This window comes from Typopeltis vanoorti, chromosome 5, assembly GCF_054136105.1.
Source record: "Typopeltis vanoorti isolate ZY-2024b chromosome 5, IOZ_Tvanoo_1.0, whole genome shotgun sequence".
NCBI classification, from domain to species: Eukaryota; Metazoa; Arthropoda; class Arachnida; order Uropygi; family Thelyphonidae; genus Typopeltis; species Typopeltis vanoorti.
In genome coordinates this window covers 87,233,146-87,475,632 of record NC_143553.1, presented here as the reverse complement: position 1 = coordinate 87,475,632, position 242,487 = coordinate 87,233,146, and the positions used below count along the sequence as shown (strand labels likewise).

Below are 242,487 nucleotides of genomic sequence, written 5' to 3'. Positions count from 1 at the left end.
TGACAAGAAATTATCATATATCGATCCTTATTTGAGTGTACAAAAAGAAAGTTTGCACGTGAAGCATCTTCACGACAAGTCTGCTCTTATATATTAGAAGCTATATATGTTCATTCAATTAAAATTAAAATTTATTCAACTCTAAATAAAGTAAATTTAACGAATTCCACTACAAGTGAATTATTTTATCGAAAGATAACACGTCACGATATTAACTTTATCGCAATATTATATAAAAGAATTTAGACCGTTTTCATTTCATTTTCGATCACTTGCACAAGAGAATTTCTTCGCATCCTTATTTCATATGGCTCCGGTTCCTTACGAAATAAGAGGATAGCGCCTAGTCGCTGAGCGTTATTTATAGCCAGAAAACTGTTTAAGGATTCGCTAGACGAATATTAATAAGTACGACAATTTTTTTTTTTTTCATATTACAGAACTGGATCGAGGGCAAACTGCGTATTTCTTCACATCAGTAATTGCCACCCCCACGGAGGAATAAAGCAGTTATTAGTATTTCGTCTCTTTGATATTAACTGCGTCATCTCTGGAGTGAAAAAATATAGTTCGGATATATTTCTAGTTTAATATCTTTCTACAAATAATGATTATGAAGCCGTTGCAATTTGGAACACAAAATCTCGAACCCAATGACTAATTCTAAAACTAAAGCCAGATAAAGAAAATGATGAAATATTTACGATGGTCATAAATGGAATTTGATAAATTTCACATTTATTAGTATCGGATCTCTGTATGTGAAATTCAGTTGTAGACGGCATTACTACCATCTGGCGACCGAAGTATTGATTTAATTCATAGATATATATCCGTAAAGAGAAAGTACCTCCATAGGGCAGTTGTAAAAATCAAAGTACCACTTGTAAGAAAAAATCTGGATTTGAATGTCATCCAGAACACCACAAATATTTACTAGGACTTTTAAATTCATGGTGTGCTATGCGGTGTTGTTGTTGTGGTTGTTGTCTTCCAGAAAATCCAATCGAAAAAAAAAATGAATGCACTCCAATTATAATGGTTAGTTAGAATTACACGGTGATGGATTGATATGTAAATCCTATGCAGAGCAGAGGATGGACCTCCTTAAATTAAGTATAATTGCTCTGACACCCTTCAACTCCTGGTCACTTAATGAACCTCTATTTCAAGGCTCACTTTTTATGAGCATCCCTCTAGATCTAGGTCACAGTTCCTCAGATTACACAAGTAGTCTTTCTGCTCGACTAACTACAGACGACCCCATTACACTCTTCTAATATTACATGGGTGTTTCTTTCCCATGTGTTCTCAAGCCTCTCGTCTGTTTTAAAATAAAAAAAAATAAAAAAAAAAAAAACGATATTCCTTGAAGGAAAGACTCTACGACCTTGAAATATAACCAACGAACTTTTTTCTTCCACTTGAAAAAGATCTTTTACTTCAGATAAATATTTCTGGCGTCACTGACGATGGTCATCATGGTCTTAATTTCTTATCGTAATATTAAATCGATGCCATTACAATGATTTTAAATCTTTAACAAATTTTTCTTTTTGTTCGAAAACGTTTTCGTAGATCTCTTAAGAACTCTCCGAGTCCTTTAAAGTCTCAGGTCCCTTTCTAATTTCTGGGTTTATTTCGAGTTACGACAGTTACGTCGCTGCCATTATTTTAATCGAAGTTATTATGGCACTATTAAACACTAAATTTATTACTATATGTTAACTAATTCATGTTGAATCAACAATTGTTATCAAAACTACAGCAAACGATCAAAGCTAAAATACTTCGATAATTAATTAATCTATTATAGCGTTTTATTAAACAAAAATAAGCTTTCTCATAAAAATATTTTTAATTTTCCTATAATTGTTAAGCATATGTTGCATACAATAGTTTTCTGAAGATTATTATGGTTTGTGTAATGTAGAAGATCCATCAGACCCAGTCACATCAGTGAGATGAAAAAAAGAGCGTAGCGTGACTCACTGTTCCACGTTACAGGTTCTAAGTGGCCTGACCCATGCCAATCGATTAAGCACAGTATATTCATTGTTGTCAAAAAACACCTGTGAGCAGATCTAAAAAAATTTAACGTAGCTGTTCACTTGTTGTGTAAATAGTCAAATGGCTAGTTAAATCAAGCATAGATTCTCAATTATTATTTAACACCTACTTGATCGTATTTTGGGCTTAGAGTCATCTATGGACTTCCATTTCTTCAGCACGTTGTCGGCTGTTGATGCTTAGATATATGTACAAGCTTCCTCAAACTACCATCCCACCCTTCCCACTCTCCGAAATCCTGTTAACTCTTTTAGTCATCATTCGGCATACAAGTCCTCAATGACTTCTGAGAGAACCGTTGATCTCCTTCGCAAAATTTGCATTATTAATAAAGTCTCATTCATTTTCTTAAAGAGGGATATTGATGTCCTATGACTTTTTCTGGGATAGCGGATAGTCAAAAATTGCTGTTAGAACAGAATTTTGTCTAGTTGGTTATCAATATTCTATCAAATAAAACATACAAACGAAGTTAACCTAATTTTCCTACAATACTATGTAAATATATGAACATACACACCTGTAGAAAATGAGTTTCTTTCGAACCTTTGGGAGATTCCGACAGCCAAGGAGGTGCCCTACTTATCCCTTTCTTTCTTGGCGCCTCCGACATGAACTTAAATTGGTTTTACAGTGTTTTAGCCGTTTTCAAATTTATTTCTTCACATCCGATACAAAACATAACATTAAACCGGAAAGAAAAGTATAAAAAATAACTACGAAATTCAAAGGATCAGCAACGATGATAATTTAACTTAGTTATCCAATAATGATCTCGTCTGCTCTATATAGAGAATAAGGATTCTCTTAAAAATAAAAGGATAGGCTGACCGAAGACAAAGAAGCATTTTTTTTTTGTGTTGTTGTTTAGGTCAGTTCTATTCCCCAAGAATTTTCATCACTGATATTGCACGCTATATGAGCAATCGATAGATGATGACATACTTCCGAAATTATTTTGACACGAGAAAGCTATTTTTACCATGGAAACTACCATATAAACAAATACATTATTAAAAGCATCTATTCAAAGATGAACGCAATGTTTGACCAGACATTCCCGTTTAAACCTAAACGGGAATGTCAATTAGTAACGTATACGTTCACTAATCTCATAATTGTCAATGAACTTATCCAGCTATAATGTTATTTCAAAAGAATAGCACAATATGTTGCTTGAAATACGTCATAGTGTACCATTTTTTTCTTTTTTTTTTTTTTTGCCTTCTCCGCAAGACATAGTCCAACATCTTCCATTTATTGCATCTTTGTGGATGAGCGTGTGTATATGGTATATGTAGTTGTATTATTACAATTTTTATATTGCATTCCAGATTATGTCTCTGTGACAGAGACGAAATATTAGTCCTATTACACCTAAAGATGAACAGATTTAATTATGGAGATGTGCTGCTCCAAGTACAATTGAATTACAATTACCATTTGTTACTCAATTTTTAGCATTAGTGTTTTTTTTTTCTTTTTAACCGCAAAGATTAAAACAGATTACAACTATATACCGTATATAAAATGTGTTACCGTTCTTCTGCTAAATTACATCAAAAGTTTTTAATAAATTTTAGCTTAAGGCAGCCTTAACTAAAATATAAAACCAGGAGTCTATTTTAGCTAAGAGTGCACAGTTTCACGTAGATTGAAACTCATATCTGAAATGCAACTATTCATTGTCGACTGCACCTTTCCGTTTTTAAGAAGGAAAGGTGGCCGAACAATTTCAGAGGACCATTACTATTTAAGATAAAAATGATTCCGAAATTTAGCGAAAAGTACCGACCGCATGGTTAGAACTATTTGAATTTAAACTTTTAATGAAACAGTTCGAACCACATGGTTTTGGAACGTGATTAGACGCGGTCCTAACAGAACAGTCGATACATATGACAAGAGACATTGTGCTTAAAACTTCCTTTAGATTTTTCAGTTATTGAAAAAGTAATATATACATTTTATAAATAATATATAAATTTATATACTATTTCTAATACGTCAGAAGAATCTTAATCTTAGAATTAGCTTTAAAATGCTGCACGCGAATACTGCCTTAAAAAAAAAAAAAGCAGGACCATTTCCTGATGCTAGCAAAGAAATTATTACATTAAAATAAAAATGACATTAGTAGGAAAAATCTAGTATATGAAATGCAGATTTTCGATTTTTTTTTAATTGAAGTAATAAATACGAAAAACCAATAAATAAATAAAAAAAAAAAAAAGACGGGGAGACAAAAACTAACAGTCGGTTCTTGGGTATCTTACCCTATTAACAGAACTTATTATCAATAATAAATTCAATGCTTAAGTTACAGCTGTAAAGTATACGATAAATGAAATATTGATCGATTCAAAATTCTTATTGATATCCACCAATTACATCCCCCCCCCTTTCATACGAAGTGAAGTATAAATAAATAACTATGAGTGTCTCATTTCCTACCAGTATTTCACGCTTCAGTATCCTTATCTATTATAATCTTAATTTTACTGTTTGAACAACAACAACAAAAAATTTTCGAGGTTTTCCTTCTAGAAATTTTTATGCCTAAGAGCATATAATATATGCATTCGGCGGTTTTTAGGGGAAGGGAGTGGGGGAGGTTCGAATATTCAAATCATGTGTTACAGACGATTCAGATTATATTATCGAAATTTTTCACAGGAGGAGTAAGATGCACTTTACTTTTGGAAGAACGTGCCATGTATTATATTTCAGTATGAATAATAGCGAATTGCAGCTACTTCAAAAAATAGCAGTAAATTTATTTTGAAACATGCAATATTTTATTCTTCGAGTTAATGCAGCGGAACACATTTTATTAAAAATGTTCTTTTCTTTCTTTGTTGTTTCTCTTCCCCCACCTTTCAACAGAAGTTATTTTGCTATTTTTTGCAAACTGAGCTTTAAAGATAATTAAATTTTTTTTTTCCATTAGAGGATTGATTAGATGCATTAGGATTTATTTCATAACTGCTGAGTTTAATTTATAACAACTTATAATAACATTTATAACAAGCAAAAATAGCCAGTTTGCTTTGTCTTTGGACATTATTTTGAACTGAATTCGTTTATTGGGATTGTTAATAAAAACAATGAACAAAATTTAATTTAGGACAAACGGTGAACCTGTTAAGATGTGATTAGTTTATAACATAATTGTTTTATAAAAGTAATCTTCTTGAAGACCCCCCCCCCCAAAAAAAAATGTACTCTTTGGCTAAAAAATTGCCAAAGACAAGAAAACACACACACACACACAGACACCCACACACAGACACAAAGGAAAAAAAAAACGATTTTGACGCAACATTTCAATCTGATATAAAGATTTAAACCACTTCCCTTACTCAAAAATGATAGTTTTTTTCAAAAATAATAATAACATACCAGTACTCTCTTCGACAGTATGGAAACTACTCTCTCTCTCTCGTTTTGTACTGTCATTTACAACAAAATATAATCATATGATAAAAGGAATGTCTGTATACAACTATACGATTCTACATGGATGTAAGGAACTAAAATACTTTTCTTGCCTAACATTGACTCTGAGATAAAGTTATGAATGCCAGTTTAATCCCGTTAAGTGTTCTGATCAGTGGCGGCCCGTACATAAGCACTGAGACACTGCAGCATCCCCAAGGAAAAAATTAAATTTTGTTTGTGTTTATAAATAATAACAATGCTTACAACATTATATAAATACAACATGTTAAAGGTTACAACTTATGTTTCGACATTCATTGAATAGTTAATAATCGGAATTGTTCGATTAACGCTTTAGATTAAGAAACAAATACACTGCGATTTAACGCAGTGTCGGAATTATCACATTCACCCAATCGCAGCCAGACTCGCCGATATTCGTTTGCACTTCTCACTGCATGTAACTAAGGCTCTATTTAGAGCCTTAACGTAACTAGTGAATCTGACACTGCTCTTTGGGCAGTGTATTGCGCACGTTATTTCTGTGAGATTATTATTATTATTATTATTATTCGTGACACCTCCAACGAGTCCGACCACTCATCGCGGGAGGACATCTATTGTACAACTCTCCGTCTCCACCACTACACCGATCCTCTACTACCAATCATCTACATCAGCGCCATCTACTTCCCCCCCCCCCCCACCACCACATCTAGTATTTTTTGTCTGTAAATTGCGTGTGTTCTGAAGGACCGATTTGTCTCTATGGGGGATGAAAAACCAGTTTCCGGGAGAAAAACCCTACTACTTCCGTATGAGATCGGCTAACTCACCTTCGACTGAAAAAGTCCATATAAAGATTCCTCCTGTCATGACGAGAATCGAACTTAGGGGTTTTCCAATAGAATGGCGCAATGTACCGTCGTTCTTCCAATTGCACTACGGAGGCGCTTAGAGATACGAAAGGGTGAACTATTTTTTGCAAATCTTATTTTATTTTATTAAAATAACATAATTATTTATTTATTATAGATACAAGGCTGAATTATGACGAGTGTCACTGTTGAAAATATGAAAAGAATTATATTTTTTCAATTATCGTTACACGAAACAAATACACTGCGATCTAACGCAGTGTGAGAATGATCGCGTCATTTGCAGGTTAGACTCGCCGATATTCGTTTATCTTGACTGATATGATACACTGCTCTTTGGGCAGTGTATCGTGTGCTTGCGCTCGTTATTTCTGTGAGATACGAAACTTTTATTATTGGTGTTTGTTCGTGGTGAGGGTGAAATATTTTTAATAAAGCAATTTTTTAACATGTAAATTTAATTATTAATAAATTGGTTACTGATTAGGAAAAAAAAAATTTATTTTATTTTATTTTATTGTGTATATGCAGCACCCCCACTTAAAATTTTTACCTGCCGCCACTGGTTCTGATGCAATCCATGTTTACGATATTTTAGCTTTGTCGTACACTTCAACATGTATGTTACGAAGATTTACGTAAACAGCACTCACGTCGTGGCCAGTATACAGGTTAGGGAACTGTTCTGGATTATCGAACTTTCAATCCATCAGCGGTGCTAATGTTCTATAGATTTGCGTTTCGTGGGTGGGAATGACGTAAAACACAACGCATGACAGCAACCTATATTAGTAACACTACAGCCATTGTTGACAATGGAATCATTATGTTCTTACATAAGTATATACGAAGAATGCTTCTGTGCACAGAGAAGAGGGCGGGTAATAACAGATCACATAATTTGCAGCGCGGTACTATGTACATTACTTCAGGTGTCTCTCTGATATTGATTCATGAACATTTTAAACGAAGCTGATACCTAAGTTCAAATTTTCATCTACCATTGAATATGCAAAAAAGGAATCCAAACACTAGTTCCCAAACTACAAATGTGTAAGTCAAGTGCAATAAATCGTGCATTATAAACGTGTTACTTCAGAAGTAATATTAATTTAACGAAATTTAAGAGCTTCAGTATAGAAAACATTGGTCATCGCGCCTTTCGACTGGAAGAGATCTCATTTCGATTCTCGTTTTGATGAGAGGAATTTTTATATTGGCCGATTTTTCAAATGAACGAGTTAGCTGATCTCATTAGGGAAGTAGCAGGTTTATTCGCTAGGCAACTCCGGTTTTTGATCTTGCATACAAGTAATATTGATCAGAGAATACATGCCATTTACAATCAAACACTATTAGTGGACGGTAGATGATAGTAGCGGAATTGTGTGTAGATTCGAGGATTAAATAGTACAGACAATAGATTGTGTGGAGTAGTGAAGTAGAGTGCCTTCCTGTGATGAGTCCTTGGAGGTGTCAAGTAATAATAACGAATCAGTGCAAATTCGCTATTTTATAAATCCAAATACTTTAATCCAGATGGGCTGATTTACATTTATAAACATTAATAAAATAAAAAAGAGGACATAACCTTGAAGTAACGCCCATGATCCAGATCGCAACTTATCATTTTGATCTAATTCATTATCAGTCTTTTGCAATATTTTCTTTACCGATTCTGTGGCCCATCTTTGGTGCAGTAATTTCCTCCCTCTCTTTTTTTTTTGGAAGAAATTCGAACTTTTAACCTACCAACGCAGAAAAAAAAAAATCGCTTGAAATACATATACAGATCAATAATATATACTATCAGTTAGGATTAGGAATACGAAATGCCTCCATCTAGTAGGTAAAAAAAAAAAAAAAAATTTAAATAATAAAAACCTTCATATGAAACTGGCTAAGTCATCTCAACTCGAAAATCCGTTATTCAGACAAGATTTAAGGTTTCTACTGCCCTAAACTCTTTAATAAGTTCTTATTAGCTTATACGCTCAAAAATGTGTTTTGTAAAATGAATATTCATCTCCATCAAATTCCTGACATTTACCCTCAGGGAGAGTAGAGGATATTATGTGATAGTACTATATCAAAAAGTTATAATTACTAGTCAGCAAAGGTTGGTCGATTGGTAGAGCCTCTGCTACTAATGGCACAAGCAAAACGTTAAGCACGTTTTGAGCACAGGTAGTAGTTGGAATGAGATCAATCGTTCGATGCTATTGGCACACTCCCTCGATGAGTCTTTGGACTCCCTGGAGGTGTCACATAATAATAATAATAGTTTCTTAATGGCAATTTTACTACAAATTAATCTGTTATCTATCAAGACTCCAATGTTATCAGATTTTATATTTCTATCTTCTACTTTTTACTGTATCAATCCACCTATATCTTAGTCTTTCTCTGGCTCATTTTCCTGCCAACCTGACAGAGGTATACACTGGTTTTGCTAATCTTTCTTCTCCTATTCTGTTTAAGTGACCATACCACCTGAGATTAACTCTGTTAACACATTCCTGAATGCTAACAATGTGAAATTCTTTCGTAATATCTTCATTTTCAATATGATACTGCCATCAATGCTATTTGTTCACTCCCCAATTTTAAACACTAATGAACTCTCATATCACTGGTCTCTAGTCTTTGATCAAATGTTTTATTTCTAAACCAACTCTAGGATTATTAACGTAAAATTGGCTTGATCACTCTTGTATACAGCTTGTATAGTGTTTTGACTGATTTCTCTTTTAATACATATACATTTATTCAGTTGACGTCTTACCATATCAACTTTGCTAATTCTGTGTCAATAAATATTCAAATATACACAAAATTCAGGATGTATAAAATGTAGATTGTATTTATCCAGAATTTTTTTCAAAGATATCTAAACAGCCAACATCCCAGGATCCAATTCACTTCATAAAAAGAAAACAGTCTGCTCTTCCTTGATTACATATCAACCAGATGGATTACTGGTGTTCTCGATCTACAGAATGCCGAACACAACACACGAGCCAATACATCCAACAGTCAACACCACACTTCTAAACAGCATGGCATCATAGAAACTTTAATTTATAGCAAAGGTCGCTGATTTACTACTTTTCCATATATTTTTAGCTGCCTGTAGTTTTACTTCTGCTGAGATCTTATCTTTTTTACAGGCTAAATCATGCACCATGTTGCACCCTAGGTATGTGAAGTTCCTAATCTCTTCCAGCTCATGTGAGTGGACATTTATTTGCTTTTTCATCCTCTTTTCTCAGAGTATCATTGTTTTAGTTTTAGTGTTCATTGTCAACCAACATCTCCCTGTTTTAACTTTTAATTTAACCTTGAAATGAAATTCTCCTTTATGGCTTCTATTGTTCTTTCCAAAATCATGATCAAGGATATTGTGTCTCCTTGTCTCATGCTGATGGAACTATTTCCTGTTACTCAACCATATCTCATATCTCACAGCAGCCTCTGCATTATCACTGATATTCTGCAATAGACATGTCAGGTTCCTGTCCATCTCTAATTAAGTACAGCTCATGACATTTTTCTGATCTATACAGTCTAATGCTTTCTGCAAGTCAACAAAGTGGGCATGAATATTTCTATTTTTATGTAGTTTTTTCCACAATTAATGTTACCATTAATATTTGTTGCATAGTACTTCCTACCTCTACTGAATACTACTTGCTCATCTTCTAGATTTCCTTCCATTAGTTTTCTTATTCTTTCTGTTAACATTCATAAGTACTTTTCCTGCAACTCATCACAGCAATTATTCTGTAGTTTTTGCAGTCCATTATGATCTGTGTGTGTATTAAAATTGATCTTATCCATTCTTCTGATGTTTTGTCTCCGTCCCATGCAATATTACACAACCAGTGTAGTTCTATCACCACATATTCCATCATTCCCAAGGTTTTTATCATTCTTTAAATGCATTATTGCTACTGCATCATCATTCTTTAGCACATGGTTTCCCAAGCTGTGTTCCACAGAGGGTGAATAAGTGTTCCGCGAGAAGTTCTCCTGGAATTTGTCATTTGTTTTCTAAGCATTTTTCATGAATAAATATTTTATAGTGGAAATATTCTGAGGAGAATAATATTCGCGAATATGCTGAAAAGCTCAGACCCAGAATGCCTAATAACATCTGTGTAGCAAATGTTGGTGACCAAGCCATGTATTTTTAAACGTGGAGATATTCATGAATTATCGTTAATTTTCACATTGAAACCTTTCAACATTTGCGAAAGGGAATACCGCTGTTTATGACCGGTCATAAAAATTGCTTGCAAGCGGATTATAACAATAGGCAGCGTATCCTCTGTTCTGAAAACTGAAGGAAATGACATCTGTGTAGCAAATGTCAGTGACCAAGCGGCATATTTTTAAACATGGAAATATTCATGAATTATCGTTAATTTTCACACATCGAAATCTTTCAACAATCGGGAAAGAGAATACCGCTGTTTATGACCGATCATAAAAATTACTTGCAAGCCGATTACAACAATGGGCGGCGTATCCTCTGTTCTTAAAACTGAAAGAAATAACATCTGTGTTGCAAATGTCAGTGACCAATCAGCAAGGAAGTATAAAGAAAAATTTTCCACTAAAATTGAAGATCAAGGTAGTCTGTATCCACTGTCGGCACCAGATTATTTTGTTCCCTAGGCAAAGTTTACAAGTGCGTCCCTTATTTCATAAACTAAAATGTTTCTAATTGACAAACAAAATAAAATTATCTTTCAGGTTAAATTAATAGGGCTTGTTTTATTTTCTTTTTTAATTAATTTGAAAATTCTGTTATAATTCATTTAAAAAAAAAAGTTATAAAATACCAAAATTTAATATTTTAAAATTTTAACGTTTTAAAATATTTATCTTAACTGAATTTTAAATAGCGGTAAGTTCAATTAATTAGGTAAGGAACAAAAAAAAAAAAAGAACCAAGAGTTAAATAGTAAAATAGTGTGATGTGAGAGGGATAAGGGAAAAAAAAGATATCTAAATCATATATCACTATTTAATTTTGATATTTTAATAAAGTATGAATAAAGCATAGCTTGAAGTTTTGCGCCCCTTCATGGCTTGTGCCTTAGGCGGTTTCCTAGTTTGCCTAAATGATAGCATCGGCTCTGTATCCGGTTCTCAAATCTAGTAATACTGAATACTTTCTTTGCACGTTCGTATTGTAGGGTGCAAGTTTCGAAACCGTAGTTCCGTGATTTTTTAAAAGTAATAGGCCTGCAGATTTAAACTTTAATATGAATAAGAGACAAGGGACTTTGTTTAATTTTGGTATTAAGAAATCTCTTATTGCAGGTGTTTGTGACGCAACAGATAGTGAGTAATCCACCACCAGCCTACAAAGTGATCTCAGGATGTACAAAAGGAGGGGATAACTACCAGCACACAGGCGAAAAAGTCTGCATTCACTCATAAGTACTTATATTATAAATTTTTGGTGATCAGAATGGGATATGTCAATGAAAATCAGCACAAATTAATTTAATGATGTTTATGTTTAATTAATTATTAATGATCAATTATTAATAATAAAAAATCAGCTAAATTATCAATTAATTGTTAATTAATACATTACAAAATAACCAAGGTGTTCCGTGAAAATTTCAGGATTTGTGAAGGGTTCCGTCGTAGGAAAAGTTTGGGAAACGCTGCTTTAGCAAATCTATCTCTCCCCCTCTCTGTGATTGGTGGTGATATTTCCTTCCATTCATTAATTAGATGATACTGAAGTAAAAAGTTCAAAGTGTATAATGCATATGTAATTTTCAATTAAAGTCATGCAGGACTAAAAATAAAGTTAGCAGTTAGGGCAACTAACCTTGGAATAAAAAGCTCCCAGGTCTTTCCAACTAAAGGACTTCTCAGGAATAACAGACCTGTGCTGAGCAAAATGTTTAAATCGCCACTGCATTAATAGGTAGCTATTATTAAAATAGTGTACTATTTCAAGACTTGTACAATTCATCAATGCTTCTCTTTCCATTATTACTGTACAAAGATTCTTTTAATGTGATTGAGAAACTTTCAAGAAATAAAATACTGAACATTTTGTTCCTTCCTTCCACAATGTCAAATATATTAAGAGATATGATCAGAAAATCTCACATGTGCATAACATACTGTAGACTGTAAATATAGCAAGTGGTGTTTGTGTGTATTGGCTTTGGTAATTATACAGTCATTATTCATGAGTACAGTTTGTGAGTCTATATTTGCTTCATTAATATTAAAAAAGCATCATTCTTGAATGAGACAGTCCAGCAATATATTTTTACTGTGAGAATGAATAACAAAGTATATTTAAATAATCATATCTAGTTTTTATACAAATGTTTTGATGCCATCTCTTACTGGAAGGTGCAACCATTATATTCTTCTGCTTTCTACAGTCATAAAATAGGGAACACCATTTGAATGAGTCTATCCACTCTATGCTTCCATCTGTTTTTCCCTTCTTTGATTCACTGAAACATGAGCGTTTAGACTGTGAAAGCAAAGCATGAAACTAAGACTCATTTGATACTAGAGACAATTCTGAGCATTAAAAGATCAAGTCATTTTAAGCAGCATATGTGCTAATGCCTGTTGGCATAGTGAAAATAAATAATTTCAAGTTAATGTCTTGTAAGATATATCAGGAAGAAATAAAACACTATATACTGCATCTAAAAACAATTCTTTAAGCAATCCTGATATGGTACAACTTAAAAGTAACATAAAATTTTCTCTATCAACAAGTTATAGGGTAAAGTAAATGATAACAAGACCACAAAAAAAAAAACTTTCTTTGTATCCAGCACATGTCATATAATCTAAACAAATCAGATGATATTATTATTTATTTATTAATAATAAATGGAAGGCCAGTTCTTCACAAAGAAAATATTTCCAGAAAGTAAAACTTTAGTGGCTTTAATTGAAACAAAGATCAGAGAAATGAAATTTTACAAGTTTCAAGTGAATTTGCTTTGGAAAATTTATTTTAGGTTCTTAGATATCAAATGTACAAAATTTTTTGCACTGCCAAAGAGGTTCTGAATAGTACTCTATCTGATGAAACCTCTTAAGTAATACATGCTAAGACTACTAAAGTTTGGTGTACAGCCTCCTATGACATAACTTAAAGCAACATATGAGTTTAGGTGACCATTCTGATCCACATGACTAATCACAATGTGGTTTTAGTTAAACGATTGGACAAAGGCTGTGCTTCTGTTATTCTTTTTGACTGGGAAACATTAAAATCTGAGATTTACTTACAAATTAATTAGAAGAATCCCAGTGACCTTCAAAGCACAGCCTCTACTAGAAAATGCAAGTTAGCTACCAGAGTGTGGTATGTAATTATAACCAAAGTATAACCAAAGTAATTAAGCGTAGGAGTCCAGTTCACCGTCAGCAGAGTCGAAAAGCCTTAATAAAAAATAAAAAAAAATTAAAAAATCACATACAGGATGCCGAGAACTCTGATCTTTCCAAACAACATGCTTGGGAATGTCCTTGCAAAGGCATTACAGAGAGCAACAGATATTGCTTCCCATGGCTTTTTAAAAACCACAAATTTAAACTCCTGAGGCATACATTTAATGCCATTAATGGCTTCAAATATTAGAAAAACTGCTTTCCAATAAACATGTGAAAGAGATCCTACATACATACACACACAACACGCATTCCATAAAAATATTTGCGGTCACAATCACATGATAGATTACTTGGAAAGCTTTGATGAATCATTATAATTTGCTAATGAGCCAGTAGGCAGGGCCAGCGGAAGCAGGCATGCAGTGCATGCGGGCGCCGCCGCCAGGGAACCGTTCATAAGTTAATTTTTAAGAAACAAAATTTTTATCATGAAAACAAAAAATTCTTACAATGATCAATATTAAAATATATAAGGCTGCATATACCAAATAAAAATTTTAAAAAATTGTATATTGCTGCCTCTTTGATCAACCGGCTGTTTACAATTTTGCAGCGAGAGCAGGCTAAATGCTCGCCTACAAAATGTTGTGTCTACTGCAGTCTATCTAAAGTGAAATGGTGAACGGTTTTTATGTGCAGAAACAAATTTTTGTACAAAACATTCGTTGCTAGTTAACCAGTCATATGGTACGTATCTCAGTAGGCTACTGACAATAGCGCAGTGCGGACTATTATTTCGTCTATGTGTCGTGTCGTTTTGTGTAATAATTTCTTGTGGGTATAAAATAGAAATGGAATCGAAAATTAAAAAAAGGTTATCTGGTGCACAAAATCATGAGTCATGCTACGAAAGAAGCAGATATTAAGAAACAAACTGGGGCTCAATAAATTTGTAAAAATATTAAAATATTCTGATGCAGATTGTAACCAACTCGATACATCAGAAATCAGAGTTGAAGAACCACGCACATCATCCAGTTTGCATGAAAGTACTACTGTAACTATTGAACAAGATAACAAGACGCATGATTTAAGTGAAAAACAGGTAGGAGAAGATTTAGTTGTAGTTGACCACGAAACTAACACATTGTTAGTCTCTGTAAATTTAGAAGATCCAGGTGAATGGTGAAATATTGATGAAAAATTACGAGTTGTTTTAATTGAAATGGGGCCTGTTCAAAAGAAAAATATGATATATCCCAGAGATACATATGGTCATAAATTTGGCGACACGTATTATAATAGAAAAATGGAAAACGGTGACATCATGCCAAGAACATGGCTCATTTATTCCGAAACTTTAAATTCTGTTTTTTGGCTTTTGTTGCAAACCTTTCGCACCTACTGAATCAAGTAGTCTTGTAGAAAGTTATAACGATTGGAGAAATGTAAGTACAACTTTGCATATACATGAGACTAGTTTAACTCACATGAAAAATTTCTTAAACTGGAAGGAAGTTGATAAAAATTTAAAAAACAAAACTACTATTGATTGAGAGACTCAATGGAAAAGAAACATTGGAAAAGAAATTTTAGAACGAGTGATTGAAATTATAAAATTCCTTGGTAGCCAAAATTTAGCTTTTCGCAGATCTGATAAATTATATGAAAGGAATAACTGCAATTTTTTTAAAATTAATCAGACTGTTTGTGAAGTTTGATCCCGTTATGGAAAATCATGTTAAAAGGAACCTACAACGAAACAATAGAGTACACTAAATTGAGTAAAGACAATCAAAATGAAATATTGGAAACTTTAAGTAACGCAATCAGGGATACAATTTTATTATCAATTCGAAAATCTAAATATTATTCCATAATTTTGGACTGCACACTTAATGTAAGTAAAACAGAACAAATGACCATTATTATTAGCTTTGTTTCCTGTGACAATGGAATTGTTCAAGATCATGGAAAACTTTTTAGGTTTTGTAGATATATCAGATTCTACAGGACGTGGTTTATGTGCAACAATAATGGAACAACTGGAAAAATGGAACATTCCCATTGAAGATATGTGAGGTCAAGGGTATGACAATGGCGCAAATATGAAAGGGAAAAAATATGGGCTCCAAAATTTGCTTTCAAACAAAAATCCTCGAGCTTTTTACGTGCCATGTGCTGCTCATACTCTAAATTTAATCATTAACGATGCAGCCAAAGTGAATGCAGATACAATTAATTTCTTTGCAATTATTCAAGAAATATACAATTTCTTTTCATTCCTTACGAACGTTGGGCAATCCTTTTAAAGTTCGTAAAAAAATTAACATTGAAACAGCTATCAGATATGCGATGGGAAAGCAAAATTAATGAGATCCGCTCTCTACGATATCAGTTATGAGAAATTTACGATGCACTTTTTGAAATTTTAAATAATGAAAACTTTAATAAAGACACTCAGCATGAAGCACAAACATTATGTGCTAAAATAAAGGACTACAAATTTATTTGCTCTCTTATAACTGGGCATGATATACTTAACAGAATAAACCCTGTGAGTAAAATGCTTCAAGACAAAAATATGAACATTACACTTGCTTTAGAATCTATCGAAAACTTAAAAATATTCTTACAAGAGTATAAATTTTAAAGAAGTTCTAAAACGGCAAAAGAACCGAGTGAAGAGGTGGACGGAGAACAAGAATTTAAAACAGGTACAGAAGTTCGACGACGAAAGAAGACAGGGCAATTTGACTACGAGCATCATTAAGAAACGTCACAATCGCCAGAAGATAAATTAGAGTGAATGTGTTTTATACACTTCTAGACATTGCAATGTGTTCGTTAATAGAACGTTTTGAACAACTAAAAACATATGATAATTTCAATTATTGCATAGATTACTACAAATTAACAACGAAGATTTACAAAAAAATTCTGACAATTTAGAGATTCTCTTGAAGGACGGCGACAATAAAGACGTAAATGCAATAGAACTATATGACGAGTTATGTGCTTTCCTGGATATTTTTCGGAAGGATAATTTAAATATTCAAAACCCTTTCGATATTCTTAATTTTATTGTGTCCAATAATTTATCTTTCCCTAACTTTTCAATTGCTTTAAGAATACTATTAACCTTACCTGTTAGTGTAGTGAGCGGTGAACGTTCCTTTTCCAAGTTGAAATTGATTAAAATCAGGTTTTAATTTAAAACCTACTTAAGAACAAGTATGTCACAAAAAAAGGCTTGTTTAGTTTGGCGTTAATAGCTATTCAAAATGATATATGTGCAGAATTAGACGTTAAGACCATTATTTCAAATTTTATGAATATGAAATCAAAAACCCTAAAATTTTAATTTAAAAAAATGCAAGTATATTTATGTAATTTAATTTATTTTCGGTTATTCTGTAAAGATGTTATTTTTTGAATACTTATATTAAATGTTCTAATTATTTCTGAATTCTTTTCTTATTTTCTCATCTATCTTGAGTGTCTTTTATTTTCCTAAAAGATAGTTCCACTTATAAAAATTATTACAAGTTACTAAGAATTTAGTAACTTGTAAAATGCAAGAATTTTTTAAACTTTAGTTCAAATAAATTTTAACTTTAATTAAAATTCATTTTAATTTTGTTAGCGATTCAGGTCGGTGAGAAGGCTATAATCCCTGTAACATTATACTCAACGATTAAAGTGAAGTGGCTTTATCAAAATTTGCTTTAACTTTTGAGAATTTTTTGAATATTCGGATTTTTAACGATTATCAAGGATAATCGTTAGAACTTGAAGTAGTAAGTATCACCATTTAGTTTTGAGTAGGATAAAAATTATATATTGAAAAGAAAAATATATATACAAACGTTTTCAAAAAGAATCAAAGTTCAGCAGCTTGCAGAAGTCTGTAGACTAAAATAAAATATACAAATATTACTGAAAAATAAGTAAATAAATAAAATTTTGAAAACAAAAAACAAACTTTAATGAAAACTGAGTAATTTGGTGAGAGAGAGAGACGTAGTGAGGCTGTTTGCAAGGATAGAAAAATCCCAACTTCATAGTTGAATTCAATAAGTTTGAAAGTTCTGGAAAGAAAGCATAATAAAAGTTTGCAGCAAGTAAGCCATCAAATGCCCTGAGAGAATACTGAGAAAATGAAAGCTGTGTTTAAAAGTACCTAACCAAGTCATAGAAAGACTGAGAACAGTGATGGATTACCAAATAGGCACTGGCATATGGGTCCCACACCATGCTGCAGAGTATATACAGGGATGTGGAAGCTTGGAAAGCTGCATTATGGAGCAACGAATTATGCTACACCGTCTAACAAGCAGATACCCAGTGAATATCTCTTACCAGAATGCATAAATCCAACTATGAAATTCAGAGGTGGCAGTGTGATGGTATGGTCCTGTTTTTCCTGGTTTGTCCTCAGACTTGTTTGTGGTGACGAACATTGTACTTGGAGAAGTATTTGAACATTCTGGACAATACAATGGTCCGAAAGTCCCACTGGTCGTTATTGTATGCTTGTGGAAAGTATGCCTTATAGGATTGCTGAAGTTATTACAACAAATGGCATTTTATTAAGGTGGGTGCCATGGTTATTTGTTCCTCACACTATGGTGTCTCCATTGACTTCTTTCCAAGCAATGTACATATCAATAATAGAAGCAGAAAAGCCATTAGAAATGTGGGAAAGAAACTGAATTAGATATCTAGTCAAAAATGTTCATTAAATATGGAGGTATGATTTACATTGCCTGCACTTCATAATTAGGAATGGTCATTTAAATTATGCAGATGATTGGAGTGGGGTTCTCATAGTATCGCCTGTAAAAAGAGAAATAATACTGAAAGTAAGAATAAAAGAGGAATTCCCATATGAAACATTCCAAGCAAGATTTATGCAAGCATACCACAAAAGCTAAGAAAAATTGTGAAAGAAAAATGGGGAAGAAAACAAGCTGAATGTGAAAATTACAGAGGTATTTCCCTACTGAGCGTTTCCTGGTAAGATTTATGCAAGTATACTTGACAAACCGTTGAGAAGAATTGTGAAAGAAAAGCTTGGTGAAGAACAAGCTGGATTCAGGTCAAATAGAGGCTGTCAGGATCAGATCTTCACTTTACGACAAATAGCGGAGAAATCATGGGAATATAACAAAGATCTGTATTTAAGTTTTGTCAATTTGGAAAAGGCATATGAGAAGGTGCCAAGAGAGAAGCTATTCAATACGTTACAGTTATATGGTGTCAATGGGGCATTATATCAAGCAATATTTAGTCTTTGAGTTGTAAGTCAGCAGTTAAAATTGAAGGAAGTACAAAAAGATGGTTTAATGTTAAATCTGGTGTGAGACAAGGATGTACATTATCCCCCTCTGTTATTATCTATATGGACCACATTATGAAGGAAAGTGGAATTAAACATATCAAAATTGGAGATGTTAATGTCAGCTCTTTGCTTTATGCGGACGATGTCATACTTCTAAATAAATCTGCTACAGGTCTACAAGATTCTCTGACTAAATTGAATAACTGTTGTAATAGATATGGTATGAAGGTCAGCAATAAAAAGACAAAGACAATGAAAATAGGCAGAATTGTTGAAAATGTCAACTGTGTTGTGAACAGAGAATCTGTGTAACAAGCAAAACATTTCAGCTACTTAGCCATGATTTTTAGTGAAGATGGTAAATTAAATATAGAAATAGACAACAGAATCAACAAAGCTGGTATGGTGGGAAGTCAATTGAATAAATTCATATGGAATAAGAGAGAAATTAGTTTTTAGAGAAACACTAAATTAGCTGTATACGAGACAGTTCAAATCAGTTTTAACTTATGGATCTGAGAGCTGGGTCAGAAGTAAAACACTTGACTAAAGAACTAGAGACCGCAAATATGAGAGTCACGAGAAAGATTAGAGGCATGAACAGGTGGCATCAATGGCAATATCATATTAAAAACTAGGATATTAGGAAAGAACTTGACATTGTCAGCATCCAGGAATGCATTAGCAGAGCTAATCTCAGGTGGTATGGTCATTTAAACAGAATGGGCGAGGAAAGATTAGCAAAGCAAGTGTCCTCTGCCAGGTTGGCAGGAAAACGACCCAGAGGAAGACCAAGATATAGGTGGATTGATATGGTACGAAGTGTCTTAAATGATAGAAATATATCTGATAAAATTGTGGAGTCTTGACAAGTAACAGACTGATTTGGAGGAAAATTGTAGATAGGAAGTTAGTAATGATGTAAATTTTTCATGTAGTACTATCATATCCTATACACCCCTTGAGGGTACACTGCAGGAATTTAATGATGATAAATTGATTTTCAGTGTTCCCAACCTGTGGTCTGCAGACCCCTGGGGGTCTGTGGGATAGTTTATTTTCATTAAATTTTATCTTATTATGCTGCTCACGCCTGGCTTAATTGATATATTCATATTTTTCCGAATATCTCCATTTATAACAGTATTGCATTGTCATAAATGACAAATTTAGTGTTGTAAAATTGTAATTTATTACTTCCTCTTTATGATATGTAAAATATAAAAAATTTCAATTGAATTAACATTTGCTATAGGGGGGGGTCCGCGACATCAAAAAGGTTCGGAAACACGGTTTGGTGGGAAAAAAAAAAAAACAGTAGTGAGAAAAATATTTATGCATTGTAACTCATCATCGAAGTTAGCTGAGCAAGGGAAGCAGCAGAAGGTTGTCGGCGAAACGCTTACCATATTTACTCGAAAATAACTCTTCCTTGCATATAACTGGCACCCCTGATTTTACTTTACGAAAAAAGACATTAGAAAGTATTGCATATGCCTCGCACACGAAAAATGTTTAAACATGTTCACTTCGAGACGATAGTAACTCACTTCCTGCTGTTAACAATATGCCCTCCCAACAGTCATTATACTGCAGATGCGAGAAAAACAAGTAATTTTATTGTATCCCTGATTAAAGTACAGAGGCTTTTGCAGTCTGTGTAATATTTCTCAAGAAATAGTGCAATTAGAGACAGCTGGAATAAAAACGGCACTAACTAATGAATCACATGTCCCCTCTCACAGAAACTACGCTGTACAGACTCAAGCAAAACCATGTTGCACTGGAAACAGTATCTATCTAAAAACTCTTGTCCAATTTTTCAATTACATGAAATAACTGTTTGTTTAATTGCATTTGAAATTCTCAATATCATTATGACAGATCACAAAGGCTAACTTAAAATAAAATTCTACCACTAACTGAAATATGCCATATAATGCATGTGAGTTCCTGTGCCAGCTCAAACGCAAACAAGCAGCAATAAAATTCAACCAAAGGTTGAAACTTTGTGCGAGTTGAGCCCACTGATAAAGAGAAGTTCCATCAGAATGATAAACGACACCTCTTCGTGAATGTGTTAAAACTAAGAAATATATAGTGAATGTTATGACAGTTTCACATGTTATGGAATTTGGTTGAAGAGAATTAGCATTTCAACTCAACATTTGTAGGTTGTCTAACCAAACCAATCATATGCACATCTTCATAGCTGCTCTCTGGTGTAAAACAAAATGTAACTTGTACGTATTGTAATAATTAAAAAAAAAAAAAAGGTTGAATAATCTATAAGCGTATAAAAGGATATCACCTGTAAATCACTGAATTGCCACCTCTGGCACGTCAGTGATTTAAAGGTTCACCATGTGTGGCATATAATATATAACTTGCAACAAGTGAGAATACAATTTATTTGAATAAATCTGACACTTTCAAGTGTGAATAATCTAATATCAATAATAGGCAACAAAACAGAATTTTATTTATTCATGAAAAATATACAATAATATGAATGCAAGTTATGAAAATTGGAAACAAATGTATCTGATAAACAACTTAGGGAAATTTTCATTTGTTCTTTAATACTTTGATTCTTGCTATTCTTCCTTTTTGTCAACAACTTTACCTTGAATTTTATCAAGTTCTTCCTGAAAAATAATTTTTAGTCAAAATTTTGTAACATAAAAATAACAATGTTCTTTAATATATAAAAAACTTATGTCTTTTCAGCCATTATGACTGATATTTAATATTCTTATATCCACAATCCATGAAATTATACTGGCAAATTTGTCTTATAGCTTATGCAGAGACCCACACTATCATACAGGCTTTCAAAACCATATCTTACAGAATAAGGTATATTACATAGCCAGTTTGTTTTGCTGAATGGAAATCCAAAGTTTCTCAAAAAAAAAATCTCGTCACCTCTGCATTACTGAATAACTCACCTTCAATTGAAAAGCTCTCATAAAGGTTCTTCACATCTTAGATGGGATTCAAAATCCAGGTCTTTCTAAGCACAGGACATTTTTGAAACTGAGCTACAGAAGCTCAATATTGGCATATCTGCTCTCAAACCAACAGGTTGCAGGTTTGAATCCTACTATGAGCATGGGTGTTTACGATTGTTTTTAGGCAGGAGATGAACTTCATAACCTGGTGTGAAATCGCCATCCTGCTTACAGGGTTTCATGTCTGATCTCTAGAGCAGGGTTTCTGGACTGTGTAAAAAAAAAATAATAATAATAATAGAAAAAAAAATCCATAACTTGCCCATGGTACGAATATACTATAGGTTTACATAAATCTTTTGCAAGTGGAAGCCGTATAAAAAAAATTCCTAATATCACAGTTTTAAAAATAAATTTTTGAACAAGAAAGAAAACTTGAAATCATCTCAATCCAATTCCTCGTGTAAATGAGTGTAGAGTATAACATGCCAGCAATGTGAATAAGCAAAATAGAAAGAAGAAACTTATAAACACTGCAGTTCCACATTGTTTCATTGATTCAGGTTAACAGATGAGTTAATATCAAAGAATATAATTCGAAGAGAAACCAAGAATAAAAATTTTGTTTGGCCACAATTTTTTTTTTTAAATGGAAAACAATAACTGACATCTCTTCTTCCATTTATATAAATGGAGCCCACTGACCTATAAATAGTTAAGTAAAATGGCTTTTACAAACTGAATTTATTTGGGATAAGAGTTAAAAATTAGGAGACTGGAGGATACAGTCAATGCTTTCTTCAAGGTCTACTGTTTGTAGAAAGAAAATCCTAAAGTTGCTAGATAAAAAAAATCTGCCACTACTCTCAAATCTAAATAATTCCAATGCAACACCACTCAAAGATAAGAGTGAACAACCAGCATCTCTTTTCTTTTTCCAATTCCTGCACCAGGCAACTTATCCCCCCCCGAAAAAAAAATTCCGCCAATCACTCATAAAATTTAAATGTTGGATCCCTTTCTTAGACAACCGATACAACTATGCAATGAATAATCACCACTCACCATGTGCCTGTGTACACTGCTTGGTAACAAGCCAACAGACACCATGGGAAAGGTACATCATGCCATGTAACGAGTCACATGCTTCTGGTCAGTATAAATTGAAGGAATATGATGCTCCCAAGTCAGTGCAACTGTGTCTGGGTGAAATGGTTGCAAGAAGGGAAATGACAGACTTTGAAAGAAGCATCGTAATAGTATGATACCATACTGAGAGAGAAGCACAGAGAGTCAACTGCAAGTACTATCCTCCTGTTTTTCCTGGTTTGGCCTTGGATCCGTATTTGTGGTGCCATGAATACCGAACTCTGAGATGTATCTGAACATTCTGAACAATGCAATACTTCCCACTTTGTGGCATTTCTATGGAACTGACCATGTCTCTGTCAGCAAGACATGCACTGTGTCATGACTGATGCTGTAACTGTGGTTTGTGGAAATGAACCTCACCAGACTTGACTGGCCTTCACAGAGCCCTGATCTCAACCCTACTAACACCTGTGGGATGAACTGCTGGAGTGCCAGATGAGGTCAAGGGACATCCACTCACAATAGTGAGTGGACCTCATTACATGCTTACAGTAAGAATGGCTTAAAATTCTTAATGATTTCTATCATATGCTCATGGAAAGTATGCCCCCCCCCGCAACAGGATTGCTGCAGTCACTGCAGCAAAAGGAGGTCCTACATCTTATTAAGGTGGGAGCCATGGCTGTTTGTTCTATACACTATAGCGTCTACTGACTTCTTTCCAAGCAGTATATATACACACCATAAAAACTGCAATCTACATTCTTTTTTTTTTGAAAACACAATAAGTTTCTTATTAACCTATCATCACAGTCAAACAATAAAAATATCGAAATTACACCTGATCGAGACATTTTCTAGTTATTGTACATATTAATAAGAATGCTCAATCTGACAGCTCTAGCATTGTACAACTAAGTTGGTTTATTTAGTATTAGTTGGGCACCTCCAAGAAGTCATTCACTGAGTGTGTTGGGGGGGGGGGGGGGAGATCTTCGCAGAGAAGAACCTGGACCTCACGTACTTGCAGACCATGCTCCTATTCAGCTTTAACACATCTGCACGTTTTGTGCAGCAGTTGCATTTGTGAAGTTATTTCTCAAATGTCTTAATGATACAGAAAATATCAAACATAATTATGATTTCAAGTTATATATATCCATCCATTTTTTTTTTTTTTTTGAAATTTACTTTTCATAAATCTATTGGTTTCTGTATCTAAATGATTGTATTATGAATAAGTGCAGCTACACATTTTCTGCAACTGAAAATTTCCAATATTGTCAAAACGCTGTATTTATTTAGCACCACAATAGCACCCCCTTTGTTTTCTGTCTATGCAGTAATGTCTGTGGGAAGAGAGAGATGTTTTTCATTATATAAGGTCATTTTCATTCTAATTCACTAATTCCATTAACTATTCTAATTGTCACCAAATATAGCATAGCCTCTTACTGTCTCTGTAGGATACAATAAAAACTTGTTTTGCTTGAATCTGTGCAGTATGGTGCATGTGGGAGAGGGATATTATTTTTAAATGGAGAGCAACATTTTCATTCTAGCCTTCAGAATGAAAACATCCCTATATTCCCATTTATTCCTGTGAATAAAACAGTGTTTGGTGAACTGCAACAAAATATTAGCATATCTGGGATTTACTACAATATAAAAATAAGAAAGTCTATACACCATTCATAACGATTACTGAATAATAAAAAAAAAAAAAAATTTTAAATCTACATAACAAGCACAACAAATTGTACAGGATGAGGTGTTCACTTAGCATTTCTTCAATGTACATGTAACTGATGCCAAGCCTAGATGAATCATTTCATCAACAATATTAGTTAAATGGATATATCCCTCCACAGTTTTAATAAGCTACCAATCTACACAAGCATTGTTTTGTTGGTTCCTTATTTATATTTTGCACAAAAATCTTTTTCCGCTCTATTTTTTTTTTTTTTTAAATTACCCTTTTCATAACTGCAAACATGCATATCTAGATTATAGGATGACAATTAGTTCTGCCCTAACAGCATTGGACACAATACAACTGCAAATTATTAGTAATTCAGCAAAACAAGTGTTCTCTGCCAGGTTAGCAGGAAAAAGACCTAGAGGAAGACCAAGATATAGGTGGACTGGTACAGTAAAAAGTGCCTTAGAAGACAGAAATATAAGATCTGATAATGTTGGAGTCTTGACAGATAACATTTGGTTTGATTTAGAGGAAAATTGTTGATAGGAAGTTAGTAATGATGTAAGTTCTTCATTTAGTGCCATCATAATATCCTGTACACCCCCTTGAGGGTACATGTCAAGAATTTGATAATGATCACAACATCTACCTGTACTGAAAGTATTTCTATTCACACACATTTTTTTCCTTCCTTGCACTGAGACAATTGTTACGTCTCACTACAAAAGAGCAAGAATAGTCCAAGATGTTTTGCTGAAGTCCATCATTAGTGTTAAGGGATGACTGAGCTCTCCCCAGCCTACCACAAAATGCAAAATTTTCTGTGTATCAATACTGTAATATTCTAAAGTTGTCTATTTTTATTATACTGCTTCTCCTCCTATTTCTTAAAACTTGGAAGACTACATTCCTTCAGTATTCTCATATGTAAAATACCAGAGACCAGACATTATCTTGGTTACTCACTGCTGAATATTTGACTTTCATCTCTATGGAACTCACCCACCATATCTCGGTACAGTTATCCCAATATAGTCTTATCAAAGCAAGGATAAAGCAGTTATTCTCCTAGAAGTTAATATTCTCTTCAACAGTTGTCTATGTGATGACTTAACCACCTTTGCAATGTGTTTTCAATGTCAACTTAGTGATCATCCCCCAGGACTTCAGCTTCATCAACTACTGGGAAATTCTCATTACCTTAATGGTCTTCCAATATCTAAAGTAAAAAATGTATAATCTTTGCAGCAAACATATATCCAACCAATTGCAAAAAAAGGTGATAAAAGCCTACCATTCAACTACTGACCAACTGTTTTGATTTCCTATATTTTTTCTCTGTATTCTCTCAAAGCATGTGCTGACTTAATTGACAGGAACTTTTGAATACACTTACTTCTTTAACTTTTAAGTCCCATCACAGAGTTATGACTTTTCTATCCTTGCAGATAGAAAAGTCATAACTCTTGTCATATGCCTCTCTGGCTGAATCAATGTTTTCTTCAGGGTCTGCCACTGAATCACCAAGGTTTGGTTCTGGTTTTCAAACTTCCATTTTTTTTCTTGAATAATATTTGTGTATTTCAGTCTACAATTCACCAGGAAAGGGTGCTCAACTTTTTTTTAAAAACTTTCTTACACACTTTCTCTTTTGAATATGATATTCAATTTTATCCTGGCAAGTACTTGCATTATTATTAGTTCTGCACTTTTCTCCAAATTTCCCAAAACATTCTATGTCTGGTAATCATTTCCTATTCCACTGTTTAGATCTCCAACAAGGACAAACTTTCCCTTTTCTTTGTGTCAGCTCCCTTCTGACACATTTCTTCATTCATAGAACCTTTTGTGAGACCACAAGCACTTAATTGTGCCTATAGGGTCCACAATTCATTGTCCAATTCCACTTTCTAGTTTGTACTAATTTCAAGTTTGACTACTTGATATTATTATTATTATTTGATACCTCCAGGGAGTCCAAGACTCATCGAGAGAGGGCACCTATCTACAACTCTCCGTCTCCACCACTCAACCTCATTCACCCGTCATCCATCTACTGTCCACCACCACCACTAGTATTTTCACAATCACAAACATCCATGCCCACGGCGGGATTCGAACCCACAGCCTTTTGGCTGGATACGCTAACCACTCAGCCAACCAGTAAAGTAAATTCTTAGTAAATTAAATTCATTTTTAATCTCCGTTTCGTCTGTCAACAAAGATCTGGCTCGATGTGCCAAGGTGGAAATAATACCAAATTTCTGCAGAGAGTAGTGGTGGGAGGAAGCATGAAGGGATTCGAACCCACAGCCTTTTGGCTGGATACGCTAACCACTCAGCCAACCAGGCCGGCTGGTTGGCTGAGTGGTTAGCGTATATTGCTAGCCATCCATGAAAATTATCCAGATATTTGTATGTGAAAATAATCCACATATGTGGGATTCGAACCCACAGCCTTTTGGCTGGATACGCTAACCACTCAGCCAACCAGGCCGGCTGGTTGGCTGAGTGGTTAGCGTATATTGCTAGCCATCCATGAAAATTATCCACATATTTAGTTGAATCCTATAGTTAATCCTTTTCCCTGATCATTATTGCCTGAATATAACATCTTGTATTTGTTTCTTGAAAGAATTTCACCTGTTTTTTTTTCCACTAGAAGAGAATTTCACCTATTCTGCTAGTTCCATTTCTTTTCTTAGATGCTTTTTATGTTGATGGCACCAATTTTGAATTCTACTGATGTTTAATTTGTTCCAGTAACTGACTTTTTTTTGTTTCACCCTGGTTCCCTGATGAAAACAGCAGGGCTTGTTTAAGCAGATGACATCCTAGCCAGCATGATTCTGTCATATTATACTATCATGTTATTTTGGTTTAAGTCAATAAAAATATAATCTGAATGGCTAAATCCTGAATTACCAGCCAATCCTCATTTATTTAGTATCCATGAGAAGGTGAAGATTGGTCATTAAGTCAGTTCTCTGCATTCCTTAAAGGCTACATGGGATCTCCTTCCACAAAACAGTTTTAACAAATTTAAAACAAAACAATTTAATTATACATTTCAAAAACTGTAAAACACAGGAAAGCAATTCAACTGTTTACACAAAAATGATGAAAGTTATAATAGTGACACACAGTCAACTCATAATTATCATATATGCTTCTTGCAGCCAAGTTCAGGAATTTCATACTATATATATAGTGCTATTAAAAATTCTCACCACCATCACCACAGGAAACTCATGTTATTCATTTTTGCTGACATCTCTATAATTCAGCAGCTTTACTGTGCTTTTTTTAAACTATCCCATAATGTGTAGCTAATATAAGATGAAGACTTTTAGGGTTTTTTGATATGAGATAAACTGGCCACCTACAGAGAATTAATAACCATCATATCTAGCATATATTTACTTCAAACCTAAGTTTCTTGATCATGACAACCATCAGACTTAATAAGCGAATGAAATATAATAGATATATCTTTTGCTCTGATAGTGTTCTTCTAAACCTGAAGCTAATTTGAAAGAACAATCCCTACAACAGGATTAAAAAAAAAAAAAAATGCTCTCTAAGCATCTGTTAAATGACTGAAAAAGCAACAATTCAAGTGTGAAATTAATTCTGAAAGCAAAATGAAAAAAATTCTGAAATAAATAAATAAATATATATATACACACACCTGAAGTTTCCCATGTTCATTCAAGAGACGGTCATATTCAGCATTGGTTGATTCTGCCTGTTTTTTCATGACTGCTAAGTCTGTATTTACACGGCTAAGCTCTGGGAGAATAAAAAAAAAATGTTACTAAACATAACATATATCCATATTACAGCATTAAAAAAAATCTCTTGTAGATGAATTAAAGCTTTAAAAATAAAACTGTCACATTAATATTAACTGAATTCTTCATGTTATTAATGCAAGATTTTCTTTAACTCTAAAACTAGCACTACTGGTATAAGCATGTTCAATTTCACATTACATACATTCAACAGTAGTATGCCCAACATGCAAACTGGAAAAATTCAGGATTATCAATGCACTGGATCTCAGGTCCAATGGATTTATTCTTGGGAGAGACCACACTCCTACCAGGCACGTCCCCCAGGTGGTGGATGGGGGAAAACCCAAATGGGCTGCTCTGAATAAAGAGCCGTGGACCAAAGGATGTAGCATAGGCATGGCAAGCTGGCTACATTATTATGCCAGTAACTTCCATGAGCCGGAGAAAGTCTACAAACTGAGATAGTGCTATTACTTAGGGGACAGTTGACACGCCTACTTGAAGGCCACAGAGTAGGAGAAAAATCAGCAATGTGGTCAGCAAGGAAGTGAAACACGTAGCCACCCTCAACATAAGATCATTATACCGACCTGGAAAATTGCAATTAGTCCAGGAAAATTTTAAAAGACTGAAATGGAGTATTTTAGGTTTATCAGAGACACATTGGTGCGGAGATGGATTTACCAGAAGGAAGACTATACTTCTCAGGAAGAAAAGATAACATACACAGAGAAGGAATTGCATTATTAATTGAGAAGAAACTTACACACTCAGCAATTGATCCAGAATGAATCCAGAACAGCGTAAAATACTGGGAAGAAGGAAAAGAAACAGTGTTATCAATTGCAAAAGATACTCTAGTACCAAACCCAAAATAAACAAACAGTGGATAACCCAAAATCCTAGCTACAATAGAAGAAAAAAGAGAGGCCAAGATACTTGTAAACCAACAAAACAATGAAGAGAATAGAGAAAAATACAGAGCACTAAAAAATAAAGTTGATAACCTGTGCAAAAAAGCCGAAGAAAAATGGTTAGAAGAAAAAGCTAAGAAATGCCAAGAAGCATACCAACAAAACAACTTTAAAGTCTTCCATGATACTGTAAGAGAAATTACAAAGGAATTCTCAGCAAAAGCAGTAACAATGATAAACAACAAGATGACTGAAACTGGGAATATTGAAGATATAAGAAAAATCTGGTCAAACCATTTTAAGACTATCTTTCACCAAGGAAACAAAACTATATTGCCAACAATAGAAGAAAATAACAACCACCCAAAAATTTTACAAGAAGTTAGATATGCAATAAAACAGATGAAAAACAATAAAGCAGGCATCGATACTATCCCTACTGAACTGTGATCATAAGGAGACAGCACATCAATAGAATATTTAACAACCCTATTCAATAAAATCCTACAAGCAGGAGAGATCCCAGATGACTGGAGAACTGGAAAGATCATCCCAATATACAAGAAAGGAGACAAAAGAGACTGCAGAAATTACACTCTCCCACACCTATAAAATACTCGTGAGAATTATACAAAATAGATTAAAAAACACCCATGAAGAACTGACAGGCATAGAACAAGCTGGTTTCCAAGGAAACTATTCAACAATAGACCAGATTTTCACATTGCACCAACTAGCAGAGCTCAGCTGGGAAGACCATAAAAAACTATATTGTTATTTTGTGGACTTTAAACAAGCTTTCGATAGCATCGATAGAGAAATCCTTCTTAAAGTTCTACTAGAAAAAGCAATAGACAAATATATAATACAGTTTCTGATAAAATATTGCTCTAAGACAAATGCAATAAATAAAAAGGACACACTCACAACAGAACCCATAGAGATCCAAAAAGGGAGTAATGCAAGGATGCCCATTATTTCCATGCCTATTCAACATATATCTAGACGAAGTTGTAAAGAAGGTAATAGACAATAAGCCTGGAATCAATGTCAATGGTTTAAACATAAATAATATCAAATATGCAGATGATCTCAGCCTTATTGCAAGAACCCCAAACAAACTACAAAAGGTTGATAAACAAGCTCAACGAAACCTGTAAAACATATGACATGACAATAAATATACAAAAGACAAAAGTGATGAAAATAGGGAGGAACATTACTATCATCTCAGCCACCCTAAATGGAGAACAAATAGAACAAGTAGACAACTTCATATATCTTGGATCAAAACTAACAGAAACAATAGATGAACTCGAAACAATCAAACACAGAATAGTGATAGGATGAACCACCATGGAAAAATGACAAAAAATTTGGAAAACAAACAAGATATCTAAGCAAGCCAAAATCAAATTATATGAATCACTAATTATACCAAACAGTCATCTATGGAGAAAAAGCGTGGACAGTTAAGAAAAGAGAGGAGAAAAAACTACTGGCATTTGAAATGAAATGCTTAAAAAAAAACAAATAGAACAAGTTAGATAGAAAAGAAAACAAACAGCACAGTCAGACAAGAATTATTGTATAAAAAGACAATAATAGAAAAATTAGAAAACAACAACTGAGATGGTTTGCCCACACTGTACGCATGGAAGCAGACAGACTTCCTAACGTCCTAATCAATACTTTTTCCAACTGAAAAAAGAAGACCTGGAAGATCAAGAATTACCTTGCTGAAATTAATAAAGAACATTTTGGGATGCAGAACATAAGGAACTTTTTCGAACGGCAAGGAATAGAGAAGACTGGAAGATCCTGCTCAAGGGAAGACTCAACCTGTCTTAGACAGAAGAGAAATAATTATTTTCCAATAAGAACTACCGTGTCTTTTATTTTTGCCCCAAGCAGCTAGAAGTAGTGACTCTCGGCAAGTGCAAAGTTTATGATTAAATAGCTGTACCATATTATTTCTTTTTTCTTATTTTAACTGACTTACATTGTTTGTTGTTGTTATTATTATTATTATTATTATTACTAAGTTCAGTGGCTTTCCTGCTAAATTTGGCATAATTTTTCTTATCTCAAATTTCTTTAAACATTTTTCTGCTTTTTCCAATTCTCTAATAATTTCTTTTAACTGGGATATTTCCAATGTCAGATTATCCTGTTATATTATTAGCATCACTGCTGCAAAATTTCTGCTCAGTGGGACAAAGGCTCTCCTCACTGGTAACTATGTTAACAGCTTTAGACACCGACTTGTTGCAGCAAGTTTTTGATGCCATTTTTTAAGACTATCAAAAACTAATATTTCAACAGTAAATCAACAGAAATCACCGATTTTAAGGAGCTGTCACATTATGTCTACTTCCATTACTGAGTATTTAATCTGCATAAAGAAGTGCTCCTTAGACTTAAGAGAAAAAATCATTATCACTCCCTCTACATATTTTCACTTTCCATTAAAATTGAAAGAAAAATGGTATTTTCCTTTTCATTTTAATTTCCTTAACGATTTCCTAACTTCCTGGAGGACTGAAATAATTTCATTCAAATGATATTTAAAAAAAAATATATAAATGAACAAATTTCAAACTTGCCTTCTTGTGTCACCTTAAGTTCTTCTTTCAGCGACTGAACTTTCCTCTCACTTTCTTCAAACTTTGTGTTACCTACATTGTCAGCTGATTCACCATCTCCTTTATCTTTCTGCAGTAATATGAATGAAATTTATCAGAATGTACATATTGTTTAAAGTATTTTCAAAACTGAATCCAAGTTTAGCATTCATAAGCAAATACTATGATTTAATATAATTCATAATTTCAAATTATAATTTTTTAAATAATTAAACAATAACTAATATAGAAGTTTATACATCTCAAAGACTGCAATCACTACCAGTGATAATTCCATGTGAAATCAAATTAAACCGAAGCTGCATAATTCTGTATTTGATGAAAGTGAATTATGTGGTTACCTTATTCTTTAGATGGAAGAATTTAATTCTTTTTTCTTGTTCTTATCAATTATAGTAACATTTTTATTCAGTAGATTCACAGAATTTTTGCAGTTTCAGGGGGATTTCAAATTAATCTCAGCTGGTATGTGATTAATTCCTACCCCAAATGGTGACTACCTGCTTTAGGTGTTCCAAGTCTAATTTCACCCATTTTGCTCCACTCTGTAGGTCCTGGGTAGAATCCACAAGTCTGAATTGGTGCAGTCAAGCATTTCTTCTCCAATTTTGCAAAAAAATTAATTAGAAATCAAATTCCGATTTTGATGCCTTCTCTCCACAAAAAAGTTACGTAGAAGATCAAATAAAAATTTGAAATTTTAAGGAGATATCCCTGATAGGTGGCTACAAAGCAAACCTGGTCCCATTCTATTATTTCATCCTTTAGCCAAGATGGCCTTTTTTTTTTTTAAATGAAATTTTTTGTTACTCTTCAGCCGACTTCCTACTATACCAGATTTCCTAATTCTATTGTATTCAGTATACCTACCCCCACTGACTTTTTTTTATTTTATTAAGGATCATAAGTCATGCCATGTGAAAACAGCAAATGGAAGAGAAAAAATAAAATTAATGCTTAAAAAGAAAAAAAAAAGAAATTAACATTTATGTACAGGTACATAAAGCAGTGAATAAGTAATCAGAGGACAATAAACTAATTTTAATTTATTTTTATTATAATTGGCTCTTTCACTTCATTTTCATGAGAGGAAGAACAGCAGTTAGCAGTTTGATAACTAAAGTGATAAAATAATATGGTCATCGAAGGTTACTAGGCCCCTATGCAATTTATAATCAGGTATGGCAAACAAGAATTACATAAGAGTTAGTGTGTCCGCTCTCCAGTCAAAAGGCTGTGGGTTTGAATCCCGGCGTGGGCATGGATGTTTGTGATTGTCTGTGGAAATACTAGTGGTGGTCGGCGGTAGATGGCGTTGGTGTAGTTTCGATCAGTTGGTGGAAGCAGAGTTGTAGAGCAGATGCCCTCCCTTGATGAGTCTTTGGATTCCCTAGAGGTGGCTAATAATAATAAAGCACTAAAATTTGCATGTCTGAACTGATGTAAGATTTGCTATTAAAATTTAACAAGATCATATCTCCTTTAGAAAAATAATTACATTTAAGTAGCAGGTATCAGTTATTTTTATTACCTAGCCAGGTGAAATTGGTTAAAATGGAACAAAATATTGTAAGCACTTCAAACCACAGTATCCCTGTTGCTTGCAAAGCCTAATGATGTTACATCATAATCCACCTAGAGATCTTGGTCTTACTCTGGGTCTCTTTCCTCTCCCATTCCATTTAAGTGACCATACCACCTGAGATGAGCCCTGCTAACACATTCCTGAATGCTAACAATATCAAGTTCTTTCCTAATATCTAATTTTTAATATGATACTGACCATGAACACCGTCTTTGATCAAACTGTTATTTCTAACCCAGCTCTCAGATCCATAAGTTAAAATTGGTTTGAATAGTCTTGTATATATACTGCCAGTTTGGCTAATTTCTCTTATTCAATGTAAATTTATTCAGCTGACTTCCTAACATACCAGCTTTACTAATTCTGTCATCTATTTCCATATTTAATTTGACATCTTCACTAAAAATTGTGCCTAAAATAGCTGAAATGTTTTACTTGTTCTAAACATTGAAAACCTCCATTCAAGAGGCTTTCAATGTTTCTGTCTCTTTTCATTGTCTTTTTATTGCTGATTTTTATACCAAATTCATTACAACAGTTATTTAATTTAGCTAGGAAATTTTGTAGACCTGTACTGGGATTTATGTGAAATAATAAAATCTGCATAACGTAAAGAGCTCAGATGAACATGTTCAATTTTGATATTAGGTTTAATACAGCTTTCCTTCATAATGTAATCCATATAGATGATGAATAACAGTGGAGATAATGTACATCCTCGTCTCACACTTGATTTAACATAAGAAAAAAATATCTTCCCATATCTCCTTCAATTCTAATTGCTGACTTACAAGTCAAATACCAAATATGTTTGATATCATTTCCATTTACACCACATAACTGTAGCATTTCGAACAGCTTTTCTCGTGGCACCTTTATGCCTTTCACCTGGAAAGATCTATGAAACTTAAAAAATACAGATCAAATACAATCTGTACTCAGCAGTACAGCTGATTAGATACTATGCCATCTGTCGTTTTTACACATTTTTGTAGATGGGTAAAAAATCATAATATCCCGCTGTTTAAAAAAAGAGCCGCTGGTAAATGGGAAGGGGAATGAATCTTTCCCTAACTTGCACAGAAAAGATGCACGGCAGAATGCAGTGTCAAGACATTAAGAGGCACTCATATTTGGAGTCAAAAAGGGGCCTATGGCAGTGTGTGAGGTGCTATAAGTCCCCGCCCAAAAGTCCATGTGGGATGTAGTTGCTAAAATGAGAGTAATGTTTCATATGCTGTGATATAAAGCCTTTAAATAGGCAATGTGCAGAATGCTCAAGCTCTAATTCAAGGTGGATAGGATCCAGCCACTCTTTGAAGCAAATGTATAGACTTGGAATCCATAATAGTCATAACAGAAAAGTGCTAATAAAAATGGATGGGATGGTTATCTACCCTTCATTTTCTGGATTTTATTCCAAGACTCTTTTGGCATTGCTTGATCTGGTTATTGAAGACATACTGAATCCAAACGTTTTGGGCTCTGGTGACAAATATCATGCTTGAGACCAAAGCACTTTAAAAGCAATCCGATTTGATGTAAAATATCTGCAAAAAATATCCCCAAGGCTTTGTTCTGATTTATTTATTTTATGTTTTGGTTGCTGGGCATTCTGCATTTCACCATGTTTATGGGAAGGTAAGAAACTGATTGGATGTTTTTGATATTGCAGCTATCACAGCTTCTATTATATATTAACATGCTTCACCATTTCACTAATAAGAGATAAGCTGCAAAAATCAAATTCTACCAAGGAAGAAAAAGTGAATCAGTCAGCTTGTTCAATTTTCTATTATATCTGAGGGGAAGTACATGGCTGTCCATGTAAATGAATGGATATCATCTGTATCAGTTGATACTTAAACAGTAGGAAGAGACATTTTTGGATCTAGACCATTTCCATGCCCTGGACAAAGTCAATGGTAGTAATTGCTTAGGTGGGTATATGGAAAGTGTTGCTTCCTGTGTTTAAGAGGAAGAGATTATTGTTGTTGAGCATACACTACAACCCTCCTCCTCCTGATGCTAATATAAGCACTTCAAAAGAAATATTTCAGTATTGTGACCACATGTTTATTGTAAATAAAGATAAACAAACCCGACAAGTTTCATATGTTGTTCGACTTACATCTTCACGGGTTAAAGGTAACTAAAAAGTTTAAAGAAATGAGATTTTACTCAAAATAGTCCATTAGATGTTATGGCAGTCTAACTGTTCATCAAATTAAAAAATCTGAATGCCAGCCTGGATGGCCGAGTTATTAGCGTATCTGCTCTCCAGTCAAAAGGCTACGGGTTTGAATCCCACAATAAGCATGAATGTTTGTGATCGTCTTTGGAATATACTAGTGGGGTCGTCAGTAGATAGATGGGGGTTGGTGTAGTTGTGGTCAGGAGTTGTGGAGACAGTTGTAGAGCAGGTGCCCTCCCTCGATGAGTCTTTGGACTCCATGGAGGTGTCAAATAATAATAATAATAATAATAATAATAATAAAAAATCCATACATACGTTAATGCATGCTATGTTTAAACAATGCTGGATGTTGTCACGTTCTGTTGTTCACGTTCACTCTGTCCGAGGTCTGATTTAGGTTTATTTTTTATGAATGCTGACCAAACTTGGTGTATTAGGCTTGTTTTTTTGTTGCATTGCATTGGGATTCTAAGCATATTTGCAGCTTCCTTAAATTTCCTTGTGAAACAGTTTTTTTCAATATAAGACATGTTCGTTTTATGCCAAAGTACATTATGGCCAGTGGAAGTTGTGTGGGATGCTAAGCCGGATTTGTGTTTTCTCTCCTTTTTTGTAAGTCTTTTTGATGTTCGTTCATACGAATTTCCCCTGATCTTCCCATCTGGCTTATGTAATAGATGCCACAGAAACAGTCAATTTTACAGACACCTGTTTTTTTTTTTGTTTTTTTTAATGGGGGATGTGGAGGTTTTAGGGGATGTAGAAATCTTGATATTTTTTCTAGTGGTAGAAAAGTTACTTTAATGTTATGCTTGTATAGTAATTTGGCCAATTTGTCTGTAAAATTCTTGATTTATGGTAGCGTAATTGTGTTCTTGAAATCTTGCTTTTGTGAGATGCTTGTAGGAGGTGTGTTGAGGATTTTCTTGATTGTCTTAGGTTCAAAACCATTTTTTTTGAGGATCTGTGTTAAATATAATTCTTCATTCTGCTTTTCTTCTATGCTGGAAATATTGTAAGCTCTATCCCTCAAGGTTTTTATTAAACCTATTTTTTGCATGGGGTTGTGGTGTGAGGCAGCATTAAGAAATCTTCCGGTGTTGGTGGGTTTTCTATAAATGGAGAAAGATAATCTGTTTTCTTTTTCATTGATTTCTATTAGGATATCAACAAAATGTAGTTTTTTATGTTCTTCCTGTTCCAAAGTGAATTTTACGTTATTGTGCAGATTATTAAGATAATCTTTAAAAGCAGCGAGTTCCTCTGTTGTTCTTGGCCATATGATGAAAATATAGTCTACATAACGAAGCCAAATTTTCGTTTTTTTATGCTAGTTGTGTAATGCATTATTTTCAAAATTTTTCATGTAAGTTTGATAAAGCTGGGAGCCCATTGCCAGTCCTTTTTGTTCTCAAAATTTGTTTTGATACATGAAGAACGTATTTTTTATGCAATGCTTATATAGTTCTACAATGTCCGGTGGAAAAAGATCTTCAAGGAGATTCACCGTTTTATTTCTGGGAACATTTGTAAAAAGGCTGACTACATCCAAACTAGTCAAGATGTCTGAAGGTTCTATGTATATATCCTTTACCTTCTCAATGAAATGTACACTGTTCTTAATGAATGTTTTTTGTGGTAAAATCATGTTAGTGAGGTGTTTTGCCAGATTTGAGGTCGGAGTGTCTCTTCCATCCACTATCTGTCTTAAAGGAGTATTTTTTTATGCATTTTTGGTACTCCATATATTCTAGGAACTAATGGGTGTCTTGATTGTAGCATTCTTTTTAGTCAGTCCAATTGGTATATTTTTAATTAGATCATTGGTTTTATTGTGAGCTCACCAAATGGGATCTCTGTTTAAGGGTGTATAGGTATTGGAATCTTCAAGAAGAATTTTCATTTTTCTGTTATAATCCTCTGAGTTCATGACTACCATCACATTCCCTTTATCCGCTTTAATTATAATGATGTTTTTGTCTGATTTTAGTTCTTTGAGGGCTGTGGATTCTGTGTATAAAAAGTTTCTGAGTGGTAATTTGCTTTGTAATAGTAATACTGTACTTTGTATGCAGATGAGATCAAATACATCTCCAGAGAGATTTCATATTCCTTTCTTGATTTGAGCTATGATATCAATTTTCGGGATGTGGCGTGGTGCTAAAGCGAAGTGGAAACCTTTCAAAAGTAGATTTTTTTTAGTTCTTGATAGGACTCTTGAAGAAAGGTTAATTACTACTTTGGAGTGATCTAGCTGTTTTCTTTGTTTTTCTTTTTTTTAAAGAAGTACATTAAATTTTTTAATTAAATTACATTTCGTTTGGTCAGAAATCTCTATAGCTTTGTATGTAATATTGTCAATATTATTCCAAAGGTCGGACAAAAGCAATGTGGCTAACTCATTGTGAAGAGTAGATGTATCTTGGCTTATCTGTGCTAGTTCTGATTTAGTGGCTGCAATCCTTTCTCTCAAAATAGCTAGTTTCGTTCTTCGGTAAATTCTGTTAGCTTTGGTTGAATAGAATGCGGCTTGATTTTAATGAACTTTGGAATAGTTTCATTATCTCTGCATCAGATTAAAAATATCAGACAATTGATAAAGTTCAGATATTTAATGCGTAATTTCTCTAGTTGCGTAACTTTAGGCCAAAGGCACTCACCGTGAGCTTCTAATTGTATAATTGTAGGCATAGGTTTCTGTGATTTAGCACAGAAGAAAAGGGAATGAAGAATTACATTATTTAACACAGATCATTAAAAAAAAAAAAAAGGTTTTGAACCTAAGACAATCAAGAAAATCCTCAACACACCTCCTACAAAGCATCTCACAAAAGCAAGATTTCAAGAACACAATTAAGCTACCATACATCAATAATGTTACGGACAAATTGACCAAATTACTATACAAGCATAACATTAAGCATAAAGTAGCTTTTCTACCGCTAGAAAAATATCAAGATTTTTACATCCCCCAAAACCTCCACATCACCCATTAAAAAAACCAGGTGTCTATAAAATTTACTGTTCCTGTGGCATCTGTTATGTAGCCCAGACAGGAAGATCAGGGGAAATTCGTATGAACAAACATCAAAAAGGCATACAAAAAAGGAGAGAACACAAATCAGGCTTAGCATCCCACACAACTTCCACTGGCCATAATGTACTTTGGCATAAAACGAACATGTCTTATATTGAAAAAAACTGTTTCACAAGGAAATTTAAGGAAGCTGCAAATATGCTTAGAATCCCAACGCAATGCAACAAAAAACAGGGCCTAATACACCAAGTTTGGTCAGCATTCATAAAAAATATACCTAAGTCAGACCTCAGACAGAGTGAAAGTGAACAACAGAACGTGACAACATCTAGCATTGTTCAAGCATAGCATGCATTAACATACGTATCTATTCTGCATTCGGATTTTTTTAATTTGATGAAAAGTTAGACTGCCATAACAACATCTAATGGACTATTTTGAGTAATTTCTCATTTCTGGTGTTTAAACTTTTAGTTACGTTTAACCCCTGAAAATGCAAGTCAAACAACATACGAAACTTGTCGGGTTTGTTTATCTTTATTTATCTTAATAAAGATGGGTTGCAATACCAAAACATTGCGGACTAAGGCAGAGTTGAGAACTACTACTATAACTGTTATTTATTTATTTATTCCTGAAGTATAATTAATAAACATGCAACTAAATTTATTACTGTATATACAATAAAATACATTCACAAATAAAAATACCTTATCCTTCAGTAACCTCGCTGCAGCTTCACTAGCACTTTTGGCTTGTTTAAGGGACGCTTCATGCTGGGCTTTCAGCAGAGCCTGTCTACCAATCAAGCTTGCAAGACGACGAATAACACTAAAATCAAGTTTCTTAATGTAATTATCACTTGCTATAATAATTTTATAAAAGAAACTGGTATAAGATAAAAAGAAATAGGTACAAAGATGGAAAGTAGATAGAAATAATCTAAGACTTAAAAAGAAGGAAGCTTTCTTTAATCAGATATAGTAATGTATTACTTCATATCTCAGCAACAGTCCAACTATCTGCTCATAGATACTATAGCAGATGTTTTTTATATTAACTCGAACTATTTCCAGTGGATATATATATATGATGCAATCATATGAAAAGATTAACTGCACTGAGAAGCAGACTTAGCTCAAGCTAAACTTGATTCTCAGTGTAGCCATTAGATGTATAGATAGCTACTTTACAAACAAAAAATAAATGTAGTCATCCATTTCCAAGCAGTTGCCATCTGATCAGAAGTAAGGTCTAAGGTTTAATTAAAAGCTATTGCCCATGTCACCGGAAACAGCAATTACAAATGCTTATGCAGCTTTTAATATTCTTTTTGTTTTACTATCATTTTCTTTTTTTTCTACTTGCTGTCACTTTTTATGTATTTTCTGCTAATTTTTCACAGATTGATAACTTTTTTTTGGGAGAAAGAGGGGGGGGGCATTCAAGGTACAACTAAACTCCATGCTACATTAAGTGAAATAAGGTAGAAACATTAATTACAATTCATGTTGAATGAGGAAATCACTAACAAGTCCCAGTTTTTTTTTTTTTTTTTATATAAATCAAAACCAAGATAAACAGCAAAACTTTAATTACTGGAACAAACTCAATGAAACTAAAAGCATTCATCAAAAATACATGGAAGTGAGTAATTGGAGTAGAGAGCACATTTATGATATATAAGTACTTTCTATCCTGGCTTTTTGACAAAACTGCATAGCATATGTGCTTTTTGGTTGGGAAATACTTGAGTGCGATTCTCTTAGTTAAGAAGAAATTCCTTTGAAATGCAAGGGCTTTTTCAACTGATGCTGAGTTAGCTACTATCACAGAATGAGATGGTTTTTTTTCACTTGTATAACTTTTACTTTTTGTTCTAACAGACAACCAACCTGAAAACATACAACAAAGTCAGCTTCATGAATGCTCATTCTACCCTGATGAACACTGGGTCAAATGAGCTTGCATGAATCAGGTACTCAATCATGAAATAACATCGGGACAGAGTCAACACATCTGTTTGGCAACAAACTAACAAAACTACACAATAAACTGCACTTATTTAACTTCTGAGTGCCAAAAGAAGCAGATACTTATTGCATTGATTCTGAATTGTAGGCTATGTTCAGGAAGTTGTTCAATTTAGAGCATGTTACAGAAAGGGATGCTTACTAAGCATATTAAAAAAAATGAAATAATTAACTAAATTACAAATTTGTAGTTTATCAATTTACTAAACAAGGTGGGCTTTTTTTTTAAATGAAATTTAGTGTGAGATGACAATAAAAACTAACAAAATCACCAAGAGAAGTCTAGACAAAAACATTGCCTTATTATAAAGTATTTAATCAGAAAAGGTCATAAATTAATACATTTGCAAAAACTGTTCTGATGAATAAATCCAAAATTATTTGTTTCAAATGTAATAAATGTCTCATGTCCCAAGTCACAGATCCACTTGCCTGCTCTCAAGAAATCTGTTTAATTGAGCATCTATGGAATAAGGTGGGAATGTATGTAACAACAGCATCTGCCACAGTCCAATCTGACATAACAGGATGTGAATGCTAGCAAGAGTCCACTTTATATATATATATATATATATATATATATCCAACACTACACTCTGCAGAACCCATACCGTATTGGTGCTGCATATAAACAAGCGTTATGGAAGAAGGAACTAAAAAAAAACTGGCAGTTATAGTGGGGCAACATTTCATGAAGAAGGATGTGCCAGAGAACAGAGGTAATGAGAATAAAAAAGAAAGAGGTTCGTTGAGTCTGCAGTTGAGACTAAAAAGGATGGCGAGCATTTGGTGCTTGTGTTTTAATAAGCTTAATGGAAAGAGAAATGAACATCAGATATCAGTTTAGTGAAGTAGAACTCATAAAAGTAACTGAAAAAGAGACAAAGCCACAAATGGACAATCTGTTAGTGAGAGAGATCTCTGATTAGCTGGACTGGCCTCTAAAGAGATGAGCTGTTCCTAGTACTAAATGGATACCTAGTATAATTTAGTATGACCACCTAAAGTATTTCAGTGCTTCAAATTTTATTTGAGTAAGATATACTATTATTTTCTATTAATACAAGTTTCTTACAGGGCAAGAAAGAGTGCAAATCCAGAAATATACATGTTTCTTTGTGCTCGAAACATCTTCATACTCAGCTGTAACTCAGCATCTAGGTGGCCATGATCTACTTCAGTTTCTCTTCCAACAGCATATTTATTCATCTGACGAAGAGAATCTGTAAAAAAAAAAATTTGCTCTTCAAAAAGTGTAGTCTTTCATTCTGTAAAAATGAAAATTCTACACAAAAAAGATTAACTTTATCAAAATCAATATTAAAAATAAAGATATCATCCAAATGAGAAAACGCAAATTAGAATATTCATGCTTAAAGAATAAATTTTTTGTAAGTCTGGAAATTTAAGTAAAATTTTGAAAATGTTTCTGATTAAGGGAACTGCATTAAAATCTTTATATATCTTCAGATAATTCAGTTCAAGGCTATATCATGAAAATCATACTGTAAAATGACACAAAAATGCACAAGAACAATAGAGCAGCAAGAGCTTTCTTGTAATGAACAGAGACATTCCACTGGTAAACAAACTTATGAAGATATTGAAATTGAAATCTCTAGACTAAAACAAATTTGTCAGACAACATGAGAATTAAGTCATGAAGCAATTAAATGCATAGGAAGGATAAGAAAGTTAAGCAATAAAAGGAGAAACAACAAAGCACTGATAATTGTTGTAAATTTTTCTACTTGGTTATACCATTAATTAAAGATACCAAGAAATTATATATTTGGTTTAATCCTTTAACCAAGTGTAAGCAAACAAAGTTTGCACCTAAACTATTTTCAGGACTGCGGCAACATATATAGAAGCTAATGACTTCACATCATTTGCCTTAGTATCCCATAATGCAAAGCACATATCCATGCAGACAAGTATGCTATGCATACTTGTCTGCCCCAACTATATAATTTCTTGGTATGCATTATGGTAAGGGTCACTACCCAGACTGGTTTTAACCTTTATTATGGTCTCAACAGTGAGAGTCAGACCCAGAGATGATATCAAGGTTGAAGTTATATATGAGTAGCTGAAAGGTGCCACACATTTTTATTAAATTACTATGGATTAGAGATAGTTGTTAGAAGTTTTTCCTCTTGGTTTAATCCTTTATCCATGTATAAGCAAACAAAGTTTGTGTCTGAACTATTTTCAGAACAGGGGCAACTTATATATAGAAGCTAATGACTTCACAACACTTGCCCTAGTATTATGCATTACTTCAACTTTGGTATCACATCTGGATATGGCTTCCACTAATGAGACCTTAATCAAGGTCGAAACCAGCCTGGGTAGCGACCATTCCCATAATTCATAGCATTATACATGTCCACAAGGATATGTGCTTTGCATTATGGGATACTAAGCAAGTGAAGTCATTAGCTTCTACATACGAGTTGCCGCAGTCCTGAAAATAGTTCAAATGCAAGCTTTGTTTACTTACACTTGGATAAAGGGTTAACCCAAGTATATAATTTCTTGGTATCTTTAATTAATAAAAAAGCATTGAAGCAAGTAATCAGATAAGTAGAATATACTTGTCTGATTACTTGAAGAATATACAAAGTGGTTAGCGTATGCGCTCTCCAGCAGAAAGACTGTGGGTTTGAATCCCACTGTGGGCATGGATGCTTTTAATTGTCTGTGAAATACTAGTGGTAGTGGTGGGCAGTAGATGGCATTGGTGTAGATGCAGTTTGCTGTAGTTGGTGGATTGAGAGGTCTAAATGAAGTAATAAAATGGAATAAAAATGTCCATCAAAGTATTCAACTTTCTCCTACTGTGAACTTAAACACTCTCCTTTTTGCTGATGACCAAATAATAGTTCCTGAGTGGTGAAGACAGAGCTATAGAGTAGGTGCCCTCCCTCTACATAAGTTGAAGTATTTGGGCAGGGAATCTAGAATTGATAAGATCGAGAGCAGGAGAGAGAGAGAGGCTTATGTAAGGCATGTGTTTCAGATGATTGTCTATCATTATTCCATGATGATAGACAATTCACGGTTATAAATCGGCTTGCGACTATTGAAAATGCTGCAATTGCTAGAAAGTATATAAAGCGTAAAGGTGATATGAGAACTAAAGGGAATCTACAGTTTTTGTATACTAATGCAAAAAGTATTCAAAATAAGAGAAATGAGTTGGGTATATACCTGAATACTGAACGAAGAAGGATGGGCTGGCAATTTGGGATTTAGCTGACCAAATTGTATTCTTATTGGCTTAAACCAAAATACAAAATGATGGTACAACATGACAATATTTCATGCCGGCTGGGGCGTCGCCCAGTTAAAAAAATCCCCGTTGTTTTGCCAGGGAACCAGGGCGAATAGTGAAGTCAGCTACTGGAACAAATCTGAAAACACATCCCAACTCAACATCACCAGAGTTCAAGATCGGTACTATCAACATAAGAAGCCTGAATGGCAAAGAAATGAAGCTAGTTGAGGAATTAGATAAGTGCCAGATCAACATAATAGGGGTGACTGAAACAAAAAAGACAAAAACTGGTGAGATCTTTCTGAGCAATAAATACAAAATGTTATATCCAGGCAATGACAATCAAGGAAAAGGAATAGCCATAGTATTCAAACTTAAATACAAGGCTAATCTTCTTGAATGGCAGTCAGTCTCAAGTAGAGTGATGTGGGCAAATATGAGAATGGGGAACTGGATAATGAGACTTATTTGTGCTTATGGTCACACAGAAGGTTCTACTAAGGTAGAAGTGGAGGAATTTTTTTGAGTCTTTAGAAAAAGCAACTGACACAATGAAAAAGGAAAAGTTGGTCCTTGTTAGGGATCTAAATAGCAGAGTAGGAAATGATTGTCAGACATACAAAAATATTTTTGTATGTCTGACAATCTGAGAAATCCAACAGAAATCTGTTGGATTTCTGCTCAGGACATGGACTGGTTTTTACTAACACCATGTTCCAACAAAAATTTTCACAAATTCACATGAAGAGAAGAGGCAAGGAATAAGAAAAGTCTCATTGACTATGTTATTGTTGATGTTTTCTCCCTGGTGCAAGACACTGCACTAGGGAGAAAGATTTCTTCCACAATTCTTCTCCAGGGAGAAGAATTGTGGAAGAAAAGCTTAGTGAAGAACAAGTTGGATTCAGGTCAAATAGAGGCTGTCAGGATCAGATCTTCACTTTACGACAAACAGTCGAGAAAGCATGGGAATATAACAAAGATCTATATTTAAGTTTTGTCGATTTGGAAAATTCATATGACAAGGTGCCAAGAGAGAAGCTATTGAATACGCTACAGCTATATGGTGTCAATAGGGCATTATATCAAGCAATACTTAGTCTTTATTTGAGTTGTAAGTCAGCAGTTAGAATTGAAGTACATGAAGATGGTTTAATGTTAAATCTGGTGTGAGACAAGTATGTACATTATCCCCCCCCCCATTATTCATTATCTATATGGATCACATTATGAAGGAAAGTGGTATTAAACATGATATCAAAATTAGATTTGTTAATGTCAGCTCTTTGCTTTATGCAGACAATGTTATACTTCTAAATAAATCCGCTACAAGTCTGCAAGATTCTCTGACTAAATTGAATAACTGTTGTAATAGATATGGTATGAAGGTCAGCAATAAAAAGACGAAGACAATGAAAATAGGCAGAATCATTGAAAATATCAACTGTGTTGTGAACAGAGAACCTGTGGAACAATTAAAACATTTCAGCTACTTAGGCACGATTTTTAGTGAAGATGGTAAATTAAATATAGAAATAGACAACAGAATCAACAAAGCTAGTATGGTGGGAAGTCAATTGAATAAATTCATATGGAACAAGAGAGAAATTAGTCGGAACACTAAATTAGCTGTATACAAGACTGTGTTCAATGTGAAAGTGTTAAAACCAGTTTTAACTTATGGATCTAAGAGCTGGGTAAGAAGTTTTAAGATTTGATTTGCAGATGTGAGAGTTCTGAGAAAGATTATAGGCACGAACAGATGGCATCAATGGCAATATCATATTAAAAACGAGGATATTAGGAAAGAACTTGACATTATCAGCATCCAGGAATGCATTAGCAGAGCTAATCTCAGGTGGTATGGTCACTTAAACAGGATGGGCAAAGAAAGATTAGCAAAACAAGTGTTCTCTGCCAGGTTGGCAGGAAAACGACCCCACAGGAAGACCAAGATATACGTGGATTAATACGGTACAAAGTGCCTTAAACGATAGAAATATAAGATCTGATAATGTTGGAGTCTTGACAAGTAACAGACTGATTTGGAGGAAAATTGTAGATAGGAAGTTAGTAATGATTTAAATTTTTCATGTAGTACTATCATATCCTGCACACCCCCTTGAGGGTACATGACAGGAATCTGATGATGATGAGAAATGAGTTTTTGGTATTAGTGCAATCGCTCCAAAAGTTATAAGCATTAGTGAAACTTGGCTAACAGCAGAAGATGTGGTTACTGGTAATGCTGAAGAACTGCAGCCAAAGCCATAAACAGGAGGACATTAAGAAGATAATTATCATCATGCTTGTCAAGGATTTAGGTGCCTGTTCAGGCCTTAGAAGTCATTGTTGAATCTCTTAAGAAGACATCCTAGTTTCCTAACAGTTTGTAATTTAAGGCTTGTTTTGGCAATCTTTGTTTCCATTCTTTCAATGTGTTCCATTCATTTATGTTTATATTTTTCAATTTTTTCTATTACTGATTTCGGGTTTAATTCTTTCATAATTTCTTCATTTCTTTTGTGATCAAATAGTGTAAACTTTGCAGTTTTTCTCATAAACTTCATTTCAATAAATCTATTCAAACAAGTAACCCACCAATTGAATGGAAAAAAATCAATTGTGATTCTTATCTTTAAAAAAGGTAGAGATGACCCTAAAAATTATAGAGGTATAAGTATGTAAAAATTCGATGTTGCACAAATTGTAAATTTTCTAATACATTGATTTTTTACAGAAGGAACATATCCTAAAAATAAAAACCTTGTACAAATATTTCTATTTTCGTTATGTTAAAATATTGTATAAAGAATATGATAAGCCGAAAGGGAATTAACTTGCTCATTGTTTAAGCAAAAGAAGTCGAATTGTTGAAGCCAAAGGCAATGCTTTGAAATCAGTAGATTCTTTGATAGTTGTTTACCAGTTCAATCTCAGGTGACCTTCAAGGTCAGTACAGAAAGGGGCAGCATAAATCAAAATGAAGTTCCGAAGGCCACAAAATCGAATTAAGGATGTGAAGAGGGAAATAAGGAATTTGGCGAAATTTCGAGAATCATGAGTCATGAAATGTTGTCCAGGGTTCTCGTAACTACATGCAAGCTTTGCGCAGGAACATATGGGGTTCCAAAAATTTAAACCAAGGTTCAGGGATACAGGTGAATATAAGGCATGGATTCTAAGAGACAAGACTCTTTTTTCCAACTTGGGCAATCGTGACCAGGAGTTCGAGATCGAGAGGGGTCGTTAGTCAGAGGGAGGAAGATTGAGATCCACCCACTGAGAGCCGCTCCAGTTCACAGTCGAAGATATCCGGAGGCGATCAAAATAAGAAGAAACCTAGTCAAGTTGGTCCTAAAGCTCTGCCACTCTATCGATTCCACGCATGCTCCAGACCACCGTAGTTCTTCACCAGCCCGTTCAAGACACCAGAAAATCTCTCCTCGAATCCCACTAGCTGACGACTCATCGGTGTTCTGTGACGCCGAAGGAAGAATTCCAAAACACGAAACGGAGAGGGAAACTTGAAACGCTGAATCAAGCAGAGAAGGAAGGTATACGCAAGACAAGAAGAAACCCATGCGAGTCTGTCTATTGGTTTAATTTTTGTGATGTAAGAGAATCCCCTAATGAACTGATAAGATATTTAGAATAAGGAAATGATAACTTACATCTGAATAATACTAGTGAATGTGTGTAACTGTAAATGGATGTGAAACTGAGAGCAGTTAATTTCCGAAAAGGCAATTTGAGCTAAGTGATTGAATTGATATCTATATGAATTCATGATAATTCTATGTTAATGTGTTTACCTGTTGTTTATGTCGTAAGATTGATTAAGCTCGAAGTCAAGAATTCTGCTAATGTGATTATTTATATTTAAGTGGTTATGAGAGATTACCATGAGAGTTATATTAGGTGCATCATTGAAACTGAAATATGGTAATTGTATGCATCCGTAATATTTGTATGTAAAAGTTATTACTTGCTGTTTGTGACGTAAAAATTTGCTTGTTGAGAATTAAGTGAGCTATTATGAGAGGATACCTAAAATGTTATAATTGATTGCATGATTGAAACTGAGATTTTCTTCTTTGAGGAATCTTACATGATTTTATGTATTGTGAACAAGTATTCAATTACTGTATTTGCCGGCATATAAGACGCACTTTTTTTTCTTTGAAAATAGGTCTGAAAAACAGGGTGCATCTTATACACCGATACTCAGTTTTTATTACTTTCATTTCTGGAAATTTTGTGTGTTCCGAGTTACGCGATTCCTTTCTTGCGGTGTGTGAGAGCATTCAAGTTACTAGAATACATTCTAGTATTCCAGTTATGGATAGATAACATTTGGTCTAGGCACTCTGTTGAAGAAACCTGCCCTGCTAGTATGGGACCAGTTTTGCTCTCTCACAGAACAGAAGATGTTAAAAATAAACTCAAGGAATTGAAAACTCGGTTAGCTATAATTCCAGGAGGTCTAACTAGTCAGCTTAAACCTTTAGATGCCTGTATTAATAAACCATTTAAGGGATTTATTTATGAAAGTGGAACACTGCATCCAGAAGACTGCTGGATGCAATCTTCAGATTTTGAGGTTACGCCATCAGGAAGAGGCCTAGCATTTTGCAAGTTTGTGAGCAGGTCAAAACTTCATGGGATGCTGTGAAAACTGAGACAGTGGTTACATCATTTAAGAAGTGTGGCATTAGTAATGCACTGGATGATACAGAGGACAATTTGTTGTAGGAGGACTCTGATTCTGATTAAGAAGAGGTTTCAAGTGTCTCTTCTTTTAGCTCTGGAGATGAATTTCATATGTTTGTTTATTATTATACAAAGGTGTCATCTGAATTATCTTTTACAATGCACTGATCCAAAAAACTTAATTCGAGCCTATAAGCGGGAACCATAAGATAAGAAGGTAGTTAAAACAGAGAACGCATTTGTAGCCATGACTGCAAACCTTGGCCAAGAAAGGATATATAAGTGATTAATTAGAATCTACTGGGGGTATGAATATCTTCTTATGTCATTAGAAGAACTTTAGTGGTGCAATCAAAAATAAATAATAAATTTCTAGAGATCTTTGGCATAAGAAGAAAATACCAAAGGTAGAATTTAAGGATATGAGTAAATAGAGTAGCAAGATAAAGATAAAAGTAAAAGAAAGAAAAGTAACATTCTTACAATAGCTGTAATATAGATTTTTACAATGGTACTGGCGACAAGAAAGAAAGAAATGCCAGTACATTTTACAAGTATTCTAAATTCCTGTTACAAAATTTATAGCAGAATTTTAAATAAACTAATAAACAGTATTCTGAAAACTTTATTTTAGAAGTACAGAATGAATTTATAAAAGGATGATCATGTATAAACCTGGCCTTTTGCTTAAATTAATAATAGAGAAAAGAATATACAATTTAGAAATATATCTATTGATTTTGAAAAAGCATTTGATAATACTCCAGATAAGCCAGACTTATCTAAATGAAGTAACACAATGGAATAAAAATTTCCATCAAAGTATTCAACTTTCTCCTACTGTGAACTTCAACACTCTCCTTTTTGCTGAGACCACATACTAAACACGCACACCAGTCATCATACTTATTCTTGAATTCATTCACACTGCTTGCACTCACAACATCCAATGGCAATCCATTCCAATCATGCACCACCCTATGAGAGAAAAATCTAGCCCTCATCCCCCTTCTTAGCTTCCAAGGATGCCTGCCCTCTTGTCCTTTCCACCCTCCATAAATTGAAAAATTCCATCAACTGGAATCCTCTATGATCCTTTCAGAAGTTTGTAAGTCTCAATCATATCGTCCCTCTTTCTCCTGTTTGCTAGTGTCTAGTCTACAAATTCTACTGTCTTCATAATCAGTATTCCACAATCCTGATATCATTTTTAACACTCTCCTTTGCACACTCTCTCCAATATATCAGAATCACAATGGAAACCAGGAGACCAGACCTGTGCATAATAGTCCAAGTGAGGTCTTATCAAGGCCTTGTAAAGAGACAAAATGACATCCTTAACTTTATATGCGAACGTTGTTTCAGTATTGTAATTATCTTTTGAGTTGTATTTGCAATTTTTGCCACATGGCTCCTGAACTTCAACTTCCTATCTACTAACACTCCAAGATCCCTAGCCTCATGAGTTTCTTCTAGCATAATCCCACCAATATAATATGACATTGGCTATCTAATCACGCCGAAGTGAATGATTTCACATTTACTGACATCCATTTTCCCATGTCCACAATTCCACCTATTCAAATCATTTTGTAAGTACTGCATATCAGCAGCATTCCTGATTACTCTCTACCTATCTTTCCATCATCAGCAAATAGCTGTATGTCACTTGTCAAATCCTTCCCAATATCATTAATGTACAGATTAAATAACAGTGAACCAAGCACTGATCCTTGTAGTACACCATTTGTTTTTTTTTTCTCCTATGCCTGTTCTAGTTATTGTAGTTACTCTCTGGTGGCAACGCCATGCCACCAGTGGGCCCTGTAGGGCCCTCAAGGAAAGAACTTTTATATCCTTCTGCATAAGTCAAGCTATTTTAAGTCCTTATAACTATCTGCACTACATACGCCATGTAAAGAGATGGTAGCGCTGGTAAACCTCAGAGTCCCCATTCTCCTCCTGTATCTTACTAACAAGATCTTGGCTATTTTTATAATAGTTTACTTTATTATTATGGCTATAGGCTAGTGGGCACCCTGTTCCCACCACCTAGGCATCAAGTACCCAAACATCACCTCTTTTAATCTAAATCTGGCTTACGCAAATCTGCGGAGGTCCTATAATGTGGTTCCACCGCAGTCTCCCAACCTTTGTTCTTAAAGCGGTTCTTTAGAATGGAGACTACGGCATCATGCCTCCACATGCAGACCCCATGGGTGCAGAAGCAATGCTGGGATATATGAGACAATGTCTCACTGTAGTGGCAGCCAGCCCTACAGTTTGAGTCGGCAGGACATTGATCCTCGTCCTGAAAAGGTCAATATATTCGAACCAAGAGAGGAGTCTGGTGCCATCCCTTACCCAATCATGCTGGGGAGGCACCAGATATGACTTTTTTAAAGGAGCACCATCTACAGAACAGTGCAACAGCGATGCCCACATCTTGTGTTCTGCTGGTGCTGACTAGATTAAAGTACCTTGATAATGGGACCATCCTTTCGTCTGCCTAAAGTCTTCTTGTATTAATGGGTTATAGAAAGCCTCTCTTCAGATAGGGGAAGAAGATAGTTCTGTGTGATTCTTGACAGCTGCAGGCATGAGATCAGCCATCTAAGTGATGGAACCCTGAGCCCACCATCCTTCACCCTCGCATGAAAATATGCAGGAGGAGTGTCAGGCGGCAGTCGGAGCCATGATCTCATGGATGAACAGATAACCCTGTCCATTCGGGACAGTACCGAGATATATGTCCTACTAAGCACCAACTTGTGGTAAAACCGAGGTAGGAGATAGTGGGAAAGAAGAAACAGTCTTTGCTGGGGCTTGAGAGGAGCTTTCCTCAAAGAAGTGATCCCAGCTTCTAGGATAGAAGACCTTCCCTTTGGGGTGAACATGATACCAAGGTATCTCCACTCTTCCAGGATGGTCAAAGCATGCAATGGCCTCCCATGCAGGGAAAACTCTATAGTCTCGACCTTAAGCTTCTTGTCACGACCAGAGGGGACAAGAGCTAAAGAGCAAGACTTCTCTACATTAATAGAAAAGCCTCGAATAGAGATGAAGTCAACTGCCCGGTCAAGGAGTCCCTGCAAGCCTATCTTAGTAGAGGCTACGAGAATAAGATCATCCGCAAAGGCCATAGCATTAAAGGAAGAAGTGCCTAAAAAGTAGCCCATATGGCCAGAAAGAGAGTGAAGAAACTCATCTATGATGCAGTTAAAGAAAAGGGGAGATAGAGGATCACCCTGACAAACACCCCGCACTGCAGGAATAGAAGTTGCACGGGACCCTGTAGTGAGTGATGAAGCTACCCAAGTATAGCTCCACAACATAGGAAAGAAAGGGTTCTGGATATCCAGCAATAGACAGCACTTGAAAGGAGACACTATCAAAGGCCTTTTGGAGGTCCAGCGACACCATATATAGAGGCTTAAGGTGGTGTCGGGAATCAGAAAGAAGAGAAGAAAGAAGATATATATATTCTCAGCACAGCTGTCCGAAGGGACAAAAGCTCTCTGTCTATAATCATGCTGTATATGTTGCTGAAGTCGTTTAATATTTTATGATAGAGTAAGTAACACAGGGTATATAGTAATGGGTCTAAAGTCTGATGCACGGCTTGAAGTTTCTTTCTTTGGAATGAAGATAGTTCTTGAAGCACATAGGTGGTATTGCTTTACTGGAAAGGAGAATGTCCACTAAGTCTTGAAGAATCTTCAACGGCACCTTCCGAAGCCTAGACACAGGAAAGCCCTCAGGTCCAGAGGTAGAAATTGGCTGGAAGAGCTGCTTTAATCTCCTGGATGGAGATAGGCTGGTATATTTGAAGGGCAGGAATGGACCTCAATATCGTAGGTTGGTCATCATCAGGGAAGTGTGGAGGTGGAGCAGAAAAGACTGTACTCCAAAATTTAACAAAATCATCACGTAAGTCTGCTAGAGGTGGAGGGGAAGCACCGTCAAGAATGGTTTTGCCACATTGCCCTCTATTCTTTATATAGAGGGCCTGCATATATAGGTCCTCTTCCTCTGCTTCTTATTTAAGAAAGTCATTGTAGAATGAGACGTAGGCTGATATTGACGAGGCATGAAGTGTTTGGAGAATTCAGCATGGAGGTAGTCATTCAACTGATCTGTGATATCCATTCCCAGAAGGTGAGTCTGGATTAGAGATTTAGAATTTTATGGTTATATTCTGGAAGAAGAGGATCATCTAGAGATGATGTCAGTCTGAGAATCAAAGCCTCTTTTTCAATAGCAGGATGGTGGCTGGAAGATGGAGAGGTAGGGACAGGAGATACGGAGATATTACCTGTCCCTGCTTGTGGCGGATGGGCTGCCAATTCTTGAACTAAGGCTTTGTAACTGGCTTTCCATCTATGACACTTGATGGCATCCAAGGATCTTAATGGGAACACCTTAAATAAAGCCTCATTGATTTTCTTTATCCCTCGAGCCATCAACTCGATCTCATGACCGGTGAGGATCTTTTCTTCTTCGGAAGTCCAACATGCTTTGACGCGCTCTGTTCTTATTGTGGTGTTCGCTTCGGCTGGATGTTTCGAGGTCCGATGCACACCAAGGCTGACTGCGGTGGAGAATGCATGATCGCAGACCTGACATACGAAGTGTCTGAGATTGGGAACTCCTTGACCGCTGGAACAAGCATGATGAGAACTTGAATAAATGGGTTGATGACAGTCCTTGCAGAGCTTTCTTTTAACTTTCTTCCTGAGGACGTCACTGGGACGGGGTGGCAGGATCACCTCCAAACAAGAAACAGACATCTGGATTCACACTCGACGAGTTTCCTGGCTCCAGCCTATAAGAGTTGGAGCCTTCATCTAATGAGTTATTGCAAGCGAGGAAACTTAACCCTACCAGGGCTGCTAACCCTGGAAGGGAGGAATAGCGTAGCAGGCCAGTCAGTCACCTGAAGGTGTCCAGGAATCGCCCCTAGGAGGCCGCCTACTGCCGCACTTGCGAAGTGTCTCAGAGGATGTGCAAGCCAAGACAACAACGCTTCAGATTCCCAAATCTTGCTGACTCACATCCCCTGTATACCACTTTTTGATATCTGTCATTCAGCCATCCTCTTATCATTATATTTAAGATATTAAAGGAAACACAAATACCAAATACAGGTAACCCTCGTATAACATGGATGTTAGGTTACGCAGAAATGCCGTGTTATATAAATCATGTTATGCGAGTCTCAGATCACATAGAAAAAGTAGGGTTATTTTCCAAAATAGTTTTTTTTTTTTAATTATATAAACAACAATAACATATTGTTGTGTCCTGAATAAACTAAGAAAGCAGATTTAACATGAATTATTCAGGAACAACTTTATTAAATATAGGCAGAGAATGTGGTGTGTTGGCTATATACTGGAAAGGTAAATTTTTGTATATAACAAAATTAGGAGTAAGAAATTGTATAACAAATGAAAGAAAATTGTAAGACCTAACCTGTTGTGCATAAGGGTCAGATAAAGAAATTAATTAAAATGTTAAATTTATTTAAGAACTCCATTTCATGTGTTATAAGGTAGCAAAACCTACAAGTCAGAGTCCAAGGGTCACCTTTTGACCGTCCAGTGTTACGTATACCAGGGGAGGGAGTTATGAGAAAGAGAAACCAGAGTGCTTTCCAAGAAAAACACAACAAGCGCACGTGTGATGTAATAGAGGGAGCTGGACGCCGTGACGTAAACCCACGTGACCGCGTTGGCGGGCATCGCGATAGCTGAGAAGAGAAAGATAACAAAAGAGTCAAGTAAACCCCACTCGAGGCTCTTTTTGGTTCCAGTTTCCTGATCGCTCGGACGTTGGCCCAGTCTGCACCTACGGAGAAGTTCCAGGTGGTCGTGGGAGGTATGAGGCATCTGTCGTAGCGTACCAAGTAGAGCTAGCTATTTCCTTGGACTAGGATAACTGTGTTATGTCGTGTGATGGAAGAACCAAGTAGATGCCATCCGTTCTGGCTAAGCTCCTGAGCCATATCGTCCTTCCCACGGAGAATCCGGCCGCACAGTAGGTGACCAAATAGATAGCAGAAAGAGAAATCAAGTTTGAAAAGCTGATACAGATAAAATTCTTAAACACACAGAATTTTGTACTGTGTGTTAAAACTTGAAAGAATTCTGTGGGAATACAAAGTTTCTATGCTTTTTCTCGAAGCATGGCTGGCGCAGTTAAAATATAAATTTGTCAATGCTTATCGGGTGGACTGTCTCAGACGATGTGTTAATGGTCACGTCCCATACAAGGACAAAGCCCTAAACATTAAGTAACCAACATGTGGTTAAACTACAGAGAGGACAAAGAACTGCTTGTTTAAAAAGGGGAGAGATTTAGGTCAAAGAAACGAAATAAGTATAGAATAAAGTTAAAAGGGAAAGATATACGGGAATGAAAGATTAAATTAAATAAGAATTAAAGATAAAAATAAATAAGAAGTTATAACAAATGGCGCAGTTGATAGGATTTATTTAGTTAGATATAAACAAACACGATATAACAATATTGTTGTTTATATAATTCAGGTAATTCATGTAAGCTAAGAAAACAAACTATGAAACAGATACGTGGTGTAAAAGTATAAAAATTACAAATTGTACTTGAAATTCATTGCATATAATGCATAAATGTTTTAGGCAAAATAAAAAAGTGCATATTTTAATCTTTCATAGCACGAGGATTTGAGGATTGGTTAATAAACACTGGTTTTGTCATGTAATCACTGATGCATTACTACAAAACATTAATTAATAGAGTAATTTATTAATATTAATAGAGTAATTCTATCTTTGGAAACTTTGAATCCAAGAGCTTTATTTATTTCATATCCATAGTAAGTGGTACAACATGATTTACAACAAATTAAGATACATTACAATGAGATCAACTTAGATTTGGTAGGTGAATTATACAGGGAATAATAATTAAATATGAAAAAAAGGAAACTATACATAACTTATATACAATAAACATGGTCAGATGTTCCTTCAGTATCTGGCACAATCAACTGCTCTTTCTGTGCAGGATATAAGGTCCTCTTTTGCACAAGGCGATGGAAGAAAGGGACAAGAAAGAAAGTGTTCCATGGACTGGACTGTCCAACACTCATAATTGTCTGGGCCAGTGAGGTAGCCCCATTTGATAAGGTTTTGTTTGCAGTGTCCTGTTGTCCAGAGTCTGTTTAGGCTTTATTCCAAGTATTCAAGTCCAAGTGGGCACCACGTGGAAGATGTTCGGCTGTTGGAATACCAGTATTATTTTCAGGATATAATGCAAGTTATTATTGAAGTCTTGTCTCTGGGAGGTTTTTAGGTGGTTCAATAGTTGTCAGGAAGCTATGTCGGGATCTTAGTCTTTGGGGCACGGTGGTCTGGCCGAACAGTGGGTGGCGTACATCATTTGTCTGCTTCTTTCATTAGCTGAGAATGCAGATCTTCGAATTGAAGGGGGTGCAATACCAGCCAAAGTATACAGGTCTTTTAGTGGTGTTGGTTTCAGGCATCCTGTAATTAAGCGGCAGCTTTCATTCAATGCTGGATTAAGTTTTTCAGCAAGGCAGGATCTGGACCATACTGGGCAGACATATTCAGCAGAAGAATAGCAAAGTGCCAAGGCAGAAGATCTCAATATGCTAGGGTCTGCACCCCATTTGGAGGAAGTAAGCTTTCTTAGTATGTTGTTTCTTGCATTCGCTTTTGCCTTTGTTTTTTCTATGTGGGTTTTATATGAGAGAGTGCGATCGAGAGTCACACCGAGGTAGATTGGTTTCCAGGAATGTTCTATATTAGAACCTTTCCAAGAAATCTGTAGCTTCCTGTTGGCTTCCTTATTGTCAAGGTGGGTTTTCAAGGGGTTTGGTTTTAGTTGATTGCTGGTATAGTATGTGGTTAGACTATTTAAGGCAAGTGATAGAGTAGTTTCAATGGACTTGAAATTTTTTGACTGAGTAGCTATAGCAAGGTCATCAGCATAGATAAAATTTCTAGTTCCTGGAAAGATGGGGAGATCATTGATGTAGATGTTGAAAAGTAATGGTGATAATACACTTCCCTGGGGGAGGCCATTTTTTTGGTGGTGCTAGCGACTCTTCCTACCCCCAAGGTCCACGTAAAAGAGTCTGTTTTCCAAGAATGACTGGATCAGGAGGACAAGGCGATAGTCTCTAGTTATTCTGTATATTTTATTTCCGAGTGCGAGATGGTTTATGGTATCATATGCTGCAGTTAGGTCTACAAAGATTACTCCTGTGGCTAGTTTTTGCACATAACCATTTTCTATATATTGAGTGAGGTTGGGCATTTGTGATGTGCAGGATTTGAGTGGTCTAAAGCCAGCCTGCTCAGCAATAAGATAGGGTTCGATTAGGGGTTGTAGCCTATTCAGAATTAATCGTTCAGGGTTTAAAGAGGTTGCTCAGTAGTGATATAGGTCTGTAATTTTTCTTCGGTTGGGGTTTTCACTGGTTTCAGAAAGGCAACCACTTTGGCATGCCTCCAGATAGTTGGCATCCTTAGGGTTCTGAGGCAAGTGTTGTATAGGTTTAATAACCACTCTTTAATCCTGGTTCCAAAATGTTTAATCTGTTCATTACAGACATCATCAAGGCCTGCAGATTTTCTAGGTTTTAATAGGTTTATGGCAGCATTGAGTTCAGTGATGGTGAAATCTGAGTTAATCATATTTTGTTCCTCACTTGGGATTCTAAGTATCTCATTTTTTGTGTGTTTTTTAGTGAATTTTCCGTTCAGCAGCAGCTGGTGAGCAATTTGATTAGCTGTTACCTGCGGATGCTCATATGGCTTAGTGAAATCCTTCCTAATTCTGTTGATAAAGTTCCATGCCTTTCTGCTACTATGGGTCATATCAAGGACTTCTATTTCTTTTTTTCATGAGGAATGCCTTTCCTCTGCCATCTTGGAGCATAATTTTTCTCCTGCTTGGATAGTCTCTTCTGAGAAGGGGTTGGTGTTATAAAGTTGTAAGTAATCAGCATACTGGGCTTGTATGTCACTGGAAAGGCCTGGAATGTAGTTTGTGCGGCATCCTCGGGGGGGGGGGGGGGATGTGTTTGGTAGAGATTTTCCTTAGTATTTTTATGAATTCTGGATACTCTTGAGGGATTTCTTCTATGGAGCGGTCAAGATCATCCACGAAATATGGCTTAGTGAAATCCTTCCTAATTCTGTTGATAAAGTTCCATGCCTTTCTACTACTATGGGTCATATCAAGGATTTCTATTTCTTTTTTCCATGAGGAACGCCTTTCCTCTGCCATCTTGGAGCATAATTTTTTTCCTGCTTGGATAGTCTCTTCTGAGGACGGGTTGGTGTTGTAGTAAAGTTGTAAGTAATCAGCATACTGGGCTTGTATATCACTGGAAAGGCCTGGAATGTAGTCTGTGTGGAATCTGCGGGGGTATGTGTTTGTTAGAGATTTTCCTCAGTATTTTTATGAATTCTGGATACTCTTGAGGGTTTGGAGGGATTTCTTCTATGGAGCGGTCAAGATCTCCCATGAAATCCTTCCAATTAGCTTTTTGGAAATTAAATCGTCGTCTGTAAAGGATAGTGTTAGGCATAATTGCTGGGTTGAATTGAGGCATTATAGGTCTATGTTCAGTATGCGGAATCAGATTTAAAACCTTTTTAACACAGATGTTGGATATTTTTGAGCTAACAAATATGAGGTCAGGGTTTATAGCCTTGCTTCCATCTATCACTGTTGAAAGATGCAGGGAATTTTGGATTATGTATCAGGTTCAGAAAAAGGTTTTCAGCCCATTTTTCAACAAATTCTCCATCTCAACGATAAATATGGCAGTGCAATATTTACAAAAGAGAACTTGATCCCGTCGTCCATTGACTCAACGAAAAACAGAAACATTGAGATTATTACGATCGCATTTAAAAAAAAAAAAAAAGTAATCCAGGAGCTGATCTTTCATTTTTCGAAATATATGTGCATTTTTGCACTTTTTTTCAATATAATCCGGATTCATCCACATTGAACACCTGGTCTGCACTATAAATGTTTATAAACTTTGAAGTTTTTTTTTTTGTTTAATAAGATTTCCATCCACAGTAATTTTCTTTTGAGGTGCAATCTGCTATCGAAATCATTAGAGATTTCTCCATTTTTCCATTAGAATATCGCATACACGATATTCTAATGCGCATTGAATACACGATATTCAACGTGCTTTGCACTTATCGTTGACCCAGCAATAAACACTTTCTCGGATTTTATGTTCATTTTGTTTGATTGTTCGAATTGTTGATTCATTTAAATTCAAAGTCCCTGCAAAAAGTCCTGGTTTTTCTCCATTTTTCAACCGATCCAAGATTTTGAATATTTTTCTTCGAGAGAAATTAAGTGGCCATCACTATAAAAATGTCTGCATGGTTAGCCTAGTGGCTTTGCACTTTGCAACCATATGCCTGGGGAAGGAGTGTCCTAGGTTCGATTCCTGTCAATGACGTGAGGAGCTTAAGGATCTTCCTCAGCCATAGCCAAGTTAGCCGGTCTTGGGCATGGACAGCAGGGTTTTTTCTGCCAGTTTATCTGGTGTTTTTCATCCCACAAGCAGGCAAACCGGTCTGAGGACACACGGATTACAGTGAGGAATACTGACCCAGCCACAGGTCTGATTCATCAGCCTATGCCGGTTCCAGAGCCTGAATAAAATTTGGGGGGGGGACTAGATAGTACCGTGAACTCCCATAAAAAGTGGAAACGCAGTATTATCACACGGAATTTATTTATTTACTATAAAAAATAATTTTTTTTTACACAAAAAAGCAAGCATTAATATTGTATGTAACTCACCAGAAAATAAAGTGCTCAGCTTGAGATGAACACACTTATGATTTTTAATGCACTTCCCTGGCAGAAATGAGGACAATTTTCAAGTTTACCGTATAACGTTTTATACGGTAAACAACTGAGGTACATGCATGCTAAAGGGTATTTCCCCTAATATAAATTCGCTACTTATAATTACATGCGGGATACAGGCAGACACCAATTTAACGAAGATAAAATTGGATTTTTACGTCGCGCAGTGAAAAACATATGAAAAGATAAAAGGTTACTACAATTTGTAGACAGTGTTTTTATTGGAACCGTGTTGTATAAGTACCGCGTTCAACAAGGGTTACTACAATTTTAGACCGTGTTATATCGAAACCGTGTTGTATAAGTACCGCGTTATACGAGGGTTACCTGTAATATTCTAAAAGTTATCATAAGTATATATATGAAAATAATCAAATACAAATAAGATTAAATTATGAGCTATCATGTATGTGTGAGAGAGATAAACCAAGGAGTCTGACAGGGATATCCCTTTCCACTCCCTGTGGTAAGGTCCACAGGGAGTGGAAGATAGGTAAAATAGTTCTTTTACATAATATTTATCTAAATGAAGTAATAAAATGGAATAAAAATTTCCACCCAAGTATTCAACTTTCTCCTACTGTGAACTTAAACACTCCTTTATGCTGATGACCAAATACTAATTAAATTCTGAAGATATATTTAAATGAGATAGCCATAATTTATAGAATGATAATATCAACAGAAAAATCAAAAACTCTGGCCTTTAAGGGACAAATTCCAGAAGAACTAAAATAGTAATAGTTAACGTTAACAAGATTTTACAACAGGTAAACTCATTTGACTACCTACGATGTACGATTACATATGAAAATGAAAAAGATACAAACCTAAAAATTGCAAAATATTTAAAAATAACAGGTGTAATTAACTGTATATTTAAACCTAACCTAGTTCAAAAACAAACCAGAATGAAAGTATACAATATATTAGCCCTATTGTATGGAAGCGAAATCGAGATAAAATAAAAAGACAAACAAAAATTAATAACAACTGAAATGAAGAAGATAGGTGTGAATAATAGGTGTTTTTTTTTTGTTTTTTTTTGATGCAATCTGGTTTCAAATAATAGCTAAAGGAACAAAATATACAGTTGGTTGTTGGCTATAAGCCTGGGAGTACAAGAAGTGATGTGGAAGACATGTACCAGCAAATTAGTAAAAATGAGTGCAGACCAAATAATTATGAAGGAATTTTAACTATGAAGATATTGATTGGAAATATCATGCGGTGAGAGGGAAATGGAATTTACACACTTAAGAGATAATTACTTGAAACAACAAGTGACCGATGGAGTGAAGGTGTTCGATTTGGTCATAGCTTCAGAAGATCTGTTCATAAATAAAGTGTTCATGTTACCTTCGATTGGTGAGAGTGATCCATGTGGTATTCACTTATAGAGCCACTGTAGCTCAGTTAGTATAGACAAAGCCTTTTGGTCAGAAAGACCTGGGTTCAATTCCTGTCTATAACATGAGGAAACCTTTATCTGGTCTCTTTTGAGTGAAGGTGAGTTAGCCGGTCTTATATGGAGGTGGAAGGTTTTTCACCCGGAAACTTGGGTTTTTCATCCCTCAGAACAGGCAAACCAACCCCGTGAACACACATGGATTTACAGTCATAAAATATATATATACGCTAATCCCCCATCAGGAGGACTCAACCCCCACCCCCAAAAGGGACAGAGTAGAAAAGGGGGAAATCAATACAAATAAATAGACTTGATTTTGCAATATTTGCATATTTTCTCTTAAGAAGCGGTATATGCAGAATTACAGGGCAGGTGATTATAACAAGCTTCGGAGGCAGCTTGCAGCCGTCCACCCATAGATTAAGAATTTGCAGTGGAATGATGTTTGCAGTGTGCGGGAGATAGTCAATGGGTATCTGAAAAGCAATATAAGGTACACGTTAGATGGATGAGTAGTGGTATTAGGCAGGATCTCCAAAAAAAGAAAGAAAAAAGGGAAATCTTATGAAGGATTTATAAGGAGAAAGATGATCAGCAAGCTCATGCAGTACAAAGCTCAGGCTAGAAATGTTACCAGCATAAGGCAGGTTAAATCAGATTATGAGATAACCTTATCTAAAGGAAGGGAGATATTCAATTGTTAGCTGATGATGTAAAGTTAGCATAGGGTAGCATAATAACTTTAGTGGGTGCTAATGGTAGTGAGGTGACCGAGACAGATGTAATAGTAGTTACTGAGTGATCACTTTTCAAAAATTTATCACCCAAGTGAGGTTATTTCTGTATCTTATGTAGCAACAACTGATATGACAATTGAGGTTAAATTGCAGAATTTAAATCCAAATATTGCTGTGGGTTTGGATGGGTTATCTCATGTATTATGTGAATGTGCAAGGGAATTGTCAATGCCTCTTACTGGGATTTTTAATTTAAGTCTGAGCTCTGGTAAGGTCTACAGGGAGTGGAATATGGGTAAAATAGTTCCTTTGCATAAAGGAGGATCTAAGACTGCAGCAGAAAATTACAGGCAATCACCATCTCGGGAGAGTGATGGTGGTAAAAGTATTGGAAAAGCTGGTTAAAGTCATATAGTGACATATTCTTATCATACAAGAATATGATACTCTATGGGTGGCAACATGGTTTTGTTAAAGGTTAGTCTTGCATAATAATTTATTAACTTTTTACAATAGTAACAGCTGAGCTGAACAAGGAGCACTGCTACAAAGTGATACTGCTGGATTGTGCTAAGGCATATGATAAGATATTCCATTGAATACTGTTAAGCAAATTGGAAGTAATGGGAATGGATATTAAACTGGTGATGTGGATATGAGAGTGGTTGATGGACAGATACCAAAAAGTATTGTACAGAGGAGCAGAGTCTAAGATGAATCACGTGACTAGTGGTATGCCGCAAGACTATACTTGGCCTATTATTGTTCAATTTATACATAAATAATATAGGAAATAGTTTGAAGGAGATGTTCAGTTCTTTCCTGATGTAAAGTTTAGTAGTATAATAATTAAGCAACCAGACAAGAGCTTCCAGGATGGTTTGAATAAGCTGACTGTATGGGATAAAGATAATGGATATCAGTTTAATGTGGAAAAGTTATGCATTTAAGGATTAAAAGATTACAAACTGTGTACCACATTGATGAAACTTCACTCCAGGAAATTGATAAGGCTGGGTACTTGGTGGGTGTTGGTAGACAGAAAGCTGAAGTTCAGAGGGCATATTGTTAAGATGTCTAAGATAGATCATAAGATTACTTGGTTACTGAAAAACATGCAGGGATGAAGTTATTAATCCTCCTTATAGGGCATTGATACATCTACATGTCAATTACTCTGCTCAGGTCTGGTCACCTGTATTCCTTCCAGATGAGAAAGTTGTAGAGAAGATTCAGAGGCAAATGACCAAGTTCGCAATGGTCTGAGGAATGCTCCCTATGTTGACTGATTGAGAATTTGTGGGTTGCAGAAGTTGGTTGACAGGCAGAGAAGAGGGGATATGATAGAAACATCATCAAATTCCAGCCGTGTACCCTCAAGGGGGTGTACAGGATATGATAGTACTACATGAAAAAAATTACATCATTACTAACTTCCTATCTACAATTTTCCTCCAAATCAGTCTGTTACTTGTCAAGACTCCAACATTATCAGATCTTATATTTCTATCGTCTAAGGCACTTTGTACCGTATCAATCCACCTATATCTTGGTCTTCCTCTGGGTCGTTTTCCTGCCAACCTGGCAGAGAACACTTGTTTTGCTAATCTTTCTTCGCCCATTCTGTTTAAGTGACCATACCACCTGAGATTAGCTCTGCTAACGCATTCCTGGACAATGCTCACGCTGACAATGTCAAGTTCTTTCCTAATATCCTCATTTTTAATATGATATTGCCATTGATGCCATCTGTTCACGCCTATAATCTTTCTCAGGACTCTCATATCTGTGGTCTCTGGTCAAGTGTTTTACTTCTGACCCAACTCTCAGATCAATAAGTTAAAACTGGTTTGAACACTGTCTTGTATACAGCTAATTTAGTGTTCCGACTAATTTCTCTCTCACTCCATATGAATTTATTCAATTGACTTCCCACCATACCAGCTTTGCTGATTCTGTTGTCTATTTTTATATTTAATTTACCATCCTCAGTAAAAATCGTGCCTAAGTAGCTGAAATGTTTTACTTGTTCCACTGGTTCTCCATTCACAACACAGTTGACATTTTCCATGATTCTGCCTATTTTCATTGTGTTTGTCTTTTTATTGCTGACCTTCATACCATATCTATTACAACAGTTATTCAATTTAGTCAGAGAATCTTGCAGACTTGTAGCGGATATATTTAGAAGTATAACATCATCTGCATAAAGCAAAGAGCTGACATTAACATCTCCCATTTTGATATCATGTTTAATACCACTTTCCTTCATAATGTGATCCATATAGATAATGAACAACAGAGGGGATAATGTACATCCTTGTCTCACACCAGATTTAACATTAAACCATCTTCCTATACTTCCTTCAATTCTAACTGCTTACTTACAACTCAAATAAAGACTAATGCCGTTGATATAATGCCCCATTGACGCCATATAATTGTAGCGTATTGAATAGCTTTTCTCTTGGCACCTTGTTAAATACCTTTTCCAAATCGACAAAACTTAAATACAGATCTTTGTTATATTCCCATGCTTTCTCACTATTTGTCGTAAAGCGAAGATCTGTTCCTGACAGCCTCTATTTGGCCTGAATCCAGCTTGTTCTTCACCCAGATTTTCTTCCACAATTCTTCTCAATTGTTTCTCAAGTATACTTGCATAGATCTTGCCAGGAATGCTCAGTAGGGAAATGCCTCTGTAATTCTCATATTCAGTTTTATTTCCCTTTTTATATATGGTTACTATGAGAGCTCTACTCCAATCATCGGGAATTCGTCCCTCTGTCCAGGCTTTCTGAACTATTCAGTGCAGCCACTGTAAGACTCTTATACCACCATACTTCAGCATTTCTGGTCGAATATCATCTACTCCTGCTACCTTGAATTAGAAAAAGCCTTTGATGGCTTTTTCTACTTCAAATATGTATTCCTGACTGCATGTTTTTTTACCACTGTGCTGTCATCACTGCTTGTTTCATTTAGCATCTTTTCAAAGTAATTACTGCATACTTCAAGGATATCTTTTTCTCCCATTTTCATGTCACCTTTATCATCTCTAACTCCTTTTACAGCACTCTTTCCTCCATTCCTAAGCTTCTTCAACAACCTCCAGAATATTTCGCCTCCTTCTTGATATTTATTTTCTATATTCTTGCCAAAGTCCTCCCATGACTTTTGTTTAGCTAGTTTTACACAGTGTTTAGCACTCTTGCATTTGTCTCTGTATTCTCTAAGAGCACAAGCTGACTTATTTACCAGGAACTTTTGATATGCTTTCTTCTTTTCCTTCACTGCCTCTAACTTCCTGTGTCCACCATGGAGTTCTAATTTTTCTATCCTTGCAGACAACTTCACCACATGCCTCTCTAGCTGAATCAATCAAGGCTTACCACTGAATCTCCAAAGTTTGATTCCTGTTCTCAAACTCTTTCATTTTTTCTTCAATCTTTGTGTATTTTAGTCTATAGTTCACATCTCAGAGCTGCTCAACTTTTATTCGCTTTAAAACTTTCTTACATGTTATTCTTTTCAATATGAAATTCAATTTTATCCTGCTCAAGACTAAATAGTGATCACTTCTAATTTCAAATCCTCTGTAAACTCTGGTGACCTGCACCAGGGAGAAAACATCACTATCAACAATAACATAGTCAATGAGACTTTTCTTATTCCTTGCCTCTTCTCTCCATGTGAATTTGTGCACATTTTTATGTTGAAACATGGTGTTAATAATAACTAGTCCATGTCCTAAGCTGAAATCCAACAGATATTTGCCATTATTATTAACTTTGCTCTTTTCTCCAAATTTTCCCAAAATATTTTTGTATGTCTCACAATCATTTCCTACTCTGCTATTTAGATCCCCAACAAGGACCAACTTTTCCTTTTTCATTGTGTCAGTTGCTTTTTCTAAAGCCTCAAAAAATTCCTCCACTTCTATCTTAGTAGAACCTTCTGTGGGACCATAGGCACAAATAAGTCTCATTTTCTAGTTCCCATTCTCTTATTTGCCCACATTACTCTACTTGAGACTGACTGCCATTAAAGAAGATTAGCCTCGTATTTTGTGTTGAATACTATGGCTACTTCTTCTTTTCCTTGATTGTCATTGCCTGAATATAACATTTTGTATTTATTGCTCAGAAAGATCTCACCAGTTTTTGTCTTTTTTGTTTCAGTCACCCCTATTATGTCGATCTGGTAATTATCTAATTCCTCAGCTAGCTCCATTTCTTTGCCATTCAGGCTTCTTATGTTAATAGTACTGATCTTTAACTCTGGTGATGTTGAGTTGGGGTGTGTTTTCAGATTTGTTCCAGTAGCTGATTTTACGTTGTTTGCCCTGGTTCCCTGGTGAAAACAACGGGAACCTTGTTTAACCAGGTGACGCCCCAGCCAGCATGAAATTGTCATGTTTTACTATCATTTTATATTTTGCTTTAAGCCCATAAGAATATAATATTGGTCGGCTAAATTCCAAATTGCCAGCCCATCCTCGTTCGTTCGGTATCCAAGTAGATACCGAACAGTGTGCATCATGAGAAGGTGAGGATTAGACATTAGGTCAGAAGCCCTGGTCGGTTCTCCACATTCTTTTAAACTTTGTGGAGGTCTCCTCTCAGTTATACAGCTTTACTAAAGGAGTTTTATAAGATTCATGCAGGAAAAATATTTTAGTAGTTGGCTAGTGGAAGAACAAGAGTTGTCTCTGGAAATTATGTAAGAATGTGTTTAATAAGAGGGCGAGGACTAGATTTTTTAGCTGGAGAGTGGCGAATTACTGGGATGCGTTGCCTGACAGTTGGGCGTGCTTCATTTGTCAATGAGTTCGAGCAAAGGTATGACAGATATTGTGTGGATAGTTTGGGTCTCCTTCAATGATTCTTTGAACTCATTGGAGATGCACATATAATAATAAAGTTTTTGTGATTAACAATAACATACCTAACTGTAAGTATGATGACAAGGCATACTGGAATTTCTCAAGGAAAGAAAAAAAAATCATATTTCAATAAATCTTATTTGAATCTATCATATTTTTCATATTTATTTCACATAATTATTTTCTTGCAAGCATTTGACAATAACACGAAAAATTTCTGCAATATATCTGTTCATTATACTGATTGAAAGAATAAAGATAGTAAACTTCTTATTGTAGGCATTAGTGAGACCAGGCCTATCAGAATCAGACATGCTAACTGGAATTGAGTGTAAACAGCACACTATTTTTATGACGGATAGACAGGATGGGGGGGGGGGGGGGAATGCTGCTAATGATATTGGATGACTTGAATCCAGTTAGCGTTGAGACCTGTGATTGTAATACTAGTAACGGTTTTTCACATGGCAGTGAGTTTGAAGCCATTTGGAGTGAGGTGTAATCTAACACATTCAAATATATAGTGGGGTATTGTTAAAGTCTTTGTGGATCAGTAGTTAGTGATAAATAAATGCATGGCCAAATAAAGACGACGGGTGGTGCGAAAAGAGTAATCATAACGGTGGACTTCAATTATCCGAACATTGATTGGGTAGCAGTAAAATCTCATGAGAAGAATGAAACAATTTATTGAGCTGCGAGACAACTTCCTCAATCAACACATGATAGAAGGAACTCAAGGTCAAAGAGTGTTAGATTTCATTAGTGTCAGAGGGTGTTTCAATTAAAGACATAACTATTCTGCCTCTGGTTGATGACTGACCATACAGTACTCATTTGGGAAGTGGGCAAGTTTATGAATGTTCCATTTAGAAAAAAAAAAAAGGGTTACATGCTGAAATTATGCATTTACAAAGCAGGAAATTATGACCAACTGAGGAGTATCTGGGTTCGGTGCAATGGTATCAATTGCTGGATAGGATGAATATCGACAGTGAATGGGAAGCATTTAAATGCTTAAATGATGCAGTATCAGAATATGTCTCGAGAGTTCGAAAATAAATAGGGGAGGAGTCAAATGGATATGTAATCTTATCAAGCAAGATATTCATAAGAAAAAGATGACGTGGAAGGAATATCATATGCATAATGATCATATCCATTATGAAAATTATAAGCAGCAGGCCAGAAGAGTCACAGCTGTTGTGTGGAAAGCTAAGTCTGAGTATGACAAGAAACTGGCTCTACGGGCTAAAACAACCCACAAGAATTCTATTGATATGCTGCAAGTAAAAGGAGGAATGAATATGAAAGAATAACTACTGAATGCAGAAGAGGTTGTTTAACTAATGAGTGCCCATTTTGCTAAAAGCTATGAATCTGGTGCATTGAGCTCATTGCTATCTCTTCACTGGATGAAGACACTCAGGTGTATGAGGAGATATTAAAGCTATTGTGCAACCTGAAAAAGGAATCAGCAATAGGGACTGATGGGATAGCAGCATGGACGCTGAAAGAGCATTCAGCTATACTGGGGTAGTCCTTTGACCTAGCTATATAATCTGAGACTCAGAAGAGGAAAGATTCTGCAAGAATGGAAAGAATATGTGCTAATCCCATTGCACAAGGAGGGTGCAAAGACCAATGCATCCAACTATCAACCAATCATTATCTCAGGAGTGGTGGTGAAGATTTCAGAAAAGTTGGTTAGGGCTTACATTCAGAAATTTGTTGACAGATAATCTCTACTTTGCAATGAACAGCATGGGTTTACTAATGGAAGGTCACGTTTTAGCAACTTGCTCACATTCTATAATAATGTGAGGATATAATAATAAACCATGATACTTTTGGATTTTGCTAAGGCTTTTGACAGAATACAACATGAAAGACTGTTACATAAATTGGAGAATATCGGATTGGATTATAAAGTATTACTATGGATAAGAGGATGGCTGATGAACATATCAAAAAGTGGTATATGGGTGATGCAAGTCTGCAAGATTTAAGGTAACCAGTGTATCACAAGGATCAGTCCTTGGTCCACTGTTATGCAATGTGTACATTAATAACATTGGGAAGGATTTGACAGGCAACATAGTTATTTGGTGATGATGGAAAGATAGGGTAATCAGTAATTGGGCTGATATGCAGTACTTGCAGAATGATTTAAATAGGTTGGAATTGTGGACATGGAAAAATGTACGCTAGCTCAATGTCAGCAAATGTAAAGTCATGCATTTGGCTTGATTAGATATCCAATGTCGTATTATATTGGTGGGATTATGCTAGAAGAAACTGACCAGGACAGGAATCTTGGAGTGTTAGTAGATAAGAAGTTGAAGTGCATGGGCCATGTAGCAAAGATTTGCAAATACAAATCACAAGATAATTGTGATGCTGAAACAAACTTTGACATGTAAGGATAAGGATGTTATTTTGCATCTTTACAAGGCCTTGATAAGACCTGACCTGGACTATTGTGCACAGGTGTGGTCTTCTGGTGCCCATTGTGATTCTGATAAAGTGGAGAGAGTGGAAAGGAGAGTATTAAAAAATGATATCAGGATTGTGGAATAGTGATTATGAAGACAGATTGAGAATTTGTAGGCTGCATAAACTAGCAAACAGGAGAAAGAGAGGTGATATGACTGAGGATTACAAAATTCTGAAAGGGTCATACAGGATTTCAGATGATGGAATTTTTCATTTCGTGGAGGGTGAGGAAAGGACAAGAGGACATCCTTAGAAGCTGAGAATGAATGAATGATGCCAAGTCTAAGATATAGATTTTTCATTCAGAGTGGTACAGATCGGAATGAATTGCCATTGGATGTTGTGTGTACGTGCTAGTGCAAGTACATGCTACGTGCACTAGCTATCATAGTTGTTCTCGAATTCATTCAAGAACAAGTATGATAGCTAGTGCACGTAGCATGTGGCCTCCCCCCGATGAGTCACTGATTCCCTGAAGGTGACTATTAATAATTATAAAATATTGCCAGTAACAAATACATTGCTAAGATTGATCTCATATTTCAAAATAAATGTATTTTATTTTAACACGTGTAATTTTATATCTCTTGTGAACAAATTTTATGAACAAAGGTTAGCTCTGCTTGCAACACATTATCTTAAATCAACACATACTAATTTCATTTAGGAATCACTCACTCTAAGTAATAAAAAAAAGTTCTCATTCTTATTCAGTACAATCTTGCAAAACTTCTAGAAATGCCCCTAATGGTAAAATTAGGGGCATTTTTCCATTTGAAAAATATCTCCTATCTCCATTTAACAAATAACTCTCAAGTGCTTAAGTGTTGCAATCATATTCTTTGCATTAGATCTATATATCACAACTACATGAAAAAAATGACAGCCAAAATACTTGGTTTTTCAAGAAATCGAATTTAGGTTATTCGTTCTAAATTCAACTATGAAACACAGTCATTCTAGGACATTACGACAGATTTTATAAATTTACTCTGCTGTGTGCAGAAGTGACTAATAATAAGGAAATATTATACAATTTCTTGGCTTATGACATATTTCATTTTCTTTTAAAAAGGCATAATTCTAAATTTGTCATTTTGCAACCTCTTCCAATGTATGATAGATTGTGTGGGTTTAAATTCAAATGTCATTTCTGGAGAATTCTTTGAAAAGCTGACACTTGACTTTTCAGATTTCCTATAGTGATTACTGTAAATAACTTGCATGGTTGTATTGATTATTTTAGTGCATCCATCAGCATGCTTTTAAGCAGTGTACCTTAAAATTGGCAATTTTTGACATGTCATTTTCTTTCATCGGTTGCAACTAAAGATCATGTCACTGGCTCCCTTCTGATACCAGTCCAACCATAGAGTACCTATCATATCAATATCTCTCTTAGTCTTAACAGAAAAATGTTTCCATTATAACACTTGAAGTTTCTCATGATATTGCTGTGTAATATAGCACAAGTTAGCAAAATAATTATTAAGCAAGGATGAACATTGTTCAATTCATTTCACTGCAACGAACATTACAATGAAATGATTAATCAATTTGAAGAAAGTTCAGTTTTCCAATATGAAATGACATGGTGTTTTTATAAAAGTGGCATGCTCACAAAATAAAAAACAAACATGGCTGTTTACAGAGATCTTCAGGAGGGTGAGGAAGAGGAGAATTAGAGAGAAAGAAATTGACAACTAATTGTTGATGTGATAGCAAAAAGAGAAAACATCACAGAAATAAAGTGAAAAAGTAGTCATGTAGATTTAACATAACTTGCTGTCAATGAATTCCAGGAATATCCAAAATTTATCATTTTAGTTACTTTTAAAATTATTGCCAATTTTTCATTATTTTTTTTTCTAACTCTTTAGAGAAAAATGTGAATGTGAATTTGTGCATTTTTATGTTGGAACATCATGTTGATAATAACCAGTCCATGTCCTGAGCAGAAATCCAACAGGTATTTGCCATTATTATTAGCTTTGCTCTTTTCTCCAAATTTTCCCAAAATAGTTTTGTATGTCTCACAATCATTTCCTACTCTACTGTTTAGATCCTCCAACAAGGACCAATGTTTCCTTTTTGATTGTGAGCCTCAAAAAAATTCCTTCACTTCTATCTTAGAAGAACCTTCTGTGGGACCATACGAGTAATAAGTCTCATTGTCCAGTTCCCCATTCTGATATTTGTTCCCATTCAAGAAGATTAGCCTCGTATTTAGTGTTGAATACTATGGCTAATCCTTTTCCTTGATTGTCATTGCCTGAATATAACATTTTGTATTTATTGCTCAGAAAGATCTCACCAGTTTGTCTTTTTTGTTTCATTCATCCCTATTATGTCGATCTGGTACTTATCTAATTCCTCAGCTAGCTCCATTTCTTTGCCATTCAGGCTTCTTATGTTGACAGTACCGATCTTGAACTCTGGTGATGTTGAGTTGGGGTGTGTTTTAGGATTTGTTCTAGTAACTGACTTTTCGCTGTTTGCCCTGGTTCCCTGGCAAAAACAACGGGGACCTTGTTTAACCAGGCGATGCCCCAGCCAGCATGAAATTGTCATGTTTTACCATCATTTTATATTTTGCTTTAAGCCCATAAGAATATAATATTGGTCGGTTAAATCCCAAATTGCCAGCCCATCCACGTTTGTTCAGTATCCAGGTATATACCTAACAGGGTGCACCACGAGAAGGTGGGGATTGGACATTAGGTCAGAAGTCGTGGTCAGTTCTCTGCATTCCTTTAAAGGATATGTGAAAGACTCTTAGTTATACAGCTTTGAACCTTAAGCATTCTTTAATTTATCATCTTCACTAAAAACTGTGCCTAAGAAGCTGACATGTTTTACTCGTTCTATAGATTCTCAATTCACAGTGCAGTTGATATTTTCAATGCTTCTGCCTATTTTCATTGTCTTTGTGTTGTTATTGCTGACCTTCATACCAAATCGATTACAACAGTTATTCAATTTAGTCAGGAAATTTTGAGTCAGTTAGCCTAGTGGCTATGAACTTTGCAACCATATGCCTGGGGAAGGAGTGTCCTAGGTTTGATTCTAGTCGACGACATGAGGAGCTTAAGGATCTTCCTCAACCATAGCCAAGTTAGCCAGTCTTGGATGTGGACAGCAGGGTTTTTTCCACCAGTTTATCTAGGTTTTATCATCCCGCAAGCAGGCAAACCGGCCCAGTGAACACAGACTACAGTCATAGGATATAGTACAGCAAGGAAGGCAACAGGAAACTATCTTGACTCAATCATTTCGCTAGTATGGTAGCATATAGCTACCCCCGACCAGCTGAATGGCTGAGGGAACAGAATAATAGAATAGGGAATTTTGCAGTTATACTCCTAAAGATTTCTTTAGGAGTATAACATCATCTGCATAAAGTAAAGAGCTGAGATTAACATCTATTTTGATATCAGGTTTAATACCACTTTCCTTCATAATGTGATCTATGTAGATAATGAATAACAGAGGTGATAATGTACATCCTTGTCTGACACGAGATTTAACATTAAACCATCTTTCCGTACTTCAATTCTTACTGCAACTAAAATAAAGACTAAGTATTGCTTGATATAATGTCCTATGGAATAGCTTTTCTCTTAGCACCTTGTCATATGCCTTTTCCAGATATACAAAGCTTAAATACAAATCTTTGTTATATTCCCATGATTTTTCAACTATTTATCGTAAAGTGAAAATCTGATCCTGACAGCCTCTATTTGGCCTGAATCGCTTGTTCTTCACCAAGCTTCCCTTCCACAATCCTTCTCAACTGTTTCTCAAGTATACTTGCATAAATCTTACCACACTCAATAGAGAAATACCTCTAATTCTAATTTGAGAGCACTACTCAAATCATCTGGAATTTGTCTCTCTGTCCAGGCCTTCTGAGCTATGCAGTGCAGCCACTATAAGACTTTTATACCTCCATACATGATAATTTCTTGATCATGTATGGATATGTATTTCTGATTGCATGCCTGGTCAGTGTTTTTACCTCTTTGCTGTCATCACTACTTGTTTCATTTAACAATTTTTCATAGTAATTACTCCCTACATCAAAGATATCTTTTTCTCCAGTTTTCATGTCATCTTTAATTCCTTTTACAGCACTCATTCCTCCACTTCTGAGCTTTTTCAAACCTCCAGAATATCTTGCCACCTTCCTTTATTTTCTATGTTCTTACCAAAGTCTTCCCATGATTTTTGTTTAGCTAGCTTTACACAATGTTTAGCTTTCTTACATTTATCTCTGTATTCTCTAAGAGCTGACTTATTCGCCAGGAACTTTCGAAAGGCTTTCTTTTTTTCCATCACTACCTCTTTAACTTCCTGTGTCCACCATGGATTACTAATGTTTGTAACCTAGTAGACAACCTCACCACATACCTCTCTGGCTGAATGAATCAATGTTTTCTTCAGGATTTGCCAGTGAATCTCCAAGGTTTGGTTCCTGTTCTCAAACTCAGTTTTTCTTGAATAATGTTTGTGTATTTTAGTCTATAGTTCACATCTGAGAGCTGCTCAACTTTTATTTGCTTTAAAACTTTCTTACATGATCTTCTTTTCAATAGGAAATTCAATTTTATCTTTCTCAAGACTAAATGGAGATCACTTCCCATTTCAAAGTCTCCATGCACTCTAGTGTCCTGCACCAATGAGAAAATATCACTATCAACAATAATATAGCCAATGAGACATTTCATATTAATTGTCTCTTCTCTCCATGTGAATTTGTGCACATTTTTATGTTGAAACATTGTTAATAATAACCAGTCCATGTCCACATGCACGCACACACACATCATACACCATGACTTGAATGCATTCAATGCCTCTACAGCGCCACACTTCCAGCAAACACATTGCAACCAGTCACAACTCAATGCAAAAAAAACCTACCCTCACCAATTTGCTCAAGCTCTTTTCATACAGCATCCAGAGATGGTCTCTTGTTTTTCTCATCCCAACCCTTTCTGTGAAAACTCTGATCCATGTTAATCTGGTAATTAGCCCTTACAACCTAATGCCTCGATCATGTTCCTTCCTTTGTCCTTCCATACGTTAGACTCTGCAATTCATAATCAACATTCCAGAAACCACCTTAGTCAATCGTCACTCTGAACCCTTTCCAACATCTCTTCATCCTTTTGAAAACATGGTAACCAGATCTGTGCACAATACTCCACATGAGGTCTGATCAAAGCCTTATATCATAAGGTGCTGTGCTGCCCTCAAAATTTAAGCAAACCATCTCCGAAATTTCAGGTCTTTATCCATCAACATTCCAGATCCCTTATCTCCTCTAAGACATTTATCCCATCATATACTCTACATCCCATCTGTGCTTCCCAAAATTTAAAACCTTACGCATTGAGCTGATATCCACATTCATTTGCCCATTCAGAAAGTCTATTCAAGTCCATTTGCAAGATTACCACATCCATTCTACTGCTCACAGTTCTTTCCAATTTTGCATTATCCGACAAGAACTGTATATCACTATTCAAGCCTTTCCCAAGATCATTAATATACAAATTAAACAGCAATGGCCCCAAAACAGATCCGTGAGACACTACTACTGACTTTCCACTTCTGGGATATCATGCCCCCAGTACACAACTTGCTGATTGCTATTAGAGAGCTAATCTCCAATCCATTGCACTAATCTACCCAACCCTATCTGTTTCAGTTCAATTAGCAGAGTTTGACAAGTGGAAATGTATGAAATGATTTAGCAAAATCTACGAGGGGGGGGACTCAAAAGTTCTGATAAACACCTAAAAGAAAAATATTAAAGCACTGATATAAACACAAGAAAGAACATATCTTAAATTCTTTAACCCCACGAAACATGGAGGTCAAGATATTTTAAGATAAGTGTTTAGCAGAACTTTTCAGCCCCCTCCCATCCTCTAAATATACCACAGTGCATGCATCACCTTCATCCAATGTGCCTGTCACCTTGTTATAGTAAGTAGATTGCTAAAACATGATATTTCTTTAGCAAACCCATGATGGTCTTTAATTACAGATTGGCCTGTAATTCAAAGTCACCACTTTATGAAGTGGAACAATTCTGTTGTCTTTCCACTCCTTTGGAACTTAGAGAAAAATCTAAGACTCATGTTAAAGATATAAGTTAAAGCTGTTAACCCCCTGGAACATTCTCTCCAAGATACTCAGTCATATACAAACAAGTCCTACAGCCTTATTGATATCAAGTTAATGCAATTCCTGATATATATACCTCCTGATCAGTCAGCATCCATCAGTGGCTCCCTCCTACTGCTCAAGTTCTGCATGATGTTACTTTCATGAGGATGAAATACACACACTGGCCACTGAATTAGAAACTTTTATTTTACATATATAGGCATGTGACTGTCAATACTGATCCTCTTCAATTCCCTGCGCATAATTTGTGAGACGTGTCAGGAACAGCCTATATTAAATGCTTTAGTCAATTGTTGCACATAGGAAGTTCTGTTTGTCCACGCAAGCCTTCTCTGATGAAGGTGATCTCGTTCCTGACAGTCTTACGACCATGATTAAGCTTGTTAGACAAGCTATGTGGGTTATTGCTGTTTTCAAGATCATGACTCCAGCCAGATAAATAATAAGCTCTTTATTGAACTCTGAAAGATCCTTTGTTTTTTCCATCAGATAATATTGGAGTCTTGATAGATAAAAGATTAACGTGGAGGAAAATTATTGATCCGAAGTTAGTAATGGTGTAACTTTTTCATGTAGTACAATCATAATTATCCTGTACACCTCCTAAGGGTACATATCAGGAATATAATGATTATAACAAAGACATTTTGTTGGTCCTGCGGTGCTCGTTATAATGAAGTTAAACTGTATTTCAGTTTCTTCAAACCTTTCCATAGCAAAAGATTCTATAAGTGAGTGGATTGGGGTTTTCAAATTAGTGTACTGTGCAGTGTTGTTAACTGCACCTTGGCTAAAGGAGGACAGTTTGAAGAATGAGCAGAATTAAGAAATGCTCTTCATTTCTGTAATCTAAGATATGATTAGACATGGGAGGTGAAAAACATCACTTTAATTTAATGACTGCTACCAAATAACATCCTGGCATATTTAGTAACCAGGGATTAAATCCACAATGAGCAGTTCGTTAATGGAATTTTAAATGAAATAAAACAAAATCTATATATTTACCCAAAAAGAAAAGAACCAAAATTGCAATGAAAACTGTGAAATATAAATTGGCATAACTTCCTAAGCTTCTAAGGAATCTTGATTTAAAAAATTTCTGCCATCTGTAAAAACAAGAAAATTTTATTAAAAAGTGAATTGTTTGTTAAATTCATACATCATAGATAACTGAAAATGTTAATATAACATCTAATATATAAAAAAAAATTGAATTCAAACAACTGCAGCACTATGTGGTATCATAAAGTATTGCAGAGATTTTAATGAGCAAGCATCGTCTCAACTCTGGTTGCATAGGATGTTATTAAATTAGTACTGAGCAATTACTGACACCTGCATATTTTGCAGGTATCAGTAACCAATTCTATTGGTTCTTGAAAATTTTTTTAAATAGTAAAATAGCAGTTGAACTGTTACAGCTCAGCTGGAACAGTTGACTCATTGCAGGATAAAAAAAAAAAAAAAGAAAAAAGAAAACTGTGGTTTCCACCCAATAAAAGTTATTTAGTAAATCTATAGAACATTTGTAAACTGTGGGTGGGCTAAAGATACCTATCCCTTTTTTTAAATCAATTTTACATATTTTTGTAACTTATTTATTTTTAGTCCAGAAACCCTGCTCTAGAGACTAAAAGTGGAACTTTTTCAAGTCACATCAGGTCTCAATAAGTGAGGTGGTGGTGATCTCACACTGGGCAGAAATTAACCTCCTACTTAAAGACAATCACAAACATCCATTTCATCTTTGTCGATTTGGAAAAGGCATATGACAAGGTGCCAAGAGAAAAGCTATTCAATACGCTACAATTATATGGCGTCAATGGGGCATTATATCAAGGGCATTAGTCTTTATATGAGTTGTAAGTCAGCAGTTAGAATTGAAGGAAGTATAGGAAGATGGTTTAATGTTAAATCTGGTGTGAGACAAGGATGTATGTTATCCCCTCTGTTGTTCATTATCTATATGGATCACATTATGAAGGAAAGTGGTATTAAACATGATATCAAAATTGGAGATGTTAATGTCAGCTCTTTGCTTTATGCAGATGATGTTATACTTCTAAATAAATCTGCTACAAGTCTGCAAGATTCTCTGACTAAATTGAATAACTGTTGTAATAGATGTGGTATGAAAGTCAGCAATAAAAAGACAAACACAATGAAAATAGGCAGAATCATGGAAAATGTCAACTGTGCTGTGAATGGAGAACCTGTGGAACAAGTAAAACATTTCAGCTACTTAGGCACGATTTTTACTGAAGATGGTAAATTAAATATAGAAATAGACAACAGAATCAGCAAAGATGGTATGGTGGGAAGTCAATTGAATAAATTCATATGGAATAAGAGAGAAATTAGTTGGAAAATTAAATTGGCTGTATACAAGACAGTGTTCAAACCAGTTTTAACTTATGGATCTGAGAGCTGGGTCAGAAGTAAAACACTTGACCAAAGACTAGAGACCGCAGATATGAGCGTCCTGAGAAAGATTATAGGCATGAACAGATGGTATCAATGGCAATATCATATTAAAAACGAGGATATTAGGAAAGAACTTGACATTGTCAGCATCCAGGAATGCGTTAGCAGAGCTAACCTCAGGTGGTATGGTCACTTAAACAGAATGGGCGAAGAAAGATTAGCAAAACAAGTGTTCTCTGCCAGGTTGGCAGGAAAAAAACCCAGAGGAAGACCAAGATATAAATGGATTGATACGGTACAAAGTGCCTTAGATGAGAGAAATATAAGATCTGATAATGTTGGAGTCTTGACAAGTAACAGACTGATTTGGAGGAAAATTGTAGACATTAAGTTAGTAATGATGTAATTTTTTTCATGTAGTACTATATGATAGTACTACATGAAATAATATCATAATTACCTATACTATCATATCATAATTACCTTTTTTTCATGTAGTACTCTAGTCCTGTACACCCCTTGAGGGTACATGGCAGGAATTTGATGATGATGACAAACATCCATGCCCATGGTGAGTTCAAACCAGCGATCTATTGGTTGGCCAACCAGACACTTTTTTTGGCCAAGCAATTCCAACAAGTTGCCTTTTAAATAAAAATCATGTTTATGGGGACTTAAATGTTGTGACTTCAGTGATGTGTCATGATGTTGTTCACTGGTGTCCAAAAATTAACAACGCACTAATTTTTGAACTGTACATGAAAAAAAATTTCATGACCACAGCCAAATGTGGATGTAAATTTATTGCCAACATACTAATAAATTTATATTACACAAAAAATATGTTAAAAATTTATGCAAATTAAATTGCAATATATTTTTATTAAAAGTGACAAATTTCTTAAGGATGTAGTTAAGGAATTAATGTATAGTGCTTACAGAAAACTATGCAGAGAGACATTTCAATATGGAATATGTCCATCCTGAACAGCAATGCAACTCTCACAAAGTCATACCATGCTTAGCACCAGTGATTCAGTTCTTGAGTCAAACTGGCCCACTCCTCCTTCACAGCAAGGATAAGGCCTTGTTTGTTTTCTGGGGGGGGGGGGGGTGATTTTGATGAGCAATGTATCTCCCTATTGTATCTCAAATGGGTTGAGATCTGGGGAGCATGCTGGCCCACTCGATTAGATTAATATCCTCAGTCTCCAAAAGTATCTCCAACTGCTCATGTACAGCATTCTTCTCCCACATCAACAAGGGATACATTCCAAGACACCTTGCAGATAGTACCGAACCCTATATATACTGTTTTTTTCCTATATATATACTTGTGATAAAGTTTAATTTATAAATTAAGCACAGTAAGAGATTAACAATAATAGCTAATAATAAAATAGAACAATTATAATAAATTACTGTAACAAAAGTTATCTGAATGTGAATGGAATCTTAGCAACCTCAGCATACGTTATTTTTATTATTATTTATTTATTGAAGTTGAGAACTTACCTTTTTCACTTAAAAGGAAGCACTTTACAGCTTCTCTTTGGCATATTCATATTGCCAACATGACTACTCTTGTGCTTTGGGGCCATTATTAACTAAAATAAGAGTTACTTGAACACAAGCACACTGTGACAGTCAATCTGATAACTGAGAACTACTCAGAACGGCATGCAATTTAAAATTTATGAATTGTCTATTACTAAAAGAAAGAGCCATATGGCTTCATTCTAAGTATGTAAAATGACATCAGCAAAGTGGATATTAGATCCAACATTATTTCAAAGTTAAAGTTTGTAGAAACTATGAAAGTTCCATAATTGACCTGACAGCTTACAAGAAAACTTTAATAAGTTTCTACAAACATTTGGCTTTTGAAATAATGTTGGATCTTTAATATCCACTTTGTTGATGTAATTATAAATTGTTTATTTCTGGAATTTTCAATTTAATATTTTCGGACTGGGGTTGACTGAGGATAGCAAACCCGTGGATAAGAGGTACAACATGGTACCAACATATTTTTATGAATGACATTGTATTGTCATTCATAAAAATAAATTCTTTGCCTAAAGCACCATGAAACAATCGAACATGATGTTGAACTTCATTGCAATATCGTTCACCAGTCATAGCCATTTTTTCTAGCACTTGTAGTTCAGTGCATCCATTGAATATAATTCCTCCCCACACCATGACCCCAGCACTGCCATATCTATCCCTTTCAAGAACATTTTTGCAATGGTAATCACTTTCAAGTGTCGTCTAGATGAGTAATTTTAGTCATAGACTAAAAAGACCCATCCGTAAAGAGTACATTAGTCCACTAGTATCTTGTCCAATTTTTATGGATACAACACCACTGAAAACATGTTCTACAATGAGCAGTGGATCAAGGGATGCAGACTATAGGCCTTCAGGTGTATAGCACACTTATCACAGACATCTTGCCACAGTTTGTTGAGATATGTGTACCTGTGCTTAAATGGAGCTGACTTGTGGCAAATCAGTTACATTTTGCTGTATAACCAAAAATCTATTTCATGCTCCAAGGTAGAGTAAGGGCGACCTCAGTAAATGTCCGGAACACATTCCATTGGTTAGAAACACTGCCCAGAGCCTGGATACAATGCCATGTGAGATTCCAAATTCTCTGGCAATATCAGTAATTCTGCAGCCTTCAAGATTTCACACTCATATTTCCACTATCACTTATTCCTTCCACTACATTCTCAACATTTTCACTATCACACTTTTCACTGTTAACATTTGTCACTTCATTATCCCACTTTTGACACATCTCTCATTTCTTGCAGTAGTTGTGAAACATGTCTGACATGTTTCACAACTTGAAAAAAAACCTAACTCCACTCTCACTTTTATACCATAAGCCATTCGCCCTTAGCAATGAATAAACTGACACAAACTATATTGCATGAAATCCCTCATATTAAACTAACTGAACAAGGAAGACTTGGCTGCAGTTTTTTCTTAATGCACCTATGCCACATAAAACATATTTGTTATACAATATACATGTAACAAGACTGACAGAAACATCCCCAACCACATACTTTTTGTAGCTGGTATAAATTGGAGGAAATATGATGCTCCCATGTGTCAATGCCAGGTGAAATGGCTGTGAAAACGTAACTGACAAAGTTTGAAAGAGATGTTGTGATAGGATGCCATATTACAGGCCTATCTGTTCAGCAAATTGGGTCATGGTCAACAATCAGTGATACCATACTGAGATGGGTGTCAACTGCAAGTGCTACCTGCAGTGGACAACCCACTACACTCACTGAACGTGTTGTATGGTGCTACAAAAGATATGTAAAAACTGTCATTTGTCAGCCGACACTTCGAATATAAAGTTCTGAGCATCAACTGGAATGAATCTGTACAAAAATATTTAGAACAGCAGCTCACCACATGAGTTTCCATGGTAGGACTGCAATTTGCAAGCCCACCCCCCACATTACCCGAATAACATGTAGTGTTGTCTTCAGTAGTGCAAAGAGCAAGTAAAGCAGGACGTAGCAGTCTGAAAGGCTGTGTTATGGATCTCGCTACACCATCTACAGACAGATGAATGGGTGTGCCAGATGCCTGGTGAAGTCTCCTACCAAAGTGCATAACCCTAACTGAAATTTGGAGGTGGCAGTGTGATAGTATGGTTTTGGTTTGGCCTCGAATCTGTTTGTGATGCCATGAAAATTAAACTCCAAGAGGTATATGAACATTCTAGACAATGCAATGCTTCCTACTTTGTAGTGGGGCATGTAGAAATGCTCCACTACATTGCTAACCATTGTCCCTTTCAGCAAGAAAATTCACTGTGTCATAAGCCTGCTGCCGTAACTGCATGGTTTGTGAACATGAACATCACCACAGTTGATTGGCCCTCACATGGTATGAACTGGAGCATTGCTCGAGGCCAAGGGACATCTACCCACAACAATCCAAGACCTCATTACACGCCTACAGGAAGAATGGTCCAAAATTCCCATTGATCTTTATCGTATGCTTGTGAAAAGTATGCCCTGTAAAATTGCTACAGCCATCGTAGCAATTTTACAGGGAAAGATGAGAAGATAGTTGTGGATATGTAACGGAATACTGATATTGTACAGAATACCAGGCATTGGTTGACATATAACGCTGATGATAAGAGAACTGCAATCAACAAGAGCATAAGTTCAGAAGAATCGCAAGCGCATTGGAAGCAGAATATCTGAGCATTTCTGATACAAGACAGGCCAGTGGGATAAAGTATATAGTCATACATACATCAGAAAATCAGCTTAAAGAGTGTGCAAGGTAAATAAATAGGAGAAGAGGATACATGAGAGAGAGAGGAAAAGAAAACTGAATTTATGCAGCTGCTGAGAGATAATGGCATGAATCCCAAGTACAGAAAAGGGGAGGACACAGTGAGTACTAGATCTTCTGATAGCAAACAATATAGTTTGTACTTCATCTATTTAAAAAAAATAAAAAGGTCCTTAACAAAATAAGGTCACCTAGGTAAAGCGCAAGGATACTGCTATCATTTCTTATCAACACATTACTTCAACCTTAGTATCACCTGTGGGTCTGGCTCCCACTGAAGAGACCTCAATAAAGGTAGAAACCAGTCTTGATAGCGACCCTTCTCATAATGCATAGCATTATACATACCCGTAAGGATATGTGCTTTGCATTATGGGATACTAAGGCAAGTGATGTGAAGTCATTAGCTTCACATCAGCCTGTCCAGATTTATATTTCAGACACAAAGTTTGTTTGCTTACACTTGGATAAAGGATTAAACCAAGTATATAATTTCTTGGTATTATTTTTAATTTATAGTATAACCAGTGGAAAAACTTCCAACAACTATCTTTAATCCAGAGTATTTTAATAATAAGGTGCGACACCTTTTGGCAACTCGTATATGAAAATATGACTTCTGCATTACTTCAACCTCAGTATCACCTTCTCAAGCCTGGAGCCACACCTCCACTACAAATATTATCAAACTGCAATGTGTGCAAAACAAGTGCTTGCAAATGATTTCTAAACACCCCATGGTTTGCCAGAAGCAATCAACTTCATCAAGATACAAATATTCCTTATATTTTCTCTTTCCTGCACTCTTTAGCAACAAAGTTCTTCCTAATACTAACATCCATATACCCTAACGATCTGGTTTGACAAGCTGTAGCATATGAGGCAACAGATATATTCAAATATAAAAGACCAAAAGCCATTTTAACTTCCTGTAGCAATGAATAATCTCCATGCCCATCCAGTGCGAGCAAACTGCTCATAAAACTCTACTCTCACTGTAGCTGTAACAGATAGCGGGGAATATGAAAAGCTTCCTGCTTCACCCCTAAAGACATTAATGTCATTTGTCTCAGTATCACCTCTGTGTCTTGCTCCCACTGAAGAGGCCTCAATAAAAGGTAGAAACCAGTCTTGGTAGTGACCCTTCCCATAATGCATAGCAATATACATACCCATAAGGATATGTGCTTTGGATTATGGATACTAGGGCAAGTGCTGTGAAGTCATTAGCTTCTATATACACGTTGCCCAGTTCTGATTATATTTCAAGTGCAAAGTTTGTTTGCTTACACTTGAACAGAGAATTAAACCAAGTGGAAAAACTTCCAACAACTATCAATGTATTTAAAAAGTGAAATAATGACGATTTAACACATACGAGGGTGGTCTGAAAAGTTCTCGGCCTAACAATGAAAAAATGAATTTATAATTTCAAAATTATTTTTATTTTTCAATATAATCTCTTAAGACTAATACATTTATTCCAGCAATGCTCCAGTGCCATTATCCCATCCCTGTGGTGGTTCTCAGCAAGATCTGCAAAATATCCCTCTACAGCTGCAATCACCTCTTGATTCGAAGAAAAACGCTGACCAGCGAGGAAGAGTTTTAGTTTTGGGAAGAGATAGAAGTCAGAGGGAGCAAAATCTGGGGAATAGGGCAGATGTTCCAATAATTCATAGTGCAAATCCCTTAATTTTCCCATTGCCAAAATCCTTTTGTGGGCAGGTGCATTGTCCTGATGAAAGATGATTTTTTCTTCTGCAAACCTGGTCTTTTCTCACGAATTTTTTCGTCTAGTCTGGTTAAAAGATCAGAATATTTCCTGGTTATTGTTTTACCCTTTTCAATATAATTAATAAACAAAATGCCTTTAGCATCCCAAAACACTGATGCCATGACCTTTCCTGCTGATGGAACCGACTTTGTCTTCTTTAAGCTGAACAACCGGCTTCTGTCCACTGTTTTGACTGCTGTTTGGATTCTGGTGTGTAATGTTGAATCCAAGTCTCATCCATAGTAATAAATCGACGCACAAAATTAGTTTTATTCTTGTTAAAAAAGCTTCAAGCACTGTTCAGAGATTTTCATGCAAGTGAGATTTTGATCTGCTGTGAGCAAGCGCAGCACCCATCTTGTGCAAAGCTTTTTCATTTGCAATTCTTCATGTAAAATCTATTCTACATGTTCTTTTGAAATGCCTATAGTCTCAGCAATTTGACGTGCTTTGACTCGCCAGTCATCCAATACCATATCATGCACTTGATCAATGATTTCTGGTGTTGTTACACTTTTTGGACGTCATTCACATGGATCATCTTCAAGGCTAGTACAGCCACGTTTAAACTCGGCAGAACATTTCTTAATTGTCGAAAACGAAGGAGAAGAGTGCACATAAACTTCAAATGAATTTCTTTTGCCGTTAAACCTTCTTTTACAAAGAATTTTATAACCACACGATACTCAATTTTATCCATTGCAAGGGATACAGACAACACTTTTGCTTCAGACAGCTGTATAAAAACAAACTACTTGATAGATGACTTGCAATTTCACATGAATACTTATGACAGATGTACCAACTTAGAAAAAAAAATCTTACCGTTAGTGTTGCCATCTATGGTCGAGGCTGAGAAGTTTTCAGACCATTCTCTTATATTATGTTATATAATTTTTTTTTAATCTGTATTCAAGTTCTCATAGTAGTTATCAAATTAGATCATTCTATTTTTTTTTTTTTTGCCTTTTTTCTTTGTCCACCCAACCCAACTTAGCTTTATTAAGCTTATTATTAAAATAACTGCACTGTAATGAGAAATAAAGTGTTTTAGGGAAGTAGTATCAGACTGTATACCTAGAATTAGGATAAATCATGTGGTAATTAAATAAGATGAGTAGGATCAATAAACTCGAGCTGCAAATGTGCAGTGGATGGAATACACAGAAAAAGTTGATTGAGCTAATAATGAGCAGTATAAAGCACAGCCAAGGAGGATCAAGCAGTGACCAACAAGGTAAAGAAGACAAAATCTGATAGGCAAATTCCTCAGCAGGCCAAAGGAAATCTCAAAAGGGTACTTGCTACATGGTAAGTACTCTTTTAAAAAAAAAAGGAAGAATGATTATGGCAGAGAAGTGACAAAAGGAACAGTTGAAGTACTTTGTATTTCAACTGTTCCTTCTTCAAATTCTCTTAAATTCCTTAGTATTCGAAAAAAGTTTGAAAATTACTTTTTATTACTTTGAAAAAGTTTAATTTATTATTTATCTATTAAATCCTGTTGTGAATGTTTTAAACTCTTAAATCTTGTCTACTGCACCTATTGTAAAAGTAATTTGCAAGTGGTATCAGATTTCTATACTGAAATCTAAGCACACAAAGTAAGATCCTATATATATATATATATGCAATTTTGTTATGATAATTCTCTCTTAATCTAAAAATTCAATCTTTACTTCAATAATAATTGAGTAAATTGAGTCTTCGGACCTCTAAATATAAAAAAAACGAAGAAAAGTACACACACACACAGTACTTTACTTCAACAACAGAAACCTGTCTTAAAATCTAAAACAAATCACATCTTATCTGGTTTTTGGTCCCAAAATTATACCAGCTAAAAAGAACATTCTCTTAATTGCATCTGGACCTCTCTTGAAAGAAACAGATTCTTTATTTCTTCACTGGTTAGAACAGTTCTTCTCCCAAAAACCACTTTATCTTGGAAATAACTGGAGATTTCTTATTCTTAGTGATACAAAAAGTTCAGACTTGACAATAAAAGCTTCAAATTCGAATATCGTCTAGAGCTCCCACTTTAATGGCTTCTAAAAATATAAGTGTTGCTCCTTTCCACTTGATTCTTCAAGATTCAATCTTTTTTCCTCTTCCTGTATGAAGAATTCCAAGGAAAAATGATCAAACATTTGAAAATCAACTCTCTGTATCCTCCAAAACATTATTGCACTAACGAAACCTATAACGTCCAATCAACTTTCTCTTTCTATACGAGAAACTTTATCAAGTTCCAAAGTTTTCCTATAATTATCTTCAACAACTGTTATTGTTACTTCTGTAACGTAACAGATAAACGACTTTTGAAACATCTTTCATGCTGGAAGACTAACGCTCATGGAACTTTTTTTGTAACTCATTCCAAAAACTCTTCCATATTTCAACATATCTGTATCTCTTTCCTCAGACAACTCTATCCAGCTGTTTACTTAGTCACCATGTTCTTCTCACTTTGTACATGCTCCTGCGCACATATTATTTCCAGATATGCTTAAGTAGTGAAGTAAGGAAAACCAGTGTTATCTTCACAGCACTTAGCTTGAAAGCAGTAAAAAAATAAAAATAAAAAAAAAAATAAAAAAAATAAAAAAAAAAATTCACATTTTCATTCAACTAAGTCTTTTCAACTTATATATTTTAAATGTACACATATATTAAACTTTAATACTTATTTAGGACAGAATAACAAATGAATCTATATTCACTTCATAATATGTTAGTGCCATACATATATTAACTGCGTACAACTACTTATAAACAACGCAGAGCTACCATATATAAACAACGAATCAATTTTGCTTTTCTACAATATAGATGCACTAACAGTGGAAACTGATAATTTGAAATAGAAAATTTAAGTTTACACAAACAAAATTCTGCAGAGCATCTGTATGGATACACTGATGGCCTACAAATTCGACTGTTCCTCCTTCAAATTCAATTCCCTTAAATTCCAGTTATTAACATGTGACATCAAAGGACAATGAATGGTCACTCCTGTACTCCAAAAAGTTTAAAGAGTGAAGCCTTCTGCTAGAAAAAGTGGTTGGGTTATAGATACCCTTTCCACACAAAGTTAGAACAATGGCCAACAGTTTCCTGGCTGGAGAGCAGATACACTAACCACTCAGCCAAGTCTTATATCCTCAAATTCCTATGAGGGTGAAAAATCCAGGTGGAAATACTGTAGACAGATATGACAAAAACCAATATAAGAATAGAAACAGGTGAACTATAGGTACTTAGGATACTACAAAATTTAAGTATAAATACTGTTATAGAATTATTATTATTAAGAGGGACTCATTGAGGGAGGCCACATGCACCAGCTATCATACTTATTCTTGAATTCATTCACATTGCTTGCACTTACAACATCCAATGGGAATCAATTCCAATCATGCACTATCATATGAGAGAAAAATCTAGCCCTCAACCCTTCATTCTCAGCTTCCAAGGATGCCCTCTTGTCCTTTCCCCATCCTCCATAAATCAAAAAATTCCATCAACTGGAATCCTGTATGATCCTTTCAGAAGTTTGCAAGTCTCAATCATATCACTCCTCTTTCTCCTGTTTGCTAGTGTCTAGTCTAGTCTACAAATTCTCAATCTGTCTGCATAATCAGTATATACTACATAACCACAATCCTGATATCATTTTCATTTTTTAACACTCTCCTTTGTACACTTTCCACAATATCAGAACACAACAGAAACCAGGAGACCAGACCTGCACACAATAGTCCAAGTGAGGTCTTATCAAGGCCTTGTAAAGAGGCAAAATGGCATGTGAACGTTCATTTCAGCACTGCAATTATCTTCTGAGTTATATTTGCAATCTTTCTACATGGCCACTGAACTTCAACTTCCTATCTACTAATACTCCAAGATCCATAGCGGGATAGTTTCTTCTAGCATAATCCCACCAATATAATAAAAAAAAAAAAAATCAGCTAACGCCTTTTAATTCCCGTATACGGGAGTAGGCGAGGCCATTTAGCCCTATCTAACTTTTGGAGACTGAGTGGGCAGTTCAATCTCCACTGGTACCCAATCAGAGACAGATGACCCAAGGCTATCACTAATTAAGCGGTACGCAGTGAAGAGAGACGGCTCAAATGTGCCGCCATCTCGTGGTCCCTAACCCTAACACAATATATTTAATGTCCGAAATAATGTGGGTTCTACGGTCGATTTTCTTGAGTTTACAGGACGAAAAACCCGAGTTTCCGGGAGGAAAAACCTGCTTGCCCGTGCCAGAGATCGACTAACTCGGGAACCGGTCGAAAAAAGGCTTAGAAAAATTTCCTCTAGTCGCCGACTAGACTCGCAACCAAGTCTTCCTTCGTGCGGCCAAGCGCGGCGGTGTACAAACGCCACATCCGCTGAGCTACACAGGCTCTCGCTGAGCTACACAGGCTCTTCCCAATATAATAAGACATTAGATATCTAATTATGCCAAAGTGAATGATATTACATTTACTGACATCCATTTTCCATGCCAAAAATTCCAGCCTATTCAAATCATTCTGCAAGTACTGCATATCAGCAGCATTCCTGATTACCCTACCTATCTTTGCATCATCAGCAAATAGCTGTATGTCACTTGGCAAATCCTTCCCAATATCATTAATGTACATACTGAATAACAGTGGACCAAGCACTGATCCTTAGGGTACACTACTGGTTACCTTAAATCTTGCAGACTCACATCCACTTGTATACTAATTTTTGATATCTTTGCATGTCAGTCAACCATCCTCTTATCCATGCTAATATTCTATAATCCCAACCCATATTCTCCAATTTATGCAACAGTCTACCATGTTGTATTCTGTCAAAAGTCTTAGCAAAATCCAAAAGTATCGTGGCTTATCATTCCCCTTGTCTAGTTCAATGGTAACATTGTCATAGAATGTGAGCAAGTTGCTAAAACGTGACCTTCCCATGTTGCTCATTGCAAAATAGAAATCACTGTCAACCCACTTCTGAATGTGTGCCCTAACCAATTTTTCCAAACTTTTCACCACCACTCCTGAGACACTAATTGGTCGAAAGTTGGATACATCGGTCTTTACAACACCCTTGTGCAATGGAATTACAATACATTCTTTCTATTCCTGCAGAATCTTCCCTATTCTGACTCATATTATATAGCCTGGTCAAAGGAATAGCCAGTTCAGCTGAGAACTCTTTTAGTACATGTTCTGATATCCCATCATGCACCTGAGTTTTTTCATCCAGTGAAGAGGTAGCAATGAGCTCAATGTTCCTTACACCAGGTGATAGCTTTTAACAAAATTAGCACTCATTAGTTTAACCTCTTCTGCATCTGTTACGCTCGTGCCACCTGCATTTCGAAGAGTATTTCTTTCATAGTCATTCTTTCTTTTACTTGCAGCATATCAGCAGAATTCTTGTGGGTTGTATTTAGCACACAGTTTCTTTTCATACTCAGGCTTAACTTTCCTTACAACAGTTGCGACTATTCTAGCCTGCTGATTATAATTTTCATAACGGACATCATCCTTATGCACTTGGTATTCCTTTCACATCATCCTTCCCTTACAAATCTCTTGCTTACTAAGTTTACACATCCATTTGACTCCTACCTATTTATTCTTCGAACTCTCGAGGCACATTTTGATATCGCATCATTTAAGTATCGTTTAAATGCTTCCCATGCACTGTCGATATTCTTCCCATCCAGCAACCAATCCCATTCCACTGAACTCTGTATATTCCTCAGTTGGTCAGTTTCCTGCTTTGTAGTTAAGCATGTAACTTTTTCTGAATGGAATATTCATAGACTTAGTCACCTCCCAAGTGAGTACTGCATGATCACTGTCACTAACCGGAGGCAGAATAGTTACTTAACTTAAATGCCTTCTGACACTATAATCAAATCTAACACTCTTTGCCCTCGAGTTCCTTCTGTCACATGCTGCTTGAGGAAGTTGTCCCGCAGCAGCTCAATAAATGCATTTTCATTCTTCTCATGAGATTCTGCTGCTACCCAATCAATATTTGGATAATTAAAGTCTCCCATTATGATTACACTTTTCACGCTCATCTTTTCTATTTGGTGATGCATTTCTTCATCACTAGCAACCGATCAACCAGTTCTGTAACAACACTCCATAATGTAACTGATCTTGTTAGATTCCACCTCACACCGGACAGCTTCACAGTCACTGTCACATGAAATATTGTTAGTAGTAGTACTACAATCATAGGTCTCAACTCTAACTGGATCCAATATCATTAACAGCAAACCCCTTCTCTCCTATCCTTCCTAAATACTGTAGCCTTGACACTCAATACCAGTTAGTAGATCTGATTCTGATAGCTACGTGTCACTAATACCTACAATCTGAGGTAGCAACATATCGACTAAGGAAACAAGCTCTATCCCTTTGTTTCTGTTACTCCTAACATTCGTGTACAGACATAATAATCTACCTGTTTGTTCTTTTGTATTGTCTTGTCTGCATGACACAGTTAAATAACTTGCAGATCTCTATTCTTCCCTAGACAGGGAAGAATAGAGATCTATTCTTCTACTTTGTATGCAAAGATGTCTACTTTGCATACATCAAATGTATGCAAAGTAGACATCTTTGCATACATTTGATGGGTCTGAACCGAATGAACACAGTCAAAATCATTCTCTCCTCATCAACATTTCCATGATGAAGTCCATTTCAGTCGTTAATACAGTTATACAATCACTCTTACACTCACATTCCTTTCTTTTATAATTTAGTTTCCCAGACTGTGTTAGATCTCATACCAGTTAATTTTTCAAGACTCTTTATACCAAACGCATTCAGGTATAGGCCATCCCTCTTATACGAATCCAATCTTCCCTCAAATTCACTCCGCACATCCAAAAACTTGCATCCACTCCTTCTACACAGCCTATGCATTGAATCATTTGCCATCCTAGCCCTTCTTAATTCATTTTTATCATATCAAAGAAATATACTGATGATTTTCATTTTCTCACTCTTTACTCTTGCCTCTTCCAACCCTTTCATGTCCTCTCTCATACTGAACTTATCACTAGTTAAGTCGTTGGTACCTACTACAATTACTATCTCGTTTACTTATCTTTTCTGTTTATAAATCATTTAAGTCGATAGTTGGATACTTCCTTTACTTTTTTAATTTTCACTCCGGGAAAACTGAAAGTTATAACTTGCTCATCAATAGCATGTGTTATTATAGAGTCACCATACCAAATAATGGACATTTGGTATGGTATAGAGTCACCATACCAAATAATGTCCATTTTATAAACAACGTCAGTTACCCGATTTCTGTTACTTCCCGATTTAACTGTTTCTGTGCTTTTGTTTATTTTGCCACGTAATTTTCCTTTCCTCCCTATTTCATTTAAATGCCTCTCGACTTTTTGTAATTCTCACATTGTCTCTCTGATGATCTGCTTTAATTTTGCTATTTTGGAGGTTAATTCATTTTCAATAACCTCCTCCATATCTCCAATAACCTTGTTAGCAGGGCTAGCCTTCTTGTCCTTGACTCCATGTGTGTTATAACAAGATGCAAGAGACTATTAAACTGCTTGGTCAGAGGCAGTACCTCTACTAGGCTCAGAGGTAATAAGCCTATGGATGGAAAGGAACATGATACTTTATGGAGAACAGCTAAGTGTTATGAAGAGAGAGAGGTCTCAGTAATTTACTCCCTTTCTATAATAAAGTGACAATCAAGTTGGATAAAAAAGAAATGACTACACAATGATATTGCTAGACTTTGCGAAGGTATCAAAAATGATCCCACAAATTACTTTATGTAAGTTGAACAGATGGAGATGAACAGGAAATTGGTGACATGAACAAGAGGGTGGGTGGCTGATGGACAAAGATTAACACAAGAGCAGAATCCAAGGTAGGTGATAGTGGTGGCACCACTAGTCACCTACCTTGGATTCTGAACTTCAGATGCTGATATTTAAATGTATGTTAATAATATAAGGAATGATTTATGGGGAGAAGGAATAACTAGCTGTTTGCTGAAAATGAAGGACAAATAGTCAGCAATAGTAATGTAGAGATTTACAGGATGATTTAAGTAGAATGATAGTTGTCTTCTTCCTATTATGGATTTTAGGCCAAGTAGCCTGTTCCAGTCCTGTGCCATACAACAGATAGCAAAATATGACGGCTGAGAGTTTAATGAAACAATGTAAGCTAGCTGTAAGTCAATGATATAGACTGCAGGCAGCTGATGAGGCTAGATTTTGAGGTGATAGTTGACAGGGATTTGAAGTACAGAAGGCATACTGCAAAAATGGACAAAATAACTCAAAGAATCACTTGGATGTTCAAATATACTGATAAGTACAGCTAGGGAGATTATTATTCTATTTTATAAGGATTTGATATGACCATATCTAGTATTGTGCAGATTTGATGCCTGGGTTTCTTGGGATATGAAAATGTTGAGAAGGATCCAGAGAAAAGTAATCAAAATGGCAACCAGCCTGTGGAAGATAAGATAATGAAGGTTGTTTGTGAGTTATAAAGTTCAACTGGTAGGTGGAAAAGAGGGGTATATGACAAACATAAGTTACTAAAGGGGAGTTTATAGAGTAACTGCTGAAGAAATTTTCCAATGCATGACAGAACAAGAATTTGTGTAAGAGTGTGGTTGACAAAAAAGCATGTTTTTGTATAATAATTTTTCATAAAAAAAATCACTCTTTACTAATCCTTCTCCATGATAATATCCACACATTCAGACAAAAGCAAATATCAATTCTTGGATTGACCTTAACTGCCAACCTTCACATCACATATACAATTTCTGTAGGCTTTCTTCTTTCAATCCAGGCATTTTTCTCAACATAGATCCACAGTGCAGCACAAATTCCAATCTGCATTACATTAGATATGTTAACACCTTTCAGGTAGTGTATCTTAACCCTTCCTAAAATTAAATCCAAGATTTAGTTAAGACAAAAACTCAACCTGATGTCTCTACTAACAGCCAGCCTGCTGTCTATCAAAAAGATGGCTGTTTCTTCACTATACTGAAACTTCTCCATAAACAGATTCAGGAAAGTGAATGGATTAACAGTAGGAAACCAGTCAACATCCATAAGGCTTTCAACTTCCAACTATCAAAACCAGTTTTAATTCCCCTTCAGTACTTCCACTGGTTTACATCACTTATACCAGTATGGATACTCATATGCAATCATGTTTTTGTTCAGGGGAAGAAAGACATCTAAGGATAACTTTTATTACATATAAGGATAAGAGTTCACTTTGGTCACCAAGGTATTTCATATGCAAAAGGATTGTAAAATTCAATGCAACAGAAGTTCTTAATTTTTTGGCATCAACTTTTAGAAGTCATAAATATCTGTAAATATAACAAAACTACACGTTGCCATACTGATTGTAAACTCAATGATATCTGGCACAAAGAGTAATGCAGAATTGTTCATAAAAATATTAAATAGTATCTTCTTCTGCAGAGGCTTTTCCCCACTTAAGTAGGGTCGCTGTTTGTAGTGAGTCTCCTCCACAACCTCCTGTCTTGGGCTGTAGCCACATCCAAGTTCTTCATCCTCAAGTCCTCCACCATCTCTTCTTTGGCCACCCGTACTTCCTCCTCCCCTGCACATCCATCTGCATGACCTTTCTTCCCACATACTCTTCCCTCCTCTTTGCATCAGAACTGTTCATAAAAATATTAAATAGTATAAATATTCAAATTGTGCACTTTATGTATGTTTATCAACATGATATTATAAAAACAGCCTAGTATTGAAATAGTTTTACCTTAAAAAGGATTATGTCTGGGACTTGAAAGCGAACAATAGCACTGAAGGTCATTCAAGCAAGGAAGTTTCCCTCCTTCATTAAAGGTCAAGACTGCTGACATCAGAGTGATCGCAGGATATTTGGGGGGGAGGGGCTCCGACCCTGAAATGTGGAACTCCCAAAAACCGCATATAGAAAGCCTGAAGGACAAGGTCTCTCTCATCGTCATCTAGCTGCAGTCCATAGGCCAGTTTGGACTCGTCAGTACACAACCCATGGAGAAATGGGTGACCCCAGAGAAGAAGTGAAAGTTTCTGCGATGTACAGCAAGTAAGGGAACTTGCCTTGTGCACCGAATGCAGGACGCCTTCAATCAAACTAGTTCTTCGGCGAAGATGTGCCGCTGCTCCTGCAAGAGAGTTACAGAAGGATGCCTACCGAGCACCGAATGTGGAAATCCAGTACACAGAACAGATCGGCAGAAACAGCTAAGGATCTTATGTGCTGATAGGATTATATGTGTTACTAAGGACCTGTGAATAGAAATCTCTGAATTAATAGTTAAGTGCAGAAGGATGATTGCGAGTCCACTGGACATAATGTTACTAGGCTAATAAGACTGTCGCGGATAGCAAAGTTTGAAATTGAAATGAAAAGAGATGGTGACCGCCAGAATTGTAGAATACGAGAATCTCCTCTCACTGTAAATGGGAAGTTTAATATTGTTAGATAGAAATTGAAATTCATGTTAAGATTATGAAAAGAGTTGGATGAAAAGTGTATACTAGTATAGATTTTAGTGGTAAGACTTATACGTTGGTTAGACATAACTGGTAATTAATTTACGGAATTAACAACGCATATAAAGTAAATTAATTAAAGATAACTTTAATGAATCACTTCTATATTTCGACAATGTCACATTGTCATCTTCAGGAACATAAAGATATGGTATGTGCACTACAGGAACTAACAAAGCAAAATCTTTTGCTTTGTTAGTTCCTGTAGTAGTAAAAGATTTTGCTTTGTTAGTTCCTGTAGTGCACATACCATATCTTTATGTTCCTGAAGATGACAATGTGACATTGTCGAAATATAGAAGTGATTCATTAAAGTTATCTTTAATTAATTTACTTTATATGCGTTGTTAATTCCGTAAATTAATTACCAGTTAGTATAGATTTACTTTAAGTTACAGTAAATGCGTTTTGTTTGCTTAATAGAGACTATTTGCTGATCTTTGTACAATGCACTACCTCGCAAAAACTTAGAACCTGTATGCTTAGAATTTGGGGAATTGCCATGACTGCTAACCAAGCCCACAATTAGATTTAGCTATATCCTACAGGTGCTAAAACATATCTCCGATGCTTTACATGAACTCAGGTGGCACAGTCATTAATCATATAAATTTTCCTGATTTCTTTTAGCAGAAGAGATAGTTATCTGTACTCATGAATTGACCTAGTTCACAGGCTTATTCACCAGACCGTTTGTAGGAATCTTAAAGTTTAAGTGATATTAAGAAGAAAAGATTAAGGAATTAAAGTGGACACACTATAAGATAACAATAATAAAATATTACAGGATATATGATATTAACATGCATGCATGTACAACAGGAAGACAAACTAAATTCAAAATGGTGTAAACCTACAGTCCAAACTGGCATCCTCCATGGATGTGGTGAGGATCTTGATCATTCAGCAGATGACAGCCTTCCAGATTTTTGGCAGGTGAGGCAGTCATTCTTATTCAAGTTACAAGAATGTTGTAGAGCTGTGGCATATTCCAAAAACAGGGATATATATATATATATATATATATATATATAAAATAGATTTTTTCCTCTCTGGATTCAATGACATATTAATAGCATAATCTGTAAGCCCAGGGAGTGGATATTAGATGTATTTTTTTTTTTATGTTCATGAAGGTCAAACACACATAGCATATTCTCTGCATGTTTGTAGAAAATATGAACATTGGAAAACATGCCCATATCAAATACAGCAAAGGTGTTTTTATCATAAAGTTTATTTCCAAGTCTGAATATTTGAGATAATTCAAACATCATATGGCTCTAGGGACTAAAATGTCCAAAAAACTCTGATACACTAAATTCATAATCACTGAACACTAACAAACTTCAATTGATTCTCTAATGGTGTGCGAACAAGAGCAATAACTAATAACCAATGCTATAGACCAGGGGTTGGCAACTTTTTCAGACTCGTGGGCCACATTCAACTTTTATTTTTAATAATCGGGCCGCAAGCATTTAATTAAGAGAAAATAGTGAGTGAAAAAAATACCTAAGTTAGCAATTTTTATATCAATCTTAAAAAACACAGAAATATTTAAAATTTCGAGATTACACGATAAAGTATGACATTCTAGTAATGATGTCTAATATTATATTCTTTCATAACAGCAACACTTTTATGCAAATAAGACAAAGGGGCTTATCCCAATTTTCAATAAAGTACTTGCTGTTCCATTCAGCATTAAACCTTCTTCCTTCATCTGCAATTTTACGTTTTCTTGAACCCATTTTTGAAATTATTTTTAACAAATATATATCCTCTGAAAATAATAATGTTATTGAATTATATTAAAATACGAACCAGTGAACGCGACTGTAAAAGTGCGCTAAAATCTCTGTCGTCGGATAAAGTCGCCTTTGTTATCCCTACTCGTGATGACTCACACGGTTGACTCGCACCAAGTTGCACAGCGAAATCACAAAGTATAAAATTATTTTTAATTTATTCATATTATAAAATGTATTATTTAAATAATTCAACATATGGGCCACACAGAATATAAGTATGGTCAACCTTTAATGGGCCACCAAAAATGCACGTTTGGGCCACCGGTTGCTGACCCCTGCTGTAGACAACAGCATTGTCTATTGTTAGTCTAATGATTTGTATGATTGTAGCATGTTTGGAACATGTGATATAGCAATGCTGAAGATGGTTCTGAACCATGCACCATTTTGATTATATACAACTGCAGTTGTTTAATGTGCACTCTTACTTTCTTGAATACTGCATGCCACTTAACTAACATTAAACAACTACAGTTGTATATAATCAAAATGGTGCATGGTTCAGAACCAACTTCAGCATTGCTATATCAGATGTTCCAAACATGCTGCAATTATACAAATCATCAGGCTAATAATAACTAATGCTGTTGTCTAAAGCACAATTTCACACCTCAAAACAATGCTCAGGTTCAAGTTAAGCAATGCAGAGCTCATTATGATTGAGTAGTAGAATGCCAGAAATCTGGAGATAAGAGTAATGAATCACATATTCTTCGATTTGGATGTTTAGATATGGCAAATTAACATTATTTATCAGAGTACTATCCCATCTATTAAATGTGAGACCATGGGTGTGACTACCTGTTGTGCTGGAAAATCAAAACACTTATACAATGTTGTGCTACTTATGCATAAAGAACAAAGATAGCAGTTTAAATGACTCAAATTCTGTCTTGCAGTATGATAATGCACTATCATACTGCAAGAGGAGCTGCAGAATAAACTAAGGAAATTAGATTAAGAAGATTAGTTGGCATAAGAGTCCCAATCTAAATCCAAAGAATACCTCTGACAATAGCTAAAGTTGGTTGAGGACAAGACTAACATGTTTATTCATGAAATAACTGGCATTTTGGAAGAGCGAGTCATTTTCACTTTTATCAATCATTTAGTGGCTAATCTACCTACTAAGAGTGGCATCTAATCATCAAAGAGGTGGACCAGTGTATAAGGGTTGTGAAACATCTGATTTCTGAATGTACGTGTGTGTGTGAATATATGAAATACTTATTGTTAAAGTACAATTCAGCAGCAAGCTGATACCTAAGTACCGTTAGCATCACACTAAATATAAAATGGAAGATAAATGCAGCAGCACCACCATATGTAGGTTCATTCTAATAAATGCATTTATAATTTGGCACAAAGCTAACCTGGACATAGAAGATAATGCCCACTGGTTTGCAGCTTCAGTATGTTCACCTTTAGCTACAACAACATTATTAAAAAAAAATTAACATAATATTGACAGTTTTAATATTTTAAATATATTAACATAAAACATAATAGAAACATTGTAAATATAATGCATAATGAAATTAATATTTTAAAATTTATATGCTTACACAGTTGGTGGAATAAATGGCAACAAAAGCAGAATTACAACAACAATCTCAATATAAAGAAAACCAGCAATTAATGTCCACTGAAGACCCATGGTTTACAGATTGTTGCACACAATTACCAAGCTAAATGAGTGAAAAAAAATAAAAATTATGCAACTTATATTCAATCTATAAATTAAGTAAACATGTTATAAAAGAAAATCGTTTTATACATATTATACTCTTATTTTATAAAAAGAGTGCAACAGTAAGTATCGCATAAACAAGCTTATCATTCATCATAACCTTACAATATAATTTTCTCGTTTCTCATTCTGTGAAAGAACAAATTCTAATTTGTCCTTTCTATTCAATTTTCTATTTACAAATCTATTCCGTTACATGTAATAATGGTATTTAGAAATAAATACCTGATAAATGCTTTCTCAAATAAAAATGGAAAAAAAAAATCTACATCCTTTCCATAGGAAAGGAAGTTGGAAATAGTGAGATCATGATAATTTAACATTTACAGAAGCATATATACATATTTTTGAAGGGAGTGTGTGTGGAGGGGAGAAAGACTGGTTTAAGGCGATTACAGAAAAAAAAATTTTGCAACAGCAAAATTTCCATAATGCGATTGCAATAAGAAAGATTAATGAATAAGCTTGATCAGAACAAAAATAATCCTACCCAGATGTTCCCCAGTGATTTTATTTCCCAAAAATCATTGAGGAACAGTCTGAGAGAAGACATACTGATAGTCTATAAGGAATGCAGAGAACCAACTGGTACTTCTTACCAAATATCCAGTCCTCACCTTCCTACAGTGCAGCTCATTACTAATTATTCACTTGGATGCTGAATGAAGGATGATGAGCTGAAATTATATGCAGTTAATAATGGCACAACATAATGAACTGATTATACCAGGTCAGTACTGTTTTTGCCAGAAATTAGTAAGAAAATGAAAAGTCAGTTACTGGAATCCTTAAATCGTCAACAGAACTAAGGATATGCATTATCAGTGCTTCCCATTACGGGAGGCATCAGTGCAGATGGATATAGTAGTATGTGTCTGCCTACATCACTCAGGTGGAGTGATGTAGGCAGGTTTGGATTGGTTTATTTAGACTGACAACTGAAGCAACTCAGTTAGGAGGCCAGTGTATTATGCATGTTAATTGCATGTTCTAATGGCCAGTTTGCCTACTTTGCAGGATGAAAAAAACAAGTTTCCAGGAGGGAAACACCTCCATGTGAGACCGATGTAGGTAGGTTTCAGAATGGAAATCACAGAGTGAAACATTGGTGCCTATTATCCTACAGAAAGAGTGAGAAGTAGTTCACTGGAAAGTAACAGCTGATATAATGAAAAAAAAAAAATGGTTTTGGAGTTCAGCAGCACAGTGGAAAATGGTTTTAAAAGAGGTAGTATTCTGGATAAAATGGCAGGGAATGCCAGGTAACCTGCTAATTTCTGCTCAGGGTACTAATGGCTAACAATGTTTTCCACACAAAAACTTGCAGAGCGTCACATGGAAAGAACATACACAAATCTAGAAGTCTTATTATGTTGTTGATACTGTAGTTTTCAGATTGATTGAAGGTGCAGCAGACTTTGAAATATGAAGCAACCACCACTAGAGCACAGGATACGAATGAGTGTACCACTGAAAAAAAAAGTTTGAAAAAAGAATTGAAGTAACTACTGCCTGATGGGAGTTGTCTGCAAAGATAGAAAAACAAGAACCCATAGTGCACATAGGAAATAGAAAGAGTCTATAAAACTATAAACAGAAGAGATCATAAAATGTTCTTGGCTAGTGAGTTAGCATGTCATAAAGCAGGTGTTCCAACCTTATGCCCACAGGCACCATTCGACCAATTGGTATGTGCCCACCGCTGTTCAACTGTGTGCCGTATAGTTTGAAATAATCACATGCACATCACGCAACAATTCATGGCATGCTATATGACGCATGCGTTAATGACACATGACGAGTATTAAACGCATACAATGTAAGTAGATGCGCATTGGAAGTTGTTCATTCCAGTTTAAGAACTGGAATATCATCATATTCTCCTAATTATGAAGCACTGACCAATGAAATGCAATGCCAAAGATCACACTAACTTACATATATATATTTAAATTTTTATATAATGTAAACTTTGTATGTATTCATTTAACAAAAGAATTCAAAAAATTTGCTTGAAAAAAATAGATGGTGCCCGTCGCCCTACCGGTATTTTAGAATGTGCTCTAGGAAATAAAATGGTTGAGAACCCCTGTCTTAAAGCATACCGAGAAAAAAAAAAATGTAGGAAAGCTAATTTATGTGAAAATAGCTAAACAAGTCTCGGGGAAAATAAATATAAAGGTGGCAAAAACGTTTTGGGTGTTACTGTAGGAGAAAAGAAAAAAAAATTGGGGAAGGATACCACAAAAGGAGAGATAACAGTGGAAAAAAATTGAAGGTGAGGATATGTTAGATATCTAGTTCTCACTCTGAAAATTATTAAAATGAGGCAACAGTGGTATTGGAGGATATTCCTCCAGAAGCCATCAGAAACTGAGATAGAGAAAGGCAACTGTGGTGGATGTTATTAGACTTGAAATGCTGAAAGTGGTATGAAAGTACAGTGGCTATAATTCATAATCCAGAAAAAGCTTGGTCACAGGGTCAAATCCATGATGATTTAATCATGCTAAAATATAAAGAGGAAAATAAAACAATGAGAATTACAAAACAATCTCCTTAGTATTCTAGGAAACACGTAATGTGAGCAAACTAGAGAAGAGATATCAGAGAAGACTGGAAGGAATGAACATCACCACCACCACTAGAGCTAAACAGGAAAAGATGCCACCAATGGTAGAATCAGCCCAGACAAGAAAGGAGGATAGATTCCCTGAGTCCAGGCATAAGTTTTCTTTCTTTCATCTTTGTAAATAAAATTAACAATAAAATAAAATGATGATATATTATACAGCATGAAATAACATCATTCAGCCACTGTCGACAATGGCCACGGTGTGACAGCCTATCTTAATTTTTGTTAAATTTAATTTTTTGAATCACTCTCGGTTTCTGGAAGTACTAATTTTTTAATTGCTGACAGTGATCAATAAATGTTAGTCTTTGATCTAAAATAAAGAAACTGCCACATTGGTCTTAAATAATCTTAAACATTATTAAACACTATGTAAAACAAAAGGGGTGCTTAAGGGTCAAAGCTGTATAACTGAGAGGAGACCTCCACATAGCCTTTAAAGGAATGCAGAGAACCGATCAGAGATTCTGACCTAATGTCCAATCCTCACATTCTTGTGGTGCACCCTGTTAGGTATCTACCTGGATACAGAATGAATGAGGATGGGCTGGCAATTTGGGATTTAGCTGGCCATATTGTATTCTTATTGGCTTAAACCAAAAATACAAAATAATGGTACATGACAGAATTTCATGCCGGCTGGGGCATTGCCCGGTTAAACAAGGCAACCATTGTTTTCACCAGGGAACCAGGACAAAAAGCGAACAGTTAGCTACTGGAACAAATCTTAAAATGCACTCCAACTCAACATCACAAGAGTTCAAGATTAGTACTATCAACGTAAGAAGCCTGAATGGCAAAGAAATGAAGCTAGCTGAGGAATTAGATCGACATAACAGGGGGTGACCGAAACAAAAAAGACAAAAACTGGTGAAATCTTTCTGAGCAATAAATACAAAATGTTATATTCAGGCAATGACAATCAAGGAAAAGAAGGAGTAGCCATTGTATTCAACACTAAATACGAAGCTAATCTTCTTGAATGGCAGGCAGTCTCAAGTAGAGTGATGTGGGCAAATATCGGAATGGAGAACTAGACAATGAGATTTATTTGTGCCTATGGTCAATTTGAGGCTTTAGAGAAAGCAATTGACACAATGAAAAAGGAAAAGTTGGTCCTTGTTAGGGATCTAAATAGCAGAGCAGGAAATGATTGTCAGACATACAAAAATATTTTGGGAAAATTTGGAGAAAAGAGCAAAGCTAATAATAATGGCAAATACCTGTTGGATTTCTGCTCAAGACATGGACTGGTTATTACTAACACCATGTTCTAACATAAAAATGTGCACAAATTCACATGGAGAGAAGAGGCAAGGAATAAGAAAAGTCTCATTGACTATGTTATTGTTGATAGTGAAGTTTTCTCCTTGGTGCAGGACACCAGAGTATACAGAGGATTTGAAATCGAAAGTGATCACTAGTCAGTCTTGAGCAGGATAAATTTGAATTTCATATTGAAAAGAACAACACAAAGTTTTAAAGTGAATAAGTTGAGCAGCTCTCAGATATGAACTAGACTAAAATACACAAACATTATTAAAGAAAAAATGAAAGAATTTGAGAACAGGAACCTAACCATGGAGATTCAGTGGCAAGCCTAGCCTGAAGAAAACACTGATCGATTCAACTAGAGAGCATGTGTTGAAGTTGTCTGCAAGGATAGAAAAATCAGTACTCCATTGTGAACACAGGAAGTTAAAGAGGCAGTGAAGGAAAAGAAGAAAGCACATCAAAAGTTCCTGGCAAATAAGTCAAGCTTCTGCTCTTAGGGAATACAAAGACAAATATAAGAAAGCTAAACACTATGTAAAACTAGCTAAACAAAAGTCATGGGAAGACTTTCGTAAGAGCATAGAAAATATTATTATTATTCAGGCCTCCATGGAATCAAAAGACTCATCATGGGAGGTCCTTCCTAAGAAACACAGTCTATCATACAACTCCTTGAACTCATTGACCGTTCTCGCTCTCACCACTCCATCAGGCAATGCATTCCATGGTTCAACCACCCTCCATGCAAAGAAACCACTCCTCACCCTCTTGCTCACAGTTTCCTTTCGTAAGTTCCAGGGATGGCATCAAGAAGGTGGCAAGATATTCTAGAGGTTGAAGAAGTTCAGAAATATAGGAAAGACTGCTGTAAAAGGATTTAGAGATGATAAAGGTGACATGAAAACTAGAGAAAAAGATATCCTTGAAGTATGGAATAATTACTTCGAAAAATTGCTAAATGAAACAAGCAGTGATAGCACAGTGGTAAAAAACACTCAACAGGCATAGTCAGGAATACATATCCATATTTAAAGTAGAAAAAGTCAGAAATGTGGAAAGACAGCAGGAGTAGATGATATTCGACCAGAAATGCTCAAGTATGTAGGTATAAAAGTCTTACAGTGGCTGCACTGCATAGTTCAGAAAGCCTGGACAGAGGGACGAATTCCCGATGATTAAAGTAGAACTCTCCTAGTACCCATACATAAAAAGGGAAATAAAACTGAATGCGAGAAATACAGAAGTGTTTCCCTACTGAGTGTTTCTGGCAAGATTTACACAAATACACTTGAGAAACGGTTGAGAAGAATTGTGGAAGAAAAGCTTGGGGAAGAACAAAATGCATTCAGGCCAAATACAGGCTGTCAGGATCAGATCTTCACTTCACGACAAATAGTTGAGAAATCATGGGAATATAAAAAAAGATCTGTATTTAAGTTTTGTAGATCTGGAAAAGGCACATGAGGCATTACATCAACCAATAGTTAGTCTTTATTTGAGTTGTAAGTCAGCAGTTAGAATTGAAAGAAGTTCAGGAAGATGGATTAATGTTAAATCTGGAGTCAGACAAGGATGTACATTATACCCTCTGTTATTCATTATCTATATGGATCATATTATGAAAGAAAGTAGTATTAAACTCGATATCAAAACTGGAGATGTTAATGTTAGCTCTTTGCTCTATGTGGACGATGTTATACTTCTAAATAAATCCGCTACAAGATTCCCTGACTAAATTGAATAACTGTTGTAATAGATTACTGAAATAAAGAGCCACTAGGCTTCACTTTGGCGATGTAAAATTATTTATAAAAGGTAATACATATATGGTATGAAGGTCAGCAATAACAAGACAACGAAAACAGGCAGAAGCATTGAAAATATCAACTGCATTGTGAATGGAGAACCTATAGAACAAGTGAAACATTTCAGCTACTTAGGCATGATTTTTAGTGAAGACGGTAAATTAAATATGGAAATAGACAACAGAATCAAAAAAGCTAGTATGGCAAGATGTCAACTGAATAAATTTATTAAAACTTGAGTTTTTTCTTGGTTTATTAGTTGACCATATATTAATAAATGATATACACAAATTGTCAACAAGTTAAACCAGCTATTCTGTCCGGCTTCTTCAAGACAAGTATGACAGCACAATAACATTTACTAGTAAAAAAGAATGGAGTAACACAGTCAAATAAATTAAAATTAAAACTGATGTGTAACATCATAAGCATGGAGTGTGGTGTCTCAGTCATTGTTTATTGAGCTCGTTGTATAGTTTTTAGCAAAATGAAATTCTGGTAAGCTGAGTGAATTTATTAGGCTTTTCCAGATGTCTTTCAGAATAGTTTCTTGATTTCTGTTTAGATTTTCTCCTGAATGGAGTACAACTGTGGCTTCTTTGAAGAGTCTATATCGAAAATCTTCTATATAAGCCATGGAGCTGTTATCCCAATCGATGGTGTGATTAGAGATCGAGAAACGATGGGCTAATCCTGAAGTGTCTGTTCTGTTGTTGTTCACGTCTCCTATATGTTCTTTTTTTTGAATTTCCAGCCTTTCTGATGTTTGGCCTATGTAATTTAATCCACAGGATCATGGGATGTTGTATACACTTGCGTATTTGAAGAAGGCATTAATGTCCTTAGGAGATCTTAAAATGTGGCGTATAATTTTGACAGGTTTGAGGACAAATCCGACATTGAAAGACTTCATGAGTTTGGCTATTTTTGTTGAAACTGGGCCTGCATAAGGGATGACTATGTATATTGCGTGACCGGAGGTTGTTGTGGAAGGTTCCTATAAAGAATCTTTTTGATTATATTTTTTGGGTAACCATTGTTTGCTAGTGTTTGAGATATGAGAGCGAGTTCATCAAGGAGATCTTTTTCTTCTGAGATAATATTGGTCGCTCTATTTTTAAGCATATGTATTATGCTGAGTTTTGCACAATATGGTGAGATGATTTGAAGTGCAGGTAACGTCCAGTGTCTGTTGATTTTCAATAGATTGTGAGCTGGATTTGTCCATTCTCTTGTTTCTTGATTAGTGAATCTAGAAAAAGAAATTGATTATTCTTTTCCAGCTCTAACGTGAACTTTATTTTTTGGTGGAAGGAATTTATTTTTGTAAGGAATCAAAAAAGGTATTTCCTGTGCCTCTCCAAATAATGAAAACATCATCTATGTATCTCCACCAAACCAGTGGCTTTGGATTTACTTTGGAAAGGATGTCAGCTTCTAGTTTTTCCATGAACAGATCGGATAAGGGACTGCCCATGGCTAAGCCATCAAGTTGTTCATGAATTGTATTATTCACTTTGAGATAATTGGATTTGAGGCAATGGTAAAAAAGCTGAGTGTGTCATGTGGATAGAGATTTTCTATGATCTTGATAACTTCTTTAACAGGTACGTTGGTGAATAACGAAATCACGTCTAGGCATGCAAGTAGGTCTGTTTTTAAGATGGCGATGCTTTTTTAGTGAAATGCTTAGAATGCTCCTGTCATGCAATATACATCATCCATCATCATCCCTTATGCAGGCTCAGTTTTAACAAAAACAGCCAAACTCATGAAGTCTTTCAACGTCAGAGTTGCTCTCAAACCTGTCAAAACTATATGCCACATTTTAAGATCTCCTATGGACATTAATGCCTTAGGAGATTAGCGGGTTATAAAACATTCCATTTTCCTGTGATTTAAATAGGTCAAACATCAAGAAGCCTGGAAATCGAAAAAAAGAACATATAGGAGACGAGAACAACAACAGAACAGACACTTCAGGATTAGCTCATCACTTCTCGATCTCTAACCATGCCATCGATTGGGATAACAGTTCCATGCCTTATATAGAAGATTTTCAATGTAAGAACGTCAAAGAAGCCACGGTTGCACTCCATTCAGGAGAAAATCTAAACAGAAATCAAGGAATGATTCTGAAAGACATCAGGAAAAGCCTAATAAATTCACTCAGCTTACCAGAATTTAATTTCGCTAAAAACTATACAACAAGCTCAATAAACAATGACCGAGCCCGCTCCATGATTATGATGTTATGCGTCAGTTTTAATTTTTAATTTATTTGATTGTGCTACTCTATTCTTCTTTTTTACTAGTAAACGTTATTGTACTGTCATACTTGTCTTGAAGAAGCCAGACAGAATGTTCACAATTTGTGTATATCATTTATTAATATATGGTCAACTAACAAACCAAGAAAAAACTGAAGTTTTAATGTTAAGCGACCAAATACAAAACAATAATGAATAAATTTATATGGAATAAGAGAGAAATTAGTCAAAACACTAAATTAGCTGTACACAAGACAGTGTTCAAACCAATTTTAACTTATGGATCTGAGAGCTGGGTCAGAAGTAAAACACTTGACCAAAGACTAGAGACCACACATATGAAAGTCTTGTGAAAAATTAGAGGCATGAACAGATGGTCAATAGCAATATCATTAAAAACAAGGATATTAGGAATAATATTAGGAAAGAACTTGACATTGTCAGCATCCAGGAATGCATTAGCAGAGCTAATCTGAGGTGGTATGATCACTTAACAGAATGGGCGAGGAAAGATTAGCAAGTGTTCTCTGTCAGATTGGCAGGAAAAAAGACCCAGAGGAAGACCAAGATATAGGTGGATTGATATGGTAAAAAGTGCCTTAGAAGACAGAAATATAAGATCTGATAATGTTGGAGTCTTGACAGGTAACTGACTGATTTGGAGGAAAATTGTAGATAGGAAGTTAGTAATGATGTAAAATTTTCATGTAGTACTATCATATCTTGTACATCCTTGATGGTAAGGGTACATGGCAGGAATCTGATGATATAAATTTTCCATGTAGTACTATCACATTCTGTACACCCCCTTGAGGGTACTAAATCATTGTCATTAGCACCAAATCAATTGGTAAGCATCACGTGCCATGTTTATTTTCTTTTATTTGTTTTTCTACATATGTATTAAAGCACATCAGCATTTCATTTATGCATTTATTTAAACACTTTGAATTTTCTCTCTGATAACATACAATACAGAAAGCAATCTTTAGAATTTGAATTTTTAATGAAAATAAATTATTGCACACAATTTTTTACAGAATAGTAAGTTTTAAGCAAAAAGTGTATTATCCTTGTTTACGTGCACATAAAAGGCTCCAGAAATACAACTTAAATCTACTAGCCACATAAAAATTTTACTCGTCCAAGGTATAGGTCTACTTTGTGGGTTTAAAATCTACACAAGAACAAAGCTCATAACAACTCAGTTTGTGTTTTCTTTTACTGTTCATAATGAAGAGTTTATGTATAATTTATAAATTATACATAAACAATAGTTTAGCAGGAAAGACAAATAATAAAATTCATGAAAATGAGAAAGTAGGTAGCACTCGCTGTGGAACTCGACTCACATTTAAAGATGCACTATCACATGATCCAGTCTTTGACTTGTCTTTGCAAGATAATTGTATTCTTTAAATAACATAACAGTATGAAAAGTATTTTCATTTATGCAAAATGTTCAAGTATTTAATTATAGTAAGCTAATTCATATTACAAACTATTTTCATAGTTTGTAATATGAATTAGAAACTATGAAAATAACCTTAGGACAATACTATATCACAACTGCACACATACTTAAGTGATAAAGATATGAGATGAATAACAAAGGTGTACTACAGACAGACGTTGAAAGTTTTTTTTTTCACTTGGTTGTGTTGAATTTTCAGTTGACAGGGGTTACACGTGGAATTACAGGGCTGGTAAGTATGACAAGCTTAGGTGGTTGCTTGGATCAGTGTGATGCATACTTAAGAGTCAAGAGAATAAATTAAGTGGGAGTTAAATAGATGAATATCATCATTAAGCTGGAGCTACAAAAAAAGAAAAATTTGTGGGAGGGAATGCAAGGAGAAATAGCAGGCACATGAGCAGTACAAAGCACAGGCCAGAAGGGTAATCGGTGTGGTAAGAAAGGCAAAAGCAGAGTATGAAAGAAAATTAGCAGTGCAGGCCAAAGATAATCCCAAATAGTTCTTTCGATATGTTGCAAGTAAAAGGAAGAATTTTTGTAACAATGATTTCAATGAACGCTGATGGTAGGAAGGTAACTGAATCAGTCAAAACAGGATTACTAAGTGAACACTTTGCAAAAGTATATCATGCAGGTGGAGATATTGCAGTAATGATAGAGGCAAAGACATATGGGAACTGAGGTAAATGAAATGGAAGTATATAGTATATTACAAAACCTTGATGTGAATACAGGCTATGAAATTAGATGATATACCAGTTCAAGTTTTAAATGAAAGTGCTAGGGAATTATCAGTACATTTGACTACATCTTTTAATCTAAGTCTTCGCTATGGGTTAGTCCCAAGGAGATGGAAAGAGGGGAAAATAGTTCCATTTGTCATCGTCAAGGTACTGGAGAAGTTGGTCAAGAGCAAAATACAAGAATGGATAGATGGAAATGGGATACTGTATGGGGACAACATGGCTTTCTGAAAGGTAAGCATGCCTCACTAACTTGCTCATGTTTTATAATATAGTAACAGCTGAGTTAGATAAAGGTAACGGGTTTACAATGATATTGCTGGACTTTGCAAAAGCCTTCAACAGGATACCACATGGAATTCTAATCAATAAACAGCAGCACATGGGAATAGATATAAAGCTAGTGAACTGGTTAAGAGGGTGGCTGATGGAGAAATATCAGTAGTTTATTCAAGAGTAGAGTCCAGAAGAAGGCATGTGACTAGTGGCAGGCCACAGAGCTTTGTTCAATGGGCTATCATTATTTAATTTGTACATTAATGATATAGGAAAGGATCTGAGAGGAACTGTTCAGTTGTTTGCCAATGGATGATTCAAAATTTGGTAGAACCAGTCACAGATCGTGGCTTGAAATCGTAGGGGTGCCTGCAACTTATGAAATATACATATGCACTGTAAGTACAGTGTATGTGTGTGTGTTTGGATAAAATACCAAAATTATGGTAAAAATTTTTAAAAAATTAAACATGAAAAAATATCGTTTATTATCCATAAAATGATGCAGTTTAGTATAATTAAAAATTACTTAAAAATAAAATATATTCTTCTTGTTTTGTTTCATGAAAAAATATTGTTTATTATCGATAAAATTATACAGTTTAGTATAATTCAAAATTACTTAAAAATAAAATATATTCTTCTTGTTTTGTTTCATGAAAAAATATTGTTTATTATCGATAAAATTATACAGTTTAGTATAATTCAAAATTACTTAGAAATAAAATCCATTCCTTTGATTATAATTAAAGGAATCGATTTACAATTAAATCCTTTAATTGTAATGTCCAAATATTTAAAGAGAATCACTACGAACACTCTACTACTGGCACAAACTGCATATAAACAAAGGTGGAACTGCGCGACGAATGTGCCACATTACGCTAATAGCTCGCATCTGACTATGAAGTGCATGGTTGCGTGCATAGCAATATGCCACTGTGGTAAACACAGTGCGGCTAGCATCCTAACCTGGTTGCGGTCAGCAACCAGGTATTTGCCATTATTAGCTTTGCTCTTTTCTCCAAATTTTCCCAAAATATTTTTATGTTTGACAATCATTTCCTACTCTGCTATTTAGATCCCCAACAATGACCAAAGAACCAACTTTTCCTTTTTCATTGTGTCAATTGCTTTCTCTAAAGCCTCAAAAAATTCATCCACTTCTACCTTAGTAGAACCTTCTGTGGGACCATAAGCACAAATAAATCTCATTGTCCAGTTCCCCATTCTCATATTTGCCCACATCACTCTACTTGAGACTGCCTGCCATTCAAGAAGGTTAGCCTCATATTTAGTGTTGAATACTATGGCTACTCCTTCTTTTCCTTGATTGTCATTGCCTGAATATAACATTTTGTATTTATTGCCTAGAATGTCACCCCTATTATGTCAATCTGGTACTTGTCTAATTCCTGGGCTAGCTCTCCACTTCTTTGCCATTTCAGGCTTCTTATGTTGATAGTACCGATCTTTAACTCTGGTGCTGTTGAATTGGGGTGTGTTTTCAGTTTTGTTCCAGTAGCTGACTTTTCGCTGTTTGTCCTGGTTCCCTGGCAAAAACAACAGGGGCCTTGTTAACCAGGTGACACTGCAGCCGGCATGAAATTCTGTTATGTTGTACCATCATTTTGTATTTTGGTTTAAGCCCATAAGAATACAATTTGGTTGGCTAAATCCCAAATTGCCAGTCCATCCTCATTCGTTCAGTATCCAGGTAGATACCCAACAGTGTGCACCACGAGAAGGTGAGGATTATTGGGCATTAGGTCAGAAGCAGTGGTCAGTTCTCCGCATTCCTTTAAAGGCTAAGTGGAGGTCTCCTCTCAGTTATACAGCTTTGACCCTTCAGCACCACGATAAAAAAAAAAAAAAAAAGCAAATATAAATAAAATGAATAAATATATAGCCTAATAACAGAAGATGGCAGAACAAGATAAGACATAAAATCAAGAATAAACAATGCAAAAGCCAAATTCTCTAAGATGAAAAGCATTTAAACAGGAAACCTCTACAATTGAAAAAAAAATTAATTAATAAATTCTCTAAGATGAAAAGCATTTAAACAGGAAACCTCTACAATTGAAAAAAAAATTAATAAAGACATTGATATGGAGCATTGCATTGTATGGATGTGAAACCTGGATTCTAGGCAGAGAAGATGTAAGAAGATTGGAGGATTTTGAAATGTGGTGCTGGCATCGCATGAACAAGATAAAATGGACAGAAAAAAAATCAAACCAACAAGTCCTGAGAGAGAATAAACGAAACAAGAACTCTAATAAAATCTATCAAAATTAGAAGGGATAGGTGGTCTGGACATATACTTCGACATGGACTTGTGAAAAGAATAACTGAAGGCAAAATAGAGGGGAAAAAAAGAAAAGGCAGAACAAGGAAAAGCTTTCTTGACCAAGTCAAAGACAGCATGGGTTTGAGGAGTTACCAGGAGGTTAAGAAGAAAGCCAATGACAGAGTGGAATGGAGGAAATTGCTGCTGAGCTACCAGTCCCAAGACTGATGCAACTGATGATGATATTGAGAAAAATTGGGGATGCTGCAGTTCTGTAGTGCCTAAGCACGAGCTTCCCCTGGGAATAACAATAGTTAATACAGATGATGTTAAAATTTTTAGGATGAGTTGGATTTGATTTGGTTAGTCTCAGCAAAGGAGAATGGATTCAGTTTAATGTAGCAAAGTGTAAGATTATGCATTTTGGGGTGAAAAGATTACCAGCTGTATACCACATTGATGGAACTGTATTCCAGGAAATTGACAAAGCCAGAGATTTGGGAGATAGGAAGTTAAAGTTTAGAGGGTACATTGCAAAAGTGGCTAAAGCAGCTCATCGGATTACTTGGCTACTGAAGAATACTTTGATGAGCAGAGACAAGCAGGTTGTAATTTCTCTTTATCACGCTATCATCTTGACTACTGTATGCAGATCTGATCACCTGGGTTTCTTGGCAATGGGGAAGAGGTGGAGAGGATCCAGAGGCAAGTGACCAAAATGGTAGCAGGTTGAAGATTTGTAAGTTACAGAAATGGGTTGACAGGTGGAAAAGGAAGTGATATGATTGAGACATCCAAATTATTTCTCAGAACCATCCTTGGAAATTGAGCAGGAGTGTGGTTAGCAAGGATGTTAGAACTATATTTTTTGCTAGGAGAGTGGTGAATGAGTGGAATAGGTTGCCTGTCTGTTGTGGTCTCATGACTGAATGATTTCGAAGCAAAGAATGACAGATACTGTGCAGATGTTGGATAGTGGTTGGCATGATGTTTAGGTCCTCCCTCAATGAGTAGCCTGTAATAATAATACTATAAATTAAAGATGCCAAGAAATTATATTCTTGGTTTAATCCTTTCTTCAAGTGTAAGCAAACAATGTTTTTGGGCAAAGTATCTTCACGACTAGGCTACTTGTATGTAGAGGCTAATAACTTCACATCAACCACCTTTGTACTTTGCACTATGGGATACTAAGGTAACTGATGTGAAGTCATTAGCCTCGATATATACAAGAAGCCTAGTCATGAAGATACTTCACATACAAGCATTGTTTGCTTACACTTGGAGAAAGAATTAAACCAAGAATATAACTTCTTGGCATCTTTAATTTATAATTCTTAGATGTACTACAGTTTTAGATTATGCTAATTTCAATGTGTTAATAATTACCAGTTTATTTTTTTAATGAAATTACATTCTTGTAGATGACTTAAATTTTTCAGGAAATGACAAATTTAGCATATAGTACAAGTTCCTCTAAGAATCACAGTAATTTGCTATATCTTGTTGGAAAAAAAAAAAAAAGTTGAACTGTTATACTGCAAAACTATACAATGGAGGAGTATGTGATCAGTGAAACCAGTGGTGTTTAGGAGCCTTGCACAACTTGCAGATGGAGGTGCTATCCAATTTTTCAAATAGATAGCATCTCCACTGTTAAGTCAAGAAGCTGCAGGTTTGAATCCCACTATGGTCATGGATGCTAATAAATGTTTTTAGGCAGTAGGACATTTTCATTACCTCATATGAGACCACTGCCCTATTTATTGGAGACCAGTAGTGGTTTGATAAAGTTCCATGTTTGGTCATCTCTATATTAAGTATCTAACCTTTAGCCAATCGAAGGTACTGAATGTGATATTTAATAGCCTTTCAGAGAATTTGCATAAAAAATTGTGCAAATGAAACAATTATGTAATAATTCATATTTACAAAATTTTTAATAATTTTTACTTCAGATGGAGATACTATCTGATATGTGATACAGTAAAAGAAATTACATAACTTTTCGAAGGAATGAAAATTTTATGCCTTTCACAATCTGAAACTATTAAAAACTTAAAATTTGATGATTGATTTTCATATGTATGCAACCTAAAAAACTTGACACGTTTGCTGCCAACTACAAAACTACAAGTATACTCGTAGTTCGTATATGAGCTACACAAGCCAGCTACGAGTATACTCTTATTACGCTTACCGCCGGCAACGAGATTACTGTACTGACCTTGAAGAAGTGAAAATGCTTGGCTTGTGGTGCTAGCAGCAAAACTGAGTATAGTCATAGATGGTATATGCTCTGCACAAGCCAATTACGAGTATACTCGTACGACGCTTACCGCCGACAACAAGATTACTGTAGTGACCTTGAAGAAGTGAAATTGCTCGGCGTACAGGAACAGACTATGCCGAAGTAGCGTGGCAATGAACATGTTAATATAAAATTCAAACTGATAGTATCATATGTTTCTTTACCTGATACACATATTAATGATTTGTTAGCTGAGGCAGAGCAGCAGTCTCCCAACTGTATCCTACAATAACCTGTCAAGCTAATTTGCCAAGTGAATAGCAATTCTGCTCTCCAACAGGCTATAGGTTTGGTCCACCTTTACCACAAGTTGCCTCAGTCCTGAAGATACTTCAGGCGCAAACTTTGTTTGCTTACACTTGGATAAAAGATTAAACTAAATTTATTATTGCCTTCCAAATAGTAACCTTCCCTTCAGTGTATACAGAAAATCCACTCACACGGGCAGATAGAAACCTTCCCACCAACACCCTTCTCGAACAATACTATTATTATTATTCCGGGCAACTCCAAGGAGTCAACAGACTCATCGAGGGAGGACCTAAACATCATATCAAGAACAACTATTTGACATTCACACAGTATCTATCATACCTCGCCTTGAACTCGTTCATGGTCATAGCACCCAACAGACTCTGGCAGCTTATTCCACTCATTCACCATTCTCCAAGTAAAAAACCTAGCTCTAACACCCCTGCTAACCACATTCTTGCCAAGCTTCCATGTATGGCCCCTAGTCCTCCCACCATCAGTCCTATTCTCAAAAATATCTTCTGGATTAATCTTATAGAAACCTTCAGTAATTTCAATGTCTCAATCATATCACCCCTTTTCTGCCTATCCACCAATTTTTCCAACCCACAAATCTTCAACCTGTTTTCATAAGGTTCATTCCACAGACCTGCTATCATCTTGGTCACTCATCTCTGGATCCTCTCCACCTCCTCCCCATCAAGAAGAAACCCTGGCGCCCATATCTGAGCACAGTAGTCTAGATGGGGTCTTATCAAGGTTCAATACAAAGGAACAATAACTTGTTTGTCTCTGCTTGTTAAAGTATTTTTCAGAAGCCAAGTGATTTGATGAGCTGATTTAGCCACTTTTGCAATGTGCCCCCTAAACTTCAATTCACTATCCACCAACACTCCCAAATCCCTGGCCTCATTAATCTCCTGGAGTACAGTTCCACCAATGTGATATACTGCTGCTAATCTTTTCACCCCAAAATGCATAACCTTACACTTTGCCACATTAAACTGACATCCATTTTCCCTAGCCCAATCCTCCAAACTATCCAAATCATCCTGCAAAATTTTGACATCCTGTGCACTCACAATTGCTCTACCAAACGTTGCATCATCAGCAAACAAGTGAACACTTCCTCTCAGATCCTTTCCTATATCATTGATGAACAAATTGAAAAGTAGTGGTCCAAGAACAGAACCCTGCGACACACCACTAGTCACAAGCCGTCTTTTGGACTCAACTCCTGAATAAACCATTCTCTGGTATCTCTCCATCAACCACCCTCCTATCCATCACGCCAACCCTATATCTATCCCCATCTGCTCCAGTTTACTGATTAGAGTTCCATGTGGTATCCTGTCAAAGGCCTTGGCAAGGTCCAGTAGAATCACTGTAAATCCATTATCCTTATCAGTTCAGCCGTCATCGTGTTATAAAACGTGAGGAAGTTACTGAGGCATGATCTATCCTTCACAAAACCATGTTGTCCCCCATATAATATCTCCCATTTTCATCTATCCAATCCTGTATTCTTTTCTCGCCAAATTTCTCCAAGACCTCGACAACGATTCCTGATATGCTAATCAGTCAGTAATTTACAACAGCAGTTTTGGAACCTCCTTTATGCAGCGGAACTATTTTCCCCTCTTTCCACCCCCTCGGGACTAACCCAGACCTGAGAATCAAATTAAACAAAATGGTCAAGGGTACTGAGAATTCTTTAGCCGCTTCACGTACGACACGAGCTAGTATACCATCCAATCCCACAGATGTATTGATATTGAGGTTTTGCAATAGACTACTCACCTCCACTTCATTCACCATAATTCCTGTATACTCTATAGGTTCATTCATTTCTGTAATGTCACCACCTGGATGATATATCCTTGCAAAATGCTCGCTCAGTAACTCAACTATATCAACTGATTCGGTTACCTCCCTATCATCGTCATTCTTTAAAATCATTCTGCCATATACATTTTTTCTTTTACTTGCAACATATCGAAAAACTGTTTAGGATTCTATTTAGCCTGCATGGCCAATGTTCTTTCGTAATCCTTTTTTGCTTTTCTTACCATACTCTTTACTCTTCTGGCCTGCGCTTTATACCATTCATGTGCCTGCCAGTTACCTTTCTCCTTAAATCCCCTGTTGTTTCTTTTTTTGCAGCTCAAGCTTAATGGTGTTATTCATCCATTTAACCCCTATTTGATTTATTATTTAGACTCTAGGTATACAGTCAGCCATTGCTGCATGCAAACACTTCTTAATCACCTCCCATGCACTATCAACTTCTAGCCCTTGCAGTTGTACATGCCATGGCACAGAACCAATCAAACTACTAAGCTTGTCATACTTTCCAGCCCGATAATTCCACATGCACCCTGTCTTAATTGTAAATTCCACACCTTTAGCCACCTCCCAAGTCAAGACCCTATGATCACTCTCACCAATTGGTGAGAATGTGGTCATACTAGTTACAGCCAAATCCTCAGATGCAATTACTAGGTCAAGCACTCTCTGACCCCTAGTATTTTCCATTATGTGCTGTCGCAGGTAGTTATCCCTTAATAACCGCATAAAATCCAATTCCTTCCTCCCATGTGTCCTCTCCTCACTCCAATCAATGCTACCATAGTTGAAATCTCCCATAATAATCACTCTCCTTCCACTCATTTCTTCTATTTGCTTGTGCATACTATCTCCACAATCTTTTCCATCACGTGGTCTATAGCAGCACCCAATTGTATATTTTGTTCTGCTAGCCACAATCTCACACCAAATAGCCTCAAATGTGGTCTTTTCTCTATCCTGCAATTCAACTTCTATTCTCCTTGGCTGCAGCTCATCAGCTATCATCAACAATACTCCCCCCCCCCCATTTTATTCTCCCTGTCATTCCTGAACATACTATACCCATCACATTCAATCCCACTAGCTATATCATCTACAGTCAGCCATGTTTCACTAATGCCAATAACCTGTGGTCTGGAAGCGCAACCAAGGCCAAAAATTCTTCCGTCTTGTTACTAATACTACTAGCCTTAGGAACAAGAAGGAACATTACATGAATTGCAGACCCCCATTAGCCCCATCCTTACCTTGATGCCTTATACTAACTATCCCATTCTGATTTGTTGTCTTTATTCGCTCGGGCATATCTACCGCCCCCCCCCCCTTAATAAATCTAGTTTCCCTGATTCTGCACATCCACTTCATTCAATAACACTTTTTCAAGTCTCCTTACACCGAATCCATTCAAATGCAAACCAGCCATCTTATATAGATCCTTTCGCCCATCAAACTCACTCCACACGTCCACAAATTCCACACCACTCGTCATGCATAACCCACGCATAAAGTCATTTGCAATTATGGCCCTCCATCTAAACACTTCACTGTCATAACATGGCAAAAGCCTAATCATCCTAACTTTCTCACTCTTTTCTTTTGCTAACAATTCATTCAGGTCTTCTATCATTTCCATTTTATCTCCTTTCAAATCATTCTTACCTGCCACAACTATCATTTCTTTCACCCTTTCCTTTTGTTCTCTAATAGACTCACATCCTTGATGGTCGCACCAGGTTGGTACGATTTTGTCAAATCCTCTACTAACACACCTCCTACTAATGAATCTCTATACAGCACTTGCTCCTTCATTTTGTTTACGTTCACAATCATACTCTTATTTTTCCTATCATACTTTTTAATATTGGCTGGTACACTCGGTAGACATTTGTGCATACGCTCTAGTGCCGCTTTGCTCTATGTATCACTCCGCTCAACAATGCGATCTCTCTCATTGCATCTATCTCAACTTTTTTATTATCTGTTAAGCCATTAATTTGCTCTGTATTAATACCATTATTCACACTTTCTACATTCACACCCTCACAGTTCTCTGGTACAACCTCGCAATTTCTTATCATATCGCTATTTTCTTCATTCTGATATTTGACAAAAATATCACACTCACGACCTGAAATACACTTTAATTCCTCATTTCCCTTACATTTTCTACACACATTCACTCCATTATCATCATCTTACTATACTCCAACCGCTCTCCGCAAAGCATACATTTTGCAGATAGTACACTGGATAATCTCCTTTATATTACAGTTATTGAACAAAGATGGCAAACCATTATTAATAGCCGCCATTTTCCTTCTTATGGGAGTCATGTGCTATCGTATTTTATCAAATTAATAATTGAAACACCAAAAACACACAAAAAGACACACTAAGATATGCAAAGCAAATAAAACTACGTAATATTTAAGCAAAGTTGTCAATGATAACTTAAAATAACACTCATCTTATTAGGAGCTCTCAACAAACACTACAGACCATGAATCCCTCTAGCTGCCAACCTTTTCAATAGCATATATGCCATATATTCATATAGCATAAATAAAACTAACAGCATCTACAATCTTTGTTCCAGTGGAACCTTTCGACCATATACACATCTTCCTATCTGATGACTACAGAATTAAAAAAAAATAATAATAATCCTTCCACATCCATGTCCATCTTTTCAGAAGGACTTCAGGAATGCCATTACCATCCCCTATGTCTGAGATACATTCAAAAAAATAGCTAGGTCCTTGAAAAAAAAATACCTTTGCATAGATTTTAACCACTGTACCAGCCATGATGTGTGTATAAACGTCCATAATTACATAGATGTGAAGTGTTCATTGAACTCAATATACCCTTAGGTATTACAGAAATAATATGGATACAAAGCTTATATTTTTGATATAGTTTATCTGTGTAGACATTTGGATGGTTAAGCCCCACCTGAAACTTGCTATCCTTATCCATTCCATTAAGGATCAGCTTTCTCATTTCCTAGAGTATAAAAAGTATTCTGTTACTGTAAGTTGGCATGCTTTGGATAGACAAGTAGATCAGCCACTATTTGCATGGATGAACACAAACAACACATCTGCAATCGCAACTATGGTCATTCTAGTCCTGAAGACCATGCATAGGATCTGCTGAAAAAAAAAAAAAAGAACCATACTCCACACAGTAAATTTAAAAAAAGATTTTTTTTTGGAATCTGTAACTTCTCTCAGAAATCAACAGAATTTAAATAAATATGGATGCTAAAAACTTCCCAACAATTGGGAAACATTACTCCTCAAAGATTTCAATTTACAACCTAGACATGCAATTGCTTATAGAGGGCACCCCATCAAGATATGACGATGTTATATCTATGTTTCATTTAGTATAGAATTGACAGCATGCATATGTGTGTGTGTGTGTGTGTGTGTGTGTGTGTGTGTGTGTGATGTCAAATGGTAATCTGTAATGGCTGAAGAAGTCTCAGTGAGAGACAAAATACTGGAAAAAATAAAATAGTTTTTAATCATTTCTTAGTGCTGTTAATACTGCATTAAACATCCAACATGATATCCCACACATTGGAAAACTGGTCAGAGAACACACCCAATTAACAGACGAAATATGATTAGTAGGTAACAGATGGCTTAGTGTATTACGTTAGTGTTTAGACTGCAGATTAAGTAATGTTAGATGGTTGGTTCCGTGTGGAGTGTGTAGAGCACATCTACCACAAGTTCTTGCATAGAGAACTCGATAGTGACATTACATAATGAAATTAGTTCAGTTTAGTGACTCATGGAGGGTATAGCAAAAATATTGAGTAATAGAGTAAAAAAATAAAAGGGGGTAAGTAATAGAGAGTTGAGTAATGAAGCTGGGAGAGTCATGCTGAATAGTGTAGAGAATGAGTCCATGAGTGTGGACTTGAATGAAGTTAAGAGTGGTAAAATATATGGTGATTCTATGATTAAGGGTATGGAGAGTGGTATGCATGAGGTGTGCTTGGCTGATGGGACAATAGAAAGAGTGGCTTTAGCAATAAAGAGAGGGCATGAAGCAGACAAGATGATAGTTATGGTGGGTACGAATGACCTGAGAGGTAGTATAAATCGGGTAGGAAAAGATTTAAGAACATTATTAGATATTGTGAAGAGGAAAAGTGTCAATGGGAGAATAGTGTGTGTGCTGCCTCGTTTTGACAATTACGAGTTAAGTAGACGAGCAATGATAATGAATGATATGATTGCAAGAATGTGCAGAAAAAGAGGTCTGGAGTTTGTTGATGTTTGGAGTGTGTTTGAAGGAAAAAGGCAGTTGTATGCTAGAGATGGACTGCATCTTAACATGGAAGGACATAAGCGATTGAAGAAGTTATTGTTTTCTGAACAGGTTGAAGTTATTGGGCAGGGAAACTAATATTGAAAAGGTTGAGTGTAAGGGAGAGAAACTTTAGCACTGATTGTGTACTTATTGATCCTTATAGGCAGAATAAATTGCAGAAGAGAGGGGATAAAAATTGGCATAGGACTACGGTAGTTAGTGACTTATATATCAGTTCTAAAGCTGGTACAAGATCTAGAGGGAATCTGCAATTTTTGTATACCAATGCTAGAAGCATTCGAAATAAGAGAGAAGAATTTTTGGCATTAGTCAGTGAAATCTCACCAAAAGTTGTAGGCATTAGTGAAACTTGGCTGTCAGCAGAAGATGTGGTCACTGGAATTGAATGTGATGGGTACAGTATTTTCAGGGAGGATAGAGAAGATAAAACAGGAGGAGGAGTACTGTTGATGATAGCTGATGTGTTGCAGCCAAAGAAAGTAGTATATCATGATGATAGACATGTGAATGAGAGTTCATTTGAGGCAGTCTGGTGCGAAATAGTGACCAACGCAACCAAATATACAGTTGGATGCTGCAATAGGCCAGGGAGTACGGGGGGAGATATTGAATTCATGCATCAGCAACTTAGTGCAATGAGTGAAGGCTTAGTGATTATTATGGGGGATTTTAATTATGGTGATATCAATTGGAAGGAGGAAATATCACGTAGCAAAAAGGAAATGGAGTTCATACATCTTCTACGAGATAATTACTTGAAACAGCACGTAACTGAAGGGACACGTGGTGTGAGAGTGTTGGACCTGGTTATTGGTTCAGAGGTTATATGCATAAGTAAGGTGTCCTCGTTACCTCCAGTTGGTGAAAGCGATCATGTGGTATTGACTTGGGAAGTTGCAAAATCTGTGGATTTTTCTATTAAGAAGGGGTATGTACGGAACTACAGGTTAGGCAATTATAACAAGCTTCGGAGTGAGCTTGCAGCCATCCCATGGCAGAACATATTGCAAGGGAAAGATGTTGGCAGTGCTTGGGATAAAATCAGCGGGTATCTGAGGAAAGCAATATCAGATTGTGTCCCCATGGTCAGGAGGTCAAACAAGGCAGGCATTAGATGGATGAGCAGTAGTATCAAGCTTGAACTGCAAAAAAAGAAAATGTTATGGAGAATTTACAAGGAGAAAGGCGATCAGGACAACCATGAGCAGTACAAGGCTCAAGCTAGGAAGGTTACCAGCATAGTAAGAAAAGCTAAATCAGATTATGAGAAGACCTTAGCCAAAGAGATCAAGGGTAATCCCAAAGAGTTCTTCCGCTATGTGGCAAGTAAGAGGAAGAATGACTTCGGAAGGATAACCTTAGTGGGTGCTGATGGTATTGAGGTGACAAAATCAGAGGTAATAGTCGAGTTACTGAGTGATCACTTTTCAAAAGTCTATCACCCAAGTGAGGATATCTCTATACCTATAGCAATACCTAATGTGAGAATTGAAGCTAAAAAATCAGAGGTATTAAATATATTGCAAAACTTAAATGCAAACACTGCGGTAGGCTTAGATGGAATATCAGCTCGGGTGTTGCGTGAATGTGCAAATGAATTGTCAACCCCTCTTACCTGGATATTTAATTTAAGTTTGAACTCTGGTATGGTCCCTAGGGAGTGGAAGTTAGGCAAAGTGGTTCCTTTGCATAAGGGTGGCTCTAAAACAGCGGTATTGAATTACAGACCAATCACCATCTCAGGAGTAGTGGTAAAAGTATTGGAAAAGTTGGTTAAAGACAAAATTCAAGAATGGGTGGATCAGGATATGATACTCTATAGAGGCCAACATGGTTTTGTTAAAGGTAGATCCTGTCTTAGCAATCTATTAACTATTCATAATAGAATAACATCTGAGTTGGACAAAGGAACTGGCTACACAGTGGTACTTCTGGATTTTGCTAAGGCTTTTGACAGGATACCCCATAGAACACTGTTACGCAAATTGGAGCAGATGGGAATGGATATTAAATTGGTGATATGGATAGGAGAATGGCTCAGGGAGAGATACCATAAGGTGGTGTATGGAGGAGCCGAGTCCAGAATGAGGCAGGTGACCAGTGGTGTGCCTCAGGGCTCTGTGCTTGGGCCAATGTTGTTTAATTTGTATATAAATGATATAGGAAACGGCTTAAAGGGAGATATTCAGTTGTTTGCTGATGATGCAAAGTTGTGTAGTGCAATAAAAAATCAAGCTGATGTTGAAAGTTTGCAGGAGGATTTAAATAAGCTGGTAAAATGGGCAAAAGAAAATGGATGTCAGTTCAATGTGGAAAAGTGTAAAGTCATGCATTTTGGGATTAAAAGATTACCAGCTGTGTACTACATCGATGGAAAGGTACTCCAAGAGATTGATGAGGCTAGGGACTTAGGGGTATTGGTAGATAGGGAGATGAAGTTCAGAGGACACATTGCTAAGGTGTCCAAGATTGCACATAGGATTACTTGGTTGTTGAGGAACACACTGACATCCAGAGATAAAGAAGTTATTATTCCCCTTTATAAAGCATTGATACTTCCACATTTGGATTACTGTGCTCAGGTCTGGTCACCTGGATTCCTTGGCGATGAGGAGGCTGTGGAGAGGGTTCAGAGAAGAGTGACCAAGTTGGTGAGTGATATAAAAAATGCTCCCTACATTGATAGATTGAGAGCTTGTGGATTGCAGAGATTGGTTGATAGGCGAAGAAGAGGGGATATGATAGAAACATTCAAATTACTAAAAGGTTTTTATAGGATTGATGCAGGGGAAATGTTTCAGCTGTGTGATAGTGATGGAAGAACAAGAGGTCATCTCTGGAAATTAAAGAAGAGTGTGGTTAACAAAGGTGTCAGAACAAGGTTTTTTGCCTGGAGGGTGGTGAATGAGTGGAATTCATTGCCTGACTTAGTTGTGAGCTCTTCGTCTGTAAATGAATTCAAGAAGAGATATGACAGATATTGTTTTGCTAGTTTGGGTCTCCCGCGATGAGTCTACTGACTCCATGGAGATACCCGTAATAATAATAATATGCTATACATAACTATTTTTTAAGGAAATTACAATGTAGACTAATATTAACTAAAATAAATTGAATACTTTCAATATTTCAGCAAAGTCAAACTGCTATCATCAGGGAACAAATATAATAAGATATGTGCACATAGGCACAGCACTAAGTAATGAAGATGAAGTAAGTCAACTCAGAATAGGCTTAAAGTACTAAATAGTGCCCCTTAATGAGCTAGATTGGGCATCCTTGGCTATTGGGCTGAAGTATGGAGGATGAGAGCTTCCCAAATTTAGATCATCTTCATGAAAGTTTCAACTCAACAGCCAAGGATGCCAAATTTAACCCATTAGGGGCATTATTTAGGACTTTAGACCTACTCTCAGTTCACTTGCTTCATCTTCATTACTTAATGTAGTGCCTGAATGCACATATCTAATATATATAACTTATATTTGTTTCCTGATGATGGCAATCTGACTTTGCCGAAATATTGGAAATATTAAATGTCTTTTAGTTAATATTAGTCTACGTTGTAATTTCCTTTAAAAAAATACAGTTCTGAATATCCAATGTAAAGCCTTACGACCAGATATGCTATACGACAGCACTGAAATATGTTGCAAGCAAACAAAATAATATTACAAAACAAGAGAATGGTGGAAATGTTTGCATTAGTGAAGCATAAACAACCTGAGAAATCAAAATAAATGCTGAAAAAAGGAATTTAACTATTGCAATCAATTTGTCTGACTCCAGAGAAGTCAGCTTGCTTTCCCCCCACTATCATCCATGTTTAAATGATAAATATTATAAACAAAAGCTGATGATTTCTACAAAAATATACTATGTTACAAATTCTATTAGCAACCTTCAAGATCAGTACAAAGTGTTATTGTTTATATGAAACCTGCATATCAGAGGGTTAAAATTAACTAAACTGGATACTTGACAAAATATTAACAAATTCAGTGTTCAAAAGACTATCATTAGCACCAAACACATCCATGCTGCCACATCTAGTACCATACCATTATTTTATACAGCTTCTAGGAGCTGTATAAAAGGAGTAGTTTGTTGTCCTCCTTAACACTCCCACATAATAATCCTCTATATTAATTTGGTTACAAGTTCATCAAGTTAATACATCCATATCATATCTCTTCCGAACTCAAAATTAGTTTCCCTAAATATACCTTCACACATAATTCATGTACAAGCATGCTGATATAAACGGTTTACAGATAAATGAGGTGATGACAAAAATCATAACGTGGAGAAATATTATTGCTCACAAAATTTGTGCAGTTTAAAAGCTAATCTACTTTTCATTAGCGTTCTTTGTTTACATTTCCACAAGCTATCCAGAATTTGAACGTTTATACTATTTGAATCTTAGTTACACATAGTATAGCAAAAAAAAAAAAAAAACGTTGTTGAATTTTAAAAGTTTTAACTTTTGAATTTCACGGGATTATTAGACCACCAAATTGAACATTATACACTATATAAGAACTTCAACTGATTACACCAGCTAGTTTCAACCAAATAATGACAAAATTATATTAATAACTTTAAAAATCTAAATCTCACCTACCTACAGCGAAATACAGGCAACACGTCAGTACCTAAACCCACCTACAGGCAATAATCAAAAACTAGATGAGCTTTTGACTTATGACTCACTGTCACACGCTGTTTCAGTGTTACTATGCAATTTGGGAATTCTGATACAGAATAAAAATTTCGATGCATTTATACGAATCAAAAATGTGGAAACCAAAAGCAGTAAGACAGCAGAACAAGAATAATATTTTAATATGCTTTGAAAGCTAGGAAATACTTCGTATAGCAGAATATTTGCATATCAGAATTCAAAAATCGCAAGTTGATAAGCAAATAAGCTGACTATTATAATTAATTATAAAATACTAAAATAATAAAACATAAGTCGAAATAATTTTATAATAGATAACTTGAGAACAGTACAAGGGTTAAACAAAAAAAGGTGACCAGCATAGTAAGGAAGACATAATCAGATTATGAGAAGAAATTAGCAGAGCAGGCGAAGGAAATATCAAAGAGTTTTTTCGTTATGTAGCAAGCAGGACTGGACTGGCTTGAAATACCATAACTGTTCCAGAGCAGCAAAAGAAAGAAAACAGTTCCGTGGCATGGTTTCCAACCACCTTCTAGGGGATGACACTTGAAGAAGAAGAAGAAAGAATGACTATGGAGGGATAACTTTAATAAGTGCATATGGTAGAGGTGTCTGAGTTAGATGAAATTGTTGGTCTACGGAATAACCACTTTGCAAAGGTATATCATCCAAGTGGAGATATTGTAATAGCAGAGGTGACAGGAACTAGTGTGAGAACAGAGGTTGATGAATCGGAGGTACTTAGGATATTGAAGAATCTGAATACAAATACAGCTGTGAGATATCGGCTAACGTTTTAAGAAAATGTGCAAGGGAACTGGCTATACCCTTGACTAGGCGGTTTAATTTAAGCCTAAGCTCTGACAAAGTCCCAAGAAAGTGGAAGGAGGGCAGAATAATTCTTTTGTATAAATGAGGATCTAAGTCTGTGGTAGCAAATTATAGACCAATCAGTATCTCAGAAGTGGTGGTAAAAGTACTTGAAAGGTTGGTGAAAAGGAGAATTCAGGAATGAGTGAATAAGAATATGAGACCCTGTGAGGGATAGTATGACTTTGTAAAGTGTCAGTCATGCCTTAGTAATCTATTAACTTTTTATAATAGAGTGACAGCTCATTTGGATAAAGGGAATGGCTACACAGTGATACTGCTGGATTTTGCAAACGCATTTGACACAATACCCACATGGAACTCTGTTATGTAAACTGCAGCAAATGAGGATGGATATGAAACTAGTGATATGGATAAAGGGGTGGCTGATGGACATATACCAAAAAGTAGTATATGAAGGAGCAAAATCTAGGAGAAGTCAGGTGACTACTGGTGTGCTGCATGGCTCTGTGTTTGGACACCACTGCCATTGAAGGGAGATATTATTATTATTAGTATTATTATTATGTGACACCTCCAAGGGGTCCAAAGACTCATCGAAGGAGAGTGTGCCAAAAGCATCGAACGAGTGATCTCCTTCCGATTACTAACCGCGCTCAAACTTGCTTAACTTTTGCGTGAGCCATTAGTGGCAGAGGCTCTACCAATCGACCAGATTCAGTTGTTTGTTGATGAAGCAAAGTTGGGTATGGTATAATAGTTAATCAAGATGATGTAGAGAACTTGCAAGATGATTTAAATAGGCTGATAGTATGGGCAAATCATAATGGATGTCAATCATGCTCATTCTTTACATTCTTCAGATGAACCTTTACAGAAAGAATAATAACATATTAATCCCATCTTTCTATCTGAGAAATTTAAGGATTCTTTCATAAAAAAAAGCTTTTAACAGTCATGGTATCTCTACCTCTTCTAGTGCAGAAGAAATACCTCACATTCCTATCTATTATGTGCATGGCATTATTGAGCGCATAGCGAACGTTTTGAAACCATGAATATTTTGTTACCTATCATCCCATTAGAAAAATCTTCATCTTTCTCGCTTCTCCTAAGGACAAGATTCCCAGTCTCAGTTATTATTATTACTATAACTACGGGCTACTCCAAGGAGTCCTTAGACTCATCGTGGAAGGCCCTAAGCATCATGTCAAGAATTGTCCAACATTCGCGAAATATCTATCATACTTTGCTTTGAATTCATTCACAGTCATGGCGCCCACAACAGACTAGGGCAATCTATTCTACTCATTCACTATTCTCCAAGCAAAAAAACCTGGTTTTAACACCCTTGCTAACTACATGCTTACTTTCCATGGATGGCCCCGAGTTCTCCCACAACCAAACTTCCTCTGAAGTAATCTTGTAAAAGCCCCTCAGAAATTTGTGTCTCAATCCTATTACACCTTTTCTGCCTATCTACCAGTTTCTGTAACCCACAAATCTTTAATCTGTCCCATTAAGGTCAATTCCATAGACCTGCTACCATCCTGATCATGCGCCTCTGGATCCTCTCAAACTTCTCCTCATCACCAAGACACTTTGGCGCCCAGATCTGTGCGGAGTTGCCAAGATGGCGTCTTATCAAGGCTCGATAAAGAGGAAAAATAACCTGCAAAGGTAGATCTTGTCCTCTAAGTTATCAAACCGTCTACCAGATTCCATGGTTTTGTGGGTTATCTTATTTTAGACAAACAGGAAGATCTGCTTTTATTCGTCCAAAAAAAAAAAAAAAAAATCAGCTAACACCTTTTTATTCCCGTATATACGGGAGTAGGCGAGGCCATTTAGCCCTATCTAACTTTTGGAGACTGAGTGGACAGTTCAATCTCCACTGGTACCCAATCAGAGACAGATGGCCCAAAGCTATCACTAATTAAGCGGTACGCAGTGAAGAGAGACGGCTCAAATGTGCCGCCATCTCGTGGTCTCTAACCCTAACACAATATATTTAATGTCTGAAATAATGTGGGTTCTACGGTCGATTTTCTTGAGTTTACAGGACGAAAAACCCGAGTTTCCGGGAGGAAAAACCTGCTTGCCCGTGCCAGAGATCGACTAACTCGGGAACCGGTCGAAAAAAGGCTTAGAAAAATTTCCTCTAGTCACCGACTAGACTCGAAACCAAGACTTCCTTCGTGCGGCCTAGCGCGATGGTGTGCAAACGCCGCATCCACTGAGCTACACAGGCTTTATTCGTCCAGAAGAACAAAAATCTTATAGGGACATTTCACATTTTACGACGATATCTAGCCGATTCTAGGCCTTTGAATTAGGCCTGAATTGGACTCATTTGCCATTCAAAGATTTCATTATGCTGTTTCATGTTACTTTTTGACTGTGAACTCTGTTAATTGAATTTATGAAAAAAAAAATCAGCTAACGCCTTTTATTCCCGTATAGGGTATAAGCGAGGCTGTTTTAGCCCTATCTAACTTTTGGAGACTGAGTAGACAGTTCAATCTCCACTGTTAACCAATCAGAGAAAGCTGGCCAAAGCCCATCACTAATTTAACAGCACGCAGTGAACAGACGGTTCAACAGGTGCCGCCATCTCATGGTACCTGACCCTAACACAATATTTTTAATATCTGAAATAGTGTGGGGTTACGGTCGATTTTCTTGAGTTTACGGGATGAAAAACTCGTGTTTTAGGGAGAAAAAGCCCACTTGCCCGTGCTAGTGACTCCAAAAAAGCTTACAAAAATTAGGCGACTAAACGTGAACTTAAGTCTATCTTTTGGGCAGTTTAGCACTGAGGAGTTCAAACACCATTTCCACTGTGCTACATAGGCTCTAAATGAAATAAAGATGATGATGATGCCAGTATAAGTAAATTCGAAATTTCACAACACCGGTTTTTTTTTTGTGGTTGATTCTTTCTTCCTTTCTCCTTTTTTAAAATCCGAAATGTGATAGTAAAACATTATTGCTTGTTTGTTTATTTTTAACAAATTCATAGGAGAGAACGCCTGTAGAAGATGAAGGCCAAGAGTTGAACATGTTCAAAAGACTCTGAAAGGAGGACCTAAAAAAAAAAAAAATGCATTCTGAGAGGAAATATTCCACCTCCTGTCAATTACTTCTAGTTAAGTGGCATAAAAAAATCAGTTGCAAAGGGACAAAAATTGCAATTAACGACAAGGGACGGACAGGTATATGCCTTTTAGCATTCCATCTAAATTTCATAGAACCTGCTTTCAATAAATTAGATCCCGCGAGTTTTATATTGTCTCCTTCGGACATATTGAGCACTACTGGAACTACTAAAATCCACGACCTACTAAAGACCACGATGTAACGGTGTAACGATGTAACGGTGTACTGTTACTCCATTATTGGAGTAACAGTACACCGCTATGACATATACATCAAATACGAAAACGATTTTCATGAAAGACGGATTTTTATTACATATTATCATAATGCATGCCATCCTGAAAACACCTTGTTCAAGTAAGATGAGCTCCACCACTTTTCCTTTTAGAAGTGCCCTACCACACTATATTTATCAAATGCGAGTTCAGCTATATTCTGGTTACCATCACCTTTTGCAAGTGACGGTACTATCTAGGCCAGGGGTTTCCAACCTTTTTGTTTCCTAGAGCACATTCTAAAATACCGGTAGGGCACCATCTATTTTTTCAAGCAAATTTTTTGAATTCGTTTGTTAAATGAATACATACAAAGTTTACATTATAATCAAATGTTTTATTACTTAAAAGTTTACATTATATAAAAATTTAAATATATATATGTAAGTTAGTGTGATCTTTGGCATTGCATTTCATTGGCCAGTGCTTCATAATTAGGAGAATATGATGATATTCCAGTTCTTAAACTGGAATGAACAACTTCCAATGCGCATTACTTACATTGTATGCGTTTAATACTCGTCATGTGTCATTAACGCATGCGTCATATAGCATGCCATGAATTGTTGCGTGATTATTTCAAACTATACGGCACACAATTGAACAGCGGCGGGCACACACAAATTGCTCGACGGGCGCCATGGTGCCCGCGGGCATAGGGTTGTGAAACCCTCGTCTAGAAAGTAGACAATCGAAGCTTCAATCACTTCCGCAGGCTAAGAGTAATTAATTAGAGTGACCTGAGATGAAAAATGTGTTAGAATAACATTGGAGTGGAGACACCAGAGAAATAGCTAAATAAAATAAGTGACGAGTATGCTCTTTTATATACAGTAATTCGTTTATATAGTGCGTTCAAATATTACTGATTATAAATTAGAAATTCTAGAAGCAAAAATTTTGTTCATGCAATTACTAGGCGTGTACACACGCCCACTTTAGACGGGAAATGAATGCCAGTATTAAGTAATCTGATACTTTTTTGCTTCACAAATAGAGTAGGTAGAACTACTTTGTCCAAAATAACTAACTTTTTGAAAATCTGTACGTAGGCCACTTTTATCCATCAGTGATTGTTGGGTTGAGTTTTTTTTTTTCATGTTACTCTCATATGGTTATTCAAACCTAAACCTAGACTACATTTTGTAAGGCTGGTGTGCTAAGGATGTTTTTTTTTTTTTTGAAATGTTATCAAAAAAGTATTTTGTATTTTTAATGTATTATACAGTCAGGAAATCCTCCACAAGAGACCAAACATGAAACGACTTCAAGCCACTTCAAGCCTCCAATAAGCATAGAGGTGTTTTCTTACACCGGGTGACGAAAATGATATTCCACCAATGACTTTGAAGACTAAGGGATGACCATAAGCTGGGAAACTGCCGCCAACTCACATCCGTAAATTTAAAGCTATATTATTATCTGAAGCAGTGAGGTTTACGGTCTATGTTTTCTGAGTTGCGGAGTAAAAAACATTAGTTTATGTGATAAAAATAACCTCATTTCCGTACATCAAAGAACGATTAACACCGAAACTGGTTAAAAAAAAATAATCTAGAAAAGAATGAGATGAGCATTCGTTCCTGATTATCGGGTAAATTCCTGAAAAAAAAAGATTCATCCTTCTGCATATTTCTTCCCCACTCCCGATTATTTTATTTTTCTCTTCGCATTATATTCGCTATTAGGAGCTATTAAAACATTTGAAACAAATATTACTTATCTTGCGAGACATTCACTGAGAAAACAGGGAATGTTTAAAATTACTTAAATGATGCAATATCAGAATGTGTCCCTAGAGTTCAGAGAATAAATACAGTGGGTGTGAAATTGATGTGTAATCTAATTAAGCAACAGATTCATAAGAAAATAATCATGTTGAAGGAAAACAGTGTGTATAAGGATAATTGATGTTAGTTATGAAAATTATAAGCAACAGACCAGAGGAGTCACAACTGCTGCATGGAAAGCTGTTTGAGTATGAAAAGAGACGGCCTCTGCAAGACGGCCTCTGATAGGCAGTAGATGGCGCTGATGGTAGCAGTGTTGTTGTGTACTGTTGGAGAATTAAGTGGTAGGAGTGAGATGTATGTAGCGAAGTAGAGTAGACTGTCTTCCCGCGATGAGCCCTGCTGTCACATAATAATAATAATAATAACTTGTGACCGTGACAAGCTAATATATATATATATATATATATATATATATCTTTGCACTAAAATATAGTGCAAATATAGCTTTGACTAAAATACTAAAATATTGAACAGTTTTATCTTTTCACATTATCTAGTTTTTATTATCGCATTGTCCGGTATGTTTATTCGGTCTAAATTGTACTGCCCAATTTATGAGCATAGAAGGAAATTTATATAATATACGAGTAGTATCACGTCTTATTGTGTATTATCTCCTTGAATTTGTTATTAAGAAATGTGTTCTGTTTCAAAAGATTGCTATATTAATTGCAAAAGTTTCATTTGATTCCCACCCACCCCCTCTCTTAACCCATCTCATAGGTGGAAATCACATTTAAAATATATTTTTATATTAAAAAATCACCAAGGAAATAAATTTTGATGACGAAAAAATCCTTTTCAAGGTGCTTAACTGAAGACTGGTTTACTAACGAAAACTAATGCAATTAAGTACATTAACCTTTAAGTATTTAAGTCAAAGATAAGTCCAATTTAAAAACGATTCATAATTTGAGACACAGTCGTAGTGTTTTTAGGAAAGTATTGCACTCAGCAGAGTTCTTTGAATAAGTAACTTTGTTACAAACCTCAAAAATGGACCCCTTTGAAAACGATAGAAATATTAACAATCAAAAATTCTATTCTGAACAGCAGGCACTCCACTAACATTTGAGGAGCCAGGGACAAGAGTATACATGGATGCCAGCATACTATGTATCTGAACAATTAAAAATTATAAATCAAGCTAAAAAAACTATTAAATAAATGAAATATGATCTATATTATCTCTTAAGAAACACACCTTCATCGACACAGATATCGAAAATATGTGTAAAGCAATGGTTTTATTATTATTATTATTATTATTATTATTATTATTATTACGGGCGACTGCAAAAAGTCCTTAGACTCATCGAGGGAGGCCCTAAACATCATGTCTCCATCACAACTATTCGACATTCACACAGTATCTATCATACTTTGCCTTGAACACATTCACTGTCATAGCACCCACAACAGACTCCGGCAGCTTATTCCACTCATTCACCACTCTAAAACTAAAAAACTCAGCTCTAACACCCTTACTAACACACTCTTTCCCAGCTTCCATGGATGTCCCCTGGTCCTCCCACCACCAGTCCTGTTCTCAAAAATATCCTCTGAATTAATCCTATAGAAACCCTTCAGCAATTTTAATGTCTCAATCATATCTCCCCTTTTCCGCTTATCAACCAATTTCTGCAACCCACAAATCTTCAACCTGTTTTCATAAGGTTCATTCAATAGACCGGCTATCATCTTGGTCACTCTCCTCTGGAGCCTCTCAACCTCCTCCCCATCACGAAGAAACCTAGGTGACCATATCTGGGCACAGTAGTCGAGATGGGTCTTATCAAGGCTCGATACAGAGGAACAATAACTTGCTAGTCTCTGCTCGTCAAAGTATTTTTCAACAACCAAGTGAGTTGATGAGCTGATTTAGCCACTTTTGCAATGTGCCCCCTAAACTTCATCTCCCTATCCACCAATACTCCCAAGTCCCTGGCCTCATCAATCTCATGGAGTACAGTTCCACCAATGTGGTATACTGCTGTTAATTTTTTCACCCCAAAATGCATAACCTTACATTTTGTCACATTAAATTAACATCCATTCTCCTTAGCCCAGATCTCCAATCTATCCAAATCACCTGCAATTTTTTGACATCCTGTGCATTCACTATTGCCCTACCCAATTTTGCATCATCAGCGAACAAATGAACCGTTCCTCTCAGTTCCTTCCCTATATCATTAATGAACAAATTAAACAGCAGTGGTCCAAGAACAGAACCCTGTGGCACACCACCAGTCACAGGCCATCTTTTGGACTCTACTCCTGAGTAAACTGCTCTCTGGTATCTCTCCATCAACCACCCTCCTATTTTATATGAGTAAAAGTCGGCCAAATATCAGACAACGGAATTTGATTATTATTGCGCATGTTTGGGTGTCTGTTGATGATCCGGCAATGTATTAAAATAAAAACATAAATCATAAATTATTATATATTTATTTTTCGTGCAGCGAAAGCCCTATTTTGCTTAATCTTGTTATAATCATAATTTTCACATAATTTGTGCATCTGTTATAATTAAAAGGCAAAATATAAATTATAATTAATGAATTCTAGTTTTCATTCCTGTATTCCATACAAGATAACGTGATATTCTCTCGGTGATATTCGTATGTCGTTTTTAACAATTTAACTAACTAATTACTTAACTAATTTTTTATGTGTTTGTAGTATGCAAAGCCCTCTAAAAGGCGGTGCCCTGGGTAGGTAATCCTATTTCCTAGGTTTAGTATGCATGCCATTAAGAGATGTAATATACTGATCTCATAGCTTTTGCTGCTCCTTTGTAATTTTAATAATACTGTACTAATAATAATATGTGCCTTCTTTTTTAAATCTTGCTACAAAATTTTAAAAACTCGTCATTTTTTTCTCATTTATTTAGTAATATCTCTCTCTATATATAATGCACTCGATATCTTATAACAGCTACAGGTCCTTGAATTTTCAGCAGATGTACTTTCAAATATAGATAAATTTACCCTTCTTTTCATAACCAAATGATGTACGTCAAAATAACATAAATCCAATGATATATGGTTTTTATATCCTGTTATCGTTTGATTGACCATTTCGTAATAACGATTCCATTGGCATCTTTGCAATAACAGTATCCTGTTCCAAGCACTTGCAAACCAAGGGAAGTTAAGAAAGCATCGTTGTATTGCATACTAATTAGCAGTATCGTATTTAAAATTTTTCTGTTGGAGTGCATAAGACAAAAACACGGAAGTACAGATAATGATTTTGAAATACGTAGTCGGAAAAGGCGGTACATTTTATGGCATATGCCATGTTGTGAGAGCGCTATAAGTCTTTCTCAATTTCCACATTTCAAGGATTCATACAAGTAACTGCTATTCAAATGTTAATGCATCTTTTTTTATATTCATTAACATTTCCATGGTATTCCAGCTCTCTTCAGGTAGCTGGGATACCATACTCGAGGAATGTTGACTAGAAGAGAGAACGCCGCCAGTTGCAAAATAAATAAATAAAAACTCTTAAAAATCAAAAGGCACACTAGTAATATTCTTATTGTAATCTAACACATGAGAGGTTATTCGCTATACTATACTATACTATAGTAGTCGTTATAGGCAAAAAGTTGAGGGGAAAGAAGAAACTTGCTAACATTGGATTTCATTGGATAACTTCGGAGCAAATGACAGCAATCGGAGAAATGCTAGAAGACTTTTTTGATATCAAATTTGCACAAGATAGTTTGAATATCTATCTATCTAAAAAAATCTAAAGAGGAATTGAACACTGCGAGTTTTGGAGTAATAAGAGGACATTTGATGAAATCGTTAGTGTGAAAATTTGACAGAAAATTCCATGACATACAAGTTGAGATATGTTAAACCATAAGAGAAAAAATTGCGAAAATTTAAAGTGGATCTTTCTGTGTATCTACATATGTGTGTTTTCGTTCATATCATAATGGTTGATCATTGTCACGTGACTTAATACTAAATATTCGAAATCTGCTGAGCTAAGCATTTCTATGAACAGTCAAGAAATATGTTATTCCTATCTAAAAATAATTAATTCATTTAAAGTCAATCGACCTGAAACGATAAAGGAACTTTTTTTTTACTCTTAGCACCAACTGCGAACTAGGTTCGGCAGTCTGTGACACACGACACTATGCACAAAATACTAGAGCAGGGCGCCAAGATTTAGTTAGTTCCGAAGCTTTATGCAAATTGTAAACTTAACCGCAACACGCTCACAATAGAAACGATCACTACATTCTAACTAAACAAGATCATGACCTTCTCAAATTAAATGAGGTGTATTGACTTCGAATTCCATGAATAGGCGATTCATAGCCCCCGAAAGTCGTGTAACATTTTCCTCTCTCTCTCTCTCTCTCTCTCTCTCTCTGCTTTACGAAATGTAAAAGCATGCTTTTCTTGTTTATAATATCAGAATCAAATTATATGTTAAATCATTTTATTATTATTATTATCACTCAATATCTGGTAATGTACTGAGTCAAAAGCTGTTCGGTTTATATGTGAAGTTGACTATTACACAGATAAATATATGCCATGTTATCTGCATTTTTTGTAATAATTATTCAGGTGATTAAACTATAGTTCAAAGAGTTTTTCTTCGGTAATTACTTTCTGACAATTTGTGCAAGCTAAAATTTATAGCCTTTGACACAAGCTCCTAGAAAGTCCCTCTGAGTAGTACAACACGAAAGCAATTCATGTAGGCGCTTGTTGTTTTATAGAGTTCTTGATCCCTTTCGAAATTTTTTTTGAGTTATATATATTAGCAACAGAAAACATTTCCGGAGAGAAAAATTATTCCTCCGGAAAACTGAGAAGTTTCATTCCGCAAACTAAACAAAAACCGCCCAGAACAAACGCAATCAAAAAGAACAAAAATCATTGACCCCTTAGCCTAAGTTGCTCGAATAAACCTAGTGACAGTTTCAGGTAACGTTATTACTGCTGGTAATTGCATGATCATACAGCTGTACTCAATAAAACAAAAATAGTGTATGGAAAGCATAATTTGTAGAACTGTGCCTAGCATTGGTCTATCTAACACGTGATTCTGAGGTTGAAAATATTCTTATGAGGAATTGTGCTGTGGAAAGACAGAAGGTATGAAGTACTTTCATCTCGACAGAAACTGAAGGATTATTTTATGCAATGATGTAATTAACCGTCTAGATTCTTAATGGAGGATGTGCAAGTTTCTTTCTGGATTTATTTGTTGATGAAGATATAATTTTTATCATAAAATGAAATTGCCAAATTTTATACAATAGTAAAATAAATAAACATGGATATAAATATCTCTGTCCTCATTTCAAATGGTATTTCAACACATATTATGTGTTTCTGCGTGTGTGTGTGTGTGAGTGTGTGTGTGTGTGTGTGAGAGAGAGAGAGAGAGCATGGGAAAAATATCTTTTCTGTCCATTCCTTAATGTTATCATTCAACGCTCGCTGTTTTTCTTCTACTGTTTGCTTCACTTGCAAAAGACCACGTCCTCCACTTTCTCTGGCAATATATAACGATCCACATCACCGCGTGGGAGCAATGCATGATTTGCTGTCCTTAATTTTCCTGTTTTTCGGCTTCTGTCCAGTCAGTAATCTCTGCCGTGTGTTGATGCTGAAATCCAACCTGAATGGATGCAACACTATAATAGTGTTGCCTCCATTCTTGGCTTGGAAGACCCTGCTGGTAGCTACGCTAGCTCCTAGCATCCGAAGAGCGCGCAAGTCCCTCCGCTACGACCAGGTGGTGTCCCATGTGTAGATTATTATTATTACCGTCTGCTTTTTCTTTTACGTATTAGGCCAGTTGTCTTGTTACGGTTACGTATAAGACTTCGTGGCCTGTTAGGATTCGAAACCGGAAATTCCACTGAAGAGGTAGGTCAATCATTCCAGGAATGTCTCCTATGTCTGTAGATGCATGTGTTCACGGGACAGGTTTTTGCCTATTCTGGGGGACGAAAAATCAGAGTTTCCGGGTGAAAAAGCTCTCACCTCCGTATGAGACCGGCTATCTCACCTTTTGTCGAAAGAGACATCACTGAAGGGAATCGAACCTAGATCTTTCCGACCAAACGGCTTCGTCCATATCGATTGATTCTTCTTCTTCTTCTTCTTCTTCTTTTTCTTCTTCTTCTTATTATTATTAAATAAATAAATAAATAAAACCGGACAAACACCAAGTATGTTAAAGACTGCCATAATCATACCCATATACAAACCCGGAAAAAGAAATTCAATCAGTAATTACAGACCCATAGCAACATTACCAATTATCAATCAAATTATTTAACTGATTGTACTAAGAAAACTCGCGACATATACAGAGAACTTTCATATTATCATCAAAACACAATACAGTTTTTATAAAAATAAGGGAACAACATCTCTCTTGGAAGACTTTACGGACGTAATTAATACCGCCTTAGATAAAAATTGCCATGGTAATCTTTATCGATTTGACTAAAGCATTTGACACGTTCACACATTAAACCTTTTTAGAAAAGCTGAGATAATTGGAATATATGGTCCTCTGCACACGTGGTTTAGAAACTACCTTCAAAATAGAAAGCATATCACACATATCCGGTCAAACCGAAGTAGAGAGCTACAAGTAACATGTGGGAGTAGCCACAGGGAGCTGTTCTCTCCCCAACTCTATTCAACATTTATATGCACGATATTAACCAGCTGCGTCTCAAAGGCAAGTTTTCCAATACGCAGATGATAGAGCTATAATATCCATCCATAATAATGCAAGCATAGCCCAAACAAATATGCTGCATGACATAAATCTGCTCATTGACTGGTTCATCAAAAACTCCATCCACCTAAACTCATATAAGAGAAATTAATTATATCCAGAAATCCACTAACTCGACCAGTTGATAACAAATATATAACCATTCAGCATCCACTCTCAAAGATAAAAAGCACACAGGACAGTAAAACCACTACAATCACTCAGGTTGAAACATACCTTGGAATTTATTTCGATTTATACGATACCTTGAAATTTACTTCGATGCAAATATGAACTGGAATAGCCATATAAACCATTTAACAAAACAAACTACGAACAATAACTGGCAAACTCTGCAGGTTAAAAGACAGTTCCCACACGCCAAAAAATACTAATATACAAGACACTATGCAAAAATATACTAAGATGCACTATAACAGCTTATGCTTTCTGTGCACTCTACAAACTAAATAGACTAATGTCATTACAGTACAAAATGATAAAACTGATATTTTGGGAACAAAGAGACAATACCGACCTTATAAGCTATAATGTCAGAACAAAAAATACTAACAACAAAACACTTATGTTACTATACAGCTTTGCTAAAAAACATTATTTCGATGGCAACTACAGGATATTCAGAAATATATATCGTATAACAAGACCTCCGACAACTAATTATATCACATATAAATATAATAATTACTACGGAAAGGCCACACGAAGCTTCTACATCCCAGACATGCTAAATAAACTACCTTTTGAATACGTTGTGTGTGTGTGTGTGTGTGTGTGTGTGTGTGTGTGTGTGTGTGTGTGTGTGTGTGTGTGTGTGTGTGTGTGTGTGTGTGTGTGTGTGTGCGTGTGCGTGCGTGCGAATTTCTTAACTACAGCTGTAGTGAATATCAGACCTGCCAACTATCAGCCTACTTCCCAAAGCAAACAAACCAATAAGTAATAACTAACCGATGTCATTCTCAGGTAAGCTTAATAAAAAAATCTTCGAAGATGAAAGCTGAGAAATTACATCTCACCAAGATCAACAAAAAAGGGAAAAAAATATCCATATATTACATTTAAGTGCTGTAGTTACAGCGCATAAATACATTAAATCAAAAATCCTAAATCTACTCTATAATATAAAATGATAAGCCTTTTTTTGTAACGTTTTCGTGTCACGTTTTTGTGTCACGTTTTTTGTCAAGTTATTTGAAACGTTTTGAGCCTCAGGGGCTAGCCTGAGTGTCGAGTCTTCAAAATTCGAGTCATCAGAATTCAAGGAGAACCGGCCTACCAGTCCAGAACTCGGGGGGTTGTGCACCGGGGGAGGAACCCCTCCCCTTTCGAGTCTTCAAAATTCGAGTCATCAGAATTCAAGGAGAACCGGCCTACCCGTCCGGAACTCGGGAAAGGGGGGCGGAGCCCTCTAGTATATAATATCTCATTGTTATTGTATAAATGCTGTAAAAATGCAATGTTATTCAACCGTAACCATAAATTATCAACTGCAGTAACTATTATTAATACATTATACAGAAAAAAAAAGGAAAATTTGTACGAATATCATTGTTACAAAAAAAAAAAAGAACTATATCTGTTGTAAATATGTAGTCACAATACGTGATCATAATTTTAATAATAAAAAAGGGTTGAATTTAAAAAATGTAATCAATGTATGTAATGTATGTATTGTATGTATTATATGTAATTTAAATATGTAATCACAATATGTAATCATAATTTTAATTAAAAAAATTGTTTACTATATGTTTGTACTAAACATAAAATATGATTGCTAATTGTACATATTGTACATTTCCTGAATATGTACAATACAAAATATGATTATATTTTGACAAAGTGGGGAAAAAACATGTAAACTTGAATATGCAACCATATTTCTTTGTAGAACTGTAAACTATAATAGTAAATTTATTGTAATAGTATTATTACTAATAATGCATGAATTATGCTGTAATATGAATTGCATATTATACAAATTATAATGATATAAAACAGAATCTGTTCTTTAGTCACACGAAAAAAAATGTAATATTATTGCTTCAAATTTATATGTATGTAATTTATCTGAGATAATAAAGTGTTAATTATTTTTTTGAAAAAAAAAATTATTATTATTACATTTTCTCAGCCAGATCGTGCCAGGGTTAAATAAATTTTATTTAACCCTGGCGCGCATTAGGTTAAATAAAATTTAATATATTAAGATTTCTTTTAAATCTTATAAGTTGTTATACATATATTTCATTCTTTACAGTAAAAATGGACAGTTTTTCCATATTTTTATATTATTATTTATATTATTAAATAAATCATTGTTCTGGCGCATTTATATGATAATGTATACTTACATAATAAATTAATATATCATGTACATACAAACACATTTATTTTTTATCTAATTTTTTTCCCTTTACTTAAATTGATACTAAAGAGCATACTTGTTTATTTATGTGCATAAATATTATTCATATTTGATTTAATTAATTAATTAACAAGATATTCTTCCATTTAAAATTTCCATAAATGTCACTAACTTTCAGGGGCCCCGATTTTCCATTTCGCACAGGGACCCGCAAAATGTAGAAACTGGCCTGGTTCTTCGTACGATGTCGAAATCTTCAATGAGGAAGCCCCAGTTGCTCACCTGGAGCGCTGGCGAACAGCGCCACCTATCACTTTCTGGTGGCGTTTCCGGTCATGCTTTCCTATGTGAATATGGTTGATTTTGATGTTCTCTACCTCCCCTCAAAGTTTGTACGTGGAATTTTGAACCACCCAGTATTTACACAATAATCCTTTTATGGTGTAAATTAGCTATATCTAATTACTTAGTCGACAATAAATTTTATTTGTTCTCGAAAAACTTGATTCAAGATAATAAGATTTGTAATCGGATTAAAATGCGAAAACAACAAAACAAAACAGGCTCAATATATTCCAAATTACGTTTTGTTTATTTTGTATTCATAATCATACTTCTAAGAATATTTCACAGATTGCATGAAGATCTGTACTTTTAGGATTTTGCTTTACACGGAACAATAAAACATTTTTAATCATATCACCAAATTTAAAATCTTTATAGCATAATCTTTTTCTCTGAGCTTCAACTTTCTTGGTTTTTCAGAATCGCTCATTAGAGATTGAAATAGACAGTTACAAATAAATTGTTATGTATATATTCACCATGCGTCAGTTTTGAATGAGCGATGCTTTCGCTATAGTGTATCTTTCTAAATATGTATAAGTGCATGCGTCAAAATTGAAATTTCATTTCCAATTTATAGAACCAGATTCATCTACCACCTAAATATTTCCATAAGCATTCCTGCCAGTTAGGGAATTCTAATCTGCAGGCACTTAGTAAAATAGAAAAGACGCTCTGCAGTTAGCAATCCAAGCTGAGCTGTCACAATCAGAGAAATGATTGAAATCTGATATCACAGTTTTTATCAGATGAAAACAAAACCTGTAATTTTGTTTTAATTAGAAGTATGGCAAAAGTAACTATGAGGCAAGTGTATTGTGTGTCCGATGATTTCCAGTTGCTTTGCCGGTTTTGCATGGTAAAAAACGCGAGTAACAGCTAAAGAAAATCCATATCTCAGAGAAAATCCATTATCAAAATCCAATATCCTATGAGGCTGGCTAATTTCAGTTGAAAAGCCCTAAATAAGGTACTCATAATACTAGAAAGGTATCTAACACAGGTTTTTCTAACCGAAGAAAACTGTCGCACACACACACACACACACACACACACACACACACACACACACACACACACACACACACACACACACACACACACACACACACACACACACACACACACACACACACACACACACACACACACACACACACACACACACACACACCGTTTGGTGAAATACATGTTGAAATATCATTCGAAATGAGAACAAAGATATTTATATCCAGAAATATTTTCAGAAATATTTCATAAAATTTCTTATTATGATAATGATTATTATTGTCAATGTCCTTCTTCACACGAATGTAAAACACAAATGTTTCATTAAAATGCGAACTAAAAGAGCGGGGAGTAGTATAGTAGTAAATTGAGCAGTTTCATATTATTCCATTCTTTTTATTTCATTCTTTTCACATGATTTTCAGAAACAAAACTTGAGCAACCTACAGTAAGAATCTAAGAATCTGTTATGTTAAATCATTACATGATATAATCCTTCAGTTTCTATAGAGATTAAAATTCTTCATGCCTACTGTCTTTCCACAGCACAGCTAATCATAAGAATATCTGCAACCTCAGAATGAAGTTTAACATAAGCCTATGTTAATCTTATCCTACAGATTACGTGTTCGCTACTATAGTTTTGTTTTTTAGTATGAATAAGATGAAAGTTATTATTTTAAAAAGTTACATCTTACCTCTTTTTTTTTTTTATTTTTATATTAGCTGCTCAGAGCCTGTGTAGCTCAGTGGATTAACTAAAATTATTTCCGAAAGAGTGCAGAGACACATAAACCAGATCATATCCAAATCCCAAACCTGCGGAATAAAAGGCCGAAAAATAGAGGACAATATCCTTCAAATTCGATGTATATACGAGCACTACCAGGCAACACAACAACCATGTCTACTGGTAGGTCTCGACATTGAAAAGGCCTTTGACTCAGTGAGTCATCATTACCTACATGAAGTCATCAAAGCTGCAGGTTTTGGGAAAAAATTTCAGAATCTGATTTCAAATATTTACACCACAGCAGAGTCTCGCCTAATCATAAACAAGAAACTGTCTGCACCGGTCAAAATTAAATGCTCGGTCAGACAAGGAGACAGTCTTTCTATGATCCTCTTTGGTCTCGCCTTAGAGCCGGTGATACGAGAAATATCTAAGCATCCCGGCATAGCGGGCACTCACATAGGAGGTGAAGGAAAAACAAAAGTGCTCGCCTATGCCGACGATGTAATACTAACCGTAACAACAGCCGAGTCCTTCACACTCGCATACAACATACTCAAAAAATTTGAAAAAGCGTCAGCACTCAAAGTAAACCTTCACAAGTGCCAAGCGATGTTCGTCGGCAGGTGGGTAAAAAGGCCTACCATGCCGAACGACATAAAAATAGACAAACACCTACCACTACTGGGGATCGTCATAGGAGAACAAATCCAACACAACACACAATGGGAGCTTGCACATACAAAAATAACCAAGAAAATTACACAGATGAGACACATACAACTATCACTAACAAGTAAAGCTAAAATATGCAATCAATACCTACTGTCTAAGATATGGTACCTCATGAACAATACCAACTACAACGGTCAAGCAGTAGACAGAATACACAGAGAATGCGCAAAGTTCATCTGGGGTTCCAAATACGAACCCATCAGAAGATCCACAATATTCCATGACATCGAGGCGGGAGGACTCGGCTTAATAAACGTACACCTAAAAACTCTAAGTGCGAGAGCAAAAATCATAGAGAGAGCTTACACAGAGGAAAAAGCGTGGAGCGCATATATAATATATTATATGCAGAAGATAATGCCCGACAAAGTAATATGTTCCCTTCCGCGCTCGAGTGGCAAAACACCCAGAATGTTCCACGAGATTGCGGAAGGTTACAACTTCATTAACAAATACGTAGGAATAAACGAATTCTTGAAGATGAGACCTAAAGCAGCACATATCAAACTCACGCGCACAGTCATACCACCACCACAACACCGGGAGATTGAAAGAGGGACACTAAGACTATCAAAGGCACTTAAAAAAGCCTTCAATCTGCCCATAAACCCCAAATTAAAAACCTTCTACTACAAAGTACACCACGCTTGTTTGCCCACCAAAATGTGGTGCACAGCGAAAGGAATCCCTCTTCAAGGCCCCGCCAGATGTCATTTTTGCCCCCAACCAGAAACACTTTACCACTTAATGATGTACTGCCCTCACACCTCCCGAATATGGAACACGGTTCAAACATTCATAAAACACAAACAACCCTTTACAGAACACACATTATACTGGTTACACGAAGGGAAAATTAGCACAACTAAAGCAATCATTATTATAACAACCATGTACTCGATTTGGACATACAGATGCGACAAAATTTACGGAAGGGAAACAGGACCAGACATACTCAGAAAAATAAACAACATACTAAAAGAAACAATCACAGATACCATAAACAGAAACAAAATAACAAAACACCAATGGCGACAAATAGGTCTCATCTCAGAATTCGAAGAACAACTGCAAATCATAGAAATAAAGGACCCACCATAAATTTAAAAAAAAAAACAAAAAAAAAAAACATATACACGATAAAATATACATAACCGAAAGAAAAGCATATTGTAAACTTCTTTATTAAGCTGTATAACCACTTGTACATTAATTGCTTTATGCTATAATTAGTTGTAATTCTGTGCATAATATTTGAACAATTATAGAGGTAGTAGTTTAGTTTTATGTATCAAAAAATGTCAATGACGGTTTATATAGTGGAAGAAGTCGATGACATTTTGCTGATCCGGTGGGTAACTCAAATATCTGCCAAAATGTAACCCTCTCCTTCTATGTTAAAACAAATACTACATATGTATATAGACATTTGCAATCTGAAAGTGATAAGGTATATGTAAACAGCGCTTAACACTTCATGATAAATTAATAATGTATAATCCCAACTATATCTGTATAATCCAAACTATATCTGTATAATCCAAACTATAATCTGTATAATCCAAACTGTATAATCCAAACTATAATCTGTATAATCCAAACTATAATCCAAATGTATAATGTACAATCCAAAATGTTCACAGCCAAATGTAAAAGTGTCAAGTCAAACATAACAAAGGGCTAAGTTATGTTACATTAAAAGAAAAATACTGCTCAACTCATGTAAAAAGGACTGTAGGAAGAAGCAGACACTGAGCAGATTACTGATGTTAAAAATAAGGAAAAATAAATTGTACATAATATATTATTAAGACCAAGAATGTAAATCAAAATAAGCATTCTATGTACAAATGTATATATATTTATTTGGAATGTATGTAGATGCTTTATGGTTAATAAAATATTACTCAGTGGATGTGGCGTTTGCACCCCACCGCGCTAGGCCGCACGAAGGAAGTCTTGGTTTCGAGTCTAGTCGGCGACTAGAGGAAATTTTTTCTAAGCCTTTTTTCGACCGGTTCCCGAGTTAGTCGATCTCTGGCACGGGCAAGCAGGTTTTTCCTCCCGGAAAACTCGGGTTTTTCGTCCTGTAAATTCAAGAAAACCGACCGTAGAACCCACATTATTTCAGACATTAAATATATTGTGTTAGGGTTAGAGACCACGAGATGGCGGCACATTTGAGCCGCCTCTCTTCACTGCGTACCGCTTAATTAGTGATAGCCTTGGGCCATCTGTCTCTGATTGGGTACCAGTGGAGATTGAACTGCCCACTCAGTCTCCAAAAGTTAGATAGGGCTAAATGGCCTCGCCTACTCCCGTATATACGGGAATAAAAAGGCGTTAGCTGATTTTTTTTTTTTTTTTTATTAGCTGCTCTCTCTGATGACTCGAAAATCTCTGTACTACTTCTTTACTAGAACCCTCTGAAACCCAATAAATTATATTTGTCCAGTTTTCCATTTTGAAAATTACCCTTATCGCTACTACTTGAATTTCAAGTGGAGCGATATCTCACTGTTTGACACACCATCGTCCTAAATTTAATACTTTTAATTTCAGTATCTAGTATAATAGGCTTACGAGACTTCTTTTCACTATTAGCAACAGAATCTTTAGTTTGATTGTTATCTGCCGTTATTAGCAACAATAAAATAAAACGATAGTTAAAATCATCATTTTATAATTCACATCACAGCGAAACACCGAAACACACAGAGATGCAGCGAACAACATCGAAGTTGTAAACAAACGGAAATCAAGAAAAGCATGCACGGTTAATTCACGGCAGAGTCATGTGTGTGTGAACGAATGAAGCGTCGTATAAATGGCGTTGATCTTAACTGAAAAGCGTTGAATGAGCAGATCGTGGTAAAGCGAAACATTTGGGTGTACTGAATATTTTCATTGTAAATTGCAAAATAAAGCACTGCAAATTGATGGTATCAATATTTCCTGAAGCTTCGTTTTTAAGGTTTATATACACAGTACCTTCGACAAGGTGTAGCATAGAGGCAGCCTGCCTCACGGTGCGACTTCATAAGGAGGCTCGTTCAGCCATATTACAGTAGGCGCCGTCACTACGCTAACAATTCCTTAAACTGATTAAAATTATTTGCGAACAGCAATGACCCAAGAAAGATTGGTTGGTCTAGCAACTATATCGATAGAGGCGGATTTAGCTTATAATTTAAATTTAGAAGAGCTTATAAAACAGTTTTTATTGTGCGATATCCTAGTAGAGCAAACATTTAATTAATATTATTATGTAATCTTTTTGCATTGATGTTTCTCTTGTAATGCACAGTACCGTCCACAGGGTGTAGCATAGAGGCAGCCTACCTAACAGTGCGACTTCATAAGGGCGCTCGTTCAGCCATATTGCAGTAGGCGCCGTCGCTACGCTAACAATTCCTTAAACTGATTAAAATTATTTGCGAACAGCAATGACCCAAGAAAGTTTGGTTAGTCTAGCAACTATATCGATAGAGGCGGATTTAGCTTATAATTTAAATTTAGAAGAGCTTATAAACAGTTTTATTGTGCGATTTCCCAGTAGAGCAAACATTTAATTAATATTATTATGTAATCGTTTTGCATTGATGTATTTCTTGTAATAAAAACAAAATAGCAATTGGAGATTTTCTTATATTTTTATCTTATAATCCATCAGGGGCGATATTTAATTGCTTGCCTCAGGGCGCGATCTAATCTGGTGACGTCCTGTATACACAATACGCTGTAAAAATAAAATGAAGAGGAACTTCCATAGCTCAGTTGGAGTGGTAGCAGGTTTTTGACCAGTGCGGACGTGTTTTTGTGTGCTCTGTGGTATTGGTTATTGTTCGAGCGACAGCAGATTAGTGCGGCGTAAGCCGATTGCAAGCGCGAGTCTGCGGCCGTCGTATTAGTCGAAGTTGACCAGCGCACGTGTCCCTACCTGTCGACCATTGTTTGCGAAGTAGTATCAAGTGTAGTTCCATGTTCTGAAAAAGTTTCTTCCTCTACAATGCCAGGTGCATCAAGTATAATGGAAACAGCATCATGAATCAGCTCTCAAAATCTGCTTCCAGTGTACCAACAGACCTCAACGTGGATGTTCCTTCATCTCTTAACTTACCCGATGAACTTGACTGGACAAAAGCATGTATACTGAAGTGTGATCCCGCCGGCGCCCCGTATACCGAGGAGGACATTATTGAGTCTTAAAGGAAAGGTCAGGGGTTCCGATGTTTGACACCTTGGTTCACTAAAATTTAACTATGTATTTATTATATCATTCAAAAACCTCTCTTTGAAAGAAAACTTTGTTAAACTAAACTCATTGTCTGTTAATAATTTAAAATGTGATATAATTCCCATGGTAAAAAACCGTAAATTAGATATTGTAATACACTGATTACCTCCCCAAATATCTAATAGATTAGTAGGAATGCACTTCGAGTGCTTTGGAAAAATAGAACTGATCGAAAACGTAACAACCATACGGGATAAAGAATGGGCGCACGTGCTGTCGAATAAAAAACGTATTACTATTACTTTGAAAGAAGGCATGAAGATAGAGGACATTCCTTATGTAATAAAAGTCTCAAAAATGCCTGGACTGGTCTTAATTCCAGGGAGACTGCCTCTCTGTTTCAGGTGTAGAAATATAGGCCATCTTAGAAAAAAATGTACCGCAGTAAAATGTCAGCGGTGCAATAGACTTGGTCACGCCATGGAACAATGTCCTGGGCAGACATATGCCTCCATGTTGGCGGAACGGCCTTCAGGCAATAAACTAATCCGGTGCGACGACTTGGAAAAAACGGACGACGCCCAAGATGACTTCCAGAAGAGATTACCGACCTCGATATACGAGGAGGGGAGAGAGAAGGATGGCATTAAGTGTCCTGACACAGACAACGCCAGCAAAATTCAACACCGGGAACATTGTACTACTACCAAAGGATAGCGATCAACAGAAGCTACAAGACATAAAAAACTGGAGGGGCATAACCCTATTGAATACTGATTACAAAATATTATCTAAAATACTCACTAACAGAATACAAAAACACCTCCATAAGCTTATCTCACCAGCACAATCATGTGCAGTGAAAGGAAGAAACATTCTTGACATAATAATGCACCTCCAATGCATTTGTGGGGCTAGATATCCAAAAGGCATTTGGCACAGTTAGCCATCAGTACTTGTTTGAAACATTAGACAGAATAGGAGTTGGCGCAACTGAAATAAGATGATTAGGCTTTTGTACAGAAACGCGGAAAGTAGGCTGATCATTAATAAAAAAACTGTCAGCCTCTTTCACAATAAAATATTCTGTCCGCCAAGGCGACCCACTCTCCATGGCCTTATTTATTCTAGCCCTAGAACCACTCATTATAGCTATTAACACAAACCACAATATCAAAGGAACACATATACACGGAGAAAGTGACGCCAAAATTTTGGCATATGCCGATGACGTCACTCTAACACTACGAACACAAAAATCTTTAGACACTAAAAATAATACACGACTTCATCAGCACTGAAGGTGAATCTGACAAAATCCCACTGCAAAATAATTGGAAAGTGGGAAAATGAGCCCAAGATCCCTTCAGGTATAACAGTCAACAACAATTTTTCAGTACTGGGCATCAAACTTGGTGGCATTGAAACACACGAATCACAGTGGAAAGACCTCCATGATGGTATACAGAAAACCATAAACACAATGCGAACTAGACAGCTGTAAATCAGAGGAAAAGCTAGGATATGCAACATTTACCTAACCTTTAGGCTATGGTACAAGTTACAAAATACTGTATCCCCTACCACGGAAAATGGGCAGAAAGAATTCACATACTCTGTGCTACTTACATCTGGGGCTCTCAACATGAACCCATGCGCAGGTCAACACTATACCATGAAGTTGATGCGGGTGGGTTAGCACTGCTAAACATTCATTTAAAAACCCTCATTGCCAGAGCAATAACAGCCGCACGTATACACACACACTAAAACATACTACGTACGCAATCACATTCCTACAAAAATGCCTACCACACAGATTTATCAGTTCATTACCAGAAATCAATAAACAAAGCCCGAGGTTGTTTGTTGAAATAGCGGAGGATTATTCTTTCGTAACCGAACATTACGATGTTCAAACCCTATTAGCAAACAAACAGGAGAGGCGAAATTAAACTCAGTCCTGTTCTAAACCAAGCTTTCAGATTACCAATACCTCCTAAATACAAACCTTTCTTCTACAAAGTTCACCATGCATGCTTATTCACAAAACTTTGGTGTATAGCAAAAAAGATTCCAATCCAAGGACCGGCCAAATGAAATTCTGCCCTCTCTCAGAAATACATCACATCATGTTATACCGTCGCGAAACTTCACAAATATGGAACACAATACTACACTTCCTACAGTAAGAAACAACCATTCACCAAGAAAAACCTATTCTGGTTGGAAGAACAGAAAACAAACAAAATTGAAAAGGTCCTCGTAATAATAACTATGCAAGCAATATGGTCAAACAGATGCGACAAATTACACGGAAGAGAATCAAGACCAAACATCCTAAGTAAAATTAACAACTACCTAAAAGAAATAGTCAATGACACACTAAACAACAAAAAGATAACAAAACAGCAGTGGAGACAAATAGGACTGATAACGGAAGAAGAAGGAAAGATAACAATAATACCCATAAAGGAACCTCCTTAGACGTTAAAGAGAGAGGAAAAAAAAAAAAAACTGGCCCAATCCAACACAGCACACTCTTAAAATAATGAAATTAAAGTCACGAGGTAAATACATTATATATGTGAACGCATTGTACTCTAATAAATTACGGATCATATAATCTTTAATACGTAAATAATGATAATGAATTGAATGGCATACTAAACAATGTGCAGTGTACATATAGTATGCACAAATTGTTCAATAATATCTAGTATAACAAGTCCTTTATGTGTCACGCATATCACAATGTATATATATTATAATTAATAATATGTTATATACTATATAATATACTAGATAAATGTTGTATGTTATATGTATCATAATACATTGGGTGTGCATGTTCTATGTATAAGACAAGAAAAAAAATGTTAATATAACACATGCAGCAAAAAATGTATATACCATAAAACAATGTATAGTATAGTATATATATATATATATATATTAGGGTTACCAAGTAATTTTATAAACTTGGTTATTATATATATATATATTTATATATATTTATTAGGGTTACCAAGTAATTTTACTGCTAATCCCAAGTAAGCAAACAGTTAAGTTTGCACCTGAACTACGTTCAGGTGCAAACACCAGGGCAACTCATTGTAAAGATGAGTAAAGCTCTGATCACTATTCTTAGTATTTTCCATAATGTAAAGCACATCTCACTAAGAGATGTATACTACAATACATTATGGATGGGGTCACTACCCAGAACGGTTTCAACCTTATGAATAAGTAAAGCCGTCTCTAAAAATTCGGACGATCCCTAGGCCACTCAATTGTGGGCGAAAGACCGTCCATCTCAGCGTTGGCTCCACTCAGTAATGGCCTTCCACCCACCACCAAGCAGAACCGCTCATAATCCGAAGAAAAGCATTCACCGACAAAGCCCCTCACCAGGCCGTGCCGGAAAACACTTTGCCCGTAGACTCAAATTGCTCCCTTAAGGCAAAAACCCTAAGAGAGCGAACTCAAGATAGCCCATCATCATAAACCTTTTTTGAGGCCTCCTCAGTGAGTAGCTACACCCTGAATACCAAGGTTTTAGTAATACAGAGCATTATCAACTTTACCTATACAAGTTGCTACAAAGTGTTTTTATTTTGAATAAGAATCTCTGGAGGAGATATAGATGTAAATAAGTTTTTTTACCTTGGGAATAAGTTTGCACCTACAACTCCGTTCAGGTGCAAACTTAACTGTTTCTTTACTTGGGATTAGGAGTAAAATAACCAATTTTATAAAATTACTTGGTAACCCTAATATACATTATTCCCAAGGTAAAAAAAAACAACAAAAACTTTGTGTGTGTGTGTGTGTGTGTGTGTGTGTGTGTGTGTGTGTGTGTGTGTGTGTGTGTGTGTGTGTGTGTGTGTGTGTGTGTGTGTGTGTAGGTATATATAAATATATGTGTATGTAAAATATACCTACGCATTATGGAGAAAAACTCAATGACTAAATAACAAAGAGCTGTTACAAATAACGCAATACATATTGGAGATGTAGAATGAAAGTTTGCAAGTTAGAAAGAATATGCAAATATTTAATCCACCCCAAGTGTATAGCTGTCGGAATAGAAATGACTGATGTAAAACAATGTATAATATATATGTGTATATATGGGTATGTATGTGTATCTATGTATATGAATATATATGGTAAAGGTATATTATTAAATGAGCCATTAGCAAATATTTGTTACAATAACGCAATGTATATTAAAGATATAAAATTAATGCCTGCATATTCGAATGCAGATGTAAATATGTAACCCACCAGCTGTATAGCTGTGGGAATAGAAATTAATGATGTAAAGAGTAAAAATAACATGCAAATATAAAAAAAATAGTAGAAATATAGAACTAATGTAGTTGGTTAGTAACATATATGAAAATAGATATATCTAAAATATTATGTATAAAAAAAGGAGAAAAAAATATGCTTGCAAACTGATATTGTCAACATATTAAAATAATATGTAAAGAACAACAACCATGCTATGTAAATATTGTACATAGATTGTAAATATTTGTATATAGTTCCGAATGTACATATCATGTTGATTATACAAATAAAAGCTCAGTGGGTTTACACGAGCACTTTAGTTGGAAAAGTCCCGGGTTCGAATCCCGTCTATTAGACGGTCGAACCAAGGTGTGAGATTTTTTTTCTCATTCGGGTTTTTTGCCTCTTAAAATAGGCAAACCGGCCAAACGAACACATGCAATATGCAGATGTTGGACACTTCGTGAATAAGAATGAACGAACCTATTCCGTCAAAATTTGTTTTTGAATACCTGCACGGCGAAGTGTAGATCAATGTGCAGCCGTAAATCAGGATATTCTATACATGAAACTCCTTTTTCATTCATAATAATTTTGTACGGAATATGTAGGTATTCAACTTTTGATATATTTTACAATGTAATCCTAGATTGTATATCTGCTATATGCTTTGATTTTCTTTTATTTTCCTTATTCAGCGATATTTTTTAGCTAACCGACCATACCCCCATTTGCTAAATGCAAATGGGGTTATGGCAACACTTACTCAGGACTCTATTGTATATTTTTATACATTAACCAGCTTTAATGTCATAGTTGGAGAAATCCCCTCATTTGTAATCAGACGACATTTCAGAAACTAACAGAATATAATATACCGGTTTATTTGCCATGCATACCTAAACGCATTGCCACATCAGACAGTATTTTTTTGGTTTGTTTGGTTTGGTTAGAGTATTATGTTTCTCTTTTCCAGATTCAAGTGACTTTCCATTGTAAATGTTGTATTTTAATATAATATAGCTAGTTCTCTGAGGTATGGTTGTTTGTTACCTGGTTCTAGTTGTACTGCCTTATCATCCAGGTAGTGCTTAAAATAACTGTGTAATGATATATGTGCTTCACTGTTGGGTAACTTTGTTTCACTGCAATGCTTGTGAAGGTGGCATTATTTCTTTTCTCACCCAAAAATCAGTTTTATCATGTTATAATAAAGTCATATTAATATACATAGAATGCATGAGCTCTTGCACTTTCTTTATTGACATAATTATGAGTATATTATTACATAATAGCACCGTATAATATAAAAAACATGACAACACCAGCATATAACAATGGTTATTATACTTAGTAACCGCAAAGGGAATATCTAGTTACAAAGTAAATGAATCTTGAATAGCCGAACCCCGATTTGTGATTGCACAGTGGAGACAATAAGTCTGAATAGCGAAAAAAAAAAACGCCTAATGAGTTTAAAAAAAAACACAACGGCAGATATGACAATTTACAGACAAAAAATACGGTTTATGGTGATGATGGGCGGTGGGATAGATGGGTGGATGGGTGGTGGGATAGATGGGTGATGAGGTAGATAGTAGATGTAGTTGTGTGTAATAAGACAATTAAGTTGTAGAGGAGACAGTTAGATGTGTGTAGTGTAGTGGAGTAGAGCGTCCTCCAGCGAGGAGTCCTTGGAGGTGTCACGTAATAATAATTAGGTTTATTCGCACTATGGCCTACTGGAAAATTTCCAGTAGCATACCTGACCGGTTGCTCCCTGGCTTCTCAACTGTAGGAATCCTGCCACTTCCGTATTCGGATATCATATGTAAGAGGCTTGCTTTTTTTCCACCAAATGCTGGATTTTTCTTCCTGAACATAAACAAACTAGATTGTAAACACACCTAATGCACTGCAGATATGACAAGAACAGAACAGTTACATTCCGATTACGGATAAAGAATCTGGTAAAACTTGAAAACATTAGTTTCAATTATGGGATCTGTGTATTTAGGATTTTTCTTGGAATAATCTGAAAATGTTAAATCTGGAGGTTAATATATTCTAATTCTTGTTCCATCATCATGAGCGATTATCGTTAGGTCAGTGGTGAAATACAGAAAGACGCGTAACATTCATGTCATTCTATCTAAACAACACTCATTTTCATTCAATTCCAATATCTTGCCGTTCGTTTAAGATATCCTGTGTTGCCTGATTTCCTCAGATTGTGTTAAAATTGTTGAGAAAAGCCCTTTTTGTCAGAATCGTAGATTAGATACTGAAAATCAGTAAACTCTCTGTCTCTCTCTCTCTCTCTCTCTGTGTGTGTGTGTGTGTGTGTGTGTGTGTGTGTTGTTATTTCTGCTCCACAAAGATGAGAAGAAAGAGTTAACAGGAATTAAAAAAAATTATAAACAGCCATTAATTTAAGAGAAGAGTTTGAGATTGTATTTGTGATAATCTCCGCCACATATTGTTTGACTATGTATTTTAAAACACTTCAGTATTGAGTTAATAATATTTCTCACACTAATAAATAGTCTCTGAAAGTAGTGCTGAAAACTTCACTTTGTTATTGAAAACTTTGTTAACGTGAAGATCTTCTTTCACAAATAACATCGGAATAATGCTAATAATTATTCATATATCAGCCACTATTTCATATTTCATTCTTCGATATGTAGATGCAAATATCTTCGTTTAACAGGTGTGCCAGAACAAATTTGATTGCAGGGTTGTTATCGGATGGTGCCATTTTATAGGCCGTTTGAGTGACAGGTTTTTCATTTCCATAAAATGACAGCAATACACTTACGCTCACGAATAATCCTATAAAAATACGCATAATGTATTCGCAAACTCTACTTTACAACACTCCTGCAAGATGAAAGTGTTTGCAATTTGCTTCGTAACCTTGCTGTTAGTGGCAAGTTTCCCCACGACCACTCAACTGTTTATTAACTTGGACTGGTGGTGGAAATGGAAATGCGAAAATTGGTCTTTTATTAGACTCTGGTTTCCATCCCGTTGTGCCAAATATATAACAACGATAACTGCAGAACCGGAAACCACACCTGGAGGACCAGAAACTACTCAAGGCGGAGGAGGGGAAGAAGAAACTACCCCAGGAGGAGGAGGAAGAACAGAAACTACCCCAGGAGGACAAGGAGGAACAGAAACTACCCCAGAAGGACAAGAAGGAACAGAAACTACCCCAGAAGGACAAGGTGGAACTACTGAAAGAGGAGGAACAGAAACTACCCCAGCAGGAGGAGGAATAGAAACTACCCCAGGAGGACAAGGAGGAACAGAAACTACTGAAGGAGGAACAGAAACTACCCCAGAAGGAGAAGGAGGAACAGAAACTACTGAAGGAGGAACAGAAACTACTGAAGGAGGAACAGAAACTACTGAAGGGGGAACAGAAACTACTGAAGGAGGAACAGAAACTACCGAAGGAGGAACAGAAACTACCGAAGGAGGAACAGAAACTACTGAAAGAGGAACAGAAACTACTGAAGTGGGAACAGAAACTACTGAAGGAGGAACAGAAACTACTGAAGGAGGAACAGAAACTACTGAAGGAGGAACAGAAACTACTGAAGGGGGAACAGAAACTACTGAAGGAGGAACAGAAACTACCCCAGGAGGAGGAGGAGGAGGAGGAACAGAAACTACTGAAGGAGGAACAGAAACTACTGAAGGAGGAACAGAAACTACCGAAGGAGGAACAGAAACTACTGAAAGAGGAACAGAAACTACTGAAGTGGGAACAGAAACTACTGAAGGAGGAACAGAAACTACTGAAGGGGGAACAGAAACTACTGAAGGAGGAACAGAAACTACTGAAGGAGGAACAGAAACTACCCCAGGAGGAGGAGGAGGAACAGAAACTACTGAAGGAGGACAAGGAGGAACAGAAACTACTGAAGAAGGAACAGAAACTACTGAAGGGGGAACAGAAACTACCCCAGAAGGACAAGGAGGAACTGAAACTACTGAAGGAGGAACGGAAACTACTGAAGGAGGAACAGAAACTACTGAAGGAGGAACAGAAACTACTGAAAGAGGAACAGAAACTACTGAAGTGGGAACAGAAACTACTGAAGGAGGAACAGAAACTACCCCAGGAGGAGGAACAGAAACTACTGAAGGAGGAACAGAAACTACTGAAGGGGGAACAGAAACTACCCCAGAAGGACAAGGAGGAACTGAAACTACTGAAGGAGGAACAGAAACTACTGAAGGAGGAACAGAAACTACTGAAAGAGGAACAGAAACTACTGAAGTGAGAACAGAAACTACTGAAGGAGGAACAGAAACTACCCCAGGAGGAGGAACAGAAACTACTGAAGAAAGAGGAACAGAAACTACTGAAGGAGGAGGAACAGAAACTACTGAAGGAGGAACAGAAACTACTGAAGGAGGAACAGAAACTACCCAAGCAGGAGGATCGTAACCTTAAGACACCGCATCACCGAAACTACAGCAGTCTATTGAAAGGTAATATTTTGTTCGTGATAATTAGATGGCTTTATTATTTTGAGTTAAGGAGGGATCATTGAAAATCTCAGATTTTAAACACAAACTTCATTTAATATGTTTCAGTATAATCTAAACATTTAGTGATTTGATGGTACAAAATAATTTAATGATCTGAAAAATCTTTCAATTTTTAATATTAAGGGAGTCACTGTAGTTGCGTCGTAGTCCACTGATTATGGACAATAAAGCCTGAACCATAGCAGTTTTGAACTGTGACCGTTTCGTTCCATGAATAGCATAATATGCTGCGCTGCTCCAAAATCAAAAGATCTCCTTCCCTTGCAATTCTGATTTATTGAAAATACGACAACGCTATCGTGAATTGGTTTAAAAATATAAGTTTAGTTTATTGGCATAGTATCAATATACAGTAGATATTGATATTACGGCAAGAAAATAAATCAAATGTTTTCCGAATTACCGGACTTATGCGAAGATTGAAAGATTTTTTTTCTCCCAGAAACGCAAGTGTTTCTTTCCACAGAGCAAGAAAACCGATGTCAGAACTTATACATTTACTTACTTAATAAACTTTACTCCACCTGGGAGCATAGGTCTTCCACACCATTTCCCACCGGACTCTGTTTTTTGCTTCTGCTTTTATTTCGTTCCAGTTTTTAATATTATTTGTTATTTCTTTCAGTATTGTTCTTTTCCATGTTTCTATTGGCCTTCCTCGTCTTCTTTTACCCTGTGGGTTCCAATCTAGAGCCTGTTTTACTATGATTTTATCCTCTTTCCTCAACACATGCCCCAACCATCTCCATTTCCTTTCACGTATCTCTTGTAACATAGGTTTCTGGTTTGTTCTCTGCCATAGTTCTTCGTTTGATATTTGTTTTGGCCAATATATTCCCAGTATCATTCTTAAACACTCGTTTAGGAAGACCTGGACATTGTTTACTATTTTTTTTGTTTAACATCCACGTTTCTGATCCATACATTAGTATTGCCTCTACAGTTGAGTTAAATATTCTCATTTTAGTTTTTTATAGACAAATTCTTGTTTTTCCAAATATTTCTACGTTGATTGAAAGTTGAATAAGCCAGCTGTTTCCTTCTATTTTTATCTTCAGTAGTTCCTCCTTTTATTGATACTGTTGAACCAATGTATATAAATTGTTCTACTTCTTTAAGCGGTATTTCTTCTGTTGTTATTTGCTTATTTTGCTTTGCATTTATTTTCATCAACATTGTTTTATTTTTATTTATCTTAAGACCAACTTTTTGGCTGTTTCTAAGTGTTCTTGTTTTTTGTTCTATATGTTTGTGCTTCTGTGAAAGTAAGCAGATATCATCTGCGAAATCTAGATCGTAGAGTTGGTTTTGAAGTAACCACTGTAATCCTGTATTTCCATGAGATACCTTTCTCATCACCCGGTCTATGACAAAAGCATAGTAGAGGAGAGTACACAACCTTGCTTACTCCATTCTTTGTTTTAAATGTTTCTGAGAGGGTATTTCCATGTAGTATTTTAATTTCAAAAGCTTCATACATTTGTTTTTAAAATTATTCTTATTATTTTTTCTGGGAGTCCAAGTAATTTTCATAGGGAAGATCTGTTTATGCTGTCGAAAGCTTGTTCAAAATCGATAAATGTCAATATAAGCTTGCCTGTCATTCCAATACTTGTTCTTTGATAATTCGTAAAGTAGCAATGTGGTCGGTGCATGATCTATTGGCTCTAAATCTTGCTTGTTCTGGTCTTAGCTGTTTTTCTATTTCTATTTTGATTCTTTCTAATATTATCCTCGCTAGTATTTTACTTATAACACTCAGCAATATTATACCTCTTCAATTTTTGCATTCAGATAGGTTCCCATTTTTGGGTAATTTAACCAGTAATACAGTATTCCATTCCTTAGGCCACCCTTATTTCTGCCATATCTCATTTAGTAAGGGATATAATATTTCTGCTATAAGTTTTGGATTTCTTTTAGTATATCGCCTGGTATGTTGTCTGCTCCCGGTGCTTTTCCTGTTTTGATCTTATTTATATATCATTAGATATAAAATAAGATCAATGTAATATAAAATAAGATTAGATATATAGATTTACATCATTAGATATAAAAGCAAATTTATATCTAATGATGCATTTTGTTCATTTAATTCTAGGCTCTGGTCACCATCAGTCATTTCTTGAAATTTCTCTGAGAAGAATTCCACCCATCTATTTATCTGTTCTTTTTCATTTAATTTTCCTTCATTACTGTATATAGGAACTAGCTATTTGTTTCTTTTCCCACTTAATTTCCTTGTAATATCATACAACTTTCTAGTATCATTTTTATATGCAGCATCCTCTGCCTCTTGTGCTAGATTCTCTATGTATTTTCTTTTATCATTTCTTGCACTTCTTTTTATTTCTTTGTTAATTGCTCTCTATCTTTCTGCTTGTTCTTGTTCAACATTTTCGCCAATCTGTAACAGTTTCTCTTTTGTTCTATCTCTCTCTCCTCTATTTTTAATTTGGTGTTTTCTGTTATCCATTCCTTGTCTGTATTAGTTCGAAATCCCAATATCTTTTCTGATGTGCTTATTAGTATGTCTTTAATCTTAGTCCATTTTCCCTCTATGTTATCTCCTTCTCTTTTTTCAAGTTTATCCCATTTATCCTGTAGCGTTGTTATAAATTTATTTCTAATCTCTTTGTTTTTGAGTTTTTCAATTCTAAACCTCTTCCTATTGTGCACTGTTTGTTTATTTTTTTAATATTTTTACTTTCATGATAGCTGTTAGGAGAAAATGATCTGAATATTCCTCGGCTCCTCTTTTAACTCTGACATCTAGGAGTGATTTCTTCCAATTCCTTGATATAAGTACATGGTCTATTTGGTTCTTTGTCTTTCTATCTGGTATTATCCATGTACACTTGTGTATTTTTTACGTTGGAAGAGATTCCTCCTATTATAAACTGATGGAACATACAAAAATCTATAAGTAACTCTTCATTTTCACTTATTTCTCCTTCTGCATACTTTCCCATAACAGTTTCTTTATTAGTATTATCATTTCCAACCTTAACATTAAAGCCTTCAATAAGTTGCATATCTTTTTTATTTGTTGTTTCTATACTTTTCTGTAGCATGTTATAAAAATTATCCTTTTCTTCATGGATCGCATCATTTGTTGGTGTATATATAGCAGTTATTGTGATGTTCTGCTTGCCGGCTTTAAATCTTGCATTTAGTATTCTTTCGGATATTTGGTTCCACTCCATTTGTGCACAATGAGCTTTCTTTGTTTATTAGTGCAACTCCCTTTGTGTAGCCATTCATATTTTGGTTCCCAGAATAGATTAAGTAGTGACCAGAGTTTAATTTGATTTTTCTAGTTCCTATCCATCGCGTTTCGCTTAATCCTATTATTTCTAGTCTTTATTTTTCTAGAACTCTCGAGACTTGGTATGTCTTCCCATTTTCGAACATGGTTCTAACATTCCGACATCCCAGTCTAAGCTTGTCTTTTGGTAAGGTGTCTGTCACTTTCTTCCGCACCTCTGCTTCCCCAGAAGGGCTTTCACAGAGGTGCCTCATGTTCGTGTTCTATTTTCTTCATCCGTTATCACATTCTGGAAGGTTTCAGTTTGCATAGCAAAAGTTTTTTTCTGATACTGGGTTGCTAGCCCTGCGCTCAACCCTCTCCATTTATCCGGGCTTGGGACCGGCATGCGAAGTTTTCACTAAGCATGGCTGGATTGCATATACATTTAACAAGCATAAAACAATGGCCTATAGGTTTAGTTATGTCGGCGTGTTGGTGCTGAAAACAATTTCCTGATGAGAGATGCCCATAGAGGGCTCTTTTTAAAAAATAGTGCAGTCTAGTATGTCAACTACAATCGGACAGGTTGCAGCGCAGTAAAAATAGACATGAGCGCATGAGGTCGCGCAATGATTAGATCTTCAGTTATGAATGGGTGACATAATCAACCTCGCCAAGATCCATTTCTGTCGGCTAATAAACACGGATATAGTAGGCACAAAACACCAGGCATTTGAAGACTCGCTGAAGGATCAGAGTATGGCAACAGAAGCAAAAAAGAATGCGCCCATTTTATCAGATTGCCACAATGAGAATAACGGCGATAGTATAGTGGTGTAGGAGGATTTTCTTTGTACATATTAGGTTCCGTAATATTAATGGAACGATGTACTTGAACATATTTGTTGAGCAGGTGCTTCTCTTCAGGCTCACAGTTTAATCAATTGTCGGTGGTTTCCTCCAGCAGGATAATGTGCCATAGTGCGAAGTACTGATGATTCAAGTAGCATGATGAAGAATTTACTTCATTGGTCTGCTCCTCCACCGGATTTCAACTGAGATGAGTATCTGTGGGTTGAGGTGGAATAAGTATTCGCAAGTGGTATCCACCAAAGCCAAATCCGAGAAACTGCAGAATGAATTCGATCTACGTCGAGGCTATTTTGAAGGAAAAAGAGTAATACTCGCTATTAGACAAGTATGCCTAATAAACTGGTCATTTAGTACATAACATAAATCGACACAATATTCAATTGTAATGGTCCTTTGTAATTCATTGTTACTTGCGTGCATTATTACTTAAATATATTAAGTCTTTATATTTTGTTAATGGAGAAAAGGCTTTATAAATTTCATCTCCTTTTATTGATTAAAATCTTTATATTCGCTGGCCGGAGTGAAGTTCAACTTTGCTTTTAAACCAACGGTTACAGATTCCCGTAACTACTGATTTATGGATATTTATGAAAGTTGTTCGGTGTGAAACCATCACGTGATTTAATTGGATACATTGATGTGAATAAAATTCTGTAAAACATTCACAATGTTTTCCAAGATTCCATACTTCTGTTCTTTATCCCATCTATAGTGTTAATGGGTTTTAGGTTTACAACTGTTTCTGGATTGAAATTATACGAAGAAACATAGAACCCGAGTAAATCATGATACTGCATCCCTAAATGTTATCTCTGCGTTTTCACACTGGGATTTGTCCTGAAAGAGTATATCATCAGTTTGCAGATCGAATATCTATTATGCTCTGTTGCACTGTTAACTTTTTTTTTCTCTTCCTTTTTGAAAGTCATAGCTAGAAATCGTGCAGAAGGATCTTTTATGATGCAAGTGGTCTCCGGTGCTTAATTTTTCGGATCATTAAATAAAGAAGACCTATAGAGATTTGGATTGACTTGTAGATCAGATATCTGTCTTTGATGTAGTTTGTTTTCTTTATATACAATAAGCGTTACTCTTATTTACTGGTACATTTATGTAGCAGTAAATGTACCACTTAAAGAGGTTGATGAACATCCATGCCGCAGTGGGATTCCAATCCACACCTTGTTGATTTTGCGAGAGGGAAGCACTATAGATTCTGCCAATCAGGCCTGAGATTGTCTAAGAATATAATGGAACTATTTTCTTCAATTTTTGCTGTAAATTTAATTACATCATATCTATTATTGAAATAAGAAAGGTTTCTTAAAATAAAGTACCAGCACATTGAACGTGAATCTCATCGTTCGATACGCTTTCACGTTATTAATCATGATATGGCATTACTGGATATTAAGGCAATTGACGTGAAGTCAACAGGCTATGTATACAAATAATCTGATTGCGAATCAGATTATTTGTAATCTGATTCGCAATCAGATTACAACAAGGAATTGATCAGATTCCTTGTTGTAAATCTTAAAATTTTATCAGATTACATCAGATAAAATTTTATTGGTTCACGGTTGGACAAAGGATTAAATCAATAATATAATTCCTTGTCGAATATAATTTAATAATTACACAATAGTAGGAAAACTTATAAGTGAATCAATGTCTACATGGTATCGGCAGAAATCGATCACGAATTAGGAGAGGTATATGGAGCAAATGTTACTTCATGAAAATAGGTGTTATTTGGATTAGGTGTCGGGCGATATTATATAAATAGAAGTCTTGGATCATTTGCAGCACGACTCTGATCTTGCACTCGGCGATTTCTATTTATTTAAACCAAATGAGCGAACAGTCCGTGGGCACTCAATTTGTAACCGACGGCAACGTATAGACATTTCCTACTGAAGGATATTTTATAATATCGCCTACGCTGGGAGATACTTTAGGGACACTGTGGGAGTGGTTGGGAATGCATAAATATTTTGGGTGACTGTATGGAAAATTCGTGTCCAAAGTCGGCTCTTAATGCTCTTTTTATCACAATATTTGTTATCTTTTCATTCTGAAATGCTATTTTAGTTTCTGTAAGCAATGAAGGCGTCTAATATCTGCATATAACTAGTATTCTCAAGGCATGTTAGTTATATGGAGCATATCGTACCTAGAGCTTTCGTGTGTTTTGGGTTGATGAGGAAAATAACTCTTTGGGGATAACTGTATCCTAAAAGAAAAAGTCGTGGTCTCGTACAGGGTGAATGAAATTTGTCTGCCACCTAAACAGATTCACAAACAACTCCCATGCTGTAGTAGGATTTGAATCCTTGACCTATTGGTTGGAGAGTGTACGCTCCATCTACTTGGACAACCAGGTTGCCAAAGGTGTTCACCCCCGGTGATATAGATATTAAGCAACCTAGCAAATGCATACGTAAGTGATATTCTTACGCATTCGAAATGGTACACTGCTCTTTGACTAGGGAAAAGAACGTAGGCTATATTTGAAATCATAATTTTATTCCCCCCCCCTTTGAATAGTTACGTCCGCTTTTTTTATGTAGATTATTTCCCTTCTATCTCTAGAAATGTTAAACCCGTAACACTGTTTTTATGCTTTCCTATTATACTCAGTTTGGAATAATAATAATAATAATAATAAAATTTGACTTCAACAAATTCTCTGTGTTTATGTGTGTGGGTCTGGCTTATATCATGAGTTTTTCAGAAAGATATGCTATATTTATTCTTTTTTTTCTTTCTTTGTTTGTAGTTTTAAATCAGTGCAGTATATCAGGATGCAAAGAATAAAGTCACATAGAATATAGCGTTATTTTGGTCCTTTGGTGCTAATGATCATCTAAAAGAAAAATCTGTTGGAAAAAAAAAGACATCTATTGTAAAAGTTATTTGATGCAGCGAGAACTGTGTAAAATCCATTAAAACAAGATAATAAAATGTAGAAATAAACAAGTGACCTGCTCTCATAATGTGGAACAGTAATACAGCTCCTAGGAGCTGGGTTTCACATCATGGATAAATACCAAGAATAGTGAACGGAGCTTGCTCCACCCTTACTATGAGTTGCCTCAGTGTTTCACTACCAAATGGGTTATGTGTTGCACTATCCAGGTATTTGCTTACGCTTGGACTCGCCGAACTTTATATAGTTTCTATATTCGGCAAGAAACTCTTTGAGTTTCTTATTCGGCGGTGGAACAATATGGGATGTAATATCCCTAACTTAAATAATTTTGATTATTTAAGTTAAGGAGTGGAACAACGAGTGGAACAACGCTGTTGGACGGTCTTTCGGCCACTATGGAGTGGTCTAGGGATCGTCCTAATTTTTAGAGAGGTCTTTACATAAATACACCTCAATAAAGGTCGAAACCGGTCTGGGTAGTGGCCCCTTGCCTTTAGTACATAGCATACATCCCTCCAGGAGATGTGCTTTGCATTAAGGGTAAATATTAAGAATAGTGATCAGAGCTTATTCTACCTTTACCACGAGTTGCCTTGACTTGCACTACGTGCAGGGTCAGCTAGACTTGCAACACTTGCAGGCCCAAACTTGACTGACTTGTCTGTTTGCTTACTTGGGAAATGGAGTAAAAAAAAAACCAGGTTTATATTTAAAATAGCTTGGTATCTTTAACATATATATATATATATATATATATTAATCCGAAAATATTATTTTTCCCCAAAATATTTTCATCAACATTTAAAAAATTACCCCCAAAAAGACTCCCCCCCCCCAAAAAAAATACAGAGGCATTTTATTTCAACACAAACACAAAAAATTTCAAACTGACAGGAGGCTCGGTAAATTTTTGTGATGGTTATTAATGAGAGTTTATACTTTTTTTTAGAATGTGTAAATATTTGATTTATTCAAATAAAATTTAATTTCGGTTTAATTTGGATTAAATGCTATCTATTGTAAATATTAGTATAATAAAAATATTCGTTATATTATTATATTTTTGAGTTGTCATAATCATTATGTTATTATTTATGTCTTGTAATGAGTTAGAATAAATAAAATTTTTGTTATTAATTTTCCAATTTATTTATACTCATTCTTTCACTTCCCTTCGATTCTAATTAGTGAAGGTTTTTTTAATCGAAAATGTTTTGCGGCCCACTTGAGATACACTTGCACAGAAAATGGCGGTCCAATTGAGTTTGAGACTCCTGATATAGAGGTTTCTGCATACATTTCTCTGTAGCAAGAAATTGCATCTACGTCATTCTGTCTTCTTTTGATAAATCTCTTCCTGAGATCCATTTTCTCAAACAACTGCATTGTCTTATTAAATGCTGTGATCCATTTTTTTTTTGAACTGCCATATTAACAGAGCCAAATATCTCTGCCAATTTTTAAAATGCTAACTTGTTTGAGGATTCGGCTTCCTCTTTTTGTTATTCTCCTTGTTTTCTTCTTCTTCTACAACTTTCTGTGCTTCCAGCTCTGTACCTTGTTGAGAGCTCATCTGCTCCATCAAACCTCACTTCTAATATTTATTCTAGCAGCACTGTCTTGTCATCAGTCTCTTGTAAGGCTTTGTCTTTATCGAATTCTGTTAATGCATCATTATATATTTTCTGCATCCTTCCAAAAAAGACTCTGAGGAATTCCTTACTCAGAAGCAGTAACAGCTTGAGCAAAATTATTTATTAAATAACATTGAAGACAGCATTAATACCCTGGTCCATGGGCTGCACGGATGAGATAGTACGCAATGAATATTACCTCAAACCATAGCAAACAAACCATAAACCAATTATTATCCACTAATTTATGAGGATAAATTTAATTCAAATTATCCTCGTAATCTAGATCCCATTTAGTTCTTATGCGAGCCACTTTTTTAAGTTCAACCGGACGCTCAGGTTTTATATAACTTTTTATTAAGTTTATGAAAGAATTCTTTTTCTTTTCTAAAATACAGAACAATAGAAAATTTTGATCATTCTTGATAATGAACATAATATTTGATTTAATGTAATAAAAATTTATTATCATTAATTAGATGTAATTTTCTTTTCAGATCCACGAACTGACTTGGAACATTCTAATCTTCCTATCTAAAGATGATATAATGAGCATCTTAAATGACCACTTTTTTTTCTAAATTATGCAGAAATATAACCTGCATAATTTAGAAAACTTGTTGACTTTCTTAACTGTTAAATATGATGTATTGGTATACGTTTGGATGCAAATAATCATAAATGTTTTGACGAAGCTTAGAATAAAATGATTTGAGCATGATGTCTTGTTGTTTAACTTTTTATATTATGGAATTGTTCTTTACTTTATTTCAATTTTTGCTGCTATGATCTGCAAGAATCGTCGACAAATTCATAAACTAGTGTGCATCGCACCCCCCCCCCCCCGCAATTCGGTGACATCCCTCTGACCAAGAAAGTATTACAAAGAAGTTGCTCGTTACCTGAAGCAACAAGTACTAGTAAATAAAAATATAATAAATAAATAAATATCAAAGAGGGTGATTAAATATATATGCATTTGTCAGTATATAACCTAAAGAACTCATAAAATATGCAGGCATCCTATTCATCAAACAACTTTAAAAATTATTTAACAATATCTGGCAGCAAGGGAAAAACCCAGAAAGTTGGAAATGGGCAATTATCATCCCAATATATAAAAAAGGCAATAAGTGCAACTGTGAAAACTACAAAGAAATAAGTCTTCTAAATACTGATTATCACTTATATGCATGAATATTAACTTTAAAACTTAAAATTATATGTAGAATATATTTGCGAAGAACAAAATGGCTTCTGTTAAGGACAATCGTGCATTAGCACAGCTTTTACATTAGAACTCTTAATGGAAAAACATTACGAATTCAAGAAGCACACACACATAGTCGCATTTGTAGTTTACCAGAAGCATTTGACAGTCTTAAGGGAAAAACTGTGGACACTACTTAAGAATCTAAACATTCTAGGTCAGCTGCTTGGTATGACTATTATGTATCATAACAACCAAATAGCTGTAAGAATCAATGAAAAAGTTACAGAATGGTAATCAATAAACAGGGGAGCCCGTCAAGGATGCCCAATTGTCACCGCTCCTGTTTAATATCTGTATAGATGAAATAGTAAAGAAATGGGCGAAAAATATAAAACAGCGTTTAAACTGGATCGTGGCACTATACGTAATACCCTTATGTTTGCAGATGGCTACATAATCATAACAAGAACTGAAGATGAACTCCAAAGATCAATATACTCTTTAAACATAATTGCTAAAAAATTGGAATGCAAATATCAAGAGACAAGACAAAAATTATGTTTTTTAAAGGACCATCTTCAGTCAGGAGTAAAAATCATGATTGAAAATAAAATTTTAGAACACACTAATTGCTTCAGATACATTGAATGTGCTGTGTCATATAGAAAAAGACGTTGATATAAAATAAATTTCAAACTTTCTAAAGATAACAGGAATGATCAATAATATTTTCAAACCTAACCAAGTTCAAAAGTATATAAGAATAAGACTTTATAAAGTTTTGACAAGACCTTCCCTGTTGTACGGAAGTGAATTATGGGAGATAAAAACTGCAGAAAAAAAGAATAGAAATTCCTACGAAGGACTGCGGGCTATAATCTCTGGGGCAAAAAAAAAGAGCACAGAATCACTGAGTCCATTTTTAGTTCTTTACGTATGTAAAAAATTAAAAATAGACCCAGCATTGGACAAAGTATATGAATACCGAAAGAAGTGGATTGAATATATAGAAAGAATGGACAGTTCAAAATACCCCCCCCCCAAAAAAAATACTTCGACACCACCCAGTTGGAGGATATAGAAGTCGGGTGACTACGGAAAACAGAATGAGACCAGAAGGAAGAGGCCACTGGGCCTAAATCCTTGAAAGAATGATGATGATGATGATAAAGGGTATTACCTGAACAATACTCAAACATATGTAGTTCCGAACACAAGGAAATGAATTGCATTAACTCTATTAGTTATCTTAATTATCTCGTTGGGGCATCGAACCAAATCTTCCAGCAAACTTTTGAGTGTAGGCAGTTAGTTAGATTAGTCTGAGATCCAATGTATAATGCGGTCACTTTAGAGATTATTTGAGACCTGCAATTGCGCCCTCCTGGAAGTTATATTTTCAATGTGGCCACACCTCCCGATCCTTGTTGATAAGAAGAGGTAGGCGAAAATTTATTATTTTCAAAGAAGATACTTTATTCGCATGATATAGAAACGGGTACTTACCACACCCTAAACTGCGAAACTTCCCAGCTGGGAGAAATGACTGACAGTAGTTTCCTGCCCTCTTTTAATCACAGTGGTTGTCACAGAAACGACCTATTTATCTATTAATACTGATACGCACACATATCTTTCGCACTAACAAGTATTTCATGTTAGTGAGCCATTAAATGCCGAGCTGGTTGCTGAGTGGTTAGTGTATCCGCTCTCCAGCCAAGAGACTGCGAGCTCGAATCCTGCCATATGAATGGATATTTGTGATTGTCTTCCACCTTCATTCATGCAAGTGAATAAACACTCTTCCAAGATGGACTAGGCCACCATGGGAGAAGTAGACCCAACCCTCCCGCAATGGGAAAGGCGTTCACCCTGTAGCGGGTAGAAAAACAGGCTAATCATCATCAGTTATTAAATGCCAATTACGTTTACAAGTGAAATATAAAATAATACTTACTCGTTTTTGTTAGCATGCTTAGTAAAATAATAATAATAATAATATAGATATTATTTATGGGAAATGTCTATGTTTCTTCTCAAAATAAACATTATTTTTTATGGCTATTTTGCCTATTTTTGTTTAGGAGTACAATGATGCCGCTCAATAAGATAACAACCAGAAACATCGTACAAAAGTATGCCCAAAATTATTCCTTCCTTATATATTCTTCATATATCTATATCTTTGAAACATTTAAACATCGTCCGCGCGGTTAGTTAGCCTAGTGGCTTTCCGCTTCGCAACCATATGCCTGGGGAAGGAGTGTCGTAGGTTCGATTCCCGTCGACGACGTGAAGAGTTTAAGGATCTTCCTCAGCCATAGAAAAGTTAGCCAGTCTTGGGAGTAGACAGCAGGGTTTTTTCCGCCAGTTTATCTGGAGTTTTTCATCCCACAAGCAGGCAAACCGGCCCGTGAACACATGAATTACAATCAGGAATACTGACCCAGCCATAGGCCTGATTCATCAGCTATGCCGGTTCTGAACCCGGATAAAATTTGGGAGGACTGAGATAGTGCCCTACCTCCCCTTAAAGGGGACTCACGGTCGTGGATCATCATACGATAATTATTAATTAAAACATCAGTAATGCCCTAGTAATTGAGTAAAAAGCCAATGACATTTTAAAAAAGGGTACAAAAATAGGCAAAATAGCCTTAAAATTAATACTAATAATAATAACCATAAAAGCTGTTTAAGTTTATTTTCAATGAATTAACGCCGTTAGCGAACTATTTACACTACAGCAAAGGTGCATCTATTTATTACAGTATTTAAACATATGATTGTTGGATTTATTGAGATTTATTTATTTTTATAAAAAAATAACTCTTTTTTTTTTCTTTTTGATTTCACGTTAAGGCTTAATGAGAAGTCATTGTTATTGGCCAAGTACCTTGACTTTAAACGAGTAGAAACCTAAAGTTTAAAATTCAAAGTTCATGTTTTGATAGGCCATTTAACCTTATCTGTGCCTGTCATTCGAGTATGTACCCCGAGCTGTACGTCTACGTAAGATAGATGTGTGTACATCTATCTTGCGGGATGAAAACCCTAGTTTCCGCGAAGAAAGCTCGTTACTTCCGTATGAGATCCATAACTGATCTACATTTTTTTTTTTCGTGTCTTAGACGGAATTCGAACACATTTCTTTCCATCTAAAAGATATCGTCGTTATCGACTGCACTACAGAGCTATATACCAAGTTCTTAAAAATAAATAAATAAATTCTAATTAACAGAATTGTTTGATGAGGAGATGGATTACATTTGTCATAACTTATGATCTTATCAGGTCCACACCCACTCCTGAGTATTAGATGACCATAAAGTCAATTTACTGTTTATGATATATTTTTTATGCCTCTTTGATTGCTTCAAAGAATAGCTGGAAATATAAAGTTAATGAAAATTAATTCTCCAAATAACTAAATGGCTTTACTAGTCCTGTTCTTTTCAGAACTAAATATCCATTGTGTGTTTTATTCAGTCTTTTAGTTTAGTCAGATTGCTCAGGCTGAAATATTAGCAAACGTAAAAATACGAGTGCAAACAAGTTATCAGTTGGAGAAAAGGAAGTTATAAATTTACCTCTTTATGGTAATCTTAACCATGAAATGTTAAACCTATCCTTAGCTTACTAGTTGTATAATGTACCACATTATACAGCTGATATGCTAAAGGATTCTTTATCGTATATTAATGATTCCTGATATGATCAGGATTCGTCGATATACGGCCCGAGAGACAGATGTGGCCTATGAATCATTTCAATTGTGTGTAATAAAATCATTTCGATAACAGTATTGATACTTAATAAATAATAAATGACATTCATAACAAATTTTTCCCGCTACTCTATAATTTATTTTAATACATTTTTTACAAGTTCACCTTTTTTTTTCAATTTCGCTTCAATAAATATGCATAAATAATTTATGAATAAATGCACAGAATGGGGATTTTTGGAATTAATCGACCGTGAGATGCGGTGATTGATTCATTCAATCCAATATCCTTGGAGGGTAATGGATGGCAATTCTGTAGCCAATGAAGTTCTAACTGAGGCTCGGCTATTGCTGTTACCCTCCTGCCATGATCAGAGCTTTAATTGCTCAATAATACCTTATCCCTACACTGTACTCTACAGATAACGGGGAAGATGAAAAGCATTCTTGCTTCGCCCCTTTAAGCCACTCCTTATAAGGACTATGAATAAATGCATGCCCAGTAATCTACCAGTTTTTTTTTTTAATTTAATCTAATTTGTTATCTCACATGTTATCACTTTCAGAGTTTAAAATCATCCAGACCAGTAGTCAGCAAACTACGTTCCTTCAGCCTTTTCTGACCGTCCGCCTATCGTTGTATGTATGTCCCCCAAACTAAGAATGGTTTTTAAAAGATAGAATCATTAAATTGCGGATTCAGTATCCACAGAGGTGTGTAAATTAATGTGACATTGCCACGTGGCCTTGCAGTAAATGAGGATCAGGTAGAGTGTTGTAATTGAATTTAAAAAAAAAAAAGGGGGAGAAAAATAGGATGCAATCACATAAATGAAGAAAAACTACATATTATAATTAAACATAAGTTAAAGTTATTTACACATATTATTAATAAATCTTTTGAATATGGGTTATTTATAAAACACTTAAAGATTGTTTTAGTTCTTCCGTTATTTAAAGGAGGCAACAGAAATGAAATAAAAATATTATAGATCGATATCAATATTATCTACAGTCTCAAAGGTTATAGAAATCCTAATTAAAAAAAGACATTAAATACATTATCTACATTCCATATCCTTTTTTTAAAAAATAAAATAAAAAATGGAGTCCGGCAAGGTTCGTGCCGGAAACCATCCAATTTTTAATATATGTTAATGATGCCTGTGAGTACAAACTTGTTTGGCGAAAAGATATCGTTCACTGATGACATGGAAATAATATACACTTAAACGTCCCTTGATAATCTAGAAAATCGGATCAACCATGATATGTTGAAACTAAATAAGTGCTTTAGCAATAACAACCTTAAAATTAATACCAATAAAACTAAATGTACATACTTCACTTTAAGAGATAAGCTGGATCGCAACATAACTATAAAATGACATGAAAACAAATGTAGTAATATCCAAAATATGTGTAGATCAGTCAAAAAAAAATCAGTCAAGTATTTGGTTCTCTCTATCGACAGCAATCTCAAATGGAACTACCATATCAAATTTTTCACAAGTAAGTTGAGGTTCGTAATTAATAGAATATATTATGTTAAAAAATTTTAAGATGCTTATACTATTCTTGGGTAAATTCTTCACTGCAATATGGTATCATCTGTTGAGGTGGAAATTACTACAACAATCTGCTTCTTTGATACGAATAGAAAACATAATAATTAAAGCTATAGCCATTACTGACTTCGCATATTCAATCAATGACCTGTTTGCTATATTTTTCATAAAGTATTGTGAACAGCTTGCAAACAAACAACCTCGATAAATTACCAAATGAAATAAAGTCAGTAACCTAAAATATGCTTTTAGAAAAATATTGAGAGAATACTTCATGGGAGGGAGGGACTAAATAATGTTGAATTTTATTATAAAAGCATCTTATGAGATCATTGTCACTTTGATATTGTGTCTTATATATTATGAACATAAAAAGCAAATATAAACATATATAAACATGTAAACAGTCAATGTGCAACTGTGAACTATTAGTGGAATAAAAAAAAATAGTGAAGATTCATTAAAAGGGAAGCGTGTCAATTTTCAAGTGAACACCCAGAGTTTGAATGCAGTGTCAAAAATATTAAAAACTTGAATGAGAGGAGGACTCGCCTCCGACGGATTTCTGTTCCAGGCAATATGTTGCCTGGAACAGAAATGACACTCGCTTTCACAATAGCGAGTGGCAACGTACGATTGCATGCTGAGAAAGAACGGCGTGATAAACCAAAAATGCTTTCCAAGTTTTCATATTATTATTGTTATAGCACTGTTAACTAAAATGAAGAAACGAAGCACTTTCTTTAAAAGAAGCATTTATTTGCTTCATCAATCCTAAAATAGGTTATGCGGGTCAATGATTAAAAAAAAAGAGAGAAAAAAAGGGAGGACAAGAAGAAAAAACCTTGATTAGTCGTTAATATTAACAATAATTTTTAAGCAAGAAAATGTAAATGATGTTTGTTTGTTTTTTTCCTATGAAGTTAGTTTACGACAAGAAAATAAACATTTGAAGACTAAAATAAAGAGGCAAAAGACTTTAGCCAAAAGTTCGACGATGTAGAATAGAGTGGCGAATGTATAGACGCTTGGGCAACACTTATGTCTTTTAAGCAGTCCACAGTAAGGCAATTCGGAGATGCTGAGGAATGTGTTCCCACAAACCCTACGGTTAACTTAAAAAACTTTCATGGTTTCTACATTCGGCAATGACAAATTTATAAATATTCCCATAAGTATAATTATACCTTCTTTTTTTATACCTTCTCTGGTATAAAAGATTGAAATAGAGCATGTATTGTTTTTATATTGTTTTTATTTTTTACGGTATTTGCATTCAATATCTTAAGCATGTTTTTTTTTAATTATAATTCTCAAAACAACAACGAATAAAGGTGCAGTTAAATCTGTTGTTCTCAATATTAAAGAGTATGCGAATATTGTCTTACTTTAGGGTATTATTGCTGTCTCTGTAATTCATTCTTATTACAGGGGTGTTTTCAGTTTTTAATACATCAAAAGCAACTGTTATAGATAAAAAAATTGTTATTACTTAATGAAACCAAACAACCTTCATTTATTTTCTAATGTTTTTTTCATCCCCTCCCCCACCCTTGAAATAATAATCACTATCCTTTTTACCTCACAAGCCGGGTGTGTTTATAGGTCATAACATCACCGCTTGTTTGTGTTTGTTGACACCAGCAGTGACGTTACTACTGTTGGTAACCGCACGATCATACAGCCGTACTCAATAAAACAAAAATCGTGTATGGAAAGCATAATCCGAAGAATCGTATCTAGCAATGGTCTATCTAACGTCATTCTGAAGTTGCAGATATTCTTATGATGAATTGTGCTGTGAAAAGACAGAAGGAATGAAGAACTTTCATTTCGACAGAAACGAAAGGGTTCTTTTATACATACCTTCTAGATTCTTAATGGAGGGTGTGCAAGTTTATTTCTGAAAGTCGTGAAAAGAGTGCAATAATCGATAAAGTTACTCCCAGTTCATTATCATTGGCTACATAATAATTATCATTATTATGCAGTCAACGCTCAATAGTACTTTCGGTATCAGTTTTTGATGAGGGATTTGTGATTTACATCTGTGGTTGAGGAGTAGGAGGATGGTGATGAAGATATCATTTTTATCTTCTTCCTTCTAAGTCGTACTCGTCCCGAGGATAAAGTGGCTAGTCCTATGCCTCCCGGTATATCCCGTGGCTATACTCGTGTGTTCACGAGGACGGTTTGCCTGCTTGTGGGAGGAAAACCCCCAGATAAACTGAGGAGAAAAACCCTGCTGTCCACTCCCGAGACCGGCTATCTTGGAAAGGTCTGAGAAAGATCCTTAATCTCCTCACGTTGGCGACGGGAATCAAATCCAGGACACTTCTTTCCCAGGCATATGATTTTTATCGTAAAAGAAAATTGCAAATTTTATATAATGGTAAATTATAAAGATATACACGAATATAAATATCTCTGCCCTCATTTCCAATGGTGTGTGTGTGTGTGTGTGTGTGTGTGTGTGTGTGTGTGTGTGTGTGTGTGTGTGTGTGTGTGTGTGTGTGTGTGTGTGTGAGAGAGAGAGAGAGAGAGAGAGAGAGAGAGAGAGAGAGTGAGGGCATGGGGAAATGGAAGAGAGAAATCACTGATTTTTGTCAGTGTTTTTAATTTATTTCTTTATTTATTCTATTTTGTACTGTTTTCTGTGTTAAATATTTCAAAACCTATTTTGTATAATATTAAGCTCATGATGTAATTTAAAGGCTCTGTGTAATATTTTACTCATAAGGCAACACAGATAACTGAAAATAGTACTCACTTAAATATTTTTTAATTAATGTAATATAATAATTTAAATTTAACAGAAGCAGTTTTCATTTCATAATAATTTTGAATTACTTTGTTATTACGTATAATACTCTACTATAAAAATTACTTTATTTCTAAATATTGAAAAGTATTGTATACCTAAATTAGAAACAGGTGTGTAGAAAAACAGTTGCTTCTGAAAATGAAAATCTTAAATTATAAATATGCACAATTCTGTTGATATGATAAAATGGCTATTCCAATTTTGATCGGCATCGAAGTGAAGCCTGAGATAACGTGTTGTTTTCACCTTGTGATGATTGTGGTTTTAGGATCAGCGCTTTGTGAATAGGAGGGTGGATGTCGGATAGTGCGTCGATCCTATATGTGTGATGTGCTTTCTGTTTTCCATGTATATGCTTTGAACCACTGGAGTAGACGACCTCCGATTCCGACATGTGTTAGTCTAGTCAACTAGGTTTGTGTGTTAGTGTGTCAACCGCTTTTGTTAGGCCAATAGAAACAACTAATACTACTCTGCTTTTATCTGACGCAGCGTTTATTACGTGTGTGAAATCTTCCAGGAGTGTTGCTGTTCCCTTATTTTTTGGAAAACCATATTGCGTTTTTGGGATGATTTAGAATTTATCTGTCCATGTGGCGAGTGTGCGATACACAATGAGGTCCATGATTTGGCTGATTACAGGCGATGGGTTTGTAATTACTAATAATGTTTATTTTTCCATATTTATATATGAGAGTGATTAATGCAGTCTTTAGTGTTTAGGGTATGTGCCCCGTTTCGAAGATTTTATGTAATAGTTTTAGTATAACTGGACATAGGTTAGTTCAGTGCTTTTTGATGTCTTTTGGTCTTATTCCGTCTATTCCTGGTCCTTTATTGGGGTGAATTTGATGAATTGTAAGTGTTTGCTGGAAGTTTTTTTTTTACTTGGTTATACTGTACTATAAATTAAAGATGCTAAGAAATTATATTCTTGGTTTAATCCTTTCTCCAAGTGTAAGCAAACAAAGTTTGCGTCTAAAGAATTTTCAGGACAAGGCCATAAGGATATGTGCTTTGCATTATGGGATACTAAGGCAAGTGATATGATCATTAGCTTCTATATACTAGTTTCCCTGTCTTGTTGCGCAAACGTTGTTTGCTTATACTTGGAGAAAGGATTAAACAAGAATATAATTTCTTGGCATCTTTAAATTTACACTTCTTTTGTTACTGTTGGGAACCGAATTGACTGGTTTGCTCGTGATCCTAGTGGAGAATATTTCTTTTTGTGAGGGGAGAAGGTTTCCTGCAGTTTTTTTTGGACAGAGTTCACGAAGTGCTGATTAAAGTTGTTTGCCAGCTGTTTTAATGATTTGAACTCGCAAGCAAAGCTGTGATTTATTGTTTCTGAGGCAGTGGTTTTGTGTGTATTGTTCAGCATTTCATTGGTCAGGTGACAGGTTTCCTTTATATCGTTCTAAGCCAGTGTTTCTCAAACTTTTTTTAGACTACGGAATACTTCACAAATCTTGAAATTTTCACGGAACACCTTGGTTATTTTGTAATGTATAAATTAATAATTAATTGGTAATTTAGCTGATTTTTTATTATTAATCAATAATTGATAATTAATTATTGATTAATAATTAAGTAAACATCAATTAAACCATCATTAAATTAATTTGTGCTGACAAATTAATTTAAAAATTACAAATTCCAGAACTTCTCGCGGAACACCAGTGTTCCGGGGAACACCGGTTAAGAACCACTGTTCTAAGCTGTTGTTGATTTGTTTCTATAATAGTTTCTTTTTTGCAGTTCTGATCTCTGTTGTTAAGTAGTTCCGTTTTCTTTTGTATTCAGCTTGTAAAACTGCATTGTTAGGTGACCTCTTAAACTAGTTTGGGAGCATATTTTTCTTTTTGTTAATGCTTTGTTATATATTTTATTAAATGTAAGTTTAAGATTATTATATACAGCGTCAGCAGAGTCTAAAGATGCAATCTGCATCAAGTCTGTTTTTCTGATTTAGTCGCATACTATAGTTTCATTTAGGACGTTATTATATTGTTTTGTAGTCTCAGCGAGTTTTTAAGGGTTATGGTTCAGTATGTAACTGTAACGCAGTGACAATGGTCTGCCAGTTTGCATGTTATGACAGATGCTGTATAGCTGTTTGGACAGGCCCATAGATTTATGTGGTAATACAGGATGAGGTGATTATATTGTCGACCATCTATTCTCGTGTATACGACTGTATGGATGGAGTTATATTATAGGATGTCTAGGTATTGTTGCTATGTTGTTATTTATGTTCATAATCTTTATGTTTATGCCACCTATTATTATCAGGTATTCTGAGGCATCTTCTTCCGTGGTAGAAAGCTTAATTCGTCAAGAAATTTGGTGTGCTTAAATTGGGTGGTCTGTAGATTGCGTTTAATATCAAGGAGTTCTCTTGTTAGATATTTTTAACTTCGATGTATACATTTTCCGCATATACCGATTTCTAGTTTGTTTCTGTTACTTCTAATTTATGTTTGATATATATTATAATACCACCGACTCATTTAGTTTGTCTGCAGTGTTTGTGTTGTCGAAAGTTTGGCATTTGATGTATGGTTGCCTCGTCGTTTGTTGTAGATACTTCTGTTAATACTAAAATAGCTTCTTCTTCTTCTTCTCCTTCTTTTCCAGTAATAGGCCTAGTAGCCTGTTACGGTCTCCTCCCATCTTTTCAAAGACCGTCCTCTATTGCGTCAATATCTTGAGGTCAATATCTCTGAATTTCTCTTGGAAGTCTTCCTTCACTAATTCTTTCTGTATGTATGTTGTCTCCATATAAAAATCGATGTAGTCTAAAACAGATATCAAGTCAAGTTCCTTAATGATATTCGTGTTTCTTTTGAAGTCTAATCTAGTCTATTATATCCAGCTGTGTTGCGCATGAATCTCATTTCAGAGCTTATATATATATATATATATAAGGTTTTCGTATCCTGCATTGATATATATATATATATATATATATATATATATATATATATATATATATATATATATATATCAATGCAGGATTTGCGTTTACGAAAACCGTTTTGTTCCTCTCCAAAAATATTTTCATAATATTTGGTTAATTTAGTCTTTAAGAGAATTGAATGTATTTTATATCCGGTGTTTAAAAGGCTAATGCCTATATAGTTTTGACATTCATTAATATTGCCTTTTCATTTTGAAGATGGGGACGATTTTGCTAGTTTTCTGGTGGTAATTAGCCATTTAGGATCTTATTCATGAATTCTAGTAGTTTGTATCTGAAGTTGTCTCCAAAGAATTTGAAAAGTATCTGTGTTATATTCAACTAAAATATCTATGTTTTCTATATCTCCTTCAGATAAGCTTGCAGGGTCATCCAGTATTGTAAATTAATAATAATAATAATATTTTTTTTATTATGTCTCAGATAAATTACATACATAGATACAGTAATAATTATATATACACGATTAACAATTATATAACATAAGAATATTATTAACTTGCAAGTTAATAATATTCTTAAATATATATTTTTTTTGGTCTCAGATAAATTGCATACATAGATACTATAATAACACATTACAATTGTGAATAACAGATACTTGCAAGTTAATAATTTTCTTCCTCGAAGCTTAGCAGAGCTTATCTGAGGAAGATAATAGATGATAGATGGTGGTGGTTTCATGGTTATGTTTCTATACTGGTCGCAAGCCAGGTGTTGATTTTACTGTTTGTTGTTACGTGCTTTGAAGACTTCAACTCCTATTACAGTTTAACTTTTTTTTTCCTTTTTGCAAATAGGATTGGATTTAGACATAGTGTGTTTGTTTCTTTTGTTCTTGTGGTGATGGTTTTTGAGAGGGAGTTTGTCATAGGTTTGTGTGTGTGTGTGTGTGTGTGTGTGTGTGTGTGTGTGTGTGTGTGTGTGTGTGTGTGTGTGTGTGTGTGTGTGTGTGTGTGTGTGTGTGTGTGTGCGCGTGCGTGCGTGCGTGTGTGTGTGTGGGGGGGGAGAGAAACAGGAATTGCTCTAATTTTCATTCTCGCTATAATATTTATATAGCGCCTGTTTCAGCTCTCTGTATGTTCCTAGGTTTCCGTCGTCGAACGGCAGTTTGTTTATCATGTCAGGTACGTAGATATTAATATATTAATAATATATATTTGTTATCAACTGGTCGAGTCAGTGGATTTCTGAATATCATTAATTTTGTCTTATCTGAGTTTAGGTGTATGGAGTTTTTCGTGAGCCAATCTGTGATCAGATTTATGTCATGTTGTATTGTTTGGGCTATGCTTGCGTTATTATGGATGGATATTATAGCTGTATCGTCTGCGTATTGGAGTATCATACCTTTGAGGGGTAGCTGATTAATATCATGCGTGTAAATGTTGTATAGAGTTGGGGAGAGTACAGCTCCCTGTGGCACTCCACAGGTTACTAGTAGCTCTCTACTTCAGTTTGACCCGATACGAGTGATATGTTTTCTATTTTGGAGGTAGTTTGTAAACCACCCGTGCAGAGGCACGTCTATTCCAGCATGCCTCAGCTTTTCTAACAAAGTTTGATGTGTGAGTGTAACAAATGCTTTAGTTAGATCAATAAAGACTACCATGGCAATTTTGTTTTTGTCTAAGGCGGTATTAATTACGTCTGTAAAGTCTTCCAAGAGAGATGTTGTTCCCTTGTTTTTCTGAAAACGATATTGTGTTTTGGGGGTAATATGAAAGGTCTCTTCATATGCTGTGAGTTTCTTCAGAACGATCCGCTCAGTAATTTGATTGATAATTGGTAATGTTGCTATGAGTCTGTAATTGTTGATTAAATTTCTTTTTCCATGTTTGTATATGGGTGCGATTATGGCGGTCTTTAGCATACTTGGTATCTGTCCTGTTTCAAATATTTTATATATTAATTTTAGTAGGATAGGACCTAAGCATGTTGCTTGATATCCTTAGGTCTTATACCATCAATTCCTGGGCCTTTGTTTGGTTTGATTTGATGTATTACAGAGAGAAGTTCTGCTTCTTTTATGATTGGGAACCATAATGTCTGTTTTGATTGTGGTCCAAGTGGAGGATTACGTTTTGTGATGAGGGAGAATATTTTTGTGTAGTTCTTGTATGGAGTCTGCATAGTATTAGTTAAGGTCATTTGCTAGTTGTTGGATAGGTTTTGCGTCTTTCATGAAACTGTGTTTTATGGTTTCGGAGGGGCGGTGGTGTTGGGAGCATAATCTAGAATCTCGTTGATCAGATGCCAGGTTTGTTTCATGTTGTTTTGTGTATTATACAGGTTAATTTGTCTCTGTAGTAGTTTCTTTTTGCATTTCTTATTTGTGTTGTAAGACGATTCCTTGTTATCTTATATTCAGTTTTTAAAGCTGTGTTATTTGGATATCGCTTTAATTCTTTCCATGGAGCATCCTTTCTGTGTATTTCTAGGATTAAGTTTTGTGTTATCCAAGGAATTTGGGTTGTTTTTGAGCGAATTCTGATTTTTCTTTGCGGCTTTCTTATATAATAAAAAAAAAAAATAATAATAATAATGTCTGTAACTGTGAACAATAATCGTTAACTATGATTCTGCTTTTTTATAGTTCTTTTATATGAATCGCATATTGTACAAATTATAAGGATGAATAGGAATCTGAATGAATCACATGTAAGAAATCATAGTATCATTGCTTAAATTTCGCTGGCTTCAGAAAAACTAACTCTAGCTTCGAAGTCATCGGATTACTCTGCTTCATTATCCTTTTACTGCGAATATTATCACACAACTCATTTTCACAAATATGCCATTTCCTTTCATTACATCATATTACCCTATTATGCATTTAATTTATGTCCATATATGTACTTGTTTACACATGTATACATTGTAAATAGTATGCATGTGAACATTACCAATTTTATATTGATAAAAAAATATTATTATTATTATTGTAGATAATTTTACTAAGGAATTACTTCAACATCACCTATCGTAACAACAGAGACACATATCGCATAACACGAGCCACGACAACTCTATACATCCCTTCAACAACTCATACGGTTCTTTTGTGAGATCGTATCTGATACCCACGCTACTCAATAACCTATCAAGAAATCTAAAACGCATAGACAACTGCAGAATATTAAAACACGAACTCTGGAAACTATACCAACACTGTTAATATACCATTAACACATATCAAATCAGAAATCACCAGCATCCAACGCCTACATTCCATCTTTAAACAGTACCAAACAACATAAATAGTGAAGGCTAATCCTACTCTCTTCATAAAAGCTAACCCTAGCTTCGAAGTAGGGGGGGGGGGGAAGTAGTCCGCCTCACTCAACTAATCCTCATAATCAAGGACTGCAAATTATTGTAATGTATGTCAGTACGGTGTATAATAATAAATAGTGATACTGATATGAAAAAATTACGTGTATTTATATTTAAAGAAAAAAATATAAAAAAATAAGGTACTTAAACTGCGTACAGAATTTTTTACAGAGCAGAAAATGTAATATGTCTTAATTGTACTTATGTAAATACTCTGTACGATGATAATAGAAAAAAAGTATTATTATTAAAAAAAACTATATATATTGTTATATATATATATATATATATATATACAGAGTGTAAAAATGCAAAAAAAATCTATAATAATCATCAATGTTAATATTATAATAATATACGTTGTAAACAATTATTATTATTATTTTAAAATATTATGTACGTGCAAGTATCTGCTATGCACAATTGTCTTCATGTAATACATTATAAATATTATATATATATATATATATATATATATATATATATATATTATTATTATTATTATTTTCGACACTGGCATTATTCCACAACAACTAAAAACTGTAATAATTACTCCAATTTAAAACATGGTAAATCATCACTTTATTAGAAGACATCGCCGACACAATAAACAAAGCTCTCGACAAAAACAAGTACGCTGTCCTTATACTGTTTGACTTAACCAAAACATTTGATACACTTGAAAACATGACATACTACTCACCAAACTATACTCAATAGGTATAAGAGGAACACTGCATACATGGTTCAGGAACAACCTCTCAAACAGAACACAAGTAACAAAAGTAGGTACATATCGCAGTCGGGGTATACAAATAAAACACAATGTTCCTCAAGGCGCCATATTATCACCCACTCTATTCAACATATACATTAACGATGTTCATAACATGGCCATAAGAAGTCAAATATTTCAGTACGCAGATGACACTGCACTACTAGCAATCCACGCAGACATCAACACGGCTCTCTCCAAAGCACAACAAGACCTAAATGAAATCACAGCATTCTTCTACCAAAACGCAATTCTAATCAACGGCACCAAAACACAGATGTTGATAATACACAACCCAAGAATCATGCGCCCCGCACCACTATCGATACACTGTCACACATACCGCTGCATTAACAACAAAAATACCTGCCAATGCCCAGAAATCAAACCTGTAACACATGCAAAATACCTTGGTTTCTATATAGATTGCCACCTTAAATGGACAAAACATATAGAATACCTACATACCAAGCTCCGGATCATCGCAGCAAAACTCTTCCAAGTAAAAGACGTTATTCCATCCAACATAAAAGAACTCCTATATCACAGTATCTGCGAATCCCTACTCAGATACGATATAACAGTCTGTGCAAACACATCAAACAGCCACCTAACAAAATTAGAAACATTACACAGGAAAATTGTGTCAACAGTGATTTGGACTACCTTATACGCAACAACCAGTATCCGACCAGCACATGGCGACACACAGAATTCTGAGCATTAAAAACCGGAAACACTACATAACATTAATATGTTATGTAGTGTTTCAGGTTTCTACAACAACTCTCTAGATCCCTACACCATTCAACAACTCATACGGTTCTTTTGTGAGATCACATCAGATACCCACGCAACTCAACAACCTATCAAGAAATTTAAAACACATAGATAACTACAGAACGTGAAAACACGAACTCTGAAAAAATATACTAACAAAGTTAATATACCATTAACACTAATATACACATCACAAATCACCAGCATCCAATGCCTACATCCCATACATAAACAGTAACAACAACATAAATAGTGAAGGCTAAAATCCCACTCTCTTCATAAAAGCTAACCCAAGCTTCGAAGTAGGTGGAATTAAATTGCCTCACTCATCTACACGTAATCCTCATAATCAAAGACTGCAGATTATGTAATAAAACAGTCAGTAAGGTGTATAAAAATAATGAAGGTGTATAAAAATACTGATATTAAAAAAAACTGTGTATATATAAATAGGCTGTATAATAATAAGCTATGATATTGATATTGAAAAAAAATTATGTACATTTATATTTAAAAAAATCAAATCATTGTACTCTACATTTGTACTGAACAGAAAATGTAATAGTATACTTTATTGTATATATGTAAATACTCTGTATGATGATAAAAATAAATGTTATTACAGTTTAAATTTATTATTATTATTATTAAATATAGAAAACGGTCTAGAGACTATAAAAGCCAGCTTAGTAGATCTTGTTTAAGAACTCTTCGACAAACAGAACGTACAAATAACAAAAAAAAATGTAGCGAATATGAAGATTTGGTCAAACCTAATAATTTAGCAGTGATAGAAGTGTTGCAAACGGTAAAAGACATCAAAATCAGCATTAACGCACTAAATGCCAGGCAACACAACTTGATGAAAGAAACATCCGAACTCTGTCAAGAACTTCATTCTCTAAACTACAATACGAACGTTTAAATCAGTAACAACATAAAGAAGATCTTATCATAAACGGTCTTCCTGAAACTGTACCTACAGAAAATCTGAGAGACGTAGTAAACTAGGCCATGCAATTGACATCCCCCTACAGCTTAACGACATTCAGACCGTAAATCGGATTACTAGGAAAAGCAAAAAACAAGGTTTGCCACGACCAGCACCAGATAGTTCGTCTTACAAGCAAATCCACAAGAGACAATCTCATAAAAGCCAGCAGACAGAAAAAACTAGTTGCCAAGGACTTGAACGCACTGCAAGACAACGCACCAATCTTCCTATCCGAATATTTAACACCATTCAACCAGAATCTGTTGTACCAAGCAAAAAAAAGCAAAATCAGAACAAAATTACGAATTTTTGTAGATCAGAGATGCCAAGATATTCTTGAGGAAGTCACAAACTTCAAAACCGATACAAATCAAAAGCTCAGAAGACATAGAAAGGCTGCCACAGTGAAAAAAAAGTCTCCTAATTAGTTCAAAAGGAAGACCACAATAAAAATGAATGTGAACCACCAAGACAGATGCAACACCAGAACATACCGGCAATTTCACTTTGATCAGACCTTTCAGATCATTCATTTGACCAACCAAACATCAGCCTACTTCTAACCCAGCAATCAAATCAATAAAAAAATACACATATCTAACCGGTGTCATCCTCAGATAAGCTCATTGAAAAGCTTCGAGGATGCAAGCAGAGACATTACATCTCAACCGAAATCAACAACGACAACAAAAAAAAGAATTATTTATTACATTGAAGTGCTGTAGTTACAGCGGTTAAATATATTAAAAAGCAAAAATTGTAAAATACATATAAGTTACTTTATACTATAAATGCTGTTAAAAAATGTAACCTTATCCAATTGCAAACTATAAATTACTATCCATAATAACTATTATTAACGCATTTTAGAATACAAAAAAAGGAAAAATTTGCAAGAAATATATATATATATAATTTATCTGAGACATAATAAATGTAAAAAATTATTATTATTATTATTATTATTATTATTCAGCTTCGTCAGCGATTGATTTAATCTTTGCAAAAATGATTATTTTCAAAGATCTTTTGATTCGCGATGAAATGTTTACCGACTCATCGAATATCAGATTAGTCGACGAATGTCTGTTTGAAGTTGAATGTAATCATGTTACAAGAAGAGTAGTAACATCCTTCCTGAGATGGATTAGCTCCTTCCAAGGAGCTAATCCATCTCAGGAAGAGGTTAATAAAGGTAGAGATGAATGTGTTGTATCTGGACCGGATTTGATTCTGAACCAGCGACTTGTAGAAACATGATTTTCCAAGGCTGATTTTTCATGTGCGAGAGTTCCAATTTTGATGGCATGATTGGTTTATTAGAATATCGTGAAAAGCTAGATGGATCTGGAGAACAACTTATTATGCTTTTCTTTAAACATGGTCTTGAAGAAGAAAAAGTGTGACCAAGAATACTCTTAAATCATTCTGAAGTGAGTGATGCTTAAAATTGGCTTTCTAATCTGCATCTTTTGAATGAGAGCTCTCCTAAATCTAACGTGATTGCGTTTGTGTATATACGAAGCTCTGCAGTTTGTCTTTCTCCGTGCCTTCAGTTGTAATAAAGGATTCAAAAATTTGGTTTAATATACTTATTTAACAGAATGAAAATGCTGGTGACTACATCAAACAATACACTGATGCCATCTGTCATGGATTTTCCGTAGTTTGTATGAATAAAGAGAAAAACTTATTGTTTGTTTCGAATTCTTCACAATAAAGCAAAAATAAATATAAAAAATTATCAAACCTGCATGGAGTCAAAAGACTCATCATGTTATTTATCAAAAATGAATTTTTGTAACAAACAGAAAATGCAATAATATTTGTAGGCGTAGGTTTCTATGGTTTAGCAGTTCACAAGAAAGATTCCAGTAATTGTACCACTGCAAACATGCTTAGAAGTCCAATGCAATGCAACAAAAACTAGGACCTAATTCTACACCAAGTTTGGTCATCATTGATAAACAATATACCCAAGTCAGACCTCGGACAATGTGAACGTGAACAACAGAACGTGACAGCATCCCGTATTGTTCAAACTTAGCATTGCACTGAATCTGCATTTGGATATTTAATTTAATGAACAGTTAGACAACTGCATAGAATGAACTATTTTGAGTAATTTCTCATTTCTTGTGTTTAAACTGTTAGTTACCTTTGACCCCTGAAGATGTAAGTCAAACGACTTACGAAAACTTGTCGGGTTTTTTATTTTTTATTTATTTTTTTATTTACCTTAATAAACATGTGGTCCAATTACAGGAATCTTTCTTATGTTTTACTTGCATATATGTAAATACTCTGTATAATAATTAAAAAAAACATTATAATTAAAAAAGTATTCTTAACTTATGTAGTATGTATTTTTCACTGTATGTTTGTACAAAAACTGAAAATATAACATGTGAAGTGTATAAATGTTAATATTCTGTGTGATAACACTTTGTCAGACCTAAAAAATTGAACCTCATATCATCTGGCTTGTGTAGCTGTCACCTGTAACTGCAAAACACTGTGATTGTTATTATTCTGTTATTTGAATTGTACGTTGTGCAAATTGTAAGGATATAAATTGGAATCTGAATGAATCCTATGTAAGAACTTATAGTATTATTGCTTAAAATTTATATAATATGCATGTAAATTTATTTGAGGTAATAAAGTGTTATTGCTAAAAATAATATTTATTATTATTTACTATATATTTTTACTAAACAAAAAATATGTGATAATTGCACACGTTGTATGATTCTGTATGATCATATTTTGTCAAATTTTGAAAAGAAAAATGTAAACTTTAACGCTCAGTCATATTTTCTCGAGTAACTGTGAACTACAATAGTAAATTATTATTGTGGTATGATCATTACTAATACTACATGAATTATCCTGTTATATGTTTTAATAAAGGAATACCGTGAGCAGACATATAAATACAAAATTAATAACGGAAAAACTCACGTAAAAAGAGTATTTAATAGTATAATTTTCCTGTGTGTCACAGGCATCTTCAGTATAAATTCAACAATAACTGTCAATTCCAAAAAGTGGCACATAACTAAAAAGGTCAAAAAACTTTTCCTAAAAAAAAAATTATATATATAATAAAAAGTTAGGAAAGATTAGCTGATTTATAAAGTACTATCTCTCATAAACGGGATAGACGTAAACCATCGAATCTGTTTAAGTTAGGAGAGTGAAGTAAAGTTTCACATATTTCTTTATAAAGCCGTTCCATGAGAAACCAACTTTTGTGAAGGACTCTTGTTTTTTTCCAATGGACTCTATGTCTAATGGCAATGGCATGTTCTGCAAGTGCAGACTGTTTAGGTTCAAGGTATTTAATATACGATTGGTGTTCTTCTAGCCGAATAGAGGCAGATCTCCCGGTTTGTCCGAAATAAGATCATCCACAAGAGCAAGGAATCTGGTAGACACCTGGATGATTAAGATGTGGAAGCTTGTCCTTAGGAGAAGTCAGAAAGGTGGAGATTTTTCTGAACGGTCAAAAGGCAACAAAAATATTCAGTGCTTTTAAAACTTTTGCTATACGTTCACTAATGCCTTGTACATAAGGGATATAAGAATTCCTTCATCAAAAGAGCTTTTAGTAGTTTTAATATGTGTTCCTCTTCAAATACAGAAGAAACAACGCGCATTCCTATCCCTTATGTACAAGGCATTAGTGAACTAATGCCTACCATTCATAATAATGTAAGCATAGACAAACAAATATGAAGCATGGCTTAAATCTGCTCATTGACTGGCTCACCAAAAACTCCAAACACATAAACTCTGATAAGACAAAGTTAACTATATTCAGAAATCCACTGACTCAACCAGTGCATAAACCATCCAACATATACTATCCAACATAAAAAACACACAGAACAGTAAAACCACCACCATCATCCTCAGGTTGAAACAATACGATACCTTGGAATCTACTTTGATGCAGATATGAACTGGAATAGCCACCTAAACCATCTATAAAACAAACTCTACAGGTTAAAAGACATAGTTCCCACACGCCTAAAAACGCTAATATACAAGGCACTATGCAACAATATCCTATGATACGCTCTAACAATGTATGCGTTCTGTGCACACTAAACTAAATATTAATATCATTAAAGTACAAAATGACAAAACTGATCTTTTGGAAACAAAGAGACAATACCGGCTTTATATACACTGCAATGTCAGAACACAAAATATCAACAGCAAAACACTTATGTCACTATGCAACTATGCTAAAATATTATTTCGATGCAAACTACAGGAGAATCATAAATACATACCGTATAACAAGACCTCAGATAACTGATTATATCACACATAAATATAATAATCACTACGGAAAGGTCACACAAAACTTCTACATCCCAGGCATGCTAAATAAATGCCTTTTGAATACACGAACCTGAAAAGCTACAATAGCCTGAAATGAGCCTTAAAAAGACATGCTATGAACAAGAAACACGCACCCTACACACCCTTACAAACTTAATGAAACACAATATATCAGTTCACTCTTTCTAGTTCAGTGACGCTTCATGTCATTCCAAATTATCGTGTGTGTGTGTGTAGTTACAGCACTTAAATACGCTCAAGTAAAAATTGTAAATATATATAATTTATTGTTATTGTATATACATTTGCTGTTTTTGCATGGTGAGAAACGCGACTTCCTAGTAAGGAAAATCCATTATCAAAATCCAATATCTTATGAGACTAGCTAATTTCATTTGAAAAGCCCTAATGAAGGTACTCATAAACGCATAACAGTGTTTTTTTTTAAACAAAATCTCATTATCACAGCTGCTTACAGAGAAAAGTTTTCTGAACGCACTATGAAGTCTTCAGTTTCCCCTAATAGGAAATGCAAAAGTAATACTTGGATGATTGGAAAAGTTCCCACTGTTTGACCTTGACCTAGAAGCGAAACACACACACACACACACACACACACACACACACACACACACACACACACACACACACACACACACACACACACAATTTCAAGGTAGTAATAGTAAAAGTAATATTTTACTAAAAGTGGGATAAAGAGACTCTTTTTCATATGCATATGAATTTATATCCCAAAACTTATTGTGTTATCATAATATAAAATGAATTCTATGATAACAGTACAGTGATAATAACAATAGTTACATAATAATAATATAATAATCGATTATACTCATTCACTCAGGAAGAGCGAATAAAAGTGAGATTAACTATTACTGTTATTATTTAATTTGATTTATAACCCGAAAGAAAGAAAATCAGTTACTATTATACAATTTTACAACCTCAACAGGTTGGCCTGGTGTTGGCCGAGTGGTTAGCGTATCAGCTTTCCAGTCAAAAGGCTGGAAAGCTGATACGCTGCTTTCCAGCGTAGTAAATGGATGTTTGTGATTGTTTTTCATTCATAGAAATATATATATATACACACTCTACCAATATCGAATTGTTCACCATAGGAGAAGTACATCCAACCCTTCTGCAATGGAAGAGGACTTGATGAAGGCTGAATATCACATTAATCCTCAGCAGAAGATTCAAATTCTGTTTGGTAGAAATTCCTAATTTTTATTGAAAAGTAAACTGTTTCACTAAATCGAAATTAACGTGACCTTTTTCCCCACTTCCCCCCCCCATACAGCACTGATCTGCTATTGGTTTCAAATTGCTCGTGTGGCAGGTATATATATAGTAGTAATGTTTCGAAACATTCTGTGTAACGCAATCCCGTCTAATGCAACACTGTTTTTGAAATTTTCCTATTATAAGATCGTTTTTAGTAAATAAAAATAGATTGAAAGTATATGAGGAGTCGTAATGTTTAGATTGCATCGAACGGAATTGTTAACAGTGAATAACATTTATGATTATATTGGTTTAATATACATTTATTATAGATATGCATCGTTGTAGGTGTTCACGGGTTCAAGGGTACCTCCAGTTGTGCTACAATTGTAGCATACGCTGAGCTTACACTGTAGCGTCGGCGCCGTATAAATACGAGGCAGTGTTGTGTCCCAATTTATGATTTTTATTCTATCTAGTTATTTCCCCTTTATCTATGTTCAACTATTATCTACGCACGAGATATCACCAAAATTTTTACTAATACTTAAGTTAATTCTCTCCTTAGTATCCCTAATATTTGTATTATGCTGCGCCTTTTGGGACATTTAGTTTAAGATATTATATACAAAAACAAGGAGAAAGAACTAAAATATGTTTGAAAGTGAAACTATGTTGCAGTCGTGACACTTTATCTCGTTTCTTAACACATTAATTTCCCGCGTGATTAGGCTTGTAATTTTTTCAAGTGGTGCATTGGACAACAATTTCAGACAACTCTTTTGTCATTGGACAAAAGGTTTATTAAATTCCTTAACATGGTGCAATTCAAATATTAGTTATTACTCAATTCAATGCTATACTAAATATTTACAAACTGACATTAGCTTATCATAAATAATTAAGCTATGATCCTATAATGGGTATTACGATCATGCCGCCATACACATTCAACACATAAATTCATTTGACACGGACACATAAGATTAATTCACACTATTTAACTATCCAAACTTAAGTAGATTAACTAAACCATTTACTGCACTGACAAATAACTATGACATTTAAACTTTCTTATACAATATATTAGACATGCAAAATTCTCAGGACACTTAATTACTCATATAATATTAACATTAGTAAGCTTACTTTCATTATATTCTGTCATATACTAAAGTCCTAGTATTATTTTCTTGGTCACTTTAACAGTTCAGTATTAGAATAATGATAACTAATACAGACGAATCTTAGTTAACACGAGATATATTTTACAGTACCTTTCTTTCTTGAATTTTCCATATGGGCCTCTACCTTTTTCTGATCGAATTATCTTGGTATAACCTCTCCGATAATCTGTTTCTCCTACGTTCCTTTTGGAATTGAACTATGCTTACGTGGTCTTCACCTCTCGTAACTTAGGACACACTTTGAATCATCTATATAACGGCTGTACAACTCGCGACGTGGACATCGATTTCTTTACTTCTTTCCCTTTCTCGTAGTTGACACTGGAGTTGAAACACAAAGAATATGCTTTCTTTTCTTTGACTATATGGCATTCCTCACTTCTTACATAGAAAGTACGGAATCGAAATCCCGCGCACTTTCGTTTCCGTGTTGTGATGATGGAGATATAACCCCTATCTCGCCACTCAGGAAAACACCGTGAAATCCATACGAAAGAGCTCGCGAAGAACTCTCCTGGAACAGAACGAAAACCAAAAGCCAAAAAGAGTCCCTTTGGGGGGGGGGGGGGGTTCTAACCCTTTTATACCCTCTCTCCTAACGGCACCTTCTCTAACTTCTTTTCTCCGCCCCCCTTTTTGACTTGACTTTACCGATTAATTAGGGTGGCGTTTTTCTGCCAAACGTCATTTGATCAGCGAGCCTGTAACGAAGTCTCAATCCGGGAATTGACCCTAAGCGATTGTCTGTTGTTTTTCTTGTGCTAGCCTCTAACTTAATCCCCTTTCAAAATTTCTCTATGAATTTACTTAATATTTTAATCTCTAGCCTCTCACATACCATCTTTTATGACTAATCCTTTTCTGTCTTATTTAGTTAAATTTTCTCATTTATATCATATTACAACATTAATATATTCTTTCTTTTTTGTTAGTTAGTTTAACAAACACCTTTATATTTTATATAATTTATTGGATGCAAGAATATTTCTTTTTCTTTTAAATAATTCATGTATTATCTTTTATGCAGGGTTTTTAATTTATTTATTCTTCATGTTACACCATGATAGCTGAGAATTCTACATTCCTAAGATATCAGGTGTAACAACAGGTTTAATCAGTGAACCACTGAAATCTTTGAGCACTTTTCTCGCCGACCGGTTGAATCGGATTCAATTCTGTAAGATCTGTTTCGTCGTGTTTAGTCGGTGTTGCGTCACTTTTAAAACGTTCAGTAATTTCAACTGATACCCGTTTCAAAGAGATGTTTTAGAAAGAGAGTTGGTTTATAAGGAGAGCTGAGACGGGTTTCGCCTTTATTTGAAAAAACAGTCGATATATTTCTTAATACTTGAATGGTGTGCTGCAGAATTTTTGTAATTAGTTTAGTGTGCCGTAAGATTTAAAAAAAAAAAAGGTTGAAAATCGCTGCTTTAGAGAATTGCAGAAAAAGTATTCCATGCAGTTTGGCTCCTTCCTTCTTTCTTTTATTTATTTATTTTTTAAGGACAGAAAATAACATTAACCTTCATATCTAACGTTTATGACATAAAGATAAGACTAAGTTTTAAGTATAGACGATAACAGACAATCTATTTGTAAAAATTACAATATTAGCTGATCGCTATTCCCTAAACAGCTGAATACAGGAAAGAACAAAGAAAATAAAGTAGTGGCCGGAATAATCAAGCAAAGAAATAGTATGGATACAGATAAGAGAATAATTATTTCATTTCATTTCTCGACGGGTAAAATGAATTTTCATACTTTCATACTCTATGAAAGTATGAAATACGAAATCAGCAAAAAAAGTAGAAATAGGTCAGTTACTGTGAGCGGTATGGCGTATAGGAAGGAGAAAGAATGTGATTGGAATACTTCAAAACGAACATAAAATTTAAATCAATTCTCTACAGGACGCACTTGACAAATAACAGCAACAACAATAATCTGTTTCAGTTTCAAATGCGAGTTCATTCAAAATTGTACTGAATATAAATTTGTAATATTTTGAAATTAGACTTCAAATAAGAATGTAATGCAATTTAACATAGTTTCTTGTTCATAAAAGCAGAAAGACTTGTTTAAACAAAAGAAACTTTTGATTTCTTTCCTTGGAAAATGCCATTATATGGATCGTTACACGGCACTGTTAGAAACGAGTTTTTCCTGTTTTAATGAACAACAAATGATGATAAATTGCATGACTCGCTTTCCGATTGTGAGACTTTTTTTTTAATATCAAAACATTTATATTCAATGATATTTCAGCAGGAATTTATGCGCCGAAATTGCAACAGATAACTTCTTTACACTTTTTTTGTAGGATGCATTTTCGATAATATGCTTAACTACTATACATATGGTGAAACCATTCCGTATATGTACTACTTCAAAATGTATGCTAATTTTCAAGGTTTCCAATTGCATTCCCTTCCCCCTCTTCCCTATCCGCCCCTGGAACTGAATCCTAAACAACCTCTAATTTTCTACTGGTTTGAGAGATTTCACTGACAGTGTTCAAAATCGGCATTTTACCGTTTTGAAAAAAGTAGGCAATAATATTGTTGTATCTTTCAAGCAGATATAACACTTTGCAAGCTACAGTCAGTTTGTTTAGCTTGCTGCTAAAAATTAGGAATACTTTACTATATTTTCACCTAAACCTGAACTGTATTATCTGGAATTTTCTTTATTAGGAAATTCTATGTCAACATTTTAGCTGTTTCCAAGATATATATTCACTTTGCAAGCTGTGCTCCTCAAAGTATTGTGTAAATTAATTTTATTTTTCGCTCATTTCCAAAGTTTGTGTTAATATGATTACTCAGAGATGCACTTATGGTCTTACACTGTCCCTGTAAAACAAAATAGCATTCAAGGTCTCTTTACTATGTAGGTAAAATGAAGTAAGTTCCAAAATACAAAGGTATCCTATAATTGAAAGCACCTCATCTTCTGAATTAGCGCAGGGGGGGAAAAATCTCGATAAGTGTCTTAACTGCGTAGAAAATGGTGAGGAGTCGCACAAGTAAATAAACATTCCTAAATGTGGCGCTCTTCCTTCCTAACCACCCCATCACTGTTTATAAATACGAGGGTGTGCTGAAAAGATGTGATAATCACCATGAAACAATTGAGGTAAAACTATTTAACTCACACATAATTCTAAAGTTTCCCCACGAAGTGCTACACACTTGTTACAACGTTGCTGCAACATTTGCCATCCTCTGAGAAAAAAAAAAAAGTCCTCCCCTTGCTGTTGCCCAAAGCAGTCTTTTCTGTTCTTGTTGTTTATCAGAACCTTTCAGCCCCCCCCCCCCTCGTATATTAATATCCAATCTACATAGTCGGTAGTATCTAAGTAAGAAGAAAACATATTAATATTTTAAGAAATAAACAGAAATTAGGAAACTCACCGATCAGTGATCAAAATATTAATTTCACTTTATACAGAATAAAAATATCATGAAAAAGTTAAATAAAATCTATATAAATAAATAATAAGAAATACAGAAAGGAACTATATTTTTTAAAACATGTCTTGTTTCACATTAGTTTTTCACATATGTGTTATGTGTATCATTATTTCAATTCTCTCGCGGTGAACTGTCGGCAATAAATCTTCCGTGAACCATAAAGGTGTTGGTAAACCGAACCGTTGCGTACCTTCCAAAAAAAAAAAAAAAAAAAAAAAAAAAAAATTGAAAATATGAAAATAGGCGTAGTATTTTTCTGGCGCGAATACAATTCATTTTCGTGTATGAATATATAGAAGCTATTTCTACAAATGAAGAAGTATTTTGATTTTTTTTTATTTCATCTTAATAAGTCATTCGTTAACTATTTGTGAACGAGGTGTTTCTTTTATTTCCTTCTAATTTGATCACTTTTCTAATTTCTCATAAGACACGAATAACAAACATGTTTTTACAGTCCAACCCATTTTATTTACGGTTAATAATGCAAGTCACTGAATAAGAGTGAGCAGCTAACTTTGATATTTGATCAACAAATGTAACGAACAAAAATGTATAGGAGTCTAGGATCACATGGGACGGCTATGTATTCGAGAAACATATTCATAAATGGTGACGACAGAACAAAACTGTTAACTGTTGCCAGCAAGCAGATTAAATCTGATAATCACACACACACACACACACACACACACCTTTTGGTGAAGTAGATGTTGAAATACTATTCGAAATGTGAACCAAGACATTTATATCCATACATATTTTATTAAATATTGTATAAAATTCTTTATTATGATAATGATTATTATTGTCAATGTCCTTCTTCGCGCGAATGTAAAACACAAATGTTTCATTAAAATGCAAACTAAAAGAGCGGGGAGTAGTATAGTAGTAAATCGAGCAGTTTCATATTATTCCATTCTTTTCACATGATTTTCAGAAACAAAACTTGAGCAACCTACAGTAAGAATCTAAGAATCTGTTATGTTAAATCATTATATGATATAATCCTTCAGTTTCTATAGAGATTGAAGTTCTTCATGCCTACTGTCTTTCAAAGCACAGCTAATCATAAGAATATCTGCAGCCTCAGAATGAAGTTTTAGATAAGCCTATGTTAATCTTATCCTACAGATTACGTGTTTACTACTATAGTTTTGTTTTCAGTATGAATAAAATCAATGATATTATTTTAAAAAGTTACATCTCACCTCTTTTTTTTTTAATTTTTATATTAGCTGCTCTCTCTGATGACTCGGAAATCTCTGTACTACTTCTTTACTAGAACCCTCTGGAACCCAATAAATTATATTTGTCCAGTTTTCCATCTTGAAATTTACCCATATCGCTCTACTTGAATTTCAATTGGAGCGACATCACAGTGTCTGACATCACAGAATTAAATAATTTTAATTTTAGTATCTAATATAATAGGCTTACGAGTCTTCTTTTCACTATTAGCAACAGAATCCTTACCTCTTATTCTTAACAACAATATAATATCAATAAAATAAAACGATAGTTAAAATCATCAGTTTATAATTCAGCAGAGCGAAATACCGAAACACACAGAGATGCAGCGAACAAAACATCGAAGTTGTAAACAAACGGAAATCAAGAAAAGCACGCATCGGTTGATTCACCGCAGAGTCATGTGTGTATAAAACTGTAAACGAATGAGCGTCGTATACGTGTCGTTGATCTTAACTGAAAAGCGTTGTATAAGCAATTACATGAGTTGTATCGAGTAAAGCCACACGTTCCTGAAGCTTTGTTTTTAAGCTTTATATTATTATACAATTCGCTGTAAAAAATAAAATGAACAGGAGCCTATACATGAGCTCCTCAGTAGCTCAGTTGGTTTAGGTTAGCACTTTAGTTGGAAAGACATGGGTTCGATTCTCATCTATTGCGCGAAGAATCTTTATCAGGTATTTTCTTAAACTGTGAGTTATCCAGTCACATACGAAGTTGGGGCGTTTTTTCTCCCGAAATTCGGGGTTTTCGTCCCTCAAAATAGGCAAACGGGCCGAGGAACACACGCAATATACAGATACTTCGGGAATAAGGATAAACCAACATCTTCCGTGAAAATTTGGTTTTGAATACCTGCACGGCGAATTGTAGGTCTATGCGTATCCTGAAATCAGGATAGTCTATATTTGAAACCTCTTTTTAATTTATAATCATTTCGTATGGATAATGTATTGGTAATTCAACTTTTAATATATTTTGCAATGCAATCCTGGATTATATATCTCCTATAAGCTTTATTTTTCTTTTATCTTCCCTGTTAAGCGACATTTTTTTAGCATTAGGCCACTTAATCAGGGCTCTGTTGTACATTTTTATATATTGACCCGCTTTGGTATCATAGTCGAGAAAATTCACCGCATTAGTAATGAGACGTCATTTCCGAAACTACCAGAATAAAATTGACCGGTTTATTTTTCATGTGTACCTAAAAGCGTTGACACATCAGACCATATTATTTTTTTTTTAGGTTGGATGAATACACGAGAAGTTATATGCTATAATACAAAATATCACAGAAGAGGTTCGCATTTTTTAATGTGTGGTTTATCACACATAAGTTCTGACTTAATTATAACATATCAACATGATAGAGAAACCACTGAAACGCCTTTGTGTGGGCGGAATGGGGCGGTGGCAGTGCTTCAGTGACAATACACCAAATGTATGCAGCACTGCCACCGCCCCATTCCGCCCACACAAAGGCGTTTCAGTGGTTTCTCTATCATTATGATAAACTATTATCTTTCTCTTTCCCAGATTCAAGTGACTTTCCATTGTAACTGTTGTATTTTAATGTGATATTTCTAGTTCTCTGAGGTCTGGTTGTTTGCTACCTGGTTGTTCTGCCTTTATGATCCAGGTAGTGTTTTAGATTAACTGTGTATTGGTATAGGTGTTTCGCTGTTAGATAGGTTCGTCACTGCTGTGTGCATAAATGCTATACTACATTCATGTCAGTATACCACGTTATGCTACAGCCACATTACACATCAGTTTAATTTAATAGTGTACACAGAATGCATGCATTGTGTTTAACATGTCTTACGAATATTTCATATAATGACTTGTCTATTATATTAGCATACCTCTATTCGTTCTCTGTTTGCGTTGTGTAAGTGTTAAGTTTTTGTAGATTTATGTTGTGACCACTTAGCAGCTTAGTGTAAATTATTCTAAGATATTTTATTGTTTTAACCTACATAATAGTGATAGTTTTATCAATATGGGTATCTTATGAACAGCAGAGCGAATATTGAATTGTTAAGTACTCAGTGTGAAGTGGTAGGCAATTAAATGTGTTTCTGAATATCATATCGCCACGGCCTTTTCCCGAGGTTCTCCTCAGGTTCCTGATACTCTCTATTGTGGTTTGTTCTTTGTTTGATAGGTAATTTCTAAGTCGTATCTTTTTTACGAAGGGCATAAAATATGGTAACAAAAAGTTTACACCAACATCTCTCTCTACAGTAGGATTTTTCTGGGGCATTCATTTTCCTGTAACACCCCCCCCGCCCAATACTAATAAATGCTATTGCTTCTTATTCTTCTGGAAAGTGTTCTGTGTTTTCATATCACATCTCCTAGTTTCTTGTGTACGATTCGGTTCATCATTTTATAACTGGTAGTCTAGTTTTGGTTCTGTAGATGCTGACTTGCCTTTTTCCCCCCGTTGTTTGTATATGTGTGATTATTTTGGCATTAGCCTATCGATATATATATGCCCAGTTTGAAGCATATCAGAGAAAGTTTTTCTTCTCCTATAGTTAGGAAACTTAAGCCTGATTTGCATCAGGTTGCAGTAAGGAGAGGACTGTCACGCTTGAAAAGTTTGCCTCGTTTATGAAACTGTATTTAGTGGCTTGGTCAGTAGCTCAGTCTTTTTCGGCTATGCACTTTGGTTGGAAAGACCTGGATTCAAATATCGTCTAGGGCACAAAGAACCTTTATCCGGACTTTTCAACTGAAGGTGAGTAGCCAGTCTCATACTAATGTGAAAGGGCTTTATTTTCTCTGAAACTCAAGTCTTTCGTCCTGCAAGCAGGCAAACATCAGGAGAACACATGCTATTTACAGACAAAAAATGCATTACAACCAATAGCATTAAGTTACTTTCGTAAGATGGTCGATGCTCGGATGCCCCCCCCCCCCTCATATCCGTTGAATCATCGTATGCTAACCAAGTAACGTTGCAGAGGTTAATTTGTTTCTGCAATATTTTTTTTTCGGTATGCAGATCTGAATTCTGTTTTTGTGTGTATATACATACAGGATGGTTCAAAATTCCAAGTACAGACTTTGAGGGGAGGTAGAGAACAGCAAAATCAACCATATTCACATAGGAAAGCATGACCGGAAATGCCACCGGAAGATACCAACAGGGACACAAAGATACAGAAATAACACAAGGCAGTAAGTAGTGTAAAAAACTTTATTAGGCGTAACTGAACAGTTCAGTAGTAGTTCAATAAATAATATGGTAAACGAGATGCATGTCTGTTATCTCAGCGTTCGTCAAACGACGCATGTTCTTCGTACGACGTCGAAAGCTTGAATGAGGAAGCTCCAATTGCTTACCTGGAGCGCTGGCGAACGGCACCACCTATCACTGTCGGGTGGCGTTCCTGGTCATGCTTCCTATGTGAATATGGTTGATTTTGATGTTCTCTACCTCCCCTCAAAGTTCGTACGTGTAATTTTGAACCACCCTGTATATATATATATATATATATATATATATATTAAAAGGTACTAATGCCTTTTATTCCCAAAGGGAGTAGCTCAGGCACTTCTAGTCCTAACTTTTTGAAGAGTGGTTAATAGCTAATCTCTATTTTTAACCGTCACTGATAGCTGGCGTTATTAGTGATTTCACACGCATGATTTCAGAGTACTGCAGCCAACTAGTAGCCTCTAACACTATACGATACGGCGCCCAACCCGTTTTTCAGCAGGTTCGGTTCCCTGGTTAGACGATCTTTGGCAAAATATAGCCTAACCAGGGAACCGAACCTGCTGAAAAACGTTCCTCTTGTCTGTGCCTAAAATCGATCTTAGAAAGATCTTTCTTCAGTCTGTCTGATAAAGCAGGATAAAAAACGCTCTGATATATTATCAGCTCTGTATAGCAAATGCCATTTCCATAGGTCCTTAGGGCTGCATTTGCACCGCATGTTTTTGTAATATATTATTTATATTTTGTTTATACAAAAGAACATCGTAGTCCTTGTTCTTGCTTCTAATGCTCTGCCATTCTAGTATTAGCTAAGCTGTCCTCAAATCCTTTGCATATCTAATTAAATATACATTAAATTAAATATAAATATACATTAAATTTTGTGTTATTCAAGGATTTTGACTTTTGTGTGTTTACTTTTATTGATTGTTCATGTTCAAAGTATCTGTGCAGTCCAATAATGCCAACTGCTCCTGTCAATTTTTCTAATTCTGTGTTCATTCTCCGACTGTATTTTTTTTGCAATTTTTCTGTAATTCGTCTATAATTTTTTCCCTGTTTCTTTAGATTCAGAACATTATTATTATTATTATTATTATAAAAATCTCCATGGAGTCAAATACTCGTCGTAGAAGGTCTAGTGTTGCATCCACAGTTTATCATACGACACTTTAAATATGTTCATTGTCTCTGCGCTCACCGAACTCCCGGGAAATGCATTCCAATCACTCACCACTCTCCATGAAAAACCTGCTCCTCATCCCTTGCTCACACTCTCCTTATACAGCTTCCAGGGATGACCTCTTTTTCTCTCTCTCTCTATCTTAACCCATTCTATGCAAAACCTCCCTAACATTAATCTGGTAATAACCTCTTAACAGTTTATGTCCGGATTATATCCCCTCTCCTTCTTATCCACCAATTTCTGCAAAGTGCATTTGTGATGTCACTCTGCCTTCATGCTCTACATTCCAAAGACCAGAAACGACCTTAGTCAATAGTCTCTTAACCTTTTCCAATACATCTTCATCTTTTTGAAAACCAGGTGACCAAATCTGCGCACAGCAATCCATCTGTGACCTGATCAAAGCCTTATACAAGGGAACCATAACGTCCTTACTTCGACAAGTCTGTGTCCTCGTTTTTACTTCTCACAGCTTTCTTGCACTTACAAGTATGTGTATATGATTAAATAATAGCACTATATAATATAAAAGACAAGATAACACTAGCATATAACAATAGTTATTGTTATTATACTTAATAGCTGCAAAGGGATATCCAGTTACAAAATAAATGAAACTTGAATAGCCGACCCCGATATGAGTTTTCACAACAGAGCGTACAATAGGTCTGAATAGTGGAATAAAAAAAAATGCCGAATTAATTTTAAAGAACACTATGGCAGATATAGCAATTTACAGACAAAAAATACGTTGGTGGTGGTGATGATGGGTAGATTTGTGATGGTATTGAATGAGTAACACGTGATAATGAGGTAGATAGCGTTCATGGTAATTGTGCGTAATAGAAGAATTAAGTAGTAGGGGAGACGGTTAGATGAGAGTAACGAAGTGGAGTAGAGCGCCCTCCCGCGATGAGTCCTTGGACTAGTTGGAAGTGTCACGTAATAATAATAATAATTATTATTACGTGACATTTTTATTATTATTTTTTAACATTTTATTATTTCTCAGATAAATTATATACCTACATACAATAATGAAAGAAAATGAAAAAATTACAAAGAATCGCGATTTGCAAGTCGAAGTTGAACGAATCTAGCAAAAGAAAACGAAAGTTGTTCCCATAATAATTGGTGCTTTAGGCCCCCATCCCTAAAACATTGAAAAAACATCTAGAAGCACTCGAGTTAGACGGATTAAAAATTGGGCAGCTGCAAAAGGCCGCTTTGTTCGGCACAGCTTTCATTTTCAGAAAGTATTTCCACAACTCATAAGCCCTTGGGTAGGGCCCGAATTAGTGGAATATAACCAGCCTTTTACTTAAGACTAAGGAAGCAAATCAAGCTTTGATGAATATTATATAATATATATATATATATATATATAGATATAGATAGATAGATATAGATATAGATACAAGGGGGCTACGCCCCCCTGGCGCTTCCCCAAGTTCCCGACTCGTAGGCCGGTTCTCCTTGAATTCTGATTACTCGAATTTTGATGACTCGAAAGGGCGGTTCCGCCCCCCCCCCCCCACTAGAGCGGAACCGTACATTTCTGTTACTTGTGTTCTGTTTGAGAGATAGTTCCTGAACCAGGTATGTAGTGTTGCTCTTATCCCGATTGAGTATAGTTTAGTCAGTAGTATGTCATGTTACTATTAATAATAATAATAATAATTAGGCTTATTCGGACGATGGCCCACTGGGAAATTTCCAATAGCCTATACTGACCGGTTCGACCCTCGCTACTGAATTGTAGAAATCCTGCCACTTCCGTATTCGGATTTGATATGTGAGTGGCAAAATTTTTTTCACGAAACACTGGTTTTTCTTCCTGAACATAAACAAATTAAACTGAATACACCCTTAATGCACTGTAGTTATATTCCGATTATGGATAAGGAATTATGTAAAACTTGAAAACATTAATTTCGATTAGATTAAATTTAGATTGGTAATGGGATGCATAAATATCTTCGGTGATTGTAGAAAATTCATGTTGAAAGTCGCCTATTAAAGTTTTTTAATCTAATAAGAATATATATATATATATATATATATATATATATATATGTGTGTGTGTGTGTGTGTGTGTGTGTGTGTGTGTGGCCATTTTAGATTGGGATGTCAGCAGAAATGCGCATGACAATAAACTTTTGAGTTCGCGATGGAAAACAAACTTTGTGGTTGGCTGAGTTTTTTATTCAACAGCTTTCAATAGGGTACATTTACACGTTTAATTCTAATTTTTTTTTATCAAACATTTAATCGTTGCAAGTTCGCGTCGGCGCGATAGTAGCTCTCTCTCTCTCTCGCCGTAAATTTAGCCATCTGGCGAAACGAGCGAAATTACCAGCAATTTCTTTCCTACTTGTCATGGGATGTGCCGCTTTTATGACGATTTCTTCGATTATAACTTGCTGGTGTTATAAATATTTGGGCTAGGGTGAAGAATAAAAACATGATCTTATAAAAACACTCTACACTTTTATATTTGCATTATGATAGGCATAATTAGCTGGCCTGGTTGGCCGAGTGGTTAGTGTAACCGCGCTTCAGCCAAAATGCTGCGGGCTCAAATCCCGCCGTGGGCATGGATATTTGTGATTGTCAGTGAAAACTGGTGATGGGCGGTAGATGGCGTTGGTGTAGTTGTGATTCGTTAGTAGAGAAGGAGAGCTGTAGAGTAGGTTGCCTCCCTCGACGAGTCTTTACACTCCCTGGAAGTGACAGGTAATAATAATTAAAAAAAAAAAACTTATGATTAGATGGAAATAGATTTGTTTGCGAAATATAATTCCCTAACCAATAAGGAACAGCAAATCATTGCTAGCTCAGTAAATAACTATAGGGAGAGGCTTATCTTATGATCTAATAATACTGCTCAGGTAATTCATGCGGATATGGGTGTGGCAGGAATACTTGTGGATTAATGGAGGAGCAAATAACCTTGTACAATTTTTGTTGTTCTTGTTATGTGTATTTCATTCGTATATATATAAAATATATATAATATATTTTATATTATATTATATATATATATATATATATATAAATATAAATTATAAATTTTATATATGTATATATAAATATATATATATATATAAAAATAAAATTAAAATATATATATATATATATTTATATATATATATAAAAACAGCTAACGCCTTTTTATTCCCGTATAGGGAGTAGGCTGTTTAGCCCTATCTAACTTTTGGAGTCTGAGTGGACAGTTCAATCTCCACTGGCAGCCATTCAGAGATAGCTGGCACAAGGCTATCACTAATTAAGCGGCATGCAGTGAAGAGAGACGGCTCAACAAGTTAATGTCTGAAATAATGTGAATTCTACGGTCGATTTTCTTGAGTTTACGGGACGAAAAACCCTCTTGCCCGTGCCAGAGATCGACTAACTCGGGAACCGGTCGAAAAAAGGCTTAGAAAAATTTCTTTTAGTCGCCGACTAGATTCGAAACCAAGAAATCTTCCTTCGTGCGGTCAAGTGCCGTGGTGTGCAAACGTCACATCCACTGAGTTACACATATATATTAAAAGCTTGCAATTTATATTTTGCTTATGCACAGAAAAAAAAATGTATTTATGGATATTATAAGATGGCTCTCCATTATTAGATTATTTTAAAAGCAGTAAATTATTCATATCTATGAGTCATTAAAACACGTTAAACACATCGGAGGTTGCCCATCATAGCTATGCAATATGTTCTTAGATTTCCAATTTGCCAATTTCCTTCCACCAATTCTTGAAAATTATCGATAGCAATCTCTTCAGCGCTTATCGACCTTGGGTGACGGACCTCCCATTTTTCTTAACTGATGAACGTTTTGCCTTTTCATTGTAATCTCTTTGGATGTAGCCTCCCCTCTTTCTAAAAATTCTTTCATGATTATCTCTCCGAACTGGAGAATGAAAATATTTCCTTTAGACTGAATTTTCTGTGAATAATCCACGCATTCACAAGAACTGTTCCGAAGAGTACTTATAGCACTTGACTGTCTTTCTGATGAAATAATAACGTGCTATCTTGTCTGAGAGATCGACATCTTTCTTAGCAGCATTATAGTTGAGCACCCTGTCTGGTTTCTGTATTTGCTTTCTCTACTGTACCTGAGCAGGTAACGTACCAGTACCTGAGCCGGTACTGCTACGTTACTTACCGGATTCCATTCGTTTAAAACTGAAAATTCAGAAACCTACTTTGAGAAATATTTTCTTCGTCAGATGAGGAACTGCTCTGTAAATACAATACCCGATTGAAATCTTCATCTGAATTATTCGTTACATCTTCGAAAATTCGAACTCATCAGATGTGTTTTTTTTTTTGTTTTTTTTTGACAGCGGCTCAGGAATCTCATCACTAGAACATGGGGATTTCCTATATATGTTTCTAGTTTGTTGGCTTTCATATGATTCATTCTTCTTACAGTCCATAGAAGAATTCATTTCAGCTAGGAATAGATAAACTTTTCCTCCGTATGTGTATATCCGAAGACTGGAAGCAGCTGTCCTTATATAGTGAACAACATGCTCTCCCTAACAGCCACTATAGTGCAGTCGCAAGAAAAGCAAGTAGTTTTATTTTGTCACCGAATAAGGTGCAGAGACATCTGCACTTCGAGTAATATATTTATCAACAAATTATGCAATTAGAGACAACTGGGATAAAGACGGCACTCCCTAATGAAATACGTCCCCTGCCTGGGAAACTATGCAGCATAAACTCAACCAAAACCGTTTGTTGTACTGCCAAACATATATTTATCCAAATTTTCGATTTTAAGACAGATTACAAATTCTAACTTCAAAATAAAATTTTACTGCTACAGTTGCAAGTAACGTGTCATATAAACTTTGTGTCAGTTGAGCCTGCCCGCACGACGCGGAAGCTATACACAAACGGTAATGAGAAGTTCCGTCAGTACGATAAACGTGCGTTAATAGGTCATTTTTGATCTAATATCATTAGCTGACAGTATATTCTATGGTGACGAAAGGTGGTAAGAAAATAACGCTTACTAGAGAAGGAGGTGGTCGTAATGGAGTAGTCACCTCTCTAGTAATTGCTGTGAATCCCCTGGATAATGTGACCCGTGGTGTTCTGTATATACACTGTTTCTGATGATGAAATAAGTGAGGTATTAGTCCAGAGCGACTGGTTGGAATGTTTTTTCCTTTATTTTATCAAACATTTCATCTTTAGACTTCCCATAAATCGATAATAATATGTGTGCATCGAGAGGCCCCTAAAAACGTAAAATTTAAATTTATTAGATTACTTTAAATCTGCCGCTTTGAACATGAAGAAGCTTTTCAAAACAACAACCATCTATATTTCTTCTTCGGGTTAACGAAGCGAATACCTAAGCCTAATTGAAACTCTTGTGATGAAAGAAAAAATAATATCGTGTTTCCAGTATTAATTAACTCTAATATGTATTGCTGAGTAAAACAGCAATGACTGAAGCTAGGCAGAAAGAATATTTTGCAGAGGAACATATTTTGTATTCTTCTACAATTAGCATTTAATAATATCACTTTGGTTATTTAGCATCGATTTGATTACTTAATTAATTACTATGATTACTTAATTCAAAAAAAGGGGGAGAGGATAAATCTTCAATCTGTTATTTTATGTTCGATAGGCTGGATATGTCCTCGTTAAAAATAATTACGAAATTCGGTAATGATATTCGAACTTTCGCTATTACCTAAATCCTGTTTATGACAGTTCGTTTTAGTTGTTTTAGAATTTGGCTACCCAGTTTAATTGGAATCTAAATTCTAGTAACGACAATGAAATATATTTGCTTACAAGCCACTTTATAACTTGGGCATCGGAAACATAAATGTTTCAGCATTCCTCTTTAAGCATAGATGCATTAGTAACAGGCTAAATTGTACTAAAACAGGTTAAATACCAAAAATAATAAGAATATTTGGTATTCATTTAGTTTTATCATTTTCAATCTGAATTTCTAAAGTATTGAATGTACTATTTCGAACTGTCACATGTTTACTCGAATTCATTCAGCTTTAGAACACAATCGTTGTTTTCATTAAATCTTCATACTGAAATCATTTTATTCTTGTCAAATTCTCATAAAATTCTGAATAAGTTTTGTGTGGAATCTCATGGAATTAATTTTTTTAAAAATATTTTATTGTCTTGCATACATATAACAATTACATTGTAAAATTAAGGAATTCACAAAATTTAAAAATTCTAAAATTTACATACATATATTAATAATAATAATGATAATAATAATAATAATAATAATAATAAATAATAATTTTTTTCGCGTTTAAACATTTTATTATGTCTCAGATAAATTACATACATAAATACAGTAATAATTATAATACATTACAATTGTAAATAACAGATACTTGCAAGTTAATAGTATTTTTAAATAATAATCATTTTTTTTTTTTTTCTGTATAATGTATTATAATTTTTTCTTTGGGAGGCATTTCTGATTTCACCATCTATCATAATAGATGGCGGTAGTTTCATGGTTATGTTTCTATACTGGTCGCAAGGCAGGTGATTTTACTATTTGTTGGTACATGCTTGGAAGACTTCAACTGCTATTACAGTTTAACTTTTTCTTTTTTTTTTTTTGCAAGTAGGGCTGGATTTAGACATGGTGTGTTTGTTTCTTTGTGTTCTTGAAGTGATGGTTTTTGTCATAGGTTGTGTGTGTGTGTGTGTGTGTGTGTGTGTGTGTGTGTGTGTGTGTGTGTGTGTGTGTGTGTGTGTGTGTGTGTGTGTGTGCGTGCGTGCGTGTGTGTGTGCGTGCGTATGTGTGTGCATGCGGGAGAGAGAAAAACAGGAATTGCTCTAATTTTCATTCTCGCTATAATATTTATATAGCGCCTGCTTCAGCTCTCTGTATGTTCCTAGGTTTCTGTCGTCGAACGGCAGTTTGTTTATCATTTCAGGTACACAGAAGTTTCTGCTGGCTTTGCCATTCTGATTGTTATACTTATATGTTATGTAGTTTGTTGACTGTGGTCTTGTTATTTGATATGTACTACCAAAAACTTCTGTGTACCTGACATGATAAACAAACTGCCGTTCGACGACAGAAACCTAGGAACATACAGAGAGCTGAAACAGGCGCTATATAAATATTATTGTGTAATAATTAAGTATAATTTCTGGGAAATTCCCGTGCTACTCCTCTTAAACATTATTAATATAATTAACGGCTATTTTAGCCTGTTTTTGTTTAGGAGTGTCCCTTATATTTAATACATTGGCTAACATAACTCAAAAGGGGTATATATATATTTTAGGACATTATGGGCGAGTATAGAAGGCAATTATGGCAGAATAAAAAATGTGGAAAAGATTATATACATATCTTGATTTTGGTTTAAAGATACCTTCTAAATCCAAGCTCTTGTTGAAGGGGGGGGGAAGAGAGGGAAAGAACATGGGCATGTACTTGAGACACGGGAAATAAGTTTGGGAACCCGGGTTACTATTAATAATATATATATAAATATATATATATATTATTTTGTTGTGGGGAGAGGGGGGGAGGAAAGAAGGGGAAGGGTATCCTTATGTGGAAACTGGGGCAAGGGTTTACGGGGTGTGGACCGTTTCGATCATCGTCTGACCATCGTCAGAACTTTGTGGGAATGACTGTAGGGCTATGTCAAGGCTGCAAGATGTATCTGCCAAATTTGGGCATTTGTTGTCGCTAAATGGCCGGCGGCGTGGCTTAATTTGTAAGTTTTGGAACGTCCAACATTTGGCCGTTCCAAATGTTTGGGCGGTGGACGTTGATAGAATTACCATCGCATTTTATGGCAATAGTTTCGGATATTCTAAGCATCGTTTCGTTTTCTTGTTTGTCAATGATTATGGCTTTGTCAATTTGGGGGATGTGTTTTAGTTCAAGGGCGTGAGCTGCAATTTCAGTCTTTCCTGTATTTTGTGGTTTGTTTTTCTTTTTGATGTTGCGATGTTTTTTCATGTTCAGATATTCTGGAATGGGAATATTGCAATCCCTGAAGTGCTCTTGTAGTCTAGTCCATAACGACCTAATTGTAGAGCCCGTGTAGGTGACGTCACAGTCTTTTTGACAAGGAAATTTGCAGACTACGTTGTGGTGTTCGAATAATTCTTTATGAGTGAGAGATTTAGTAGGTTTTAGGAGAGTGGCTAATTTATGGTTTGTGGTGAATACTAGCTTATAGTCCGTGTTTTTGAAAATGTATTTGTAAGCCTTGTATGTGTTTTGGGTGTATGGCAATTTGATGACCATACGTGTCGGAAGTCTGCTTTTGTTGTATTATTGTTAAGACGGGATTTTGCCGTATAGTTCGCGTAATTTATTAGATGCGTGGGGTAGTTGCGATTTTTGAAAACCTGTGTTAATTTTTATTGTGTTTGTAACCATAAAACTCTTCAACCATTGGCTCTCTACTCATACCACCCTCTTCTCCCCCGTGATACAAAATACACTTTAATTATAAGATCGTTTAACACTCGCTCCAAACACTAGGCTATGTCATGGGCTCACGTCATACTTTTAACGATTGTATAACCTTCACAAAAGCAAACTACCAAAAAACCATCCTCACATACACCGCGCAGAAAATGCACATATCATTCCTCAAGCACTGCCTACATCACAACGTCACGCCAAACTTTGCCACTGTACGTGGTAACCGCTCCATTCCCGGGAACAAAGAAATTTGCTATCGAACTTCACGAGCACTCATCAAGCAGGCCATACATGACAGATTCAGAAAGAAAAATCAAGCTTATTCTTACATCCACAATACTAAACGTAGACTGAAAACCTTAATGTCCCCTAAAGAGTGAGCTGGCTTCTCTGAAATCACCCAAACACACATCAACGACTACGCGATGTTAACTGAAGCTCGACACACAAAAAAAATGGTATGCCTTAACAGGCACAAAATACATGGAAGAAACTGTAGCGTTTCCCGATAAATTTTTCTTCGATCCGTTTACTTTGGTGGAATTCTCTTTACGAACGGCCAGACTAGGGACGGTCGAATTACTTGACGATGTTTCCAAAACAGTAAGCATCTTCACGGAAAGCACTTAGCGATCGTGGGCGAGGGCACTGATAATTGCCTTGCGACGCTCTTAATCCTTCAACAACGCACTAAACACTATGGACGCGGAGCACAATAAAACACGTCTGCTCTGGTCAGAGTCCAGGCAACAACTGGTGTATGCCACATCCACTGAACTACACAGGCTGCTCAATAATTAATCGACTTAATTTTAAATCATCACCTAATGGTTCCACTATCATGATTATTCTTGGCAGAATTAGTATTGGCAGATTCCGTAGCATGTTAATGTACAGTTGAATTAATGAAATTAACTCAGTTAAAAAAAGAAGAAATTAGCTAATATTAGATAAATTAATATATATAGTAATCACCATGCTAACCTTCCGATTTGAAAATTATGATATATATATATACAGGGTGGTTCAAAATTCCCCGTACAAACTTTGAGAGGAAGTAGAGAACATCAAAATCAACCATATTCACAACATAAGAAAGCATGACCGGAAACGCCACCCGAAAGTGATAGGTAGCGCTGTTCGCCAGCACTCCAGGTGAGCAGTTGGGGCTTCCTCATTCAAGCGTTCGACGTCGTATGAAGAACTTGTCGTTTTATCTAATTTCGGATGGAGTCGATATTTCGTCTGTAAAGCCATCCGTAGTTGAATTATCAGCAGAAGATGAAGAAGGGAGACAAATCCGATATTAGATAAATTAATATATGTAGCGGTCACCATGCTAACCTTCCGATTTGTAAATTATGATAAACACACACACACACACACACACACACATATATATATATATATATATATATATATATATATATATATATATATATATATATATATATATATATATATATATATATATATATATATATATATATAAGTTTCGCTTTTTACAGCCTTCTTCAGGTGTTTTCATAAAAGAAAAGAAAAAACATTAAACATTGAAGATAAAAACTGCGAACAGCACAGGAAAGTCACTATACATATTTAACGTGAAAACATTGTAGTTAACGTATTCAAAGCATCGGCAGAAAATCGGCAGAAAAAAGGATAAGGTTGGATAAAGCACTGGCACGTGTTCTCTTGTAAGTGATGTACCTCCTGTCCTCCTCCATACGCAATTCAATAGATTTATCTGTCTGGCTAAAGTAAAGAATGTCGCAGTCACACCATATTTTGTGACCCGAGATATTTTAGGGAACTATCCCGGGATATTTTAGTTCCCTAAAATACACTGGGATATTCTCCATATATGCGTGCATAAAAGTATCCTCAGCAAGGGTTTAAATTTTATTCCTTCTCCAAAATCTATTCAAAGAGAATCACTTCTCACCAAATAGAAAAGGCTGCTTCCTTCCTCCCTTCACAAGATGCAAAACTTCTTCGTATTGAATCCATCTTTATCATTAACAATGCTAAACCACCCACAGATAACCTCTGTTCGTCGGAACGACAGGCTCTTAAGAGTTTAAAAAACAACAGAAATATACTTATCTTTCCCGCGGATAAAGGCAATGCCACAGTTGTGCTTAACTTTGAAGATTATAAAAATAAGATGCTTGAATTACTACAGAGTGACTTACTCAATTCTTAAGAGAGATCCCACTTGTGAACTTCAAAATCGTACCAACAATTTTTTAAAAACAACTTCTGAACTGTCTAGAAACATCCACCTTTCTCTTCGCTCTCTCCATCCGCACATGCCACGCATATATGGAGTTCCCAAGATCCACAAGGAAAATACCCCACTTCGTCCCATTGTTGAAGGCATTGATTCACCAACATACAAACCTTTCAAAATATCTCGTAAAATACCTTAAATGTTTTTCTGGCAAGTCTTCGTCTTTTATTAACAACTGTGCGGATTTTGTATCATACATTAAAATGAAATCGTGGCTAGCTTTGACATAGTATCTTTGTTTACAAATGTTCCTACAGACGAAGTCTTGACACTACTCAAAGATAAGTTATCTAAAAAAATGTTAGCCTTACTTACTCATTGCATCAAGTCTGGATACTTTAGATTTCAGGACACCATCTACAAGCAAAATCATGGTCTAGCGATGGGTAATCCTTTATCTCCTATACTTGCCAACATTTATCTGGACGATTTCGAAGTTAAAGCTATCTCTTCCTATTACATAGCACTTAGATTTTTGGAAACGATATGTGGACGACATTTTCCTCATTTGGAGCCATGGACATGATTCTCTCTAGGATTTCCTTGACCATTTCAATAGTCAACACTCGAATATCCAATTCACGGCTGGGTTTGAAACTAATGGTTCCCTGCCTTTCCTGGACGTGAAACTGACCTGTTCTTCTGAAAAACTTAAAATTTCGATGTACAGAAAACCTACACACACCAGTAGATATCTCCATAGTCAGTCCCATCATTTCCCTCCTCAGAAACTTGGAATTTTTTCTACTTTGGAACATAGAGATCGCTCTCTTCTTGACGACCCAGATGAACTTCATAAAGAAATCAATTTTCTTAGATCTACTTTCAGACTGAATGGTTATTCTCAAAAAATTACTAAAAAATACCTTTTTAATACTCCCAGTCGCCACACTGAAAAAATTAATAATGTTAAAGGCAATATATCTATACCATACATAAGTTCAGTCTCTCAAAAATTAGCCAAGGTTCTCAAAAAATATAACATTAGAACTTTAATCACTCCGCTTCCTAAGATCCGCTCTCTAGTGAGACGTCCAAAGCCTAGCCATCACAACCTAAAATATCCCGGTGTATACAAATTATGGTGTGACTGCGGCATTCTTTACTTTAGCAAGACAGATAAGTCTATTGAATTGTGTATGGAGGAGCACAGGAGGAACATCGCTTACAAGAGAACACGTGCCAGTGCTTTATCCAGCCTTATCCTTTTTCTGCCGATTCTGATGATCAAAACCGTAGTCATACAATCCTTTGGGATAGATCTAACAACATTTTCCGTTGTCATGACGAATTGGAGAGAAAAATAGTAGAATCTAGAGAAATCGTCCTCAACACTGTACATTTAAATAATAATTTAAATGTACATGTGGTTCCAACCATGTATTCAAACTGTTCAACGTATTCAAATTAACGTATTCAAAGCTGTTCCTTCGTTGTCCAACCATGTGGACAACGAAGGAACAGCTTTGAATACGTTAACTACAACGTTTTCACGTTAAATAACTATAGTGACTTTCCTGTGCTGTTCGCAGTTTTATCTTCAATGTTTAATGTTTTTCTTTTCTTTTATGAAAACACCTGAAGAAGGCTGTAAAAAGCGGAAACTAGTCGTGTGATTCCATTAAACCTTTTTCTTTCACTCTCGGTTTATATCATTCAATTCTTTAAAATAAAAAAAATATTAAAAAAAAAATATATATATATATACAGGGTGTTCGGGATAAATTTGACATATTTATAATTAATTATATTTTTCCGTAAGTTACATGTATTAACACACACTTCTCTTCATTTAAAAGTTTGGACCCTTCTTCATTCATATACAAGATGTCAGAAAGGATGGATAGCTGGAACCCACCTGAATCATGGAAGAGAATAACTTGTATCATGATGATTCGTGCCCGCCATCAAAATAAGGATATTACGACTGCTGCCCAATGCTCCCTGAATACAGTAAAAACAATCAGGCATGAACTAGAGACTTGCAATGGTGACTACGAGGATGTAGCAAGAAGAAAGATCCCTAGCAGACGATCTGATTGCGTTCGTACAGCAGAATTCCTCGCAAATCTGCAGGAACAGGTGTTGAAGAACCCTGGCATTGGAATTCGGGCTTTGTTCGTGGAGTTGCTAACTGTAGTCAAGCCCTGGATAACAAGGGTAGCCAATGGTAGGCCGTATGTATGGCAGCAGGATTCGGCCCCTTGCCACACCTCTGGGAAAAGTCAAAAATGGTTGTCTGAAAATTTCTACGACTTCACCAGTCCAAATGTTTGGCCTCCAAACTCCCCAGACCTTAACCCCATGGATTATTTTGTATGGGGCGCAGTTGAAAAAGACACCAATCGCACTTCCAGTAATACAAAAGCCCAGTTAATGGATAAAATTAAAACAGTTTTTGCGGCCCTTCCCAGGGAGACTGTAGCATCAGCTTGTTCGAGATTCCGAAGCAGAATTGAAGCTGTGATCGATGCTAATGGTGGTTATTTTGAGTAAATCTTGTTGATAGTATTGTAATTAACTCTGCCTGTAATGTTTTTTTGTCAATTCATTAAATTTAATAGATACAAAGAACATTTTCTTTTTCCTTACGAAACTGTCAAATTTATCCCGAACACCTTGTATATATATCTACTCTATAATATAAAATGATAAGCTTTTTGTGTCACGTTTTTTGTCAATTTATTTGAAACGTTTTGAAACTCAGGGTACCCTGAGTGTCGAGCTTCAAAATTCTAGTCGTCAGAATTCAAGTAGAACAGGCCTACCTGTCCTAAACTCAGGGGGTTGGGCACCGTATGCGCCCGGGGGGGGGAGGAACCCGAGTCTTCAAAATTCGAGTCATCAGAATTCAAGGAGAACCGGCCTACCAATCCGGAACTCGGAAGGTTGGGCGCTGTAGGAGGAGGAAGCCCCCCTTTCGAGTTTTCAATTAGAGTCATCAGAATTCAAGGAGAACCGGCCTACCCGTCCGGAACTCGGGGGTAGGCTCCGTAGGCGTCGGGGGGGGGAAGAATCCCCCTAGTGTGTGTGTGTGTGTGTATATCCTCCTAGTCGCCTGTATATATATATATATATATATATATATATATACAGTGTGGTTCAAAATTCCACATACAAACTTTGAGGGAAGGTAGAGAACATCAAAATCAACCATATTCACGTAGTAAGCATGACCAGAAATGCCACCCGAAAGTGATAGGTGGCGCTGTTCGCCAGCGCTCCAGGTGAGCAGTTAGGCTTCCTCATTCAAGTTTTCGACGTCGTACGAAGAACATGCGTCGTTTTACTAACGCTGAGATAGCAGACATGCGCCTCGTTTACCATATTATGTATCCAACTACTACTGAACTGTTCAGTTACGCCTAATAAAGTTTTTTACACTACTTACTGCCTTGTGTTATTTCTGTATCTTTGTGTCCCTGTAAGTTCCGTCCGGTGGGCGTTTCTGATCATGCTTTACTATGTGAATATGGTTGATTTTGACCGGAAACACCGCCGGAAGGTACTAACAGGGACATAAAGATACAGAAATACGTGGAATTATATATATATATATATATATATATATATATATATAACGATTCTATTATATATAAAAGTACGAATATGGAATTATCAAAGATTTCCGAAATAGTTACTAAGGTATTTTTAGTAACGAATGTCTACATCGGTAGTAATATTTTGCAAAAATCATATCCCAACTAGTGCTGTAGCATCTCCTGAAGATTTCTAAAGGTAACAAATTCTTAATAATCAAAATAATTGCCATACATTACTATATTAAAAAAATAAAAATGTTTCGACTTTTTTAATTTTATTTTACTAGAATCTTCAGGTTTGCACTGTTGGAAAGGTGACATTTTAATGTAATTAGTAACAATTGTATTGATACTAATTTACAATGTGTCAATCAAAGTATCCAGATTGAAAAATCGTAATAATGATTTTCCAGTCTGGATTTCTAAATTTTTTTGTTATGAGGAAGCCGAATATATATATATATATATATATATATATTAATTTTTTTAGTTTCATTCAGCGGATAAACTATAGTGTCCACAAAAAAACGAACAAGGAATATGTAGTAGCAATCAAGGGAATCTATTTTTTTCTATTTTTTCTTTTATCTGACAGACGAAGAATTTAATTCGCGCGTTAGAATTTCAGTCTGCAGAAAAATATTCTGAATGACCTCGTGAACATATGATAGTTATCCCTGTTTGCATGCTTTTTCACTTGCATGCTAAACGTTTCATTTGGAGAAATGAATACTCCGAATTGTATCTATCTTCCTTGATTACTTAAAGTACTTCCTGTTAAAGCAGGTGATGGTTTGCGAAGAAGTAAAACTCGCAGAAGTTTATAATAATTAAGCATATGTCAAAGTTACTCCTCAAGGGAATATTACAATATTGCTGTTTCCGAAATATGGATCAAGAAGAGGGAGAGGAGATTCGGGAAGAACGAAGGGAGGAAGCACATTTAAGGTTGGAATGGAAATCTTCGAGCTTTCGAAATCGCCCGATAGAGCGCAGGTTTCCCACACCATTTACGTCAACTCCAGGTGATACGGCAGTGTGCATGTTAACATTCCAAATATTAAAGAAAGAAAAACAACATTTCACTTCCTGGTACTTCTTAAGAACCTTAGTCAATCATTCTATGTTACAAATTAACAGGTGGCAATTCTATGAACCCCCTAGGTGATGGGTCGTATTGCAATAAAAACCAAAAGGCGCATGACCTGAAAGTGAATGCATAAAAGCAGCAAACACCTAACAAGACCGGGTCAAATATCGACGTTGGACACGATGAATGGGAAAACTCTTTACTCTGTTATTGCAGTGCTGGTTGTGATATCCTTGCCGACTATCTCCGAGGGACTCCATGTTCACTGCATACATGGACATTATCCTAAATGGCACCCGCTTTGTCTCCCATCTTCGTCTTCTGCTGATAATACAACTACGGAAGGCTCTACAGGCGAAGTATCGACTCCACCCGAAATGAATACAAGTTCTAATTCTACGTCTTCTGGATCAACTCCTTAAGAAAAGAGAACGGACTTCTATGTCACGGAAGGTAATTTATGTTCTCTTTTATATAAAAAATAATTTAGATGCTAAATGCGATTTCAGCAGTCGTTTAAAATTTCCCTAACTCTCCTCACCCCCTCTCTCTCTCTCACACACACACACACACACACGCACGCTGGGAAAGTCCAAGCCTCTAAGAAAAACCTCTTTCTGAGACAAGAGTTTAACAACCTGAACTGAAGAATCGATCAAAACATATCTCGCATTTTTATTGGGTTTTTTATCTACACATTTCAGTCAAACACAGCTATTTTAAAATCTCATGTAAATTTAATTTCTCCACCACAATACAGTCTATGCTCTGTCATTAAGGTCATCGGTCAGTTGAAAAGATCTGAATCTAAATCAAATCTATAACACGATGAACATTTTCATTTCTTATTCTTTTTATTCCACTTACAAGTTATGCCGCTCCTCAGTCTCCAAAAGTGAGATAAGGAAAAAATGGTCTCTCCCACTCCCTTTGGAATACAAGACATTAGCGGATTTATTTATTTATTTATGAAATATCCATTTACAAGAAGTCAGTTTACAGATTATTCATCTTCTATGAAAACTATTAACGAACTATAAATTTCGTATATCAGACATATTTCAGTAATTTAAAGCAACATTTATGCTCAAAAGTTGTCTCGAGTTTAAAATCTATTTGGTATATCCTCTTCTGATCATCATATTTTATAAATCTCAAAATAGTGCTTAGGAGACACAAATGTATTAATCTTTTTTAAGCATTTAATTAGGAAATTGGGAAAAAAACTTCATAAAAGTACTTAATACTTGGTATTTAAGCACTCAGATATAAAATGGGATGCGCTGTAAATCACCACTTGAGAATGACTCAAGAGAAACAGAGTCGCATGTATGTGTTCTTGTTTTGTATAATTCCGATGCGTTAGCAAAGTTGTGTATGAAATATGTACTGATTTCTCTATTAGAATGGGGTTTCATTATGATTCATACGAACCATTCTCTATTAGAATGGTTCGTATGAATCATAATCCACGTGTGATGATGATTCGTATGAATCATCATCACACGTGGATTATGATTCATACGAACTCCTATCAACTCATATTGAGATTTCCAGGAAATAGCTTGTCATAGTGAATAGAGTTACAACAGTCCTTAATGACACTGCATGGCGTCGATTCATCACCAGAAAATCCAGCTGCTATTTCCGGCAAGGGAATGCATGCTAGCAGAGCATGAAGTAACAAAACAGGATTCTTGTTTTTATTTGAATTCTTATTTGTTCAATGAAGGATATGAACACGGGGTATGAAATTACGTAGTAAGAAAAACGTGACAGATGGAGGTAGAATTTAGCAGCGTAAAGGAGATGCTATGCTTCTAGTAGCATTTGTCTTGTCAAATGCGGCCATCAGATAGATACGATGCTTTGTGATTTTATGGGGGAAATCATCCAGTAAGAACACTCTAACCGTAGTTCGTAATTCAGAATAATAATAATAATAATTGTATGATGATATACGGCCGTGAGTCCCCTTTACGGGGAGGTACGGCACCATCTGAGTCCCCCACCCCCCAAATTTTATCCTGGCTCCGGAATCGGCACAGGCTGACGAGTCAGGCCTATGGCTGGGTCAGTATTCCTGGCTGTAATCCGTGTGTTCAGAAGACCAGTTTGGCTGCTTGCTGGATTAAAAACCCTAGATAAACTGGTGGAAAAAACCCTGCTGTCCACGCCCAAGACCGGCTAACTTGGCTATGGCTGAGGAAGATCCTTAGGCTCCTCGCGTCGTCGACGAGAATCGAACCTAGAACATTCCTTCCCCAGGCATATGGTTGCGAAGTACATAGCCACTAGGGTAACCGCGCATACCGTAATTCAGATATAAATCTCTACGTAATGTTAAAAGTAATAAGAAGATGCCTTCCTCTTTTGGTTATTCTTCTTTTCTTCTTCTTCTGCAACTTTCTGTGCTTCTAGCTCTTGTTGAGAGCTCATCTTCACTATCAAACCCAATTCTTTAGTTAGCAGCACTATTTTGTCATCAGTCTCTTGATAGACTTTATCTTTATCTAATCCTCTCAATGCATGAATATATTTTCAGCAGTTTGCTATCGCATTACGCCAATAGGCATCTGCAGACTCTTCCACAAAATACTCTGCGTGTTTCCTCACTTAAGTAGGAACTATACTCTCAGCAAGAGTGTTTATTATATAATATTAAAGACAGCAATAACATCCTGGTTCATGGGCTACAGGAATGAGATAGTACTCAGTGAAGGGATGGCTATCATAAGTGGAGGCCTGACACTATATATATATAGTCAGTCCTCCATTTCTTATTTGGAGAAAATAATAATAATCCTAATGAACAACAAAAAACATAGACATATACATAGACATAATACAAGATATTAGAATATTTGACCAATTTTGATAATGAACACTGGACTTGTTTAATGTAATTAAATTTATTATCATTAATTATGTATAATTTTCTTTTCAGATCCTCCACTGACTTTCAACATTCTAATCTTCCTATCTAAAGCTGGCATCGTGGGCATCTTAAATCACCACTTCACTACCAAAAATATAATGGGCTTAGGGATATCACCTGCATAATTTGGAAAACTTGCTGACTTTCGTAACTGTTAAATATGATGTACTGATGTACGACAACTGAATGCAAATATCCACAAATGTTTTGGCAAAGCTCAGAATAAAATGATTTGAGCATGATGTCTTGTTGTTTATACTTTTTATATTATGAAAACATTCTTTACTTTATTTCAATTTTTGTTGCTATGACCTGCAGGAATTGTTTACAAAATCATAAACTAGCTTACATCACACATGCATGTACTGTAATTGTATTGTATTATATTGTATCGGAATGTGTAAGTCAAAGATGCAGCACCCCCCCCCCCCACCCCTCAACTCGGTGACAGTGTCTGACCGAGAAAGTATTACCCTCCTCGAAGCAATTTCGACAGGTGTTATCACTAAAGGATTTCTGAATATAAAGAAATTGCTCGTTAGCTGAAGCAACCAGTAGTAGTAAATAAAAAATAATAATAAATTAATTAATACCAAAGAGTGATTAAATACGAATGCATTTGTCAGTACATAACCTGAACAAGGCTCAAACATATGAAGTTCGGAACACAAGAAAATAAATCGCATTAACCCCATTAGTTATCTTAATTAACTCATTGTGGCGTCCAACCAAATCTTCTAGCACTAAACTTTGGAAAGTACGCAGTTAGATTAGTCTTAGATCCAATGTATAATCAGTCACCTTAGAGATTGCCTGAAAATATTATTTACTTTTAAGAAGATTCACAGTCTTCTGTAGTTGTTCAGCTGCGGTTGGAGACCTGCAGTTACGACCTCCTGGAAATTATATTTTCAATGTTGCCACGCCTCCCGATCCCTGTTGATAAAGAAACGTAGGTGTGAATTTATCATTTTCAAAGGAGATGCTTTTCGCCTAATATAGAAACAGGTGTTTACCACGCCCTAAAATGAGAAACTTCCCAGCTAGACGAAATGACTGACGGTAGTTTCCTGCCCTCTTTCAATCACGTGGTGGTTGACAGATGTGGAATGTGAAACATTTCAACTGTGTGTAATAAAATCATTTCGATAACAGTATCATTAACAGTATTAATAATTAATAAATAATAAATAACATTCATAATACAATTTTTTTCCATCAGTATATAAATTATTTTCATAATTTTTTGCCCGTTCCTTTATTTTGTTTTCATTTCGCTTCGATAAATGTGTATAAATAATTCATGAATAAATGTACTCTCAGTAATTTCTAAAAAGAAATTTTAGAAATCACTGAGAGAAATTACTCATTTTCACACAGAGTAGTCGAGTCAAATAAAATTAGAAACACAAAGTTTGAATTGCAGTTAAGCGTATTTACATCTCGGAAAAAAAATTCCATACTTTTCACTAATTTCCCAAAAATTTATACAAACTTATATTCTTATCTTGTGAATAAAAAATTATGTAAATTTTATTTTCTCTCACACGCAAATTCCCAGGGGGCAAAGATGTCACCGCTGTACTTAACGAAATGAACAACCACTAAAGCAGTTGTGATTTTGATCTTATAGACAGCACAAAGTATGTGAGTCACCTTCTGTGGCTTAAGAATTCGATGTATCTCTCGTGCATCAGTTCTTCCGTTACTTAAAGGAGGTAACAGAAATTAAATAAAAATATTACAGACCAATATCATGTTTCCATGGAAATCCTATTTTTTTTTAATTAAATAATTATCTAAATTGCATATTTTTTAGTGCCTAATCAATACTGGTTCAGATTCGAATTTGACACGGTAAAGCGCTATTACATTTCCATGAAAGAGTTTATAATGGATAAATAAAGGAATGTACACAGCAAACATTTTTCTTGATATATCTAAATCATTCGACTGTGTTCATCATGAATTACTATTTCTGAAAATGTCTAGATATGGCATTAGAGGAGTTACTAATGATTTGTTCAAATTTTACTTGAATAATAGAAAACAATATACTAGCTATTGCACCTTCAGTAGCACAAGTAAAAAAATAAAAAAAAAATATGGAGTCCACCAAGATTCTGTGCGAGGACCCATCCTATGTTCATGTTAATGAGCTATATCCTTGATAATCTAGAAATTCGCATCAACCAAGATATGTTCAAACTAAATAAGTGTATAGCAATAATGGCCATAAAATTAATACCAAATAAACTAGATACGGAGGTGGCCTGAAAAATTCTCGGCCTCGACCATAGATGGCAACACGATCGGCAATTTTTTTTCCAAAGTTGGTACATCCGTCATAAGCATCCATGTGAAATTGCAAGTCATTCTATCAAGTAGTGTGTTTTATAAGCTGTCTGAAGCCAAAGTGTTGTCTGTATCCCTTGAAATGGATAAAAGTGAGTATCGTGCGGTTATAAAATTCTTTATAAAAGAAGGTTTAACATCAAAAGAAATGCATTCGAAGTTCATAAAAGTTTATGGGCACTCTTCTCTTTCGTCTTCGACAATTAAGAAATGGGCTGCCGAGTTTAAACGTGGTCGTACCAACGTTGAAGATGATCCACGTGAAGGACGTCCAAAAAGTGTAACAACACCAGAAATCATTGATGAAGTGCACGATATGGTATTGAATGCCCGGCGAGTCAAAGTGCGTGAAATTTCTGAAACTATAGGCATTTCAAAAGAACGTGTAGGATATATTTTGTATGAAGAATTGCAAATGAAAAAGCTTTGAGCAAGATGGGGCTGCGCTTGCTCACTGCAGATGAAAAACGCACTTGCATGAAAATCTCTGAACAGTGCTTGAAGCTTTTTTAACAAGAATAAAACTAATTTTGTGCGTCGATTTATTACTATGGATGAGACTTGGATTACACACCAGAATCCAAACAGCCAAAGAAGACAAAGTCGGTTCCATCAGCAGGAAAGATCATGGCATCGGTGTTTTGGGATGCTAAAGTCATTTTGTATATTGATTATCTTAAAAATGGTAAAACAATAACCGGGGAATATTATTCCAATCGTTTAACCAGACTAGACGAAAACATTCATGAGAAAAAACCCGGTTTGTAGAAGAAAAAATCATCTTTCATCAGGACAATGCACCTGCCCACAAAGGTGTTTTGGTAATGGGAAAATTAAGGGATCTGCACTATGAATTATTGGAATCATCCACCCATTCCCCAGATTTGGCTCCCTCTGACTTCCATCTCTTCCCAAAACTAAAATTTTTCCTCGCTGGTCAGAGTTTTTATTCGAATCAAGAGGTGATTGCAGCTGCAGAGGGGTATTTTGTAGATCTTACTGAGAACCACTACAGGGACGGTATAATGGCGCTGGAGCATCTGTGGAATAAATATATTAGTCTTAAGGAAGATTATGTTGAAAAATAAGAATAATTTTGAAATTATAAATTCGTGTTTTCATTGTTAGACTGAGAACTTTTCAAACCTCGTATAATATACCAAGTAAAAAATAAAAAAATCAGTCAAGTATTTGATCCTCCATATCGATGACAATCTCAAATGGAATTCTCATATCTCATTTTTAATAAATAAGTTCAGGTTTATAATTAACAAAATATATTATGTTAATAAATTTGTAACTGCAACATTTCTAAGATGCTTATACAGTACTATTCTTGTGAAATTCTTCACTGCAATATGGTATCACCTGTTTTTTGTGGTGGAGCTACAACAATCTGCTTCCTGTGATATGAATACAAAACAGAATTATTAGAGCTGTAGTCATTACCGACTTCGCATATTCAATCAATGACCTGTTTCCCATTCATAATATTTTGCAATTAAAATAACTCTGCCTTTATGGTGGTATAACCGCACGATACTCAATTTTATCCATTTCACGAGATACAGACAACACATTTGCTTCATACAGCTGTATAAAACACACTACTTGATAAAATGACTTGCAATTTCACATGGATGCTTATGACAGATGTACCAACTTAGAAAAAAAATCTTGCCGATAGTGTTGCCATCTATCGTCTAGGCTGAGAACTTTCCAGACCACCCTCGTACTTAGGAAATAATATGGAAAATATTTCTGTATAGAATGTAAGTTATGATTTACGCTGTGGACAGAACTTGCTGGTAATTCCCAAGGCAAACAATGAAATTTTTCATAAATCTTAACCTCAGAATATGCTTTCAGAAAAAGATTGCGAGACTACCTCATGAGTTCGATAGAATAATTCAATACTAAATAAAGCTGAATTTTAATATAAAAGTATATTATGAGATCATTGTAACTTAGATATTGTCTTTATATTATGCATATAAACAGTAAATATAAACATATCTCATCTCATCTTATCTTCCTTTTCCCCTCTTTTACCTTGCGGTGTCGAGGGTTTATTAATCATCGTACCCACACCGTCCACAGGATAAGGAGGTCAGACCTACGCCTAGGTGTATCCTATATCCTCAGTGTTGTTGAGTTCTCAAGGCCAGTTTGCCTGCTTTGCGGGATGAAAAACCCCAGGATAAACTAGAGAAAAAACCCTATTGTCCACGTCCGGCTAACTTGGCTGTGGCTGAGGAAGATCCTTCAGCTTCTCACATCACCGACGGGAATCGAACCTTGGACACTCCTTCCCCAGGCATATGGTTGTGAAGCGCACAGCCACTATGCTGACTGTGAGGACAATATAAACATATATAAGCATATAAACAGTAAATGCGCAACTGTCAACTATTAACGGAATAAAAAAAAAAATACTGACCATTTATTAAAAGTGAAACTTTGAATAACTTTCAAGTGAATACACAGTATTTGAATGTAGTGTCATAAATATTAAAAACGTGAATGAGAGGAGTCGCCGACGACGGATTTCTATTCCGGGCAATAATATTGCCCGGAATCTATTTCAGGCAATAATACTCGCCATTGTGACACTCGCTTTAACAATTGCGAGTGTCAACCTACTGTTGCATATTGTAAATAAAACGGTGTGGTAATCCAAAAATGCTTTCCAAGTTTTCATATTATTATTATTATGATTATGATAAAGAAAAAAACTACCTTCATTAGTCGTTAATATTAACAATAATTTTCAACTATACTATCGCACCAAACTGCCTGGAGATTGTTATGCAAGAAAATGTAAATGATGGCCATTGTTTTCTATCAACTTAGTTTATCACAACAAAAGAAACATTTAAAGACTAAAATAAAGAGACAAAAGGCTTCAGTTCGGTGATACAAAATAGCGATTGACGAATATATAGACGCCTGGATAGCACCTATGTCTTTTTTCAGTAGTCCACACTAAGACAACTTGGGGGGAATGCTGAGGAAAGTATTCCAGCAAGCTCTCTGGTTAACTTACGAAACTTTCATAGTTTCTACATTTGGCTCTGAAATAATGCTGGATCTAATATCTACCTTGTTTATCGAAACATTTAAAGACTACATTAAAAGAAATCTTCAGTAAATTTGTAAAGAAATTTATACCATGCTTATTTTATAATGACAAATTTATAAATATACAAATAAGTATAATTATTCCTTGTTCCCCGTGTGGTGGCCGGGATCAGAACAGCTCCACTGCAGCCCATGCATGTCGTACGAGTCGACTAAAATGGGTACCCAGGGAGGGTAATTTATGGCAGTGCTGTAGCCAATGAAGTTCTAACTGAGGCTCGGCTATTGCTGTTACCCTCCTGCCATGATCAGAGCTCATAGCTCAATAATATCCTATCAATAACAAGCTAATTGAAAAAGTCACAAATCCAAAATACCTTGGTATTACGCTTGATCAGGAATTACGTTTTGCACAACACATCTCTAACACTTCCAACAGAGCTCTAAAAAAATTAAATATACTGAAAAGGCTTTGTGGAACAAATTGGGGCGCAAAGCCAAAAATCCTCAAAACTACTTACACTACACTAATAAGACCAATAATGGAATATGCAGCACCTATCTGGTCACCTTCGGCCTCATCGGTAAAGAAAAAACTAGACAAAATACAAGCAAAAGCATCCAAGATTATCATTGGTGCAGTCTCATCCACTAACAATATCAGAGCCCAACAGGAATGTGGGCTTGACCTGCTGGAGGACAGACGAAAATTTGTCACCATAAAATTCATAAATAATATCAGAAGCTACCAAAGTGATCATATCTCCCTAAAAACTTATGAACATTGAAACCAAAATTGCAGACTTCACAGATCATCAACTTTACAATATGGTGACACTATCAGGAAAGAAATAGGCCTTGATCAGCTAAATGTCCACATAAACAAAGAACCTCTATTTTCCAGTCCTTTACCTTCAAATACCTCCATAAATCTAAACCTTACCAAACTCTGTACAAAAAAAGAACCAAAAGAAATGCTTAAAGAAAAAGGCCTAAATACCATCAACCTTCTTTCATCCTCCAAACAGGTTATTTGTTATACCGATGGATCATCAGACACCAATATGATTAATGGAGGTTCCGGTGTTGTTCTCCTTCTACTCCTGAAAGGTGAAAAACTTTCAATAAAAGTTGGATCTGGGAGAATCGCTTCCAATTTTACCAGCGAACTCTACGCAATAAATAAAGCACTAGAAGCCTACTTAAATCTATCATCATCTCAACAATCTGAAGGAATTATAATTTACAGTGACTCAAGATCAGCTATGGAGGCAATCAAAAATGGCAATACCAAGCTCACACAAGACATCCATGAACTCTTAAATCAACTAAAGTGTTTAGGTAAAAGTTGCATTTTACAATGGATTCCTGCTCATGTAGGCATTGATCACAACGAAGCAGCTGATAAATTAGCAAAAGATGCCAGAGAACTCAACCAAGAAACTCATATGATAACTCTTGCTGATGCCAATGCACTAGCAAAAGCTAAACTAATTCCATTGAAATCAGTGATACAACATCAAATTCCCGAGATCAATGCTGACAGAAGGACCTCCACCACGATAGCAAGACTACGAACAGGACATTATAGAGGAATGAAGATCAATACAGATGATACGAGAACATATAGAAACTGCAACAACTGCCCCAATACTGAACTTACACCCACTCACATCTTTACCTGTCCGGCAATTACAGCAGCCTTGCAAGAAATAGATCCTAATCCTGAACAACAGCTCTATACAAACAAAATCACAGACATAGCCAAAGCAGTACAAGGAGCACACGGAAACATCTAAGACTCTTCAAAGGACAAGACAACAACAACAACATTGAATTTTTATCCCGTATAATGCTCTAACATAAAAAAAAATACATGTTATTTATTTATTTATTTTATTTTAATTTTTGACTAGATGGGTGAAGCAAGAATGTGTTTCATATTCTCCGTTATCTGTAGAAGAAAATGTATGGATAACGTGTTGCTGTGCTATAAGCTCTGGTTGGCGGGGTATCCGCAATAGTCGAGCCTCAGTTAAAACTTCATTGGCTACAGCACTGCCATCTATTGCCCTCTCTGGGTGCCCATTTTAGTCGCCTCTTACGACATGCATGGGCTACATTGACGATTTTTAAGTAAAGCCCTTTCTAAAAATGAAGACGATCCCCCGGATCACTCCCTATGAGTGGCCGAAAGATCGTCCAACTCAGCGTTGGTTCCACTCAGTGGCGGGTCCCCCTTCCCATTACTTACTGAGCAGAACCGCTCATAGTCCAGCGAAAAGCATCCACCGACAGGGCCCCCCTCACAGGCCACGCAGGAGAACACCCTGAGAGACTCAAAAATGCTCTCTCAGGGCAAACTCCTCGAAATCTGAGTCCCCCCCCTCACCGGGAGCAAAATTCTGGAAGAATCCTAAGAGAGCGAGACTCTTGAAACTCTGCGTCCCATTTTAGTCGCCTCTTACGACATGCATGGGTTACAGTGCCGCTATTCTTATCCCGACCACCACACAGGATGATACCAATTTTCTCCGTGTAGTAATTTAAGGTCATCAGTTATGTTTTATTTTTATTTCTGTTATTGAAAAAAAAATTTTTTTTGAGAAGTATAGGAATTATCTAAAAAAAATAAAAATTTCAAATCAATATGTATTTCCAACTTTTTATTACTTGTATTTGCAAACTAAATAAAAAAAAAATTAAAACTGAAATCTAAGCTACTTTATGTAAAATTATTAATATGAACTGAATTGTAATATGAATCAAATGTAAACCAGTCCTCCTTTAGCAGATAAATTATGAGTTATTCTGATATTATAGATAAGTTAGAAGATATTCTGATCAGATTATTTACTCATCTGATTAGTATAATTCTCATTTGGGATTTTTAATAAATGAATAGTCGAAACCTAAATTGGAATTAAAAGTACTACATGAAGAACGCATGTTGTACATTATTCTACAAATCAAAAATATTACTACAATCAAACTACCGTTCTCCATTCTCTATTTATTTATTTTTATTCATGAATTACATCAATGTAAACAAACGTAATCCAAAATACTAGTATACAGTTTAGAAAAAAAGTATACCTGAACTATTTAACGTCCACTGCCCTTAGAGGTAAGAAGTTAAAGGTATCTAACCTTTGGAGACTGAGTGGGCTGTGAACTCTGTTAAAATTAACAGAGTTCACAGTCAAAGAGTAACAAGAAACATGAAATAGAATGATGAAATCTTTGACTGTCAAATGAGTGCAATTGGGGTCTTATCCAAAGGCAAAGAAAAGCTATTATAGAGAACACCAGATTCAGGAAACCATATAAGATTACAATTTGCATAAATTACTGTATGTGATAACATCGCACCACTCTGCAGAAGCAATTATGGAGGAAGTAATCCAAATATTAGAAGCAGTAGTAGTAATTGAATGTACAGACGAAATAACAGAAGAGATTGACAAAGTCAAGAACATTTTCGCGCAACTGAAAGAAATGCTTTCCAGAATATGCCTTTTCAAGATATGGTCAGTTATCTTGAAAAATAATGGCTGCTTGCAAGAAAGGGCAAACATTTATCAGTCTGCGTCAATATAACAGCAAACATTGCTGTTATATTGACGCAGTATACAAATAGTGTGCTAATAAATTATTATTGTTATTAATGCATTACAGTTCGATGACTCATCACAGGACGATACTTCGTATTCTGTATCAACTCAAATGAGTAAAGAAACAAAAACTGCATCAATTAATATTCAGCCACAACACGTAAAGAACAAGTGCCAAGTATTTCGCTAATCTAATGAAATTTGTAAGTTGCCCAGCATGATGGAGTAAATATTGAAAATTTAATATCATTAAGTTAATTATGAGCTACAAAAGGAACTGGCAACCAAGTCATCACCTTCTTATGGTGTGGCTGTTTCCACAGAGGCTTTAGTGTACCTGGCGAGTATTGCACCCAAAACAAGCATATCCTCTCCAACTGGAGGAAATGCCAACTAGATTCCTATGTGGTAGATGTCTTTAATTGTTCGATGAAAAAACGCCTTACTTATTTGAGATCTGAAGCAGCTTATTGTCATTTTTGGGCTGCAGAGCAAGGACTTTGCTTTCTGTCTCCCCATCCGCTCTCTTCCTTCTCAGATACAACTCAGGTGATTCCTTTCAAGGATATGTCAAATATACTGTAGGGATCATTCAAGGGTACATCAGTGAAGATGATCTTCAAGCCGGCAGTTAGATAGTACGCTACACGGAACCTGATTGGAAAGGTGTCAAGAGGCTTCCCAACAAGTAGCGAAGAATCTTGCTGCCACTTTCTCAGCCAGGTCGTGCCTGATGGAGGCAGCATGTGGCGAGAGAAACTGTCAAGACCACGCGTGTACAGGAGATTGGGTCCTATCTCTATGGGTGGTATGTGTGCGAGTCTTTCACCTCGCACTGTATAACTCTATTCTTTAGTTAGCTCATCCTCCACACATCATTGAAAGACAACTACTGTACAGACAAATGCAGTTTTATTGCAAATCATAAAGATATCGCCCACACAAAAAAATAAAATAAAGCATATAAACAATGAAAATCCAATCAAAAAATAAATAGCACCCCTTCACTCAAATAAAAAAACACACACATTCATATCCTCTTTATTAATATTCGCGTCCTTCAGAGCATCATAAACAGTATGCACTACCACTATTTCTACCACCCGCTAGTCATCCAAATCCCAACGCAACCTTAGCTGACAATCTCAACAATTACAACCCCCCCCCACCTATCCAAACTTCATTCAAACACAATCCCTTTCGCTATAAGGGCGGTGCTTGTGCATTCATCAGAAATGACATCCCTCTGATGCCACTTTGATCTGTTGTTTATTTTACCTGTCTCTGAAGTTTGATTACTTTTTTTTGTGTGTGTGTTTTTACGCAAGGCATTGATGTGCATATAGGTCTTGTAACCTTTCGTGTGTGGATTATACATACATATAAATTTCCTATGACTAATTCATATATAATTCAATTTGAAATTGCGTATTACATTTTGCTCTCTACAAAATTACTGACTTGCAAAAATTACCAAAGAAAATATTTAAAATACTTTCGTTGGTTAGATTTATTGCTGAAGCAACTCAAGCAGTAGCAGATTAGCAGAGGTATATGATATGTCTGCTAATCGCGTGTGTTTTTATGGCCGATTTAGGTGATGAAAAACAGGAGTTTCCGGGAGAAAAATCCCAGTCGATTCCGTACAAGACCGGCTATACTAAAAATGAAACATATCATCTACCCCTCCCATCTCTACTTAGCCAATCTTATACGGAAACGCCAGGATTTTTCCTCTTGAAAATTCTGATTGTTCATCCACAAAACAGATAAACCACTGGCCAGGAAAAATACGCAATTAACAGACAATACACTGACCTCTTGATCTTCCCTACTTCTAGCATACGTTCCAATAACAATGACCTATTTACTCAATTTCACAAAATGTTAATTTTATGCAAATAAAATTTAATAATATTTATCTTTGTTTATTTATTGAAAACATGTATATTTTGTTTCTTTACAAATTCCTATTCGAGTTCTTGTTCTGCACGTTGTTTTTAGCATAAGAATTTTCTAATTATCATATTTAAACTGTCAGTAAGAAAATCCAGACCTCAAATTTTACAATAAATCAATCATAAATAAAGACAACACTATTGATCTAATTAAGGTAGAGCTATAAAAAAATCAGCAAATAAAAATCATTTGTTAGAAAAGATTACTTATTGCTCCAAGTAAATGAATCTATGCTATGCGATTAAGGAGTTTCTATTATGAAAACAAAATGTGAGAAATATGTTTTGAAAAACAAAAGTAAACTTTTTCCTGTTACCTAACATATTTCTATGCCTTACCTGCTGCTACATAATGTCACAAACCTACACTCTCTCATTCAGTATCAGTAATAAAACGGAGGTGGCTGTCCGCACAATTCTTCACGGGGAAAAATTCATCATCAGAAAACTGAAATAAGATTGTAATTATTATTATTATTTAAGGTGAAACACTTATGTCACTACACAGTCATGCTGAAACATTATCTCAGTCCAACATACAGAGTAACCCGAACAACATATCAGATAACAAGACCACAGTCAATAAACTACATAACATATAAGTATAATAATCACTACGGAAAAGCCATCCGAAGCTTCTACATACCTGACGTGATCAACAAACTGCCATTCGACGACAGAAACCTAGGGACCTACAGAGAGTTGAAAAAGGTGCCATATAAATATTATGGCGAGACTGAAAATTAGAGGGGAAATTTCTCTCTCTCTCTCTCTCTCTCTCTCTCACACACACACACACACACACACACACACACACACACACACACACACACACAAACCTATAACAAATCCCTCTCCAACCCCATTACAAGGACACTAACACGCCATATCCAAATCCAATCTTCCCCTTTAAAAAAAAAGTTAAACCATGGGTGTGCGAACTGTGCGGTAGCAGAGGGCCCGCAAAGCGCAAAAAATTGAAAAAAGAAAATCAGTTAATTTTTTTAATTATTATATAAATTAATATTGTAATTATTATATTAAAAATATTATTATATAGAAAAATATATGTATATAATTTTACGACAAACTATTGTTGTTATAATAAGCGAAATAAGATCGTAGCGCTAGAGCGGTAGTATTTGAAACTACTCTAAGATACATAACAATATCGTACAGCATAGTGTTAAATAGGGAAAAGTGCATTTTAAAATAGGTGTTTTTAATAATTTTAAGGAGTTCTTTGATTTTAGTTTATGATTTTATGAACAAGTAAGTATATACACGTACTGTCATGGCAATTTTTTATGTGACATTGCTTGCAAAAAATCTTAAAAAATATATTACTTAAATTAAGGGGATATTAAATCCCACATAGTTTTAAAACCCAATAAGAAACTCAAAGATTGGAATCAGAGAGCAACGAGTCGTCCGGTATTGTACTACGTACTAGGGTCACTTGTATTGGCTAACGCTAGTGTCGCCGATACTTTATAGTTTTACTATATTCGGCAGGAAACTCTCTGATTCCAATCTTTGAGTTTCTTATTCGGTTTTAAAACTATGTGGGATTTAATATCCCCTTAATTTAAGTAATGTTTTCATTGCCGAAATGAAGCTTATTAGCTCTTTATACTTAAATAACTTAAAAAATATATTTTGTAAACTGGTTTTAGGTTATCCGACATCAGAATTTTTCTTCAATAGCAGTTTTCAATCTACATTAGATTTATTTATTTTCTAATATTATCTATTTTAGATATATTTTATTTATCAGGTAAGTGATTTTGTTTTAATTTATTAACTTATTTTATAATTAAATCTATCGTATTTAATTCTAAAGTATGACTAGTCGTGAGAGAGATTATTATGGAAGAAAATACCCAAGTGGGCATGAAAAACGAAAGCGAAAACAAGAAAAAGAAGCAGCTGAGGAACGTCAAAGAAATTCACTGTTTAAATTTATGAAGTTGAACTCATATTTGTTCAGATATATCAGTTGATAACGGGAGTTCTGAAATAACTACAAACAGTTCTTCGGCTTCAACATTAATTAATAACGAGAGTTCTGAAATAACTACAAACAGTTCTTCGGCTTCAACATTAATTAATAACGAGAGTTCTGAAATACTCAAAGGAAGCGGAGAACATGACGCGTTTGGTCAAAAATGAGTATTGAAGATCCTAAAACTGAGACACAGAGGAAGATGAACTATTCACTATTGATAATCCAGCAACATGGCCCAAAATTTTGAACCACGCAACACTAACACAAATTGTACAACGTGGTCCACCGTCTCCTCCGACAGAAAATGATTTTCCAAAAGATGACAACAAGAGGTGTTTTCCACAGTTCACAATGTTAGGACAATTGCAAACGGAGAGAAGCAAAACAGAAGATGGCTTGTACATTCAAACTCTTCCAACTCTATTTTTTGTTTTTGTTGCAAATTATTTTCTTCTGATGATAATTTGTTATCTAATAATGGCTTTTCTGACTAGCGACATGTAAGTGAAAGATTGAAGTCGCTCGAACGAAATCCAGTGCACATTAAATGCATGTATTCATGGACACAAATCGAATGTAATTTAAAAACTCACAATACAATTGATCAGGCAAATCAAAATGTCATGAAATTTGAAGCAGAACGGTTAAGAAATGTTTTAAGACGAATAGTAGCAGCAGTTCTTTATTTATCCGAACATAATTTAGCTTTTAGAGGTAATTTTGATACTTTGTACACAGCCCATAACGGTAATTTTTTAGGAATCATAGAATTAATTGCAGAAGTTGATCCACTTTTAAAAGATCATTTAATGCGATGTTCGGAAAAAAACATTATATGTACGAAACAAAATTAGTATCTATCTCCCATTGTGCAAAATGAATTAATTGTTGATATTGCAACCAAAATTCAACAAACTATTGTAAATATGATACGACAGGCATCAATAATTCTCGATTGTTCAGTAATTTTTAGATTTTTACATATATTTGAAGCAGATATTGAAATTCGTGAACACCTTATGACGTTTTTAACAACTAATGACACCACTGGTAAAGGTATATATGAAAATATAAAATCACTTTTGAATAAATTAAATCTTAATTGTCAGATTGTAGAGGACAAGGGTATGATAACGGAGCGAATACGAAAGGAGTATATAAGGGAGTCCGTGCATACATTTTAAATGAAAATGAAAAGGCATTTTATACTCCTTGCGGCTGTCATAATTTAAATTTGATTTTAGGGGATGTCTCAAAAGCATCAATTATCGCAATAAATTTTTTTAATGTTATACAAAAAATATATACATTATTTGCTGCCTCAACTTCACGTTGGGACATATTAAAGAAATTTGTTAAACAATTAACTCCAAAACCGTTATGTGATACAAGATGTGAATATAGAATAGAATCAGTTAGAGCTGTACGTTTTCAAATTCCAGAATTTTTAAATGCACTAAAAGAATTATTTAAAACTGCATAAGATAATACTATCAAAGTAGAAGTGGTTTCAGTATATGAACAAATAGATTCATTTGAGTTTATACTAAGCCTTGTAATTTAGTATGAGCTTTTATGAAAAGTTAATTTAGTAAGTAAAGTATTACAAAATGCAAAAATTCCCATAGACGTAGCAACTAAGCATATTAAAGAGTTAGTGCAGTACTTTGAAGAGCAGAGAATATCAGGATTTGATAGCTGTTTTGAGATTGCTAAAGACCTGTCAAATCTATTAGAAATAGAAATTAAATTTAAAGAAAGTCGAGTACGTCGAAGAAAAGTATTTTCTCTTCGACGAAAAATGAATTAAAGTTTTGCTGTAAACAGCTGTATCAAAAATTAAATACAGATATGGATGAATCTGAATTTTACAATGAATTAATTATTTTTAGAAATATTGTTCCAGAAGATGCACCCATTAATATTTTAAAATTCATAATTGCAAATGATTTGTCGGATATTTATCCAAATATTACTACGACATTTAAAATAGTATTGACCAGTCCAGTTACGGTCGCATCAGCAGATAGGTCATTTTCCAAATTAAAATTAATAAAAATCTATTTGCGATCTTTTAAGTCTCAAGAACGTTTGTCATCCCTGGCAATAATATCTATAGAGCATGAAATTGCAAAAAATTTGAATTTTGATAGCGTTATAAATGATTTTATTGATAAACGGATTAGGTTAAATAAAATTTAATATATTAAAATTTCTTTTAAATCTTATAAGTTGTTATACATATATTTCATTTTTTTTTACTAAATATTGAACATTTTTTTTCATATTTTTATATTATTATTTATATTATTAAATAAATCATTGTTCTGGCGTATTTATATGATAATGTGTACTTACATAACAAAATAATATATCATGTACATACAAACACATTTATTTTTTAACTAATTTTTTTTTTACTTAAATTGATTCTAAAGAGCATACTTATTTAATTATGTGCATAAATATTTTTCAAATTAAATTTAATTAATTAATTAACAAGATATTCTTCCATTTAAAATTTCCATAAAAGTTACTAACTTTCAGGGGGCCCCGCTTTTCCATTTCGCACAGGTCCCCACAAAATGTAGAAACAGGCCTGCATATACAGTATATATAAGTTTGCAAGCACGTACATATAAACAGTTAAATGACTCGCGACGGGTGTTGAAACAAAACCACGAAACCACCTCAAATAAGCTCGCAGAAGCTTCGAAGAAGGAAGCAGAAATGACACCCAACAAATTATTATTATTATTGTGTATATTTATATAAAATTATTCCATAACAATGTCGTTAAAATAAAAAAGATCACTCTTAGCATAATAAATGAACCATTGTAAATATAGATATGAAAAAATGTAAAATAAATTATTATTACTAATATTTATAAATATATATAATATTATTTACTTAACCTTCTGGGCTGAATAATTGTACTGAACAGAAAAGGTGATAGCACCTTCAATTGTATATTTGTAAATATTATGTATATATGATGAGGACAATAAACTTTTCAATGTCAAAATTATTATTATTATTATTATTATTATTATTACGAGAGACCTCCAGGGAGTCAGGGACTCATTGGGGTCGGCCACATATTACATGCACAAGCTATCGTACTTATTCTTGAATTCATTCATACTGCTTACACTCACAACATCCAATGGCAATCCATTCCAATCATGCACCACCCTCTGAGAGAAAAATCTAGCCCTCACCCCTTTATTAGCATCATTCATTCACAGCTAATCAGCAGCAATCCTGATTACCCTACCAATATCATTAATGTACAGATTGAATAACAGTGGACCAAGGACTAATCCTTGTGGTCAGGGCGGTCGCCAGATTAGATCGGTCCCTGAGACAAACAATTAAATATCGCTTCCGATGGATTATAAGACAAAAATATAAGAAAATCTCCAATGTTATTTTGTTTTTATTAGAAGAGAAACATTAATGCAAAACGATTACATAATAATATTAATTACATGTTTGCTCTAAGGGGATATCGCGCAATAAAACTGTCGATAAGCCCTTCGAAATTTAAATTATGAGCTGTGGCCGCCTCTATTGATATAGTTGCTAGACCAACCAATCCTTCTTGGGTCATTGCTGTTCGCAAATAACTTTTAATCACTTTAAGCTTGGAAAAAACTTCTTTCCGCACTTGCTACGCTAACAGGAATTGTTAGCGTAGCGACGGCGCCTACCGCAATATGGCTGAATGAGCGCCCTTATTAAGCCGCGCCGTGAAGCAGGCTGCTTAATGAGTAGAGCTACATCCTGTCGACGGTACTGCTTGTGGTACACCACTAGTTACCTTAAATTTTGCAGGCTCACATCCTCCGTATACTACTTTTTGATATCTGTAGTTCAGATATTCTCTTTACCGAGTTAATATTTTATAATCCAATCCCATATTCTCCAATTTATGCAACAGCCTTCCATGCTGTGTACTGTCAAAAGCCTTAACAAAATCCAAAATTATCATGGTGTATCCATCCCCCCCTTGTCTAGTTTATTGGTAACATTATTATAGAATGTGAGCAAGTTGCTAAAACATGACCATGAGTTTCCCTTAGTAAACTCATGCTGTTCATTGCAAATTAATGATATACATATAAGAAAAACGAATACAAAAGAAGATATAATTTGAAAAAAATATAGTTTCTTTCTTTATTTCTATATTATTTATTTAATTTGAATTTAAGTAGTTTTTTAAATAATATTTTTATTCTGTATGAAGTAAAATTAATATTTTGATCACTGATCGGCGAGTTCTCTAATTTCTTTTTATTTCTTAAAATTGATTATTACTATTTTTTGTTATTACATAGATACTACATACTCTGTAGATGGGATATTAATATATTTAAAAACAGTGATAAGAATGTTTGTTTATCTGTGTAACGTTTCATTATTCTTCTGCGCATTTAAGACACTCATCCAGATTATCGCCCCCACTCATCCACTTATTTTTTCCGCTGAACTAATTCAGAAGATGAGGTGTTTTCAATTATAGGACACCCGTGTATTTTGGAACTAACTCCGAAAGTTCCTGCATATAAAGGAGATTTCAAATGCAATTACTATTTCACAAGGATTCTGTGAGACTAAATATGCACAGATCGGAAGAAATAAAAGTCCTTATAAGGACTGGCTTAAAGGGGCGAAACAAGAATGCTTTTCATCTTCCCCGTTATCTGCAGAGGACAGTGTAGGGATAAGGTGTTATTGAGATATTAAAGCTCTGATCATGGCAGGAGGATAACAGCAATAGCCGAACCTTAGTTAGAACTTCATTGGCTACAGCATTGCCATCCATTACCCACCAAGGGTATTAATCACCGCATCTCATGGTGGATCAATCCAGAAATAAAAGTAATCTCTGAGTAATCATATTAAAGAAAGTGATTATGAATCATTTTATGGCGTAAATCAGCTATATCTAATCACTTACTCGACAATACATTTTATTTGTTCTCGAAAAACTTGATTCAAGATAATTATCTTATTAATCTTAATAATAACATAATTATTAAATATTTCTTAAGTTTCCCATTTTATAAATTAACGAAAATCCGAATCTTAAGAGAAAGACTCTGTATGTTCCAAATTAAGTTTTGTTTATTTTGTATTCATAATCATACCTCTAAGGATATTTCACAGACTGCGTTAAGGTCTGCACTTTTACGATTTTTCTTTGCAGGGAACAATACAAAATCTTTAATCATATCGCTAAATCAATAATCTTTCTTTATAACGTAATCCTTTTCTCTGCGCTTCAACTTTCTTGGTTTCTCAGAATCGCTCATTAAAAATTTAAATAAACGATTATGAAGTAAATTATGTATATTTTCTGATAGTTTAGATATTATGTGACAATTTTGAATGAGCGATGCTTTCGCTATAGTTTATCATTCTAAATATGTATAGATGCACGCTTCAAAATCGAAATTTCATTTCCAAATTTATAGAACCAAATTCATCTACCACCTTAAACATTTCCATGAACATTCCTACCAGTTTGGGTATTCTAATCCGCAGCCACTTAGTAAAATAGAAAAGCTCTGCAGTTAGTAACCCAAGCTAAGCTGTCACAATCGGAGTAATTATTGAAATCTGGTATCCCAGTTTTTATCAGGTGAAAATAAAAAGGCCGTAATTTTGTTTTACTATGGATGGCAGAAGCAACTATGAGGCAAGTGTATTGTGTGTTCGATGATTTCCAGTTGCTTTGTCGGTTTTGCATGGTGAAAAACGTGACTTCCTAGTAAGGAAAATCCATTATCAAAATTCATTATCTTATGAGACTGGTTAATTTCATTTGAAAAGTCCTAATGAAGGTACTCATAATCCTAGATAGGTTTCGAACCCAGGTTTTTCTAACCGAAGAGAACTGTCGCACTCTCCTCACATCTTCTTTAGAGGACCCTACGGAGCTATGCATCTGTGAAGCGCATGTTCGTTGGCTGATTTGTTTGTTTTTTGTATGAAGAAGAGTCCTAATTTCTAGAAAGGGATGAAATTATCATAATTCTTCTCTTCTTTTTAGAAACAGCTTTTTTTTTTTTTAAATAAACTTTTAAAGAAAACTTTTTAAAAAATCTTTAAAAGGATTGTTACAGAGCAAAGTTTCTGGACGATCTGTGTACTTGGAAGTGTTCCCATTGTTTGTTCTAGAAGCGCGCGCGTGCACACACACACACACACACACACACACACACACACACACACACACACACACACACACACACACACACACACACACACACACACACACACACACACACACATTGAAATATCATTCGAAATGAGGACAGACATATTTATATCTATAAATATTTTCATAAATATTTTACAATGCATAAAAATTTGGTAATTCTTATTATGATAATAATAGTTATTGTCCTCTTTCAAGCGGAAGTAAAACACAAATGTTTCATTTAAAATGCAGATTAAAAGTACTATTGATAAGGGGCTAGTGTAGTCGTGAATTATGAGCAGTTTCATATTATTGCATTCTTTTCACATCGTTTTCAGAAACGTATGCAGCCTATGGTAAGAATCTAAGAATCTGTTATGTTAAATCATTACCTAATATAATACTTCAGTTTCTGTTGATATTCAAGTTCTTCATGCGTGCTGTCTTTCTACAGCACAGCTAATCATAAGAAGTTGCATATATTCTTATATACAACCTCAGAATGAAGTTTTAGATAAGCCTTTTTCAGACACCATCCTTCAGATTATGAGTTCGCTGCTATATTTGTTTTCAGTATGAATGAAATGAATGCTGTTATTTTAAATTTTAAACAGGACTGTTCTCTTCCCTCCTTGTTATTTATTTATTTTAATATGAGCTTCTTCTCTGATGACTGTAAAATCCCGGTACTACTTCTTCCTTACTAGAACCGTTTAGAACCCAATAAATCATATTTGTCCAGTTTTCCATTTTTAACTTTATCCTTATCGCTCTACTTGAAATTCATGTAGAACAATATCTCGGTGTTCTCAAGACCTATCTCAGTGTTTGACACACCATTGTCACTAAATTTAATAATTTTAATTTTAGTATCTAGTATAATAGGCTTACGAGTCTTCTTTTCACTATTAGCAACAGAATCCTTAGTTTGATTTTTATCTGCCGTTATTAGCAACAATAAAATAAAACGATAGTTAAAATCATCAGTTTATAATTCACATCACAGCGAAACACCGAAACACACAGAGGCGCAGCGCACAACATCAAAGTTGTAAACAAACTGAAATCAAGAAAAGCATGCATCGGTTAATTCACGGCAGAGTCATGTGTGTGTGTGTGTGTGTGTGTGTGTGTGAACGAATGAGTGACAATAAATGGCGTTGATCTTAAGTGAAAAGCGTTATATGAGCAATTGCATGAGTTGTATCGTTCCTGAAGCTTTGTTTTTAAGCTTATATACAACGCGCTGTAAAAGTAAAATGAACATGAACCACCGTAGCTCAGTTGGTTTAGAGCAGTATTTCCCAACGTTTTTTGGATCATGCCCCACCTCAACGTCTCAAAGATTTTGATGTCCCCCACTCGCCGACAACGGCGAGCGTTTTGAGTATATCAGCGACGAATGCAACATCATTTTCTAATTGCCCCCCCCCACCCCAAATATTCAAATTGTCCCCCCACTGTCGGGCGTACGCCCCTCGTTGAGAAACACTGGTTTAGACGAACACTTTGGTTGGAAAGACACCGGGGTTCGAATCCCGTCTATGGCGAGACGAATCCTTATTAGGTATTTTCAATCAAATGGTGAGTTAGCCGATCCCAGACCAATGTGGCGCGTTTTTTTTTTCTCCCAGAAATTCGGGTTTTTGCCTCTCAAAATAAATAGGCAAATAGGCCGAGGAACACACGAGATATTCAGACATAGGACACTTCGGGAATAAGGATTAACCGACCTATTCCGTGAAATTTAGTTTTGAATACCTGCACGGCACAGTGTAAGTCTGTGCTTATCCGTAAATCCGAATATTCTATATTTGAAACTCCTTTCTCATTCATAATAATTTCTTACGGAATATGTAGCTATTCAACTTTTGATATATTTTGCAATCTCAGATTGAATATCTACTATATGCGTTAATTTTCTTTTCTTTTCTTTTAAGCGAAACACCTCTATTTGCATTTAGGCCACTTAATCAGGGCTCTATTGTTTATTTTTATACATTACCCAGTTTTCGTGTCATAGTTGAGAAAATCTTCCGCATTAATAATCAGACGACATTTCAGAAACTACTAGAATATAACATATCCGTTTATTTGCCATGAATACCTAAACGCATTGCCACATTAGACCGTATTGTTTAGATTTGTTAAATACATGCGAAGCTGTATGTAATAATACTAAATATAAATTTTATAAGCTGTATGTAATAATACTAAATAGAAGAGATTCGCCTTTTTTGGTGTGTGGTTTATCATATAAGTTCTGACTTACGTATAACATATCAACAAGCCTCCTGGAAGCTGGGTTAACACGTTATTTGATGATGAAACTAGTTAATGTTTAGTAGTTCTATTCCTTTAATCTTTAATGGCAATGTATCAAATGTATTAAACACACACACACACACACACTCTCTCTCTCTCTCTCTCTCTTTTCTCCCAAAAAAACTAGCTTTATCATGTTAAACTGTAGTCGTATTAATATGCTTAATTTAATAGTCTACACGGAATACATGTGTTGTTTTTAACATGCCTTACGAATATTTCCTATGATGCCTTGTCTATCAGTGCTTTGATTTCTGTAAGAGTTAAGTTCTTGTCGATGGTTTATGTTGTGACCAATTAGTAGATTAGTGTAAATCATTCTAAGATATTTTATTGTTTTAACGTACATAATAGTGATAGTTTTATCAATGTGTGTATCTTATGAAGAGCAGAGCAGATTTCGAACAATTCGAAATCCTGATAACTCTCTATTGTGGTTTATTCTTTGTTTGATAGGTAATTTCTAAGTCGTATCTTTCCACGAAGAGCATGAAATATATGGGTGTGACAAAACGTTTAGGCCCACATCTCTCTCTCTCTCTCTCTCCCATAATATACTTTTCAGAAGAATAAGGAAAAACAGAGTCTATGAATATTGGGTATTGGGGGATTTTAGAGGAAATTGAATGCCTCAGTTTTTTCTTATTCTTCTGAAAAGTATATTATGGTTTCAGATGACCTAGTGTGTTAAGTACGATCCGGTTCATCATTTTATAACTGGAACTTTAGTTTTGGTTCTGTAGCTGCTGACTTGCCTTATTTTCTTTCTTTCTTTTTTTTAGTTGTTTGCATATAAGTGTGATTATTGTGGTATTAGCATATTGATATATGCTCAGTTTCAAACATGTCAAGAAAAGTTTCTCTTCTCTTATAGTTAGTTACCATCCTTCCCAATTTGCATTAGATTGCAGTAGGAAGAGGAGGGGGAAGGAGCACGCTTGAATATTTTCGCCTCGTTTTTGACGCTGTATTTAGAGCGTTTTCAATATTAACCATCATTTCATTAATCAGATGTGAGGTCTGTTTTACATAATTTTATTGCAAACGTTTAGAGCCATCGTAGCTCAGTCTTTTTCGGTCTTTCAACCAAAATATGCACTTTCGTTGAACGTGCTGGACAAACCACAATAGAGAGTTATCAGGAACCTGAGGAGAACCTCAGGAAAAGGCCGTGGCGATATGATATTCAGATACTCAGGTCTTTTCTGCAACCAGGCAAACACCAGGCGACCACACGCAATTTACAGACAAAAAATACTTTACAACCAATACCATTATGTTAGTTTCGTAAGATGATGCCGCACCTGCTCTGATGCATCTCACACCTGTTGTATCATCACAGCCAAAGTAACTAAAGTTGTGGAGGTTAATTTTTTTCTGCAATAGTTTTTTTGGTATCCATATCTGAATTTTTGTGTATATATATATATATATATATATATACACATATATATATATATATACATATTAGTACATATATATATATATACATATATATACATATATAGTACATATATATATATATGTACTCTGATATATATATATATATATACTGTATATACACACATATATATATACATATATAGTACATATATATATATATATATATATATATATATATATATATATATATATATATATATATATATATATATATATATATATATATATATATATATATATATACTGTATATACACACATATATATATATATACATACATATATATACATATATAGTACATATATATATATATATATATACTCTGATATATATATACTGTATATATATATATAACGTTTTGAAGTTTGGTTAACGGCTAATCTCTATCTTTAGCCATCACAGATAGCTGGCCTGAAACTATCAGTGATTTCACAAGCATGCTTTCAGAGTACAGCACCAACTGCTGTCTTCTCGTAGTTCCTAACACTATACAATAATCTTGGTCACACTTTACGTATTATGCCTAAGATCGTCGAACTAGGGAACCGAACCTGTGAGAAACGTTCCTGTTGTCGGCGACTAAAATCGATCTTCCTTCAGTCTGTCTGATAATAGCAGGATAAAAAACGCTCTGATATATTATCAGCTCTGTATAGCAAATGCAATTTCCATAGGTCCATAGGGCTGCATTTGCACAGTATGGTTTTTTTTGTATATATGTTTTTATATTTTGTTTATACAAAAGAACATCGCAGATCCTTGTTCTTTTGTATTCAGCTTCAAATGCTCTGTCATATTGGTTCTAAAGTTGTCCCCACCTGCTTTGTACATCTAACATTAAGTTTTGTGTAATCAAGAATTCTGACTTTTGTGTGTATAATTTTATTGATTGTTCATGTTCAAAGTATCTGTGCAGTCCAATAATGCCCCCTGTTCTTGTTAATTTTTTTTTAATTTTGTGATTCTTCGACTGTATGTTTTTTTTTTGCATTTTTTCTGTAATTCATATATAATTTTTTCTTTCTTTGGATTCAGAATATTGTGTTTTAACTTCTCCCATCTACCCTGCACTTTCTGAGTATATTATTAAATAATAGCTCCTTATAATATATAAAAAAACATGATAACAATAGTTATTATTATTATACTTAGTAGCCGGAAAGATACATCGGGTTACAAAGTAAATGAATCTTGAAAAGCCGAACGCACATATGTAGCTGCACAACAGTGCATACAATAAATCTGAATAGCGAAAAAAAAATTTTAGGGGAGACTGATAAATGTGTGTAGCTGAGTGGAGTAGAGCGCCCTCCCGCGACGAGTCCTTGGGCTAGTTGGAAGTGCCAGGTAATAATAATAATAATATTTAGGCTTATTCGCACGATGGCCCACTGGGAAATTTTCAATAGCCTATACTGACCAGTTCGACGAGCTTCTCAACTGTAGGAATCCTGCCACTTCCGTATTCGGATCTGATATGTGAGTGGTAAGATTTTTTCCACGAAACACTGGATTTTTTCTTCCTGAACTTAAACAAATTAAACTGAATACACCCTTAATGCACTGTAGTTATATTCCGATTATGGATAAGGAATCGGGTAAAACTTGAAAACATTAGTTTCAATTAGATTAAATTTAGATCGGTTACGGGATCTGCCTTATCACCACCCTTCACCAATGCATTCAGTGTTTTTCTTGGAATATTCTTAAAATGTTAAAAGTGAAGGTTAATATATTCTAATTCTTGTTCCCTCATCATAAGCGATCATCGTTAGGCAGTAATGAAATATAGAAAGACGCGTAACATTCAAGTCATTGTATCTAAACATCAGTTATTTTCTGTCATTTACGATATCTTGTCCTTCTTTTAAAATATGTTCTCTCGTGTGATATCCGCAGAGTGTGTTAAAATTGTTTAAAAAAGCTCTTTTTAAGTCAGAATCGTAGATTAGATACTGAAAATGACTAAAATACCGCTTTGCGCGCCGGCGCGCGAAGAGGTATTTTACTCTTCTCTGTCTCACACACACACACACACGCGCGCGCGTGTGTGTGTGAGAGAGAGAGAGAGAGAGAGAAGACAGAGAGAGAGAGAGAGAGAGAGAGAGAGAGAGAGAGAGAGAGAGAGAGAGAGAGAGAGTATGTGTTGTGATTTCTAATCCACAAAGATGAAAGAAAGAGTTATCAGAAATTGAGAAATTATAAACAAGCATTAATTTGAGGAGACAGCTTGAAAGTGTATTTGAAATTATATCCACCCCATATTGTGTGACTATGTATTTCAAAACATCCCATCTATTGAGATACTAATCTTTGTCACACTAATAAATAGTCTCTGAAAGCAGTGTTGCATGATCTCGTTTGTTATCGAAAACTTTGTTAAAGTGAAGGTCTTCTTGACAAACAACGCCGGAAATAATACTAATAATTATTCATATATTTAGTCACTATTTCTGTTTTTATTCTT

At 35.3% G+C, this 242,487-nt stretch overlaps 1 protein-coding gene, 1 long non-coding RNA gene and 1 pseudogene across 3 annotated transcripts; 2 read left to right on the top strand and 1 right to left on the bottom strand.

The window, feature by feature from the left end:
* Window positions 1-21,594: 21,594 nt before the first annotated feature.
* On the bottom strand, window positions 21,595-194,549 carry LOC150106624 (B-cell receptor-associated protein 31-like). Of its 2 annotated transcripts, none has more exons than XM_090392587.1 (8): window positions 194,212-194,549; window positions 98,276-98,398; window positions 76,742-76,842; window positions 42,166-42,313; window positions 39,768-39,888; window positions 32,200-32,308; window positions 28,574-28,674; window positions 21,595-21,782 (listed from the first exon to the last, which is right to left on the bottom strand). In XM_090392587.1, exons 2-8 carry the CDS (start codon window positions 98,365-98,367, stop codon window positions 21,732-21,734), a joined length of 723 nt encoding a protein of 240 aa, XP_090248713.1. In that variant the 5' UTR covers window positions 98,368-98,398; window positions 194,212-194,549; the 3' UTR covers window positions 21,595-21,731. The 2 variants fall into 2 exon arrangements, with proteins under 2 accessions (XP_090248713.1, XP_090248712.1); XM_090392586.1 differs by lacking the exon at window positions 194,212-194,549 and adding an exon at window positions 124,623-124,735.
* On the top strand, window positions 183,745-184,142 carry LOC150106625 (translationally-controlled tumor protein homolog pseudogene; annotated as a pseudogene).
* An 18,519-nt stretch (window positions 194,550-213,068) lies between the features above and the next one.
* On the top strand, window positions 213,069-217,268 carry LOC150106623 (uncharacterized). Its single transcript, XR_016548359.1, has 2 exons — window positions 213,069-213,194; window positions 217,036-217,268. It is a non-coding gene; the product is annotated as an uncharacterized LOC150106623 (long non-coding RNA).
* Window positions 217,269-242,487: the final 25,219 nt, after the last annotated feature.

Excerpts from the sequence above, each read along its gene's own strand:
- LOC150106624 (XM_090392587.1), bottom strand. The coding sequence starts at position 98,367 with ATGGGTCTTCAGTGGACATTAATTGCTGGTTTTCTTTATATTGAGATT. Across the intron at positions 42,314-76,741 it reads TTTGGTTCTTTTCTTTTTGG|ATTCTCTTCGTCAGATGAAT; the intron begins GTAAATATATAG and ends TTTTTTTTACAG. Across the intron at positions 21,783-28,573 it reads ATGAACATGGGAAACTTCAG|GAAGAACTTGATAAAATTCA; the intron begins GTGTGTGTATAT and ends ATTATTTTTCAG.